The sequence below is a fragment of the Thalassophryne amazonica genome, chromosome 13, assembly GCF_902500255.1.
Source record: "Thalassophryne amazonica chromosome 13, fThaAma1.1, whole genome shotgun sequence".
NCBI lineage: Eukaryota > Metazoa > Chordata > Actinopteri > Batrachoidiformes > Batrachoididae > Thalassophryne > Thalassophryne amazonica.
Genome location: NC_047115.1, coordinates 58,825,228 through 59,113,585, shown reverse-complemented (window position 1 = coordinate 59,113,585; position 288,358 = coordinate 58,825,228). Strand labels below are relative to the sequence as shown.

Here is a 288,358-nt window from a genome sequence, read left to right as displayed (position 1 = left end):
TTGTACAATCTGTTTAACAGCTCTTCATATAAGACGCAGAAACGGTGGAGTAGTTTATTTATTTCTGTCTAAAAATGTCCCTTTTAAAAGGGCAGGCAGCATCATGACCTGACTGTCCTGATTACAGCCCATAAATCCTTGATGATACAATGACCAACTCAAGTGCCTCTTCATTTTTTGTTATAACTCTGGATATTTAACTCTCCTTTCTATCATCCACAACCTGCGTGTCAGATGGAGACGGTCTGTCGGCGCTCCTACGGGGCCGTCCAGCCAGGATGGAGCACCATGCCTCCAGGCTGCAGCAGGAAGACGCTGCCTTGCAGCAGGAAAGCCTCCGGCATGGTGATATGGTGTTTGTAGATGTGGTGGACACCTACAGGAGTGTGCCTTCCAAGCTGCTTCAGTTCTGTAAATGGTACGTTGAGTGCTAATGACTCAATTCTCTGTTTCTAAATTGCCTGGGTCCTTGGAGGAAATTGCCAACCTGAAATGAAAGTGTGTCATCAACTCAAAATATCTTGCTGTTAGACTCATGATTGCAGTCACTCAGCCTGCGGGGAAAAACTACTACTGTGAGTCGTCGCGTACAGAAAAGTCTAAGGCTTTGAGTTGACAGCTGTTACTTATTTGCAAGACCATTTGTTTGTTGTTTTTAGTCATTAGTGATATTTGAAAGTAAAGCCACTCTTGGATTTTAGAACAGTGGAGGATTTCATTATTATTATTATTATTATTATTGTTATTATTATTTTGTCTTTCCTTAATTAAACTTGTAAATGTTGTCTTTGGCAGGTCTGTGGAAAACATTGACTTTAATCTGCTTCTGAAGACAGACGATGATTGTTACATTGATGTGGATTCGGTATTAGTGAAGATTGACCACAAGGATCTCAAGCGCAACAATTTTTGGTGGGGGAAGTAAGTACAGCTTGATGTCAACCTGTCTGGTCCTGTTAATACCGTCTCTTTCCTAAGTTCAGTCTGGTAATTCCTAAATTTTTGGGATTTAAAGGGTTCATATTCATGGCATAAGAAGACACCACACAGTTGATTGGTGATACGTACTGATCTCCCCCATGGTTTGGCACACGTGGACCACCAATTAATTGCAACATTTACATAATAGTTTGAAATGCATATTTATTGTCATGGTGATTTTTTTTTTTTTTTAAGTAAGTAATAATTGTAAATTTCATTACAGTGAAATCACAAAACTTGTGTGTTCATGTAAATGGGCCGTGTTCAAACCAGACAAGCTGTGCTGCCTTGCACTTGGCTCGAGGCAGCATGATGCATGTCAGGGTCCGAATACGGAACGAATCACTGCTAAATATGCAGAGTTTTGGACGGAGTGCATTTGCCACGCCTTTCTTGTACTGTACTGAGCTCACGGAGAGCACCAGCAGAGCGGAGGTGGCTGTGATGCCGCTGAGCGAGTGGTGCACCGCTCGACAGGCAGTTATATTTTTCTCCCCCTTTTGTTTACTGATCTGAAAAGTGATCCAGTTTGTAACTAAAAACACTGATTAGTTGCACCAAAATTTCATAAATATAGTTTTTCCATGTGTCTTTAATGTAAATATTTGTTTGTTTGTTACCTAAATGACTTCATAGACATTGATGTAACAAATCTATCAAAAAACAGTCTTTGGGTTTCTTTGTCTGTCACTTTCAATAGAAAGGAGCTACTGACGTACGATAAGCAGGGTCAGGATGATGGAACCTATTTCACTGCCTGAAATATATCAGGCCTGTTCTGGCATATACAGAATACTGGAACCTATTTCAGAAAGCGGGGGGGGGGGGGTTCATCACACATGAGAAAGAGGGGTAACTCAAGCCTGTTCCAGAAAGGGAGGTAAGTTAAGCTCAGTCAGTTACTACTGTTGTAACTCTGTGAACCTGGCCGGGGAGCAGGTTTTTGTCAGTAAACCCTGAGTTTCTCAGTCTCCTTCCTCTTGCATATCTGTTTCACTTATTCATTCATCTGCAATCTGCATCATCTGGTGAAGATGAGCATTATGTTTAACCTACTCTTTGGCATAATAGTTGGCGTACTGAGTAGATTTTGTGCAGCTGAATCTGTTGGGACAACTGACAAACCCATGAAAGGGAAATTATACGAGTATATCTTGTATGTAAGTCAGATTTATGTGGGTATTTGTGTCCAGCACACATACTTTTTAAAGTGGTTGCCATGGTGAATCCCAGTATTGGGGCTCCATTAATACTGCCTTTTGTGCACACGCTTAACTTGGAGTGAACCTACTTTGACTTGATAAAACTAACTCAAATCAGCTGTTCTGGAACCAAAAACTCAGCATTTCTCATCTCGGGGCAGATCAGCTCAGATTTCAGCGACAGACTCGGTTTGTTAAACCTCATTTCTAAAACAGGCCTTAGGTGTACAAAATGATTCATTAGCTTTTGTCTCAAACATATGAGGCCGATAGTGGCTTACTTTTTACTGGTTTATTAAGTGGCATTACAGGACACCTGTCAGTCATTTTGAAGCGGTTTCCTGTAAAATTCTTGTCACTGCTAGCTGTCTACTTTTAAGGCTGAGCCACTTATGGACCTGAAAAATCAAAGGCAATTATTTATTTAAATGTACAAACAAAGATCAGTCGGCTGTATACATAATTAATTTTACCAATTTCTGTCTTGTACATTATGTAGGAGTGTTTCTCTAACTCGGGTGGATTGTCGGAAGCTTGACATTTTTAGCAGCTAACTGTTGGCAAATGTCTGTATGCAGTCAAGTGCAAAATATCACTGACACACAAATGTATCACTTATTCATCAGACACATAGCTGAGCTGACCTCATTGCACACTCATCAGTAATGACTTTGATTGTTGTTGACTTATTTTACCTTACTGGGGGCATCGCTCTCCCACAGACGGTGTGGGAGTGTCAAACAGAGCATGCGGACACTGTCAGTGCACCTGAACTGAGTTCTCATGCTCAGCTAGGAGGACTTAAAGGGGTCATATTGTGCACAGTTCAACATGGATGAAGCTCCATGTTACGTATTTTTGTCCTGACCTAGTTTCAGGCAGAGCTGGGCAGTGGATCGCATTGGGAAGTGGCAGGAGCTGGAGTACGCGAGTCCAGCCTACCCAGCGTTTGCCTGCGGCTCGGGCTACGTGGTCTCTCATGATCTGGTCCAGTGGCTGGCCAGTAATGCAGAGAAACTGAAGGCCTACCAGGTAGAGCACTGACCAGTGATGGGCAGAATCTGACAGTCTTACAACCCCAATTCCAATGAAGTTGGGACATTGTGTGAAATGTAAATAAAAACAGAATACAATGACTTGCAAATTGTCTTCAACCTATATTCAGTTGAATACACCACAAAGACAAGATATTTAATGTTCAAACTGACTTTTTTGTTTTTGTGCAAATATTTGCTCATTTTGAAATGGATGCCTGCAGCACATTCAGAAAAGCTGGGACAGTGGAAAGTTGATGAATTCTCAAAGAGCACCTGCTTGGAACATTCCACATGTGAACAGGTTAATTGGAAACAGGTGAGTGTCATGATTGATATAAAAGGAGCATCCCCAAAAGGCTCAGCCGTTCACAAGCAAAGATGGGGTGAGGATCACCACTTTGTGAACAACTGTGTGAAAAAACTAGTCCCACAGTTTAAGAACAATGTTTCTCAATGTTCAGTTGCAAGGAATTTAGGGATTCCATCATCTACAGTCCATAATATAATCAGAAGATTCAGAGAATCTGGAGAACTTTCTACACGTAAGGGCAAGGCCAAAAAGCAACATTGAATGCCCGTGACCTTCGATCCCTCAGGCGGCACTGCATTAAAAACTGAGGACATTGTGTAAAGGATCTTACAGCGTGGGCTCAGGAACACTTCAGAAAACCATTGTCAGTTAACACAGTTTCCAGAAAGGCCACCGGTTGCTCTGGGCCCGAGCTCATTTGAAATGGACAGACGCAAAGTGGTAAAGTGTTCTGTGGTCTGATGAGTCCACATTTCAAATTGTTTTTGGAAATCATGGACATCGTGTCCTCCGGACAAAAGAGGAAAAAGACCATCCAGATTGTTACCAGCGCAAAGTTCAAAAGCCAGCATCTGTGCTGGTATGGGGGTGTGTTAGTGCCTGTGGCTTCATAGTAAAAGAGTGCAGGTACCAGACTGGCCTGCCTGCAGTCCAAACCTGTCGCCCACTGAAAATGTGTGGCGCATTATGAAGCGCAAAATACAACAACTGAGACCCCCGGACTGTTGAACAACTGAAGTCGTACATCAAGCAAGAATGGGAAAGAATTCCACCTACAAAGCTTCAACAATTAGTGCCCTCAGTTCCGAAACACTTATTGAGTGTTGTTAGAAGGAAAGGCGATGTAATACAGTGGTAAACATATCACTGTCCCAGCTTTTTGAAACCTGTTGCAGGCATCCATTTCAAAATGAGCAAATATTTGCACAAAAACAATCAAGTTTATTAGTTTGAATATTAAATATCTTGTCTTTGTGGTGCATTCAATTGAATATAGGCTGAAGAGGATTTGCAAATCATTGTATTTTGTTTTTATTTACATTTTACGCAATGTCCCAACTTCACTGGAATTGGAGTTGTACAAACATGAGCATAACACAGCAAATCTGTTCTGTGTGTTTTTACAGGGAGAAGATGTGAGCATGGGTATATGGATGGCAGCTGTTGGACCTCAAAAATATCAGGTAAAAAAAATTTGATTATCAAAAAAAAAAAGCTGTTGTGCTAGGGTTTTTTTAATATTTGCATTGTGCCTGCATTGGCACTGCCAGAGTATATGTGGCTTAATTTTTTTGTTAGGGCACTAATGGTTCCTGTTAGCCAATTAATGGCTCATTCATGCTCCATTCCACACAGATCTGTGTGTTTGAAATGGAGAATCTGCTACTGCCCACTTCTATATGTTATTTGAGTTGACATGTGTGTTAACCCCTTAACGCCCATCGCCGCATATATGCTACAATCTCTGACTCAAATATGCAACTTACCAAATTGACCTGTATGCCCGTTTTTGCAAATTTGCAACATACCATCATTATTATTATAACAAAGTCATTACCAGAATACCCAATATTACTATCTCACTTTTGTGCAAAAGTGAAATTAATAATCTCAACATTATTTACCATCTACTTAAAGGCAAAAACACACACAAAACATTTTTTTATATACAGCTATATAAATTCGGGCGTTAAGGGGTTAATAAAAATTCCACTTGATGGCACGGCAGACCATCTTGAAAGTTTCTGGCAAGGGGAAAATGTCAGAATGTTTGTACCATGAAAGAATAAAAGTAGGCAGCTGTGTCAACGGTGGTGCTTTGTGTAGCATTAAATACATATATGAAACAATCATCAAAATATTCCATCATTTTTAATGGTCTTCTTTGCATAGTGGCCTTTTATTTTGGCCAGCCTAAGGCACACCTGTGCAGTAATCATGCTGTCTAATCAACATCTTGATATGCCACACCTATGAGGTGGGATGAGGTATCTCGGCAAAGGAGATTTAGACAGATTTTTGAACAATATTTGCGAGAAATAAGTCTTTTGTGTATATAGAAAATGTTTAAAATCTTTGAGTTCAGCTAATGAAAAATGGGAGCAAAAACAAAAGTGTTGCATTTATATTTTTGTTCAGTGTATATCAACCCTAATACCTGGTTATTTTTTTTTATTTTATTCATTTATTTGATTTTGAAAACAATATCACAAAATTCGTGACATGCAGTGATTCTATGTAAAGCAAAACTCACTGCATAGCATTGATATTGTCCATATTTAAAACATGAGAATTTGCAGTATGTCAAAAAAAAAAAAAAAAAAAAATCATGGCTTTTGCAAAAAATTTTCCAGATTTATTTTTGACTTTTTTTAATGCCTGGTTTCTACATACCACTTGCGTAATGCTCATAAGATATGTGATGCTCCCTCTAGCATTCAATGCAAAGAAACACATTTCTTTAAACCCCTTTACATGGGGATGTGGTCTCTCCAGCAGTACTTGTGCGGTCATGAAATCATGCCGACACCAAAGAGGCACTCAGCTGCCACCAGGACCTTACAAGGTCCTCTCCGTATTCTCTCACAAACCGCCATGATCGCAGTGGTCGCTGTGAAGTATGAAGCTGCATCTGATTTCTGCAGGAGAGCCACCAAGCCCAGAAAATCCACAAATACCATACAGGCCATGCAAAAACACCTCACAGAGCACCCACCCCATGACCACCCGATGGGCACACGACACCACCATGGCAACAGCACATCGTTCACTGTAACATGGTTGGAGTGACGCGAGTTTGAACATGAACTCAAGAAAAAAAAAGAGCAATATCATTTCAGTATCACAGCCAACGGGTGCACAATGATCAGATCTGTGTGCCATGATTTTCATGAATAAAGTTAATTTTATAAAGCATAAAATGAGTTCCTTGTCAGCTGATGTCCACAGAGGTTGGCAGAAAGTTTTGTGCGTGTTTAAATCTGAGCAGAGATCAGGCATAGAGTTTTGTCTTATACTTTTCCTGTGGCTGATGGTTTAAAAGCTCTGAAAGCTCTGGTGTCGAGCTCAACTGTCGCCGAAAGTGCGTCACAGCAAACAAGTAATCTGCGCTCAGATTAGTGTTCTGATGACAAGCTGTAGCACTAACTAAAAACCTTATCACCATGGAAGACAAAGCCAGCTAAATATTAAATGAATCCTTTTTCCACGTTTGTACATACACATTCAATTTGGATTGTGTGTGCAGGGTTTTTTTTTTTTCCACTGCCGTGTGCTGTACAGCACCTGTGTGAAACACCTCACGTAGCACATTTTGATACATAATTAGGTATATTAAGTTCATTGTGGACTCACCACAGTTTTGTCCTTTTTTCCATGAATTGTATAAAGCAAAGTTTGACTCAGAACGTGTGGAGCCTGCGGTGGTTTTTATTTTTCATTACTGTGAGTTGCTTTTCAGCCATATCCAATGAAAGGTGTTAGTTGTCCAGTGATGTCATTTTTCTGCAAATTTAGCTAATGGCTGTGAATGATGGGGAAACACATACACACAAGATAAGTCCAAACTGACATGCATAAAAAGTTGACCATTTAATATTTAACTTGTTTTGTCCACTCTCACTCACTCCATGTACGCGAACAGTGAGGAAATATGACGGCAAATTGTTCAAAATCCAGGATATGATAGGGTCAGATGTCTGTGGAAATCTGATTTCAGCTGTAGCGCACAAACTCCACGTGAGACAACACGCACAAGGGTGCTGAAGCGGTTACACGGGTGTTTTCGCATCACCTCTGTGAATCGGGTGTATTTTAAGCCACATGACAGACTTACAACTGTCACTGTCCTGTGTAAAGGGGGCCTTACGGAGACCACACCAGCCATGAGGAGCAAAATTTTAAGTCCTTTAAACTGAAGGTTCAAAAGGATGAAGGCCATCAAGATTTGTCCCCGGTGCAGCTTGCATGGTGCACAGCTGTCTGGACAGTTCTTCAAAACTGCTGAAACTTGGTACAGACATTTTTGGGAACCTATCTGGTCATTGAAGACCGAAAGAGCAGAAATTTAAAATTAAGTGTTTTTCTGAAATTTGGTGCAAACAATGCTTGGGGGACTGTCTAGTCATGGTAAGTTGGACTTGTCATTGAGACCCTGTGCTCCCCCATGCCCACAGAGTAACGGTAAAAGGTGGCAATAATCCCCCCCCCACAGACACACACACATACACACACACACACACTCTTCCATTTATTACAGAAAATCTGTTCCCAGCATGTGTCTTAAATTTGATAGACTTCCTTGAGTTTGTGTCTCTGGTAAGTTTTACTCTCCGATTGTACCTCAGAAAGTTAAACACTTTCTGCCATATACATACACATACCTTGCATAATGTCACTTTCCCCATATTTGATCAAAGTTACTATTTCTTTGTCCAGAGGACTTCAGGGTTTTAAAGTTTTCCCTTCAATTACATTGACAAGCAACTGAGTGCTTGTTACCTTTCTGAAGCCTGCCGGCACTGCCTTCTTGGTATACAGCACGTATGGTGTCTCCAAAAGCCACAGCAAAAACTAATTTTCTTTCAATGTAATTGAGAAAAATTCCTGATTTAAAAAAAAAAAAACTTGAAGGAACTTTTCACACAAATCTGACATCACGGAGGCTTACGTACAGAAGAATGGTTAAGTTAAGGATGCATACTCAAAGATATGTGAAAACGGGTTGTTAGATCGTATCGTGGCTAAAGGGCTGCATGATAACCTGACTACCGGTCCTGCCTTCTGCTGTTGCCAGGATCCTGGCTGGCTGTGCGAGAAGGATTGTTACCTGGACATGTTGTCGTCTCCTCAGCACACAGCCGAAGAACTGCACCTCCTCTGGGAGAGGAAAAAGGCCTGTGGAGATCCCTGCGGTTGTTCCTGGGGCCGCTAAATCTGGCTCCAACCACACGGTGGCACTGTGTGCAAAATTCACTGGACGTATGTGATATTAACACAGATTTTCAATGTGGTGAAAGGTCTTTAAAATGTTGAAAATCTTAGAGGTCATGCGTGCTTTAGGACGCTCACATTTTACTGCAACATTCTGTCCATTCTCTTACATTACAAATGTGTGTGTGTGCTATGTGACAGAAATAACTGTTTTAACTGACTGGTTGACAAAGTGTGTACAGGATTGTTATTGAAAGTAGTTTGTAAAATAATTATAGGAAAATGTGCCATGTACAGGATTGTTATTGAAAGTAGTTTGTAAAATAATTATAGGAAAATGTGCCATTTTAAAGATTGTTACATGATCTTTTGTAGGCTATTTTCTTAAAGCTTTCATGTTTTTCCACTATTTGTAGCTCTAAATGTTCCCATTAGGGATATCTCGATCTGGGTTTTTTTTGTTTGTTTGTTTTTTTTTTGTTGCCCCTGTTCCAACTAACTTAATATTAAGTAAGCGCTGATACATAGTCCCAATCCGATACACATATTTTTCTCTATTACACTTGCACAAAGCTGAATTCAAGCACATACATACTACATACATACACACACACACATATAGGATATGCTCATTACTCTAACAGCTCTGACGTGCAAAAACACTTCATTCAATCTGAACTGCTTCTTAATATTTTGTATTCGTTTATTCATTAGAATTTTTTTTTTTTTTCAAGTTGCATCAATTGTACTTGGCACAGAATTAGTAAGTTCCTTTGGCTGCTCCCTGTTTGTATTCAGGGTCGTCAGAAGAAATGCAAGGTGATCTGCATGTTGAATTGGTAGAGGTTTTACACCGGATGCCCTTCCTGACACAACTCCGCATTACGTGGAGAAAAGTGGTTGGGGTGGAATTTGAACTGGAAATCTTCCGTACTGAAACCAAACACATTAACCACTTGGCCACCGCCCCTGCCTATTTATACCTGCAGTATTACTAGTACGTACTTTCACACAAGCATTCAGAGCAGCTACATTATGGTCTCACTCTGGATCATGATTGAACCACAAGCTCAAATCCTGCAGCCATTTGTATGGCCACAGTGTCATTTTCTTTTTTACAACCCCTGGCAAAAATTATGGAATCACCGGCCTCGGAGGATGTTCATTCAGTTGTTTAATTTTGTAGAAAAAAAGCAGATCACAGACATGACACAAAACTAAAGTCATTTCAAATGGCAACTTTCTGGCTTTAAGAAACACTATAAGAAATCAAGAAAAAAAGATTGTGGTAGTCAGTAACGGTTACTTTTTTAGACCAAGCAGAGGAAAAAAATATGGAATCACTCAATTCTGAGGAAAAAATTATGGAATCACTCTGTAAATTTTCATCCCCAAAACTAACACCTGCATCATATCAGATCTGCTCGTTAGTCTGCATCTAAAAAGGAGTGAACACACCTTGGAGAGCTGTTGCACCAAGTGGACTGACATGAATCATGGCTCCAACATGAAAGATGTCAATTGAAACAAAGGAGAGGATTATCAAACTCTTAAAAGAGAGTAAATCATCACGCAGTGTTGCAAAAGATGTTGGTTGTTCACAGTCAGCTGTGTCTAAACTCTGGACCAAATACAAACAACATGGGAAGGTTGTTAAAGGCAAACATACTGGTAGACCAAGGAAGACAAAGCGTCAAGACAGAAAACATAAAGCAATATGTCTCAAAAATCGAAAAATGTACAACAAAACAAATGAGGAACGAATGGGAGGAAACTGGAGTCAACGCCTGTGACCGAACTGTAAGAAACCGCCTAAAGGAAATGGGATTTACATACAGAAAAGCTAAACGAAAGGCATCATTAACACCTAAACAGAAAAAACAAGGTTACAATGGGCTAAGGAAAAGCAATTGTGGACTGTGGATGACTGGATGAAAGTCATATTCAGTGATGAATCTCGAATCTGCATTGGGCAAGGTGATGATGCTGGAACTTTTGTTTGGTGCCTTTCCAATGAGATTTATAAAGATGACTGCCTGAAGAGAACATGTAAATTTCCACAGTCATTCATGATATGGGGCTGCATGTCAGGTAAAGGCACTGGGGAGATGGCTGTCATTACATCATCAATAAATGCACAAGTTTATGTTGATATTTTGGACAATTGAAAGAATGTTTGGGGATGATGAAATCATTTTTCAAGATGATAATGCATCTTGCCATAGAGCAAAAACTGCAAAAACATTCCTTGCAAAAAGACACATAGGGTCAATGTCAATGAGCAGATCTGATTTGATGCAAGTGTTAATTTGGGGGATGAAAATTTACAGGGTGATTCCATAATTTTTTCCTCAGAATTGAGTGATTCCATATTTTTTTCCTCTGCTTGGTCTAAAAAAGTAACCGTTACTGACTGCCACAATCTTTTTTTCTTGATTTCTTATAGTGCTTCTTAAAGCCAGAAAGTTGCCATTTGAAATGACTTTAGTTTTGTGTCATGTCTGTGATCTGCTTTTTTTTCTACAAAATTAAACAACTGAATGAACATCCTCTGAGGCGGGTGATTCCATAATTTTTGCCAGGGGTTGTACAACTACAACACCCAGAGTAATAGTGACTGACATTTTTGCTGTGAAAAATACATTCATTTTGATGTTTATTGTTGCATATAAACAATCTTTTTAAAATGTCTTCAAAAGTGGACCTTTACTCTGGGGGTCAGGGCCGTTTCAACTTTCCTCTGGCTGTGCTACTATAAACTGTCTCTATAAACAGAAAAACACAGACAAGGAATGGAAAAGGTTACGTTTAATTAAATTGATATGATCAATCAAAAACTGCCTGGGTTGAGCTGGTACTGATCACATCTCTAGTTCTCACAGTTTTGTGTAAATGGTAACATGGACTTACTGTATTTGTTAGGCATCACTATGATAACAGATTTTGAACTTTTTAGCAAAGCTGAAAACCATCAAGTTGATCCCTGTCTTTTCTTGTGGCAGTTCTTTAAAGAGACAGAGCTCACTACCACAAACACAAAATTGATGTGTTCTTGCTGTTAGAAACTTAAAAGGGATGTCACATCACTTTGATCTGTTGACTGCTTGTACCCCCCCCCCCCCCCCCCTTTGCCATGGATGATTATGCTGATTATTTTAAACCCACTTGGATGTTGTACACAGAAACCTGTGGAGGGTTTTTGGACCAAAATGATTTGTGGCTTGGTGTTACTCAATAGGACTTCAAATGTCTGCTTGTACACAGTGATATATATATATATGTAAAATGTTTACATGATGCACTTTTATGTGAACCCTTAATGTGTGAGTGTGCACACATGCTTTTAACTGAAGATGCAGCAATAGGTTGTTTATTGAAGTTACTAGTGTCTGCAAAAAGGCACTTGGGAGTTTTGATGTTTGAATAAAAAAATGCAGTACAAACATTTAATAATTTGGCTTGTTTGAACAAATCTGTAATTCCGAATGCAATCACACCCCTAACGAAGGAGACAAAATTGATTTATGTAAAAGCAGTAATTAACTGCAAAAGTACTGTATATTCACACAATGCTCCATGTGCACATCTGCATGCCCCCTCTCTTCGCAAAAGTGCGTTTCTGCCTGAATCATGCCCACAGCCTGATGTAGACATACATTAGACTTATTTTTATTTAAAAAAAAGGTCAGTCTTTATTTTCATGCTACACTTGATATTTATATGTGCCTTTTTGCAAGCTTTGATCTAAATAATGTAGACAGCAGTTGTTTGTGTAGCATCTCCGTTTGAAGCCAGTGAACCTTACAACAACTGCAGAGGTTTTAGTGCACGGTAACAGTCATGTTGCATGTTTGACCTTGATGTATTACAGGTTGCATACACTGGCAGTGACGCTTGGGAACATGGAGCTGGAGCAGTGATTGTTTTTATCCTACATTCTATGTTACCAATGGGTTCAAGTCATTCCAATACATTGCTAAAATCAGCTAGTTGATACGCTAAAAAGATTAAATTGTAAACTGTCAGTTTCCTAACAGTTTTTAATGGCCTCTGTACCATTGTGGGCTTAACAGTGGGAGTGATTTTGAACGGTTCCCCTGTGGTGAATTCATGGGGCGTTTCCCGTTCAGCTGCATTTTTAAGCTTTGGAGCTTGAACAAAGACCCCCCCCACCCAATTCATGTTAAATAATTCTCTTTCTTCTGTGTTCGCAAAATAATTAGTGCAGCAGCTGTTGTCGGTTCTTGACTGTGACACATGCTGGAAACCTCAAATCATGCTGCACTCTACACAGAAAATATCAAATCACTGGAGTATTATCAGTCGATCTACGGATTAGTTGTAATCAATAAATGATACTGATCAGTAAATCTTTCTCTAGATAGACATTAGTTATACATTTTGGAAAATGATTACCTGTAATGTGTCTATTGTAAATATGTGGGCCTTTAATGAGTAATAGATTCAAAGAAATAGTCATTTGTGGTTTTTTTCCTTGTATTTATCACCTGATTTGTGCTTTTCAATCACTTTTTTTTTGTGCTTTTGCTCATGTCTGTTCTCATGAATGTGATTTAAACGACACTGAGCCACTGCACAGTTGCAGGTGGTTTTATGCTCCAGTCCACTGACTAATCACAGCTCTGTTCCAGTCCAGCAGCTGTTTTCTTGAAATGCAGTATGTCAGTCATTGCACGGCCTTTAGCAGGGATGGTAGACTATTTTGAAGACAGCAGTTGCCCCTCAAAGTCTTCCTGTCCTTTCTTTTCAGAAGCCAAATTATTACATATTTATTTTCATAATAAAAAAAAAGAAACTGGAACATGAGATCTTTAGAAAAGTGTGTGTGTGGAAACATATATATATATATATATATATATATATATATATATATATATATATATATATATATATATATATATATATATGAGTGTTCAGAATAATAGTAGTGCTATGTGACTAAAAAGATTAATCCAGGTTTTGAGTATATTTCTTATTGTTACATGGGAAACAAGGTACCAGTAGCTTCTCACAAATCCAACAAGACCAAGCATTCATGATATGCACACTCTTAAGGCTATGAAATTGGGCTATTAGTAAAAAAAAAAAAGTAGAAAAGGGGGTGTTCACAATAATAGTAGTGTGGCATTCAGTCAGTGAGTTCATCAATTTTGTGGAACAAACAGGTGTGAATCAGGTGTCCCCTATTTAAGGATGAAGCCAGCACCTGTTGAACATGCTTTTCTCTTTGAAAGCCTGAGGAAAATGGGGCGTTCAAGACATTGTTCAGAAGAACAGTGTAGTTTGATTAAAAAGTTGATTGGAGAGAGGAAAACTTATATGCAGGTGCAAAAAATTATAGGCTGTTCATCTACAATGATCTCCAATGCTTTAAAATGGACAAAAAAAAACAGACGCGTAAAAGAAAACAAACAACCATCAAAATGGATATAAGAATAAACAGAATGGCAAAGGCTCACCCATTGATCAGCTCCAGGATGATCAAAGACAGTCTGGAGTTACCTGTAAGTGCTGTGACAGTTAGAAGAAGCCTGTGTGAAGCTAATTTATTTGCAAGAATCCCCCTCAAAGTCCCTCTGTTAAATAAAAGACGTGTAGAAGAGGTTACAATTTGCCAAAGAACAACACATCAACTGGCCTAAAGAGAAATGGAGGAATATTTTGTGGACTGATGAGAGTAAAATTGTTCTTTTTGGGTCCAAGGGCCACAGACAGTTTGTGAGATGACCCCCAAACTCTGAATTCAAGCCACAGTTCACAGTGAAGACAGTGAAGCATGGTGGTGCAAGCATCATGATATGGGCATGTTTCTCCTACTATGGTGTTGGGCCTATATATCGCATACCAGGTATCATGGATCACTTTGGATATGTCAGAATACTTGAAGAGGTCATGTTGCCTTATGCTGAAGAGGACATGCCCTTGAAATGGGTGTTTCAACAAGACAATGACCCCAAGCACACTAGTAAACGAGCAAAATCTTGGTTCCAAACCAACAAAATTAATGCCTCACAGATGTGAAGAAATCATGAAAAACTGTGGTTATACAACTAAATACTAGTTTAGTGATTCACAGGATTGCTAAAAAAGCAGTTTGAACATAATAGTTTTGAGTTTGTAGCGTCAACAGCAGATGCTACTATTATTGTGAACACCCCCTTTTCGACTTTTATTTACTAATAGCCCAATTTCATAGCCTTAAGAGTGTGCATATCATGAATGCTTGGTCTTGTTGGATTTGTGAGAATCTACTGAATCTACTGGTACCTTGTTTCCCATGTAACAATAAGAAATATACTCAAAACCTGGGTTAATCTTTTTAGTCACATAGCACTACTATTATTTTGAACACTACTGTGTGTGTGTGTGTGTGTGTGTGTGTGTGTGTGTGTGTGTGTGTGTGTGTGTGTGTGTGTGTGTGTGTGTGTGTGTGTGTGTGTGTGTGTGTGTGTATATATACATATATATATTTTTTTTTTTCCCAAGGTACTTTCTGATGCAACTGACAGAATCTGGTGAACTCCTTTGTGTGCATCTTTGTAAATGAGGAAAACAGATTCAGACTATTTCCCTAGTGGGAGATAATGGAAGTAATTAGATTTATTTCTGCCTGTCCTACCTGCTGTGAGATATATTCATGCAGTTAGCCTGACATTTAGGCAGTGTTCCTGTGAAGCCCCTCTGCACTTGCATCCTTTTAGCTCCTCTGTTTCAGTGAGCTGCATGATAACGGTCATATCCGCATCTGTTCCACTCGCCGGCATAGATAAGGCCGGCGGTTTTCATCCCATCAGCCTCGCTCGCTGATTTGGCCTGAAGCCCTTCATTGTTAACAGAGACAGAAGAATGGAAATATACACAGATGACAAAACCCCGGCTCTTGTTCCTGCTCTAGTGCTCCTTTAGATGATGATGTTATTGAATTTGTCTCAACTGTTAAGTGCTGTGGGGATCTTGTCACTCACAGGTAGAAAATCTTCTGCCCCTGTACCTTCCTCCTGCCTATTCAACCAGCCAGTGCACATCCGCCTGTCGCAACAACTTCACACAATTCACATCATCTTTACCTACAAACTGCAGCAGCGTCGTCTTACATTATGCATCGTCTCGGGCTTTGCTCACATGCTGTTTCTGGGCTTTATTTCCTGTCTGTCTGGGTTCAGGTGTAACGGTGGGGATATCATTAGGATGCATTTGACTCCAGTGTGGCGATAAAATACTTTATATTTACATAAGTAAGGTTTAGATAGTGTGAAATAACTGCAACTCTACTCGAATTCTTGTGTTGCCTGGGAAAATCAGTATTTGTGAAGATGCTCACAAAGCCAAAAGCTTGAAGATTGAAGACCTGGAAAAACACAAAACAAAACGGGGCTGAATAAGACTTCACGGTGCTGATCCAGAATATCTGATTCATCCATGCGCTTGTATAAACACAACCCTTTGAATCATTCCGGCCCTGAAGCGTGTATGTAATCTTTTCTCAGCATCAAGTACAATTCCCCAAACCACTGACTTACTGAGGCTCACCATTTTGGCGTGAAAGTGCAATCATACATTTTTGCCTGTAACCAGCGCTGCTCAGAGAGGACAGCAGGAACGTGGCCACTCCAGTTAATTGTATTTAGAAAATGATTTCATCTGGAGTCACCGCTTTCCAAAACCCATCTTCTTAAGAGTGTGGGGAAAAAATGTGTGTTTGACCATTTTTAAATAAGTGCAGTGTGTTATGTTGATTAGGTTTTTTTGTTTTTTCTTTTCTTTTTAAAGCAGCCTCTGTTCTTTAGTCAGATCCATAAGTATTTGGACAGCACAGATATATAGTCCCTTCATTTTCAGAAGCCACATGGAATACAAAATATAAAATAAAAGGATTAATTTCATACAAACCATAACTTTCACAGCCAGTGAGGGGATGGATACATGAACATTTTTCTAACATTTTCATACGGGAAAAGCGATCAAATGATAGGCTGAAGTCTCGCATGTGCCTTCTGGCAAAGTAGCTGACATTGGATGTCTTTTCGAAGACTTCTTCTCTTTTCCACTCCACCATAAAGCTGTTTGACTCACAGGCACCTATAAATCACTCATTCACAAGAGTCTGGCTGTCTTGGTGGCTTTCCTCACTAGTCTTGTTTTTGAGAACTGGCTACTTTATTCACTATAAAGTACCATACTGTTGGTATTTCTAACTGATTGATGTAAATGAAATCCAACAGTTCAAAATAATAGTGTGTTTAAAAAGTGAGTAAAACTCCAAGTTATTAAAATAGCATTTGTTTCCATACACACAAATGCATTAGGAACACTGCACATTGAAAAATTGATCAAACTTATTACTTTTCAGATAGTGAAGAAAAACCCATATTAGGGTGTTAAAAATAGTCTGTATTTTTCTTTCTGTGACCCTTATTACACTCTTACAGGTGGCACTTATTTAAGGACGAAGGCATCAATGTTGTACCTGCTGGTTGTCATGCATTTCTCTCTGAAAATCTGAGTAAAATGTTCTGCATATTGTTCAGAGGAACTGTGTGCTTTGATTAAAAAGTTGATTGGAGAGGAAAACAAATAAAGAAGTGCAGAAATTGACAGTCTGCTCAGCTAAAATGATCTCTCATGCTTTAAAATAGAAACCAAAACCAGAAAGATATGGAAGAAAACGGAAAACCACAATTCAAATGTATCAAAAAATAGCCAGAATGGCAAAGACTCAATGATCAGCTCCAGGGTGATTAAAGAAGGTCTAAAGTTATCTGTGAGCCCTGTAACAATTAGAAGATGCCTGTGTGAAGCCAAGCAATGGGCAAGAAGCCCCGATAAAGTCCCATTGATGAAAAAAACAACGTGGTGAAAATGTTACAATTTGTCAAAGAACACATTGACTGGCTTAAAGAGTAATAATGCAACATTTTGTGGACTGCAAGACTGTTCTTTTTGGGTCTCGGGGCCACAGACAGTTTGTCAGATGACCCCCCCCCCCCCCCCCAAAAAAAAACTGAATTCCATCCACAGTACACTAAGACAGTGAAGCATAGTGAAGCAAACGCCATGATACAGGGATGTTTCTCATACTATAGTGTTGGGCCTATTTATCACATACCAGGGATCATGGATGAGTTTGAATACATCAAAATACTTTAAGAGGTCATTTTGCCTTATGAAGAAGCAGAAACATCCCTGAAATGGGTTTCAGCAAGACAATGACCACAAGCACATCAGCAAGCGAGCAGCATCTTGGTTCCAGAACAACAAGATTAACATTATGGAGTGGCCAGCCCAATCCTGGAACCTTAATCCAACAGAAAATTTGTGCGGTGACATAAAAAATGCTGTTTCTGAGGCAAAACCAAGAAATGGGTGGAGGTAATGGTCTAATGGTTAAGTGTTGGGCTTGAGACCAGAGGATCCTCAGTTCAAATCACAGCCTGACCGGAAAATCACTAAGGGCCCTTGGGCAAGGTCCTTAATCCGCTAGTTGCTCCCAGTGTGTAGTGAGTACCTTGTATGGCAGCACCCTCACATCAGGGTGAATGTGAGGCATTGTTTGTAAATCACTTTGAGCGTCTGATGCAGATGGAAAAGCGCTATACCGTATAAATGCAGTCCATTTTAAGTGCAGAGGAATTGTGAAATGTAGTTCAGTCATCCTGGGCTGGAATACCTGTTCACAGGGGCCAGACGTTGGCCAACTCCATGCAGCACAGATGTGAAGCAGTTCTCAGAAACAGTAGTTATACAGCTAATTTCATTGATTCAAAGGAAAGATAAATCTTCAACCTTTTATGTTCATACAGTAAATGTTTGAGTTTGTAAAGAAAAATGCAGACACTGCTATTTATTTTATTTAATTTTTTGGAACAGCGTAATATGTCTTCCTTCACTTTCTGTAAAGTAATGAAAGTTGATACATTTATCTTCATGTTCTGATTTGAAATAGAATGTGTCGTGTTTCCAATGCATTTGTGTGTATGGAAATAAAAGCTATTCTAAGGATTTTGAGCTTTACTCACTTATTTAAACACATTGCTATTATTTCAAACACAACTGTATGAACAGCAGGTGATTTGATTCCTACTTGCGTCAAAGACTTTCAGATATTCCAAAGAGGCACTTACAGACTGCATCTGCATACTCGAACAACTTCAGACTCTCCTCACACTGCTGTCAATCACTCTCCACTCCTTCAACAGCTCCCCCTAAAATCTCCTCTGAGCTCAAATGAGGAAATCATTTATTCATAATACTTTGCATCCAAAAGCAGCATTTGTGACTGATTCAGATTCACAGGGATATTAATAGACACACCATGCTTCCCTGATGGAGCAGCATTTTCAGTCCTAAACTTGAACCCGTACCCACATTTCCACACAGCCACTGATCTCTGTGAGCTATGGCTGCTGCTTTTCTGCAAACATTTGCACAATACAGCTGTGAAATAGTACATTCGTTAACTGAAACACTTTTGCCGCACACACACACACACACACACAATGACATGCCTTTGACAAAGTGATGAAAATAGCGAGTGAGTCACAGCGTTTCATAAACCCGTTTAACCCCGTTACTCTCCCGGCTGCAGTAAGATGGCAGATTTACTACCACAGTGTTTGTGAGAGATAATTAACTCAGTCATTACAGAGCCATTACTAACATCCTCCTGTCTTAAGAGGATCATGAATTAACTCATGATTCTGATGACGAGATTGTTGGAAATCACTCAAGAAACATAATGCAACTGCAGCGCCAGTTAAGGCTGTGACATCACCACCACACATGCAATCACCTTTAAAATCAGGACAGTTTTTATGCACAAAGCTGCAGGTGGAATTTAACTGAGTGCTTTATAATTCTTATTTTACCCCCAGTGGAACATGAGGGTGCAGTGAGGGTTTCCAAACAAGTACCTGCTGGCAGAATTATGCATGAGAACACATGCTGTTCTGGGAATAGAAGGAGAAGAAGGGCCTTTGTACATACATTCATACAACAAAATTTGTCCTCTGCATTTAACCCATCCTAATTACAGTTAGACACAAGCCAGCCAGTAGGAGCAGTGGGCAGCCACAGGCTGGCGCCGTGGGACCAACTCCACATGTAGAGACTTTGCCTTGGTCAGGGGGCAGAGAAAGGAGCAGGCCCTAAATAAGCATGTTTTGATTGTGGGAGGAAACCGGAGTGCCCTGAGGAAAACTATGCAAAGAACACACAAACTCTACACAGAAAGGACCAGACGGGAAGCGAGCCAATGACCTTCTTGCTGTGAGGCATCAGTGCTAACCACTAATCCACTGTGCCGTCCAGTGACATGAATATGAGAGCTGCATCAGTAAGAACATAGTAAGCCAAAGGATTCATTTCTTCAGACCTGTAAACCATCAAACGATATTAAGAGAGTTGGAGCCGAACAAATGAGTTATCGAAAACATCCATCACCTGCCACCGCAGAACATAACGCAATTTCTAGACCATGTGAAGCCACTCAGCAGATGTGACCGAGATGCGTGCGAGCAGACAGTTTAGAGATGAATGAAAAAGGTTCTTCTAGTGGATGGGCTCAGCGGTTCTGTTGGCTCCAACACATTAATGTGGACAACTGAAGCATGACACTCCTGCAAAAAATACGAGTCAAGGTTTTCAAATGCAAGTCCTTAATGTCACAGCTGAAGAAGCATTTATGATGCAGATGATTCAGCAAGAAAACTCGAAGGGGTAAAGGTTTAAATGCATTGATTTTTAATCTAATCAATGAAGTTTTAAACATCTAGACATTACTGCAAGAATATTGATGAAAGGTCTGGAGTCGTGTGAAGCTCGTACCAAGGCTTGTCGAGGGCGATAACAGACAGTGAGTGAGACGCGGCTGCTCGGTTCGGCTCACCGCCAAACAAATTAGACGCTTTGGGTGGAGGAAAAATCAATCTTGTCAACCCAGAGTGAGGCAGAAGGAAGACAAACCATGAGGAACTTTGATTACTGTGATGGATTTAAGGCTGCTCTGCAAAAAAAACAAAACAAAAAAACAGTTCATACGTCCCCTTTATCAAATTAGACACACAGTTGTACCTGCACTCAGCCTGGAAGGGAAATAGAGGGACCGGCCAAATGCATTTTATTGTTTAAAGAAACGCCACAATTTATATTAAAAGACAAAATTAACTGAATTGGAGTTGTTGAGAATTGAACTGAATCAACAAACTGACTCAGTCCGCAGGACTCGCTCTCTTCATCTGAAGAAAAATGATGACTTTAGATGATTGGTTTCCAATTTCAGACACATTTCACAGTAAAATACAAATGCAAGCGTAATAGCCGCCTCATGAGTGTACTCAGCCGACAAAGTGCAACCAGCAGTTCAAATACTTCACACAGCCTGTGCAATTCTTTATGCAGTATGATAACAAAACTAGAGCTAGTATGCAATATGTAGAGAGTTCAGCACAGCATTTATATCTGTTTATATTCCACCGAGAGCAAACTCTGTGACGGACGGCACTAGGAGTGCTGCACAATATGAACAGCAACAAGACTGAAGACCCGGATGCAGTGTTCATCGTACCCGATGAGGTTAAACACAGCAACATGAGGACCGTCCTACCAAAGTACAATCAGCATATCAACGTTCTGACGAGAGAACAACATTCTTGACTAAGTTTATAGCAATGTGAGGGGAGTCTATAGAGCCGCTCAGCGGCCGCACGTTGGACAGTCTGATCACATCTCTGCGCTCCTCTATCCAGCGGAGTGACATCTACTCAAACAAGTGGCGCCAATAAGTAAAACTCAAAATACTGTTTCAGGAGTGCTTTGAGAATACAATCTGGGTTGTGTTTAGAACTGCTGCTTTGAGAGAGAATGGTACTGTTACTATTGAGGAATATGACATGAGTGTAACTAGTTATATCAGCTTTTGCATTGGAAACGTACCCACAAAGAAGCTTAGAATTTTCCCAAACAAAAACCCTGGATTAATGATCAGATCAGATCAAAGCTACAGTAGTGTTCAGAATAATAGTGTGCTAGTGCTATGTGACTAAAAATATTAATCCAGGTTTTGAGTATATTTCTTATTGTTACATGGGAAACAAGGTACCAGTAGATTCAGTAGATTCTCACAAATCCAACAAGACCAAGCATTCATGATATGCACACTCTTAAGGCTATGAAATTGGGCTATTAGTAAATAAAAGTAGAAAGGGGGTGTTAACAATAATAGTAGCATCTGCTGTTGACGCTACAAACTCAAAACTATTATGTTCAAACTGCTTTTTTAACAATCCTGTGAATCACTAAACTAGTATTTAGTTGTATAACCACAGTTTTTCATGATTTCTTCACATCTGCGAGGCATTAATTTTGTTGGTTTGGAACCAAGATTTTGCTTGTTTACTAGTGTGATTGGGGTCATCGTCTTGTTGAAACACCCATTTCAAGGGCATGTCCTCTTCAGCATAAGGCAACATGACCTCTTCAAGTATTTTGACATATCCAAAGTGATCCATGATACCTGGTATGCGATATATAGGCCCAACACCATAGTAGGAGAAACATGCCCATATCATGATGCTTGCACCACCATGCTTCACTGTCTTCACTGTGAACTGTGGCTTCAATTCAGAGTTTGGGGGTCGTCTCACAAACTGTCTGTGGCCCTTGGACCCAAAAAACAATTTTACTCTCATCAGTCCACAAAATATTCCTCCATTTCTCTTTAGGCCAGTTGATGTGTTCTTTGGCAAATTGTAACCTCTTCTGCACGTCTTTTATTTAACAGAGGGACTTGCGGGGGATTCTCACAAATAAATTAGCTTCACACAGGTGTCTTCTAACTGTCACAGTACTTACAGGTAACTCCAGACTGTCTTGATCATCCTGGAGCTGATCAATGGGTGAGTCTTTGCCATTCTGGTTATTCTTCTATCCATTTTGAACTTTTGTTTTCCATTTTCTTCCACGCGTCTCTGTTTTTTTTTTTTTTTTTTGTCCATTTTAAAGCATTGGAGATCATTGTAGATGAACAGCCTATAATTTTTTGCACCTGCATATAAGTTTTCCCCTCTCCAGTCAACTTTTTAATCAAACTACACTGTTCTCCCACTGCCATCCCCTCATTACCCCATCCCCGTAGAGACGGTGCCTGCTCCCAAACCACCAATAACCAGCAAAAATCTATTTAAGCATAAAAATTCAAAAAGAAAAAATAATATAGCACCTTCAACTGCACCACAGACTAAAACAGTTAAATGTGGTCTATTAAACATTAGATCTCTCTCTTCTAAGTCCCTGTTAGTAAATGATATAATAATGGATCAACATATTGATTTATTCTGCCTTACAGAAACCTGGTTACAGCAGGATGAATATGTTAGTTTAAATGAGTCAACACCCCCGAGTCACACTAACTACCAGAACGCTCGTAGCACGGGCCGAGGCGGAGGATTAGCAGCAATCTTCCATTCCAGCTTATTAATTAATCAAAAACCCAGACAGAGCTTTAATTCATTTGAAAGCTTGACTCTTAGTCTTGTCCATCCAAATTGGAAGTCCCAAAAACCAGTTTTATTTGTTATTATCTATCGTCCACCTGGTCGTTACTGTGAGTTTCTCTGTGAATTTTCAGACCTTTTGTCTGACTTAGTGCTTAGCTCAGATAAGATAATTATAGTGGGCGATTTTAACATCCACACAGATGCTGAGAATGACAGCCTCAACACTGCATTTAATCTATTATTAGACTCAATTGGCTTTGCTCAAAATGTAAATGAGTCCACCCACCACTTTAATCATATCTTAGATCTTGTTCTGACTTATGGTATGGAAATTGAAGACTTAACAGTATTCCCTGAAAACTCCCTTCTGTCTGATCATTTCTTAATAACATTTACATTTACTCTGATGGACTACCCAGCAGTGGGGAATAAGTTTCATTACACTAGAAGTCTTTCAGAAAGCGCTGTAACTAGGTTTAAGGATATGATTCCTTCTTTATGTTCTCTAATGCCATATACCAACACAGTGCAGAGTAGCTACCTAAACTCTGTAAGTGAGATAGAGTATCTCGTCAGTAGTTTTACATCCTCATTGAAGACAACTTTGGATGCTGTAGCTCCTCTGAAAAAGAGAGCTTTAAATCAGAAGTGCCTGACTCCATGGTATAACTCACAAACTCGCAGCTTAAAGCAGATAACCCGTAAGTTGGAGAGGAAATGGCGTCTCACTAATTTAGAAGATCTTCTCTTAGCCTGGAATAAGAGTCTGTTGCTCTATAAAAAAGCCCTCCGTAAAGCTAGGACATCTTACTACTCATCACTAATTGAAGAAAATAAGAACAACCCCAGGTTTCTTTTCAGCACTGTAGCCAGGCTGACAAAGAGTCAGAGCTCTATTGAGCCGAGTATTCCTTTAACTTTAACTAGTAATGACTTCATGACTTTCTTTGCTAATAAAATTTTAACTATTAGAGAAAAAATTACTCATAACCATCCCAAAGACGTATCGTTATCTTTGGCTGCTTTCAATGATGCCCGTATTTGGTTAGACTCTTTCATTACTCTTTCTACTCATTCATTAGTTACTTCCTCCAAACCATCAACATGTCTATTAGACCCCATTCCTACCAGGCTGCTCAAGGAAGCCTTACCATTATTTAATGCTTCGATCTTAAATATGATCAATCTATCTTTATTAGTTGGCTATGTACCACAGGCTTTTAAGGTGGTAGTAATTAAACCATTACTTAAAAAGCCATCACTTGACCCAGCTATCTTAGCTAATTATAGGCCAATCTCCAACCTTCCTTTTCTCTCAAAAATTCTTGAAAGGGTAGTTGTAAAACAGCAGTATTATTAGACGGCATTGCTTAAATTTTCATTGTTACGCAGATGATACCCAGATTTATCTATCCATGAAGCCAGAGGACACACACCAATTAGCTAAACTGCAGGATTGTCTTACAGACATAAAGACATGGATGACCTCTAATTTCCTGCTTTTAAACTCAGATAAAACTGAAGTTATTGTACTTGGCCCCACAAATCTTAGAAACATGGTGTCTAACCAGATCCTTACTCTGGATGGCATTACCCTGATGTCTAGTAATACTGTGAGAAATCTTGGAGTCATTTTTGATCAGGATATGTCATTCAATGCGCATATTAAACAAATATGTAGGACTGCTTTTTTGCATTTACGCAATATCTCTAAAATTAGAAAGGTCTTGTCTCAGAGTGATGCTGAAAAACTAATTCATGCATTTATTTCCTCTAGGCTGGACTATTGTAATTCATTATTATCAGGTTGTCCTAAAAGTTCCCTGAAAAGCCTTCAGTTAATTCAAAATGCTGCAGCTACAGTACTAACAGGGACTAGAAGGAGAGAGCATATCTCACCCATATTGGCCTCTCTTCATTGGCTTCCTGTTAATTCGAGAATAGAATTTAAAATTCTTCTTCTTACTTATAAGGTTTTGAATAATCAGGTCCCATCTCATCTTAGGGACCTCATAGTACCATATCACCCCAATAGAGCGCTTCGCTCTCAGACTGCAGGCTTACTTGTAGTTCCTAGGGTTTGTAAGAGTAGAATGGGAGGCAGAGCCTTCAGCTTTCAGGCTCCTCTCCTGTGGAACCAGCTCCCAATTCGGATCAGGGAGACAGACACCCTCTCTACTTTTAAGATTAGGCTTAAAACTTTCCTTTTTGCTAAAGCTTATAGTTAGGGCTGGATCAGCTGACCCTGAACCATCCCTTAGTTATGCTGCTATAGACTTAGACTGCTGGGGGGTTCCCATGATGCACTGAGTGCTTCTTTCTCTTTTTGCTCTGTATGCACCACTCTGCATTTAATCATTAGTGATTGATCTCTGCTTCCCTCCACAGCATGTCTTTTTCCTGGTTCTCTCCCTCAGCCCCAACCAGTCCCAGCAGAGGACTGCCCCTCCCTGAGCCTGGTTCTGCTGGAGGTTTCTTCCTGTTAAAAGGGAGTTTTTCCTTCCCACTGTCACCAAGTGCTTGCTCACAGGGGGTTGTTTTGACCGTTGGGGTTTTTACGTAATTATTGTATGGCCTTGCCTTAAAATATAAAGCGCCTTGGGGCAACTGTTTGTTGTGGTTTGGCGCTATATAAATAAAATTGATTTGATTTGAATTGATTCTTCTGAACAATGTCTTGAACGTCCCATTTTCCTCAGGCTTTCAAAGAGAAAAGCATGTTCAACAGGTGCTGGCTTCATCCTTAAATAGGGGACACCTGATTCACACCTGTTTGTTCCACAAAATTGACAAACTCACTGACTGAATGCCACACTACTATTATTGTGAACACCCCCTTTTCTACTTTTTTTTACTAATAGCCCAATTTCATAGCCTTAAGAGTGTGCATATCATGAATGCTTGGTCTTGTTGGATTTGTGAGAATATACTGAATCTACTGGTACCTTGTTTCCCATGTAACAATAAGAAATATACTAAAAACCTGGATTAATCTTTTTAGTCACATAGCACTACTATTATTATGAACACTACTGTACGTGCACACTCCATTGCATTCATTTCACGCAACACTGGAACATACAAAAGGGCCAGATATGACCTGTGTAAATCTATAAGAAATGCTAAGAGACAGTACAGACTAAAACCACTGACTCTAGGCACATGTGGCAAAGTTTGCAATATAATCTGTGACTACAAACAAGGAAACAGGGTTCTTGCAACCAGCCATGCCACCCTGCAAGATGAACTGACACAGCACTCACTGTGTCATCAGCAGAGGTACACAAGGTTCTGTGAAGAGTAAATCCATAGAAAGCAGCAGGCCCAGACAGTATCACAGGGTGTATGCTTAATGTGCTGGTAGATGTATTCAACCTGTTCCTGATCCATGTCCATGTGCCTTCCTGCTTCAAGTCCACCACTGTTCTGCCTCTTCCCAAGAAAAGTGCTGTGAGTTGTCTGAATGACTTCCGCCCTGTGGCACTGGCACTCACCTCGATTGTAATGAAGCGCTTCAAGAGGACAGTCATGGCCCACATTCAAAGGACTATTCCTAACACCTTAGACAGTTTTTTTTTTACAGTTTGTGTACAGACTTAACTGATCCACAGATGAGTTACACATGGCTCCCACACACTTGGAGGGCAAGGACACATATGTTAGAATGCTGTTTATTGGGGGGTGCTCACGAGCAAGCGATGGAGTAGGTAGCATAATGCAGAGCTCTCCAGGACATTTCATTATTTAAAACTTATTCTGGCATAAAACAGAAACACATTTAATCCTTAACTATATTTGTTAAGTAACCATATGAATAAATATAACATGAACAGCAGAAGCAGCAAAAGCTGTAACATCAACGCTGCCTCAACCGGGCCTGCCAAGACCAATGTGGCATCACCATCCACAGCTTCGTGTGCCTCAGATGCCCAGGCAATGGCAGCCCTAACAGCAACGGATTGAAATTGCAACCTTTAAAGAGGAGCTGCTAACATCAGTACGGGCAGATTTTGCAGCTGTTTTCAAGGACGAAATCCGGTCTGTGATTGAAAGTGAAATGTCAGCTATAAAGTTAGAAATTCAAGGTGCCAAAGCAGAGCTTCTTATCTTTAAAAGTTTTATTCAAAATGAAGTGGCAGCTATGAAAAATACAATGGAGGAGTCTGGATTTAGAGTATACACCAGCAACATTACAGAACTACAGCAAACAGTCTGACAACTTTCAACTCAGGTGACCGCTCTGGAGAATAAATGTGAGGACTTGGAAGGAAGGTCCAGGTGCAATAATATCCGAGTATTTGGTGTTCCTGAGGGCCAAGATAGCTGCAGCATGACCACCATCTCCAAACTGCTGAAACAAGCTTTCCAGCTTGAAAAGGCTCCATTAGTGTACAGAATGCATCGGACCCCACAGCCACCACTGAGACAAGAAGGAGCCCAGCCGTGGGCTAGAGTGGCCCGATTTCATTACTTCCAGGACTGCTCCAACATCCTGCGCTTGGCCAGAGAGAAGCAGCAAGAAGCGAGTCAAGGTGAAGGATTTATCCACTTCAGCTTACCCGGATTACACTGTAAAAGTCACTCAGGCAGCAGCTGCGTGGGATCGAGGGAATCCACTTTGGCATACTTCACCCAACACAGCTTCGTTTAACCTATGAGGGAGAAGAGAAAGTTTTCTCTTCTCCTGAAGATGCTCAGCGGTACATCTCACCATTCATCCACAAATAAGGAACTGCTGCCTGCTAAAGACTGCACGTCATGGATGAAGGATCCATTCTGCCCTCTACAGTACAGTATGACGTAATACAATCTGAAGGTGATAGTTTGGGTAAACATTAACATTTTCTCAGTTTTCTCTCGTGTGTAAACACTCTCAAAGTTCACACCTTAGTAGAAAAATAAGACCAACCTGTTTTCAGGCCCAAACATTTGTTTGAGAAATAAAAATAGAACGCTTTCCTATAAATAATTATGATGGCTTTTTAGAACTAACAAATTTAATTTTAACGATCAACCTACGAGGTTGGACACATAAGAAATTATTAATAGTGACTGACTAGTATTTCACAGATCCTCTGACTGCGGCTCTTCGTCTTGGCGCTGCTCTGCTGTCGTGTTTTTTTCCACTGACTCACACCTCGGTGCAGGTGTCTTTTTCCGATTGAAAAACACAGTTATGGGTAGTTGTTGGTGCTCTTTTTTCTTCTATGCGAGAAGATTCTTATAAACAGACACGCAGAACACAATACGCGTAGTCTCCCTTCGCGGTGCCGTGACCAGCCTGCTTGATGAGGATGCAGAACACAATGCACTGTAAAAAAAAAAAAAAAAAAGCATGCAAAATTGGACTAAAAAAATCTGCAAAACTGCGATGCTGTGAAAGGTGAACCGCGTTATAGCGAGGGACCACTGTATATAATCCTGAGAACTTACATAGTTACGTAGTTTCCCTATCAAAAGCACACTGTGGATTCTGTTTCAATGGGGAAAAGTTCGACCCAGTTATAAGATGGGTGAGAGTGGGGGGGGGGGGGGGGTCATAAGGTGTTTTTCTACTTACGTTTATTGGGTTTTTGTTTTGTTTTATATCAACATTGTTTCTTCTTTGAGTCATGTAAAAAGAAGGACCTGAGGGACAACTCATTTTTAATGTTAAAATATTTCATCTCTGGCTGTGGCACAGTGTGTGACTACTAGAGGGGCAGTTACATGCTCAATTTCTTTTGCAAGTTGGAATATTAAGGGGATAAATCACCCTGTGGAATACAAGAGAGTCCTTGCACACCTACACAGGCTGAAAGCAGACATTGCTTTCCTTCAGGAGACACACCTAAAGTTATGAGATCACTCTCGATTTTGTACTAGATGGGTGGGTGAAGTTTATCATTCAAAGTTTCAGTCTAAGTCAAGAGGAGCAGCAATCATCATTGAGAAGAAGGTGCCCTTAATTTCCTTTCAGGTTGACACAGACCCCATGGGCCAATAAGTCATTGTAACAGGTAAACTGAATAACACTCCTGTTATTTTAGTCAGTGTTTATGCCCCTAACTGGGATGACACTACGTTCTTCACAAACTTTTTCTCCCGACTCCCGAATTTAAATAAATATAATTTGATATTAAGTGGAAACATCAATTGTTTGCTGTCTCCTAGTCTGGACTGTAGCTCAGTTAAAAAGATGACAAACTCCAAAGCAGCCATTTTAATTCAGCAGTTTCTTAATACTTATGGGGTTGATGTGTGGCGCTCACTTATCAAAACAGCCCGCAAATATTCTTTTTCTCAGCTGTCCACAAGTCATTTTCACAAATTGATTATATTTTTAATGGATAAATGCCTTCTTCCCTTGATCCAGGAGTGTGACTACCGCACAATATTTTTTTTCTGATCATCCTCCTCACACCCTAAAACTTAATCTATCCACTACACAGCCAATCTATAGGACCTGGCGGCTCAACTCTTGGTTACTTACAGACCAAAAGTTTCTGATTTTATTTAATCACAGATCAACCTCTTTTTGGAAATTAGTCAAACACCAAATATGTCATCATCAACAGTGTGGGAAGCAGTGAAAGCATGGTTAAGAGGACAGATTATTTCATATAATGCACAGTTACTTAAAACCAGAAATAGTCGCATTAATGATTTAACTAAAAAGATCACTCACCTCGATCTGCAATTAGCAACCTCTCCATCAGCTGATGGCATCAAAGAATGCCTGCTTCTCCAGAAAGAATTTGATTTAATAACTACCCAAAATGCTGAAAACATCTTAATGAGATCTAACCACATATATTATGAGCAGGGTGAAAAAACAGGGAATATACCTGCATATCACCATCAAAAAGCTGCAAGTCAGGCAATACCAGAGATTCAAAATGAGTCAGGTGAGATTTGTGTGGACCATTCTGCTATAAACTCCCATTGTATGAGGTTTTACAATAACTTGTATACATCTGAATCGCTGAAAGATGATAATTTAATTAGATCATTTCTTCAAAAAATTGATATTCCGGATATAGATCCTGCATCAGCAGCTGAGCTAGAATCTCCATTTTCTAACGGAGAAATCAAGTTGGCTATCAAAAGCATGCAAAGCGGGAAATCTCCTGGTCCTGACGGGTTCCCAACAGAATTCTTTAAAATGTTTTCAGATAAATTGGCTCCTATTTTAAACTCTGTATATAACGAATCCCTTTCAGCTAGCTCACTTCCTGAAACACTACGACAAGCCACCATATCACTTATTTTCAAGAAAGGTAAAAACAAACGTGAATCTGGCTCTTATCGTCCTATCTCTCTGCTTAACGTGGACAGCAAAATTCTTGCCAAAATGATTGCAAATCACCTGGAAACAGTTCTCCCAACCAGAATTTCACCAGACCAGACAGGCTTTATAAAAAAATTGACAATCTACCTCCAATATTAGGCGTCTGTATAATATAATCTATGGCCCATCTTCACCTGACAAATCAGAAGTGGTTATATCACTAGATGCCAAAAAAGCTTTTGATCGGGTGGAGTGGAATTATTTATTTTGTACCTTTGAAAGATTTGGTTTTGGACCAAATTTTGTGTCATGGGTCAAATTTGTGTATAATTCCCCAAAGGCTGCAGTGCAGACTAATATTTCACCATCTTTTTCGCTAGCACAAGGGACAAGGCAGGGGTGCCCACTTTCCCCTCTTCGCAATTTCAATTGAACCACTAGCAATAGCTCTACAAAGCAATAAAGACATAACCGGTATAGTAGCAAGGGCAGGGTTAGAACATAAAGTCTCACTTTATGGCGACGATATTTTTGCTCTATCTATTTGATATTTCTACATCTCTTCCAGTGGTTCGAAATGACCTAAGAGATTTTTGGTAAGATTTCTGGCTATAAAATAAACATACAAAAAAGTGAATTGATGCCCATAATTCAGGAGGTAATGGATTCATTGTCTGTGCGTGCATCGCCATTTAAAGTATGTGAAGACAGAATTAAATATCTTGGTGTTTGGGTCACACATAAATTTAAAGACCTTTTTGTGGCAAACTTTCCACCATTTTTGTCCTCTCTTAAGGAAGATCTTGACCTTTGGGATCTGTTACCATTATCTCTGGCAGGTAGAATTAATACCATAAAGATGAATCTATTGCCCAAACTTCTTTACATGTTTCAGTGTGTACCAGTGTATCTAACTAAAACATTTTAGACAAAAAGCTCTCCTCTTTCATTTGGAATAAAAAGGGAAGGAGGGAGGAGGACCTTAACATGAGCATTCCAGAGACGCTTTGGTCAAAAGTGATTGGGAGAATATATACATCTTCGACACGTATGAAACATATTGTCATGCAATTCAAAATCTTCCACAAACTGCACTGGACCAAAGTTAAATTGTCCCAATTTTTACCCAACATAAACCCTATACGTGATCATTGCAAACACTTTGATGCCACTTTAATGCACATGCTTCGGGAATGCCCTAATATTTGACACTCTTTCTAAAATTATAGGTGGAGACCTAGAATTATCCGCCTTCCCAGCTGCATTCGGTGTGGTAACACAAAACCTAATTTTGAAAAACCACACTAAAAGCTGTCTAGCTTTCGCACACTTGTAGCCAGAGGACAAATTTGATGAGGTGGAAAGACTGTAACCCTTCAACTTTTACTCAGTGGATTTGAGACATGCTGTATTTTATTAAACTGGAGAATATAAAGTATACTGTCAGGGGGACAGCTGATAAGTTTTTATTGATAGGGCAGCCCTTCTTAAATCATATTGACAACTTAAGCTCAGACCATTTTGTGAATGAATGATTGTAAGTATTCATGTTTGTAACAAAGCGATGCCCCTTTGGTTCATCAATTGCTGCTCCTCTCTTCTGTGTATGTCAGTGCTTGTTTGTGGAGTGTGTTTCCTTGGGTCCCTAATAATTTGTTTTATTGCATTATCATTCATTCATTCATCTTCTATCGCTTAGTCCAGTCATGGGTCACGGGAGGCTAGAGCCTATCCCAGCAGTCATAGAGCGCAAGGTGGGGAACACCCAGGACAGGACGCCAGTCTGTCGCAGGGCCGCAAACAGACAAACAAACACAGACACACCCACACACACACCTACGGACAATTTTTCAAAGATTCCAATCCACCTAACCCGCATGTCTTTGGATGTGGGAGGAAACCGGAGCACCCGGAGGAAACCCACGCAAACATGGGGAGAACATGCAAACTCCACACAGAAAGGCCACGGGAACTGAACCTATGACCTTCTCGCTGTGAGGCAACAGTGCTAACCACTAATCCACCATGCTGCCCCTGTATTGCATTTTGTTTATTATATATTTTTTTCTTTTTCCTTTTTGTTTCTTTTTTCTTTTAGCCATCTTTTTATTATTGTTGCTTTTATTTTCATATGGGGAAGTGATTTCCTCAGTGTTACTGTGGGTGGGGTTACAATATCTGGTGTTCTGTCATTGTGTTGCAGAAATTCATAAATAAACCGTGTATAAAAAAGAATGCTGTTTATTTATCACAGCTCAGCATTCAACACTGTCATCCCCCAAACACTCTGCAATGCTCCTCACTCTTGGACTGGCACCCATCCTTTTTAACTGGGTGTTTTAACTTCCTAACTGACCAAATGCCTTGGTGTTGTAGCACATGTGCACACGCAAGCACTGTTTCGGACAGAATTCGAGTCAGAAACTGATATTTGAGAAGCAAAATGAAGTTTCTAGTATTTACAGAAAGTGTGCAATAATTATTTAAACAAAATTAGGCAGGTGCATAAATTTGGGCACCCTTGTCATTTTGTTGATTTGAATACATTTAGCACTAATTATTGGAACACAAAAGTGGTTTGGTAAGATCGTTGACCCTTGACCTACTTACACAGGTGAATCCAATCATGAGTAAGGGTATTTAAGGTGGCCATTTACAAATGTTTCCTCTCTTTGCATCTCTTCTAATGAGTGGCAACATGGGAGCCTCTAAACAACTCTCAAATGACCTGAAAACAAAGACTGTTCAACATCATGGTTCAGGGGAAGGATAGAAAAAGCTGTCTCACAGATTTCAGCTGTCAGTTTCCAACCTAAACACTGCTCAAAATCTACTAAGGCATTCATGCAGAGGAACAAGTACAACGTTCTGGAATGGCCATCTCAGTCCCCAGACCTGAATATTGTTGAAAATCTGTGATGTAATTTTAAGTGAGCTGTCCATGCTCAGAAACCAGCAAACCTGACTGAACTGAAGATGTTTTGTAAAGAAAAATGGTCCAAAATACCTTCAACCAGAATCCAGACTCTCATTGGAAGCTATATGAAGCGTTTAGAGGCTGTTATTTCTGCAAACGGAGGATCTACTAAATTTTTTTTTTTTCAGATTTTCAAGGTCATTCAATATGACGGCCGACAAAGATAACGCACCACCTGATCCAAGATTATCACTTTATTAATCCAAATCTCACTTCTACAGCTTAAATTTGTACTAGCATGTTGCCCATGGGGAGCCACAGGCTCTAGGTTGGGTCGTGTTTATAAAATTGGTCGCTGACATTTTTCAAGGGTTGTAATAAATTATGCAAAGTTTCTATAATGATTTAATATATAGATTTACTGTCCCCTGCTGGAATGGTGTGTTGAGTCCTGAATGTAATTAACAATGTCCATTGTTCACTGTTGTTAGCCAATATCCATAGTTTCTTCAAAAAATATTTGTCCTGTCAACATTGTTTTTGCGGCGTTCATCGTTGACCTAAACTACATAAGCATACCAAACGGAAAATGCAGCTCTCCCCAGTTTGTTCGTGATCAATGTTATACACACGCACACAGAATGATACTTGGCTTTTAATATATAGATAATTTACCGCCCCTGCTGGAATGCCGTGTGAGTCCAGAATCTATTTATTAACGCCCATTGTTCACTGTTGCTAGCTAATATCCCTAATTTCTCCAAAAATATTTGCCCTATCAACTTTCCATTTTCACAGCGTTCATCCTTGACCCAAAATACATTGTTCCACAGCCACATTAATTGGGATGCCTGCCAGGGCTTAGAAATTTGTTCCATGGGGTAAAAAATTTTGAGTTTTCTTATGATTTGATGAGTCCCCATTCAATCAGTGAATTTTGACATTCAATTGTGATGTACAGTTGCATCCCAATTGCCTTTCCTGCACTGTATGCACTTTTTCCCCACTTCTAATTTGGTCTTGGTATTTTATGTTGCACTTTTAAAAAATGTTGCAATGTTGTTAGGCAGTTTGGTTTCGGCAATGAAACTGCAGAAGCAAGTGAATATATAAAAGTTGCAATCAACGTTTTTGAACAAAGCAGTTAAATTCAAGTGGGACACTTTATTTTAAACTTTTACCTTCATCTCTATATTGATATTTTTTTTTTACTCCCTAATGTCACTATCAGCCCCCCACCGGCAAAAAACAAAAACAAAACTCAAAAACATCTATATCAGTTGGGCTCTACCAGTGTACACTACAAATGTGCACACTTGACTCACGATTCGAAGACAGCACAAAAAAATGTTTGGTGCCATGTGTCAGTGTTTGTGTTTTGCAGCTTAAATGCTAAGAAACATTCACAAAACATCCTGTATGTCTGATGAACAATTTTGTTTTGAGGTGATGGTCTAGAGGTTAAGGCATTTGGCTTGGGGCCAGAGGATCCTCGGTTCAAATCCCAGCCTGACCGGAAAATCACTAAGGGCCCTTGAGCAAGATCCTTAATCCTCTAGTTGCTCCCGGTGTGCAGTGAGCGCCTTGTATGGCAGCACCCTCACATCGGGGTGAATGTGAGGCATAATTGTAAAGCGCTTTGAGCGTCTGATGCAGATGGAAAAGTGCTATATAAATACAGTCCATTTACCATTTACTGTTTGTTAAAGTGAAGACTGTCACATTCTCTGAACACCACATTGTCATCACGGTTTCCTCTCTTACTCTGACTGAAGTGAGCTAAGTGAGATAACTTTAAAGTTATCTCACTTTGGCTGTGATTGTTCACCTTTCGGCATGTACACATTGGTATACTAACTGTACGCTAATCATGTGAATGACACATCCGACCTTTTCAGGTTTCAAATCCCACCAAACCTCAGAGAGGTCGCCGTGCTGCGAGATCTCAGTAACATTGAGAACTGCATTGAGACGCTCTTATCATGCTGCACTTTAACCGCTTCACACGGACAACAGCATTAACATTGCAACATTTTAGATTTTTATATTGTGCCTAAAATTCTCATGAATATATTATCTGGGTTTATAGATGTTGTTATTGCATTTGTTGTATGTAAACATGCGAGAATCACAGGCTGTCTCTCCGTTACTGTCAGTGGGAGCTGCTGTGAGTTACAATCACTTCCTGATCATGTCATTCTGGGGGAAAGTGAAGTTTGCTCTTTAACATCTGGATTATTGTTCTTTACAATGCTGTTTGTCCTTTGTTCCAGACTAATATATATAATATGTCTGAAATTTGGTTTGCATTTATTAAATTCCACGCAGATTAAATGTAGTAGACACGGATTATTCGTTATAATTGTTTTAGCAAGTTTTCAGGGTATCATGCATGTAGTTTCTTATTAACGTGACGAAAAAAAACAAAACATACATTTTTGTAGTATAATATTCATTTACAATTGTCATCATGTGGATTCTCTATTGTTAACCATTCCTGCTTCAGTCTCCTAACTCTTTTAGTTGGGGGACACAGGGGAGATCCGTCCTCCAGGGCCGAAGGCAGCTCTTCCTCCTTTGCTAACTCCCTCGAACGTTCCACGCTGCTATAGTGTGGTGCGGCACAAACAAAGCAAGCAGTACTGTGCTGAAGACTTGCTGCTTGAATTATAACTATACTGTTTACAGCACGAGCCCTGCTACCTGCCCGACCGCCGTCGCTAAACTTCTCCATTAACATATACTGCTACACGCATCACGCCACTCAGATGAGTTTCGCTCTCTCGGTGGCGTGCGCCACCATCACGCGCACGCTCTCTCTCTCTCTCACTCACGTTCACACACACACACTCACTGAGCTAAACACAACACATTAGACCCATCCCACAACACTACCCCCACCATGGACTGGCAATTAGCAATGATTCCATTCCATATTATAAAGAAAAGTTACCACACAATCTCTATTAATGTAGGCCTAAATATGTGAAGAGATAGCTGTGTCCAACCATTACATTCTAATGTAAATATTAAAGTAGGAAGGTTTAACTGTAAGCACAAGTGTCTAAGCAGTGATAAATTTTAGCTCATTTCACAGTGAACAAGTGAGTAAAAATATATATAGGAAAATGCAATGACCTTGCTAGGAAAAGAGTACATTACATATTAAGCTGCACTTCTACGACGGTCGGGAATAACTGACTGGTCTTATAACCACAATACATGCAAATGTTACTGCAAGAATATAAAACATTGTCTCATCAGCTTTTTTTTTAACAATGAAAAAATGCTTTGTAGTGGAAATGCAAAACATTGCGAACAAGACTCGAGTCTCAACAGAACAATAACGTCTCTAGTGCAAATATTAACCTCGAAAGTGACTTACTCAGTGACCCAGTCCCCATACCGATTTGGTCTCCTGTGCTGACGTTCAGGACATGACACGGGCTGACTCTGGTGGTCTGGCTCCTCCACCACACCCCCACCATGGTCAAATATCACATGGGAAGGAGTGGATGGAAGCAACCCAATGACATTGGAGTCGTTGGCAGGTGGAGTAGATGGCTGAGAGCTGCTGGGGCCATCACTGGAGGCAGCAGAGTAGAGGTGGTGCAGGTCGAGGTCCTGGAATGCTGGGTCTTCGTCCAAGGCTGGTGGCTAGATCTCAAAAGGTGTCCAGTTCTGGGCTTGGTCCAGTACCCAAGTGTTGTCCAGGGGCTCACGGCTGCGGTAGTGTTTCAGTTGGTCATGGTGGACGACTTTGACTTTGGCTCTTGGGCTCTTTTGGATCCTGTAGACCAGATCGTCCAGCTGTCCCATGACAAAGAAAGGTCCTTCATAGGAGGGGGGAAACTTTTTGACTTTGTTTCTGATATGACGAGTTCCTTTGATCAGATACCACACAGCATCTCCGACTTTATACTGAGCGTGGCAAGCATTTTTGTCATATTATCTTTTAGCACGTGTGACTGACTCACCCAGGGCTTCACGAGTGATGCTGTGAGCCAGTTCCAGCCGCTCACGCATTTGTTGTACAAACTCTGGGGCTGAAAGTGCACAATCAGAGTCCGGGGGCAAACCAGCAACCAGGTCCACAGGCTCATTTATTTCACGTCCGAACATCAGGTAATTAGGGGTGAAGCCAGTAGAACTGTGCTTGGTTGCTCTGTAGGCCATAAGTGCATATGGGATCATCAAGTCCCAATCCCAGTGACAACGTTCCGCAGTGGAGGCCAGAATCTTTTGTAGAGTGGCACTGAAACGTTCAACTTGGCCGTCGGACTGTGGTCTGAAAGGTGTCGTGTGGGTTTTCTCAATGCCAAACAGATGGCACATTTCCTGAAAAACCTCGGATTCAAAATTGTGTCCTTGGTCGCTGTGTAGCGTGTGAGGCATTCCGAAACGACACACCCATTCGGTTGCAATGACCTGTGCCACTGTCACAGCTTTTTCATCAGGGATGGCGAAAGCTTCAGTCCATTTAGTGAAGTATTCCTGTATGACAAGCACATAACAGTTTTTGCATTCTGTCTTATTAAGTGGGCCCATAATGTCCAGTGCAATGCTCTCCATGGGGCTCGAACCCTGACAGTTCCCATGGGCGCTTGACGGGTTTTGTGGGGTCGGGCTCTGCACGCACAGTTTGTACAAGTCTGGCACCAGAGGGCGACATCTTCCCTCATGTGGTACCAGTGGTATCGGGTTTGAAGTCTGGCCACAGTCCGTTCAATACCAAAATGTCCACCTACTGGCCCTTCATGCAATTGGCGCATAACATCGGGTTGCATTTTGCGTGGCAGGACAATTTGTGGATAGAACTGTGTGTTGTCCAAACAATAAAAACGACGAACCAGGACTCCATCTCGGAAGTACAGTCTTTTCCATTGACTCCAGTACGTTTTGGTGGCTGGGCTGCATGGGGCGACGGTAGTCCAAGGGGGGCGCTCACTGCTGGCCTCTAACCAGGATCTGACAGGGGAAATGTCTGGATCAGATGCTTGGGCTTGGCGCAACTCATCCATGGTCCAGCCGGGAACCAGTGTAGTCTCGTTTGTATCAGTCACATAGATTGTCTCTGTTTGTTTTAAAGTGTCAGTGGCAGTAATGTTTTCGCTTACCCCCACCGGACTCAAGGCTGCGGTTGTAGGGCATGCCACTACCCTGACCGGACTCAATGACAGGGAGCTGGTGTTGCAGTCCAAATCACACTGAATCGCTTGGTGACTTTTAGTATTTTGCTGTGAGGAGGGCTCCTGCAGGCTACAAGGGCAGGATTGGCAGCAGGGCCTGCGAGAAAGGCTGTCAGCATTAGTGTGTAAACGACCTGGGCGGTGAAGGATGTCAAACTCGTACTCCGCCAGCTTCTCAAGCCACCCGGCTAACTGACCTTCTGGCTCTTTCATTTTGGTTAGCCAACGGAGACTGCTGTGGTCAGTATGCACCTTGAAGGACCGCCCAAGCAGATACTGACGGAAATGTGACGTGAAATCTACAATGGCAAGCAGCTCTCGTCTTGTAGTGCAATAGTTCTGTTCAGTCTTAGAGAGTTTGCGGCTGCCGTAAGCCAACACATGTTCAGCGCCATCTTGCATTTGTGATAGGACGGCGCTGATGCCTGCGTCACTAGCGTCGGTGTCAAGGATCATCTCACCATGGTCCAGCGGGTAGCCTAAGACAGGGGCGGTGGTAAGGCGGTGTTTGAGTGTGTCAAAGGCTTCTTGGTGTTCCGCGTGCCACTGAAAGTGTGCATTTTTCTTTGTCAGGTTGTGTAACGGTTCAGCAATCAAGGCAAAGTCTTTCACAAACCTGCGGTAGTAGGAGGCAAGGCCCACGAAACGTCTGACCTCCTGGACAGACGTGGGAGTAGGCCAAGTTTGGACTTTGTGGACCTTATTGGGGTTGGTGGCTACACCACGCTCGGACACAATGTGACCTAGATAGGTGACTTGGCGGCGAAATAGGCAGCATTTGGCTGGCTTTAGTTTGAGGTTTGCTTGTTTAAGTCTCTGGAACACTTGGTGCAACCTCTGCAGCATCTGGGGCACGCCTTTGGCCAGCACGATGATGTCGTCCAGATAGACAAGGCAGGTCTCCCACTGCATGCCAGCTAGGATGCGGTCCATGAGGCGCTGAAACGTCGCCGGCACATTGTATAAGCCAAATGGCATGACATTCCATTCAAATAGTCCATTTCGCGTACAGAAGGCAGCAGCACGCCGGGCGCTGGGTGTTAGTTCGACTTGCCATTAGCCTGAGGCAAGATCCAGGGTGCTGAACCATTTGGCAGTGGCAAGTGTGTCCAGGGTGTCTTGGATGCGGGGCAGCGGGTATGCGTCGGTGATGGTGCGGGCGTTGAGGGCCCTGTAATCAACGCACAGGCGGTACGTACCATCCTTTTTATGAACCATAATGATCGGTGAGGCCCAACTGCTGTGGCTGCGGGAGGCAAGGCTGCTTTGGAGGCTCTCACGGATCTGCTGGTCTGCATCCTGCTGCTTGCCCCCAGCCATCCGACGAGGTTGTTGCTTCACTGGAGCCCCAGGCCGGGTGATGATATCGTGCTGCACAAGGCTGGTCCAGCCCAAGTCACCAGGTCCCCTGGAAAAGACACTTTCATATGCACATAACAGGTTAGACAGTTCAAGTTTTTCACAGTCATTAAGGTCAACGGAGCTCTGAGCATAAAGTTCTTGGAGGTGCTCCGGCACTGCCGGGGAGCTGGCTGGACGGTCTGCCGCCATGGGGACATGGGGTGGCGGCACAATTTCAGCGGTTGGAGGAGGCCTGCAATAGCACCTTCTTTAATAGTCACAGCCTTGTTGCCAGGGTTGAAGAGGCGTAGTGGAACAACACTAGTGGGCTTAGTGTCAACTAGGGCTCTGGCAATGAGTACTTTATGCTTCTCAACAAAACCTTTTGTGGGGCTAAGCATCATGTCTCCCTGAGCAGCTTTGTTACAATGCACAGTGCCCTTGACGAGGTACTCTTGTCCGGGCTCAACCACAACAGTTCTGGCTACTCTCACAGCGTGCGACTTTGGGATGGTCTCAGGGTGAAAGTAGGGCATTTCCTCTCCAAACAGAACTATGCGGTGCTTACCGAAATCCAGACGGGCCTCTGCTTGGGTGAGGAAGGGGTGACCAAGCAGCACTTCGTGACCCGCAATGTCCGCCACTAGAAAGTCCACTTCGACTTGACAGTTGTTGACGCTGACAGGTACTTTGGCTTCGCCAAGTACTGGTACGTCTCCGGGTCCCACACCGACCAAGGTCTCAACGGTGGATGACTGAAGCGGAGGCCTCATCTCTGGATGAATGGCGTTGTAATGATGAAGGGGCAACACGCTCCTCCGCGCCCCACTGTCCAAGACTGCGCACACCTCCAGCTCGTACATGTGCAGGTGGATGCTCATTTCACAATACTGTTCTTTAAGGTGGAGTACAGCGGCCTGGGAGTTTTCTCGGTTGGTGCTTGGAACAAAAGTCTTTACATTTCTCGGAGAGGAGGGGCACTGGCTCTGCTTGTGACCCCAACCCTTACAGTTGTGACAGCGGATCTCGCCCTTTTTATAGTTCTTGTGCGGCTTTGGAGTTTTAGCAGGGATGCGTGGGACAAAGTGGTTAGTTGAGGGGCTGGCTGCAGGTGTAACAGCAGGTACCATCTCATTTTTCTCCATTTCCCTGACAACAGCAGCACGAGGTCTGCGTTCAAGGGTGTTGCGGGCCCCTGGCTGCATCATGCTGGCGACATAGGATGCGGCCCTTTTTGTGGTTTTATGACGATGTGCTATTTCATATGCTCTGGCTAGTGTAGCTGAACGCTTTTCTAACAGTCTTTGGACTAGCTCAGCATCACCCAAGACATTTGTGAAAACCTCAACAGCTATAGCATCTTGTTCAGACTCTGACCAATCTCCATAAGCTACAGCAACTTTTCCATAAATGTCATCTCTGAAAACATGAAGAGCCTCGCCAGATTTGCGTACTCTTTGCCTCAGCTCCACTGCCACGGCTGCTGCATGATCTGAAGAGGAGCCGTATGCAGTCTCAAGTTCCTCCAGAAGGCGGCAGTAGTCCCATTTGGATGAACGAGGGTTTCTGTGGACAATAGCGCCTGCAGCTCCAGTAAGACAGAACTTTAGCTGGGTGGCCTTTGTCTTTGCTGACCAGTGGTTTGCCTCAGCGCAGCTCTCAAATCTGTGAAGAAACTCTCTCCATGGTGTATTGCCATCGTACTGGCCAGGGCGTAGCGTGGGGACTCTCTCTTTGGGGTCGTAGTCCTCATCGCTGTCCGATAATGGAGGCAAACAGGGCGCGGGCCAGCTCTTAGATAGAGCTGAGTGACGGGGGTGGCTTACTGAAGAATGTCCATAGTTAACAGTCTTTGCTGGATAGATGCATGGATAGGACACGGGCAGTGCTTTTGCTTCTGGTTTGGATGTAGCTGGTGTACTATGTATAAAACTGTCCATGTGTGCAGTAGCAAAAGGGTTAGTGTCTGCATAATGCACCTTTAATGACATGTCTGGAGGAGGAAACAGTGGCATATTGACATCTAGTACTCTCACGAAGCTGTGGCGGTGACTGTTAGCTTCGAAGAAGGGATTAGTGGGGGAAAATTGAGCAGGACTGTCAGACGGCGTGAACAAATCTTCTCCATTAGCATGTGTGCTAGCGCCATTTTCAGCGCACAGAAATGGGTTATAATGTTCATATTTGCTCTTAGTCCTGCGTTCATAAGCTTCCACAGTACCTTGTACATTGTCCTGACCATTGGTAAATGACATGAATGGATTTGAGAAGTTGGTTTCTTGTCCGTAAACATCAGGAGGATAGCATGCGGCCGCTATGTTGTTGTTAGCTTAGCCACGCAGCTATTTCAGTCACTCGTCTTTGGCTTTTAATCGTCCTCTTTTTTTTTTTTTTAAAGCTCACCACTCTTATAACAGCACAAGTGTCCTGCCGCGGTCGCCAGTTTTAAATTAAATGTAGTAGACACGGATTATTCGTTATAATTGTTTTAGCAAGTTTTCAGGGTATCATGCATGTAGTTTCTTATTAACGTGACGAAAAAAAACAAAACATACATTTTTGTAGTATAATATTCATTTACAATTGTCATCATGTGGATTCTCTATTGTTAACCATTCCTGCTTCAGTCTCCTAACTCTTTTAGTTGGGGGACACAGGGGAGATCCGTCCTCCAGGGCCGAAGGCAGCTCTTCCTCCTTTGATAACTCCCTCGAACGTTCCACGCTGCTATTGTGTGGTGCGGCACAAACAAAGCAAGCAGTACTGTGCTGCTTTAATTATAACTATACGAGGGCTGGCCGTAAAGTATAGGTCCTTTTTATTTTTTCAAAAACTATATGGATTTCATTCATATGTTTTTACGTCAGACATGCTTGCACCCTCGTGCGCATGCGTGAGTTTTTCCACGCCTGTCGGTGACGTCATTCGCCTGTGAGCACTCCTTGTGGGAGGAGTCGTCCAGCCCCTCGTCGGAATTCCTTTGTCTGAGAAGTTGCTGAGAGACTGGAGCTTTGTTTGATCAAAATTTTTTCTAAACCTGTGAGACACATCGAAGTGGACATGGTTCGAAAAATTAAGCTGGTTTTCAGTGAAAATTTTAACAGCTGATGAGAGATTTTGAGGTGATTCTGTCGCTTTAAGGACTTTTCATGGTGCGAGACGTCGCTCAGCGCTCTCAGGCAGCGTCATCAGCCTGTTTCAAGCTTAAAACCTCCACATTTCAGGCTCTATTGATCCAGGACGTTGTGAGAGAACAGAGAAGTTTCAGAAGAAGTCGGTTTCAGCATTTTATCCGGATATTCCACTGTTAAAGGAGATTTTTTTAATGAAAGACGTGCGGACGGGTCCGCGCGTCGGGACGCAGCCGACACGGTGCGGCGGCACAGGAAAAATACCTCCGTGTTGATAACCATTTGTTAAAATCCAGTTGGCTTTTGATGGCTTTCAGTGGAGTGAGTATATGAGAAATTGTTTATCAGCTGGAGATGTTCCAACTTGTCCTCAAGGCTTCCGACAGAGGTGTTTTTCCTGTGGGGGAGCGTCGTGGCGGCTGCGAGCCGACGCTGCAATCCGCCCGCACGTCTTTCATTAAAAAAATCTCCTGTAACAGTGGAATATCCGGATAAAATGCTGAAACCGACTTCTTCTGAAAGTTCTCTGTTCTCTCACGACGTCCTGGATCAACAGAGCCTGAAATGTGGAGGTTTTAAGCTTGAAACAGGCTGATGACGCCGCCTGAGAGCGCTGCGCGATGTCTCGCACCGTGAAAAGTCCTTAAAGCGACAGAATCACCTCAAAATCTCTCATCAGCTGTTAAAATTTTCACTGAAAACCAGCTTAATTTTTCGAACCATGTCCACTTCGATGTGTCTCACAGGTTTAGAAAAAATTTTGATCAAACAACGCGCCAGTCTCTCAGCAACTTCTCAGACAAAGGAATTCCGACGAGGGGCTGGACGACTCCTCCCACAAGGAGTGCTCACAGGCGAATGACGTCACCGACAGGCGTGGAAAAACTCACGCATGCGCACGAGGGTTCAAGCATGTCTGACGTAAAAACATATGAATGAAATCCATATAGTTTTTGAAAAAAATAAAAAGGACCTATACTTTACGGACAGACCTCGTATTGTTTACAGCACGAGCCCTGCTACCTGCCGGACCGCCGTCGCTAAACTTCTCCATTAACATATACTGCTACACGCATCACGCCACTCAGCCAAGTCTCGCTCTCTCGGCGGTGTGCGCCACCGTCACGCGCACGCTCTCTCTCTCTCTCTCTCTCTCTCACTAGCGTTCACACACACACACACACACACACACACACACACACACACACACACACACACACACACACACACACACACACACACACTCACTCACTCACTCACTGAGCTAAACACAACACATTAGACCCATCCCACAACACTATGTTGTTTTGACTGCAGTGACTCTCTGGCATGCAAGGGATTATGGGATACATGAAAATGCTGGATGTGAATGGGTACTGACTATCTGATTGGCTGAGAAATTTACTACCAGATATATCCTACAGAAATATTCTTGTGTCCATGGAATACCATTTAAATAACTCTAGAAGCGTTATCAGGTTACAAAAACTGATTTCAGTTTTAGAAGTGTTTGTTTCTTACTAGTTTTTACATAATATATGACAGAGGTTATATTTGCACACTAAACAGAGTTTGCAGCTAGCTACCAGCCTGTGATGTCACCACACTAATGTCTTATAAATGACGTCAGAGGAGTTAATCGGTTACAAAATCAGCATTTTCAGTTTTAGAAGTGTTTATTTCTCACTAGCTTTTACAGAATATATGAGAAACGTTATATAAACACAAAAATGAAGCAATTTTCAGAGACCTGCCACTGACGTCATGGTGCCACTCGACTCTGATTGGCTGTCACCTCCGCCACTCAAAAAAAAAAGAAAAAAGAAAAAAAAGAACCGATTGAAACAGAATGTGACTTTTTTTAACCTCTTAAAATAGGTCAAGGTTAGCCATCTTTGAACTTGTCCAAGGTCTGTGTCCCAAGAATGTTCCCTGTGAATTTGCAGTACTGGACTTATGCTGAGCACAGACAGACACAAAGTCTTCACAATAGTTGAAGTTCTGAAGCATAATGGAAAGCAGTTCAAAGTATGTAAAGGAAATTTGTTCACAGCTAAGTATCAAAACAGTCCAAGTGCAACTCTGCATGTAGTTTCAGAGGTGTGTTACACATTTTCAACCAACTTTAAAGCAATGAAAAGCTGCTCATTGTGTGACAGCCAGAAATAAGGAAAATGTTTGTCAAATTTCTACATTTAAGCCACATTGTTCCTTTTAGGTCTTTTTTTTTTTTTAAGAAATTTAACATTTAGTTACACAGCATTTTATAATAAAGTTTATTATAGCATTGATACTGACTTTTACCAGTTAGTACAAAAATCCAAAAAAAAAAAAAAAAAGAAAAAAGCAAAAAAAGAGGGATATGCTGTGCAAACTTAATACCCATTACTACACTGGATGATGTTGAAATTGAGCATGGCCCGTTGACTGTGCCAGCAATATCAAAGATTTCGTGTCTGCTACCTACAACTTGCGTGGAATGTCTTAAACCTAAACCTACTTCCAGGCATCTTATATATATGCTACTCTGGAACCACCCCTAAACCCAAACAGTTCAACGCTCAACCCCACTGAGGTCCTTACTCTGTGTCTCATTAACATAAGCTCACTATCCTCAAAATCATTGTTGATTAATGATCTAATTATGGATCATCACTTAGAAATGATTGGGTTATGTGAAACCTGGCTTAAACCTACAGCTGTCCTCCCCCTAAATGAGGCCTGCCCACCGGCGTACACATTTAGTCTTATCCCTCGTGATGCGAAGCAAGGCAGGGGTGTTGCTCTTATTTATAAATCTAGGTTTAGCTTATTAGCTGTTGGGGGTCACAAATATAACTCGTTTGAGCATCTGATTCTCTGCTCTGCCCATGATGCTACATATTGCCAAGATCAGAAGAATATAAATCAGCTGTATTACTTTGTCACTGTATATATGCCCCCTGGCCCATACTCTGAATTCTTAGATGAATTTGGTGAGTTCATCTCTAACTCATCAATGAGTACAGATAACATTCTGATTATTGGTGACTTTAACATTCATATAAATAAGTCTTCTGATCCCCTCTGCAAATCATTTATGGAAATTGTGGATGCATTAGGATTTCAGCAATGCATTCAAGACTCGACACACATTAGTGGAAATACCCTGGATTTGGTTCTCGCATGTGGTATTGCTGTCACGAATATTGACATCATGCCTCTTGCTTCGGTGGTCTCTGATCACTAACTTACTAGGTTTACAGTTTCACTGCCATGTTTAGTGGAACAACAAGCTTATTTATCACTACGGCGATGCATCAACTCCCCAACTAAGACTGAACTTGAAGCTAGACTGCCTGATATCTTAGCTTTACATTTGGCAAATGCCCAATCAGTAGACAGTCTTGTGGATTATTTAAACCCAGTGCTCAGTGTTCAAAACTACACTCAACCTTATTGCGCCACCTTTGTTAAAACCATGCCCCCCCAAAACACAGTCACCTTGGTTCAATGACTACTCGCGTGACCTCAAGCATAAGGCTACAGTTCTAGAACTGAAATGGCATAGTTCAAAATTAGAAGTATTCTCCCTTGCATGGTGTGATGCTATCTTATGCCGCGTTCACAGCGGGCGCAATCAGACGCTACAAATTCGCGTGGGTCTCCAGGCAACGGAAGCGCCTCCTTCGCCCGGTGTGTCGCTCTGCTTGGGTGGACTTTCGCTGCAAAAATTCGCCCCGGTGCGTCATCAAATAGGAGGAGCTTCCATTCTGCTCGCCAACTCTGGTTGTCAGTCAAGCTAACATGACGGACCTTGATCACACAGAGCAAGTTGCTGTGGAAAGCTCCCAATACAGAGAGTATCATTATTTGCTGCAGGAGCTGTGTCTGGGTGACGGCCGCTTTCAGTGGTCCTTCCGCCTCTGTGGGACCCAGTTTGAGGATCAGCTGTCCCGTTCGCGCGCGCACATGGAAACAATAAAAAAAAAAAAGAAAGAAATTCTGCTGCTTGCTGCAGCTGGCTCTTCCCCCAAAAAACTCTGTCATAATTGTGTTTAGAAACCAGTCACCATTTGTTTTATTATACATCGGTGTAGTTAATTAATAAAATATTCTCTACAGACGATTCGCTCGCGCGCGCACGTAAAAAAAAGAAGGAAAAAGCTCCACTCCACGCTGCCGTAAGTAGGGCTGCTGCTCGCTCCAAAAACTCTGTCATAATTGTGTTTAGAAACCAGTCACCATTTGCTTTATTATACAGTTGTGTAGTTAGTAAGTAAAATAATCTCCAGGACGATTCGCGCGCACGTAAAATAAAAAGAAACTCCGCTCTATGCTGCCGTGGTGCTGCTGCTCGCTCCAAAAACTCTGTCATGATTGTGAAATAAAGGACAAAAGAGACTTAAATCCTGCTCACAGGCTGCTACCAGATACAGGACATGTTCACATCTTCAGTCAAACTCCAGACATCTCCACGTCACTACATATTCAGTCCCTGATTGGTCATCGCGGCGCGACGAGACGAAAAAGTTCAGATTTTTTAACTTGGGGAGGAGGGCAGCGCGACGTGAGGCGACGCAATATCACGCCACAAACGCGCAAAACGCTCAAAATCGCTCCACTCGCCTCCATCGCGTCGCGCTGCGTGGTTTGGTGCCAAAACACATCCTTACATAGGGATTACATGGCAGCCTGTGGCTGCAGTCGCTCACTTTTGAGTATGTTTCTTATTGTTACATGGGAAACAATAAGACAAACAAACTGAAGTCGCAGTATAAACTAATACACAGTTGATCGTGTGACTGAATATTGACACGTCGACCATGTCGCTGTTGACCACATGTTCCTGCTCTTTTTGTGTTATCTTCATTTTATGCTTCTTCTCTTTTCTGACTTTTTTTCAGCAGGTTACATTTGCAATCTATGTTGAAAGTAACTGCACTGATTCATTAACTTACATTTTGCACTATATATTTAATACAATATTCTATGCAACAGTCAAATTTACAGTAGTGTTCAAAATAATACGTAGTAGTGCTATGTGACTAAAAAGATTAATCCAGGTTTTGAGTATATTTCTTATTGTTACATGGGAAACAAGGTACCAGTAGATTCAGTAGATTCTCACAAATCCAACAAGACCAAGCATTCATGATATGCACACTCTTAAGGCTATGAAATTGGGCTATTAGTAAAAAAAAAAAGTAGAAAAGGGGGTGTTCACAATAATAGTAGCATCTGCTGTTGACGCTACAAGCTCAAAACTATTATGTTCAAACTGCTTTTTTAGCAATCCTGTGAATCACTAAACTAGTATTTAGTTGTACCATAACCACAGTTTTTCATGATTTCTTCACATCTGTGAGGCATTAATTTTGTTGGTTTGGAACCAAGATTTTGCTCATTTACTAGTGTGCTTGGGGTCACTGTCTTGTTGAAACACCCATTTCAAGGGCATGTCCTCTTCAGCATAAGGCAACCTGACCTCTTCAAGTATTTTGACATATCCAAACTGATCCATGATACCTGGTATGCGATATATAGGCCCAACACCATACTAGGAGAAACATGCCCATATCATGATGCTTGCAAATGGTAACCTCTTCTGCACATTTCTTTTATTTAACAGAGGGACTTTGTGGGGGATTCTTGCACATAAATTAGCTTCACACAGACGTCTTCTGTCACAGCACTTACAGGTAACTCCAGACTGTCTTTGATCATCCTGGAGCTGATCAATGGGTGAGCCTTTGCCATTCTGGTTATTCTTCTATCCAGTTTGATGGTTGTTTTCCATTTTCTTCCAAACGTCTGGTTTTTTTTTTTTTTTTTTTGGTCCATTTTAAAGCATTGAAGATCATTGTAGATGAACAGCCTATAATTTTTTGCACCTGCGTATGTGTTCCCCTCTCCAATCAACTTTTTAATCAAACTACGCTGTTCTTCTGAACAATGTCTTGAAAGTCCCATTTTCCTCAGGCTTTCAAAGAGAAAAGCATGTTCAACAGGTGCTGGCTTCATCCTTAAATAGAGGGCACCTGATTCACACCTGTTTGTTCCACAAAATTGATGAACTCACTGACTGAATGCCACACTACTATTATTGTGAACACCCCCTTTTCTACTTTTTTTTTTACTAATAGCCCAATTTCATAGCCTTAAGAGTGTGCATATCATGAATGCTTGGTCTTGTTGGATTTGTGAGAATCTACTGAATCTACTGGTACCTTGTTTCCCATGTAACAATAAGAAATATACTCAAAACCTGGATTAATCTTTTTAGTCACATAGCACTACTACTGTATGCACTACTGGCTACAAAGCAGACCTATTACTCTGATTTGATCAACAAAAACAAGCATAACTCAAATTCTTGTTTGACACGGTGGCAACACTTATACATGGACAACCACCTGTAGTTCCCTCTCCTTTAACAGCACAAGATTTCCTGGATTACTTCAAGAAGAAAATAGAAGACATTCACTTAAACATATCCCAGCATGCCTTAACCCAGACACTACACCCTGCTATTGAGGTGGGCGCCATTACTGAGGTATTACCTAGATTTACAGAATTTGATAGTATCTCACTAAGCATGCTGACAAAACTTGTAACGTCTACAAAAAGCAGAACCTGCTTATTTGATCCTATACCAACAAAACTGCTTAAGGATCTGTGGCCCACTCTTGGGCCGACTGTGCTGGAAATTTTTAATCTCTCATTAACTTCTGGATGTGTTCCTAAACGTATCAAATCTGCAGTGACTAAACCATTACGTAAGAAATCTTATCTTGACCCAAGTATATTGAAAAACTATAGGCCGATATCAAATTTATCGTTTTGCTCTAAAATTCTGGAAGAAGTGGTTTCACGGGAGCTTGTAGACTACCTTACCAAGAATAATCTTTTTGAGCCACTGCAGTCTGCTTTTAGAAAATATCATCCCACAGAAGCAGCTCTCACTAAAGTGGTGAATGATCTTCTGCTTGCAATGGATTTGGACACCACTGCAGTTCTGGTGCTATTAGATCTTAGTGCTGCGTTTGATACCTTGGATCATCATATTCTAATTGATAGGCTGGAGAATCATTTTGGGATTACTCGGAGTGCCCTTGCATGGTTGACATCATACCTGACCAGTCGTTCTCACTGTGTTTTGTACAATACCACTACCTCTAACCTTAGTGGCATGAAATTTGGGGTTCCACAGGGGTCTGTCTTAGGCCTCCTGCTTTTCTCCCTTTATATAGCACCCCTTGGGCACATATTGCTGCATTTTGGGGTTACTTTTCACTGCTATGCCAATAACTGCTGGTAATCTCATCCACATAAAATCCTTAGAAGATTGCCTTGCATCAGTGAGAAGCTGGATGTCTAGCAACTTCCTACTTTAAACTTATAAGACTGAAATGATGTTTCTTGGTCCAATGAGACATCGGCATCAATTTGACCAGTTAATGCTTAGCCTAAGCTTGTGTGTCGTACATCACACTGACAAAGTGAGGAACCTTGGGGTAATTTTTGATCCTACATTGTCCTTTGACCTCCACATTAGAAATATTATGAAGACTGCTTTCTTCAACCTGCGAAGATATATATATATATATGTATATGTATATATATATATATAGCTATTATATAGCGAAGATTCGTCCGATCCTGTCTATGGTTGATACTGAGACCCTGATTTGTGTTTGTCTTCTCGATTGGACTACTGCCATGTTCTATTTTCTAGTTTACCGCAGTCCAGCATTAGGGGTCTCCAATTGGTTCAAAATGCTGTTGCCAGACCTTTGATACGAAGCGGAAAGTTTGACCACATTACACCAAATTTGGCATCTCTTCACTGGCTTCCTGTCTCAGTGAGATCAGATTTTAAGCTTCTGCTACTAGCCTATAAAATTGTTCACGGACTGGCACCTCCCTACCTAGCTGACCTAATTAAACCCTATGTACCGGCCTGGGCTTTGCATTCTCAAGGTGCAGGACTACTTTGTGTGCCTAGGGTGAATAAAAAGTCTGTAGATCAGAGTTTTCTCTTATCGTGCCCCTCTTCTGTGGAATGATCTCCCTGTGTCAATAAAACAGATTCTGTAAAGACTTTCAAGTCCAGACTTAAGACACCCTTTTCCCTTTCGTATGGCTAGCATACTGGCATAGCATGTTACTATACTTTTTACTCTTAAGTCATTTTATTAGGAAACGGAGCGTGCCATATGGCATCAACTTTATATCTAAATTCTGGGTCTTTTAGTGAAGCTTAGGGCTAGTGGTCAGTAATCACTTTAGTATTTCTTTTTCTTGTTGCTTAATGCTAACAAATTACACCATTTTTGTTGTCTTTCTGATGCTCGAGTCAGCTTTTTTTTTTCCTTTCTCTGTTTGAGGTGCAGCTCCATCTAGAGATGGGTGTGGCATCTGTTCCAGAAACCATTCTGTGCACCAGCAACATTTCCTTTATGTTCATTTTGTGAATTGTTTTGTAAATTGTGTCTGCAGCATGGCCCAAGCAGAGGGTCACCCCTTTGAGTCTGGTCTGCTTGAGGCTTCTTCCTCAGAGTTCTTCCTTACCATTGTTGCTCTGGGGGTTAAGGTTAGACCTTACTTGTGTGAAGCTCTTAAAACAACCTTGTTGTAACTTGGCGCTATATAAATGAAATAAATTGACATGCACCAAAAGAAAGCTTTGTTTCTTCCAGTTTATTCATTTATTTTTAAACAAAATGTTTGAAAAGGAGTGTTTGGATGCATCAAATCCAAATTGTTTTGTGAACTGCTGATGAGGGAATCAATGCGTGTGTCCGTGTGGTCGATGTGTATGCGATATTTTCAGTAAGACCTTGGACAAGTTCACCACCGGATGCGTTTCCATTCTAATTTTGAAGCAGGGAGCCTAGATTCGTAAGTCTTGTGCTCGTAAAGGCTCGACATGATCTTCATGGAATGATCACACTTGCTACAGTAAATTATACTTTAAGGCCTTGCCAAGTTCAAAGGTTGGGTTCGAGAGCACAGGTTAGGGTAAACATTACCATTATTAATCAAAATTATAGAGCCGTGTGTGTGAGACAAAGACAGTTCTTATATCACTGTTAGTCTGGCACTGTGGCTGTTTGATTTGGGATCAGTAAATGTACACCACACACACACTAAAAACACCCACATTAAAACAAAATCCCAAGGATTTCAGGAAAGTAGATGTGGGATAGATACACACAAACCAGTGTAAAATATTTTCCTCAAGCTCAATGAGGAATTTTCATTTAGTGGAAAGAAGTACATTCAGAAAACCCAAACCACACAGTCTGATGTTCTTCCATGCTTGTACAGTTATGCATGTTTAAATACACTGAATGATGTACACATCACATTGTGCACTTTATCAAGCAACATTTGATGGATATAATGCAGCACAGAAAAGATGACAGCAAAAATCCAAATTGTCCACAAAAAGAAAGTTCAAATGTGATAAAGTATGACTTAAAATAAATTTAAATATTACCAATCCTAAGCTATACACGCAGTCGCTAGTTATGTTAAAACGTGTGTGTTATTAGATAGGCTAAGGCTAGTAGGAGAACAACAATGATCTCACGAAGATCCAAGAGGGAGTAGATTTTATTTTGCCACCACCCACAGACAATTTCAATAACGAATCCCCCTTAATTCACACTGGTGTTAAAATTCAGTGGCTGTCTGGTTGTAATGAGACCCTGTACCCTCTTGGACCTTCATGGCACATGGTTGGAGAACACGTGCAAAAGGTGGTTGAGGTCAGTGGTTTGGGCTGGAGTGTGGCTCAGTACTGGTTCCTGCCATCATTTCTCCCTTATGGTGCATTTCGCTGAGGTTTTCCACCAGACTCTCCAGCTGAGGGTTTCCACCAAACTCCTTGATGAGCCGATATGCTTCAGCTTCCAACTCAAACAGAGTCTGCCGGGTGTACGCAAATGAGCCCAACTTCTCCAGGTAATCCACACAGTAGCGTTTGATGTCTGTGCTCTCCGTGCGGTGACGAAGGATGTTCTGCACCTGAGTGCTTTCTGGGCACGACCATATGGCATGAATGATGGGGAAGGAGAATTTGCCCTCTGTCAGGTCCTCACAGAAGCTCTTGCTCTTTGTGTAGTCACCAGAGCACAAGTTGGCATAGTCATCACGGATCTGGAAGAAGAGGCCCAGCGTATCCAGGAGGGGTTTCAAGTCTGTGTCCCAGTCTGAGAAGAGCTGCATTAGGCCCACAGCTAGACCAAAGAGCCCTCCAGTTTTCTGCAGCACCATTTTTTGGTACTCCTGCTCAGTGGGACAGGTGTAGTGGTCCCTCCAATAGATATCCAGACCCTGGCCGCGGTGCAGCTCCAGCAGCTGTCGGGTAAACACTTTGACAGCCTCGGGGTGTTCCAGGGTCAGCACCTTCTCTAACCCCAAGAAGTAAACATAATTTGCACAGTTAATAACTGAAGGAATGCCATAAATGCTGTGAGCCACGGGGAAGCCTCGTCGCAGCTTGGAGTTGTCCTCAATGTCGTCTATGAGCAAGCTGGCATTGTGCAGCATCTCAGTCACTTCAATGATCACCTGAAGACAAGGCAAACAAACAGTCATCAGTGACTGACAGTCATGACATCACTGTATATTTGTGTCTGAAGAAACAAAGACCATAAGTACACGCAGCAGTAATCTGATTTTGGTCAACTAACTCTGTAAACTTAATCAGATTTTATTGTAGACTGAAATTTTAAACTAAGCCAAGATGAACACTGCTCAACAGTTATTAAAAGTTGGGGTGTGGTCCCTGAATTTCCAAAATTGAAGTCAAATTTACTGGTGGTGGGGGGGATATTTTCTGAGATTAAAGTTAAATTTATGAGAAATAAAGCTTGTGTTGGGGTCCAGCATCCACATGGTTTCAGTATGCAAGGTGGGATCAACCTGATCACACACACAGATGTTTCTGCATCATACAGACAAACCCCACTGGTTCAAGTATCAGGTAGCACAACACGATAGTGAAAATATCAATATGTAGCCATGTCACATGCCGTTTGTTGGGAGGTGAATGTCTAGTCTAGTGGTTAAAATAAGATTGATCCCAGAGGATCTGGCTGACAGTGTGAATGTCAGGCATCAATGTAAAGCACTATGAGCTTCTGATTCAGATGGCAAAGCTCTGTAGAAATGCAGTCACTGTTATACCTCCAACATGTCTGTGTAACATTCCCAGTTTACTGGTAGTGGCTGTGGTACGATGAGCTTGACCAAACCTTGCAAAGTGAACCCACAAGATTTCTTGATTTTTGCAGGTGGGTTCCACTATTTTCCAAGTTTTTCCTGTCATCAAGTTGCCATTTTGATTTCAGAAATTCTGGGTTTATTTGTGCCCTGAATATTACCCCAACCTCAGCTCCAGGTTAGCTTTTTTTTTTTTTTTTAATCCTACAATGACACTAATACACTGCTGTACCAAAATCTTTCCACATGCTTGAACCTGTAATATACACTGTGCTGCAACACAAAAGTATTTGAAGGCAATTTATGCATTACAGTTTATACACAGCAGAGGGTGCAATGTGTGCATTTTAGGGTGCACCAAGTCCTTCAAGTACATTTCAGTACCATCACAAACTAGACAAATGGCAAAACAGTCATATATGGCGGTTTCATTGGGCCACACCACTTCGTAAATTATATATACATACAAACACTAAGGCAAATAATTATTTGATCCACTGTTGATTTTGCAAGTTTTCTCACCTACAAAGAATGGACAGGTCTGTAATTTTTAATCATAGGTACACTTAAACTGTGAGACAGAATCTTAAAATAAATAGATAAAGAAAATCACACTGTATGATTTTTAAATAATTAATTTGCAGTTTATTGCATGAAATAAAGGTAATGCCACAATGTGTACCCAAGGGGTGCTACATAAAGGGAGCAAAGCAGGGGACCTAAGTCGAACCCCTGTGGAACCCCATATTTCATGTCACCAAGATTAGAGGTAGTGCTGTTGTACAAAACACAGTGAGAACGACTGGTTAGGTATGATGTCAACCATGCAAGGAGATTCCCAGTAATCAAACATGATTCTCCAGCCCATCAAGGAGAATATGGTGATCCACTGCATCAAAAGCAGTGCTAAGATCTAACAGCACCAAAATTGTAGTGGTGTCTGAATCCATTGCAAACAGAAGATCATTTACCAGATGATGGCATGACAAATTGCACGGCAGTGCGGGGACCAACTTTGTGCAAGTGTCAAGGTGCCTTTTGGTCAGAGTTACCTGCCAACTAAAGCATTAACGTTTCAGAATACAGGTTTAACATCAGTCAGCAGATAACCGAGTCTGCTGTCAAGCTATCAGACATACAGTACTTGCTAAACTGAAATTCTACTCATTTGTGACTCGTCGTCGTAAAACTTCTTTGAGCTTTACCTTTATCACATTTGGATTTTTTCCACTTTATTACACATGTATTTTTCCAAGCATTTAACTTTTTTGCTTATTGTCACTGTACAGTTCTGAGAGGTTGAATGAAATCATCGTAGCCTTCACAAATGTGTAAGAATAAATTGACGCTACTCATCTGCTTCACTTAGAATAATGAATAACAGGAATATTATGCCCATAATGAAAGCCTTCATTCAATGTCAGGTGTGCATAGGCTGTTGCACAAATCTCACACACATACTATGTTCATAGAGTTGGGGCATAAAAATACAAGTGATGTGTGTGTGGTAATGAAAGCTATCATGTTAGACAGTTTCAATCTTACTGAAATACTCAACAGCACTGCAGACTGCACAATCATGACAAGAGATCAGACTCCATCAGCAACAAGCAACAACAAAATCCTAACAGCTCATGATTTCAAGCCAAGACAAACAACATTTTAAAGTTCTGGATTTTTGCATGTCTGGATTTCTATAGTGGCTTAGTGGTTAGCACCGTCGCCCGACAGGAAGATTATCATTGGATCAATTCCCACCCGTGGACTTTCTATGTGCTGTTGCATGTTCTCCCCATGTTTGCGTGGGTTCTCTCCAGGTGCTCCGGCTTCCTCCCACATCCAAAGACATGCAGGTTAGGTGAATTGGAAACTTTAAAAATTGTCTGTAGGTGTGCACGCGTTTGTTTGTCTATATGTGTCCCTGTTACAGAATGGCGCCCCATCCAAGGTGTACCCCGCCACATGCCCTATGACTGCTGGGATAGGCTCCACCCCCCGTGACCCTTAACTGGAGTAAGTGGTTGAAGGTGAGTGAGTGGATTTCTATGGGGTTAGACTTCTGACTTTAGAGAGCATACGAGGTCTGTTAGAAAAGTATCCAACCTTTTTATTTTTTTTCAAAAATCTGATGGATTTGAATCACGTGTGCCTGCATGAGCCAACCTTGAACCTTCGTGCGCATGCGTGAGTTTTTTCCACACCTGTCGATTGCGTCATTTGCTTGTAAGCAGCCTTAATGTGAGGATGGGTGTCGTCTCTTGTCATTTTTTCTTTGCAAGGAAAATGGCGGAACGACTAGAGCAGTGCGACTGCAACAAATTTTGCCAGAAACTGGGCGATAGCCAGGTGGAAACCATTCGGATTATTCAAACGGCTTTCGGTGATGATCCTATGGGCATCACACAGATTAAAGATTGGTACAACCGGTTTCAAGACGTCCGCACAACGGTGGAGAGCGAGCCGCGCTCCGGGCGGCCATCAACATGCTGAAATGACCAGATCATTTCCAAAGTGAACGCTGTGGTGATGCGGGACCGTCGTGTGACTATCCGAGAAATTGCGGAAGAGGTGGACATCAGCACTTTTTCGGCACATTCCACTGTGACAGAAGATTTGGCCATGAAAAGAGTTGCAGTGAAATTCATGCCGATGGCTTCAGCACAAAGCTGATGGCGGAGTAAAAGCACCACCGTGTTGAAGCCCCACAGGACATGCCCACCTCTTCCACAATTTCTCAGATAGTCACACGACTGAAAAGCCACCGAAAACTGAATCTTCCAAATGGTGGAAGAGGTGGGCATTATTTTTCGGAGTCCAGCATGTCCTGTGACACGTGATTCAAATCCATCAGGTTTTTGAAAAAATAAAAAGGTCGGATACTTTTCTAACAGACCTTGTACTTTCTCACTTTCAGAACACACCCTCAATTCACATTCAGATATTCCATACGTTCTCTCAAAACTCTGCACTTGCACTCAAATAGTCCCTGCTCACTCACAGATATGCTCTGGTCTTGTTCAAAACTGTACGTATGCACTCAGAAATGCTGCTGCTTGCACCCTTCATTGGTCAGCATCATATCTGCCATTCTATTGGTTGGAGAGTTTTGCCAGGGCTGTATCAAAAATCCGAGAGTAGAGATCTAAAGCAGAAACAGCTGGAATGTGAGGAGGAGGAGTTAAAGATGGAAATCTGTGCAAGCAGCAGCACGAGTGCACCAGGGACAGAGAGATTATCAGCTGACCGATTATCGGTCTGTCCTTGGTACAGACATACACTTTTGAACTCGACCAGAGCAGATCTGTGAGCAGGCAGTTTTGAGAGAGCATACAACATCTGAACATCACTTTAACATGAATCAAACTGATCTCATTTCACAACACACCTTCAGAACAAGGTTTAAAAATGGACTGGGTCCTACCTGTACCCAAGAGCCTCCATTATAGGTCAAACAGCAATTCAATGTCAGACGACATTTAAGAAAATTAAACAAGTCTTTTCTCGTTACAGTGATCGAATTAGAGTTGCACAATATGGAGAAACCTTTTAGCTGTCCATACACTACAAGGACAACACAATCTGAATGTAAGATACACCAGGATAGAAGAGAAACGCACTAGGTGGTGGTCAAACAAGCAGTAAAAGGTGACACCATGCACAATGACATGTAAAATCCATGTCTGGGATCAGCTCTACTCTCAGCCTTTTGTTAACCTCTACTCATTAAATTAATTTGATCTTATAGAGCACAGTTATCAAGTTGATGACTTACCGCAATAAGGATAAAAATTTAATTCAGTCACTCATTCAGCCCTGTCTAACAGCAGTTTACTTTAGTTTCAGCAAAATGAAAACATTTTATTTATATATTTTCAAGCGGTGGCAGTTACTCTACCTCCTTTTAGTTTACGTACTTTCACACAAGCATTCAGAGCAGCTACATTATGGTCTCACTCTGGATCATGATTAAACCACAACACAAGCTCAAATCCTGCAGCCATTTGTATGGCCACAGCGTCATTTTCTTTTTTACAACCCCTGGCAAAAATTATGGAATCACCGGCCTCAGAGGATGTTCATTCAGTTGTTTAATTTTGTAGAAAAAAAGCAGATCACAGACATGACACAAAACTAAAGTCATTTCAAATGGCAACTTTCTGGCTTTAAGAAACACTATAAGAAATCAGGAAAAAAAATTGTGGCAGTCAGTAACGGTTACTTTTTTAGACCAAGCAGAGGAAAAAAAATATGGAATCACTCAATTCTGAGGAAAAAATGATGGAATCATGAAAAACAAAAGAACGCTCCAACACATCACTAGTATTTTGTTGCACCACCTCTGGCTTTTATAACAGCTTGCAGTCTCTGAGGCATGGACTTAATGAGTGACAAACAGTACTCTTCATCAATTTGGCTCCAACTTTCTCTGATTGCTGTTGCCAGATCAGCTTTGCAGGTTGGAGCCTTGTCATGGACCATTTTCTTCAACTTCCACCAAAGATTTTCAATTGGATTAAGATCCGGACTATTTGCAGGCCATGACATTGACCTTATGTGTCTTTTTGCAAGGAATGTTTTCACAGTTTTTGCTCTATGGCAAGATGCATTATCATCTTGAAAAATGATTTCATCATCCCCAAACATCCTTTCAATTGATGGGATAAGAAAAGTGTCCAAAATATCAACGTAAACTTGTGCATTTATTGATGATGTAATGACAGCCATCTCTCCAGTGCCTTTACCTGACATGCAGCCCCATATCATCAATGACTGTGGAAATTTACATGTTCTCTTCAGGCAGTCATCTTTATAAATCTCATTGGAACAGCACCAAACAAAAGTTCCAGCATCATCACCTTGCCCAATGCAGATTCGAGATTCATCACTGAATATGACTTTCATCCAGTCATCCACAGTCCACGATTGCTTTTCCTTAGCCCATTGTAACCTTGTTTTTTTCTGTTTAGGTGTTAATGATGGCTTTCGTTTAGCTTTTCTGTATGTAAATCCCATTTCCTTTAGGCGGTTTCTTACAGGTCAGTCACAGACATTGACTCCAGTTTCCTCCCATTCGTTCCTCATTTGTTTTGTTGTGCATTTTCGATTTTTGAGACATATTGCTTTAAGTTTTCTGCCTTGACGCTTTGATGTCTTCCTTAGTCTACCAGTATGTTTGCCTTTAACAACCTTCCCATGTTTGTATTTGGTCCAGAGTTTAGACACAGCTGACTGTGAACAACCAACATCTTTTACGATATTGCGTGATGATTTACTCTTAAGAGTTTGATAATCCTCTCCTTTGTTTCAATTGACATCTCTCGTGTTGGAGCCATGATTCATGTCAGTCCACTTGGTGCAACAGCTCTCCAAGGTGTGATCACTCCTTTTTAGATGCAGACTAACGAGCAGATCTGATTTGATGCAGGTGTTAGTTTTGGGGATGAAAATTTACAGGGTGATTCCATAATTTATTCCTCAAAATTGAGTGAGTCCATATTTTTTTCCCCTCTGCTTGGTCTAAAAAAGTAACCGTTACTGACTGCCACAATTATTTTTCCTGATTTCTTATAGTGTTTCTTAAAGCCAGAAAGTTGCCATTTGAAATGACTTTAGTTTTGTGTCATGTCTGTGATCTGCTTTTTTTCTACAAAATTAAACAACTGAATGAACATCCTCCAAGGCCGGTGATTCCATAATTTTTGCCAGGGGTTGTAGAAGCAAAAGCACAAATGATACTGTAATAAAGCAAACCTTCTGCATTGTCAATGAACAAAAGGGAGTCACACAGTAACTGATGTGCAAGGAGGAATTTTTAACCTCAACCTGTGCTGTAGAGCACACACGGCACAGGGGTTCGATTTGCCACGTCAGGCAGTGTAGCACTTTGATCTATGTGAAGGCGTGTTTTCTACAGCAGCAGTGAGCTCACAATGAAGAGCAGCGTGCTGTCAGAGTGCCTGATTGGTTTAGCAGGAGATTACAGTTTCGCTCCACAAAAAGAGACAACCAGTAGCTCAAGGTCCTCAATCCGAGAGCGAAAATTAAACTTCTGCCACAATATTTAGCAGAATCCTTTATCCAAAGCAACTTAAAATAGAAGACTGCTGGCTACACTCCAAGAAGCGTTTTGAGAGGACTCGTGCTGCATGCTTCTAGGAACACAAAATAGATTTGGTTACAAAATTCATGTGAACTTAGATCATGTGCTTCAGATAAAGGTCACCTGTGTCTCAGAATTTTAACATTGACATGAAAGATATTTCATGAGAACAGCTGTCATTTTTTATTTTTGGAGAAAGCAAAACTGTCTGAAAGCAAAGTTTAGAATGGCAGGTGTTCAGAGTAACAGAAAGGTGGTTTTCATCCAGTGAAAAGAGGTTTATTTGGTTGATGCCCTTTATGCAAAATAAGTAAACAAATCAAAACAAACACTATTAGGATTCAGTCGGTGTTGAAGCATGTGATGGGAGTTTTAATGAACATCAGAGAAAACACTTCAATATACTTCATTATGCAGCTACAAAAACACACGGTACAATTTCTACATTTGTGCTAATCATAAATTACCTTTTCTGTATGGGTGCGGGTTGCATAAATATGAACTTGCAGGAGAACAAGGTTTGAAGGTCACACATTATGATTTTTGACTTGTACAAAATCTGAAAACAAACAAACAACAGTTCCTCAGAGGGAATGTCATCAATTAACCTCATTACAGCATTGTGCAGCTTCTCATTCACTTCAATGATTACCTGAAAACAACAAACTGTTCATTAGCCTGTTGCCAGTACTACTTTTATTGGAGGATATATTGTGCCAGAAATGCAATGAACAACCTCATTCTGCCACCGGTATCATATACAACAACATAATACAAGCACACCCTCCCAAAGACCAAATGTAGTCTCTGTTATAAGAAACCACACTTAATATAAGTCGCTTTGGACAAAAGTGTCAACGAAATGTATGGAACAGGGTCAAGTTAGCTGTATTGCCATTTTTCATTGCGGTTTGTTTTTTTCAACAAGCCAAAAAGGTTTCATACCGGAGCTGTAGACTAAGGTCAGGGAGCACACACTGGTGCTATGCTTCACACCGCATTCACCACGCTATGAAACTGCTCTAGGTCCTGGATACCAGACACCCAGACAGACAACTGGTACATCCCCACCTCTCAAAAATACTCATCTGCTGCTGCTGCCAAGAGAAACCTTAAGACTTAGGTCTCAAGTGCTGCATCATGCCCAGCGACACAACATAGCCAAAATGTCATTCGCTCACAATGCCAGTGATACAATTCATCAGTCTCTCCCCACATATATCAGGTGTCCCCCCCCCCCAAAAAAATGTAACATTTTTATCAGCAAAGAATATGGTCAAAGCATATGTCTAGGAAATAAATTTATGGCTGGATAGAAAGCTGAAAGGTTGAAGTTTTTCATACCAATGTCAATATTGGCCCTGCATTTTGTCAGTCTAGCATAAAGTCGCTGCACCTGTTTGACAATCTTGGTCTGGTGCCAAAACTCAATTTTTGTTCGCTGTAGTATGGTTAATCGTGGCATTTTCCTGAGTCTTGCTTGGCATCAACATAAACTTTAGGGTCTCTGCAAGTAAAAAAGAAACATAAGTGATTACGTTTGTAGCATTTAAGGGTCAAACCGAGTGTTTTAAATGTTGTATATTTTTTTGGGACACCTTACATATGAACAGTTATTTCAGCTGTACCCAAGCATCTCTGAGGAGACCACTGTAAACCAAAGCGGTAGTTGTAGAGCACAGCAGTGCCCGTTGATCTCAAGTTATAGCTTCACTTCGCCTGGTTCACCATAGTCATGTGTGGGAGAATATTGCAACCAAAAATTACAGCAAAACCTGAATCAGCATATATATTTTTTCTATTCATTCTTAGATGTTCAGGGGGGTGGGGGGCACACACACCCCACCAGTCTTGGAACTGGACTCAAAATCTTTTTGGTTATTCTGTAATCATGTTGGCCAAATTGTTGGTGACACTCTTACTTTATCCTCTTAAGACCTGACCTGGAAGTATTTTTTTTGGGGGGGGGGGGGGGCAGGTCCCAGTATGTGGTTGCGGGGCCTAGGAGGTTAAGTAAGTAAACAGTCATGTTACCACAATCTGTAATCTAAAAGTTACCAAAAAAATGACTGAGGTCATGTATGATTGTATGAAAATGAAGGGCCTCAACAATGCCAGTTTCTTTGCTACCAATCACCTCAGTAGGTGATTTCATTGATGATCAGGTGTTTAAAGTGCATATCTCAAAATTAGGTCACTATTCAAAATACATGAGAAATTATGAAAAACTTAAGAAATTAAGCTATAAACATGGGGAATGTATCCTGATTTCACCTGCTGCTTTGAAATGGTCTGATGTGATAGCCTTTGTGAAATGTTTATTTCAGTGACATCACCTTGTGAACTACCCTCCAGAGTCATTTTTGCCTTTCATTCAAACAAACAGGGAAAACAAGATTTTTTTGCACTTAAAAATCTGTGTTTTTTCTGGACTTCGACAGTGAATACATCAAAAATAGTTAACAGGTGTGTTTTTATAGAGGTCCAGCAATACCATTAATGTTAATTAGCTGCACAGTTTTACCAAGGATAAGATTTTTGAGGGAGAAGTGTGAGCATTTCTGTCTGCGCCTCCTGGAAGGCAGCCAGCAAAGCATGGAAAATAGACTTTAAAAATACTGGTCGAAACAAGGATTCTATCCCTTCCATTCATGTGGCCAGCAGAACTCTCAGAAAGCATGTTGCCTCTGCCTAAAGCATTGAATGGGATGCTTTTTTTTGCCACAGTCAGATGAAATGTCTCTCCCATGCTTCACTGGAAGCCAGTGAATTTTATTAGTGTGTTTATAAGTATGACCATAATAGAGTGCAGTTCGGGCCTCATATTTCTGTCCGAACATGACCCGTGTCCGACAGTAATAACTGCACTTGGCAGGGATTTTAACGTTTCTGTCCAAACCCAGCGATGTTAGTCTCTGTTATTTCCATCCTAAACAAATCTCTATAAAAAGGAAAAAAAAAAAAACAAAACAAGCCATTAAATCTTGTACTGTTAACAACAGCAACTTGTCATTCATTATGGACAGCTGAGCTTAGAGAGGCCGTGTGCTAACATGACCGAAACTGACTCGAACCAGGCCATCATTTCAAAATATTTGTCTAAACCCAATCCATCAGGCCTGGGTCAAGTATCACACACTCTAGACCACAAAGACTCAAAGTGACTACAGGTGACAGCTGCTACAATCATAACGGAAGAGTTGTGATGCAGAGACCGTACCAGCCCCCAGCTGTTTAACAGCATTACCTGCTTACCGGTTCAATGACTGAACAAATGACAAATGGAAGCAAAACAAACATGACAACACTGATCTTTATGGACAGTCTTGTCAGGCGTGTTCATGTAAAGGGGCAGTTTTGATAGGAGATTATGACTGTTTGCATACAGAGCCCTGTGGAATCAGAGCAGGAACGGTATTCTATATGGTTGCTGTATGCAAACACAGGAGCAGTAAACTCATCAGAATAAATATGTCAGGGTTTTATTAGTACTTTTTCTTTTTTTGCTTACTCAGTATGTAGATGCATTTGATTTTTTTTGCCAGAATACACTGCAAGTTACAAAGCAGGCGGAGACAGAAATATGTTTATTGTCAAAATACAATGCGACGTGAAAGCTAAATTGAAGCCACATGATATTTGTATACAAAAAGTAACCTGGACTAACATACTGCTTTAAGTATGAGGACGAAACTGACTGTAACTGGCTGCAGGTAGAGTGACCTTGAGGCAGCTAAAAGTCCATCTCAAGGTTACATAACCACACCTGGCATCATGGGCGGGCCTTAGGGTGTCTGGCCCGCCTTGGAAGGAAGAGCCCATCAGTCACCAAAAACAACAAAAAAGCAAAAGTCTGCAGGCTGCCATGATTACAATTTGTGTAAATTTTCAATATAGATAATTCACTACAACATTGATAAAAACATTGCTTTATAAAGCACAGTGTGTTTAGCAATCATCAAATCAGTTATTTTAGTAAAAATCATAAATCTGATTTTTACAAAAATAACTGATTTGATGAATTTACCCAGCAGCCCCTGCAGCGCTTAAAGTGAAACTGGTTTATCAGAAGCCGACAGTGTAATCTGATGTGGCCGCGCCCAAATCAATACCGTTATTGGTTATCTTTAAGATAAAGATACATTTTTTTAGCAGTTTATCGTCATACAAGATAACTTTTCAGTTATCTGATTAATGATTATCGAAGCTAACTTTTTGCTTAGCTGTGCCCACCACTGGTCACTATGCACAACAACATGGAATATTATTCTTGACCATGTGTAATGGTTCCTGATAATTCTCCAACACGTGGCATTAATCGTAACTGGTGGTAACAGGTTGCAGCAGTTCCTGAGGACACCTGACACCTCTGCTTCAAATCACATTTGTGATCAGCGGCCAAGAATGTATACTTTGTGGCATTCGTGACTGTGGCCGTCGTTATGTGTAAACGCACCATAAGCAAGACATGTAGGTAAAGTACATGTTAAATACTTTTCATACTAAAGTAACGTGCATGAATGATTATCATTGTTTTATCACAAATGTGGGAGTCTGAAAGTTTACAGACGTTAATTCACAAAACACTGGTTTGGCTTTAATGATCATTACTTAAACAGCCTCATCTCTGACAGACTTAAAACTGATTCATTACACCGGCCTAAATAAATGTGTTTTTTTGCATGGCGTTTTTAAGAACAGATTTAGGGTAATTTCGGGATGCTGAATCTGAGCTCAGATTTCCTCTATCACATCACCCTCGATTGCAATCTACATGTTCCCTATTGATGGATTACGCAAAAGTTGTTCATTCACGAGTTTGACGCCAGTAATCATGTGCAAAACAGCTTCAAAAGCATAGTTTTTAAAACCAGGTTCACAAAATGTGAGCAAGAGCTGTAATATTTATGGTGCCAAAGAGGTGCGAGAGTGCAGCTTTTGCTTCAAAGCTTGATATGAAAAATGTTTTCATATCTCAAAAACATGTGATTTGCAAAAATTAACAAGAGATTCGTATTCAGCCCCCCAAATTACCCAAAGTCCGTTGAAAAACTCCATGCAAGAAAAATCATGTTGACCTGTTACGTCTGATTCATGTTGTCACATGTGGACTGCCCTGTCGTCCTGGTTTGACAACATCAGGCGCATACTCTAAAGTTCCTTACCATTTATCCTGTTGACAGAAATGGTAGGGGCTGAAACCCATCTTGAGATACATGCACAGAGATAACCTACATTTACTGAGCTACCAACACGCCCATGACAACGCCAGACTGAATTTTGGCAATTCTATTGTAACAGAATTGCCCAGAGCTATTTTTTAAATTTATTTGTAAATGTTAAGATAAAATACAGCCAGATTACCATAGAATTATCCACTTTCTGTGACAGATGCACACTTCTGTAAAATGCAACTAAAAATTGGCAAATTTCTTAATACAAGCTGATAACTGGCTCATTAAATCTCAGCTTTACATTTCTTGCATTTCCTTTTTGCTGAAATGCTGTTGTAAATGGATGCAGTGACCTCTTGCTGAATCAGTAATATATGGGTGATTCTTAGACTACAGGCACTTATGTCCTTTGATCATATTGTATGAAAAATTCACACTTTTATAGTTATCTTTACAATGAAAGTGTGTTAAGAAATTTGTTCTAGTGGTCTATGATGACTTTTTCACCTTTTTTCAGCATCATTATATGCAAATATTGCCGTTTTGTGTTTGTCCTACACCCAGACTTTTGATCTTCAATGATAAAAATGAATGGTAAAGAAACATTTTTTCTAATGTTTTAAAATATCTCTGAATAAAATATCAGTAAAATAATCAAAACATAATTGGGGTATTCAATGTCATACAACTGTTGTGATTTTTTTTTTTTTTTTAAACAAAATGTAATTGTCCCACACTATTGCCATAATTTCCACCACAACACTGTAATGTCCCTTTAAACAGTTTGTATGAAAGATTGTTTGGGTAGTTTCTATGGAGATAAACAGTGACATCAGAGCACATGTATATAGCGCCAAATCACAACAAACAGTTGCCCCAAGGCGCTTTATATTGTAAGGCGTGGTGGAAATTACATTTACAAGGCCAATGGTGCCCGTAATTAAAGAATCACCCTCAAACGTCCTTCCAAGCAGGCTAGAGTGCTCTTAACGCACCACACATAGCAGGAATATCTGTAAGGTTATCATTAAAGCCATCATGATAGTCGGGGCTTCCTTAAGATTGTCAAAAGGGGAAGATCGGGTCCGAAATCGGCATAATTATCTTGCAGTGTGAACCAGTCATAACAGCAATATTCACAAAAACATACATACTGCAGTAATTGCAACAAGAAAACACGTAAATTTATGTACTTTTGGCACAAATAAAACGCATTATTGGAACTGTGCAGCCGATGTAAAAACTGTTTGTGATCATTTCAAGCAAGCAGACATCCAGCAACTAATCTCGGTTGTATCATCCATAAAGTTAATTTGTTTTTGTAATAACTATAGCATGCAAATTTTGGAGCCGTACACATTAGTGAATTATAGCTGTGTGCAAGTTGTGAGTAATATACATTTTACTTTTCAGTATATCATTTAGACAGAAACTGCTCATGAGCACTTGGCTCATACATCTTAATTTAATCTTATAGTGGATCCAGAAAGTATTCACAGCGCTCCACTTTTTTTTTTATGTTATAGCCTTATTCCCAATGGATAGTTTTCCCCCTCAAATTTCTACACAAATACCCCATGTGAAACTCTTTTTTACATTTTTTGCAAATTTATTCAAAATAAACTAAGAAATCACATGTATTCAGTTTTTGCCTTGAAGCTCAAAATTGAGCTTATGTGCATTAGGGATGGGCAATATGGCCTAAAATTCATACTGCGATATACATTGCAGCCTCTTGTGACAACGATATATAAATTATAAACGAACAATTTCAGACCAGGTTACATAGACTCTAAGGAAAGCCAACTGCTGTTTATCCAACTCTTTACAAGCTGGACAAAATCTACCCTCATATGTCACCAACCTCTGTGCCGGGATTGTCTTGAGGCACAAATAGAAGGGTATAGAAACATTTCTGCTGCTTTGAAGGTCCCAATTAGCACAGTGGCCTCTGTCATCCATAAATGGAAGAAGTTTGGATCCACCAGGATGCTTCCTAGAGCTGGCCGTCCATCTGAACAGAGTGATCGAGGGAGGAGGACCTTAATCAAGGAGGTGACCAATAACCTAAAAGTCACTATCAGAGCACCAGCATTCCTCTATGGAGAGAGAACTGTCCAGAAGGACAACCATCTCTGCAGCAATCCACCAATCAGGCCTGTGTGGTAGAGTTGCCTAGTAATTGGAGCTTTGGCAAACACGTGAGGTTTGTGTGTGTGATCACTGAATGAGTGAAGATACTGGATTATGATTCAGCAACAGTCTGTTTACTCTGTTCTTGGGAACACTGATGTGCAAAGTCCAAAACCTCATCTTTACCGTGGGTACTTTTGTTTTTTGTTTATCATGTTTAGTTTCTTCTCTCATTACTGGCAAGTGTGTAACAGGCAATGCATACCGTTTAGCAGGAGCTAAGAGTTCTGTCACCCCCTCCCCCCCCAAAAAAAGACAAACAAACGGGGGTCTCTAAATAAAAGCCGTACTCTACCTGGTCTGTTGCAGTGACCTGCATTGCCAGCTAATGTAAAAATATGGCACCCTCTGCTGTAAACAAGTTGTAATGCATAAACTGCCCAGAGTTTTTGCCAATCTGTGACACGGTTGGTATTGGGTCAAGATTAAGGCAACGGTCTGAGTTTTAAAAGTTAAAATTTCAGACAAGTAGGGAGGTGCAAGGCCATTAATAGCTTTAAAAACAAACATTAAAATTTTAAAATCAATTCTAAAATGAACTGGAAGCCAGTGGAGTGAGTACAGGACAGGCGTAATATGCTCACGTAAAAGTGTTTGTTAAAAGAGGAGCAGCAGCATTCTGCACCAATTGGAGACGTGCAAGAGACGACTGATTAATGCCCGAATAAAGTGCATTACAATAATCAAGTATGGGGCTGATGAAAGCATGAATGGCTGTCTCAAGATCATGTCTACTGAGGAAATGCTTTATTTTAGCCAAAAGGCGAAGTTGGAAAAAACTAGCTTTGACAGAGTTTATCTGTTGATCGAACCTCAAACAGCTGTTAAATATCACTCCCAAATTCATGACAGCTGGTTTTACATAGTTAGCCAAAGCACCAAAATTTGGTGTTACCACATTAGGTATGCCAGAGCGCTCAAACACCATGATGTCCATTTTACCATCATTCAGGTAAAGGAAGCTTTGGGACAGCCACTGCTTTACATCACAAATACAATTAAATAATGATGACAAAGCATCACTCCCATTAGTCCTCAAAGGCAGATAGATTTGCAGATCATCTACATAACAATGAAAGGACAGGTTGTGCTGGGTTATAACTGACGCCAATGGCAGAATGTACAAAGAAAATGCATATTACTTGCATGTACCAAGTTTTTCATTGTATGTGGATTGCTTTAATATGTGAAGTTTTTTTTTTTTTTGCTTTTAAATGAAACACACACATACCCCAAAGCAGTTAAGGGCATTTATTCTCTGATACAGTATCAGACAAGCAGTTACTCCGTTACGCGTTACTCTAATCTAACCACTTTTTTTTTTATTAACGAGTAATCTAACACGTTAATCTTTCCACATCAGTAATCAGATTAAAGTTACTTCTCCAAGTCACTGTGCGTTACTATTATTTTTGCATTGTGGGTCGATAGCAGCATTAAACCTGGTCCGTGGGCAGGGGGTCGGGGTTCGACTGAACTACCCAATTTAAGCGAGCTGTGAACTTTTCATCTGTAGTTTTCTGCAGCAGCTACGACTTGTCCTCACCTCTTAAAGTGCAGTGACAACAGCACACTTGCACTGAGCTTTATAAAGACATTTTAATGCTTTTTTCCTCCTTTATTTAGAATTCTGAGCTGAGCCGCTCCGTATCTGCTCGTTAAAAACAGCTGATCCTCTGTGACACGTCAACAACTAACACTATTTTCCACTAAATGCACCTAAACTCTCTTTCTGAGGACCACGTGATGTGAAAACGCAATAAAACTTTACCTGTAAATCTGGTCATGTTTTATGCATAAATAAATGTTATCCATTCTTTGTGCTCAAACGCCAAAGCAGGGGCGAATCCAGATGGAATGGGGGCGTGGGGCAGGGATGTGCCCCCCCTACAACACCCCTAGATTAAAGGTCTAGTTTTGAAGCCTTTTTTACTACAACTACTAATACTACTTATAATAATTTCGTAAAGTAAAATGTTTAGAGAGAATTTAAATGTTAGAATTTAATAGTTACATTTATAAACTTCAAGTTTTACTGTTACAGTGCTGTCAACAGTTAAATATGAGGTCAAGAAAGAGGTTTTTATTTTACTTTTTATAAAACAACTATTTATTTTCATTGACGTCAAGAAAGGGTGACTATAAAGTGAGTTTTGGCAAAACAAGTATCACTGTCATGTTGAGGTGGCAGAGGGTTGTTGTCGACAGCTGGTGGAAAGTAACTTAAAAAGTAACTAGTAATCTAACTTAGTTACTTTTACAATTGCATAATCAGTAAAGTAACTAAGTTACTTTTTCAAGGAGTAATCAGTAATTGGATTACTTTTTCAAAGTAACTGTGGCAACACTGCAGACAATGGGACAATCTTACCACCATCTCCAATGACAACCAACAGCTCCAACCCACCAGCACCGCCTTCCCCATCAACCCCCCCCCCCCCCCAAATTCATGAGAGAGATGTCAACAGGCTCTTCAAAAGGCAAAACCCACGTAAAGCAGCCAGACCTGACTGTCTCCCCATCCATGTTGAAGAAATGTGCAGACGAATTGTCTCCAGTGCAGTGGTGGGCACAGTTCAGCTAACGGATAATTATCGAAGCTAATGTTTGATAACGAATTAGCTTTTCAATTAAGTTTTAAAACCATCATCGGAACAATTATCTTCTGATAAGTTAGTTCCAATAACATTTTTTTGTTGGTAAAGTTTAACAGTAAAAAACATAGTCTGGTGCGTGTGTGTGTAGCAGACTGGCTGCCTGTCGCTTTCTGATGACATCATATGCAAAACGTGATTGGCCGGTGGATGCAGGGAGCATTGTGGGTAGTGCAGTTCAGGTTCACTTTGGACGTTACGATGAGTGAGGCCGCTCGACACAAAAACAAAATGGACTAATTTTAGCATTTTATTTTTTTGTGGCTGTAATTTAATCGCCAAGTCTCGGTGGGGCAGAAGAGCTCTCACGGCGCAGCTGTGTGTACAGAGGGACTTTTATGTTTAGACACTGTTTTGGAATACAAAAAAAAAAAAATAAATAATTAAAAAATGCTTTATGTGGATTATCTATTCAGATGAATCCCACTGAAACTAACAGGTAAGAATTTATACTTGCGTGTATTTTACTTTGCCAATCAATGCATTAATGGATGTGTTTCGGTTGTTTAAGCCACAGGGTTGAAAGCGTGTGGAAAAGGAAAAAAAAAAAAAAAAAAAAAGCAGCTTTTTAGTTCGCAAATGACAGCATAGTAATACAGAGAAACTGATTTCTAATACTGTGCTTTATCGCTTTTGAAAGATGACAGTGCTTGGGGTTTTATTTTTTATTCATTTTTTTTGTGCATTCTTATGCGTTTGTGATCCTTGAATTTACCCAGCAGCAAAAAGTGAAAGTGAAACTGGTTTATCAGAACCCAACAGTGTAATCTGATGTGTGTACAGCCTGGCTGCACTCCGCGCGTGATTAATTTGACTTTCTGTCTCACTGGTGTTTCTTGACTCTGTTTGTCTTATCAAAGGTTTTAAGAATGTTTGGAGGAGAAAATACCCAACAGTCGTGTCCAAATCAATACTAAAAGTTATCGGTTATCTATAATGAAGATAAATTTTTTAGTAGTTTATCGGTTTAGCGTCATAAAAGATAACTTTCCAGTTATTGGATTAATGTTATCAAAGCTAACCTTTTGGTTAGCTGTACCCACCACTCAAGACCACCAGGCACAGATGTGTCCAGGAAATGGGCTACAAGTGTATGAAGTCCAGTGTGAAGTTTCTACAGCCCGTGAGAGTTTGGTTGGGACGCCATGACACCTGCTGGTGTTTGTGTTTAATCAAGTCCAAAGTTAACTCAGCCCTCTACCAGGATATTGTAAAACACTTCCTGCTTCCTGTTGATTTTCTCCTCTAGCAAGACTTTGCATTTACACACAGTGCCAAAACTACTAGTACCTGGTTTACTAACCATGGCATTACTGGACTTTATTGATCCCATAGACCATCCCTCAGATTTTTTTTTTTTTTTTTTTAAAGGCGTACTGTCAATAAAAACACAAGAGACACCAAAGCCAACAATCCAGATTATCTGAAGGCTGCTATTCAATGCAATCTGGACTCCCAGAAACCCCTGAGCGGCACCAGAGGCTCATTGCTTCCACGCCACAGCACACTGATGAATTCTTTAAAAAAGGAGCTGTAACCAAGTACGGAGCGCATAAAGAAAATAGATATTTCTGTATCATAAATCCTTTTAAAACATTCTAATATTCTAAGATATGCATTTTCAATATTTTGGAGTTGTAAGCCACAATTATCAAAATAATAAAAAAAAGTCACTGAAATACCAAAAAAAACATTGAACTTTTTCCATGATATTCTATTTTTAATTTTTTCCAATGTATCCATTTTCTGCCCTCTGGAAAGTGTCCTTGAGGTAGTAGTGAACACAACCCCAACGCTATTAGTGCAATAAGGTCAAAGGCTCAGACTGTTACACTGCAAATCATTCCATTTCTAATAGTGGTCAACTAGAGATGATATCTAATGCATTTACTGCAAATAACACTTCAGAAATGACAGCATTATACTACAGCTACTGCACTACAGAGTTGCCACAAGTTTCCTTGACACCAGTGGAAATCAGCATCCTTGCTGAGAGAAAGCCTCAGGTTTAGGCTTAGGTGCACTGCAAAACACAACTACTCAGCCAGTGCCAGTCAGTGTTCCACAGAAAAGACACTGTGCTCCACTGGGGTTTCCTTCTTGACAGAGATGATGCTCCAAACCCTCCAATGAGAGGCAACTGCACAGTTACTCCCACAGAGTGAAAACAAGAATGTTACTTTTGGTGTGTTCAGCTTTGTGGGTGCTTTTTTTTATTAAATGCCAGCAGAAATGGCAATCCCACTGAAGACCACAAAAATAATTACGTGCAGGTTGAGTGATCATGACAGTCCCTGGTTGGAGAGACTATGCTCAGGGTACACCAGGGTTTAATATTAACCCATTGTCGAAGAGAAGCAGAAAAAAAAAAAAAAAAAAAATTCAGACAACTGGGGTACTCTATTGGACAAGCAGGGGCGTAGCACCAAATTCTGGGCCATAGGTACTAGCCCTATTGAAGACACCCCACCACACACACAGTTATGTTTTTTTATTAACGCAAACACCAAATTTCTAATGTGTAGTCAAACCAGGTCTAATCATGTATACCTTAGATCATACCTGGGAGTCAGAACCCTTTTTAAATTTAGGGGGGCAATATTGAGTTGGGGGTCTGGGGGACCAAATTGCACCATTTTTCTAGAAAAATGGTGCAATTTGGTGCAATCCCGTCTGTTAAAATGCACAGGAATGCACCATTTTTCTAGAAAATGGTGCAAGTTGGTCCCCCAGACCCCCAACTCAATATAGGGGTGTGTGTGTGTGTGGGGGGGGGACTAAACTATTGTACAACTGTGCAAGAGTGGGAAGGGCCCTCAGAGATCTTTCAATATTACTGTTACATTTATGGGTGATTCTTTAACTACGGGCACTACTGGCCTTGTAAATGTAATTTCCACCACACCATTGCCTTACAATATAAAGTGCCTTGGGGCAACTATTTGTTGTGGTTTGGCGCTATATACATGTGCTCTGATGTCACTGTTTATCTCCATAGAAACAACCCAAACAATCTTTCATACAAACTGTTTAAAAGGACATTACAGTGTTGTGGTGGAAATTACGGCAATAGTGTGGGACAACTACATTTTGTTAAAAAAAAAAAAAATCACAACAGTTGTATGACATTGAATACCCCAATTATGTTTGAAGCTCAAAAGTCTGGTGATGCTGAAAAAAGGTGAAAAAGTCAGACTACTAGAACAAATTTCTTAACACTTTCACTGTAAAGATAACAAGTGTGAAATTTCCCCTTTTTTTGTTTTTCATACAATATGATCAAAGGACATAAGTGCCCATAGTCTAAGAATCACCCCTAAACAGAAAAAAAAACAAGGTTACAATGGGCTAAGGAAAAGTAATCGTGGACTGTGCATGAAAGTCATATTCAGTGATGAATCTCGAATCTGCATTGGGCAAGGTGATGTTGGAACTTTTGTTTGGTGCCGTTCCAATAAAATTTATAAAGATGACTGCCTGAAGAGAATGTGTAAATTTCCACAGTCATTGATGATATGGGGCTGCATGTCAGGTAAAGGCACTGGGGAGATGGCTGTCATTACATCATCAATAAATGCACAAGTTTACATTGATATTTTGGACACTTTTCTTATCCCATCAATTGAAAGGATGTTTGGGGATGATGAAATCATTTTTCAAGATGATAATGCATCTTGCCATAGAGCAAAAACTGAAAACATTCCTTGCAAAAAGACACATAGGGTCAATGTCATGGCCTGCAAATAGTCCGGATCTTAATCCAATTGAAAATCTTTGGTGGAAGTTGAAGAAAATGGTCCATGACAAGGCTCCAACCTGCAAAGCTGTTCTGGCAACAGCAATCAGAGAAAGTTGGAGCCAGATTGATGAAGAGTACTGTTTGTCACTCATTAAGTGGTGCAACAAAATACTAGTGATGTGTTGGAGCGTTCTTTTGTTTTTCATGATTCCATAATTTTTTCCTCAGAATTGAGTGATTCCATATTTTTTTCCCCCCTGCTTGGTCTAAAAAAGTAACCGTTACTGACTGCCACAATTTGTTTTCCTGATTTCTTATGTTTCTTAAAGCCAGAAAGTTGCCATTTGAAATGACTTTAGTTTTGTGTCATGTCTGTGATCTGCTTTTTTTCTACAAAATTAAACAACTGAATGAACATCCTCCGAGGCCGGTGATTCTATAATTTTTGGCAGGGGTTTTATATGTGGCCCTGCGACAGGCTGGTGTCCTGTCCAGGGTGCACCCTGCCTCACACCTTATGACTGCTAGGTTAGGCTCCAGCTCCCTATGACCCTTAACTAGTGTAAGCAGGTGTAGAAAATAGACAAATGGAAGTATTAAAAAAAAAAAAAATCCACAAACACAGCAGAAATTAAGTTTAATCATTTTACAAATGTATCATTTTGAGGTTTTATCTACAAGTAGAATAGAAGATGCTGAAAAGTAGGGGTTGACTGATATGGATTTATGGGCCAATACGATTCCAATTACTGACAAAGTTTGGAGACAGATACAGATACACAAAACTTTCTTTAAAATTTCAACCTTCACACAAAACATGCACAGAGCTATAAATAACAATTCTAAAATAACTAAAATACAGCCAACACAGCTCCAGTCTGCACACTGCTGTCTTCTTCTATGGCAGTCTGTAGAACAGGAGCCTTCAGCACTGATGAGGTGAACTTGTGATGTCTAACAAATCAAGCAGGGCTGTGGGAGGGACTTTACACCAAAGCAGAAAGCAGCCATTCATATTAAAATAGTGGTATGGGCCAACAGCTCCTCAGTGCCTGAAGTTTGTGGCCATTGACTCGATATGACTGGCCTTCACACATACGGGCAGAATAAATTAAAGTAATTAAAGATTTGTCATTACTGTAAAAGATGCAACTTAAACATTACGCATGTTTCATGTCATTTTGTTATGCTTAGTTCATAAATAATGAGTAAAGCTTGCTCATGGTACACTGTGTCACAAACAGGAAGTGTCAAATTTTGAGTCTACACTAATACAGGAAATGTCAAATGTGGAAGACTTTCTGGATCGAGAGTCCAGGAGATGAACCTGTTTTTCAGTATTGTTTTTGCCATGGTGTGTGTGATACCCCTGTAAGGTGTAACTGTCTCAATTTAAAAATAAAGACAAAGACGAGGTCTCGCATGAATAGAGGAGATCTTGCGGGAATTCAGTGGAAAGTCAACACTGAAGCTCGATATGGGTGATTCTTAGACTACAGGCACTTATGTCCTTTGATCATATTGTATGAAAAACAGAAAAAAGGGGAAATTTCACACTTTTATAGTTATCTTTACAATGAAAGTGGATTAGGAAATTTGTTCTAGTAGTCTATGATAACTTTCATCTTTTTTCAGCATCATTATACGCAAATATTGCTGTTTTGTGCTTGTCCCACACCCAGACTTTTGATCTTCAATGATAAAAATGAATGGTAAAGAAACGTTTTTTCCTAATGTTTTAAAATATCTCTGAATAAAATATCAGTAAAATAATTAAAACATAAGTGGGGTATTCAATGTCATACAACTGTTGTGATTTTTTTTTTTTTTTTTTTTTTAAATGTAGTTGTCCCATACTATTGCCGTAATTTCCACCACAACACTGTAATGTCCTTTTAAACAGTTTGTGGGTGATTCTTTAACTACAGGCACTATTGGCCTTGTAAATGTAATTTCCACACACCATTGCCTTACAATATAAAGCGCCTTGGGGCAACTGTTTGTTGTGATTTGGCGCTATATACATGTGCTCTGATGTCACTGTTTATCTCCATAGAAAGTACCCAATCTTTCATACAAACTGTTTAAAAGGACATTACAATGTTGTGGTGGAAATTACAGCAATAGTGTGGGACAACTACATTTTGTTTAAAAAAAAAAAATCACAATAGTTGTACGACATTGAATACCCCAATTATGTTTTGATTATTTTACTGATATTTTATTCACAGATATTTTAAGACATTAGAAAAAACGTTTCTTTACCATTCATTTTATCATTGAAGATCAAAAGTCTTGTTGTGGGACAAGCACAAAACAGCAATATTTGCATATAATGATGCTGAAAAAAGGTGAAAAAGTCATCATAGACTACTAGAACAAATTTCTTAATACACTTTCATTGTAAAGATAACTATAAAAGTGTGAAATTTCCCCTTTTTTTTCTGTTTTTCATACAATATGATCAAAGGACATAAGTGCCCGTAGTCTAAGAATGACCCTTGTATGAAAAATTGTTTGGGTAGTTTCTATGGAGATAAACAGTGACAGAGCACATGTATATAGCGCCAAATCACAACAGTTGCCCCAAGGCGCTTTATATTGTAAGACAATGGTGTGGTGGAAATTACATTTACAAGGCCAATAGTGCCCGTAGTTAAAGAATCACCCTTATGCCAAATTTTGAGTCCACAGTCAAACAGGAAATGATAAATGTTGAAGCCGAAGGGTAGTGGTGCTCCGATGGATCGGCAACCAATCATTATCGGCTGATTTCTGTGAAAAAGCATGTATTGGGGGCGGCTAATCATGTGTTTCATTGTTGATCACAAAAACCGACCGCCTATAGCTCATACTTTCAAACGGTTGGTGGCAGTCATGCACCATGTGGGTCTGCAAACCGCCCACAAACTCATAAGAAGAAGAAGGCAGCCCTGTGTGAGCGTATTGCGCAGGACCATGATAGCAAGCCCCAACAAGCATGTCTGCCATGTAGAACTTTTGTACAATCAGTCAGAGCAATGGAAAGTTTGCATCCTTGTGGGGGGGGAAGTGTAGTAAAAATGCTTTAATACAACTGATTTACTTAGATATTTAAAGAACAAACACTTCGAGGCTCATGGCAGAGTATGAAAAGAAGATCCGAGAGCAGCTACAGTCAGACAGCAGCTAACAGCCCAAGTGAAGAAACACTCAACTGTATGAGTGTAACAGTCAAAAGGCTACACAAGTAACTCAAAAAAAAACAACAAAACAAAAAAAACTTAATTCATTGTGTTAGATGACCAGCCTCTCTCAGGCGTAGAAGACACCGGGTTGCACCAACTGCTCTCACTTGGAGCCCTGTTATGTGCTACCAGGACCGAAAAGAAAGAAAAAGGTAAACACTTATTTTTTCTTTGACAATGCAGAACAGTTTGCTCATGCACAAAACAGAAGCCATGCTCAGGTATTTTTGATTCAGTAACTTATGACCTTAAGACAAAAAAAAAAAAAAATCAAAGTAAGTATTTTTCTTTGAATTGAGACCCATTATGAAGACCAATGTCTAGTGCAATATAATCCAAAATTTTATTCATGCATCTCTAGCCAATTTTTTTGGTGACAATATTAAGACAAAGAAGCAAAGTCACATTTTGACCGTCACGGACTCTACAATAGAAAGGATATCCTTAATACAAGAGTAATTTATTTTACTATTTACTTATAAAAAAAAAGGTGTTTTGGTTATAAGGCTTAACAAACTGTATTCTTCAATATAGATAGAGCACTTCATCATGGATACTCAGACTCATCCATGTACTATTTTAAAACTATGTCACGGACTCTACACACGTAGCGTCCGTGACAGGGTGCTACCTAGAGCCTTCATCATAACAGGTATAGGACCTAATTATTTATTCCATTCAACTTACATCCTTTAATTATCCTAACATAGGACAATAAAACTACCTAAGTTACATTCACCATGCTATTATTTTTAAATATAGGCATGTCACAGACTCTACAGGATTTTCTGAACATCTGAGACCATGCAGTGTGATCGCCAAAAACAAAATATTGCTCTGGCCGCATTAAATCTTTATTTTTTTAGACACCCTTGAGACTTCAAATAACATTATTTAAAGACCAAAGGATGACTTTTTATTGTTTTCATTCAGCACTTCCATTCAATATTGTCTTGAAAATGAAATTTTCCAACGGTGTAACTCATTTCTGTAAAACTATGTAGCTGTCTCTCGGATCACCTGAAATTGATGAATGGGTGATTCTTTAACTACGGGCACTATTGGTCTTGCAAATGTAATTTCCACCACACCATTGCCTTACAATATAAAGCACCTTGGGGCAACTGTTTGTTGTGATTTGGCGCTATATACATGTGCTCTGATGTCACTGTTTATCTCCACAGAAACTACCCAAACAATCTTTCATACAAACTGTTTAAAAGGGACATTACAGTGTTGTGGTGGAAATTACGGCAATAGTGTGGGACAACTACATTTTGTAAAAAAAATAACAGTTGTATGACATTGAATACCCCCAATTATGTTTTGATTATTTTACTGATATTTTATTCAGAGATATTTTAAAACATTAGAAAAAAAAAAAACGTTTCTTTACCATTCATTTTTATCATTGAAGATCAAAAGTCTGGGTGTGGGACAACCACAAAATGGCAATATTTGCATATAATGATGCTGAAAAAAGGTGAAAACTACTAGAACAAATTTTTTAACACTTTCATTGTAAAGATAACTATAAAAGTGTGAAATTTCCCCTTTTTTCTGTTTTTCATACAATATGATCAAAGGACATAAGTCCTGTAGTTTAAGAATCACCCGAAATTTTCTGAAAATAGAAAACAGATTTGTTTATATCATAGAAAAACATTTACATAAATGACTACCACACCTTTATTGTTATACAATAAAACATGGTGCATCAATTTTAAATTGACACAGAATAACGCCTAATTTCATTAAAAAATGCACCACATTTCTGGTCATAACTTGTTAAATATTAGGATTAATCAAACCATTTTTTCGGGAACATGACGTTTTTTTTCATATGCAGAAAGCAAAAGTACATCTTCATGACATATGATTTAGTGTTTCTGATATGATAACATCTGTATTTTGTATCTATAGCCTTGATTGTGACCGACCCGTCGACATTATTATGTTCACTAAGGATGTAATAAAATCTGCATTTGTCCATCTGTCATGTAGCAGGATTACGTCAAATCTACTGCACGGATTTTCACGAAATTTTCAACACAGATTAGGCCAAGGAAGACTCCACAAAATTTTGGAGGTGATCTGGATCAAGTTTCACTTTGTATATTATATATAGTATAAATTAAGGTGATCTTAAACATTACTCTTGGGGGGGGGGGACAACAACTGACTGGCCACTTGAAATTTCAATAGGCGGCCAGGTAGGAGTCAACTGAAGAATTACACGTGTTGAAGTTTAAAAAGGCTCCAATGATATTGAAAACTACATCCCATTAGTGTGAACCATCTATGGCTAAACTCTATGGAGTTATGGGGTAAAGACAGCAAGAATGGTGTCAGTCAATTTCAGTTTGTACAGGGGTCAAAAGTTAAAGTTGCCCCAATTTTGGTAAAAAGTGATGTAAATTGGTCAAGTTAATATGGTTTTAAAAAGGAAGAGTTTGCACCTGGTGCGCAGTTACTCAAGAGATAAATATTCAGATTTTGAACTGTGTGCCACTAAAAACCAGGAACTTCCCAATGAGTCACGACATTGGAGAAGGAGGAAGTGACATCAGTGCCAGAACCATTATCTTAACAGTCCCATTAATTTATGGATTTTTCTAGGCTACTGACAGCCCCATTTCCACCGAGTGGTTCGGGTCGGTGAAGCACTTTTTTTAATATACGTGTCAGAACGGTTAATTCTCACCGACAATCCTTTTGATTGGCAGGTGTAGCACTTTTATCGACGTGCGCGCTCACACGGTGTTGGTGGGTTCTCCACAGTCTTAACTTCCAGCGCAAACAGCAGAGACTCGATCCATCAGCTGCAGACGCAATGAACGGATTACACCTGTAGTTGACTGCGCTGGTCGTGGATCAGTACAGCAGAGATTCGAACCATTATAGACTTTTCTTCAGCCAGGACAACAAATTAAATTTTCAGACATTTTCATCAGACTGAACATTATCTCACTGAAACGGACAGGTAAGACTATTATTTTCTCCTTGTGTAAATGTTTTTAATATTAAATGTGTTGCATTACAAACATACAGTACACTAACTGTATTCAAGAAGGAAACATTTATTTTAAAAAACAGGTGATATTTTCAGTCCCTTGTGACATTTTTCAGATTTGAATGTCTCGTCACTTTTTTCTGAAGTCACAGATAGTATGTTTTTTTTTCCTAATCAGTTGATTAGACCAAAGAGCATCACCTTTACCCACATGCCAAAATCACCTGCAATATTTATTTATAATCACCATTCTGTGTTCTGAACTCTGCCAGTATTGTCACTGTTGTCATACTGAAGGTTTTCCTCTAAGGTTTAGTCTCGCTCATTGTCATCTAAATAAGGTTCAAAACCGTAAGGCTGTGTCCTCCACAGTTTATTCAGACTGGACTTAAAAAAAGCTCCACACTAGAAAAGAAAAATCACCCGAAAACAGCTCGACCTCCGCCATGTTTACAACTGGGCTTGAATCAGCAGGTCCTGTTCTTGTGATGATGTAACAACGATATGGTCGTGGCTGGGGGCTGAAAGAGCGCAGGCTTCAGACAGCTGTTGGTTATCCTTCACCCACGCACTTATTGACTTTTATTGTTCAGGATTCTTAAAATATCAGCATATCATTTTTAGTGATTTGTACACATTTTTGGTGTCACCTACTCTTTAACCCAGTCATAGATTAGCCAGGAATTAGGTGGAGTGTGGTACCACTAAGATGACAACATCCTGAGCTGTTCTTCATAGGTTTTGAAGCCTATGTGATAACTTGGGCGGGGGGTCCATTAATGGTCAGATGGCCATAGACACAGCACCACTGAATTATTGAAAACAACACTTTCAACAGTCAGGCTGTTTGTTTCCTGGGTCCTCTGCCCTCTGGCAGTATCGCTACAAGTTACCACAGTGCAACTTCACATTCACTGAATTCATACATCAGATGAGTGAAATAAGTTCTCACCTGTAGCTTGTCTTGTGGAATGTGAAGCCAATGGTTAAATGAGTGAGCAAGTTTTTTTCTCATCTGTTTTCCTGGGGGGCAAAAAACAACATGAAAACACATACTGCCAGTGTAAAATAAACAGAATATATTTCAGTAAGAGTGCAAGCATTGAAGTACAGGGATTTACTAAAGCATAATAAATAATCTCCATAAGGTCAAGTCTGCGCATGTGCTACCTTCACCACATTAAAGAAGTGCCCTTCACCCAAACAGGCAACCAACCGGTGCATCACTGCCTCTTTAAGGTCGCCATCTACAGTCAGGTCCATAACTAGTTGGACTGTGTCTGGACACAACCACCATGGTTCCCAACCTGAGGTCCAGAACCCACCTTGGGGTCAATAGGTTTTTGGCAATTAGAAGTACACAACACTCTACATAAGGTCATACTCACTTTTTATTTGGCTTAAAATAGAAAAAGATGGACCACATCAACTGCAGCAGAAGTTTGAGCAACACAGCAGTCAGGGCTTACATCTGGATACAGAGGCAAATATTGACTTCGTGCACAAAACAGGAGCCTCTGGAAGCTAACTGTGGCTATCTGAGCAAATACTGTACATTAGAATTGCTATGCCAACATCACAGACCACTTAGGGTGGCACATTTATTAAAACACACACCTGCTTTGCTGCTCTATGAACACTTGTTTCCCTTTTTTCTTTCCCAGTCAGGCTTACTTTTGTTTATAGACATTTTAGAGTTTAAAAACATTGAATTACTATTAATTATGCAGGCCTGCCATCTAGTCACTCGGCAGCCATGTTACCTCCCCAATATCGCTACACTTTGAGGTCTGTCAACTATCCTAAAACTCCTAGCTTTACTAAATAAGGGCTATTAAATGAAAGTAACCATAGTGTCAGCTGATATTGCTGTTAATAAATCTTAAATATTTGTGTAAGTTGTGATGCAATGTTGAGATGTCAGTGCTAGGACTTCAATTCCTTCATTGCTGATTATTAATCATTAATACAATCAGTCTACAAAAGTTTGTTCTTCCTCCCAGATAGCAGGGCAGCATCGTATAATTAATAGCCATCCCCTCCCCTTGTCTCCCCCTGGTTGATCAGGAATCTCAATGGTTCAGTTAGGGTAGTATCTCCCGTTGCTGTGACAGCCTGTGAACAGCATCAGAGAAAATTTGCACAGTTCGGTGCGAGGTTTGCAGCTTTTCACAGCTGCCTTGCTTGAGTGGTGGGGCGGCACCTGCACATTGCTTGATTTTTGAACAGACCAAAAAATCCGCACGCTAAACTCTTTCACCAAGTCATCAGGCAGGCACCTTGTACGCCTCACCACATAGTCTCTGCGACTCAGAACATGTGGGACTACTTGTGAGGGGCTGACACACACACACACACACACACACACACACACACACACACACACACACACACACTTTCCTTTTATATGATTGAAGAACAGTGCTTCGGGAAGCAGCCAAACAGAACAGGATGCATACATTAACCTGTAACATGATAACTAAGCATGACAGATGGTGCAAACTATTCCTTATTAGAACCCTATTAACCCAACAATAATTTGCATCTTTTTTTTTTTATACTGAATTTTAGCAACTTTAACTTTTGACCCCTGTACAAACAGAAATTGACCTTTGTCACCAGTTTTTGCTGTTTTTATCCCATAACATTCCAGACAGTCCAAACTATACCTTTTTGGAATCGTTATGATCAGACAAGTAATGATATAGTTTTCAGCATGATTGGAGCATTTTTAAAGTTTGACTTTTGTGCAATTCTTCATTGACCCCTACCTGGCTACAGTTACCACCCTGGGATGGCTATGCTACATTTTTGTGTAGGCCATGATACACTGAGCCTGGATTCTAAGTGTTGTTTATTCCCCTTAAGTGGTACTGATTTGGTCAAAATTGATGAGCGGCTCATGAACTAAAATTCATTGCTCTGTGTCTGAACTCTAACCTGGACTGCTGTGGCAGACACTTTACACCTTATAATAGTTATTGTCAAAGATTATCCAACCAACAATAATCCTGGAATTAATGTTGCATATAATTTGTAACCAATATGTAATGACAGACATCTTATTTTACCAGGTTAGTCTCTTCTACAAGGGAGAACTGGACAATTATAAAGTTTCCAATTCACTTAACCTGCATGTTTAGACATGGGAGGAAGCTGGAGCACCCACCCAAATACCCGGAAAACATGCCAACTCCACACAATGGCCACAAGTGGAAATCGATCCCATGACCTTCTTGCTGCGAGTAGGGCTGGGTATAGATTCAAATTTCAAGAAGCAATCCGATTCAGAATTGATTAGACATTTATCTGGGTTAGTGTTATTAAAACTGTTTTTGAGCTGTTACCTGATTGTCTAGTTATGCAACATATTAATACTTGTATAATATTGACATTTGTCAACAAATTAATGAAGTATTTGTGGTTAATGATGGTTATAAGACTGATGAAAATGGAAAGAAGCAATCCCCCTCCCAGAATGACAGACTAGCATTTTTATTTTACAAAACATGCTGTACACCTGGTTCATTGCTCCTGACATGTACATTTCTACACTGTTTTGGGCTGATGTGCTTTTCTTTTGGTTTTAAAGTAAAGCTGTAACAAAAAAAAATAAATAAATAAAAAATAAAAAAAAAAATCACAAAATTCAGCCCTCAAAATGCAGGCAGTAGTATTTCAGAGACTTATTTAAAAATTTTCCCCGGGGGAGAATGCCCCCGGTCCCCCCTACAATACTTGCGCCTGCAGTGCTCACTGTGCGGCTGTGGGAAGACTTCTCCTGCAGCAGGAGAACGTGGCTATAGGAAAAGTTCTTTTGCAGCATTCTGTGCAGCAAGCGCTGGGGGAAAAGAACTTTTCTTCTCCTGTAGAACTTTTCTATAGCTGCACAGCAAGCTCTGGGGGATAAGTTCTCCCACAGTCCACACTGTCCCACAGAAAAGCCACGTTATATGGGGGGGGAGACTGAAATGTGGACAATTCTCTTCCTGCCTGCAACAACAGACAAGAGTTCTGGTAGTCACAACTGATATCTTTAAATACCTTAAAAACTTTTAACCATTCCATGTTTTATGTAGTTTTTATGATTATGTATTGTGTGCAGTTGTGAGTTTTACAGATGTTATAAAGACTGGCATTTGACTGAAACCACTACACAAACAAAATGTTTTATTCATTATTACCCACCACGATGACTGCATAAAATTTTATAGCAACTGGACTCCCTGCTAGATGTTAACCACTAAATTAAAGTGATTTTTTTTTAAAACCAGGTTTGAAGAGTGAAGACTGTGGTATACCAGATACAGTAGTGTTCAGAATAATAGTTCTATGTGACTAAAAAGATTAATCCAGGTTTTGAGTATATTTCTTATTGTTACATGGGAAACAAGGTACTAGTAGATTCTCACAAATCCAACCAGACAAAGCATTCATGATTCTTAAGGCTATGAAATTGGCTATTAGTGTAAAAAAAAAAAAAAAAAAAGTAGAAAAAAAAGGGGGTGTTCACAATAATAGTAGCATCTGCTGTTGATGCTACAAACTCAAAACTATTATGTTCAAACTGCTTTTTTTTAGCAATCCTGTGAACCACTAAACTAGTATTTAGTTGTACAACCACAGTTTTTCATTTCTTCACATCTGTGAGGAATTAATTATGTTGGTTTGGAACCAAAATTTTGCTTGTTTACTAGGGTGCTTGGGGTCACTGTCTTGTTAAAACACCAATTTCAAGGGCATGACCTCTTCAAGTATTTTGACATATCCAAAGTTCCATGATACCTGGTATGCGATTATATAGGCCCAACACCATAGTAGGAGAAACATGCCCATATCGTGATGCTTGCACCAACATGCTTCACTGTCTTCACTGTGAACTGTGGCTTGAATTCAGAGTTTGGGGGTCGTCTCACAAACTGTCTGCGGCCCTTGGACCCAAAAAGAACAATTTTACTCTCAGTCCACAAAATATTCCTCCATTTCTCTTTAGGCCAGTTGATGTGTTCTTTGGCAAATTGTAACCTCTTCTGCACGTCTTTTATTTAACAGAGGGACTTTGCGGGGGATTCTTGCAAATAAATTAGCTTCACACAGGCGTCTACCTGTCACAGCACTTACAGGTAACTCCAGACTGTCTTTGATCATCCTGGAGCTGATCAATGGGTGAGCCTTTGCCATTCTTCTATCCATTTTGATGGTTTTCCATTTTCTTCTACGCGTCTTTTTTTTTTTGTCCATTTTAAAAGCATTGGAGATCATTGTAGGTGAACAGCCTATAATTTTTTTGCGCCTGCATATATGTTTTCCCTTCTCCAATCAACTTTTTAATCAAACTACACTGTTCTTCTGAACAATGTCTTGAACGTCCCATTTTCCTCAGGCTTTCAAAGAGAAAAGCATGTTCAACAGGTGCTGGCTTCATCCTTAAATAGGGGACACCTGATTCACACCTGTTTGTTCCACAAAATTGACGAACTCACTGCCTGAATGCCACACTACTATTATTGTGAACACCCCCTTTTCTACTTTTTTTTTTTTAACTAATAGCCCAATTTCACAGCCTTAAGAGTGTGCATATCATGAATGCTTTGCCTTGTTGGATTTGTGAGAATCTACTGGTACCTTGTTTCCCATGTAACAAGAAATATACTCAAAACCTGGATTAATCTTTTTAGTCACATAGCACTACTATTATTCTGAACACTACTGTATACAGCCTAAGAGCAGTACCATGAAGCACTTTGAAGCTTCATGTGTGAATGTGCTTTACAAATAAAGTAGTTATTATAAAACAAAGAATGTTCAATCTAGAGAGACCTAGACCTCTTACTTGGAGGACTGAGAATCTTCATTAAAATAGATAAAGAATGCACATCCAGCATACATCTAAAATAAGTGTTATTACTTAAAGGATTTTCTAAGGGGTACCACTTCTACTAAAATGTGAAGCTTCACATGTTCACCCCTGTGGTGTACAGTGAACTACGAGGTCTGTCCAAAAAGTATCAGACCTTTTTATTTTTTTCAAAAACCTTATGGATTTGAATCACGTGTGCTTGCATGAGCCAACCTTGAACCTTCGTGTGCATGCGTGAGTTTTTTCATGCCTGTCGGTTGCGTCATTCCCCTGTGAGTAGACTTTGAGTGAGCACTGGTCCTCCCCCCTTGTTGGATTTTCATTGCGAGCAAAATGTCTGAACGATTGGAGCAGCGCTGAATCAAATTTTTCCAGAAACTGTGAGAGACAGCCAGGTGGAAACCATTCGGAAGATTCAAACGGCTTTCGGTGGCTTTTCAGTCAAGTGAGTATCCGAGGAATTGTGTAAGAGCTGGACATGTCACAACATGTCCTGTGAGACTTCCAACTTCCGCACGTCTTTCATTACAAAATCTCCTGTAACAGTGGAATGTGCCGAAAAAGTGCTGATGTCCACGTCTTCTGCAATTTCTCTGGTAGTCAGACGACGTCCTGGATCAACACAGCATTCACTTTGGAAATGATCTGGTCGTTTCAGCCTGTCGATGGCCGCTCGGAGCGCGGCACACCCTCCGCCATTGTGCGCCGTCTTTAAACCGGTTGTAACACTCCTTAATCTGTGTGATGCCCATAGGATTGTCACCGAAAGCCGTCTGAATCTTCCGAATGGTTTCCACCTGGCTGTCTCTCACAGTTTCTGGAAAAATTTGATGCAGCAAAGCTCCAAATCGTTCCACCTCGCAATGAAAATCCAACGAGAGGGGAGGACCAGTGCTCACACAAAGCCTGCTCACAGGCGAATGATGCAACTGACGGGCGTGAAAAAAAAAATCACGCATGCGCATGAAGGTTCAAGGTTGGCTCATGCAAGCACACGATTCAAATCCATATGATTTTTGAAAAAAATAAAAAGGTCCGATACTTTTTGGACAGACAGACCTCGTACATCAATAAAGCCATGTTTAATTATTCTTTTCCTGGATGTGCACCACTATAAACAGAGATACCAGCTTTAAAATGCACCATGGATAGTTATCTTGACTGTGTGGTGGCTGGACATCACTCACGGAGCAGAGCGATGCACACCAACACTACACACCAATACTCCTAAAGGCTTCACAGATCTTGCTTATTGGCTAAAAGCCTAGCAGAACAGAGTCAGGGCCACGACAACTGCTCTACCCGCTGAAGTATTTGGAGCTGATCTGCAACAGAACCAGAGAACTTTAGTGTGAATTCTGTGCATAAATTAAACTTTCCATGTGCCACATATGAAAGAAGACTGGAAGTCACAGAGCAGACAACATTTATTCAAACTCAAAAGAATCATTGTAAGGATGCTTTACATCTGTGATGCAAATACTCCTCTCAGAGTTACAAATCCTGCTATTCAAAGTAGCTACAGTAAAACTCTCGTATCACATTATGATTTTACCCCACTCCCAGCCCAATTATACCAATATGTAATTCAGCCAACTGCTTCTCATTTAGTCCTTCCTGTGTGGCATTTCTGTTCTTGCCATGTGAGCGTGGGTTCCTGCCAGATACTCTGGCTATCTCACACTTCCATAGACATGCAGGTTAGATGAAGTGGAAGCTTTGACTTGACCGCAGGTGTGTGTGTACACGTGTCTGTATGTGACCCTGTGATAGACTGGTGTCATATCCAGGGTGTATCCCGCCTCTTGCCCTATGACTGATGGAATGGGCTCCAACGCCTCCCCAGTGCCCCTTGATTGGGGTAAGACAAGCTTCAAGCATTGAGTTACATTTTTCTGACATGGGCGTGAAAAAAAAAAAAAATCTCAGGAAACCAATTTTTTAAGTATCTGTTTCATTTTTGTGGCATTATTAGCAGAAAATAGTTGGCTTTCGATCAATAACCTTTCTGTAGTTATGAAAACGTTATTAAAAAAAGTACTGATATATGGTGAAAAATCGCATGAAATTGCTGTTTTTTTAGTTGAAAATTTCGGACAGTGCCACCTATTTTGCCCTGTTATACATTTTCTATTTATATAGGCACCCAAAAAGTTTGCATGGAACTCAAACCATATTTGAAATTTCAAAACTCCAGTTTTTAGGTATTCCATTACAATTTGTCCAAGAAAATCATTGCCAAATGTCAAACAAACAAAGTTGAAAATCACAACAAAATTTAGACATTGGAGCCAAAAGCGGAACTTCTAATACTTGTCTACGCCAAATTATTCATGGTAAAATTTTGATATTTCACACAAACATTGTGAACATAATATGTTAATACACAAAATAATCAATTTTTATCTATTGGTAAATACAGCGTGCTTATGTCACAAAGTAGACAGCCAGCCATAGCAGAAGTTGAAAGCGTGGAAAAAAAAATAAATACTGCCCTGTCTTTTAAAAAAAAAAAAAAAAAAAAAAACCCACACACCTCAAAAGATTTTCATCCTAGCTCAATGAAAACATCTATTGCCAAATATGAGGTCTGTTAAACTATCCAACCTTTTTGTTTTTTGCAAAAACCATATGGATTTGAATCATGTGTGATTGCATCAGCCAAGCTTGAACCTTCGTGCGCATGCTTGAGTTTTTTCACGCCTGTCGGTTGCATCATTTGCGTGATGAAGCCTCACAGGACATGTTCTGGCATGTCCAGCTCATCCACAATTTCTCGGATAGTCACACGACTGAAAAGCCACCGAAAGCTGTCCTGTGAGACCAACACGGAGGTGCTTTTGTCCCGCACCATTCGCGGCTCTGTGGCGCATTCCTCTGCTCCTCTTTCCATGACAAAAACTCCTGTAACAGTAGAATGTGCCAAAAAAGTGCTGATGTCCACGTCTTCTGCCATTTCTGTGGTAGTCAGACGATGTCCCGGATCAACACAGCCTTCACTTTGGAAATGATCTGGTCGTTTCAGCCTGTCGATCGCCCTCGGAGCGCGGCGCGCCCTCAGCTGCTATGGGCGGTCTTTAAACCGGTTGTAACACTCCTTAATCTGTGTGATCCCCATAAAATCGTCCCTGAAAGCCATCTGAATTTTCTGAATGGTGTCCACCTGGCTGTCTCAGTTTCTGGAAAAATTTGATGCAGCAAAGCTCCAAATCGTTCAGACATTTTACTTGCAATAAAAATCCGACAAGGGGGGGTAAACGACGAGAGACTCCACCCATCCTCACACAAAGCCTGCTCACAGGCGAATGACGCAACTGACAAGCGTGAAAAAACTCAAGCATGCGCACGAAGGTTCAAGCTTGGCTGATGCAATCATATGTGATTCAAATCCACATGGATTTGCAAAAAATAAAAAAAGGTCAGATAGTTTTCTAACAGACCTCGTATATGTCAATGAGATTTTATTTAGATTTCTGCATCTCCTGCATTTTTTTGTGATTATTATTATTATTTTTTTATTTATTTTTTTACAAAGACCTTCACCGTGGTGCTGTAGAGGTATTTTTGAAGACATGATGTATGTCATGAGAGTTTAGATCTATTTCTGAAACAGATATTTATCACCAGGAATGATGTTCCTGCTTACTACAGAAAAAGCACACTGCTCAGGTCAACCAATAATACTGTCATTGTCCAGTGGTATGGAAATGGACCTTCAGCATGATTAGGTCTTCAAATGTTGATCTTCTAGCTGAGAATAGAGTTGATGCAAGCAGGGCTTCTCACAATGAAAATACATTGCACCGCTACCATATGGCACTGTCTGAGCTGAGACAGGACTAAAATGTTAAAGAATTTCAAGAAAATAAGTTCATATGTTAGATTAGCAACCTATGGTGAAACTGCTGTTTCATAGGTCTGTAAAACTTAGTTACTGCCAAGGTTACATATAGCTTCGGTTAAGTTCAGATAACTTTTTTGGATAAAGATTTTGTATCAATTCTTTCGATTATGAATATTGATAAGTATTTTGTTCAGCTAGAAACAGTATTTTTATTGTGTTATAAGAAAGTTTATTTTTTTGGCTTCTATATCAGTAAAATGTAACTCAGTACTTGAACCATGTCATAAGTGGGTAAAGAAAACAAATAATTTCGCCCTGGTTTAAACTGAATACGTCATACAATATTTCTACTAAGTGCATACTGGCACCTTACAATTCTTTCATGCATTTTGGTGATCCTGCGACATAAAAATTGAGCACCTGTGTGACAGCAGCACGAGATAGGACTTCTCAGCTGAACAGCAGCATCACCTTATTCTCCCCAATGCCCTTCACTGAAGGAGAGGCTCACCTGGCAGTTGCAGCAAGTAGCTGTAGGGCTCCAGAAGTATTCGCTCGGACGACGAGTCCATGTCCATCGTTTCCAATTCACACGTCTACTGGAAACACAAAAGGTGCTATTCAATAAACAAAATCCAAGTGCAATTTCAGTACAATGCACTTGTTCACCGACTTATGCACTAAATCTAACATAACTTAAATACATGTACAACTTCCTATATCAATCCATCTCACACCGACCTAGATAACTAGGTTTTTGGTTACTGATCCTGTTTGAACATAACCTTTCAGAAGCATGTCACTGAAATACACGAAATCCGAAGTAAAAAAAAAAAGCCACACACACAACAAAAAAACTATTATTCTTAGCAACTTTAGTAGTAAACATACAACCTGTACATGAAAAACACTCATGTCCACAGACATGCTGTACAGTGCAAGTTGTCTGTTTTAAGATCACCTCCACCCAGAATAAATAGAAAGCAGTTATGTCTTTTTGTGATCTGTAGCTTAAAAAAGAAAACACAACAAGTCCCCTGGTCCCCACAAAGCAGTAAGACAAAGTGTCGGGGATCACCCAAGTACAGCCTTATGCTCAATATGAATGAAATTTGTCAACTGGTTCTTGAAATATTGCACTAACAACGCTGGCAATGACAATATCTTTAATATCTCACGGTGACCTTGAAATAAACTGCAAGGTCGCCATAATCAACTGGTGTCATGGGAACGCTCACGTATATGCCTATGCTAAATATGAAATAAATTTGTCAACTGGTTCTTGAGATGCCACACTAAAAAAAGGGGGTAAAAGGTATACAATTATAATCAAATCCAAACTGTGATGTTCGGATTCAAACCTACATCCTAAAATATAGCCACACCCACAACATCCACATACTATATAAGTTTATAATACATTGTTTATCAAGGAAACCAACTCAGAATAGTTAGACTAAGTACATATACCACAGTATAGAGGAATTTAATTTCACCAAAACTGGCTCTGAGGTAATGTTAGATGTGCAATATAGAAATGCTGTTCAATTACAGGTGGCTGTAAACCAACGGTAAGTTGGGAGTTCTGCTGGGTCATGTTCAACAAACTGTTATCTGAAAAATATGGATACAAAAACGAATGCATGCACAGTCAAAAACTGGTCCAAATAACATGTCAGACTGTAAAAACTTCACTTTAATATTTACAAAATTTCCCAGACCCCCGGTGGACACACCTGTGGTGCATAAGCACTGGCTTTGCTGGTGCAAATCAGTACTGCAGGTGCTCATTAAAAGTTAGCCGATTCAAACTACCTGTTTGGAAAATCCCAAGTGCATCTCCTTTTTTTGACTTTAAAGACTACCCCTACACTTTCTTCTCAAAGCCAACTGCACATTCAGATCATGTTATTTGTTCAGCTTGGCAGATGGTTCATTTGCTTAAAAAAATAAAACAAAGTTGTAGCTTGTTGTTTACCTCCCTGAAGTTTGAAGCTACGGTTTGCTGAAAGACAGTTTTTCCGCTTATGATTTATTTAGCCATGAACATGAATCTGTGGATATTGTTCCCACATTCCTGCAGTTTGATGCTGCTGTTAAATGTAATATTACACTGCTTCCAGTGATTCATATTTCAGGGAGTTATTGACCTTTATTTTTGAAAGAGTGAACTCTGCACTAGTTTTCTGCCAAGGGCAGCAGGAGAAAATGCAATGAAAGAGTGAACTCTGCACTAGTTTTCTGCCAAGGGCAGCAGGAGAAAATGCAATGAATAGAATCTGTCATTGTAACATCAACGAAATTAAAAATGCTAGAGCAGTCAGTGCAACAACATTCAGATCATATAAAACTACAAGACTCAAACTATAAAAGCATAAAATATCTATAAATAATTACAATACAAACCAGCAAACAGTCAACCAAACATTCAACATTAATTGCACAATCCTTTAGTTGGACTAGTAGCAGTGTTACATTTTGGCTTTACTGAATGTGGTTATTGCTGCGGGATAAAAGCTGTCTCTGAACCTGTTCGTCCTTGTTTTGATTGATCTGTACCGTCTGCCTGAAGGTAACAGTTCAAACAGGGTGACCAGGGTGTGAGATGTCCTTTATAATATTCTTTTTTTTTTTGAGGTGCAGTTCTTCCAGAATGAAAAGAGAGCAGTCGATCTTCTGGGCCGTGTTGTTGACCCTCTGCAGTGCTTTCCTCTGCGCAACTGTACAGCTGGTGTACCACACACATATACACATGTCAGTATGCCCTCTCTGGAGCACTGGTAAAAGGACACCAGCAGTCTGATGTTCTTTCTGAGCACCCTCAGAAACTGCAGTCTCTGCTGGGCCTTTTTCAGCAGCTCAGAGGTGTTCACGCTCTAGGACACATTCTCAATGTGGACTCCCAGGAAGTGGAGGTCTGCCACCCTCTCCACACAGTCCCTGCTGATAAGATGTAATGTCCATTTTTTTTTCTTCCTGAATATTATCAGCTCCTTGGTTTTTGAGATGTTGAGGAGCAGGTTATTCTACCTGCACCACCCTATTAGCTGCTGCACCTCGTTCCTGTAGGCAGACTCATCCCCTCCAGAGAGGAGGGCCCACCACTGTGGTGTCATCCGCAAACTTGATGATGGCGTTACTTGCAGCATGGAGGACTGTGGCTACAGCGTCCTCTGTTGATCTGTTTGCACTGTACACAAACTGGTGGGGGTCAAAACTGTGGGGCAGGAGTGATGTGACCCCTGACCAGTTTCTCAAAACATTTCATTACCAATGGGGTGAGTGCAACTGGCTGGTAGTCATTAAGGCTGGAGATGTGAGGTTTCTTGAGCAGGGGGATTATGGTGGAGGACTTCAGACAGGATGGGACTGGTTAAAAAAAAAAAAAAAAAATCATGGTGAAGACTCCAGCCAGCTGGTCTGCAGAGTCCTTTACCACCCGTCCTGAGACACCATCAGGTCCAGAAGCCTCTCTCTGGTTGATGGCCCGCAGCGTGCGCCTGACCTCATGCTCCTCCACTAGGAGGGTAGAGTTGCTGTGGGCCATGGGGTGTAATGTAGCTGCCCCCTGTGGCTCCACCTCAAAGCGGGCAAAGAAGAGGTTCAGCTCCTCTGCCAGCGCGGTATCACCTTGAGCAACTCCAGGGTTGCTCCTGTAGTTGGTGAGATGCTGGACACCCTGCCACACCTGCCTGCTGCTGTCCAGGTGGTCCTCAATTTTCCTCCTGTAGTTCAACTTGGCCTCTTTGATGCCTCTCTTCAGGTCAGCTCGGGCCGAGCTGCAGACAGCCCTGTTGCCAGACCTGAAGGCAGTGCTCCTCTCCCTCAGCAGCTGCTGGACCTCCTGGGTCATCCAGGCTTCTGGTTGGGGTAGACCCAGATGAGTTTATCCACTGTGACAATGTCTGCACAGTTCTTAACATAACACAGAACACTGTCTGCAAACACTTCCAGGTCTGTATTTCTTGAAAACATCTCAGTTGGTCCCGTCAAAGCAGTCCTGGAGCTGCTGAGAGGCACCCTCCGGCCAAGTCTTTACAGTCTTCATGGTGGTAAGAGCAGTTTTCGTGAGGGGGCATATGAAGGAATTAAAAGCACAGACATGTGATCAGACTGGCCCAGGTGTGGTAGTGGTCTAGCCCTGTAGTCCAGTCTGATGTAGACCTTGTCCAATGTGTTAGCTCCTCTCATAGCACACAACATGCTGCTTGAACTTAGGGAGCACTTCCTCCAAGTCTGCATGTTTAAAGTCCCTTGCTATGATGTGCACAGCGTCAGGATATGTGCTCTGCTGACTGCTAATGCTGCCATGTAAATACCTGATAGCCGAGTTAGCATTAGCATCCGGTGGTATGTAGGCAGCAGTAATCATGACCACAGTGAACTCTCTCTGGAGATAAATGGGCCTGCATTTAACAGTCACATACTCCAGGTCCAGGGAGCAGTGAATGTCTATAGTTACTGTATTTGTACACCAGTTATTGATGTGCACACAGAGCCCCTTCCTCTGCTCTTAGTAGAGTCTGATGTCCTGTCTTGACCCTGTGCAGTGTAGCCTGCTAGCTCGATAGAGTCCCAGATGGATAAATTAAGCCAGGTCTCTGATCAGCAGAATGCATGCATCCTTCACAGTGTTGCTGGTTGCCATCTGTAGCCTCAGTTCATCCATCTTATTTGTGAGAGATCTGGCGTTCATGAGAAAGAAGCTGGGGAGCGGTGGTCTGTGTGGCTGCCTCCATAGCCTAGCTAGCACGCCGACCCGGTAGCCTTGCTTCTGCCTTCTCTCACAGCGCCGCCTTCACCTCCTCCCCACAGGGATGGTAATCCATGGAGAGCCGGGGCTCCTTGCTATAGCCACCAGAAATGTCATGAGAGGCAATACTCGGCTGTTAACACTCTGTCCATAACAAACTCCTATCTTAAGGAGATCGTGCCGACTGTATGTTCGCCCAACAGGATGTACACAGAACACACACACACACACACACACACAAAAAAAAAAAACCAACACGTACGCAAAAAGCCAAACAAAGCACCGATAGGAAAAGCACTGAGCTGCTGCAACTGTGTGGACTGCCATCTTGCAAATCAAAGTTCCTGTTTTTATATCAGTGTAAGACTTCACAGATAGGGTGTTTGCTGAATAGAGACACTGCCTAGGATGATTTTAAAGTCTGTACTATAAAGTGATGTTTTAAGGGATCCTGTAATTTGCACAAAAATCTAAAACTGACATAATCTTGAAGGTGGTCTGGCATAAATGTACATAAAGACAAAAAACAAAAAAATCCACTCATGGTTTGTGACTTCAAACGGAAAAAAATGTTTACATTTACACTGTCACAGCGTAGAAAGGAAAAGTTCCGTGCATAAAGGCAGCTCTCTGCTTCACTAGATTAGACCTCAACAGTTTTTGCCCCAAGGTCATGCCTCCACTTGGGTGCATGACTAGGTGCTGAAGGCCATTCACTGAAGCTACTGCTACAGGAGTCGAGTGGGCCAAGCACTCCCGCCCCTCCAAGCAAGCATCACCTTCAAAGCTGGAGAACAGCCAAAACCAGCTGCAGGAACATCTGCGGGTATCCAACCACATTGTGACCGCCAGCTCAAGGCCAGATGTCATGCTCTGTTCTGAGTCCATCAAACAAGTGGTCCTGTTGGAGCTTACAGTCCCTTTGTAAGACCACCTGGGAGAGGCTTTTGAGAGGACGTTCATCAAGTACAAGAGACTGGTCAGTGAGTGTCGGCAAGCTGGATGGAGAGCTAGGTGTCGCCAAATAGAGGTAGGGTGCAGAGGCTTTGCAGCCCGATTCCTTTGTAGAGCCTTCAGTCTGTTAGGCATTGATGGAGTGAAAAGGAGAAGAGCCATCCATAATACCACGAAAGTGGCAGAGAAAGCCTCAAGATTGCAATGGCTCAAGACAGGAGATCCATGGGGCGGTGTAGCTTGATTTGCCAAGTGTACACAAGCTGGGGTCTGATCAGCCACAGCTGGGTCACCTAGACGAGTGTGTATGATGCTGAAAGACCCAAAACATCCAATGATTCCAGGAATATCACTGAAAATGTGTCCAATACAATCAGTAAGATGTATTTGCACAGCTGAAGAACTCAAACCTTTTATTTCCTGTTAATTACCTATTTTTACTGTCTTAGTGTATTTATAAATGGTTTAGGATCTTGTTATCATATACACACTATGATAATTTCATTTTTACATCTATCTTGTCATTTGATTTTTAAATGGACCACAATGGAAATAAATGTTTTCACTTTGTGTCTAAATAGTAAATGGACTGCATTTATGTAGGCAGGGCTCAAAATAGTACGTGCATGTGCTAGTTTGTGCACGTATTATTCGAGCGGTGCACGTAATTTTATTCTGCACTAGCACTGGTGCAAGTAACTTTATCCAAGTTTTATCAACTAGAAGCACCAGTAGCATGAACCAATAAAGGAATAAATAAGGAAAAAAAAAAAAAAAAAAACAATTTCCAATGTGTTGTCTTCATCTTCCCTGTGTTTTATGACTCACACACGGAGCGAGTTGCTGTGACGATTCGTTCGTGCGGGCACGTGGGAAAAGAAACAAAACTGTCTGGCTGCAGGCTGTTAGTTCGTCACTCTCCGCTCAAACTCTCTCATCACTGTGTTTAAAAAAGGACATAAGTCCTGCTCACAGACTGATTGCAGGAGACAGGACATGTCCACATGAAGTATAACTCCAAATATATTCACATTTACTCACGGACGGTTTGTTTGCACGCATGCACATCTCGCAGTCACAGGAGGAAAGATAAACTATAACAGAACTCAGAGCGCAGACCTGCAGCTCAGCACAAGAATATAAACTCGAAGAGAAATCAGGGTGCACAGTATGTCTGCAGCCACTGTGCGCTCCGATTCCTCTGTGCAGAGAACCTGCAGGCTGTGTTCTCACCTCCTTTCTGCCCCCTGCTGCACGCACCTGATGCAGAAATTCCTGCGTCGTCATGATACCACATGAAGCAGCAACTTTTTTATTTTTATGAATTAAATGTACAAAACATCATGGCATTTAACAATTTGAAACATTCTAGTGCGGTTTACAAGGCACTGGTAACTTAACAAAAAAAAGAAAAAAGGAGGGATACATCCTTCTCTCTCTCACACACACACACACACACACACACACACACACACACACACACACACACACACACACACACACTAGAGGTCAGCAAAAAGTTGTAGATCTTCTATGGCTTCCATCAGAGAGAGTGCATTTTTACATGTCATCTGTTTCAGGGATTTAACAGTTATCTTGCATTTGTTTTTTTAAAAACTGAAAATGGGCTTTACTTTCTTACATTTACATGTATGTATAAAATATTTCGCTAACAGTAAGATATTGTTCAGCACAATTCTTGTTTCAATGTCTCTTGAAGAGATACCAAAAACAGTATCATCCCATTTCAGAAGCAACTCGAAGTGGGCCTGGTGTGAAAGTGAGTAAAGTGACTTTTGGTCGTGCAAGTAACTTTTTGGTGCAAGTAATTTTATGCAGTTTCTCAAAAAATATTAGTCCTATCAATGTTCGGTTTTGCTAGCGTTTATCATTGACCTCATTGTGCATTGCAGCACAATATCCACTGTTTATTGGTTAGCTAAAATAGCCAATTTCTCCAAAAATTTGTCCTATCAATGTTCCGTTTTTGCAGCATTCATCCTTGACCCAAAATAAATACCAAATGCCCACTTTCCGGGGTTTTTGCATGATCAAAGGCATACACACTATGCATGCATGTGGGGATTAATCGATATGAATTGGTATCTAGATATAAACGTGTGCAATGCGAATGCATTGAGTCATTCAGTGTGCATCAGTTCAATTGATGGGTTGAATCGTGTTACACTGATTTTTTTTCCAAGGCACCACGAATGGTTCGGGACACCAGAGCAGCCGTTGTTTTGAGAGTTGTTATAGAGAAAAGGATCATTTCTCTACATTGATTGCAGACTGCAGTGGGTCTGCCGTCTGCTTGAAGCAGCGCTTTGACCCGTTGTTCGCTGGTTTTCAGAAGCGGCAAGTCCACTGGCGTGAGCACGAGCCAATGCGTAAATTGAAGCTGTCCATCACGTAAAGGAAATAATATGCTCTGTTTTGTGGGACTAAGTGCGCAGCTCTAAAGAGCCGCACAGATTTCGGTTGGAATTAATAACTTCAGAGTGAATCGCCATTTTAAAGCAAATGACATATTTCTAAACGTTATAATACACCAGGGATTGTTTTTCATAAAATGAGACGTCCTGCGTTTTTTATGAAGGACATGCTGACATACAGTACAGCCGGTCTGCTCCGTGTCAGCCTGATCCCGTTAGATCTCAGAAGCTAAGCAGTGCAGCATCTGGTTAGTACTTGGATGAGAGACCTCTTCGGAACACCAGCGGCTGTGTGTGTTTCTCCAGGTAAAACTGGAGTTGCGTCAGGAAGGGCAGCCGGCGTAAAACCTGTGCCAAATGCTGACACGAATCTGGCTGTATTCGCTGTGGCGACCCTGAACAATTTAGGAGCAGTCGAATGGATAACATCCTAACGTCCAGTGACCATGTATAGATTCTATTGATTTTTATTTATGTCCAGAGATGAAGGATCCAGTGACCAATTTCATATTTAATTACTTTAAGACTCAATGTTGTTAACAGAAAACCTGTAAAGCCTACTTTTACTACACAGAAAAGTCACAACAGGTATTGATATGAGAATCTATAAAGAATCAGCTCAATAAGCAGAATCAATAGATAAAATCTTATCAATACCCATCCCTAATCACATCGCATTGTGAGGAACTGAATCAGCATCAAATCACATTGAATCGGGAACAGGGGTGAATCGTACTGCATTGTATCAACACGTATCGCAGTATGCATCATATCACTGGTAGTGTATCGAGGTGCGTATGGAATCGTTGTTAGTGATGAGATTCACATGCGGAGCGAAAAAAAAAATAATTCAGTTCATTATCAAGTTTTACTTCTTGCTGTGATGACCAGAGACAATATGTGCCTGGATTGTCGGTATATTGTCGCTTGGGACAATATGTGCCGGCGTCTCTTTTGTTAACAAATTGAATCGGTGATATGAAAAAATCTGATTGGCACACAACACGACGGCTAGTGCAAAGGGTCATGGGAAATGTGCCTGAGCGGAAACCCATCTACACACACACACACACACACCACATTCTTTACTGTTTAAAAACAAATAAATAAAAAAAATTGATGTAGAATAATGCCCATCAGTACATAACGTACCTTTTGAATTAGTTTTGTAGCAATAAGCTCTCTGAGGACACCTTACACAATTACGAATACTTTTAATTTTCAATAAATGCAATTTTAAGTTAAATCCTTGTACAGCGTATATACAATATTGGATATTGAGGATTACACAAACTATTGTCAATCACACAACTTTGTAATGAGAAGTGACACTACGACAGCAAATCTTAAAACGCCAGCATTTTGTTTTATACTTGCACTACATACTGGTCAAATTTACAGACAAATTTAACAATCTTTTACCAGCTGTGTCTGTTTAACAATCTTGAGGTATTTTCCGCTTTTAAAGCTCCGCCCACATTCAGTCACGAACAAGATAAACGTGTCGACGCAGCGTATAACGTTTCTTTGTTTTACAAAGAAAAACCTGCACTTCAGTGCTGGTCGACTAAAGCACAAGAAAGAAACAGCCACACTTCCATGCAAAATTACAGTACAGTGTTACTCACAAACGCCTCGGTACCAGTATAACCGCCACCCTGCGTACAGCCACTTTCAGAAACCAGCTATGGTTCATGAATTCCTTATAAAGGATTCGCTTTCGGAAGGGCGCATGCGCAGTGAAGCTAAAGACGCGTGACACTGACGCGTAGGTCATTGTGTGTGTTACATATGAAGACCAGCATCGCCCGGTCGCGGCTTTCTACTACACGTCCAAGCAGGCGGCTTCCTGAGTAACCGGGCCGCACTGTGACACATATCGAACGAACGAAAACACATACATACATATATATATATATATATATATATATATATATATATATATACACACACGCGCACACACATACACGTCATTACATGCATAGAGGCACATATGGGGACCAGGGTGTTGTAGTTTTTCTTCTGTTTTTCATCTGTATTGTAGATCACTGCCCAGTAGGGTTACGTCTCAACTCTTACCATAAATATTTTTTTTCCTCCAAAGTCGACCAATCATGCACAGCGAAGGCGTGCCGCGTCAGCGTCGTTACCCAATGGGCGAGCATACGAACGACAAAGGTGGGGCCAAAGCGTCTGTCAATCATCGAGAGGAGGCGGGGAGTGGGAGTGGGAGGGGAGGGGGGGGGGACTAGAGAAAGAGCTAGGCTAGAGAGGAGCTACTCAACAAGACGAACGAAAACCACTTTTACCCATCCGCATCCAACACCAACTGGGGGTCAACGGACGGCGTTAAAAACCGGTCGGATCTTTTACATAAATGACCCTATGGATTACTAACACACTTTCGTCGAAAAATACGAGTGTTCCTCAACTTGACAGGATAGGTAAGGGTGTTTTTGATCGGAAAATCCATCGCTATTCCTAATATGTATTGTAATATTTTTTTTTAGCGAGGTTGTCTGTCTCCTAGTTACCGAGCTGAGTTTGACGTCGGCCAACTTGGTTAGTTGTTATTAACGCTGGCGATGTGTTTTTTGGGGGGAGGATATTTTATGGAATGAATGAATCCGACTATGCAGCAAAAGGCTGACAGTTGAATACGGGAGAAGGAGGAGGCGGAGGGTGGGAGAAAAAACTTGTTCGGCTCGATAACAAAGTTATGTTCTGTAGCCATTTAAAAGAAGGCGATGATCAGCTGGAATAGCTTCAAGCGGAGCGGAGGAATCCTCGTCGTCGAGAAACGCGCCTGTCACGGTGATTCCCCGAATGAGCTTCAAAAGTGACCTGTAAAAACGAGGCGTCGTCGCAAGATGTCGATAAATCCACTCGACAGCCTTTAATTGTTAAGCTGTGTTTCACCGATGTAACATTATAACGCTGGGTCGTTTGGGCGTAACGGGTGAAGGTGGTGTGGGAACTCGACTGTAATATTAGCCAACTCACTCTGAATGTTGACAGGATTTTTAGCATCACCAGCCGATAGAAGTGGGCAGAAATGATTTTCGGTGTTGTGTGTTTTGTGACGCGGGGGAAGGACAGTGGAAGCGGTCGCTCCAGTAAATAGTCTGACACCGTGTGTGTCCTCCGCCGTTTAGCCACCTCCAACCGAAGCCTTCGGTTCTGCAGATGAATTGTTTGCAGTTGTTTAAACCGAGACGTGGCCGTTTTTTTTGTGTCTTCCCTCCAGTGTGCTTCGAGCTTGACCTTGTTGCGAACCGTTTGGTCGACTTGTTTTCTTTGTCAGAAAGCGATCCCTGTTCTCAGCCGAACGTCACACTGAGTCGATATAAAGAGAGCGAGAACACATTCTTTCAGCGAGGAAAAGTGGCTTTTAAACCATCCTTATCAGTTTGTGTTATTACGACACAGCCTTGGTGTTTGAATAGCGCTCCGCGTACAAACCAGTGCTCGGTAGTTTTTTTGGCTGTACTCTCCGCAGAGAGCAGCGCACCGAGAGGACGAGAGGGCAGAAAACCAAATGTAACCGTGTGCCCCCTCCCCCTCCCCTCCAAAACAACAACAAAAAATTGGTATTCGAAAGGGGGAAACGACTCACGCAATGCGAGGTGAATTGCGGACTGTTGGCATCCGCTTGTTCGCCGCGTTTTGGCGCTGAAGTGTTGGCGTTTTTCAGCTTACAGAAATGGCGTCATCCTTTGCTGTAGTGTTGCTACAGGCGGTGCAGACAGCGGCCACAGCCGAGCACCGAGCTGCTGTTGCTGTAAAAAAATCACCTCCACCGAACTGTCCGAGCGTTTGTGCAGCCCGAGGGGGAGACATCTTCTGTTTGCTCAGCTACGTCTTACTTCGCAGCCGCACAAGACTCTGACCGACTCCGTCAACATGGTCATTATTACATAAACATCGATTCGATCGTCAGATTTTTTGCGAGCCTTTTGAATCCCCCCCTTCCAGCAAACCGAGTTAATGGCGCGGTTTAATCTGGCAGATTTGTAGTTCCGTTTCACTTTCGATTGTTGTGTGTTCAGGAGAAGCGATGTGTTGTGTTTGAGTGTGTCTGCCGCCCAGGTTTGCAGAAGAAATGATGTCATCTGTGTGGAACTGATTGAAGTTTGATGCCTAACAGCATCCTAAACCTCTTGTTTTCAGCCTCCGCCCATTCGTTACACTGGTTGCCTGCCTAGAGGACTCATAGAGAGATGAAGGTATGTTTATTCATTTTTTTCTTGCATATTTAATGTCATCATCAATCTTTTCTTAATCATGTGTGTATGTTCACGTGATTTATCCAGAGAAATCAAGCATGTGCTTTCTGTCTTGTCTCCAGCCTGTTATGTTTTTGTCATGAGTATAATCGATTTGAACTTTTGGTCTTTTGGCAAATGTTTTGAATGCAGGTCATTAACATTAAGTTGTATTAATTGATGAGCAAGATAATATTGTATGTCAGCTGGCTTTGGGTGGATGTGTAGAACAAAGATGACAGCTGTGCTTTTGATTTGAGCCTTTACTATTCTTGCATTATCAGATGAGGGGTCTCTTGAAAAGTGCAGTGATTTAGGTGTGAGTGGTAACAGATCACAAATCCCAGATTTAGATCTGATCACGTATTTTTTCAGTCAAATATCGGGTTATTTTTTGGAGCAGCAAAAATATCACTTTTGCTTTCCTTTTATAAAAAAGCACTTGAAGAACAGCGAAAACAGCTTTTGTCTTTAGTCATGAACGAAAGCGAGGTGCCACATGTTTAAATATTTAAAAATAGATACTACTTAAGTTGAATTGCAATATGAACAGTGCTGGTGAATAAAAATAGCCTTTGTCCAAATCATAAAAAAATAATGAAAAAGAAATAACAAAGCACTTCTTTGTTATTTCTAACTTCACATTCTTTGTCAAAAAGGTGAGAAGCACAGCAATATTTAATTGTGTAAAAATAAACTGTGTTCTATGAACTTTGCAATAAATGGGTCAGCATGAAAATAGTGAACGTGATTTATTGCTGCACTACGAAATGTATTTGGAAAAAACTTTATCACTTCAATTAAGGTGGTGGTGGTGTGTGTGTGTGTGATATAGCAATTTTCACTTTGCATATCAGGGCTTTTGTGATTTTGGAATACTGTTATAATCCTGGGCTATTGAGAAATTTTGTGTGTGTGTGTAGGGGGGATCTTTTTAATAATCTGTGGTAAAATTAGAGAATCTGAATGGATGGGTTATTTCGGTAATGTACGTCACAGAGGTGTTAAACAAGCTGTGTCACTCATAAATTCTGCTTAAATCAGGAGATTATCTGGGAAAACACTCATAAAATTGTGGGACACTGGAGATGTTGAACATTAAATATCAAACACATGAAAATGTAAAAGATAAAAAATGATTTGGCACAATGTGACCCCTTTAATAATTATCATATTGGATCCAAGACCATTTCATTTTCAAATATGCCCATCGGGCATTAAAATTTGGATGCAAAACATAAATCAAGAATCAAGCATTTGTAAACTGTTTTAACCTATAAGACCTCCTGTAGCTCTTAATTAACAGTAGTTAAAGCCTAAACAGCATTTCAGGGTAAGATGTGGGTTCACACAAAATCCCCACATTTGAGATACAACAGTGACAGGTATTAAAGCAAGTTACTTTGTTACGAAAAGTATTTAATAGGTATTTCATCTGTGTGTGTTGCTGAGTAAGAGGAACTATTAACAAGGCTCTTTTATTGCTCATGTCCGTCGGCTGTAGTTGTGCTGATAGCCTTGTTTTTCTTTGGCTTCGTTTAACAACAACAACAAAAAACAACTTCTGGTCTGGTACTGTTGTTTAAACTGCAAAAAGGTGTCCAAAGGCATTCCAAAGCAGTTATTGCTCTCAAAAACACTATTTATAGTCCAATTGAGTGACGTCAAATCAAAAAGGGTCAAAGTGCAATTAATCTAGATTTGAATAATTGATGTGTTATATACTCAACAAAAATATAAACTTTTGGTTTTGCTCCCATTTTGTATGAGATGAACTCAAAGACCTAAAACTTTCTCCACATACACAATATCACCATTTCCCTCAAATATTGTTCACAAACCAGTCTAAATCTGTGATAGTGAGCACTTCTCCTTTGCTGAGATAATCCATCCCACCTCACAGGTGTGCCATACCAAGATGCTGATTAGACACCATGATTAGTGCACAGGTGTGCCTTAGACTGCCCACAATAAAAGGCCACTCTGAAAGGTGCAGTTTTATCACACAGCACAATGCCACAGATGTCGCAAGATTTGAGGGAGCGTGCAATTGGCATGCTGACAGCAGGAATGTCAACCAGAGCTGTTGCTCGTGTATTGATGTTCATTTCTCTACCATAAGCCGTCTCCAAAGGCGTTTCAGAGAATTTGGCAGTACATCCAACCAGCCTCACAACCGCAGACCACGTGTAACCACACCAGCCCAGGACCTCCACATCCAGCATGTTCACCTCCAAGATCATCTGAGACCAGCCACTCGGACAGCTGCTGAAACAATCGGTTTGCATAACCAAAGAATTTCTGCACAAACTGTCAGAAACTGTCTCAGGGAAGCTCATCTGCATGCTCGTCGTCCTCATCGGGGTCTCGACCTGACTCCAGTTCGTCGTCGCAACTTCGCACAGCCATTGAAGAGGAGTGGACCAACATTCCACAGGCCACAATTGACAACTTGATCAACTCTATGCGAAGGAGATGTGTTGCACTGCATGAGGCAGATGGTGGTCACACCAAATACTGACTGGTATCCCCCCCAATAAAACAAAACTGCACCTTTCAGAGTGGCCTTTTATTGTGGACAGTCTAAGGCACACCTGTGCACTAATCATGGTGTCTAATCAGCATCTTGGTATGGCACACCTGTGAGGTGGGATGGATTATCTCAGCAAAGGAGAAGTGCTCACTATCACAGATTTAGACTGGTTTGTGAACAATATTTGAGGGAAATGGTGATATTGTGTATGTGGAAAAAGTTTTAGATCTTTGAGTTCATCTCATACAAAATGGGAGCAAAACCAAAAGTGTTGCGTTTATATTTTTGTTGAGTGTAGGTGCTGTAATTAATCTAAATTAACATGTTATTTTGACAGCCATACTTAATTTATGTAGAACTTTCCAGATAAGTACATTAGTCCTCCCAAGCAGGTACACCACTCAGAAAAAGTCAGGAAAAGGGCTTTTTTTTTTTTTTTTGGTTTTGTTTTATTTTCCTGTGCTTAGTGGACTCTAAGCCAACTTGGCTCTACCCACACTCAGCTCAGTGAGCTCAGAATGACATGAGGAAAAAACAGCATACACGCACCATCCTCGAGTCTTGATATTTCAGAGGGATCCATGCAGCAGAGGCTATTTCCTTTTAACATGTTCCACTCATGTCAAGATGCAGCTGCTTTATGTCACACTTTGATTTCACTGCAACTCTGCACTGAGCTTTACACAGTTACTATTTAAAAAAAAATTCACAATGACAGTAAATCTGTGTTTCATGCTATCATGTAAACGTTGCAGTTCAACTAAGGTTCATATGCTTGCTGAACCCTTGGGGTGGACCTTACGGATCTGTCAGCTATGATCTGTTATGCCACTGATGTGTGTCTGTGTGTGTATTTACTGAAGTTGAAACATTGTAGCTGTTGTTTGAGATGTAGGCTATTTAAACATGTATTTTGAATAGATCTCAGTTCTCAGTGTTGTCGTTGCTGCAGAATGTTGTCTTTATTTGTCATCCATTGCTATTAAAGTTATATATAGAGTCATAACTTGGAGAGTTGTTTGTTTTTGTATGAATTTGTATGATCAATAGATAGTTCAGACAAGGGACTGTAGTCTTTGTCTTTATTTTCATTTTCGCACACAGACAGTTATGTGACAGTTGCATAACAATGTTTATCAGAATAAAGCACATAAAAGATGTCAAGATGTTGATAAGATGTGAGTTTGGATAGTTAGTGTGCAAATTAAGAGCTGCTCTAGTAATGATTTATACACTGTCACATTGCCCCTAATGGTATTACAATTATTGTGGTTATTCAAACTGTGCCATTGTCAAACTATGCATGGTAATAGTTTGCTAAAGTATCCAATTAAATGATGCAAAGTGATGCTGCAGGCATCATAGGACATGAAAATGGTTGCTGGTACAAGTTATTGCTGTATTTGAAGTTTGGTCAATAGCTTTCATGTGAGGTTTGGAATTCTTTTTGTTCTGGTAAAACATTTTAATATAGTAGTAGTCTCTCTGTTTTCAAGTCATTGCTGTTTGTGTGCAATATTCTTCAAACAGGAGGGCAATGGCTTTCTGGTTGTCATGACGAGATATGCATTTTAATGAACAGAAGATCCAAGCAAAGACAAAATCAAATATGCAGACCAGTTACTACTTGATTCACATCTTGAGTTATCTGTTAACCGCGTTTTTACTAGAAATGGTTAAATGAACAGTGTTATTGTTTGAAAAACCTGTTCCACTTAGCACTTGGACTGCCAAGACTAGTTGACTAGTCACGACTACGTCGGTTATTGAAACCGTCGACAACTAATTTAGTGGTCGACGAGTCACTTGCTTTGAACCTTGAACCAGTGAAGCAGTGCTTCAAGCTGCTGCTTCGTGGATCTTTGCTTTGCTGCTCTTCAGAAGCGGCAACTCCGCTTCTTAACCCCTCTCAAAGCCATTAAAATATGTCATTCATAAGTCACTTTTGTGCGGATTAAAGTGACTAACTGGGACTCCTGTCTTGGTGTGAGAAAGAAACGAGAATCGTCTTCCGTTCTGTTGCTCCAAACGCTGCGCCACCGAGTCAAGTTAGAAAGATAGAGTCTGCTCGGAATTAATAACTTCAAAGCGAATCGCCATTTAAATCAAATGACACCTCTTTCCAAATGTTGTAATACAAACAATAAACTGCAGTTTATTATGTTTGTTTTTTCCTTCCTAAATGAGACATCCTGGGTGATGTGCAGCAGCCTAATGCTGCGTTCACACCGGGCGCGACACAAGCGACTGCAGCCACAGGTTGCCATGTAATTCCTATGTAATGACGCGTTTTGGCGCCAAACCGTGCAGCGCGATGCGATGGATGCGAGTGAAGCGATTTTGAGCGTTTTGCACGTTTGTAGCGCGATATTGCGTCTCGTCACGTCGTGTTGCCCTCCTCCCCAAGTTGAAAAATCAGAACTTTTTCCTCTCTTCGCGCCACAATGACCAATCAGGGACTGAATATGTAGTGACGTGGAGATGTCTGGAGTTTGACTGAGGACGTGAACATGTCCTGTCTCTGGTAGCAGCCTGTGAGCAGGACTTATGTCTCTTTTGTCCTTTATTTCACAATTATGAGAGAGTTTTTGGAGCGAGCAGCCCCACAGCAGCGGGGAGCGGAGTTTCTTTTTCTTTTTATTTTACGTGCGCACGCGAGGGAATCGTCCATGGAGATTATTTTACTTATTAACTACACAGATGTATAATAAAGCAAATGGTGACTGGTTTCTAAAGACAATTATGACACAGTTTTTTTGGGAAAGAGCGAGGAGCAGACTCACAGCAAGCCGCGGAGTTTCTTTCTTTTTTTTTACGTGGGCGCGTGAGCGAATCGTCTGTGGAGAATATTTTAATTAACAACACAGATGTATAATAAAACAAATGGTGACTGGTTTCGAAACACAATTATGACAGAGTTTTTTGGGGGAAGAGCGAGCTGCAGCAAGCAGTGGAGTTTCTTTTTTTTTTTCTTTTTTTTTAATTGTTTACATGTGCGCGCATGAACGGGACAGTTGGTCCTCAAACTGGGTCCTGCAGAGGTGGAAGGACCGCTGAAAGTGGCCATCATCCAGACGCAGCTCCTACAGCAAATAATGATACTCTCTGTATTGGGAGCTTTTCACAACAACTCGCTCTGTGTGATCAAGGTCCGTCATGATGACTTGACGCCGAGCGGAATGGAAGCTCCTCCTATTTGATGATGCACCGGGGCGAATTTTCGCAGCGAAAGTCCACCCAAGCAGAGCGACACACCAGGCGAAGGAGGCGCGTCTGTCGCCACGCGACCCCTGCGAATTTGTAGTGTCTGATCGCGCCCGGTGTGAACGCGGCATTAGACTGTATGGCTGCAGACTCCAGCAGCTGTCTGAGTTCAGCTCAGAGGTATGGAGTGACATCCATGCCCTTAATGTCTGACAGGAAATGAAGAGTTCAGATGCAAAATCCAGTAAGTCCTTTTTTTTCAAATGAAGAAAAATGAAAATGAAGATTTAAAGGAAACCCTATGCGGAAATGCACAGACTTTCATCAATAACATGAAAACAGTTTGTTCAAATTCTTTCGTATTTTGCACACTGATGGTCCCCTTGACTGCCAAGTACATGTTGGCATCAACTAAAAAATTATGGTTTTGGAGATACTGGTTTTTGCATCTGAACTCTTCGCTTTTGACTGATTACACAGAGCACATATGAACAGACACCATACAACTCCTCCTGAAGTAGAGGATGGAATTAATTAAACATTACACAGTGACAGATGTGCATGATTAAAATAATGCTGGTCTGAGATCTTAATGGAGAGATGATTGGACGTTTGTTGTTGTTGTTGTTGTTGTAATGCATTGTATATTTTACATACATTTCTTACATGTGCACCGGTTGACCACATTGTTGCTTCAGGTGTTTCATCACAAAATATATCCTACCACTGATACAATACTTGCATGCATTGAGCTTGATCAGAGTTCTCTAGTTGGAGTTTGTTGTAGCATTAGCTGATAAGAGTCCTGTTGCACCTTTACAGAGGAATGCGCTCTAATGTGTCCCTATAGATTTCTTTCTGCAACTGTTGGTTTGTTTACACATCATTTGCTCAGTGTGTAGACTGTGAAATACACTGTCAACCAGGACGCCTGTTCTTTTGGTTCACTTAGACTTTTTTTGTAACTTTGGCTTGTGGGTCATAATTATAATTATTCTTTGTTATCTGTGTAGAATGCTTTATCACCATGGGTAGAATACATTTTTCTAAATATTCTGTATCGTCAAAGATGAGTGGGAAATGGTTCTGTTTTTCTAGACTCATTTATTCACTGACATTCAAAAGTGCTTATCTTCAAAATGAAAAATTTTGTGCAAAGAAAACAAATCATGCTGCTACACTTAACCTGTTGCACATAAATTAGACAAGCTGTAATAAGACTGTCACACACTTTGATTTCATTAGAGGTGTACTTGAAAAACATTTTTAAAGGGGTGCAACACCTTAAAAATATTTCTTATTATTATTTAATCTTCTCATTTGAAGATTAAACACTGTGTTCAGAGGGAGCCGGAACTTGCTACAACGTGCTTGTAGTTCTGTGGTGTGCCACATATAGTCCAAAAAAGGTGGCTTAAAGGTGATAGAGAGAGGTTGAATGGGGCATTAATCCTTGTTCTGTGATGTAATATGTAGCCCAAAAAAAATTGGTTGGGTCTGTAATGGCTCAGAACCTTCCTAAAAGGCTCTCTGAAACAGCTATGTTACTATGCTTACTATGCTGGGTTTAGAATGCGTCGTTTGCCCTTAATGACGTCGTTTCAGAGCTTATTTGGCAACCTCATTATGAAATGCACGTAGGTGTTGGCACTGATCGGTTGCCGTTGTTTGATTGGCTGCCCTTGCTCTCACTGAAAAGAAAGCGTGGAGGATCAGCTGTTTTTAACAGCAGATGCGGAGCGGCTCGGAGAAAAAAAAAGCATAAAAATGTCTTTGTAAAGCTCAGTGCCGTTACCGGCATCACTGGTAGTTGTTGGCGCTCTTTTTTCTTCTAGGTGAGAAGGTTCTTATAAACAGACACACGCAGAACACAATGCGCATGCTCTCCCTTCGCGGCGCCGCGACCGGCTGCTTGATGAGGATGTAAAAAAAAACCATGCAAAATTGGACTAAAAAAATCCGCAAAACTTCATTTGTTTTGTTTTACTTCGGTTACTGTGACTTCCAAAGGTTATGCATTGAAATAAGCAATAATGGGGATGCGGCTAAAAATTAATAAAAGCCAGTGATCGCGTACATTGCTTTCCGTGGAAAGAATATGGAAAGATCGTAGTCCGCTATGACAGCCTGGGAAGGCACACCTGTAGCTCGCCATTGCTCCTCTTCCAGTGGTAGGAATGGGGGAGCACAACCTTATGAATAATTAATTTCGAAGGGGCATGTGTGAAAGGGGTTGGGTGTGGGTGTGTGTGGGGGGGCTGTTGGTGAAAATGTGACGCAATGTTTCCCTCAAACATGAATTGGCCTATTTTCTGGCGGCAATTCAAAAAAGGAGAATTACTTGAAACAGAGGTTCTGAAACTTGCTGGCACTTCGTGTGTTTTCCCCACAGCGGGGAGACTCTGAACTAACACCAAAAACATGAAAAAGATGATTTTGTTTCTCTATCTCCTTCACACGACAGGATTTTAAAATTATGTTTAGGTTTCCAAAACCTGAGAGACCACACACGTGAAGATAAAAAATCATAGCTCTAACAGGTTTGGTCGTACAGTGTGTGGTGTTCAGCCACACGATAAGGACAACAACACCACACACGAACAGATTTCACACACCAACATTCTCAGGTCAGACAGGAAACCTCGCAAAATCTCTCGAGATTAAACATGACTTCAGAGTAAACAAACAGAGATACTTGTAGACTATTTAAAACAGAGGGGAAAAAAACAAGTTGAGGTGGCTCGGGCATCTTTTCCGGATGCCCCCTGGATGCCTCACTTGGAGAGGTGTTCCGGACACGTCCCATTGGGAGGAGGCCCCGTGGCAGACCCAGGACACGCTGGAGGGACTACGTCTCTCAGCTGGCTTGGGAACGCCTTGGGGTTCCCCCGGAGGAGCTGGGGGAGGTGTGTGTGGATCGGGAGGTCTGGGCGGCTTTGCTTGAGCTGCTGCCCCCCGCGACCCGACTCCGGATAAAGCGGAAGAAAATGGATGGTACCTTGTGCAAAAGAGTCTTAAATATGTGACTGCAACTTTTCCCACAAACCCTGCAGCTGTATTCTTGAGGAGGCTGCAACAGAGACTGTTTGGTGAATCTCCTAAATCGCCCACAGTCTTATGTGACTGGGGCTTAAGCACAAAGCAGTAACAGGCAGTCCTCACAGCTTACACTAGGAGAGTTTCACAAACATATTTCACATTGATTCAAATACACACCAACTCTGTTTCTGGTGAACGTGCAAGTGTGATATGACCATCCTCACATTCAGTCAGGCGGAATATTATGAAACTGTTATATATCTTGTTTAGGAAATATCAGCTGACATCTAGAGTAGGGATGGGGCCGATCCAATCCAATATCGGTATCGGGATCTGATACCAGCGTAATTCAGAAATTTTTGATACAACCTGTGGAGTTTTCCAATCCAGGAGCCATGTCTGTGTGTGTTTTTGACTGAAACGTTTCCACAAGTGATGCTGGCTGCTTTGCTGGCTGGCTGTGGTGTGTGTCTATTGCAAAGTGTTCTCTTTTTATACGACATCGTGCAAGTTTTATCAGCCCGCAGCGGTCCGCGTACACTGATCTGTGTGTTACAGATACAAATCAGTGTCCTCAGATCCGCAAAGTTTCAAGGAGAAAAATCCCTTTCTCAAAGCCTGGCTGTTGCGACAGTTGTCGTAAAGCGGGGCTGGTTGGTTGCTGCTGCAACACTGTGGCTCCTGCGCGAAGCTTAAGCTAAACATAGCATGTGGACATCGCAAACCTTTAGAGCTCTAAAGTTTTTAAAAGAAGAATTGTGCAGCATGTCTGTGTCACGGACAGAGGCAGATGGTGAAAGACAGTTTGAAAAAGTCTGATAAGGACAAGAATCCGTGGAATTGTCGCTGGCTTCATCAACACACCTGAAAGATAAAAGAAACGGGAAAAGCAAACTGTGCTCTCAGGAAACACAGTAAGAATTTTTCTCTCTCTGAAAAATAAACATTGTGTTGTTCAAACAGGATTTTAGACCAGATTATGTGGCTTTTTTCATTAATCTAGACTTTCTTTCATTGGAAAAAAAGACTGGCTTTGAATGGATTTACATGAATTTACACAAGAATGTGAATGAGTTTTTATTAATGTAGACTTTTTTCATGAGAATCAGACGCTGTGGATTTACAGGAATTTACACAAGAATATGTTATTAATATTTTACCATGATTTTAAAAATATTCTACAAGCTTTAGCTGTGGTTTTTGAAATGTTGTAAGAGTCTTTTCAGTCTTCATGAATTTCATGTAGTTTAATTGTTCTGCATTAATGCATAATTTGGTTTACAATTAAAAGGAAAATCATTCCAGGTCCTACTTCCACGTCATATTCTGTTATTTCAACATGATCATTGACATTTCAAATGAAAGGTTGACTACAGGGTAATTTAAATATGCACTAATTTTGAGATTTTTTGTTCCAGGAGATGCTGAAAATGTATCATTAGATTAAAAATTAATTTGGTTTCTGGGATCCCACGGGGCCCAAGACCCCGGCTCCTAGGAGCCTATGCCCCCCAGACCCCCTGCAGATTTTCCTCAGCTTTCACAGTTTTCATTTCACAGCCCTGAATAATAATATTTGCACAAACAGAGCACTTGTATTGGAATAATAATGGTATCGGCAGATATCCAAATTCGAATATCGGGATCGGATCAGAAGTGAAAAAATGTGGATTGTGCATCCCTAATCTAGAGGGACTGAATGTTGTACATTTGTAAATATTAACAAGCCACGTGTTTGATGTTGTAAATTTACCAGTTTACTTTGCCCCTCTGGATGTACACAGTAAAATCACCAGTGATCATCAATGAACGGATGGTGTTAAATTAATAACAGTGAACATATGGTCCCACTCTGGTCAGAGTGGGACCATATGTTCACTGCCAGTGTCAATTTAACACTGGTGATTTTATTGTGTAGGAATAACTTTGATATGGTGGACAATTGTTAATAAAACAGACATTTAAGAAATATCGTCACTTACAAAACGGTAAGAGATTTTTCAGCGTAACTGCAGTTTATGTCATTATAGTATGAAATCTCATACTGTAATGAGATTTCATACTGTATGAAATCTCATTATAGTATAGCTCAATTCAAATCCCAATAATGATATGTATCAAAATAATAAATTTTCTGTAAAGTCAGTGAATTAATAATTTATATATATGACCACGTGGCAAGGGCTGTTTCTTGTTGTTTTTTAAATTATACACTAAAAAATAAAGGTGTTACTTGTATTTGGTTATTTTTATCCTTTTTATGTCGATCCTTCAAGCAAGTGTTTAAGCATGTAAAAAAGTATAGTATTTTCTGAGACTTCTGAGGCTTTTGAAACAACTGTGTGGGCTGAACTTTGTGATGAACATGGGGAGAACATCGACATCTTCAAAGACTGCATCACCGATTATATAAACCTTTATCTGGAGAGCACTGTCTCCACCAGGATAGTATGGTGTTTTTCCAACAACAAACCCTACATCAGGAACAAGAAAGAGCTGAACGCTGTACAGAAGGAGCTCAGGATGAAGATTAGCGAGGGGAAGGACAGCTACAGGAGGACAGGGTTCTCATCAGGATTATAACAGAGTAACGGCTCATTACGCTGTTGCTTGAAAAAATTACGCTGCAGTTGGGCCATTACGCTGTTTCCAAGAGTGTGTAGTGGGAAAATGATAATTTCTGATAATTAGAAACGATCATCAAATGATCAGAAATGATCATCTAATCATTATTTCTGGTTAGGGACCCACAGTGAAGCCTAAGCATCCCCCAAACCACAGGTTTTTAAGGTGATTTTTTTCCGTGCCATTACGCTGAGAAAAAATCCTGCTGAGAACCCAGAGGAAGATGGTGGATCAATTGCAACAAAACATGAGCGGAGTCTAGAAAGTCCTTAAAACCCTTTGTGGTCATAAGGAGCCAGATTGCCAGGCTGTAGGGGACAAAAAGTGGGCAAATGAACTGAAGTCATTTTTCAGTAGATATGATCAGGCATCTGTCCAATACCATCAACCCAATGTGAGAAAATCCCAGTCAGCCCTAGTCCAGGCACCTCATCAGCACTCCAACTGCACTGCCCCAAACAACACTGACCTCACAGTCACCCTGCACCACCACCACCACCCCTACTGTTTTTCTCACCAGTCAAACCCTCTAGAGGACAGTGTGCCCAACTCCAATCTATCTCTCACACTTACTCAGGAATGAGCTCAGGAAGATAAAGGTGAGACAGGCTCCAGGTCCTGACTGAATCAGTTCCAGACTCCTCAGGACCTGTGCAGACCAACTGTGCAGGATTGTGAAGCATATTTTCCAACAGCCTGAAGCTGGGGAGAGTACCACAGCTGTGGAAGGCACTGACACCTCACCTGATGAAGACTCTGGAGTGGCTAGACGTTGTTCACCTGAGGTCTCTGGCGGAATCATCATCGGTCCTGCTGCAGTTTGCCTACAAGCCTGGCACTGGAGGGGATGATGCCATCAACATGGAGTTCTTTGCTACTTGGAGAAGGAAGCCTGAGAACACTGTGAGAATCATGCTTTTTGATTTCTCAAGTGCTTTCACTTCCTTGTCACTGTTGTTTATGTGCTTGTTCGAGTGGGTGTTGGGAGGTTGGGGCGGTGGGGGGGGGGTTGACTTTATTAGACTATATCCTTGTGAAGCACCTTGGGGCAGCTTGTGTTGTGATTTGGTGCTATATAAATAAATTGACTTGAATTCATACAGCCTGCTCTCCTGAGGGAAAAAATCTGGAATATTTGTTATGTTCCAGACTTTCAGTTAGCTTGTTTGTGCACACGCTTTGTGTGCAATGCTCGGTTCAATGGGCTCATGAAAATTCAGTAAGGTATATCTTCTATTATACATTCCAAATCTAAGGTAGAACTCTACTAGTGTATACTAAGGTACATCCAAATATCTAAAAAAAAAATGAGTAGGGCCACTTAGGTGCCTGGTCTTGAGAACCAGGGATGGTAGGTTGAAAAGCTTTTTTATTCAATGGGAACTCTCCCTACCCACCTAAGTGGCTCAAGATATGGACAGCATGTATGTAAGTGACATTTACACAATCAGGGTAGTAAACAACATATACAAGAAATATAGTTACTACATAATATTATAGGAGTTAGCTCCAGAAACCTAAATGTTCATATAGGAGAAGATTGTAGTATACATCTACCTAGTCTGTATACTTCTTGTAAAACTAAATTATAGCTAGTAGGCTAAGCTATAAATATGGTTATGTTATTATAGAAACAGAAGCTATGATGGAATGTGTTTTAGGTTTTTCTAAAGTTCACCCTGCTAGCTTATTACAGGAAGACAAAATCCATACTCAACATGCTAATGTAGAGTATGGATTCATACATTCATACATTCATGGCTTCATACACTCAAAAAATGGCTCATTTGATGAACTCAATTCAATTATGTGCAGAATTTCCATCTAAAATATATATGTAGCCCCAACTCAAATAAAGCACATCAATGCAACATAATGTAACTTAATTTAGTTAGGACTACATATATTTTTAGATGGACATCCAATCCAATGAGTCAGTTTTTTGAGTGTATCACTCAAACAGATGACGTATTGGATGAACGCAATTCAGTTATGGGCAGGATTTCCATCAAATAAATATATGTAGTCCCAACTAAATTAAATTAAACTATCTTGCATGGGTGTGCTTTGATTTGGGGCTACATATATTTATTAGATGGAAATCCTGCTCATAATTGAATTGAGTTCATCCAGTGCATCAGTTTTTTTGAGTGTATAGGGAAGAGACAACAGACACTTCATCCTCAGTTCCTTTAAAGTTGAAAGATTTTTTTTTTTCCTGTGTTTGGATTCAGAAGTGCATTGAGCCTGTTGTCTGTAATGGAGCACATGTCTGTAAGAGGCTACAACAGGCTATGTGAGCACCGAGCTGCATTTCTTCCACTCACATTGGGATTTTACCACAAGTGCATCAAAATTAATGCAGCATCAATTTAAAAACAAATCACCATGACACGAAGTGACACTTATGTAGACTTTGCAATTAATCTGCAGTTAACCTGTGTGCCAAACCGTGGGGAGCAGACTTTACGGTTCATGGATCAGCTGTTCTCCGCTCCAGCACAACTCTGTTTGGATTTGTGGCTTTTCCACAAGCATACGCTCACGTACATTCATGTAACTCACATCTTTTCAGTATATCCTTTAACTCATACAATATTTTAATGATCACTGTAACCAGCTAGACTACCTTCTCTAAGAATGGTCTGTCTTTTGTTTTCTCTTACAATATTCTCACATTTTTTCAGTCAGATTCTCCAAAAAAAAAACCAAACAAAAAAAAACATTTCCAGTAATCTTTCCATCAAGTATCTTTGTACCTTACGATAGAATAATGGCTTTTAATTTTTTTTAAAAGTAAAACTTTGTGAAAGTTGATTTGAAAATTTATTAAATTTATGTGCAAAAATCAAACAAAGATATTTGTGTTAGTAATGTTGCTGTCTTTGTCTCTACATGTCGATGCAGTCAAGAAATTAGCTGCTTTCAGATCAGGAACATTGGTGATTTCAAAGAAACATTCCTAAGGCAAAGTGTTTTATTTAGTTTATGACTGTTCAATGGGAGTGGATTTGCTTGATTAATCTGTATGTTTAAAAATAAGTGCATATGGAGAATGTAATAAGATTAGCATTATTTTTGTGGTGTAAAGCTGCCAAGACAACTGCTGCTAACAATCACTGGGGCTACAGTAACTGTGTCTTGGACAAAGAAGTGATTTAGTGCAGGATTACTGTACTTGTGAGCCAGCCTGTAAGGGAGCTTAATTCTTTACTCTATTTCTCTTGCCTTTTCCTTTGTTCACCCTAAGAGACAGTTCATTATAGCACAGTATAATGACGTAAAAACTTTTTCAATATGTGAGTTATCCTGCTTAGTGTGTTGGCGTGGGTTCCTTCCAGGTGCTCTAGTTTCCACCCACTTCCAAAGACGTGCAGTATAGGTCAGTTGGTGACTCTAAATAGACCGTAGGTGTGTGTGAATGTGTTTGTCTGTCTGTATGTGGTCCTGTGATAGACCAGTGTGTACCCTGTCTCACGCCCAGTGACTACTGGGATAGGCTCCAGCTCCCTTGATTGGAGTAAGCAGTTATAGAAACTGAATGAATGAATGTCAGAAGTAAAGTAACACCGTTGCTATACTGAATTCTACAGTGTGTTTGACATTCAACAATATATTGTAATATTCTGCTACACACATTGCACTGTTTCATACATTCAAACGTAGTTGTGGCTGTTTACTAACAGCACATGCACCTTCATTTCAGTTTGAATGGGCACTGTGGATTAAATGCTGGGTAGAAAATCACACAGTGTTTCTTACCTCTGCAGCAAAAAAACGAGTCTGGAAGAAAAAGACAGTGAGATAAATTATTGATGTGTAAATCTGACATTATTATAGAAAAGTCTTCATTTGAAGTGGGAGAACCCGTGTAACTCAATCTAAAAGTGCTTAGTAAAGCATGCCTTCGGAAAGAAATCTCTTTTTTGAAAAAGTGTAAAGCTGAAACAGGCTTGCAGAAATACTCTTTGCAGTGTGAGCAAAGATGGGAAATAGTTGAAAACTAACAGCTAGATTTGTGTGCAGTTTGCTGTGTGTGGTTTATGTCATCAGTTTCTTTATTTTAGTTTTTGATTCAAATTTGAAAATTGTATGGAGTATAAACAAGCATGTAGCAGTAGTGATATCAAGCATAACACTATGTAACACAATTTTTGTTCCTGGCTTCTAAGTGTTATATTTCAACTGCTTATGTCTAAAGTCTATGGAAAAATGACTACATTCAGCACAAACTTTGATTTTATTTGTTTTAACGTTCTCGAAAGTTCTAAAAGTTTCTTGAAATTTCTAGATAATTCTGGAAACTTCTAGAAAATTCTGGACAGTTCTAGCAGTTAAAGAATATTCTAGAAGACTACTTAGAGGTGCACCGATCGATCGGGCACCGATCATTATCGGCCGATCACGCTTGATTGGTTTGATCGGTGATTGGCAAAATGTGCCGATCAAAAGGACAGATCACAACAGTGCAGGGAGTGCTTGGTCCTGTCATGACACGCCCAGCCAAGAGCATGTGTAGTTTCAAAATGGCTTCGCTGGTCTGGACTTTTTTTGCGGTGTCAAAAATAGACACGAAATTTGCTATTTGCAACACTTGCGACTAGGGATGGGTATCGAGAACCGGTTCCTTTCGGGTATCGTTAAGAAATGATTCGATCCACCAACATCAATAAGCTTTGTGCTTAACGATTCTGTTATCAGTCCTTCAGAGTGGCCGTTGTTTTGGGGGGTGTTTGTCAGGAAAATGATAATTTCTCTACATTGATTACAGACCCTGCAGCGGGTCCATGATCAACTTTTCTGCAGCGCGGCTTTGCTCTGAACCTTGAACCAGTCGAAGCAGTGGTTCGCAGATTGAAGCAATGCTTCGATCTGTTGCTTCGTTTATACTTTCTTTCTTTCGCTTAATTTTCCCCCGCTAAAACGTCTGTGAGTATTATTTACCTTTTCTGTGTTAAACTGACCTGTTACGGTCTTCTGAAACAGTTGATAGATGTAGTTTATAACTTAAAAACGGGAGCGATCCTAAAAGGGTTAGCATGTCTATGGCATTTTTAATGTTAAAAGTTAGCATTACGCATTTGCAGCTGTCATCACGTTCGGGTGCATTTGTTTTCAAATTGTAATATTTCTTAAATTTATTTTTGTTTATATATTAATAATCTAATGCTTATTATATACAATTTTAGAGAAAGAGACAAAAAGAACCTGAATAGAAACACACAGAAAATATAAAAGCAACTAACAATGAACATACATAAATAAATACATACATACAGAAATAAATAAGTGTTTCCTGTGAACACCTAGTGACTCTTATACCTCCATTTCATCCCTGTCTTATTTAAGTTTAATGACAGTTTGTTTCGGTCAAACCATATTTTTAATGTGTTAATTTCTTCAGTGATTTCCTCCAGAGCTTATCTGCCAAGCTAGAAAACTGCTGCATCCTAGTAAGAGCAGAATACTACTGGAATGAATTTAAATAAGGAAAGTTTTTTTTTTTTTCTCACTAAATGGATGCTGCACTCACTCCAGTTTATCGTCTGGAATAGTCCCAGATTTCATTTCAGAGCTTCTAGAATTCAAACATTTTCGTGCAGGTGGTGTTGGGGGGTAATTTTGGGTTTCAGCTTTTTTTGTTTTTCACCACTTTCTTCCCTGAATATGTCAATCGTGAGTCACGTTTGTGCGGATTAAAGTTACTAACTGGGACTCCTGTCTTGTTGCGAGAAAGAAACGAGAATTATCCTCCGTTCTGTTCACACAGCTCCAAACGCTGCGCGGCTCTCTGAGTCAAGTTAGAATGATAGAGTCCAGTCTGAATTAATAACTTCAAAGTGAAACACAGTTTTGTTTATTTTTGTTTTTGCTTTCCTCTGTGACGTAAACTCATTTTGACTTCTGATATGAGCTGGACGGACAAGGAGAGCATTGGCCATCATCTAATGTAGTCCATGTCCGTCCAGCTCATATCAGAAGTCAAAATGAGTCAAATGGCTCTGAGAGATCTAAATAGACTGCTGTGTAATGAATGGAACCACACTGCCATCTAGTGGATATCCAGTGTGTGTGAGTGTGTATTTGTGAATCAGTAGGCATTTGTTTGTGGATCTGTGGATTTCGCGAAAAGAATGTCTCAAAATTACGTCATAGAGGAAAGCGATGAATGCATGTAATGAAACTCAATTCACAAATACAATTTCCAGTTTTACAAATGTAATTTTTTTTTTTTTTTTTTTTTACAAATTAAGTTTTCTATTTGCAAATACAACATTATTTGCAAAGACCAATTTACAAGTTACAAATATGAAATTTGCATTTGTGGATATCAGAACACATTTGCAAATCAATGATTATTTGTAGATCACCCTGTGTGCATTTACAAATATTAATGAGACAATTTTAACCCCATAGAATGAGGGCTGTATTTTACATTCTCAACGTTCTGTAGGCTGTAACCTGAGCAACATGAAACATGGAAAAAAAAAGCTTGCTGGTAGAACAAAGTCAGTGTAATAAAACAAAAGTTGGCAGTTTATTCTAGTTTCTTTATTTGAATGCATGTTTTTTGTTTTCATCATTAAGTTTTAATGCAAAAATAGTCCATTACATTAGACCTATATTCTTATTTTGGGTATGATCCAAATATGTACTTGATCAGTATCGGCCTTGATCGGTATCGGCCGATCAAAATTTCAGTGATCGGTGATCAGTGATCGGCCTAAAAAATCCTGATCGGTGCACCTCTAAGACTACTCAGTAGTAGTGAAGGAGAATCGAGAATATTCTTGAAAACAGACAAATTTCAAAATATCATTCTCCTGATCACAGAAGCAAAGTTTCTGTGGAATAACAGCTATTTTCTATTTATTTAAGGCATAACAGGTTAGGAAAACACACTGTGTACCCAGGAACAAAACAAAAATAAAAATTTGTTACATAGTGAATTTATTTAAGCAGTGGTGATGAGGTTTAAAGCAGTGTGCATAGTTTGATATTTCTTGTTATAATTGTAGTCGTATTAGTCATTTGTTTTAATATGAGTGGCTTTCAATAAATTTTCAATGCATGGAGGCAACCAAGTGCATGGTGGGGAACCCCCTGCATGTGGAGAACACTGCAGTTTTCAGTCACAGTTTTAAAACACATTTCTTCAACAGACACAAATGTCAGAACAAAGCAGTCAGATCAACAAATGAGCATGACTCAAATTTTGCTAATTTTAGTATGGCAATGATGTTGACATTCACAGTAATACACCGTCTATATTGTTGTGTGGGCCGCTGAAGAGGAGGTACTGCTGGTCCACCACCACCAGATGGCGCCCTGCTTGGAGTGCGGGCTTCAAGCACGAGAGGGTGTCGGAACTACTGGGAGTGACAGCTGTCACTCATCATCAACATGAGCTGTCACTCATCAACCACATCCTCCATAAAAGCCAGACTGCAACTCCACCTCCCCGCCGAGAAATCAGCTACCACTCAGGTAACTTCTCTGCTGCATCCTTAACAAACAAAAGTCTGATCTCATTTACAGCCGTTTTCCTGCGACGTGTCCTTATCTGCTGCATTGGCGTTTGGTGTGGACTGCGACGGCTTCGCCTCACACCCCAACCAGATAAGTGGTTTTCCAGGAGCTGTACGAATGTGTTACTGGAGGTGGAGGTTTTCCCTCCTGGAGGAATTAAGCACTGAAAGATTGCTGGGTGTGTATTCACACACCCACTATTAACTGTTTCGGTTTCTGCCAGCAGTACCGGGTCTGACTGCTGAAGACAGTGGCCACCTGGGGCGCAGGGCTTGGCGGCTCCGGTGTTCTTCAGATCCGTTGGCGGTGGAAGCTGTGTGGGATCCGGCTCTTCTCTTGCCAGACGTCTTCTATCTTCGAGCCTGCCCACACGTCACCTTGTGTATGATTGACGATCCACATTCTCTGTCATTGTATTTCGTTGTGCGATCCACAACATTAAATTGTTACTTTTTGGCTTATCCATTGTCCGTTCATTAACGCCCCCTGATGTGGGTCCGTGTCACTACACCTTCCCAACATATATCTGCCATCACCAATACGGGGACCACAGTCCAGATCTGGACTCAAACATATTTTTAGATTTTGATGGATCATTTCTTTTTTAAGATGTATTGCTCTCTTATCAACCGGGCAATACAAGTATGATCCATCTGTTCCTCTGTAGATGACCCAAGGTCACAGACGTACAGTCATGAAATGACATGAATGAGAAGCAGGGCGCTCTTATCATGTCCACATCTGCTGGCAGCACGTCCAGCTGGCCCTGCGTGTGTGTCCGGCCCAAGATGGGTAGGACAGACACTGTCATGTGGAACAGAGCTCACGTGGGTGGCGTGACATTCAGATCACCCGCTGCGTGTTATGATCTGACGGTCCGTTTCACTTGGGACAGCCTGTCAATGTGCACGGCGTGCACCTGCTCGCTGCAGCCCATTGCAACACTGATATATGCTTTTTTTAGAGCTGGGCAGCGATTAAAATTGATTAATCGCATGATTTCCACGATTAATCGCATTATTATACGCAAAATCAAAAATGAATTCAAAAGAATTGTATAGCACAATTTTAATTTAAATGTTCTGCCATATCAGCGAAAGTGCCATAACGTTTGCACAGCTTGCTGTAACGAAAACTTTAGCGGCTGTAGGAGAACTTTCCCCCAGCGCTCAGTGTGCATTTTCCTGCAAGGAGAACTTTAGCAGCTGCAGAGAACTTTTCATCCAGCGCGCAATGTGGGGCACAACTGTAGGAGGACTTTAGCTGCTTCGGTTCTGTCAGCTACGCTGTCTGGAAGCACTTTAAAATTAAAAGTTCCATGCCCTTCTCCATGTCCGCGGCAGCAGTCAGCGACAGACTTACACAAAAAAAAAAAAAAAAAAACTGCATTAACATGCAATAAAAAAATTTTCAGCGTTAATTAATTAATGCATTAACGTGATAATAACACGTTAACTTGCCCAACCCTAGTTTTTATGTATGTCCACATGAGGACAGCAAGCAGACACACGTGCATCACAGTGGACAGTTGTTAGTTCATGTCTGTCCAAACACGGTACATGTTCGCCAGCCGTGACGTCCAGAACCACAGATCTCCACAGCTGCTCCTGCCGGCAAACACACCCCCTGTCAGTTCAGCACACGCACCAACGTGTCACTGCGTCTGTTTGCAACTCCACACTTGTGGGGGCACTTAGACAAATTTCACATCCAGCTCGACAGTGAAATTTCACATCCAGCTCGACAGTGATCGTCATTTTGTCCCTTGTACAAAATGGACGAAATGAGTGAAATGGAGCCTGATAATCATGAAATGGGGGTAAAATGTAACGAAATGGAGCAGACTGACCCAGACTGACTCCACATATGATAGATAGTACTGTTATTTCATTTTTTTGTGAAATTGGGGCAAAATGGACTGAAATGGGGACTGATAATCACGAAATGGGGGTAAAATGTAATGAAATGGAGCAGACCGACCCAGTGGCTGAAGTTTCATCTCTTGTATACCAGATGGCGCACCTGCCCTGAGTACATGTACTGAAGGGATCTCACAAAAAACACCAAACAATTAAATTAAAGTACATATTTGGAGTTAGTCTGGTCCATTTTGTTACATTTTACCCCCATTTCGTGATTATTAGTCCCCATTTCATGTTTCGTCTGCATGTCTCCTCCAGCTGCGCACGGAATAAACGCTTCTGCAGATTCCTGGTCCGAACAGAACATGCAAACGTCTTCGCAAGAAGATCATGGGATTGATTCCCACGTGTGGCCTTTCTGTGTGGAGGTTGAAGTTCTTCCCGTGTCTGCGTGGGTTCCCTCCTTACACCGGTTTCCTCCCACATCTAAAAACGTGTAGGTTATGTAAATTGGAAACTTAAAACTTGTCCAGGTGTCCCCTGTAAAAGAGGTCTTGATCTCAGTGGAACTAACCTGGTTAAAAAAGGTTAAATAAAATAAAAAATAAAATGGCATTTCTTTTTCTTCTTCTCCTTCTTTGGCGTTTTATGGCAGCCGGTATTATTATTGATGCATTGCTGCCACCTTCTGCATCAGTCTGTTATAGCAGCACTATAATCCTGCCGCTGAGTCCACAGTTTTTTTTTCTTTCCATGTGATCGACTAGAACCCAGCCCATGATCGACTGGTTGATCATGATCGACTGGTTGGGCACGCCGGCCATACGACATACAATCCACCATCAAATGACAAGGATCTATTTACGCGTTATATAAACCCAGTCAGTTACCAGCAACACTTATAGTATGTCACTGAGTGACATCAGTCTTTTTTACTCCCTATCCTTTTACCTTTTGGTACTGTAGGTGTTGCATGTGTCTTTTTAGTGAACTGTCAAATGCAAACACTATCAGGTCTGGTTCAAGGATGAGGCAGGATGCAAATGCAGGACTCAGACACAAAGCTCTGTATGTAAAAACAGTTTACTGAGGACGTAAACGGGGTCCAGTACACAAGAAGCCAGTCCAAAATGAGCAACAGTACAAGGAACATCAGGCTAAGGCGTGGTCGAGGAAACAAGCAGATGGTCAAAACACACGTGAGGCTAGCAGGTCAACAGAGAAGGCACTAGATGCATCAGTCTGGTGAAAGACTGAGAGATCTGGGGAGCTGTAAACACCCAGGTGACGAGGTGCAAATTGAAAGCAGGTGTGTGTGGAACACCAGAATGAGGGAGTGGCCAGAGAGAGGGAGATGCCCACCACCAAGAGCCAGGAGAGACAGACAAGAGAGATAGAGACAGACAGACCCAAGCAGGAAGAACCCGACAAACAGGAAAGCAATAAAACCAAGAAAATCCAACAAAAGCACACAGCCAAAAAAAACAAACCAAAAAAAAAACATGAAAACAAAACCAGACAAAACTCACATCCTGACAAACACTATAGTTAATGATGCTGCTCAGGAAATGCGACATAAGCAGCATCTTTTTTACAAGAAACTATTTGCTCTGTGGAGTTGGCAGTTCAAGAGTTGATGACCTGATAATCTGTATGAAGCAGAACTGGTCTCATTTTCCTGTTGCCAGTGTCAGTTAAGAGGTATACTTATTTTTGGGAAGCCGGAATTATTTCAAAGCTCTGCCTGTTTCTTTTTCTCTGAGTTGAAATCCTAGATTTTGACAAGGAACAGGGTATCTTTGCACGTTTGATTGACATCCAGATCGATCATCTTTTTCATACAAAAAGTGCATGCTGCTTTTCCATTTTGGGGTCCTTTTCTACTGTAGTAGTAACTGGAACCAGAAATCATCACCATACCATACCTTATCAGGACTGCTAATTACAGACAATGTTTACAGTTTGCCTTCCCATCAGTTTCAGTAAAAATCACAGCACACATCATGACATATCAATCAGCACCACTTTTCAACATCATGCTTGTATAACTTCCAATAGACCCGTGCTTTATCCGATAATATTACAATAACATGCTTTTGGAGGGCGGTATGCATTTTCAGAAGCCCGACATCCATGCCCAGTCGCTCAAATGACTGATATTCACCTGAGTTAGACGAGGGCGAATATCGGTCATTTTGGGCGACTGGGCATGGACGGAGGGACTCAGAAAATGCATACCACATGACAACTGCATGTTATTTGCATTAGTATCACTTACTGAGATACACAACACGTGGAATCACATTAACAATATTTAATGTCATTTCAAAAAGCACGACACCCAGCAAACACATACATAAAAAGTTGGCTCACCTTTAACTTTTGTCGTGTTTAGCCTCCAAATTCCCCGGGCGTCCCCATCAAGCTGGCTGCTTTGGCTGCTGTTTATTGTCGTACTATCTGTTGTGTGGGCCGCTGAAGAGGAGGTACTGCTGGCCCACCACCACCAGTCGGCGCCCTGCTTGGAGTGCGGGCTTCAAGCATGAGAGGGCGCCGGAGCCATTGGAAGTGACAGCTGTCACTTGTCAACCACACCAGCTGTCTCTCATCAACCACCTCATAAGAAGCGGATTACAACTCCACCTCCTCGCCGAGAAATCATCTACCACTAAAGGTAACCTTCTCTGCTGAATTATCGTTGTCTAATATTGTTCTGTGTGCAGCCGCATTCCTGTAGATTGAGTTTGGAGATTGGATTGGCGGATAGTGAGAAGACGACGGTCATCGTCTCTCACTCCATCCAGAAGAGGGACAAACAGGAGCTGCACGAGTGAAAACGTATCTGGAGGTGGAGGTTTTCCCTCCCGGAGGAATTGTGGGTAAAGGTTGCTGGGTGTGAGGACTCACACTCACCGTCATCTGTTTCTTGTCTGCCAGCAGTACCAGGGCCGACAACGGAGGACAGAGACCACCTGGGGACTCGGGACTTGGCGGCTCCGGTGTTCTTCAGGCCGTTGGTGGTGGAAGCGGAGTGGGCCCCGGCTCTTCGATCATCAGAGGTCTCCTATCTTCGAGCCTGCCCACAGTCCTCTTGTGTACAATTGGCATCCATTATTTCTGTCTGTATTCCGTTGTGTGCCTTCACAACATTAAATTGTTACTCCTTTTCTTATCCATTGTCCGTTCTTTTGCGCCCCCTGTTGTGGGTCCGTGTTACGACACCTTCCCAACAGGATTTCTCGGCCATTCGTCATGGATCCCGAGGGGCGTCAACCACAGCTTGAACAGCCAATGGGAGAACAAGGAGCCCAGGCGTCAGCAGGAGGCGTGGTAAGTGATCTGCAGCAAATCCTTACCGCTTTCACTGCTCAGTTACATCTGGTAACCGAGCAAAATGCAATCCTCAATCGGAGGATGGAGGCTCTCACCGCCAGAGTGGAAGCACGCGAGTCGAGCGTCGCTGCAGTGTCTCCTCCTGCTGGCCCGGGGCCTAATACAGACGTTCCACTGGCCGTTCAACAACCCCCCCCACCGTCCCCTGAAGCTTACATAAGCCCTCCCGAACCGTACGGAGGCTGTGTTGAAACGTGCGCAGACTTCCTAATGCAGTGTTCGCTCGTTTTTGCACAGCGTCCGGTTATGTACGCATCAGACGCCACCCGGGTGGCTTATGTAATTAATCTGCTTCGAGGTGAGGCACGCGCTTGGGCTACAGCGCTCTGGGAACAGGATTCATGGCTTCTGACATCATACGCTGGGTTTATATGGGAATTCAAACAAGTGTTTGATCATCCCAACAGAGGCGAGACTGCCTCGACCGTGCTGCTGTCAATGAGACAGGGGCGTCGGAGCGCAGCTGATTACGCTGTCGACTTCCGCATCGCGGCTGCGAGGTCTCGCTGGAATGACGTTGCGCTCCGCGCTGCCTTCATAAGCGGACTGTCTCCAGTACTGAAGGAGCATTTACTGGCTAAGGACGAACCGCAGGATTTCGACGGGCTTGTCAATCTGGTTATACGCTTAGACAACCGCTTAAATGAACACCGTCGGGAGCAGGCCGGGGGGCGTGGCCGGGCACAAGCCGTCCCTCTCTCTTCCGGGTCCGAAAGGGTGACGTCGTCCCCACGTTCCATTGCCAGAGGGCTCCGTGTGGCAACAGCTCCCCCTGCTGACGAAGCTATGGACACGAGCAGGGCCAAAGTGAGATCTGATGTCAGACAAAGGAGGCTGGCCCGCGGGGAGTGTTTTTACTGTGGCTCATGTGAGCACATGTTAAAAGACTGCCCCAAACGGTCAAACACCAACGCCCATCCTTAGAAACTGGGCTAAGGGTGGGCCATAACATGTACACGGGGAGACCCCGCAGATCAGCACGAATCCCAGTGATAATCCTGAGTGGGGATTTAACCCTTCACGCCCCAGCACTGGTGGACACGGGGTCCGAAGGGAATCTGTTGGATAGCAGATGGGCAAAGGAAGTAGGGCTCCCTCTAGTGGCTCTGCCTTCGCCTTTGAAGGTACGGGCACTAGATGGCACCCTACTCCCGTTAATCACACACCGGACACAGCCCGTGACTCTGGTTGTGTCTGGGAATCACAGGGAGGAGATCGTGTTTTACGTGACACCTTCTACCTCCCGGGTGATTTTGGGTTTTCCTTGGATGGTGAAGCACAATCCCCGGATCGATTGGCCGTCTGGGGTAGTGGTGCAGTGGAGCGAAGCCTGCCACCGGGAGTGTTTAGGATCCTCGGTTCCACCCGGGATCACGGCTAAGGAGGAGGTTAAAGTCCCTCCCAATCTGACGGCGGTGCCCGTGGAGTACCATGATCTGGCTGATGTTTTCAGCAAAGATCTGCCACTCACTCTTCCCCCGCACCGACCGTACGATTGTGCCATTGATTTGATTCCGGACGTTGAGTACCTGTCCAGTAGACTGTACAACCTCTCACGTCCGGAACGCGAATCAATGGAGACCTACATCCGGGACTCCTTAGCCGCCGGATTGATCCGGAACTCCACCTCCCCGATGGGTGCAGGCTTCTTTTTTGTGGGTAAGAAAGACGGCGGACTCCGTCCATGCATCGATTACAGGGGGTTGAACGAGATCACGGTTCGCAATCGATACCCATTGCCCCTCTTGGATTCGGTGTTCACACCCCTGCATGGAGCTCAAATATTCACCAAACTTGATCTTAGGAATGCGTACCACCTGGTTCGGATCCGGAAGGGAGACGAATGGAAGACGGCATTTAACACCCCGTTAGGTCATTTTGAGTACCTGGTCATGCCGTTTGGTCTCACCAATGCGCCCGTGACGTTCCAAGCATTGGTTAACGACGTCTTGCGGGACTTCCTGCATCGGTTTGTCTTCGTATATCTGGATGATATACTCATCTTTTCTCCGGACCCTGAGACTCATGTCCAGCATGTACGTCAGGTCCTACAGCGGTTGTTAGAAAACCGGCTGTTTGTGAAGGGTGAGAAGTGTGAGTTTCACCGCACGTCTTTGTCCTTCCTGGGGTTTATCATCTCCTCCAACTCCGTCGCCCCTGATCCGGCCAAGGTTGCGGCGGTGAGGGATTGGCCCCAACCAAAAAGCCGTAGGAAGCTGCAACAGTTCCTCGGCTTTGCAAACTTCTACAGGAGGTTCATTAAGGGTTACAGTCAGGTTGTTAGCCCCCTGACTGCCCTGACCTCCACTAAAGTCCCCTTCACCTGGTCGGACCGGTGTGAGGCCGCGTTTAGGGAGTTGAAACGCCGGTTTTTGTCTGCGCCAGTTCTGGTGCAGCCTGATCCTACTCGCCAGTTTGTAGTGGAGGTGGGCGCCTCAGACTCAGGGATAGGAGCCGTGCTGTCCCAGAGCGGGGAGTCCGATAAGGTTCTCCATCCTTGTGCCTACTTTTCCCGCAGGTTGACCCCCGCTGAGCGGAATTATGACGTCGGCAATCGAGAACTCCTCGCGATGAAGGAGGCTCTGGAAGAGTGGAGACACCTGTTGGAGGGAGCTACGGAGCCTTTCACGGACCACCGGAACCTGGAGTACATCCGGACCGCCAAGTGGCTGAACCCCAGGCAAGCCCGCTGGTCCCTGTTCTTCGGACGCTTTGACTTCCGGATCACCTACCGCCCCGGGACTAGGAATCAACGGTCCGATGCACTGTCCCGGGTGCACGAAGAGGAGGCCAAGGCTGAGTTGTCGGACCCCATCGAAACCATCCTTCCCGAGTCCACTGTCGTGGCCACCCTCACCTGGGACGTGGAGGAAACTGTCCGGGAGGCCCTGGCAAGGAACCCGGACCCGGGAGACGGTCCGAAGAACAAACTTTACGTCCCACCAGAGGCTAGGGCTGCCGTCTTGGACTTCTGCCACGGATCCAAGTTCTCCTGTCATCCCGGAGTGCGTAGGACCGTGGCAGTAGTCCAGCAGCGCTTCTGGTGGGCGTCATTGGAAGCCGACGTCCGGGACTACGTCCAGGCCTGTACCACCTGTGCCAGGGGCAAGGCGGACCATCACAAGACCAGGGGTCTCCTCCAACCCCTGCCTGTGCCTCATCGCCCCTGGTCCCACATCGGCCTGGACTTCGTCACGGGCCTCCCGCCGTCCCAGGGCAACACCGCCATACTGACGATAGTGGACCGGTTCTCCAAGGCGGCCCACTTCGTGGCCCTCCCGAAGCTCCCAACGGCCCAGGAGACAGCAGACCTCCTGGTCCACCACGTCGTGCGTCTGCATGGGATACCATCGGACATCGTCTCGGATCGTGGTCCCCAGTTCTCCTCGCAGGTCTGGAGGAGTTTTTGTAAGGAGCTGGGGGCCACCGTACGTCTCTCGTCCGGGTATCACCCACAGACGAACGGCCAGGCAGAGCGGGCGAACCAGGACTTAGAACAGGCCCTTCGCTGTGTAACCTCCGCGCATCCGGTGGCCTGGAGTAACCATCTGGCCTGGATCGAGTACGCTCACAACAGTCAAGTGTCATCTGCCACCGGCCTCTCCCCTTTTGAAGCGTGTCTGGGCTACCAGCCCCCATTGTTCCCACTTGTGGAGGGAGAGGTCGGGGTACCCTCTGTCCAGGCCCACCTGCGGAGGTGCCGCCGGGTGTGGCGGACCGCCCGTTCTGCCCTATTGCGGGCCCAGACGAGGGCCAAGACCCATGCAGATCGCCGGCGATCCCCGGCCCCTGCATACCAACCTGGGCAGGAGGTGTGGTTATCCACCAAGGACATCCCGCTCCAAGTGACATCCCAGAAACTGAAGGACCGTTTCATTGGACCATTCCCCATCGCCAAGATCCTCAGTCCGGCCGCAGTGAAGCTGACACTCCCGGCTTCACTGCGGATCCACCCGGTTTTTCATGTCTCTAGACTCAAGCCATACCACGCCTCACCACTCTGCACCCCTGGACCCGAGCCACCTCCTGCCCGAATCATCGATGGGGAGCCGGCATGGACTGTTCGTCGGCTCCTGGACGTCCATCGGAAGGGCCGGGGTTTTCAGTACTTGGTGGACTGGGAGGGGTACGGACCCGAAGAACACTCCTGGGTGAAGAGGAGCTTCATCCTGGACCCGGCCCTCCTGGTCGATTTCTACCGCCGACACCCGGACAAGCCTGGTCGGGCGCCAGGAGGCGCCCGTTGAGGGGGGGGTCCTGTTGTGTGGGCCGCTGAAGAGGAGGTACTGCTGGCCCACCACCACCAGTCGGCGCCCTGCTTGGAGTGCGGGCTTCAAGCATGAGAGGGCGCCGGAGCCATTGGAAGTGACAGCTGTCACTTGTCAACCACACCAGCTGTCTCTCATCAACCACCTCATAAGAAGCGGATTACAACTCCACCTTCTCGCCAAGAAATCATCTACCACTAAAGGTAACCTTCTCTGCTGAATTATCGTTGTCTAATATTGTTCTGTGTGCAGCCGCATTCCTGTAGATTGAGTTTGGAGATTGGATTGGCGGATAGTGAGAAGACGACGGTCATCGTCTCTCACTCCATCCAGAAGAGGGACAAACAGGAGCTGCACGAGTGAAAACGTATCTGGAGGTGGAGGTTTTCCCTCCCGGAGGAATTGTGTGTAAAGGTTGCTGGGTGTGAGGACTCACACTCACCGTCATCTGTTTCTTGTCTGCCAGCAGTACCAGGGCCGACAACGGAGGACAGAGACCACCTGGGGACTCGGGACTTGGCGGCTCCGGTGTTCTTCAGGCCGTTGGTGGTGGAAGCGGTGTGGGCCCCGGCTCTTCGATCATCAGAGGTCTCCTATCTTCGAGCCTGCCCACAGTCCTCTTGTGTACAATTGGCATCCATTATTTCTGTCTGTATTGCGTTGTGTGCCTTCACAACATTAAATTGTTACTCCTTTTCTTATCCATTGTCCGTTCTTTTGCGCCCCCTGTTGTGGGTCCGTGTTACGACACCTTCCCAACACTATCCATGATAAAATCATCTGGAATATCTGTATTGGGACCAACACACACTTCTCGCCTTTTCATGTAATCGTCTTCAGACAGTTATTGGGTTGCGCACGCTATGACGTCATCACCGCCATCACTGCGGGCAGGTATGGACAGGTAGCATAAATGTAAATCTATGCTACTGGCCCAGCAACACCTCAGTAAGTGATAATAATGTCCGTTATCTGATTATGAGAAATCAGATTAACACACCTAGATTCCTCCCCAAAAGTCCAAGTTCTTCATTACATGTATACCATTAATCTGTTATATTTCATTCTTTTACGTCTGCACATGTATAAAAGCAATTGCCGCTCGTATTTCCAGAGGTGCAGCACAACACCGCATTGGTGTTCATAACATGCTTCATCAGATCACAGAGTTCCATGTATGCTCTCCGAGACATTGTGAAGTCGTGCATCTGTGAATTCCTTGAGCACCACTCTTTCCCACGAGTCCTTACTCCGAACACTAAGGGTGTCACGGTGCATGTATTTGTATTGAACCGTTTCGGTACGGGACATTCGGTCCAGTACAGGGCTGTGCACGGGTGAGTTCACGTTGCATATGTTTACATTCAGTGTTGTCAACTTAGCAAATTTCTTGCTAATTCTGGCGACTTTCCAAACCCTCTTGCCGACTTATTTTCTCAAAAACGATTAGTGACAAATCTAGCTGTTTTTCCTGGCATTACTGGAGGCTTTTCTGATGTTTGGCGACTGAAAGTGAAACTCTCTGTTGTCAGTGAGAGGCAGCGGGTCTCCCCCTACTCTGCTGTCTGCAGCAGCCTGAAAGCGCTGAGAGGAGGGATATCTACAATCCTCCGCACTCGACTTGCTCAGCCAACTGACCTCGTTTGCTGCGCTGTGGTTAGGTAGTCCCCAGACTTTGAGAAGCCCTGGCCTTGAGAAGTTATTTTATTTTAATAAGTGATGGCCGATTTTAATGGCAGAATAAATAAACAAACCAAGAATCAAGTTTATTTGTGGTTCTAAATATTTTTAAGGTGGTTTTACTCACTTTTTGCCTCTCCCACAATGTTTTTGTTTTCAAAACTTTATTTAAAAAGATATATTAACAAACATTAAATGAACAGTTAATAGAAAGAGATAGAAAATAAAAGTAAACAAAAGTAAAGGGATTCTTTAACATTAATTCTTTTTTTTTTAAAAATCTCTTATAGAGTGTGACAGTTTTGGACAAGTTCTTTTTTCTGGCAAAAAATATGAAGGTTGAATAAAATTGAATAGGGTTTCATGCTGGAACCGTGGTGCTGCTCGTTTTATTAAAAGCTGTTTACTTGGAATGTATTTTTTATAATATTTCATACATTTGTCATTTATTTGAGAACATTTTATTTAACTTATTACTAGGCAGCACTTTGCAATTATTTTATTTTCCTGTGTGTATAATGCTACAATAAATTGTTGGTTTAAACAACAAACAAAATTAGCTTTTGCATTTTGTTCCCATACTGTACCGAAAATTAACCGAACTGTGACCTCAAAACCGAGGTACATACCGAACCATGATTTTTGTCTATCGTTACACCCCTACCGAACACTCATCCAGTTGGTTCCTTTACACAGAACTGTGTCCTTTTATAGTCCATTGTGTGTTCAACAATTTGCCAGTACATACAAGGGATGCAAAAACACCTTTCTGTGTAAGTGCTTCAACGTCCCTTGTATGTTGTTTCAGCATACTAAAGAGCAAATTTCTTTGCGATCTTTGCAGTTTACAGACATATTTGCTGGATTTGAGTGGAGTTTGCCGTGGTCTAAAAGCACAATGTCATATTTCCTCACTGTGTGCCAGGACATCAAACAATTCTGCCGCACCTCCTTGCTGAGAGAAAAACGTGATGTCATGGAGGATTGGTCCAAGTGTGTCTGTCCATGGTGTTAAATTGTAGATGTTTCCGTTCAGTTTTTTTAACCCCCTCACATCAGGTTCACAGCTGAATACCCAAAGAGCTAAGGGCCTTTCACACTGCACATGTTCAGGGTGTTAAACTGAACTGTCCGCAGAGGAAAACATAAAAAGGCGAGAAGAGTGTGTATGTTGGTCCCAATATGGATATTCCGGATGATTTTCTCATGGAAAGTATGACAATGAACAGCAGCCAGGTTGTTGAGGACGTGCTGCCGAATTCGGAGAACAGTGAGCGCCAGCCGACACGACAAAAGTTAAAGTGAGCCAACTTGTTATGTACACGTTAGGGGTTGTGTATCTCAGTAAAGTGATAAGAATGCAAATAACATGCATTTGTCGTGTGGTATGCATTTTCTGAGTCCCTCCGTCCATGCCCAGTTGCCCGCAATGACATATTCGCCCGAGTTAGACGAGGGCGAATATCTGTCATTTTGGGCGACTGGCCATAGATGTTTTTGCAAGGAATGTTTTCACAGTTTTTGCTCTATGGCAAGATGCATTATCATCTTGAAAAATGATTTCATCATCCCCAAACATCCTTTCAATTGATAGGATAAGAAAAGTGTCCAAAATATCAACGTAAACTTGTGCATTTATTGATGATGTAATGACAGCCATCTCCCCAGTGCCTTTACCTGACATGCAGCCCCATATCATCAATGACTGGAAATTTACATGTTCTCTTTAGGCAGTCATCTTTAGAAATCTTATTAGAACGACACCAAACAAAAGTTCCAGCATCATCACCTTGCCCAGTGCAGAGTCGAGATTCATCACTGAATATGACTTTCATCCAGTCATCCACAGTCCACAATTGCATTTCCTTAGCCCATTGTAACCTTGTTTTTTTCTGTTTGGGTGTTAATGATGGCTTTCATTTAGCTTTTCTGTATGTAAATCCCATTTCCTTTAGGCGGTTTCTTACAGTTCGGTCACAGACGTTGACTGCAGTTTCCTCCCATTCGTTCCTCGTATGTTTTGTTGTGCATTTTCGATTTTTGAGACATATTGCTTTAAGTGTTCTGTCTTGACGCTTTGATGTCTTCCTTGGTCTACCAGTATGTTTGCCTTTAACAACCTTCCCATGTTGTTTGTATTTGGTCCAGAGTTTAGACACAGCTGACTGTGAACAACCAACATCTTTTGCAACATTGCGTGATGATTTGCCCTCTTTTAAGAGTTTGATAATCCTCTCCTTTGTTTCAGTTGACATATCTCGTGTTGGAGCCATGATTCATGTCAGTCCACTTGGACTGACATGAACAGCTCTCCAAGGTGTGATCACTCCTTTTTAGATGCAGACTAACGAGCAGATCTGATTTGATGCAGGTGTTAGTTTTGGGGATGAAAATTTACAGGGTGATTCCATTATTTATTCCTCAGAATTGAATGAGTCCATATTTTTTTCCCTCTGCTTGGTCTAAAAAAGTAACCGTTACTGACTGCCACAATTATTTTTCCTGATTTCTTATAGTGTTTCTTAAAGCCAGAAAGTTGCCATTTGAAATGACTTTAGTTTTGTGTCATGTCTGTGATCTGCTTTTTTTCTACAAAATTAAACAACTGAATGAACATCCTCCGAGGCCGGTGATTCCATAATTATTGCCAGGGGTTGTATAAACAACATAACATAACATAAAACAACTACATCAAGTCATGTAAAATAAATATCTGTGGAAAATAACAGCCTGTTAAAGTTCAGAGTTCTCAGCTGCTTTATGTGATTTCTGCTTCTGAACATCACTGCAGAGTTTCTCCACATCAGGTTTTTTTTTTTATCACACGTGTGTGATTTTTATTCTGTTCATTAATATATTCTCATTTTAAGGAATTTTGCCATTTTATTTCATCTCGTAATTTCAGTATAACCGTCACCAACACACGCACACGGTGTGAACAGGACGTACCATCAGAACAGTCCAGAGAGAAATAAAGGCAGCGCCACAGTTTAGTTTGTGTTGTTTTCACTCTGTGCTCAGCGCGCCCCTCCCCCACCCCCTCCTTTCCCTCCTCACCACCAGCCAACTCGCGCGCACGCATGCACACACACACACACACACACACACACACACACAAACAGATGGCTGCAGCGATTGGACCCAGTCCTAATTTTTGACTGCTTTAAGAAAAGCCGCCCACTATTTTTTCAGCGTCTTTTTGAAAATTGACCGCTCAAATGACAGCAGGACAGCTCGCTGTCGAAACCTTGGATCTCGCTCCCGTCTGCTCCCATCAATTTTTAATCCAGTACCATCCCAATCACGTGATAAATAGCAAAGTTGACTCCCATGCCACAGGAATCCCGTGACCCATGGGATTCCCAAAAAATGTCAGCCTCTACTACAAATGCACACTCCATACAGTGGTCTCGCGCACACATTGTGATCATGTTTTCCGATTGTCCGCTGCGTGGAGAGTGGTGGGAAAACCCGAAGATGCTTTCTCGCGAGGTGCGAGACAAGACGTGATGTAAATAAGAAAACAAAAAGCCGGTGGTCAGGTATTTTGGTTCCGAGCAATGAAAATAAAGAATGTGAACATTTTAAACAAAAAAATGCCACTTGTCCGGTCGGACAACGATTTTGAGCATATTGCTTGTCCGATCACATTTTACACTTGTTCCGGACAATCGGACAAGCATTAATGTCGATGCCTGACATGTTTAATGATTCATTCATTTAATGCTAAAATATAAAAGGAAACAGCTTTTTCAAATAATAAAATAGCAGGTCTTTAAAGAGCCTTTGTTTTATATCTAAACGTAGCAGCAGGTATGTGTTTTCAGAGACGACAGCTGAGCTGGACTCTGAGGAAATTTAACCAGATGCCCTCCTCTGCAGCTTCGACCTCGGTGGAGTTTTTTGAGACACTTTTCTCACATTTTGAAGAGCAGAGATGTTCTCGTCTTCCATCTGAACTTCAGGTTTTGGTGTTCAGCTCTATCAGTGGAAATGTTTGAAGTGCATTTATATAAGATTCCCTGTGCAGCAAATGTTGAAATGTTCCTGATGTGGGACAAGTGAAGAAATATATTTCTTAAAATATAAAGAAACATGAAACAGTTAAAATAATTACATTCAAAAAATTTAAGTTATTAAGTTATTTAAATTTATAGTCTTTCCTTGTAGTCACAGGAGTAACAATTAAAAACTAGCTTTATTTGGCAAAAATAAAAATAGATTGAACAATTTACAAATTAAAATGTTCACTTAGCTCGATTGAATGATTATGCCACTAAAGAGTAAAAGGCTAAGCTAACATTAGCCAGTCATAAAACCTCAGCAGTGCACTACATCGTTTTATTTTTAATTCCTCTCACCTCAGACAAATTTGCACAAGCTCCATTGCTCAAACTGGGTGTTTGTATATAACCAAAAGTGAGGAATTTCAGATTGAGTGGGTCTGCTTGATAACCCCTGCTGCTGTGCTCGCTCAGCTGCTGTGTGTGCCTCTGCCTGGGTCTGTGGCCTGAACACCCGCTGCTGTGTGTGCCTCTGCCCGGTGTTGCGGTCTGATCTGCCCCAACATCTGATCAGTTCTCCATCGGCTCATTGTCACTCCGAACAGTCTCTGAAAAAAGCTTCTCCCAGCAGGGTGATGGGTGACTTGTTCTTCTGCTTGTGGTTATGACTGGCAGACTGTTTCGCCTTCCTGACCAGTGATGCCGGTAACGCGTTACTTAGTACTCTAATCTGACCACTTTTTTTAGTAACGAGTAATCTAACGCGTTACTCTCTCCAAATCAGTAATCAGATTAAAGTTACTTCTCCAAGTCACTGTGCGTTACTATTATTTTTGCATTGTGGGTCGATAGCAGCATTAAAACTTGGTCCGTGGCCAGGGGGTCAGGGTCGACTGAACTGCTCACTTTAAGCGAGCTGTGAGCTTTTCATCCGCGGTTTTCTGCAGCAGCTACGATGCGTTGACAACAGCACACCTGCACTGAGCTTTACAAAGACATTTTTATGCTTTTTTTTTTCTCCTTTATTTAGAATTCTGAGCTGAGCCGCTCCGTATCTGCTGCTAAAAACAGCTGATCCTCCGCGACACGTCAACAACTAACACTGTTTTTCACTCAAATGCACCTAAACTCTCTTTCCGAGGACCACATGATGTGAAAATGCAATAAAACTTTCTTACCTGTAAATCTGGTCATGTTTTCTGCATAAATAAATGGTATCCATTCTTTGTGCTCAAACGCCGAAAGCAGGGGCGAATCCAGATGGAATGGGGGCGTGGGGCAGGGATGTGCACCCACCCATAACACCCCTAGATTAAAGGTCCAGTTTTAAAGCCTTTTTTACTACAACTACTAATACTACTTATAATAATAATAATTTCGACAAGTAAAATGTTTAGAGAGAATTTAAATGTTAGAAAAATGTTAGAAAGAATTTAATAGTTAGATTTATAAACAATGTAGTTTAGAAATTGCAAGTTTTACTGGTACAGTGCTGTCAACAGTTAAATATGAGGTCAAGAAAGAGGTCTTTATTTTACTATACTTTACTGACTATAAAGTGAGTTTTGGCAAAACCAGTATCATTGTCATGTTGAGGTGGCAGAGGGTTGTCAGCAGCTGGGGAAAGTAACTAAAAAAGTAACTAGTAATCTAACATAGTTACTTTTACAACTAGTAATCTAACATAGTTACTTTTACAATTGAGTAATCAGTAAAGTAACTAAGTTACTTTTTCAAGATGTAATCAGTAATTGGATTACTTTTTCAAAGTAACTGTGGCAACACTGTTCCTGACACAAATCCAAGATGGTGATTGTACTGCTTGTTCACCGTGCTCTCTAAAAACCAGATAGTGACGTAGGAATCTCCACCCCTTTGCCGTGTCCAACACATTCAGTGCAAGGGGAGGCGTCAAAATGATCAAATGATGTGTGCAGTGTGAAAGGCCCTATAATATTATATCTACTATTACTATTATGTTGACAATGTACAGAAAATGAAATGCCACTGGAGGCATCTGATAAATGTTATACTGCTTATTTGCATGACAGCATCTTTGATGATCAGAACTAAGATCAGGGATTTCTTTTTTCCGTATTTGAACTGGCAAAAGGATGTTAACCAGCACTCCTCCTAAAGGTTGAGGAATTCCGCCTCTCTGAGCTTAGTCATCTCCACTGTGTGAGCCTCTAACTGGCAGAAGAGGATCAAAAGGCAGGGATATTCAATATTTAGCAAACAGCTGTAGTCTAAATGACTATGTAATCCAAAGAATGGAATTATGGTTCATAGTTTTGTTGAAAGTGGAGAAGCAAGTATGATCAGTGGTAATAACGAACTGGCTGTGATTTGTGTTGGCCTGTGAGCATGATGAATGTGAATCTGGCCACTAGGGTTTTGTTTTGTTAAATTAGGGAGTTTAGGCAGCTGCAGCTGTCAAATAACCTTAAGTGCCCTCTCAGACTCAGTGGCCTGGCACTTTCTTAAAGAAATAGACATTATATTGAGAAAAGTCTGGTTTTATGTTGAACCTTGAACCAGCAGGGTAGCTGGTTAGTAGGGCTATTCATGTTATATAGTGAAAAAATAAAAGTTGTGAGAGACTTCAGACCACATATTGTTTTTGTTCCACTTGGGGTTTTATAGGTGCAGACCAAATTTGAACTCAATCAGATAAGATTTAGAGGTCCCCCAAAAGTGACACATTTTCCTCTCCCTCCACTGGCAAGGCAATGTCACCCTAACGGGAGAAGACTCTGATACCATTGTTTTTTTGTTAGAGGTACGTGTGATGGCTTTTAATCGCAAAAAGTGGTGGTTGATTGGTCACCCAGAGGAGAACATTACTGGAATTGCTGGATTATGACATTGCTTGATTGGGGAAATTGTTGCTTTGTGGGGGACCCCTAAATAATGTCTGATTACAATAAAATTTGGCACAGATATTTTATTTATTTATTTATTTTTTGTGGAACAAGAACAACATGTGGCCCAAAAGATTTTGTAACATTTGACATTTTGAACAGGTCTACTGGTTAGCCGATTGAAGCGGTGCATCATGTGAACCTGGTTAGTTTCAGAGAACAAATGGTGCTGAGACGTCACTGCACTGAACACAAATGACGTGTTTATGTGAGAGGTGGGATGTTGAAGTGCACCGGACTCTGCCCCCAATGTCATCTGTCAGAATCCTAGAGCCACTGCAGAAAAGACCCCTCACATCAACTGTGAGAGGCTCATGCATGTCTTTACTCGAGAGATTTAATCATTCTGCCTGCCAACAGGCACATTTTTCTTTGGTCCTTGAAGATACTAGATGGTTAGTGTTGTTTTAAGGTGTTGAGATTGTTTGCTTGCCACAAATGTATTAACCCTTTATCTACGGCGATGGCGCGCACGCCATATTTTCCATATGCGTATTTGTTTTACCGTAACTCCGCCATAGTTTGTCCAATCCGAATGATTCAAAGTGCATTGTTAAGCTAACACCAAGGACTTTCCAATGATATATGGTGTATTACAGTAAATGTAAGCCTGTGACGTCATAATGCAGAGGAAAAACACGGAAGTTTCACACTAGTTCGCCGCTGATTCTCATTACCGTAAGTTCTCATGTAAGCCCTCAATCTGAAAAATTTCAACACTGACAGCAAGCCAAGAACCCGTGCTTTCCAACAGTATGCTATATGTTGCATATATTATGGTAAAGTGCGTTCGGTGACTTTTGAAACGAGGGAAAAGTATGAAAAAGAGTGCAAAAGTGACAGAAAAGTACAGAGACAGACAGCAAACATAAATGTAGTAATTTTTGAGGAAAAGGCAGGGTGTTAGTGTCATTTGTGTAGGTGTGTGTGCGTGTTTGTGTGGGTGTGATGGCTCCATCAGCCACAAACCACTGCCCGGTGCCAACAAGCAGTGGAAACCCAACTTGCCAGCAATCCACAAAGGGGTGGCATTCTTGCAAGGTTTGCAAGAGGTCAACCTGCTGGATGTGCAAACTTTGTAAAATTGGCCTCTGTCTTCAGCCAGACAGAAACTGTTACAAACAGTACCACACTGACTGATGTAGTTTAGATCTAATTTTGATTCTTGGTTATATATTTGTATATAGTTTGACACTTTATTGTTTTATTCATATTGTATAATTTTGCACAAAATGAGTGATCAAATGAGTGATTTATTGCACATTTTAATAATACAGATAATAATTGATATATTTATATATAGTTTTGCACTTTGTTGTTATATTGTCATATTGTTTGATTCTGCACTTTAAAATTGGTTACTTTTTGCATATTTTCGCCTTGTAAAATGTTTACTTTTGCACTGTTTCTGCACTGTTTCTGAGTTCTAGACACACAAAATTAATTATTTTGATTGTAAACACTTACAGCTTCCTGTTAAAAATGTGAAATACAAACGTCCTTTACATAGCAATCATTTTTCACTAAAAAACTGAAAAAAAATCAAGTTCGTTTTTGTGGTTTTTTTCTCATTTTAAATGCTAAAACTTACAAATAATGTGTATAAATAGTTAATCAGGTGTAATATAATTGAAATTCAGGTACTCTTGGAAAAGGGTACCAAAGCACACAAACATAGAACATTACTTCTTAATTTTATTGCTATAATAAAAAATTATAACCAATCGTCCATTTATAGTCTTAGTAACTGGTAAAGGGTTAATCTGAAACGATTGGGTATTGGAAAGAACCTCATGATAAGATGCATGTCAGGACACATGAGCCATGATACAAATACTGCAAATCCGACCGCTTTGTGCTACCCTTAAATAACAGAGTGCACTTAAATACAACCCACATTAATTTGCACCCTCTGCTCTACTCGTTTTTGCACCTGCCATCAAGCTAGAGCCCTTTAGGGTTTGTTTTTTTTTACTCTAATTTATTAGTGTGTGTATGTGATATCTAAAGCAGTCTGTTTTTATAGCAGCTGTAGTTGTTGTTATATATGATAATTTAACAGTTAGTATAATACTAATGAAGAGACTGCAGCGGGTCCGTAATCAACTTGTAATCAACCTTGAACCAATTGAAGCAGTGGTTCGCAGATTGAAGCAATGCTTCGATCTATTGCTTTGTTTATTCTTTCTTTCTTTTGCTTAATTTTCCCCCGCTAAAACCCCAAAGAGCATACGTCTGTGAGTATTATTTACCTTTTCTATGTTAAACCGACCTGTTATGGTCTTCTGAAACAGTTGATAAATGTAGTTTATAACTTAAAAACGGGAGCAATGCTAACGCATTAGCATGTCTGTGGCATTTTCAATGTTAAAAGTTAGCATTAAGCAGTTGCAGCTGTCATCACGTTCGGGTGCATTTGTTTTCAAATTGTAATATTTCTTAAATTTATTTTTGTTTATATGTTAATAATGTAATGATTATTATATACAATTTTAGAGAAAGAGACAAAAAGAACCTGAATAGAATCACAACAGAAAATATAAATGCAACTAACAATGAACATACATAAATAAATAAATAAATACGGGGTCTATTAGATAATAAACCGACCCTTTTATTTTTTTTTTTAACTATATGGATTTGAATGACGTGCGATTACACCAATCATGCTTGAACCCTCGTGCGCATGCGTGAGTTTTTTCACGCGTGTCGGTGACATCATTTCCCTGTGGGCAGGCCTTGAGTGAGATGTGGTCCCGCCCTCTCGGCTGAATTCCTTTGTTTCACACGCTGCTCGAGACGGCGTGCATTGCTTTATCAACATTTTTTCTGGACCTGTGAGGAATATCCGAGTGGACACTATTTGAGAAATTAAGCTGGTTTTCAGTGAAAAGTTTAATGGCTGATGAGAGATTATGGGGTGTTTCTGTCGGTGTAAGGACTTCCCACGCAGCGGGACGTCGTGCAGCGCTTCCAGGCGCCGTCGTCGGCCTGTTTCGACCTGAAAACATCCTAATTTAAGACTTAATTCACCCAGGACGTCGTGAGAGAACAGAGAAGATTCAGAAGAGGCCGGCATGAGGACTTTATGCGGACATTCCACTGTTTAAGGACATTTTTTAATGAAAGACGTGCGCGCAAATTTGCCAAGTCGTTTCCGTGACGACTTGGCAAATCTGTGTGCGCTGCGACAGGAAAAACACCTCCATGTTGAAAACCATTTGTAAAATTCAGGCGGCTTTTGATGGTTTTCAACAAGTGAGTAACTGAGAAATTGTTTAACAGCTTGGGCATGTTCCAACTTGCCCGTTAAGGTTTCCAACGGAGGTGTTTTTCCTATTGCGACCCCCCGCGGTCGGGTCCGGCCCGACATGCGACTCTGCCCGCACGTTCTTTCATTACAAAATGTCTGTTAACAATGGAATGTCCGAATAAACTCCTCATGCCGACTTCTTCTGAAAGTTCTCTGACGACTTACTGGGTCACCAGAGCCTGAAATGTGGAAGTTTTCAACTTGAAACGGTGAGACGCTGCCGCCTCGAAGCGCAGATCACCGTCAGGCGCCGTGGGCCGTCCTTACGGCGACACTACCAGACCAAAATCTCTCATCAGCCGTTAAAATTTTTACCGAAAACCAGCTGAATTTATCGAATGGTGTCCACTCAGTTGTGCCTTACAGTTTTGAAAAAATTTTGATCAAACAAAGCAGCAGTCTCTGAGCCATTCCTAAACAATGAAAAAATCGACGAGAGGGTGGGCCACTCCTCACTCAAAGACTGCCCACAGGCGAATGACGTAACCGACAGGCGTGAAAAAACTCTCGCATGCCCACGAGGGTTCAAGCATGTCTGATGTAATCACACGTGATTCAAATCCATATGGTTTTTGAAAAAAATAATAGGGTCGGATACTTTTCTAATAGACCTCGTACATACATACATACAGAAATAAATGTGTTTCCTGTGAACACCTAGTGACTCTTACACCTCCATTTCATCCCTGTCTTATTTAAGTTTAATGACAGTTTGTTTCGATCAAACCGTATTTTCAATGTGTTAATTTCTTCAGTGATTTCCTCCAGAACTATCTGCCAAGTTAGAAAACTGCTGCATCCTAGTAAGAGCAGAATACTACTGGAATGAATTTGAATAAGGAAAGTTGTTTTTTTTTTCTCAGCTAAATGGATGCTGCACTCACTCCAGTTTATCGTCTGGAATAGTCCCAGATTGCATTTCAGAGCTTCTAGAATTGAAACATTTTCGTGCGGGTGGTGTTGGGGGGTAATTTTGGGTTTCAGCTTTTTTTGTTTTTCACCACTTTCATCCCTGAATATGTCAATCGTGAGTCACGTTTGTGCGGATTAAAGTTACTAACTGGGACTCCTGTCTTGTTGCAAGAAAGAAACGAGAATCGTCCTCCGTTCTGTTCACACAGCTCCAAACGCTGCGCGGCTCTCTGACGAGTCAAGTTAGAATGATAGAGTCCAGTCTGAATTAATAACTTCAAAGTGAAACACTGTTTTGTTTATTTTTATTTATGTCCAGAGATCAAGGATACAGTTACCAATTTCATATTTATTTACTTTAAGACTCAATGAAATACATAGAAAACCTGTAAAGCCTACTTTTAGTACAAAATTCACAAGGTATCGATAAGGAATCGGATCGATAAGTAGAATCCATAATGGCATCGATATCGATAAAATCTTATTAATACCCATTCCTACTCTTAATGCCAGAATGAGACGACCAAACCACACAAAGTTCACAAATATTTTACCTGAATGGAAGCCCGTTATAATGATGAGAAAATATAAACAACAATAAATCAACTTCATAAAATATCGGCAAAGAAACCACCATCCACATCAATTGAGGATCAGGTTGCTCAGTGAAGTGGGCAGATGCAGACAGTGCACATACAAGTACACAGTGGTCACAAAAAAAAAAAAAAACTAGTTTCAAATATCTTTTTCCATTAATACAGATAGCAAAATGCATTTCATCCTGAAATGTTATACATGTGTATTCATCAAATGGAAAATTACAAACACTACTGTAGAAGCAGTTTAAAATGCATAATGTATGTATCAAAATTTGGGACTACATTTATCCTTGGCGAAAGCAGTTTCCCTTGCATCATTCGAGATGGGGCGAGTGGACATGGGGGTGCGAGCCGAGTGCAAGAAAGTTGGATAGGATGATCACAACAATAACAGTTAAGGCCAAAAGGAACACATTAATAAAAAAATAAATTAACATGATAGTTTGATTACACAATTACATCATTGTTTTCTCTCTGATTGACTATTTTTAAGGTAAAGCTGTACTTCTGGTTTTTGGCACGAGGTGCTCTTTGGTTTATTTTTCAAAATTTTGTGAAGTTTGGCCCAGTTGTCAATGGTAAATATCATTGGAACCACTCCAAAAAACATAGGTCTATAGATCCCCTACCACTCTTTGCTTTCACCAAATTTCAAGTCAATCATGAAAAATACTCCAAATTTAAGGTATTTACTGACTGTATAAACGTTAGTCACAAAATCTAACGTACCTCAGGAAGTGTGCTGACGAGCGTGAGACCTCACCCCCTCCTCTTTCACAGACCGTGCATCAAACCCTGGACGTTCTCTGCATCCACTGATGATGAGATGGCTCCCGAGACGACGATCTCACCCGTCTGGTCACAAGGTCGAGTCTATGGCCAATACACACTGTATACTCCAGTCTTAAATGCCACCATGTTCCAATCCATATAGATGCACCACAGCTGTGAGTCCTGACGAGCCGCAGGTGATCAGGGTGAGGTCCTGATAACCTCAGCAACACAGCCACTCAGTCCCAAATGCAAGCCACCTGGAAGGAAAAACAAAAGACAGAAACAAAAAGGCAGCCAGGCCCCCCAGCCATACAACACGACAGTCTTGTCGAATGATTTCAACAAGACTAATAAAAATTTCTAAAATTATCTTCCTTAAACTCAAACTGTAAGCAAATCTCTACAACTGTTAAACATAACATTTAATACCTCAAAACCCCGAACTCCCACGGTGCATTGCAGCACAATGTCCATTGTGTACTGGTTAGTTAAAATTGCTCATTTCTCCAAAATTATTTGTACTATCAACTTTCCGTTTTTGCAGTATTCATCCTTGACCCAAAATACATAAGTATACCAAACGGCAAATGTCAGCTGTCCCCGATATTTGTGTGATCAAAGCCACACACACACACAGAGGCCACTTGTCATTTATAATATAGATAATAATAATAATACCACCAGCGGCTCTAAGTATGGCCGCTGCTTGTTCACATCGAAAGGAGCCAGCTGAGGTGGTTCAGGCATCTGGTGAGAATCCTCCCTAGTTGTCCCTTTAGGGAGGTCTTCCAGGCACGTGCAACTGGGAGGAGGCCCCCCAGAAGACATGCTGGAGGGATTATGTGTCCCAGCCAGTTTGGGAATGCCTCGGGATCTCCCAGGAAGAGTTACATGACTTGGCTGAGGATATGGAAGTGTGGGATGAGCTGCTTTGTCTGCTGCCACTGCAACCCAGACCCTGATAAGTGGCAGAAAATGAATAAATAATAATAATCATAATGATAGTAATAATGATAAAAGACTTTAACAAAGGCAAATGATATGGACAGATTCAACAGCAGGTGAAACGCTGCCATCTAACTACATGTGCGTGTGATGAATATGCATGTTTGAGGTGACGTGTAGTGTGTTTCAGGCGTGAGGGATCATCTGAGTTCTTTTTTAGAGGTGATTTTACAGGTTAGTTTTGGTGTGTGTGTGTGTGTGTGTATTTGTGTTTACATGGTACAGTCTGCACTTTCATCAAAATAATTATGCATGTTCTTGTATTTCTTGTACATGTTTTTACACTTTTTAATTTGTGTATTCTGTGAACTGATCTATTCAACTTCCCAATACCGTTTTACTTATTTATTTATTTTGTACACATTTTGGTGTATTTTCCAAACATTTCAATACTTAAACAGTCTAGGTTTTCATCCTGATAAGTGGAATTTCTGTCTTAACTATGCCCTTCCATTACATACTACAGTGAAATCTTTTTTGCACATTTGCATGCATAATAGTCATCTCTCAATTCAAACTTCACATATACTTGTAGATACAGGTTCATATAAAGGTACACTTGTAGTTCATTAGCTTTTGTTTGTTACCTTTTGTATTGTCCTTATTTTTGCACAGGCACAACAAAGCAAATGTATTATATATGAACACATACTTAGCAATAAAACCTGATGATGATGATTAGTTGTTTTTGTTATTATTATGTTATAATACTACATTTTGATCCATCCACCTGGATATACAAATTTACAATCATATACAAATTTCATTGCTATTCCATATATAGGTTTTCCTGGGTCATGTTACACTGTAGCTAGTTGTGCTGCTATTTGCTCTTTGATTAGTATTTAACTTGGATACCACTTGGGAAGACCAGGGCTTCCATGTACAGCTGGTATTGCATCACAAAGGGCATTCAGAATAAAACATGTGCCATATTACAATGTACATCTGTACTTTATTCAGTGCAGTGACATTGAGAATCTAGGAGCAGCCATATATATTTTGGAATCAGTCATTTTCATTTGCGCATTAAATGTAAGTTTTACTTTTTACTGAAAAGTAAGCCACAGTCATCTGTTGCTTTTTGCTTTGACATTATAAGCTCCACAAAAAATGACACTTCTGCTAGGGATGCACTGATCCACAATTTTTCACTTCCGATACGATCCCGATAACTGAATTTGGATATCTGCCGATACCGATACTTTTCCGATCCGATACCAGATCTCTGTTTGCTTTAATATTATTATTATCAAATTTGCTGATTTTAAATGAGGATTTTCTTAAAATGGAGACCTGAAAGTTCAGCTACAATTTGCCAGAAGGTGCATCTAAGATGAAAGCCTAGATTTGATGTTTTGTAATTAAGTACTTTTATTTTTTTATAGACTTAAAGAGAAAGGACAGCACTCTCTGTCTGTTTGTCTCTCCTTCTCAATTTCAATGGAGCGTTATTGATATGGGAGACATATGAGGGCTGTCAATAAAGTATAGGTCCTTTTTATTTTTTTTCAAAAACTATATGGATTTCATTCATATGTTTTTACGTCAGACATGCTTGAACCCTCGTGCGCATGCGTGAGTTTTTCCACGCCTGTCGGTGACGTCATTCGCCTGTGAGCACTCCTTGTGGGAGGAGTCGTCCAGCCCCTCGTCAGAATTCCTTTGTCTGAGAAGTTGCTGAGAGACTGGCGTTTTGTTTGATTAAAATTTTTTCTAAACCTGTGAGGCACATCGAAGTGGACACGGTTCGAAAAATTAAGCTGGTTTTCGGTGAAAATTTTAACGGCTGATGAGAGATTTTGAGTTGATACTGTCGCTTTAAGGACGTCCCGCAGCGCTCCCAGGCGCCGTCGTCAGCCTGTTTCAAGCTGAAAACCTCCATATTTCAGGCTCTATTGATCCAGGACGTCGTGAGAGAACAGAGAAGTTTCAGAAGCAGTCGGTTTCAGCATTTTATCCGGATATTGCACTGTTAAAGGAGATTTTCTTAATGAAAGACGTGCGGACGGGTCCGCGCGTCGGGACGCAGCCGGCACGGTGCGGCGGCACAGGAAAAACACCTCCGTGTTGATAACCATTTGTAAAATCCAGGCGGCTTTTGATGGCTTTCAGTGGAGTGAGTATATGAGAAATTGTTTAACAGCTGGACATGTTCCAACTTGTCCTTAAGGCTTCCAACAGAGGTGTTTTTCCTGTGGCGGAGCGTCGCGGCGGCTGCGAGCCGGCGCTGCAATCCGTCCACACGTCTTTCATTAAAAAAAATCTCCTTTAACAGTGGAATATCCGGATAATATGCTGAAACCGACTTCTTCTGAAACTTCTCTGTTCTCTCACGACATCCTGGATCAATAGAGCCTGAAATGTGGAGGTTTTCAGCTTGAAACAGGCTGACGACGGCGCCTGAGAGCGCTGCGCGACGTCTCGCACCGTGGGAAGTCCTTAAAGCGACAGTATCACCTCAAAATCTCTCATCAGCCATTCAAATTTTCACCGAAAACCAGCTTAATTTTTCGAACCGTGTCCACTTCGATGTGCCTCACAGGTTTAGAAAAAAATTTTGATCAAACAAAGCGCCAGTCTGTCAGCAACTTCTCAGACAAAGGAATTCCGACGAGGGGCTGGACGACTCCTCCCACAAGGAGTGATCACAGGCGAATGACGTCACCGACAGGCGTGGAAAAACTCACGCATGCGCACGAGGGTTCAAGCATGTCTGACGTAAAAACATATGAATGAAATCCATATAGTTTTTGAAAAAATAAAAAGGACCCATACTTTATTGACAGACCTCGTATGTTTACATTGTCAAAGCAAGTGGAAAAATTAAGTTCTTTGTCTCTGTCTGTCTCTCTTTCCCTCTCTCTGTCTCTCTCTCTCCCTCTCTCTCTGTCTGTCTCCCTCTCTTTCTCTCTCTGTCTCTCTCTCTCGCTTTTGCTCTCCCTCTATCTTTCTTTTTTCTTTCTCTCTTGCTGTGTTCATGATGTGCAAACTTTGAACTTTTTCGAAACACGAAGCCTTTCAACTGTAAAATAAGTGTATCATCATCGATGATCACGCACAGGATTTTAATGGAGACTTTTTTCCTTTTCAGTGGACAGAATCTCTATTCAGCTCCTCCTCGAGTACACTGTGAGTTGGCTTTTCATAGCATTTGACAGCCTCTAGACACTGAAGTGGCTACCTTTTTAGCGCACATTTTCAGAAGCAATTCAGTTAATTTTTTTGAAAATCCATGCTCGACGATCAGACAATTTGAATCCAAGAGCCGGGCAGAGATTTGCCACTAACTAGCAGCTAGAGCACTGCGGACGAGAGCTCTCTCAAACCGCCTTGCTTCAAAAATCTCCCCCTCTCCTCCTGCTCAGCAGTAAACAAGCAGAGAGCAAGCAACAGGTGTTGAGAGGATTCACAGTGGCTCTTCTCCGGTATCAGAAAATGTCGCAGGTTGGATCTGTATTTTCCAATATGTGAATTACGTCGGTATTGGAACCCGATACCGACCCGGGATCGGATCAGTCCCATCCCTAACTTCTACAGAAGATCCTTCGTTGCAGATAAGCCCATCACTGTGATTGTTCAATTATTTCATGTAACCTAAAACACTATATTGAAGATAACTTATCACTAATTATTTGACATTGTGGCATTGTTGAATCACAGTTCAGTGTTAATTTGCCTGGATGATCATCAGTGGTATGTCTGTTGACCCGTGATCCATGCAGACCACCTGTCATGGTTCAGCACACATATGATCTGTGGATTAATTGTAAAGTTCACATAATGGTATGAAGTACAGATTTATTGTCATAGTAACTTGTTTTTAAATTAATAACTGTAAATCTCAGTGCAGATGTCAGTGAAAGTGTGAGCAAAGAAAAAGCTGCATGTTCATGTGAACAGAGCCTGTTACAAGCAGACAGTCTCTGGCTCCTCACATGTGCTCCATTAAAGACAGCCTGTGAAACCTGATGCATTTTGAAGTCCAAGCACGGCAATGATTACTAAGAAATATCAGGAAGAAGAGGACAAAATATGCATGCACATTGTGATCATTAAGATCCGTGAGTGTGTGCTGTGCCATCCTCAGATTAACGGCTGAGAGTCTCATCAGTCTCCGCAGGAAAAATGAATTTTGCCGAGCTGTATTAATGTACCTTGAATATCATCATCCCATTTTGTTGAAATTTGTTAAAGTGGAACAGAATAAAATAAATAATTTGAGATTTGTAATGTTTTTGTATCTGTTTCAAGAGCCACAATTTGACAGAATTTAAGTTAAATACAGGGCTGTGAAAATTCTGCGGATCCGCGGGATTCCGCAGATTTCATCATGGGGCGGGGGTTGTTAGTGTTGTACTCTTTAATCGTGATCGTTACTGAGTTTTTAAAATGCTTATGGCAAAGCGTCCTTTTTTTACGACATCGTACAAGTTTTATAAGTCCGCGGACACTGATCTGTGTGCATTTATTCTCCTCGAAACAGAGTTTCGAGGAGGTAAATGCCACTCAAAACCTGGCTGTTACGACAGTTGTCGTAAAGCGGGACTGGTTGGTTGCTGCGGCGATGCTGTGTGGCTCCTTTGCAAAGCTTAGCTAAACGTAGCATGTGGACATCGCAAATTTTTAGAACTTTCAAGTTTTTAAAAGAAATATTTTGCAGCATGTCTGTGTCACGGAGTGACATCAGACAGAGCGAAGATGGCGAGAAAGACGGTTTGAAAAAGTCTGATAAGGAGAAGAATCCGTGGAGTTGTTGCTGGCTTCATGAACACACCTGAAAGATGAACGGGAAAAGCGAACTATTAAGAATTTTTTCTCTCTCTGGAAAATAAACATTGTGCCGTTCATACAGAATTTCAGAAAAGATTATGTGCCTTTTTTTTTTCATTAATCTAGACTTTCTTTCATTGAAAAAAGACATTGTGGCTTTGAATGAATTTAGGCTACATGAATTTACACAAGAATGTGTGGCTTTTTACTATAAGGTATTTTATTGATTATTTTACCCTGATTTTTAAAATATTCTACAAGCTTTAGCTGTGGTTTTTGAAATACTTTAACAGTCGTTTCAGTCTTCATGAATTTCATGTAGTTTAATTGTTCTGAGTTAATGCATAATTTGGTTTACAATTAAAAGGAAAATCATTCCAGGTCCTACTTCCACATTATATTCTGTTATTTCAACATGATCATTGATGGTTCAAATGAAAGGTTCAATCTAGGATCATTTAAATATGCAATAATTTTGAGATTTGTTCTTCCAGGAGATGTTGAAAATGTATCAGTAGATGAAAATTTAATTTGGTTTCTGGGGCCCCACAAGGCCCTAGATCTTGGCTCCTCAAGGGGGTGTGCCCCCCAGACGCCCTGCGAATTTTCCTCAGATTTCACAGTTTTCATTTCACAGCCCTGTAAATATGATGCAAATTTCATATTTCATTATTTTGTGTTATATTTTGTGTCATTTGATGTTATATATTACTCATAAATAATGTTTTAAAATTTAAAAAAACACATCAATATTGGGTGGCTATCACACTAAAACTGATGTGTTCAAAAATTTACATACAGTATTCTTAACCTGTGAGCAGCAGATAGCAGCGTCGGGCACTTTAGCACCGTGAGACAGAGTGTAAAAGTAAAATTTCTTTTCATTAAATGTCAATATCCTTTGAACATTGCCTTTGCGATGTGGACATGTGTGATTGTTACATAGTGGGGACTCGCGATGTGGCATAATTAAATTAGGCATGTACATTTACACTGGCAAGTGATAAGGTTAAAAATCAGCATTTGTTTTTCATGAGTAACCAACAAAAGACAAAAGTCATTGAATTTACTTGAATAAGGGATCCTGTTACAGTTTTTCTCAATTGCTAAAACACTAAACCCTACTGTCTGAACCATATGCTCAGTTGCCTTAACGCACTGATTGAATCAGTCACTCTTTTGGCAAAACCATAAGCACTTTTCACCTGTTTAGACACAACTTGCCAACGCATTTTCATTGTGATGCACCTGTGTTGCATAATGGTGAGAACAGGTGCCAAAAGTCAAACACAGTTTGAACACAACAACTCAAAATTGACCACACTTGTGGCCAATGATGTGAGGGAACATATATAAGCCAGTTCAGACAGCACTGGTGTGTGAGGCACGACAATGAAAGATAGAAATCTGAGAGGAGGAGTTAGTGTGAGAGGTGGTCGAGGTGGGCGAAGTGGTCAACGAAAACAAAGAACAGTAACTGATGAAATCAGAGCTGCAGTGATGGACTGTGTTCTTGTCCACGGTATGAGCATGAGGGAGGCCGGACAAAGGGTCCAACCAAACATCAGTAGATTCACTGTGTTCATCAGAATCCAAAGATTAAGAGAAGAGAACAGGTCATTACCTTTTCTGACTTTAAAGTATGTAAATGTTTGCAGTACCACAGTATATTGTAAGGAAATGCATGTTTCAGTACATCACTGTGCCAGTGTAGTATTGTAATGGAGGGTTAGTCTAACTGGTTTTTTGGCCTAGTATTCCATTTATATTTTTGTACTTTATTTTTACTTACATAGGCTTACTGTATACGAGTGCTAAATGCACATGATTTCTGTTTTATGTACTTTTTTTTTTTACTATGTACAAGTGCTAAATGCACAGGTTTTTTGTTTTTCAACATGCATTTAGCCTTCAGTGAACAATAAACATTTATTTGTACAGCTTCGTGTCCTGAGCATTGTGTTTTCTATTTTTCTGTGTAGTGTTTAGAGACTGCTCAGTAGTGTTTTTAATTTTGATCGACTCGAGGCACGATTTGACAAGAGAGTTCAGTTTTGAGCACAGATTGAACTGTTTTGAGGTGAAAGTTTGGTTTTGCAAGAACAGTCTGGGGTTTTGTGAATGTAGCTTGAAAATTGGGTTTTGTGTTCACAGTTTAAAGAAAAGGAGAGCAGCTTTCGAGAAATGTGTCTTAGCAATTGAGAAAAACTGTAATGTGAGTGCGTGGCACACACCTTCCCTCTTGCTGCGCTGCATCAGTCACGTTCACAGCTGAATAAAGACAACTTGTCTTGTTTTCGGTGCCTGAAAACAACACACCTGGAGGAAGTACTGCATTATCCTACCGAGGGACTTCTTTAAAAACACTGTGTTTATTCACAAGCAGTTTCCACGACAAGGAATTAAAATATTTTAATTAAAACAAGGGCATCTTCTGTTGATAAATTTTCCACAGGCTGTGATGATTAATCCACCTGTAACGACGAAACAGGACAGAATAAAAGACTTTATTTACTCAGATTGCCTCTTTGAAATGTTCTAGCCTTCTGCGGCTACATTGATTACACTGACTTTTTGGAGCTTCAGTCCTGTTACCTGACAGGTTGCGCATAAACGTGAACAGCCTGTTAAAAACTGTTCCTGTGAAGTGCAGCTTTTCTGCAACAGCTGCTTTGATATATTTGCTGTTGATGAAAACTGATCGAATTCTTAAAAAAGGCATTTTTTTTAATAGTTTAAACTTGATTCACTTCTGTGAGTTGCGGATCAACCAGTGGATTAACACACAGCAGCGTGTTTTTTTTTTTTTTTTTTTTTTATGTATGAACACACGGCTTCACTTTGAATACACAGTAAGTCGATTTCAGATGATCAGCGTGGAGCCTCTTTCTCTTAAAAGGCTTTATTTTACTCAGTGTGCTGCTGCTTTGGAAAGCTGTAGCAAGTTATAACTCCACATACAGGTCTTGCATATGTACTACAGCGTCTTTAAGCATTTTTAGTATATCCTGAACAATGCTGCAAGATATTTATATATTGCTATGGGCAAAAAAAAGTCGCAATGTCAATTTTTTCCAACATTGTGCAGCTCTACACTGCAGTACCTTTTTTTTTTTTTACTCGTCGTGTGACGTGTCACACCAGACTGCCTTCAACATTTCCTCAATTTTAAGCTTGTTTGATTTTTGTGCAAATTACAGCATGTCATAAAGCCTCACTCTGTACAGATGAAAAATCATTGTAAGCAGCGTTGCTATTCGGCAAACATCCCATCCGTGAAATCTTTGTAAACTACACCAATTCATATATGCCGTCAGCTTTGCAATAAATTGGTCACATTGTCTGTTTAAACTCACATGCAGCGCAGTCTGATGTCATATAGCAACAGTGATTGAACATAATTGTGGATCGGTACACTTTGGTTTTTAGGTTCCTAGTTTGGAAGAAAACAGTAAATAAACAAATTGCATTTATTTTTACAAATGTTCTGGATGGGGTGATGCAGGCTGTCCACAGTCTCTGCTCACACACAGAGCGTGCTGTCTCCTCCTCCTCCTGCAGACAGCAGGAAACTGGGACAGAAACGACTCACTCACCGTCAGTGGGGAGAAACAAACAAAATGGAAACGTAATTTGAAAAATTGATTTTTGAATATTTTGAATAGATTTCGAATAGTTAAGGATAAGAATCGTGATTCTGACATAAATCTTTTTTTTTTTTTCAACACCCCTAATGGTAGGACTTTTGCTCACTGAAGCCAGGGTTTTCCACCTCTGCCCACCAGATGATGACGTCCTCTTTTTTTCACTAGTACTGTTTATATTGTGATTAGTACAGTGGCTTAATTGGTTATCATTGTTGGCTCACAGCAAGAAGGTCCTAAGATCGTGTCCCGCCTATTCATTTCTGTGTAGATTTTGCATGTTCTCCCTGTGGTTGCGTGGTTTCACTCCAGGTGCTTCGGCTTCCTCCTATTTCTGAACACATGTAGATTAGGTGAATTGGAAACTTGACTGTAAGTGTGAATGGGAGTGTGATTGAGTTTGTCTACATGAGACCCTTCAGTAGACTGGCATCCTGTTCAGGAGTGCTCTGCCTCTCACCCTATAAGTGCTGGGATCGGACCCCTGTGACCCTTAATTGGAGTAAGTGGGTATAGAAAATGAGTGACTGACAGAATGTTCATATTCCAATTTAATAAAACAATTAAATGTTATTTTAAATGTTAGTGAAACATTGGACACCTTGTTTTCATTGTTCTTTTAGGTATTCACCCCCCCAAAATCCTGATCCGTCACTTGAAGGACTTTCTGTCTCTGAAAACCGAGAACTTTATTGAATCTACATGTTCTTAAATGTGGTTTCTTGGAGGGAGAACTTTCTGAAAAGTCACTATTGTCCACCATCTTGAATGGACAGTGCTGTGTGGTTGGCCTCTCACTGCTGCTCCTTTATAAACATGAGTAGTAAGAAGGGTTTCGCAGGACAGGACTTGCATGGACTAAACATGCAGTAATGGGACTTGTGCACTTGCACACTAAATGTGAATGCACAGCTGGTGCAGGAATGAAACCATGGAACAAAAAAGTTTGGATTACAGCACACACCAGGGAAATTTTGTTTCATTCTCTGCACAGGATGAAATTAAACCACTAAATCTTTCCATTGAAAATGCTTGTTGGCCACTTTATTAATGTTTAAAATACCATTCATAATATTTTGAATGTACTTGCTTCAATACACTTAATTATTCAGCAATAAGGCACCTGGTTTTTTTCAGTGCACTGAAAAGAGCTGATCCTTTGTGCTTTGGCGATGAGAGGAGGATGTGATGTTTTCGTTTTCATAAAGCAATAGGGACACTCAACTAGGGATGCACCACTCCACATTTTTCCACTTCCGATCTGATCCCGATACTTGAATTTGGATATATGCCGATGCAGATACTATTCCTATTCCAGAGCTCTGTTTGCTTTAATATTATTATTATCGTTGCTGTTGATTTTATATGAGGATATTTTGTATCCCCAGTTATACAGCTTCATGATGAAGTGGTGTAGAAGAGGATTTTCTTAAAAAGAAGACCTGAAAGTTCAGATACAATTTGCCACAAAGTACATCTACGATGCAAGCTTAGATTTGATGTTTTGGTGAAAGAATTAAGTGCTTTTATTTATTTTTTGGTGGTTTCTTGTGGCATTTTGGAAATGCTTCCCTCTCTGTCTCTCACTCTCTCCCCTCCCCTCTCTCTCCAAGAAATTAGCTCTTTAGAATGCTGAAACATGTGCACATGTAAAATAATGAAATAAATATACATGTTTATGTAAATATGTAAAACAATGCCATTGTTGGGTTAGTGGCTGAAGTTTCATCTCTTGAACACCAGGTGGCAGACCCGCGCAAGTACATTAGAGCCCCTTTGAACTGTTTTTTTTTTTCTGTTTCCAAAATGCCACAACAAACCACCAAAAAAATAAATAAAAGTACTTAATTTACTCATATTTGGAGTAAATCTGGTAAATTGTTATAGCCTTCCTCCCGGCTCATTTCATGTTTCTGGTCCAGGTTAAAAAAAAATTCTTGTGCTGATTAAGTTCGCTGTATTGCAGGTCGCGTCCGCCTCTTGGCACAATGGCTTGGCAAACAGTGCACGTTGCTGTCTTGCTTTGCTGTGTTTTTCCAACCAGCGGATATCTTGTGTTGAAAAGTTGATCATCTTAATGCTTGCCTGTTCCGCTGGCTGCAGGCTGCGGAAGGGACCCCCCCCCCCCACACACACACACACACACACACACACACTCCCATTGCAGCCAGCAGCCATCAAGATGTTTCAGCAGAAACACACAGATGTGTCATAGATAATTGGCAAAGCTTCTGGGGAAAACCTGGTCTTGTTAGGAGAGACGGCATCCATCCCACTTTGGATGGAGCAGCTCTCATTTCTAGAAATCTGGCCAGTTTTCTTAAATTCTCCAAACCGTGACTATCCAGGGTTGGGACCAGGAAGCAGAGTTGTAGTCTTACACACCTCTCTGCAGCTTCTCTCCCACTGCCATCCCCTCATTACCCCATCCCCGTAGAGACGGTGCCTGCTCCCAGACCACCAATAACCAGCAAAAATCTATTTAAGCATAAAAATTCAAAAAGAAAAAATAAAATAGCACCTTCAACTGCACCACAGACTAAAACAGTTAAGTGTGGTCTATTAAACATTAGATCTCTCTCTTCTAAGTCCCTGTTAGTAAATGATATAATAATTGATCAACATATTGATTTATTCTGCCTTGCAGAAACCTGGTTACAGCAGGATGAATATGTTAGTTTAAATGAGTCAACACCCCCGAGTCACACTAACTGCCAGAACGCTCGTAGCACGGGCCGAGGCGGAGGATTAGCAGCAATCTTCCACTACAGCTTATTAATTAATCAAAAACCCAGACAGAGCTTTAATTCATTTGAAAGCTTGACTCTTAGTCTTGTCCATCCAAATTGGAAGTCCCAAAAACCACTTTTATTTGTTGTTATCTATCGTCCTCCTGGTCATTACTGTGAGTTTCTCTGTGAATTTTCGGACCTTTTGTCTGACTTAGTGCTTAGCTCAGATAAGATAATTATAGTGGGCGATTTTAACATCCACACAGATGCTGAGAATGACAGCCTCAACACTGCATTTAATCTATTGTTAGACTCGATTGGCTTTGCTCAAAATGTAAATGAGTCCATCCACCACTTTAATCATACCTTAGATCTTGTTCTGACTTATGGTATGGAAATTGAAGACTTAACAGTATTCCCTGAAAACCCCCTTCTGTCTGATCATTTCTTAATAACATTTGCATTTACTCTGATGGACTACCCAGCAGTGGGGAATAAGTTTCATTACAGTGGAAGTCTTTCAGAAAGCGCTGTAACTAGGTTTAAGGATTCCTTCTTTATGTTCTCCAATGCCATATACCAACACAGGGCAGAGTAGCTACCTAAACTCTGTGAGTGAGATAGATTATCTCGTCAATAGTTTTCTATCCTCATTGAGGACAACTTTGGATGCTGTAGCTCCTCTGGAAAAAGAGAGCCTTAAATCAGAAGTGTCTGACTCCGTGGTATAACTCACAAACTCGTAGCTTAAAGCAGATAACCCGTAAGTTGGAGAGGAAATGGCATCTCACTAATTTAGAAGATCTTCACTTAGCCTGGAAAAAGAGTCTGTTGCTCTATAAAAAAAAGCCCTCCGTAAAGCTAGGACATCTTACTACTCATCACTAATTGAAGAAAATAAGAACAACCCCAGGTTTCTTTTCAGCACTGTAGCCAGGCTGACAAAGAGTCAGAGTTCTATTGAGCCGAGTATTCCTTTGACTTTAACTAGTAATGACTTCATGACTTTCTTTGCTAATAAAATTTTAACTATTAGAGAAAAAATTACTCATAACCATCCCAAAGACATATCGTTCTCTTTGGCTGCTTTCAGTGATGCCGGTATTTGGTTAGACTCTTTCTCTCCGATTGTTCTGTCTGAGTTATTTTCATTAGTTACTTCCTCCAAACCATCAACATGTCTATTAGACCCGATTCCTACCAGGCTGCTCAAGGAAGCCCTACCATTAATTAATGGTTACAAATGATCTTCTTATGGCCTTAGACAGTGGACTCATCTCTGTGCTTGTTCTGTTAGACCTCAGTGCTGCTTTTGATACAGTTGACCATAAAATTTTATTACAAAGATTAGAGCATGCCGTGGGTATTAAAGGCACTGTGCTGCGGTGGTTTGAATCATATTTATCTAATAGATTACAATTTGTTCATGTAAATGGGGAATCTTCTTCACAGACTAAGGTTAATTATGGAGTTCCACAAGGTTCTGTGCTAGGACCAATTTTATTCACTTTATACATGCCTCCCTTAGGCAGTATTATTAGACAGTATTGCTTAAATTTTCATTGTTACGCAGATGATACCCAGCTTTATCTATCCATGAAGCCAGAGGACACACACCAATTAGCTAAACTGCAGGATTGTCTTACAGACATAAAGACATGGATGACCTCTAATTTCCTGCTTTTAAACTCAGATAAAACTGAAGTTATTGTACTTGGCCCCACAAATCTTAGAAACATGGTGTCTAACCAGATCCTTACTCTGGATGGCATTACCCTGACCTCTAGTAATACTGTGAGAAATCTTGGAGTCATTTTTGATCAGGATATGTCATTCAATGCGCATATTAAACAAATATGTAGGACTGCTTTTTTGCATTTGCGCAATATCTCTAAAATTAGAAAGGTCTTGTCTCAGAGTGATGCTGAAAAACTAATTCATGCATTTATTTCCTCTAGGCTGGACTATTGTAATTCATTATTATCAGGTTGTCCTAAAAGTTCCCTGAAAAGCCTTCAGTTAATTCAAAATGCTGCAGCTAGAGTACTGACGGGGACTAGAAGGGAGGCAGCAAAGAGCGGAGGCATCGGTGGAGGCGGTTCATCCAGGCCCGAGGCGTCAGCTAGATCTGAGGCTAGCAGCGGCTACGTCCGAGGCTAGCAGCGGCTACGTTCGAGGCTAGCAGCGGCTACATCCGAGGCTAGCAGCGGCTACATCCGTGGCTGGCGGCGGAGGCATCGGTGGAGGCGGTTCATCCAGGCCGAGGCATCGGTGGCGGCGATACATCCAGGCCCGAGGCGTCGGCTACATCCGAGGTTAACAGCGGCTACGTCCGAGGCTAGCAGCGGAGGCATCGGTGGAGGCGGTTCATTCAGGCCCGAGGCATCGGTGGCGGCGATACATCCAGGCCCGAGGCGTCGGCTACATCCGCGGCTAGCAGCGGCTACATCCAGGGCTGGCGGCGGCTACGACCGTGGCTGGGGTGGCTGTGAACGAGGTTAGCAACGGGGAGGGTTGGGGTGCGGCTACCGGACCTGTGGTGGTGGAGGCTACTGGTGAGAATTGTTTTTGTAATCAATAGTGGCCATACTGAGCCACGACAGTCGGCATGGCACCACCCAGGAAAACAGATAAACTCGAGGAAGATATAGAGGAGATAAAGACCTCATTAAACCATATATCAAAAGACATGTCTAATCTAGACAAACTGATGGTGGAAATTAAAGAACTCCAAAATCTGGTTAAAGAGAAGGACAAGATCATTAAGAAACTTGAGCAACGTGTAGATGAACTTGAACAATTTACTAGAAAAGATGACGTTATAATATCTGGACTAGAAACAAGGCATCGGACATATGCAAGGGTGGTGGATTCTGGTGGAGCCAGTGGGGAGGATGCACCACCTGAAGAAAGACAATCATTGGAACAACAAGTTACAAACTTTTTATATCAAAAAGGTGTTGTCATCCATCAAGACACAATATCAGACTGTTATACTATTCCAACTAAAGATAGAAAAAATAAACTATCTAACATTGTTATACGATTTACAAGCAGAAAATAGAAATATGAGTTATTAAGACAGGCAAAGAATTTGAAAGGAACGAGTGTCTATATAAATGAGCATCTAACAAAAAAAAATGCAGATATTGCTAGGGAAGCAAGACTACTAAGAAAACAGAAACATATTGTTGCTACATGGGTCTGGAATTGTAGGGTGTGGATTAGAGTGAAAGAAGGAACAAACGGTATACAAATCAAAAACATGGAGGACCTTACGAAATACAGACCTGAATAGACAATCAAATATAACATCTGTTGGTAATTGGACCAACAAAAAATCAGATCAAACATGGAAACAGAGGATAAAATATATGACATAGACACTAATATTGATGAAAGTATATTTGACTTAAAAACGATTGGTTGTGAGTATTATACGGTAGAACAGCTGAATAGTGAAAAAATTGCAGAAGATACCCTGTCACTCATACATATAAACAGTCGAAGCTTGTATTGTAAAATGTCACAAATAAAAGATTATTTAAATCAGTTTAAAAATAGATTTAGTATTGTTGCAATCACTGAATCTTGGCTTAAAGATGATCTCATGGATGAAGTTCAAATGGAGGGATATGAGCTGTATTTTGTAAACAGAAGATATAAAAAAGGCGGTGGTATTGCTCTGTATACAAAAACAGATCTGATGTGTACAATTGTTGAAGAAATGACAATTATGAATGATGTCATAGAAATTGTAACAGTGGAACTTGTACATGAAACATCTAAGAATATTTTAATTAGTTGTGTATACAGAGCACCAGATTCTTGTGTTGTGAAATTTACAGATAAAATAATTGAATTATTCCATCAAATTAAAAACAAAACGCTTTTTATGTGTGGGGACTTTAATATTAACATAGAAAGCTCCAGCTGCCAAAGATTAAGTGATTTTGTGAATACAATGTATAGTTTGGGGTTATTCCCCTTGATAACAAAACCAACCAGAATTACATCGCAAAGTGCAACGGTAATTGATAATATATTTACAAACAGAACAGATGAAATTATCAAGAATGGGATCTTCATGACAGATATTAGCGACCATTTACCAATTTTTTCAATATTTAAATATAAAAATAGGTACAACAAAAAAACTGATATAAACTTTAAAAGAGATAAGTCAGTAAAAGCCTTAGAGGCATTAAAATATGACCTTAAAAATCAAAACTGGGAAGAAGTTTATGTCAGTGATGTTAATGTAGCATATAACTCATTTATGAAAATATTGATGAAATCATACAATAAAAATTGTAAATTAATTGAAATTAGTAAGAAAAGAGTAAATAAACCATGGCTGACAAAGGGAATAAAAAATGCTTGTGCAAAGAAAAACTATTTATACAGGTGCTTTTTAAAATTGCAAACAAAGGAATCAGAACATAAATACAAAAAATATAAAAATAAACTATTAACAATAATTAGGAAACAAAAAAAAAATTATTACAGTGAAAAACTAAATAAGAGTAAAGATAATATGAGGGTAACATGGGGAATTATAAAAAGTGTGATTGATAGTGATGGAACGAAAGAAACTATTCCAAATTACTTTGTTAAGGAAAATAAAGAGATATATGATATAAAAGAAGTTGCAAATGGGTTTAATGATTATTTTTCAAATGTAGGGTCAAGTCTGGTGGGAAATAAACCAATAATAGAAGATAAATTATGTACATTGGTAAATACGGTCAATAGTATTTTCCTGGACAATGTGGAAAAAGATGAAATAAGAAATATTGTAAAAAACTGTGTAAGCAAAAGATCAACTGACCATGAAGATTTAGACATGATGACTGTAAAAAGTACAATAGAAATTGTTATTGAACCATTTACTTATATTTGTAATCTGTCTCTGTCAACTGGGGTTTTTCCAGATGAAATGAAAATTGCTAAGGTAGTCCCATTATATAAAAATGGAGACAAACATAATTTTTCTAATTACAGGCCAGTATCATTGCTTCCACAGTTTTCTAAAATTATGGAAAAAGTTTTTGTAACAAGATTGGATAAATTTATTGAGAAACATCATATTTTAAATAATGCTCAGTATGGATTCAGAACAAAACATTCGACAGCTATGGCAATTATGGAACTAATAGAGAAAATATCAACAACAATAGATAATAAGGATTATTTTGTAAGTATTTTTATTGACCTGAAAAAGGCTTTTGATGTTATAGACCACTCAAGATTGCTCCACAAGTTACAACAATATGGAATAAGAGGTGTTGCACATCAGTGGGTAAAAAGCTACTTAGAAAATAGAAAACAGTTTGTTCAGATAAATAATACCAAATCAGAATTGTGTAACATTATTTATGGAGTACCACAAGGATCGGTACTTCGACCCAAACTGTTTATTTTGTATATCAATGATTTTGTGAATGTATCCAATGTGCTTGGCAGCATTTTATTTGCTGATGATACAACGCTGTTTTACTCTGGATCAGATATACAGGAAGTAGCACAAGTGATAAATACAGAGTTGGAAAAAGTTAAACATTGGTTTGATATAAACAGATTGTCACTAAATATTAATAAGACAAATTTCATATTGTTTAATGATAGAGCGAAAGAAAATAATGTGTCATTACAAATAGATGGAATGGATATACAAAGGGTAAAAGAAATGAAATTTTTAGGAGTCATGATTGATGAAGATCTTACATGGAAGTCACACATAAATTACATAAAAGGAAAAATAGCGAAAGCCATTGCTGTTTTGCATAAAGTAAAATATTCATTAAATAGTTATGGTTTATTAACATTGTACAATTCATTGATTGTCCCATATTTAACTTACTGTGTAGAAATCTGGGGATCAACATATACAACCTATATACAACCTTTATTTATTTTGCAGAAAAGAGCTTTAAAAGTGATTAGTAACAGTGGTTTTAGAGATCCATCTAATCCATTGTTTATTAAGTATAGGGTACTTAAATTTCATGATTTAGTTGATTTGAAAATATTACAAACGATGTACCAAGTTAATAAAAATACTTTACCAACAAACATTCAAAATATGTTTGAAAAAAGAGTAAGTAGTTATAAATTGAAAGGAATAGAAGTCTTTAAAAAACCAAGATTTAGAACCAAAGTAAAGGAAAGGAGTATTGCAGTAAATGGTGTCAAATTATGGAACAATCTTAATAAAGAAATTAAAGAATTAAGGTCACTTAAATTATTTAAAAAACATATTAAATTAGATGTATTAAGTAAGTATGAAACTATGAAGTAAGTCAGTGGGCTGCAAGAAAGTCAAAAAAAAAGTAAACTGTTAATAATGTTTGGAGTGTCTTAAGTTTAAATATAACCTGTCAGTGATGTAATCTATTAATTAATGGTCATAATTATGAAATGGGTCAGTGGTATGTGACAAGTTAAAGAAATGCAATCTGTTAAATAATGTTGACTATGATGCTGTATATTGAAAGATTGTATTGTTAAAAGGGGCAGAAATCATAAGACTTGTTCTTCTTTCTGCTCCTTTTCATTCTGGTATTGTGGTGCTTTTGTTTTTTGCTTTTCTGTTTTTCTTTTAAATGAATGAAATAAATATTAAAAAAAAAATAAATAAATAAAAAAAAAGGAGAGAGCATATTTCACCCATATTGGCTTCTCTTCATTAGCTTCCTGTTAATTCTAGAATAGAATTTAAAATTCTTCTTCTTACTTATAAGGTTTTGAATAATCAGGTCCTATCTTATCTTAGGGACCTCATAGTACCATATCACCCCAATAGAGCGCTTCGCTTTCAGACTGCAGGCTTACTTGTAGTTCCTAGGGTTTGTAAGAGTAGAATGGGAGGCAGAGCCTTCAGCTTTCAGGCTCCTCTCCTGTGGAACCAGCTCCCAGTTCGGATCAGGGAGACAGACACCCTCTCTACTTTTAAGATTAGGCTTAAAACTTTCCTTTTTGCTAAAGCTTATAGTTAGGGCTGGATCAGGTGACCCTGAACCATCCCTTAGTTATGCTGCTATAGACTTAGACTGCTGGGGGGTTCCCATGATGCACTGAGTGTTTCTTTCTCTTTTTGCTCTGTATGCACCACTCTGCATTTAATCATTAGTGATTGATCTCTGCTCCCCTCCACAGCATGTCTTTTTCCTGGTTCTCTCCCTCAGCCCCAACCAGTCCCAGCAGAAGACTGCCCCTCCCTGAGCCTGGTTCTGCTGGAGGTTTCTTCCTGTTAAAAGGGAGTTTTTCCTTCCCACTGTCGCCAAGTGCTTGCTCACAGGGGGTCGTTTTGACCGTTGGGGTTTTTCCGTAATTACTGTATGGCTTTGCCTTACAATATAAAGCACCTTGGGGCAACTGTTTGTTGTGATTTGGCGCTATATAAATAAAATTGATTTGATTTGATTGATGTGTCTCTGGATCGAAAAATTCCGCAGGTTGTATCGGAAATTTCCGATCCATGAATTACGTTGATATCAGAACCTGATACTGATATTGGATCAGATTGGCCCCATCCCTACACTCAAGTCACAATCCAATACGACTTACAATTCTTAGTTCACTATATGATTTTCTCATTTTTTAAAAACAGAATTTGCTACAAATTATGACAGAATTTTTTTGTTGCTTTATTTTTATGAACTGCAAATCAACACATCCTCTTCTTAAAAGTGCAATGACAAAAAAACAGAAAATTTTAAAATAAATCTCACACCAGAATCGCTAAATAAAATATGCTGCCACACCAATAATTTGAGAAAAAAATTAAATAAATAAATGTATGATATGAATATGTCTGAATTAATGTCCATCACAATTACTTCATTTTTAAATTTGAGGTGGTTCAAATTACATTACTTTATTCTTAAATATTACAAATATCCACAGTGACCAGCATTCTACTACTTAGAAAAAAAAAATCATATAGCCTTGAACTCTTTTCAACATAGTGATTATAGCAAATTATTTCTGTGAAATACTGAGCTACTTTTTACTTTACTTACCACCCTCATAGCATCATATGATAGAAAGGCACACTCTTGGCCCACCTCTGGTCAGGAGAAAATGCAGCGCTGTTGATTACTTTATACGATTGAATTACATTGTGGAATTTCCCATTACTAATGCTCTGAAAATATTGTCTGCATCACCCATCAGCACAGCAAGTCAATGTATCTTTTTGTGAAAGTGATGCATCAAAGATGTGCTTTGCACCCAGGATTCCACACGACTAGGAACAGCTCTGGTGTGAAATTGGATATTCGAGAAAAACCTTAAAACGTGTTGGCCAGGTGCACCTGAGGTTCTTTGAAATGAGTTTTGTTGTGTCCTTTCACCAAGAAAACAGGGTTTTGATGTGTCGTTTTTCTCCAAGAAAACGGGGTTGACTCAGCATTGGTTCCTTTTAGTACAATAAGAATCAGTATTGGTCTATCAGGTGAGGCTTTTTTTCTTGATCTTTAGTGATAGAGTCTAATCTGTACGCCAGACTGCACCTGCCATCTGCTTTGCCCACAAGTGTTGCTGCTCTGTGCACTGCCCTCTGCACTTCAGTGCTTGAGATGAGAAAAAGGTTTGATAAACTTCCAGTGATGACACAAGATGGTGCTATGTGTTTCAGATAGTCTGTAGTCATCAGAGTAGTAAAGTGGGTTTTTGTTTGCTACCTCAGAGGCTTGTTTTCCAAAGCCCAGAGCAGATGGTATGTGTTTTCCATGCATGAATCACTGAGCCGAGTTTGTTTTGCGTAACTGGCCTAGACTGTGAAGCCTGTATTTGTGTCCTCACTAAGCTTTGAGAATGCACCTGTTTGAGATCTGAGCCGGTTTTGTCTGTTACATTTCTCTTCTTTTGCTGAGACCTATGTTATTTCTACAATTAGTGGATTCTGTTTCTCTTTAACTGTAGCAGTGTTGTGTGTCTGTCATTAGAGCTGTCCTTATTACATCCCCATGGGCCACAGACGAAGGCTGCCATGTGTTGCGAACTATGTAAAGCTCAGTCAGACCGAGATCAGTTTAGCCTCATTTCCACCAAGCGGTCCGTGTTGGTACAGCATGGTATGATACAGTTCGGAGTGGATAAATATGGTTCAGCTTACATTTCCACTGCTAGCAGTACCCTTTGTTTGGTAATTGGTGCATGGTAGACATCGACATGCATGCTGTCGTCCAGTGATATGTTTACCACTGTGTTACATCACCTTTCCTTCTAACAACACTCAATAAGCGTTTGGGAACTGAGGACACAAATTTTTGAAGCTTTGTAGGTGGAATTCTTTTCCATTCTTGCTTCATGTACGACTTCAGTTGTTCAACAGTCCAGGGTCTCCGTTGTCGTATTTTGCGCTTCATTTTCAATGGGCGACAGGTCTGGACTGCAGGCAAGCCAGTCTCGTACCCACACTATTTTACTATGAAGCCACGCTGTTGTAACACGTGCAGAATGCGGCTTGGCATTGTCTTGCTGAAATAAGCAGGGACGTTCCTGAAAAAGACGTTGCTTGGATGGCAGTATGTGTTGCTCTAAAACCTGGATGTACCTTTCAGCATAGATGGTGCCATCACAGATGTGTAAGTTGCCCATGCCATGGGCACTAACACACCCCCATACCATCACAGATGCTGGCTTTTGAACTTTGCGCTGGTAACAATCTGGATGGTCTTTTTCTTCTTTTGTCCGGAGGACACAACGTCAAATTGTTTTTGGACACAACGTCCAAAAACAATTTGAAATGTGGACTCATCAGACCACAGCACACTTTTCCACTTTGCATCTGTCCATTTCAAATGAGCTCGGGCCCAGAGAAGGCGGCAGTGTTTCTGGATGTTGTTGATGTATGGCTTTTGCTTTGCATGGTAGAGTTTTAACTTGCACTTGTAGATGTAGCAATGAACTGTGTTAACTGACAATGGTTTTCTGAAGTGTTCCTGAGGCCACGTGGTAAGGTCCTTTACACAATGATGTTAGTTTTTAATGCAGTACCACCTGAGGGATCAAAGGTCACAGGCATTCAATGTTGGTTTTCGGCCTTGCTGCTTAAGTGTAGAAACTTCTCCAGATTTTTTGAATCTTCTGATTATATTATGGACTGTAGATGATGGAATCCCCTAATTCCTTGCAATTGAACGTTGAGAAACAATGTTCTTAAACTGTTGGAGTATTTTTTTATGCAGTTGTTCACAAAGTGGTGATTCTCGCACCATCTTTGCTTGTGAACAGCTGAGCCTTTTGGTGATGCTCCTTTTATACTAATCATGACACTCAGCTGTTTCCAATTCGGTGTTCTTTGAGCATTCATCAACTTTCCCAGTCTTTTGTTGCCCCATCCCAATTTTTTTGAAACGTGTTGCAGGCATCCATTTCAAAATGAGCAAATATTTGCACAAAAACAACAAAGTCTATCAGTTTGAATATTAAATATCTTGTCTTTGTGGTGTATTCAATTGAATATAGGTTGAAGAGGATTTACAAATCATTGTATTCTGTTTTTATTTACATTTTATACAACGTCCCAACTTCACTGGAATTGGGCTTGTAAAACAAAGTTAAAGGTGTCCTTATTGTCGAACAGTGCATATCCATATAAACCCACCCTGTCGTCACAAAGGTCAAATCCAGTTTGAACTATTTCAAAAGCCTAGGAACTTTGGAAATTCCTAAATTTCAGGAAAACCTACACAAGTGTTTCCTCTATAGTAGTAGAGTCCTGGTGGAAAAGAACCGCACCAGGCCAAGAATATATTTTTTAAATCACGCCAACAAAAATCATGCCAAAATATCCTTTAATTTGGGAATGAATTATGATTTTGGCACATCTACAGCACTCTGTGACACCTTTTCCACAGTAGCTGTGTTGTGTGTGCATGGTAACTGAGGTGCTATTCTGCCATGGCTCATGCGTGAATATGTATTTACACTTGCACTGTTTCTGTTGTAATCCTGGCTGTCTGAAATGAATCAAACCTGGAAGTGGAATATCTTGCAGTTCCTTGAATGGCCTCTTGAGGCTGGCTCTAAAAAGGAGCTACTTTCTTTAGAAGCCCATGTTAAAACGGCCAATTTTACAACAGAAATAAACATGTTTACATCCTGGTACAAACAACGATTTTGGTCTCTAAAGCTCATTTTCACCTCCATGACGACTGTTTGAGGGCGATTTTTTTAAATAGAGTATATAGCATATCATTTTATCATTTTACACCATAAAGTTCTGAATAATTAGGGGCTGATCGCTTTGAGTAACAGGTAGGGTTTGAGCGAAGTCCAGAACCTCTCTGGCAGGGTGCGCTAGCTGTGGCTGCTAGCTGTTGTAGACTGACCTTGTCCTTTGTTCCTGGGCATTTTATTACAATTATCTGTACTAATATGGCTTATTGTGTTGTTAATTCTTCTCACAGACTTTTGAATTTTGGAACAGATTTCAGATTTTACAAAAGAGTATCTTTCCTGGGTCTTTTCGGGTGGCTTCCAAATAACATGACATAAAATTAAGGTATTTTGGGAAACTCTTGTTACATATGTCAAGCAAGTCTAAAATGAGCAGTGTCAGGCCAAATTATGCTTAAACCAGGATAATATGAGCACAGTTATAGAATTGTGGAAATTTAGGGATGGATAACATGAAATTGATTTTCCATAATGTAACCTATCTATATATTAAAAGCCAAGTGGCCTCTATTTACATGCATGCGTGTGTGCGTGTGCATGGCTTTGGTCATGGAGAAACTGGGGAGAGCTGACATTTGCTGTTGGTATGCTTAGGTATTTTGGATCAAGGATGAACATTGCAAAAACGGAAAGTTGATAGGATTAATATTTTTGGAGATTTAGGGATATTAGCTGACAACAGTGAACAATGGACAGTGATAATTAAATCCTGGACTCACACGCCATTCCAGCAGGGGGTGGTAAATCATCTATATATTAAAAGCCAAGTGGCCCGTGTGTATGGCTTCGATCACGGAGAAACTGGGGAGAGCTGACATTTGCCATTTGGTATGCTTATGTATTTTGGGTCAGTCTAGAGCCCATGGATTCCTCCCGGGCAATGTGCTAATTTAATAATAATTATTTGATGGAGTGTTTAATCTGGACTATTTTCATTGTCAAATCTGCAGCTACAAAATTCCATCCTGAAAAAAATTTTCTGAGTCATTTCAGTGAAAACTTTGAAACAATTAACTTTGTCAAAGTCTAAAATCATATATGAGCTGCTGGTTGTGAACTCTGCTGCACATTAATGCAACACGTGAAATTTTTTTTATTCATGTGCAGTTGTGGTCAGGGGCAGATTAAAAAAGTGTTGAGCTGCTGTGTTACATTAACTGTGTGGTCCTGTAAAACCCCATTGTAATCACACAATGTAGTATTGCAAAGAGCATTTACTACATGTTTCTTTCATTCTTTCTTTTGACAGATGATTTTTTTTTTTTAGCATGATCTAAATTTTTGCTTAAAAATGTAGTGTCCTGAGTTGCATCATTTTCACCAGATTTCCACATGCACGATGGTTGCTTTCCGTCTGTGGGCGGTTGTATCTGTGATGATACGTGTACGGTGCTAACAGACACCACTCTAGTCTGTGCTTCCTTTTCCATTAGTTCTGTAGCAGTAGCAAATAGGCAGCAGGTCTTTTTTTTTTTTTTTTTTTTTTTCAAAATTTTTATTTTGGAACATTGAGAAAATTGCAGGACATACATTGGTGTCCCCTCATGGTCACAGAATTAGAATGTGACCGGTGACCAATTCCATTTCCAACGTTTCATTCATTTTTTTCATTTTTTTTTTTTTGTTATTAATAAAACAGAACTAATTCATTCCAGTAGTATTCTGCTCTTACTAGGATGCAGCAGTTTTCTGGCTTGGCAGATAGTTCTGGAGGAAATCACTGAAGAAATTAACAAATTGAAAATATGGTTTGACCGAAACAAACTGTCATTAAACTTACCGTATTTTCCGGACTATAAGTCGCACCGGAGTATAAGTCGCACCAGCCATTTTATCCATTATAAAGAAAAATAAACCATAAATAAGTCGCACCGGAGTATAAGTCGCACCAGCCACTTTATCATTATAAAGAAAAATAAACCATAAATAAGTTGCACTGGACATACAGGTATGTTAACATGAAAAGTTCAGATGATAATATTGTGACGGCTACCGTTTTCAGATGCATATTTCACCAGTCGTAACTTACAATCTGCAGAGTATGATTTTCTTTTTGGTGGCATTTTTTCGGGCCTTCTCCGTTGTCTTGTTAAGTTATCAGTAACGTTGAAATTTTTATTTTTCTATGGTAGTCAGAAGTCGCAGGAAGTCACACAAGCCTTGAGTGCCCTCTCGTGAGCTGCATTTTACCTACGGATATGTTTGTATTTTGCGGACCACATTGCGAGCCGAACCATGCAGCACCTACCTGCGCAGCTCATGACCACCCAGCGGTGTCGATCCAGCTCCTTCCAAGTGGAGACGCTAATCCTCCGCCGTCGCTCAGTGCTCCCATGCAGCTCTCAGCGTCAACTCTGCTCACACTGATATCCAAGGGTTGAAGCTGTTTTGTTAGCCGTCCCGGAATAAACACCATGTTCGTCTGCTTCAAACGCTATTCACAATCTTCGACGCCAGCTCCTTCCAAGTGCACACACTAATCCTCCGCCGTCGCTCACCCGGTGCTCCCACGCAGCTCTCAGCGTCAACTTAAACACTCTGCTCACACTGATATCCAAGGGTTGAAGCTGTTTTGTTAGCCGTCCCGGAATAAACACCATGTTCGTCTGCTTCACACGCTGTGGGTGAGGTGAGGAATACGCGTCCAACGTTCTGTTCTCTGATTGGTTATCGCGACCAGCGTGACTTATAGGACGGCCGCCATACTACAGTGTCCATGATGCATTGCATTTCCTTTTCTGGTGGCCATTTTAAAACATAGATCGACTCTGTCACGTAAAATTGTTTTGTTACAGTAAATTAATTGAGATCCTACCGGTATATTTTTCATTTATAAGTCGCACCGGAGTATAGGTCGCACCCCCGGCCAAAACATGTAAAAAAGTGCGACTTATAGTCCGGAAAATACAGTAAATAAGACAGGGATGAAATGGAGGTGTAAGAGTCACTAGGTGTTCACAGGAAACATTTATTTATGTATGTATGTATGTATTTATTTATTTATTTATTTATTTATTTATTTATGTTCATTGATAGTTGCTTTTATATTTTCTCTTGTGTTTCTATTCAGGTTCTTTTTGTCTCTTTCTCTAAAATTGTATATAATAATCATTAGATTATTAATATATAAACAAAAATAAATTTAAGAAATATTACAATTTGAAAACAAATGCACCCGAACGTGATGACAGCTGCAGCTGCTTAATGCTAACTTTTAACATTGAAAATGCCATAGACATGCTAACGCGTTAGCATCGCTCCCGTTTTTAAGTTACAAAATACATCTGTCAACTGTTTCAGAAGACTATAACAGGTCGGTTTAACATAGAAAAGGTAAATAATACTCATAGACGTATGCTCTTTAGGGTTTTAGCGGGGGAAAATTAAGCGAAAGAAGGAAAGAATAAACGAAGCAATAGATTGCTTCAATCTGCAAACCACTGCTTCGATTGGTTCAAGGTTCAAAGCAAAGCCGCGCTGCAGAAAAGTTGATTACGGACCCGCTGCAGGGTGCCTCCGCCGTGTGTACTACGCATTGCACTGATATTTTTACAAGTTCCTTGACTATTTCAAGATTATTGTGAACATATTATTTGGGGTGGCATTTTATGTGTTCCTGTGAGCAGCGAGAACATGGAGACGGTAGTGGAAAGTGTCTGCTGTCGGGAGCAAATGCGGGTGTGCGAGCGGAGGGAGCGGCAGCCTGACATTTCGTGCATCGCACAACACCGCGGCTTTCGATGAGTCTGCCTGGACTTGAAAAGGCTAAAACCTTTCCCCCTTGTGTTTGTGCAATACGCTGCGACACACTGGACAGGCATATTGACAAACAAGTCCCTGAGAGCTGTGTTTAATTAAAGTTTCTGCCGCAAAAAAAAGTGTAAACAACGGCCACCAGGCACGCAAGCCAATACGGTCTACAAGCAGTGACGTATTTCAGGTTTGGTGCTTAGCGGGAAGCTGGTCACGGAGTGTGCACATTTTTCAGTGGTGGGACGTTCAAATGTTGTATATAACGGGAGAACCGCGTCCATTTTCCCAAAACGCTTAGGTTGACCAAATTATATAACCTTTGTTACATGTAATAAGACTATGTTGTCTTTAAGTGTCATATCCACTTTAAAGTCAGGATCATATGCACACCATCTCACGATCTTCAAATTATTATGTAACTTATATTCCTCTTTAAGTTTTGACCAAGATTTTAATGATGACTCCAGCCATGGATTTTCAGCTTCATTAAGGATTCTTCCTAAATCTTTGTTCCCTAATATTGCCTGTAATGGGGGGTCCAACAGAACACGAGACTCAATGTCCTTCCATCTAGCTTGATACTCAGGGGTGCACAAATTTAATAAGGGTTTGATTTGCGCTGAGTAATAGAAGTCTTTCAAATTAGGTACTGCCATTCCTCCATTCTCTTTAGAAAGTTGTAACGTCTTGAATCTCACTCATGGTTTTTTCCCCGCCATATAAACCTAGAGATTATTTTTTCCCATTCCACGAACTGCTTTTTAGTAACCTCAACAGGGAGACCTTGAAAAAGTAAAAGAAATCTTGGCAATATGTTAATTTTTACTGACTCAATTCTTTGAGTTAAACTCACGAAGGGAACAGCAGACCATCTCTGGATATCTTACAAGTTTGTCATAGTTATGTTTAGCTGTAATCATAATTTCAGTGGGAATTACAACTCCTAAGTATCTTAAAGTATTTAATTCCCATTTTAGTTTCAGCTCTTTGCGTAAATTTGTTGGAGGATCGTAATTTAATGTGATTATCTGTGTTTTATTCACATTCAGTTTATATCCAGCATAGTTGCCAAATGTTTTTAGACAATTAAATAATATAGGCAATGATTTAGCTGGTTCCTTTAGATATATAAGGACATGGTCGGCATATAGTGCCACCTTGTGTATGTCTCCAGAGATGTCTATTCCCATTATTTCATTTGTTTGTCTTATCATCTGAGCAAGGCGTTCTATGTAAAGGGAGAACAAAAGAGGTGAGAGCCCACAACCTTGCCTAGTCCCACGTTCCAGTTCAGATGAATTTGTTAAATGTCCATTTATCTTTATCCGAGCAATTGGTTTTCTATATAGTGCTCTAATTGTTTTTATAAAATTACTATGAAAGCCATATCTCTCTAGTACTTTATATAAAAAGCACCAGCTCACAGAGTCAAAAGCCTTCTCTGCATCAAGGCTGACCAAAGCTGCCTGAATCTTCCTCTTTTTAATGTGGTTCATTATGTGCAGAGTGCGTCTTATATTATCACGTGTTTGTCTCTGTGTGATGAAGCCTGTTTGATCAGTGTTAATAAGGGTCGGTAAAATTCCCTCTAATATTTTTGCCAGGATTGATGTAAATAATTTCTAATCAATATTGAGTACAGAAATGGGTCTGAATGAGCTACAATTAAGTGGATCCTTTCCTTCTTTTGGAATTACTGAAATAATTGCTTCTTTCCACGAAGGTGGCATCTTTCCATCTTTTAGAGCCAAATTTAATATTTTTAGTAGAAATGGTAATATCCCCGTTTTAAATTTTTTATACCATTCAGCAGGAAAACCGTCCGGATCAGGTGATTGTTTGCTTTCAGACATGATATCACACAGGACAGCTCTCTTTCCGTTATTTCAGCCATAAATATTCTGCTTTGATTTTCAGATAGAGTAGGTACATTGAGCTGTTTCAAAAAATTGTTTATCTGTTGAACATTTTGTAAATTTGGTTGTGTGTATAAGTGCTTATAATAATTCTGAGAAACACCTTGAATTTCAGATTGTTTATACACCCACATTTTCGAAATTGGATCTTTTATTTTGTGTATTGTGCTTGTTGTTTTTGTAATTTGCTTGCAAGTAATTTGGCGAATCTGGAACCTGACTCATAATATTTTTGTTTAGTGTAGATCATCTTTCGTATTTCCTGTTGGTACATTGCATTTATTCTATTTTTTAAAAGTTTTAGTTTTATATTAAGCTCTGGATTCAGTTCTCTCTTGTGTTTTGTCTTGAGCTCTTTTAATTCTTTGTTTAACTCCTTCAATTTGGCTTGTCTTTCTCTCTTTTTATATGAACAGAAAGATATAATTTTACCTCTCATGAATGCTTTCAGTGAGTCCCAGACAATTTCTGGCCTTACTTCTCCATTCTGGTTTTCATTTTAAAAAATTGTGATGTCCATTTTAGTTCATTCTAGGGATGTCCCAATCCGATCACGTGATCGGAAATCGGGCCCGATCACGTGGTTTCAGACTTGATCAAAATCGGACGTTGCATCCCGATCAGGAATCCAATATAGATTTTATCCTCATTATTTTGATCAGCGCTATTTCAAGCTCATTATTGGAGATTAATGGGCCTTTCATGCGTCGGAAGCGTCAGAGGCGTGAGACGCATTGCTTTTTAGAGGCGTCAGAAGCGTCGCTTTAGCTTGGCTTTTGACGCGACGCTTCTGACGGGAGCGCGCGTTGCCGCTTGTCAGCAGGCTGACACGGTCAAAGTTCAACCCAATCTTTTTTTTTTTTTTTTTTTAATTGAACAAAGAAAAAACATAAGTTCAGCCGGACAGAGGTGGGGGGAGTTACGCGCGCAAAGTTTCTTTCGCAGAACTGCTGTTTGTGTGTTTACGCGCTCAGCCTGACGCCTCAATGGAATGACAAGAGGATGATGGACACTTTCCCACCAAAACTCTTGCTCAGTCATCCTTCCGTGCGCAGCAGAACCCGGTGCTGACCAAGTCCTCAGGACGACGATCTGTCATCTGATTAACAAAAACAAAAAAACAAATTGTCCTGTGATCGTTTGTCTGCAAAACAGAGCGAGAGATGGTGTGCGCACGAGCGACGTGCACTCATCACAGCTCGTCTTAAAGAGCTTCCGTCTTCATTCACGTTCACTGCACTGCTCTGAACTTGTTGAACACTGATAAAGCATCAGAGGGGTACACTGAGGACTGTCAGGACGCAAATGTAAGTTGTTTTTTTTTTCCTTTTACTTTTCTTAACTTTCGATGCTCTGAGCTGTGACGTAGCTTTGCGCTGTCCAATAGGAACGACGCGTTGGGCCAAAACACAGAAAACTAGTGGCAGAAACCACTGATCTGTACAAATGGTAAATGGACTGCATTTATAAAGCGCTTTTCCATCTGCATCAAACACTCAAAGCGCTTTACAGTTATGCCTCACATTCACCCCGATGTCAGGGTGCTGCCATACAAGGTGCTCACTACACACCGGGAGCAATAGGGGATTAAAGATCTTGCCCAAGGGCCCTTAGTGATTTTCCAGTCAGGCGAGGATTTGAACCACAGATCAGTGCAGAAACCATGTGTCTGAAGAAAAATCCTTGGAAATGTTTTTTGTTGTTGTTGTTTGTTACCTCAAAATTTCTGATTACTGTTTAAAAACGTTTAGAACACTTGTAATTAAAATACATAAATCAATAAATGGTTCTTTAGAAACCTTTCATCTATAAATTAAAACCACCTGTTATTTCAGATTAGATAATTTCTTGTTTAACATAAGGAACCTTGGACATTATTTTTTTTAGACAAATAAAATAACATGGAAATTGGTACATTTTTTAAGTCTGGTAGATTAATACTTGATTGTTCAAGCTACCTCAAGGAGAAGTGCACTGTTTAAGTGATAAATAATAAAATAAGGTGATTAAAATGAAATTATTATATATTTAGCATTTGTTCATTGTTCATTCAGTTTTTTTTAAAGTATCGGATCGGGACTCTGTATTGGCAGATACTCAAAATCAGATGACTCGGAATCGGATCGGGGCCAAAAAAAACCTGATCGGGACATCCCTAGTTAATTCAGTGAATTGCAAATCATTTAACAATTTGTGTTCAGTTTCCATAGCGTATTCTTGGGTTCACTGTTAATTTCTAAGGTCAAAAAAATGGAGGCATGATCTGACAGATCAATATTTCCTATGTCAGCCTTTTGTATCCGGTGACAATCCCATTTAAAAATCAAGAAATAATCAATCCTTGAGTATACCGTGTGTGAATGAGAGTAATGGGTATAATCACGACTTGTTGGAAAGAGATTCCTCCAAGTATCTATAATACCATAGTCTGACATTAGTATTTTAATTTTCTTTTGTAAGGAGTTCTGAATAATGAAGTTTGATGAGTCAAACCTTGAGTTGAGTCTCATGTTCCAGTCCCCCCCACAGATAGCAATGCCATTTGCTTGTGTCATAAGCTCAAAAAGTGCAAAATATAAAGTCACTGCCAGAGGGAGCATAGACATTAAGCAGCGTTACAGTAACACCATCTATTTTTCCTGATATTAGTGAATATCTCCCTTCCTTGTCCTTACTTTCAGAATTCAGTTCAAATGGAATCTTGTGAGATATTAGAGTGGCAACCACCCTTCTGTGACCGGTTTTATAGGATGAGTATAGTATACTTTAGTAAAGCCCATTCTTCTCAATTTCTCATGTTCAGTAGAATTAAGATGGATTTCTTGAAACATGGCAATTTCAACCTTCTCCTTTTTAGTTTAGATAGTATCTTATTTCGTTTTATTGGGTTCAGAACCCCATTGACATAATATGAAGCAAATTTTATACCATTAGTCATAGCTTTATTAAAAAAAAACAGTCTGTCAGTATACTGTTCATAAACTCATTGCATCCTCAAAACTTTTAACAATAACGCGTGAACAGAGAAAAAACTTATTAAAAAATTCAAACCAAAAACTCCGTGTGGGGGGTTCAGTGGGCTTGCGATGTTATTAGAGCTCCAATCTGGGGAAAGCCTGCTCGCCGCTAAGAGCAGGGCCCACTCAGGTGTCTCTACTACGTCAGTACTCATAACAGTTAGTGTCCATGTCCGACATATTATATTACAATCAAAATCAGGAATAATGTCGCCATGCCCTTTCATCATGAATATTAACAGCACAGCACACTTGCCCCTTGTAAAAAAAGAAGAAAATCACAGGGAAAAAAAAATTGATGCAACATAACGCAGGATTAAATTAGTGGATCAATAGCTGCTTCTTTATTTGACCAACAACCGTAAATTTTACAGCACTCGTTCTGCCTATAATCCCGGCTGTACTTTCTTTTTGTCCAAAATTCATCCATGTCTCTTTTTTAGTTTTTCCTCCCTCTCTCTCTCTCTCTCTCTCTCTCTCTCTCTCTCTCTCTCTGTCTCTCGTCCTCCGATTCCTCACATGCACTGCAACAAACAGGTGTGAGGATGGACCAGAAACACGACAGACTTGTTGGATATGGGACACAATTCAGAATTAGTATGTGGAAATCCGGCCTAAGGCCCCGCTGTCCTGAATATCCATGGGTTTGAAGGTCATAGTTTGAAACCTTATCATATTTGAGTAAACCTTAGAGGATTTGGGGAGGTGTACCCAATTTAAATGCGATACTTCACCATTATGCCTTCATTGTCCTTAAAGCCCCAGTCACACGGCACTAACGAGGGTCAACAAAGTTGGACTTATGTTGACTTTCGGAGACATTGTTTAACCGTCGTCTAGCTTTGTTCCTGTAGCTGGCTCTTTGTCAGAATTTTCAAACTGTTGAAAAATGTGAGCCAATCCTGATGACAACCTCAATTCGTCCGTATTCTGCTTTGCTTTAGGCTTGATGGTTCCTCATCATTTGCGTAGTTCTCGTACCATCAGGGTTCCGTTTGATTCTCGTCCATCTTCGTACAACCTCCCAAGTCCGACGTCTTACATGAACATTGATGATATCTGAACGGATCAATAAGTAAAGATCCGACAAGCTGAACGTGACTCGTCCATATGTGGGATGAAAAGCAACATTTTCATACAGAAACAATACCGGCAAGGCCATTTGATCAACTACTTTGGCTGAAATAAGATCCAGAACTCTGGATGCTCAATATTGGCCCAGCTTCACCAAAAAATTGCTTGGAATAGATGTATTTGTCCTTCTTGACAAGTTTGTGGGAGAAATTTGGTTGACCACAAGCACGACTCGAGTCCACCGTTTGTAATTCTCAGTGGTTTCAAAGATGGGATAAAGTTTACTCCTTCCATGTAATCCTTTGCGGGTATCGAATCGCTCCGCGTCTGACACAGGCCATAGCTACGGTGCTTTGTTGCCACTGTTTTTGGCTTGAAGGGCTATTCCGCAGAAAATAAAATGAAACGTTCAGCACACACTTCGCCTCCTTCAGCCATGATGCAGAGCTAGCTAACATTAGCTGCCTGTTTGTAAATAGAGACAGAGGTGCGCGCCAAGGGGAAGGGTGGCAGCGGCTGCCTCAGCTCTGCCTGTCAAGAATTCTCATAACCCGCTCATGATATAATGGAAAATTTTAGTGGTTTTGATACTGTGGCTTTTTCATACCACAGTATATCGTGAAACCGGTTATCGGCCCATGTCTACACATCTCACACATGGTACAAATCTGGCGCTATGTGATCAAACCATGCTCAAGATCAAATTGCAGGCAATCATGATCTTCAAACACTGGTTTACATAGATGGAAAACCCTGGATTCAGTGAGTAAAAGTCCTGTCAATTGTTCCTTCTACCTGTGCACCTAAAGTTCATCTACCTGCCTGAAGAGTAGGGATGGGTATTGATAAGATTTTATCGATATCGATGCCATTATCGATTCTGCTTATCGATCTGATTCCTTATCAATTCCCTTATTGATACCTCGTGAATTTTGTACTAAAAGTAGGCTTTACAGGTTTTTCTATGTATTTCATTGAGTCTTAAAGTAAATAAATCTGATATTGGTCACTGTATCCTTGATCTCTGGACATAAATAAAAATAAACAAAAGGTGTTTCGCTTTTAAGTTATTAATTCCGACTGGATTCTATCGTTCTAACTTGACTCGGCAGAGAGCGCACAGCGTTTGGAGCTGTGTGAACAAAACGGAGGACGATTCTCATTTCTTTCTCGCAACAAGACAGGAGTCCCAGTTAGTAACTTTAATATGCACAAAAGTGACTCACGATTGACATATTCAGGGATGAAAGTGGTGAAAAACAAAAAAAGCTGAAACCCAAAATTACCCCCCAACACCACCCGCACGAAAATGTTTGAATTGTAGAAGCTCTGAAACGCAATCTGGGACTATTCCAGACAATAAACTGCAGTGAGTGCAGCATCCATTTTGGAGAGGAAAAAAAACAACTTTCCTTATTCAGATTCATTCCCGTAGTATTCTGCTATTACAAGGATGCAGCAGTTTTCTAGTTTGGCAGAAAGTTCTGGAGGAAATCACTGAAGAAATTAACAAATTGCAAATATGGTTTGACCAAAACAAACTGTCATTAAAGTTAAATAAGACAGGGATGAAATGGAGGTGTAAGAGTCACTAGGTGTTCACAGGAAACACTTATTTATTTCTGTATGTATGTATTTATTTATTAATGTATGTTCATTGTTAGTTGCTTTTATATTTTATTTTCTGTTGTGTTTCTATTCAGGTTCTTTTTGTCTCTTTCTCTAAAATTGTATATAATAAGTATATATTGTATATAATAATCATTAGATTATTAATATATAAACAAAAATAAATTTAAGAAATATTACAATTTGAAAACAAATGCACCCGAACGTGATGATAGCTGCAACTGCTTAATGCTAACTTTTAACATTTAAAATGCCATAGACATGCTAACGCGTTAGCATCGCTCCCGCTTTTAAGTTATAAAATACATCTATCAACTGTTTAAGAAGACCATAACAGGTCGGTTTAACATAGAAAAGGTAAATAATACTCACAGACGTATGCTCTTTAGGGTTTTAGCGGGGGGAAATTAAGCGAAAGAAAGAAAGAATAAATGAAGCAATAGATCGAAGCATTGCTTCAATCTGCGAACCACTGCTTCGATTGGTTCAAGGTTCAAAGCAAAGCCGCGCTGCAGAAAAGTTGATTACGGACCCGCTGCAGGGTCTGTAATCAATGTACAGAAATGATCATTTCATCATCACAAACACCCCCCAAAACTCTGAATGACCGATAACAGAATCGTTAAGCACAAAGCTTATTGATGTCAGTGGATCGAATCATTTCTTAACGATACCCGAAAGGAACCGGTTCTCCATACCCATCCCTACTGAAGAGTGGAACTAATTTGAATCTACTGGTTTAGGGATTGAATGGAACAAATATGTAGGAGGATTTTTACTCACTGAAGCTGGAGTTTTCCACCTCTCTTGGTATGTCACAGTTATAGAACAAGACCTTGCATGGGTGGGCAGGACACTGGTGTCATAGTCATGATTACCTTCAACATTTAACATCATAAGAAATCAGTTTTTCCCCTATAATAGAACACAAGCCCCGCAAGGCCAGATTTTTTTTTTCTAATGAAATCATCAAAAAATAACACAGATGAAATAATGAAAAATAACTCAAAATATCCATTCATTTTGAAATTGGTAATCATTTTTGAACACCTTTGTTCAGCACTGCAGCACTGAGGCTGTAATGATCAGAGCCAGATGGAGGTGGAAGTGGTCTGTTCAGCCACTAATAGTTTTTTCCTCCGTTGTTCTGCTTAGCTCCAGACGTGAGTAAAAACACTTGCTAAATACTTGTGTTATAGCTGTAATTGGCTTTAAAATATTCTTACAAGAAGACTTAGACATGGAAATGGTTAAATTGTGATTCTGTTGTGTGAATAGGTAGACTTTTGCTTGGCATGCACTGAGCATTAATTAAACATTAAACACAGCAGGGGATTTATTAAATATAAATCTGTAATAATCTTTGATTCATGAAGCCTTTTCATCCAAGTTTTAAATTTGAAGGAGTAGATTTGAAAATGAAAGTAAACCAGGATAAACCTTTACTCAAATAAGGTAATAAGGTCAAGGTAAACTTTATATCCACAAATAGAAAATTCATTACACACTCCTACTGCTTAACATCAAAAACATAAATACAAAGCATTAAATAAAAGAAAACTAAAGACAAGACCGACAAAGCAATAAAAACATTATAAAACATGACAAGTATGTATAAATAAATAAAATAATTAAGTGCTAAAATACACAGTGTGCTCATAATTTAAGATGCCGAAATTTTTTAAACTCTATTGTTTGTTATAGGCACAAAAGACTTGCTGTTTTTGTGGTCCGTATGTTCCTTTGCAGGAGTCTGCCACTTGACCTGCTGTTTCTTAAGAAATTCTGATGGAGAGGGTGGGTTAAATCATTTAGAATTTGTATCATTGTAGAATTTGAAACGACGAAATGACTGAGTTTGCTTAGAAAAAACATCCTGTTTTGCAACTTTTTAGACTTATTTTGTGCACATTCATTAAATGTCAGTTTGTTGTCTATTTCAACGCCCAGATTTGTGTATGTTGTGACCCGCTCTACCACTACACCATTTATATTTGAGGTTGGAACCATAATTCCCTTTTTATTAAAATCCATTGTCATCTCTTTTGTTTTCTTTGCATTAACCACAAGGAAATTATCTGCACCTCCCTCCCAAAACCCTCTAAGGTTTCAGTATTTGACTTTACAAAACCCACTAATGCTGTATCATCTACATATTGAAAATAAGTGTGGTCTGAGGAGGTCGCTTGGCAGTTATTGGTGTATAAGGTGTACAAAATAGGGGACAGAACACTCCCTTGTGGTGCCCCCATGTTTATAGTTTTCAATGATGAGACACATGACTTAAATTTGACTTGTTGATTACGGTTCATCAAAAAGTAAAAGATCCACAAAATAAATCTTTGGTTAACCCTGAGGTGTATCAGTTTTTGTACCATCAGGTGGGGCTGGATTGTGTTGAAGGCATTACCGAAATCTAGCCACTAATAAGGCCAGTAATACTGTGATATAAGGCTGTCACCATCCAAAAAAGTGAGAAATACTATGATATTCATTTTAAGCCATATTGCGCACCCTGATTTCAGAGATACATATCTGCGAAAAGTGAAAATGTGGCTTTAGCAATTGTAGGCATTAGGGCTGTGGAATATCATACCGCCAACGATAATACGAGGTTTGTCAGAAAAGTATTGGACCTTTTTTTTTTTTTGCAAAAACTATATGGATTTGAATCATGTGCGCTTGCATCAGCCAAGCTTGAACCTTCGTGCGCATGCGTGAGTTTTTCACGCCTGTCGGTTGCATCATTCGCCTGTGGGCAGGCTTTGAGTGAGCACTGGTCCACCCCTCTCGTCAGATTGTCTGAATGGCTGGAGCAGCACTGCATCAAATTTTTCAAGAAACTGTGTGAGACAGCCAGGTGGAAACCATTCGGAAAATTCAGATGGCTTTCGGTGAAAATCCTATGGGCATCACACAGATTAAGGAGCATTACAACCGGATTAAGGACGGCCCACAGCGGCTGAGGGCGCGCCGTGCTTCGAGCGGCCATCGACAGGCTGAAATGACCAGATCATTTCCAAAGTGAAGGCTGTGTTTTGAAGGTGTCGTAACACGGACCCACAACAGGGGGCGCAAATGAACGGACAATGGATAAGAAAAGGAGTAACAATTTAATGTTGTGAAGGCACACAACGGAATACAGACAGAAAAATAGTGGATGCCAATTGTACACAAGAGGACTGTGGGCAGGCTCGAAGATAGGAGACCTCTGATGATCGAAGAGCCGGGGCCCACACCGCTTCCACCACCAACGGCCTGAAGAACACCGGAGCCGCCAAGTCCTGAGTCCCCAGGTGGTCTCTGTCCTCCGTTGTCGGCCCTGGTACTGCTGGCAGACAAGAAACAGATGACGGTGAGTGTGAGTGTGAGTCCTCACACCCAGCAACCTTTACACACAATTCCTCCGGGAGGGAAAACCTCCACCTCCAGATACGTTATCATTCGTGCAGCTCCTGTTTGTCCCTCTTCTGGATGGAGTGAGAGACGAAGATCGTCGTCTTCTCACTATCCGCCAATCCAATCTCCAACAGACTTTACAGGTATACGGCTGCACACAGATCACAATTTGAAAAACACTCAGAGAATACAGCAGAGAAGATTACCTCTAGTGGTAGATGATTTCTTGGCGAGGAGGTGGAGTTGTAATCCGCTTCTTATGTGGTGGTTGATGAGAGACAGCTGGTGTGGTTGACAAGTGACAGCTGTCACTTCCAATGGCTCCGGCGCCCTCTCATGCTTGAAGCCCGCACTCCAAGCAGGGCGCCAACTGGTGGTGGTGGGCCAGCAGTACCTCCTCTTCAGCGGCCCACACAACAGGCTGTGTTGATCCGGGACATCGTGTGACTACCAGAAAAATGGCAGAAAAGGTGGACATCAGCCATTTTTCATCAGATTCCACTGTTACAGGAGATTTTGTAATGAAAGACGTGTGGAGGCATTCGCGCGTCGGGACGAAGCCGCAGTGGCGGAGAACAAAAGCAAGTCTCACGGGACATGTTGTGACATGCCCAGCTCTCCACAATTTCTCGGATACTCACTTGACTAAAAAGCTTCCGAAAGCCATCTGAATCTTCTGAATGGTGGAAGACCTAACACCATTGCGGCTTCATCCCGACGCGCGAATGCCTCTGCACGTCTTTCATTACAAAATCTCCTTTAACAGTGGAATCTGACGAAAAATGGTTGATGTCCACCTTTTCTGCCATTTCTCTGGTAGTCACACGACGTCCCGGATCGAACGAAGGTTCAAGCTTGGCTGATGCAAGCACACATGATTCAAACCCATATAGTTTTTGCAAAAAATAAAAAGGTCCAATACTTTTCTAACAGAACTCGTACCGGTATAAATTTTTAGGTGATTAAAAAAGTTGTCTTGCAATGTAAATAGCTGGTTTTCCATTGCAGACTAGGGCAGTAGCAAGATGGTGCCGGTATGTTTGACAAGTTGTCTCCTTTACTTTTCTGAGTTGTTTTAGTTCTTTTTACTTTGTTTGGCAGTGTTTCTCCTCTCCCCATTTATAAAATCAAACATGATTGCTCCTAAGTCATCTACTGGAGCTGATGTTGTTCTACAAAAAGGAGCAGGTGTTTCTCTCCAATAAAAGGCCACATTTCAGAGTGGCCTTTTATTGTTGCCAGTGTGAGGCACGTCTGCAATAATCATGTTGTCTAATCAGAACCTTGATATGTCACACCTGGGATGGATTATCTCTGCAGTGGAGAAGTGCTCACTAACGCAGATTTAGACAGATTTGTGAATGATGCTTGAGAGAAATAGATCTTTTGTGTATATAGACAGGGGTGCACATAACTGGTGCTCATTGTGCTCATGTGCGCTAAACATCATTGATGCACAGCAGAGGGAAACACTTTTACTACAATCTGTCATTGCTTTCCTCTTATGAAGCGCTTCCCTTGTGTTTTCTGCTGTGCATCATTTATTTTTAGCATGCGCAAGCACCATGAGTACCAGTTATGTGCATGCCTGTATATAGAAAATGTTTTAGATCTTCGATTTCAGTTCATGAACAATGGGAGCAAAAACAAACGTGTTGTGTTTATATTTTTGTTCAGTGTATGTGTTTAACAGAGGTTATGTTTCAAAACTCTTAACAGCACGGTCACTAAGCCCACAGCCACACTGCAGGATGTATTTTGTATGAATATGGTTAAAGCAGATGTTTTTCTATCTGTCAAGGCGAGCGACTGCCCGACAACCATAGCGGCTGGACTCACAATGCAGACTCCCAGACTTGGTGTTGGAGTAGGAAAAAACATGGTCTTTATTTCAGGCTTAGGTTCGGTGCACAGGTGTTCAAGCAGCGAAGCAGAGGTACAATTGGGGTCAGACAAAAACGCAGTCATGATCAAGCAGGGGTCAAGGCACAGCAAACACAGTAATCAAGGACGAGGCAAAAAATGTGGTCGAGGAAAACAGAGCAATAATCGGTACACGGCTTGGCAAAAACAGGATTGAGAACAAAAGGCTGGGATGTGTGCAAAAAGCGACATCAAACTGGCAAAGGATTGGTGTCTGGGAGATTAAATAAGCAAGTGTTAGCAAGGTGCACGTGAGGAGAAGGATCTAGAAAGGGGGTGTGGCTACTGATCAAAGAGTATAGAGGGGGCAAGACGGTGAGGAAGGGAGTGCACAAAGTGGCGTGATGTAATAGACAAAGACACGTGAGCTGGTGCAAGAGCTTGAGTGAATGGAAACAAAACAGACTGAATCAAAGTGAGGGAAAAACATAATGGCAGGTGCAGGGCGTGCAGTGAACCTAATTAACTGGATGTGAGGGAAACTGAGATCTAAGGACAAAAATAAACACTAAGGGCAGAATAACATAACCAAGAACAGGGTATGAACATGAGGACTGAAAATGGAACATAAATACTTAAGCAAAACTAAACTAGGAAAACAAGGTGGTAACAAGCTATAAGAAAAACAAACTACAGAAGGCAAAACAAACAAGTGAAAAACAATGATCAATAATGCAAACACAAACAGGCAGAACAAAACTAGAATGGAACTGGATTATGGCTCAAGTATGAAAAGTAACAAAACAAAGTAACACAGCAAAACCTGAACAGAAGATAACCACATGATGACAAACAATAACTAATACATCAAAGCTGAGGCAGGAGGTGGGAGGCAAAATAAGGATCAAGGCCTAGACCCCGGCTGGGCATGATACTATCATGTTAACAAGTGTGATTTTGAAGTTACATTAAATGAGCATGTCACTCTTTTTCATTCCAAAGGTTTAGAGGCCACCATGGCCACTGCTGCTTGTTATTACAGCCATTGATAACCACTTTAAACTGTTTTGTGGTCTGCATAGTTTGGACCAGTCTGTTTTTATGTGTAAATTATTGAACTCTCATTATCTCAATTAATACTAAACATGAACAAAGTCTCACTTTTGGTTGGAAGAAGTCAGAAGTTTCCATTTTTCTGTGATGAATGCCATGAAATGATTAATTGATTATCAATATACTTTCAGTTATTTTTATGTAGTTTGATTATTGGACTAATCATTTATTGCTTTCCTGTTGTCTTATTTTTTCAGACTCTAGAGGAGCCCCCTTATTTGACAGTGGGGACGGACGTGAGCGCCAAATACAGAGGGGCTTTCTGTGAGGCCAAGATCAAGACTGCTAAGAGGCTAGTCAAAGCCAAGGTGAGTTATATTTCAAAGGGTGCTTTTTCAAATATTAAACATTTGGTGTTGTTATGTGTTTGATGTGAAGGGGAGTGCTGGAGGTCTCTGTCATTTTATGAAGGTATTTCACTCAGGATCACATGGCTCTGACTTATTGTACACCCAGAATGGTTTCAAGGTCATGTGCTTGCTTTTTAAAGAGATCTAAAACATTTGCTTTGGCTAGATCCCCAGATTGGGCCTGTGTACAGTTTACTAATTTTCTTGAAGCAGATTTTTACTAAAACATGCTGTTGAAGCAGGTGGTTTAGGTTCTTAGTTGTGCATATTTTCTTGAAATATTGATCAAGGGCCAGCGTGTGACAGATGTAGAGTCTGGCTCAGCCCACCAGTTGCCCATTATGTCATCAAGCATCCCTCCTGTTCAGGGCTTTCAGGCCGTGTGGTGATGTGACTGCTGCGTCCCTGTTGGATTTGTGGCTTGCTGATAAAGGCATTGCATGATGTGCACGGTACAGTATTGCATTTCCCTGTGGGGCTGAAACATCTGGTTAATAGAATAGAGACAGATCACTTGTCTCTTCATTCTGCTGGAATACGAGGTCTGTTAGAAAAGTATCCGACCTTTTTATTTTTTTCAAAAACCTGATGGATTTGAATCACATGTGCTTGCATGAGCCAACCTTGAACCTTCGTGCGCATGCGTGAATTTTTTCACGCCTGTCGGTTGCATCATTTGCTTGTAAGCAGCCTTTGTGTGAGGATGGGTGGAGTCTCTCGTCATTTTTTCTTTGCAAGGAAATGGCAGAACGACTGGAGCAGCTCGACTGCATCAAATTTTGCCAGAAACTGGGCGACAGCCAGGTGGAAACCATTCAGATTATTCAGACGGCTTTTGGTGACGATCCTATGGGCATCACACAGATTAAGGAGCGGTACAACCGGTTTAAAGATGGCCGCACAACGGTGGAGAGCGCACCGCGCTCCGGGCGGCCATCAACATGCAGAAATGACCAAATCATTTCCAAAGTGAACGCTGTGGTGATGTGGGACCGTCATGTGACTATCCGAGAAATTGCGGAAGAGGTGGACATCAGCACTTTTTCGGCACATTCCACTGTGACAGAAGATTTTGCCATGAAAAGATTGGCGGTGAAATTCATCGGCACAAAGCTGACGGCGCAGCAAAAGCGCCTTCGTGGTGAAGCCTCACAGGACATGTTGTGACATTCTCACCTCGTCCACAATTTCTCGGATATTCACACGACTGAAAAGCCACCGAAAGCCGTCTGAATCTTCCAAATGGTGGAAGAGGTGGGCATGTCACAAACAAAGATTGGATGTTGGTTTTCACTGTCACTGCACCTTGCTGTCCCTGGACAGACAAAAAAAGCAGTAATGATAATCATGAGAATCTCAGAATTTCTTTTTCATCCCTCTTGAGATGTGTGGCAATGTCATCACAAACTTCAATGTGCGTGTTGCAGCTGTAATCCAAAGAAGATGAGCGTGGATTGAACATGTCTTCAATTATTGAACTGTGCAGAAAACACGAGACAAAGTGGGAAACCTTTAGTATCAAATGTTAATTTGATGCTTCTGTTACAAGTCTGTAAATAAAATTTTCGAATAAGTTCTCATTTCAAAACTTGTGTACGATCAAAAAGTGGTAACATTTTATTGGCCCACCCTGTAGGCTTATTGTATATTTAAAGTGAAGCAGTGTATTTCTTGTATTTTTAAAAGACACAGCGCTGTGTTGCTCTCAGTGTCGAGAGAAGCCATTGATTGGCGCAGCAGCAAAAGCTACAGTCCTCACCGACTATAACATAACAATACCCCTAAGCATAACAAGGTTGCACTGCGTATGAATGTTATTAATATGGCTACATATGAACAGCCACTTCCTAAAACCATTCACACACTGAGTAAATATAGTCTTAATCTGATCTGTTGCATTATTTCTGTCGGATTCATCATCACAGCCTGACGAGAAAATGTTCTTGTTTTGGAAGATGATGTCTGGGAAATACTTTAGTTTCTTATTGTGGAAATTACCAAAGAAACAGCATTTTTGAAGACGTCCCTCAGTGTTTGTCTGCTCCGGGTGCCTTTCTCAGCCTGAGCCAGAGAACTCCAGCGCTTTGTCCCGTCAACAACAAGAAAAATAAGTTATTTTAAAAGTTGAAGTATATTCCCGCCAGTGTTTAGCCATCTGACGTATCGTCAGTGTTCTGGCCGTGACAAAAATAAATCCCATTTGATCCACCAAGACAAAAAAAAAGCATAATAATGACCCGAATAACACTATGTAACACAATTTTTGTTCCTGGCTTCTAAGTGTTATATTTCAACTGCTTATGTCTAAAGTCTATGGAAAAATGACTACATTCAGCACAAACTTTGATTTTTTTTTTTTTTTTTTTTATGTTCTAGAAAGTTCTAAAAGTTTCTTGAAATTTCTAGATAATTCTGGAAACTTCTAGAAAATTCTAGACAGTTCTAGCAGTTAAAGAATATTCTAGAAGACTACTCAGTAGTAGTGAAGGCGAATCGAGAATATTCTTGAAAACAGACAAATGTCAAAATGTCATTGTCCTGATCACAGAAGCAAAGTTTCTGTGGAATAACAGCTATTTTCTATTTATTTAAGGCATAACATGTTAGGAAAACACACTGTGTACCCAGGAACAAAACAAAAATAAAAATTTGTTACATAGTGTAATTGAAGTGTCTTCAAAGAAGTCTGTCGATGTTTGTCTGCTCCGGGGTTTTCTCAGTGTGAAACACAGCACTTTGTCCCACCAACAGAAGTGAACTCGCTATCTCTCTCTCTCTCTCTCTCTCTCTCTCTCTCTCTCTCTCTCTCTCTGTGTGTGTGTGTGTGTGTGTGTGTGTGTGTGTGTGTGTGTGTGTGTGTGTGTGTGTGTGTGTGTGTGTGTGTGTGTGTGTGTGTGTGTGTGTGTGTGTGTGTGTGTGTGTGCGCGCGCGCACTTAGGGTGAACATACACTTGGCCCTGTGGCCTTCCACAGTGCCCAAGGGTGATTGGCTTCTCTCCCCTGCTGGCCTGTGCTCACATTGTACAACTTGTTCTGGGGCCTGAGCATGTTTTCATTATCACAACATGATTTTTGATTTCAAAAAGAACACAGTACCACACCAAATTGCCAGGGCTCTGCAAAAAAAACAAAAAAAAACAGCCAAAAAATAAAGATAAATACCAATAAATTGAACTCAAAGAAATGAAAAGTGCTTACAGGTAGCAGTATAATTTGCAGTTCTTCAAAAGTAGCCCAGTTCTACAGAAAACTACAGGCCTGGCAACATGGCTCCCACAACAGAGTAATGAAGTTTGAAATGTTAGTAACTTTGTGGCTTGTGTTAAGTTGTCTTTTGGCCTTGACGGCCTCCCACGGGCCTAGCGTAATAAGTTTTGCAATATGACAATTATTAGTCAATCATGCTGCTTGTGTGACAAGATTTTAGCAGATGAGAGTATTTTGCACCTTTGTTTGCTGACCACCATTTATGTTCACCAGTAAAGTAAAACCAGACCCGTTTTCATCTCAAATGTTCTTGAATGAATTGAAGACAGTGCTATTCAAGTATTAAGTGTAGTATTTGTCGTAATAGTTCATTTCATTTGAACATTTGCGTCAGTGATGTGACACACAAGTTTCATGCTCTGGCTCTGGTAGGAACCACACTGTATACGTACAGGTTTGCAACATACATCTCTGAGTGTCTGAAAGCATGACTATTTAATAACAGTAATAATAGTAACATACACCCAAGCTATTGCGGTGCCTGTTTGGTACAAAATGGCGTTAAGTTGACCCTATAAATCAGGCCTGGATCCAGACCGGTTTGGACCGATTTTTTTCGGTAAAAAAAAAAAATCTTGAATAATCCCGAATAGTGCCGATCGTGTCCCCGCTGTGATCACAGCTTTGGTTTTCATGTCAACCTATAGTCTGTAAATTGTATGGATTTTTCCAAGTTTCAGAGTCATACGGACGTACAAATAAAGACGGATATTCAGGGTTTGGTCTGTTTCGGCTCTGTAATCAACCATTTCTGCAGCGCGACTCAATGGCTCGTGGCTCTTTGAGTCGCTGCTCTTCAGAAGCGGTAAGTCCGCTTGTTAACCCCTCGCAAAGCCATTAAAATATCATGATTCACTTTTGTGTGGATTAAAGTCACTAACTGGGACTCTTGTCTTGTTGCAGTCAAGAAACAAGAATCATCCTCCGTTACGTTCACACAGCTCGAAACACTGGCTTCGGACTCTGAACGGACTGTCCGTTCGGTATTAATAACTTCAAAACGAATTGCCGCTTTAAATAAAATGACACCTCTTACAAACATTGTAATACAGACAAGAAACTACAATCCACTAAAACGTTTTTCCTCCCAAAATTAAACGTGTTGTATTTCTTTACAAATTACATCCTGAAGTGAAGCACAGCAGCTGTAAGCGCTCAGTTCAGATATATGGAAAGACATACATGCCAATAATGCCTGGAAGGAAATGCTTTTGACAAAAACTACAGATTTTGTTTATTCCTATTTATGTCCAGAGATCAAGGATCCACCATGTAGAGTTTATTATGTCCAAAGTTTAAGGATCCAGTGACCAATTTCATATTTATTTACTTTAAGACTCAATAAAATGTTTAATTTCAATTCAATTTCAATTTAATTGGCTTATAAAGTGCCAAATCACAACAAAATCTAAATATACTAAAACAAATACATCACAGTTGTACACATATCACAATTGTGATATGTGATATCTCAATATATTATTATTAAGAATATATGCAGTCATATTTTTATTCATTTTATCAATTGAAAAAAAATCATATATAGATTCAGGTATAATTGAAAGATTTTGGCAATAAATTTGATGCTGTTTACAGTCAATTTTTGTTATAGTGTTGTTTTTTAGGACATCATATTTATACAAATAAGAAGTGTTCACTATGGTCCATGAAGTATAATAAATATATTAAAAGAAGTGTGACAGTGTATGTTGCACATGAAAAAAAGAATGACGATTATTGAATAACAAGACGCGTACGATTTTTATTTTATCATTCGGCAAAAATGCATCTGTCAGATTTTCACTCTGGATCCAGCCCTGATAAATGGCAGCACTAATGCAAACTCTGTCTGTGTTGAATAATACTGTCAGTGGAGCAGCTCCTCACATGAATGTGAGCTCATCACATAAAGTGCTGTTGGTTTGGCTAATCACTGTATATGTCCCTCTCCTGTCCAAACAGCATCTCTGAATTGAGCCAAACATGGCATAGACATACTTTGACATACGGGGAGTGACATAAGATATTGATGTTCCAGTAGAACTCACTGTGTCATCCACCAAATGCACCAAAATATGATGAAGATATCCAAGATATCTGTGTGCTGCTGTTTTGGCTGAGGGTAATTGTCGGTTTTTTAAGTTTGAAATCTGTATCTTGATCCATTCGGTCCACTTAATTCACTATTAATGAGAAAATAATGAGTCATAATTTTTAATGCCCATACCAAAGCAAAACATTATGAGAGCCACCCCAAAAATATGATTTAATAAACACCCGAACCAAGTTTAGCTTGTTAGCTTAGTTCATCAGTAACGAAAATGGGGAAGAGAGTGGGTGTGTTCAGGCTTCAATTGTCCTGCACAGGTCACACACAAGGTCACCCACCCGCCACTATGGCGTCAGATCAGTGCCATAAGCACTCGTGCAATAAAACATGCATTTTGGTGTATTGTATTATTTCACACATGTAGATATTAACTGCAAGTGTGAAAATTATCTCTGTGCGCACGAGCACTCAGAGGAAACTGCTCCTCGAGCGAGGAGAAATATGTGACCAGCGTGCCCCCGTCCTCTCGAAGCTGATTTCTGCTCACACGAAGTGCATTTTTGCTCGTGCGCAGCATTGGATTTCTGCCCTCTTGCTGGGAAACGTATGGCACTATGGGGAAGAGAACCAGGGTCGCTACTGGCTCTGCTGTGATTAGTTGTTTCGGAAGAGTAAGATTTGATTGACAGCTCTCCTTTCAGACATCATCTATGATGGATGTCAGTTACGTCTACTTCTCGGGGATGTTGGAAGGCTCAGTTATGACTGATGCTCAAGGGAATCTTTCATTCCATATGGCAGACACATGGCTCTTTCTATAACTAAGGAAGCGTTGTTTCATGAAACCTTATTTTAGGGCAAGTGGTTCAAAAAGTACAGAACAGTATGTATTTCTTTCAGTAATTGTGTAATCTCACAGCGAGGCTTTGATTACTGTCTCTGATGTGTATATTTGAAAGTGTCAAGATCGTGCTGATTTTATTACCTGACAGCTTGGTTATTGAATTGTTGTGCTGAACAAGTTTTTTTTCTCTGCCCTTGTTAGATCATTAATTCTAAATGAATTCAGTCAGTAAAAATGAAGCCAAGTTTGCATCATAATTATCCAGTGTTATTAGCACAGGCTCTCAATGTTATATTTCTCTTAGGAAAGAGAAGAAGAGACACAGGAGCTTTTTGATGTTCAGTGTAGAAAAGGGAATATTTAGTACTAAACAGATGTGGCTGTATTCTTTTGACGTGCTGTCTGGAAAATACAGTATGTGAGTAAATGTTTGAGTGTGTGCCTACCTTTCAGCCCATCTGAAATGCAGTGTTTGCAGGTTTCATTGCAGATGCAACATTACAGCATCTTGATCACATTATGGTCTACTCTACCTCACATATGGGATGTGTGCTTCGGAGGCAGTGATGGGTGAATGGCCAAGCAGTGATTCCCATTAACAACAAAAATCCACCTGTGTTGTTTCTGCCACGGTGCCAATTTCTCCTTTGACAGGAAGTACCAGGTTGCAAGGGCTGTAGTTCCCACTCCTGTAGCATTGTGGTTTGATATCAGTAGTTTGGTTTACATGAGCCAGGCGTAAGAGAAACATGATCCACTGTTGTTTCATGATCACTTTAACCCTTGTATTATGGTGAGAAATAAATACGTTTATTATTTTGCGGGTCATTTTGACCCGTATTGTTTAAATCCACTCAAAACAGTCAAAATTGAAGTTAAACCAATCAGAACTTTATTTTAGGTTATACAAACATTTTGAAGAGATGAGAAGAAGAGATATACAATTTAAACACTATATCAAAGAACTCATGTTTTCAATTTTTCCCTCTTCACAAACACTTTTTTTTTTCATTTAACTTGCCCCATTTTCTTGGATTTTCAATGTTCAACATTTTTCCCACATGATGGACACAATGTGACTGTGCGCTTTCTGCAGATGTACTTTTTGCACCTCGCACAACAGGTACTTGTTTTATTGTCATCTCGATAGGGACAGACTTGGCATCTTTTGCGTCTCTTTGCACCTGTATCCAAAGGATCCATTGTAGGTTGGTCAGATGCCCTTCCCTGGACCTTTGCAATGAATGCTGCAGCTGCTGGGGATCGAGCTGGCCTGGCCCAGTTCTGGATCTTGGGAGTGATGAGAGCTTTGCCTAGTTCTTCCAGGAAAAGTCGACATCTGTACAGTTTGCTGGCATTCCACTGCTGGTTGTTCTCAATCCACAGCACATAGGCATTGTACACAGACACGTCCACAATATTGTAGAAAACCACCAAGGGCCAACGGGCAGTCTTGCGCTGACAGCTATATGTTGCTGTGATTTTGTCAAGATTGTCCTCTCCTCCTTTGGTGGAGTTGTAATCCAGGATCATCTCCAGCTTCATGTCCTCTTTCGTGCTCAGAGATGCATCTTTGTGCATTGTGCTCATCACATGAACATTCCTGTTTCTCTTTGGGGAGTAAGAAATACGTGTAGTATTCTCTGTGAAAGCAAATTTTGAGGAATGCAGAGGTCTTCCTTGCATCTTCAGAATCTCACGAGGAAGTTTTGTCTTATTTTTTCTGACTGTTCCCAACAGAGTCAACTTTCTCTCCTAAAGTTCATCTCCAAGACAGTAGGAGGTAAAGACGTTGTCACGTTATGTTATGACCTTGTAGCCCTTCAGTCATCTCCAATACCACACGCATTCCCTGATTCTTCTCAGTTGCTCCTCCAGGTGGCTTTCCAGTATATATTTGCAGGTTCCATGCATAACTGGATTTTGCATCACAGGCTGCCCATATTTTGATGCCATATTTCGCAGGCTTGTTTGGCTTATACTGTTGGAAAGGACAGCGTCCTCTGAACGGAAGGAGGCGCTCATCGACAGTGACATTGGGGCCAGGATTATACAATAAAGGCGGGATTTCGACCCATTCATCCCAGACATCTCTGATCACTGCAAGCTTGTCTCTCTCTCGTCGACCAGCTCTGGTGTCACGGTTGTCAAATCGGATCACACGAGAGATCATGTGAAGTGTCTTCAAAGACATTGTTGCTCGGAAGATTGGCCTTCCATTCTCTTCATTACATAAACTTGCAGTTGCTTCACCCTTTGACCTGTATACTCCAGCTAACACCAGAATTTCAATGTAAGCATGCAAGTCAATTGGATCCAGTGGCTTCCATTTCTCTTGAAAAACACACCTGCCCTCCAAGTTCATCATGTCAAGGATTATCTTCTCTATGGGTGGGGATATGAAGAGCTGAAATGCTGATTCAATATCATCAATTCTTGTTAGAGCAAATCTTGTCGGACCAGGAGTCATTTTGATGACATTAGAAGATGACAATCTGCCTCGATTTTGTTGTGGTGATGTTGACCATTTTATTTTACTGTCTTTAGATGTCCATGTCCCCTGTGTGAATGATGATTGTTGCATTTCTTGGTTTTCATCTGATGAAGGGACACCGGCAGACTCATCCTCTGAATCCTCCTCATCGTCGGAAAATTGACAATCTGGATCATCAGTAATATTGTCCTCTGGCTCTAAAGGATCCTCCGTCTCTGAAATCTCTTCCTCTGCATCACTAGTTCCCCGCCCGAGTTCATAAGCTGCGACAAAACTTCTTGAGATGTAAATCTTCTGGAGCTCATTTTTGGTGTATTTCTCAAAGAAAGGGCATGGAAACAGTGACAAGAACAGGGGAGAGAAAGTCTCTCTTCCACCACACCTGGTTCTGAATGGCTATTCAGAGGCAGTGAAAATAAAGTACTTCAAAGAGACATGTTTATTTTGGATTTGAACAGCCACTTTGTGTCTGGGTCAAAATGACCCGCAACATCATCTTTGTATACAAACTCTGTGCAGACACTCCACAACACATCAAAGTGTTCAGATTTTACACAGCAGTTCATGACCCTAGATGAGGAAAAGTCATAAAATTTCATGGGAAAAAAGTGAGGATAACCTGCACTTTGGCCAACACAAAAATTGAAATTGTCATGGTTCGAGGTGGCTTGACCCTGAAAGTTGTAGGAGGCAAATGCAGAGTCACAGACACAGGTGTTGGAGTAAGAAAAAATAACTTTATCTGGTAAGCTGGCAATAGGATCGGTACACAGGAAATCAGTCAATGTAGTGGAGGTACAGGCAGGTAGCAAGCTGAGGCAGAGTCCAAAAAACAAGCACAGTTCCAAATACACAGCGACAGGAGTTCACAGGGCTGAGGCAGAGGCAAAGTCAAAAAATGAGCAGAGTTCAGGGATAAGACGAGGCGGAAGTTGGTAACACAGGCAAGGTCAGAAATATTACGAGGCAAAACAGGACAAATACGTGAGGCTGGAAAGTGCAACATGCAACAATCCGGCGAGGGACTGTGAGACTATGAGGGCTTAAATACTAGTGGAAGAATCAGAGTGTGAAATGAGGAACAGGTGTGCAGAGAGTGCTGGAAGGGGGCGTGACCAGGGAAGACAAAGGTAAGTGCAAGAGTGTGCAGTAAGGCAAAAGCAACGTGAACTGGGGCAAGATAATTAAATGACAGAAAAACCAACGGTGCAAAATGTGACGTGCTTGACTAACCATAATAAACACGAACAAAACAGAGGGGCGAAACTAAAACTAAGGTGGCGAGTCGAGGAGTGACAAACCAGTGATAACTAAAAAGAGAGGATGTGACACAGGAAGTGAATACACTAAACATGACAAAACAAACTATTGACAGAATAGGAAATAAATGATGAACAAATCAAAACAGGGACTAGGTAATGCAATGAATGACTAAACCATAAATAAATGATACACAAAATAAAACCGAATAACAGAAGCATTACACAAAGTACAGAAACGAACAGAACCAAACCAAGACTTACATGACCACATATAATAATATGAAAAGTAAAACTATAAACCCTCAGTGGAAGCCTAGACCAAATAAGGGGAAAACCCCGACATGAACCCCAGGCTGGAGCAGATCTTGACAGAAATGAGTTTATAATCTGTACAACACAATCTCACATGATGGCATCACAAAAAGTAAATTAATCTATGGTTCGTTCCCTTGTCACGAAAAGCGCCACATTTTTGTGATGGGAGCACGAAACGCAGGGTGACATGGAGGGGGGGCATTATGGTTAGGGTTAAGGAAAGGGGTAGGGTTAGAAATATAACCTAAAAATAACTGCGTCACGAAAATGTGACTCATCTTGTGACGGGAGCTCGAAAGAGTGTACTGGGCTAGATCTGTGAACGTGAAGTCATGTGAACTGCCAGCAGAGTCATTCACTGGGCAGACATATACAATGTCATCAGATCCACTAAGGCAAAATAGAAATGCTTCATTTCAGTGAATGGCAGGCCATGCTGCCCTTCATTGCTGCTATTGGATTTGTATTATTCTCAACAAGGTCACAGAAGTGTTCTGAACAAATAAATGTCACTAATAGCCAAAGTGCAGCTGGACCTTATAGAATAATAATAACAACAAGCAGAATGGCTTTATATAATATATATAGTCTTAGGTGCGTCATGATGTGGACATGGACAATTCTGAATTGATTCACAAATGTCACAAATTAATTGCAGGGGTGGGTAAGAACACAGGTGCCAGCCACCATTACTGAGCACTGTTCACGTTCCTTACGTAATCCTCAGTGACGTGCAGTGAGGTTAATGGCTGGTGAGGCACTGACTTCATCACAATCAGATTTACAAACACATAAACCCCACAGAGCATTTAATTGGCAGCAGTTAACGGGTTATGTTTAAAATCTCATATCAGCATTCTTTACATGTACAAACTATAGCACAAAAAAAAACACATTTAATTTAAAAACATTATTATGAACTTACCTTTACTTATAAATTGTGTCCATGTGCAGCTCCTTCTGAACAAAAGCATCAATGACTTGCTTGTGGAAGTTTTCCATATCTTCCTTCAAATGTAAAAGTCTCTCTGTCTCAGTGAAGATCACTGCCAGGCAAGAAAGTCGTCCTTGATCGGTCCTGTTCTGACTGTATGTTTGTAGCCTTTTCTGGCTTTGAATGTGAGCGGTCGACCGCTCGTGAGACTTCTTTGTAAATGCTTCAGGTCACAATATCCCAGACATTGTCACAAGTTGCGAAAAGGAGGCAGAAAAAGGGGGTTTCTTGCTGGACATCCACGCAGCCAGACTTTTCATGTGTACCACTCTGTCTGAAAAGAGCAGGTCTTCTGTCACGTAGTATGTGTTATGTGTCGGACGCAGCTCGGAGAACCGACCAGCGTTTGAAGGACCCAGTATGAAATAAGCAGAGCACGGTACAAAGGGTAACTGAATTTAATACATAACAGTGATACAAAAATAACAGAAAGTGCGGTCTGGCGTGGTGCGCTCCCAGCAGCGCTAACGGTCCGGAGCCAGAAGCTGTTCGGACCCAAGGACCCCGCCGACACCCCCCAGGTGGCCGCAACAAACCGAGTCTGTGAAAGAAGGAACCATTATGTGAGTCCACACTCTACACACAGAGAGAACACTTAAAGGTGTACAAACAGCAAACACTTCCTGGCTTGATTACTAATCAGCTTCCCAACCTGCAGGCATGAACATCTGTTCACAAAACTCCACTGCAGTGGAAGCCGATACATGACTAACATACAGCTCAATATAAAAAGGTGTGAGGGACACCACATTTACTGACTGTATAAATGTTAGTCACAAAATCTAACGTACCTCAGGAAGTGTGCTGACGAGCGTGAGACCTCACCCCCTCCTCTTTCACAGACCGTGCATCAAACCTGGACGTTCTCTGCATCCACTGATGATGAGATGGCTCCCGAGACGACGATCTCACCCGTCTGGTCACAAGGTCGAGTCTCTGGCAAATACACACTGTATACTCCAGTTTTAAATGCCACCATGTTCCAATCCATATAGATGCACCTCAGCTGTGAGTCCTGACGAGCCGCAGGTGATCAGGGTGAGGTCCTGATAACCTCAGCAACACAGCCACTCAGTCCCAAATGCAAGCCACCTGGAAGGAGAAACAAAGGACAGAAACAAAAAGGCAGCCAGGCCCCCCAGCCATACAACAGTATGAAGCAAACCTTTTAGCTCCGGTGTTGGTCTTCCTTTAATTATTACGTCCTGCTTCGATTGAAAGTCCAGTTTTAGAAAATTGTTTCAGTTTAGACATGTAATCCTCCATTCTGAAACTAAAGGCCCGGCGAGAGGAAAAAATAAATGAATGGCTGCTCTTGCAGCTTGCTGTCGAGAACTGCGTGCCTTACCTAGTGCCTTTTTACAGCTGTTTTATGGTCGCTCAGCACACGAAACACGTTACACACACTTACAGCTGCTGACAAATAACACTGTACATTATGTACATCAGCTAAACTGTGGAATTTAAGTTCATATAACCAAAGTGTTTGACCATTTTAATGGCGACATACAGAGAGACAGTAATACAGTCTCACTGCATAGCATGCTTGCAGTTAGCCCAGTGATTGCGCAGTCCAAGGTGAGGTACGGCTGACTGCTGCCTCACCGCACGTCTCCTCTCAGTATTTGCATGACAAACAATTCAGCAATTTTCAATTAAAAAAAAACAAAAACTGGTGAAGTTAAAAAGAAAACAACTTTATAGTACAATCACTGGATATATAAATATCCATTTAATTTATTTTTTCATTTTACATTTTTTTCTGCCTCACCTCACCTCACCTGGCTGCACGTCACTGGTAATCCTGTATTTCTACTTTTACTCAAGTCACTTCTGTGCTGTCTACGTGAATATTCCTAATTCTCAAAAATAATAAGGGCTAATAGGACCAAAAGTACACACCTTGTGCTATAATCAGGCATGCACATAACTGGTGCTCATGTTGCTGGTGTGTGGTAAAAATTAATGACTCATGGCAGAAAACAGAGAGGGAAACACTCCTCAGGAGGAAAGCCGTGACAACAGATTGCAGGAAAATTACTAACCTCAGTGTTTTCTGCTGAACCTCATTAAGTTTTAGTAAGAGTTGCTGTGAAATACAGTACGATGAATACTTTTTTCTGCATTTTTTTTCAATGAGGTTCTGCTAAGAAAGATTAATTGGCACACTTTTCCTTTTCTGAGCTGTCACTTGTCTGCTGTGTTGCCAAATAATGTTGCATCGTTACACCTACAGGCAGTGTCTGACAATCAGCAGATGAACTATTTAGATGTGAGAGTGTTTTCTTCTGCATATCCACTCCAGTTCTGTGGTTACTCTGCATTTCATCCTCTGAATGAATCCCGCCAGATTTCAAAACAGACTGATGGCTTCCTTTTATATGGTCTCTGTGCACTTTTTAAATTTTATTTTTTATTTATTTTTGGTCCACATCAGAATTTGTAAAAGATGATTCATAGCAAAGAAAATTAAATGAACCACAAATCCAAGCACAATTTTGAAAAGGTGCCAATATGTCAGTTGTGAAAGCTAGAACTGTCATTGACATTCAGTTTTTTTTTTATATCAATATTTCAACATATTATCAATATATCACAGTATTGGATTTTCTAAAATCTGATAATATACTTGTAGCACATTCGGAATGTTATTCTTTGTTCATTGTTATTTCTTGTCATAATGGAGGATGAGAGGAAGCCACCGGTGTATTCTGCTCCATGCCCGTTGAAGGAGAGTCCTGTGAATCCCCTGAGTGCGCAGCTCAGGGGAGACGTGCTTAACGTTGAGCTCTGTGTGTGATATCTTTGTCAGGGTGAATGCTGAGGCTCACTGCACGTCAGCAAATCATTGCATAAATCTATCAATATTGCAGCCACTTGTATCGCTGTCGGGAAAGTGAATATATAGTTTCTGACATCAATGACAATCTTAGTGTAAGTACCTTATTTTTGAAAATAAACACACACATACACACACACACACACACAACGTAAATTGGAAAATAGACACGCAAAAAAGATTCCTAATGGTGTAACAGTACTGTGTCAAACATTTATTCAGTTATATCAGTCCCTGGAGTACTGTCTTGTCCATTTTTGTGTTTCACCATTTTAAAGGCCACATGCAAAGGTCCAGTAATCCATATTTTCCTTGGAGGCTGTTCTACATAAAGCCAGAATTGTCTGTGTATTTTGCGAAATTATTCTGTGTCGATTTATTTTGTTCCGTATTTGGTCACGCATTACACCTGAATTATCCTGTGCTGGTGAGATTACATGCTGCTGTGTGTCATCAAGGCAGGGATGGCATTATCGATTACTTTTGTACACGATGGTGGAGGATTCAGACAGCGATTTGGAAAGTGTTTCATACAATATTTCTCTCTGTGATGATGAAATAGACCAAATTGAGGAGATTTTGACAGTAGAGAACCCAGGTGGTGTACAGCCTTTCAGGTTACAGCATGAACACTTAGAAGGAGAATATTCAGACGAGGGATCGGACCAAAACAATGACAGTGACAGCGAACATGGCGGGGAAGCCAGGCACTTGAAAGATCTATATTAGTTATTAATTTGGTGGTGTAATCATTAATGTTATTTTCCTAACCGTGATTTTAAATGGATAACATCATGGACCGCGGGTCTTTGAAGTTTCATGTTGAAACAGCCGTATGATCAAATGAAGCCTCTGACAGACTGTATCTACAACATACACCCTGAAAGATTTTATTGTATCGTAGGTGAATAACATAAATCCTTGAAATAAAATACCCTTTTCTAATAATGCAGGGGCATGATGACAGATAGCCAGATATGTGTCAGAATAGACAGTGTGGTGTATGTACCTTCAGGGTAAAGGCTGGGGGTCATGTTTTTCTTCACCTTCAGGCAAGGCTTTGAGCCAGAGTTTTTCCCATCTCGTTTGTTCCAAACAAAAATGGTATTTTAACGTATGCGGTTTTGAGTTCCACCCCAAAGTTGACATTCCCAAACAGGTTAGAGCAAAAAAATATGGTTCCCGAACCGGTTAATAAAGTTCCATGTCAGCTGTGAAACACTGAAACACTGTATATGCCAGACCTGTATGTGGCGCTGTAACACTTCCACGAAAAACAGAGAAGACAATAGAGCGTACTGTAACAGGCAGCAGAAACTAGAAAATGGACACTGAGTAAAATAAACCCTTTTAAGACAAAGAGGGTCCATGCTGATCACCTGAAATAGACTTATTGTGTATTTAAAGCGAAGCAGTGTTTTTCTTGTATTTTTAAAAGACATACTGCTGTGTCGCACTCAGTGTCACAGAGAAGCCTGCACAAACCTACTGCTGCCCATTGATTGGCTCAGCAGCAAAAGCTAGTCTTCACATGACCATAACATAACAACAACCCCTAACCATAACAAGGCTGCACTACATATGAATGTTATTAATATGGCTACATATGAACAGTCACTTCCAAAAACCGTTCACACACTGAGTAAATATAAAGTCTTCATCAGTCAAATTCATCATCACAGCCTGATGAGAAGACGTACTTGTTTTGGAAGATAACGTCTGGGAAATACTTTAATTTCTTACCATGGAAATTACCAAAGAAACACAGCATTTTAAAAGAAGCCCCCCAGTGTTTGTCTGCTCTGGGTTCATTTCTCAAACTGAACCAGAGAACTCCAGCACTTTGTCCCGTCAGTAACAAGAAAAAACATGTTATTTTAAAGATTTAAAGGAGACCTGCATTGAAATAAATGTAGTCAGATTTCAGAAAAGAAATAGCTGATATGTATTTATAAGACCCTTGTGAATGCAGTAAAGTAAATCTGTAAGCCCAAATTTGTAATTCAGCGGAGAAATATTCGTTTAAAAATGACAAATTTGCAGCTAACATTTAGCTCTCTGTGAAAACAGTTTGTACATCCGGATCATTTCCATGACGTCGGTGACAAGACGACGCGTTCCCGCCTTCAGTCCGATCCCGCATTGAAATTGATTTTAACTGTTAGTAATGTTACTGTTATACACATCCTGGTTTCAACATCCAAAAGTAAGCTGCAATGAATGTGAGATACAGCTCTGCTTGCTCAGATCCGGGGATCAGATCAGCGGCGGCATCGACAGCGGGCGACATTATTCCCTGACGCCTCGCTCTCACTGCCCCCAATACGCTTACCGAGTGCATGCGCTCGTTAAATTCCGCCGCGGCACTCACACCCCCGTGTCTGCTGTGCAGCCAGCACCACCTCTCTGTCTACTGAATGGAGTTGCAGCCAACTTGGCACAAGTCCAGAGACTACGCTCGCCGTTTTAATGCAGTGCGCGCGGTGACACCTGTTGCTCGCAAGGACAGACTTCTTGCTGCAAAATCCGCAGCGCCACACGTCTCGGTAATCGGAGCTGCAGAGCTCCGTGGCCGCTGAGAGAGGTTTATATATTTTTAATGACTTGAATTCTTTGCGGGTCTCGCCTCCGTAGCCCGCGACGGTACACCGGAGGTGAAAGACAGTAGATTTTCAATGCGACACCACTCAATCAAACGGGCATATGAAAAAGTCCACAAAAATCATTTTCAAGCACAAATAAAAGAAATGTGTACTCACCAAGCGTACCCCAAGACAATATGAAGTTTTAAAAAGTAGATCCTTCCGTATAAGACAAGAAAAAGGTGCAGATGGAAACTGACGTAAATCCACAAATTACAGTTGGCACGCGCAATGCATGCTGGGAGAGGGTCTTGTCCCTGACGTCTCGGCAGCGTCCATGATGAGAGGGACAATTTGCGGAGGGCTAAATGTTAGCTGTAAATTTGTCATTTTCAAATGAAGATTTCTCCGTTGAATGACAGATCTGGGCTTGCAGATTTACTTTACTACATTCAGAAGGATCTTATGTGTAAATATGTCATTTCTTGGTCCAAAGATCTGACTGCATTTATTTTAATGCAGGTCTACTTTATATATATTTCCGCCAGTGTTCAGCCATCTGATGTAACTTCAGTGTTCGGCTTATGACGAAAATAAATCCCATTTGATCCACCAAGACAAAAAAAAAAATAAAAATTGAAGTGTTTTTAAAGAAGTCCATCGAAGTTTGTCTGCTCCAGGTTTTCTCAGCATGAAACACAGGTTGGCAGCACTTAACAATAACATCCAAAAATAACTGACTGGCAGAAGTGAACCTTATCAGGTCATCTACTTCTTCTATTGAATTTATTAGCGGTTTGTAAACCGGCACAGTGCATTACCGCCACCAACTGTTTGGGTGTAGACCGTTAATGGAGTCTGATGTCCTCACTGGATCATCGTAAACAGAAACCTTTTCAAGAATGAAATAAATAAAGGTATTAACTGGTTACCAATATTTTAAATAAACGGTTCTGTTCTGGAACATAAAAATATAAAGTTTCTGGTTTCGTTTTTGTTCCTAGCAAAACACCAAACATTTCTGGTTTTTGTTTTCATTACACAAAACGGTTCAAAGCCTTGGCTTCAGGAACTTAGCTAGCCCCAAGTCATACTGCATCATGTTTATGTAGCTATCCTCAGTGAAATGCCAACTACATATGGTAGTTTTTTTTCTTTCATGTCCTCTTGACATATCACACCCATGTATCTTGGTGCTTCTTCCAAGCAGGGAATTTGTGAAGGGCAACTCCAGTTTTGGGCACACTGCCACACCTGAACACAATAAAGCATTCACCATCTCATAAAATAGATTCCACATATTTTTTTGGTGATTCAAAATATCCGAATTGTTATTTCCATATAAGCCACCTAAAGAGCAGAACGGCAGAGAAAAATGTAAACACAAGCCAGTTTCCCTAGTTTGCTGTGTGCCAGTCAGGCTACCCCCTGCCATGACATCACACACTTGCTGACTTACTTTGTGCCTGATTGCACATAAGTGGAGAGCACGTGGTAACTTTAAATGCTTGAAGTGACGGCCCACAGCCATTTATGACTTTTATTGAACACAGACCTTCAAAATAGTTACAAACGCATCTGTTCACAATGGTTTGAATCAGTTTTCTGATTTTAATACATGTGGCCTTTAAAGTCTCTCCTTCAGCACCAAGGACAGTGTCCAAATCATTTTTTGTCTTAACGTGTAGCTGTATTTTCATGCACTTATATTTGTAATATGTAGGCTACATAAAGTATGCTGTGAGTTTGTTTTAACTTGTGTGGCATCGCTCTGTTTGTCAGTCTGTTGCAAACTGCAGTAAAGTAGTGAGTGTTCCCAGATGTTATTGCTGTGATGTCCCTGAAATTATTGTAAAATCCTATGTCTTACACACACACACACAAGTTCATACATGTTTACAGTCCTACTGAAGCCACCATGCTGTTTGCCTGTTTGCTGTTTGTAAGCTTGTAATGAGACATTGTCTTAAATAAACACATGGTGTATGTCTGGATGAGCTTTGTGCTTGTTTATTACACCAGCAACTCTTAATCTGAATATGGTCTCAAACCTTACAGATGTAAAATAATGAAAATGCTCACTGCCAGGCACTGCCTGAAATAGTTCACCGGTGGAATAACTGCAGTGCAGTTATAAAGTCCATCAGCATGAGGAGAAAACTGGGTCTCTATAAAGTGGAAGATTGATCTAGTCTGGAAGACCTCTGAAGATTTTTTTTTTCTTAGTTTATTCTTGTGACTGATTAGTATTTCTTACTGTCGTCCTTAAATGCAGGTGACCTTTAAACCAGATCTGTCTACGGCTGAGGTTCATGATGAAAACATCAAAGGGCCTCTAAAGGTAAGGCATCTAGTATAGAGGAGACTGGATCAGCCTAAGTTTGGCTGTGAGATTGTACATTATCTGAGAATATTGACTGAAGACACATGTTGTCCTTAATTGCTTTGTTATTTATGATATTATCATTTTTAATTCAGACTGGAAGTGATTCATATATTGTTTTTTTCCATCTCCGTTTTGTATCTAAATGCCCATGAATTATCAGTCTCACCCCTTCCCCAAGTTTGTACAAGTTTGCTTTAATCAGCTGTTCTTTTGAAATAAAAGTTAAATTTTTGGTCAACTGTTACAGAATCATGAGGTTCAACAATGTGAAATGATCATGTTAGCACAAATTTACATGCTCATTAGTGCAAATAAATTTACATCTCTCTCTCTCTCTCCTCTCTCTCTCTCTCTCTCTCTCCATATATATATATATATATATATATATATATATATATATATATATATATATATATAGTAAAGCAGCTCAAATAGTCTGAAAGCTGAAGGTTTAATGCACAGTGTGTCTGTTCTACAGGTGGGTGCTGTTGTAGAGGTAAAGAATCAGGATGGCATTTACCAAGAAGCCACGATCAATAAGCTGACCGATGCTAGTATATATACTGTTGGTGAGTCAATAAGCTTTCCTTTCTCTTTAAAAGATTGTGATTGCCTACAGTTGCCTATGTTGATGCAGGAACCTCAAATAAATTTGCTAAAATTATCAAAATATGTAAATGCTCAAAGATCCTTAAAAGAGAGTTTTTTCCCATCTGAAAGCATCAATTGTAGAAATAGATATCAAATTAATGAACTTTTTAAATAATAAAACAATGTCTTAATTTCAGACTTAACAAGTAGTGAGGCTACAAAAGAAAAAAAGCAGCTTTTAATGTTTTATTTACTTATGAATTGTACTTTATTGTACTGATATACCTCACTGATGAAGGAATACAGTAAACCTGTCTAGCTCTTGGAGAGCACACATATCTGCTGAAATGGATGCATCCTAGAGTTTGATCTGGATTAGTATTATCGAGCTGTGTAATATTGACAGTCTTCACCAAGATAGGAGTGTTAGAGAGTAATTGATTGAAATGTCACATCTTGTGATATTAGAAAGGATTTGCTCTGTTCTTGTCTTCATCTTGATGACTCATCATTTAAGCTTGGTGACAAACTCCTGACAGACAAATTTGTGGTATCTGTGGTAAATGTAAGTGTTGAGGGAGCTATACATATCATCCAACATAATATAACAAGTAATGAAAGTGATGAAAAATGCACAGTAGCGAAGTAACTATAACTGAAATAAATATAGTTCTGGAATGTTATAAGTATACAGTGTTTAGATTGTTCTTACCAACATGTTGTCTAAATCTTCATATGACTAATGATAGTGACTACGTTTACATGCAGCCAATAACCCTTTCATAACCCTTTCATAACCGGAATATTAGCAATAACCCGGTTGCGCACGTCCATGTAAACACCCGCAAAAACCCGAATATGCTCATATTCCGGTTTTTAAAATGACCCCTGGGTTACTCCTTTTCTAACCCGAATATCAGGTCATATAAACGCGCATCGGGATATCCCCATAGACAGGAACATTATTTTGTGTTCTGCACATGTCCTATCCGCAAGGAATCTTGGTCTTTTGAGTAAGGCAACTACTTGTATGCGGCACGCACAACCCACCGGCCACCACAAAAACAGAGGTAAACAGCACATTGTGTTCCGCGTCATTATCAGGCGGGCCGGTCGCGGCAGCAGTCGGCATCACCGTGATTGCTCTCACTGCCTACAATGCGCGTACTGAGTCTGCGGGCTCGGTAAACACCGCAGTGGGCCACTCACACCGCCCCCTCTCTGCTGTGTGGAGCTACGCCAACTCTGGCAACAGGTCCAGAGACTACGCTCGCTGTTTTGATGCGGACCGCTCCGGCAGCCCGCAAGGATAGATTTCTTGTGGAAAAATCCACAGCACCGCAGGGTATCAGTATACCGCAGCCGCAGAGCTCCGTGGCCATGACTTGGATTCTTTGCGGGTCCCGCATCCGTACCCCCGGAGGCAGTGAGCGAAGGGAGAGCATGCGCATTGTGTTCTGCGTGTGTCTGTTTATAATCTTCTCGCCCAGAAGAAAAAAGAGTGTTTACACAGGAGATAAAAGTGAGAAAATGTAAACTAACGCTGACTACTTCGTGGATTTCGCCTATTGCAGGTTATTTTTAGACCGTAACTCCCGCGATAAACAAGGGACCACTGTACTTCATTAGTATCGTGAAAGACATGAATATAATGTCTTTTATTGACGGTAGAAAGTACAGAGATAGCGACATTTACAAGAAAGTGGCCTAAAAGTTACGTGAAGCAGGATTTGCACGAATGCCAGACTAAATCAAGCATCGGTGGAAGATGTGCGTCTGTGTTTAGATGGGGATATTCCATATGATACCAGTGACCATGTATACAGGAGTAACTCTGTCTGCTTAAGCATGTAAACAGGTTATTCCTAATGATTCAGAAACTGGAATATTGACCTTAACCCGAATATTAACGACGTGTAAACATAGCCAATGACTAATGAGACTTTCATGTGTGACAAAACAACTGCATTTATTTTGAATAAATATACTACAAACAGAAGCAGGTGTGCCTTGTGGGATTTTATGTGGCCTTGACACAAAGAAATTTGAAGATGTCATAAAATAGTGAATTCAGAGCCTATTTGTATAAACTATCAGTGTTATTTTATCCATAGATAAACTGTTCTTGGCAGCTACAGAATGTAGGTTGCCAGAAAATGTATCTGCTGCTTGTTTTTCTCTACAGACACTTTAGGATAAAATGCAGTTATCCACATTATAATTTGATCTGTTTTAGGATAACATGTGGAAAGTATTCACAGCACTTCACTTTTTCACATTTTTTTTATGTTACAGACTTATTCCAAAATGAATTAAATTCATTTTCCCCCTCAAAATTCTACACACAATATCCCATAGTGACAATTTTTTTTTTTAGATTTTCCAAATGTATTTAAAAAAAAACACACAAAGAAATCACATGTACATAAGTATTCACAGCCTTTGCCATGAAGCTCAAAATTGAGCTCAGGTGCATCCTGTTTCCAGTGATCATCCTTGAGATGTTTTTACAGCTTAATTGGAGTCCACCTGGGGTAAATTCAGTTGATTGAATATGATCTGGAAAGGCACACAGCTGTCTACATATAAGGTCCCACAGTTGACCGTGCGTATTAGAGCACAAACCAAGCATGAAGTCAAAGGAATAGCCTGTAGACCTCCGAGACAGATTTGTTTCGAGGCACAAATCTGGGGACGGGTACAAAAACATTTATGCTGCTTTGAAGGTCCCATTGAGCACAGTGGCCTCCATCATCCATAAATGGAAGAAGTTTGGATCCAGCAGGACTCTTCCGAGAGCTGGCCGCCCGTCTAAACTGAACAGGGCTGCAGCTATAGAATATTTTTGAAATCAAGTATTCTAGCAATTATTTAATTGATTAACTGAGTAATTGAATAAAAAGTACTTTTGCATTTTTAAACAACATTTTTAAGCAGTCCAGGGATCTCCCTAAACAATGGCACAGTTTCACTTCACCATCATGCAGATTGTCAATAAATGGCACCAAACAAGGCCAGGTAAACAGTTTTTTAAGGTAAATTATGAAGGTAAAAACAGAAGTAGTCCAAAATTCCCCAAAATAACCAAGACTCCAGAGGGTTAAGGCTGTCGCTAGCTGCAACTGTTTGTTGCACCTAGCAGCAACAGTCTGTAGTAAAGACAAACAAGAAGCGAGTGAAAAACAGTCAAAACCCAAAACGCAGGTATGATGTCACAGTTGTTATTGGAACTCCTGTATTTTCCAGCGTATGTCATGTTTTTGTTGTTGTTGTCATTTTTCTTTTTCTTTTCCTGCGACTTAAACTCCAGTGTGATTTATATACAGAAAAAAAAATCACACTTTTGTCAATATGCATATGTCGCGGACATGAATGAGTGAAGCTCATCAGCATCTCACCATGTCATTTAGGTCCTTCAGACTTTATTTTGAGTAAATGCTTCAAGGGCACATTAGCATGGCAAAAACCATTCAGCTGCTGGGAGGGGGCCCAGACCCCAGACCCCCCGCCTCTTTAAGCATTTCTCTTTCTTTGCCTCTCACATGCCTGCAAAAGCTCCTCGCCACCTAACCATGTCCTTCAGGTCCTTCAGACTTTTTCAGTAAAATTGTTCTTGAGAGCACGAGCATGACTAAAACCTTTCAGATTCTGGGGGTGGGGCGGCTCTGCCCCTATACTCCCCACCTTTTTAAGCATTTTTCTTTTTTGCTTTTCAGCTGATCCCCCAATTACAGCCCTCTTAACCCCCTGCCACTTTAAGCATTTTTTATTGTAGATGTAAATTAATATTCAACGTTTTCAGCGAGTTGACAGTAGGGCTGTACAATATGGTACAATATGGCCAAATTATCATATCTCAATATTGTCATGTAAATGTCACTTATATACATGCTGTCCATATTCTTGAGTCACTTAGGTGGGTAGGGAGAGTTCCCATGGGATAAAAAAGCTTTTCAACCTACCATCCCTGGTTCTCAAGACCAGGCACCTAAGGCCGGGTTCACACAGCAGGATAATTAAGCCGATATCGGACCCGATCTTCCCCTTCCGACAATCTTAAGGACACCCCGACAATCGTGATGACGCTAAAGATAATCTCATCAGATATTCCTGCTGTGTGTGGTATGTTAAGAGCGCTCTGATCTGCTCGGAACGATGTCAGGAGCGCTCCGATTGCAAATCGGGGCTATTCAACGTGTTGGATTTTTTTGACCCGATATCGCAGCGTGTGTTGTGTCCTCCGACCAAAACGAACACACAGCCTGCTGAATGTGACCTGCAGCCAATCAGAAAGCGAGGTGACAGACGTACGGAGCGGAAAATAAAATCAAAACAGCTGTTCTGACTTACCAGAAAGTCCGGTGGCCGTGCTGTCTCCACTCCTTTAAAGAACACCTTTTCTTTTTGTATTGTTTTTTTTTCCCCTCTGTTTTAAATAGTCCACAAGTATCTCTGTTTGTTTACTCTGAAGTCACGTTTAATCTCAAGAGATTTTGTGAGATTTCCTGTCTGACCTGAGAATGTTGGTGTGTGAAATCTGTTTGTGTGTGGTGGTGTTGTCCTTACCATGTGGCTGAACACCACACACTGTACGACAAAACCTGTTAGAGCTATGATTTTTTATCTTCACGTGTGTGGTCTCTCAGGTTTTGGGAATCAAAAGATAATTTTAAAATCCTGTCGTGTGAACCAGACTTAAGTCGCTCTACTCTCTTTTTTTTAATTAAAAAAAATATATATTTTGGTGTACCTTAGTAAACACTAGTAGAGTTCCACTATAGATTTGGAATGTATAATAGAAGATATACCTTACTGAATTTTCATATCAGTATGATATATGATATGACTATGATTTGACACAAAGTGCAGCAACAGTGAAAATTAAACATTCTTAAACAAAACAGTAATAACACACACACTCATTTTGCACTTGTCATAAGGTTAGGATACTGTGCCCTCCAAAAGTATTGGAACACTTGGAATTTCACACATTTTAATTTGTTTATGCCATTTTAAATACTAGAAATACACACACAAAAAAAAAAGAATTAAAATTTCTAAAATTATCTTTCTCACACTGAAAGCAAATCTCTAAAACTTGATTTTCTTTAGACAAGTCAGGGGATGGAAACATGAACATTTCCAAGTCACTGAATATGTCTTGGACTTTATTTACATCAATTATGAAGAAATACAAAAGTTTCTTTCACCAAAACATCTCAGATCTAGGCTTTCATCTCAAATGTACTTTCTGTCAAATTGTAGCTGAACTTTCAGGTCTTCTTTTTAAGAAAATCCTCCTCTACACCACTTCATCAGGAAGCTGGATTTTAGATTTTTAATTAATTTATATCAAGTTGTAGAAATTTGCTTTCAGTTTGAGTTAAGGAAGATAAGTTTAGAAAAAAAAAATGTATTTGAAATAGAATAAACAAATTAAAATGTGTGAAATACCAAGTGTTCCAATACTTTTGAGAGCAACTGAGAAATACTGAGAAACAGCGTCTTACTTTTTATATATAGTGCAGCAGATAAGAGAGTATTTAGAGTGGAATCCTGCAAATGGTGATACAAGCATCAAATTTGGCACAAATAATCCATAGACATGAACTCTTAAAAAAATAAGTAAATAAATAAAACTGATTGGTCACTTGAATTTTCAATAGGCAGCCAGGTAGGGGTCAATTGAAGAATTACACAGGGGTCAAAATCAGGGGTGGGCAACTTGTTCCAGAAAGGGCCAAGAGGGTGCAGGTTTTCTTTGCAGCCACAGACTCCACCAAATGATTTGACTCATTAATTGATTCCATCTGCTCAAAGTGATATTAATCAGTGAAATCACCTTTCTTTCAAACACACGTGTGGTGCCATGACATGTCAATGATCTGTGTCCAGTCAGATTTCAGGAAAGTCCAGTGAAACCCCAGCTCCGCTCTAGCTCCACCCATGCCAGGAAGTGTTTGACATTTAAACATTTCCTGTTTCACTGTGAGTGAGAATTCGGCACTCCCTGTTTGAATGTGAGCTTGCCACTGAGTTCCCGCGAGATTCCATGGGATCTCGCCTGTCAGTCCAGGAAGTGTTTGACATTTGAACATTTCATGTTTTACTGTGGGTTTGAAAATTGGCACTTCCTGTTTAGGACACCCCATACCAAGAGCGAGCTTCGTGCCGCGCCGCGCTTCGCTCATATTAATAACAATAATTCTAATAACTATTTATATAGGGCTTCCCCAGGAATCAATAATAAATGCCAATAACAAAAAGTATACTACAACAATGCACAAAAATTCTAAATTACAACAAGAGCTGATAATATACAATTTTGGTCAGGATGGGGTTCACCTCGGCCAAAGCCTCGGTGAACCCCATCTTGACCAGGGCCGCATAATCACGGGTACACCGAAATCTAGTCTATAACTACTTTATTATATGGTAAACAAGAAAATTGGGAGTTTGTCAAACATACTAAAACTGAAAAATCAGTCTCAAGTTTCAGCTCTTTATTATTACTGTCATACTGCACCAACTGATATCCCATCGATCGACTGGAGATGCCTGTTAAGTCCGTGACGAAGAGTCATCAGGTTTGTTTTCTTACAAAGTTCGGCATTCGCCTGTCTAGCTTCCACGTGAAATCGACTGAGTACTCCGTCAAGCATCTGTCTGTCATAAGTTTCAAAGTTGGGCGCATGTCCCTTTTCAGTGACGTACTTGCAAAACAGGTTGGCTGCTGACTGTGTATTTCTGTGGGTGTTCTTCGCATCTTTTTCGTGTAAAATTCATTTTAAGTCAGCGCAAACAGACGCAAACCTGTCTTCTGCCATCTTGGCAACAAAGTGACAGCCAAAGTAGGCGTTGTATTGCGTTATCTGATTGGTCGTTATCGGTAGAAGACGTCGCTCGATTAGCTAGCGCTACGCTTGCACACGAGATGTACTCGTTTCGCACGCGCGGTCTGCTCGGCTCCACCAGTGGTCAACTCGACATGTGATACAGCTCAGTGGCAAATGGGCGAATCAGAAGTTGGCAAAATCCCATACCATATAATAATATATAAAATAGGTGCACCATATACTCTGGTGTGACTTATTTATTTATTATCCACTATTGTACTATTGTACTAGTATGACCACATGCAGTACATATAAAGATTGTTTTTGTTGCAGGTGTGAGAGAAATCTGATCAAATTTAATTTCTGTTTGGCAGTGGCATATAAGAACGTAAGGTATCTAAGTGTTGCCCCTGTTGTTATTAATGAGGACAGTTGGTAAACTCTAATGAAGTTTTTGTTTTTTATGTTAATTGTTAGGATCAAGTTGAGGGGCTTCATATTAAACTAATTTTTCTTGCTTAGTATTCACTGACATGTTCTTAGTTCTGTTTTTTTTGTTTTTTTTAGAAATTAATAGTAGATAGTAAAATTCTGTTTGATGTGTAAAGACTTTTTGAAGCTATGATATTAAACTGACACTGTCCTCAGACTGTTTGGCTTGGCACTGATAGTCGTGTAGAATTTAACAAATCATAATGCTAACAGTCATTTTGTGGCAGAGACAGAAGACTTTTTTGTCACAAGTGTCTGTCTTTGTGTGTTCATGCACACCTGACCTACATATAGCCACCTAATAGTTTGTGTGTCACGCTCTTATCTCTTTAGTGTTTGACGATGGTGACGAGAAGACCCTTAGGCGTTCCTCTCTCTGCCTGAAAGGAGCACGTCACTTCGCAGAGAGCGAGGCAAGTGCTGTGGTGTCCTGCAATTTTAAACCAGCTGAAAACATCAAAACCTTTCTGGGAGCATGTACTTTATTCTGTTATTTTAATAAGCCACATGCAGTCTCACACATTTACTCACCAACTTGCAGCCCTGGCATTAATCCGTTTACAAATGGCTATGAGGGTGCTGTGTGAATATTACAGTTATCAAGTATTTAGACAAAAGATAAACTGATGTCACAGTAAATTTGGTGTCTGAAGATTGTGCTGGATGAAGCCATCACTTTGTTCAAATTGTTCAAATCAGATCGATAAGCTCCAACAAGAAAGTTTTCATCAACTTTTCCTCTGTCTTCTTATTTAATGTTTGTCATTCCTGTTTCCGTTCTTTGCAGACACTCGACAGACTCCCTCTGACCAACCCTGAGCACTTTGGCACACCTGTCATTGGCAAGAAAGGCAATCGTGGTCGGCGGTCAAACCCAATGTGAGTGCTGTCCTATTTCTATTGCAAGGCTCGTGTTCGCGGCCTGCCCAGCCTGTAGGCAGTATAGGCAATTGCTAGAGGCACCGTCCATTTGGGGGAGGCACAAATAAGGCGAAACAATAAACTTTCACTATTCTTATACTAAAACCAGTTAAAACTATCTTTTAATATAAAATAAATATAAGCCCATATTGATTTAACTGCATAGCAAATCCTATTAAATAATAATGATGATTATAATAGTGTAGCAAGCTGCATGGAAGAATAAAGACCGAGCCAGAGCTTTTGTCTTTTCTGCACTCTGCCACAAGAAGGCACTTTTATTTTTACACACAACAACACAGAGACAATGGTGGAAATCATCAAACACACTAGACTTTGCACTTATGGTAACAACAATATGACACACAACCAAACTGACTAAACCAATTGAACTACAAAACCAAAAACATCGGTTTTTGCGACCGGCCAATAGTTTCCTCACCCCCACAACCCAAAGTGTTTGATGAGCTCTTCCGGTTCATTACATCATTGCAACTTTTCCCTACATACTTACATCCTGATGTCATCATCTGTGTATGCTGCTTCTCCCTATTCTAGACATTAATTGCTTTGTAGATGTCTGACGTTTGCTTGTTGTCAGCTTGTTGGATAGTTCTGTTTTAATGGAGAAAAATTCATGAAAGCATTCCTATTATTACATCCACCAAGGATGTAATAAAATCATTAGGGTTTGTTTATTTATTTGTCTGTCTGTTAGCAGGATTACATCAAAAGTAATTTTCACCACAGACAGATATTAGGGCATGGAAGACTCCATTAAATTGGCAGTGATCCGGATTCTGGATCAAGATTTCACTTTATATAGGCTTTGAAGGATTACGTCAGTCCTACTTCGCAGATTCTCACCAAAATTTGCACCACAGATACATATTAGGGCATGGAAGACTCCAATGAATTTTGAAGGTGATCCAGATCTGTATCCTGGCTCAGGATTTCACTTTACAGGCTTTAAGGATTCCGCCAAAACTACTGCACAGATTTAGATGGAATATTCACCACAGATCGATATTAGGCCATGGAAGAATCCATTAAATTTTGTAGTGGATTGGGATCAAGATACCAATTCTGGATCATTTCGCCATTGGATCACTGTTGAGGATCATCTCAAATATGCTTGATGGATCTTGACAAAATTTAAATCACACGTGGCTATACTGCAAAGGAAGACCCTGTTAGTGTTGGATGTTGGGAGTGATCCAGATCAATATGAAGGTTCTGCAGCAGAAACATACAACGGCACAATGTCGATTCCCGAACACAATGGTGGATGCGGAGATTACAGAACAGGGCCAATCTTGACACACACTGTTACTTACCAGCCCAGTCTCATGCATTTTTTTTTGTGCTCCCATCACAAAATGAGTCACGTTTTTATGCCTTTTATATATATATATATTATTAGCATTATTATTATTATTATTACACTAGACTAAAATATGGCCATCGGGTATTGCGAAGACTTTCGGGGCTGTGAAAACTCAGTGGATTTCATCATGGGGGGGGTTAGTGTTTTGCTCTGTAATCGTGATTGTCACTAAGTTTTTAAAATGTCTATCGTAAAGTGTTCTTTTTTTACGACATCGTGCAAGTTTTATAAGTCCGCGGCGGTCCGCAGACTCTGTTCTGTGTGTTACAGATACAAATCGGTGTCCTCAGATCCACAGAGATTCGAGGAGAAAAATCCCTCTCTCAAAGCCTGGCTGTTGTGACAGTTGTCGTAAAGCAGGACTGGTTGGTTGCTGTGGCGACCAGTGGTGGGCACAGTTCCACTAATCCGCTAACCGCTAATTATCAAAGCTAGTGTTTTCATTATCGGATTAGCTTTTCAGATAACTTTGAAAACCATCAGTGGACTAATTATTAAATTTTGGTCTGATAAATTTTAGACCGCTAACATATTTTTGCAGGCGTAGTGAACAAAGCTCAACAAACATTTATGAAGTCTAAAATCATTTGAGTACCTACCTGTTAACTGTTTTGTAGTAGATGTGCAGTTCTATCCTCTGCAAAGAGAGAAGAGCTGGTTCCAGAAGAAACTGCTCTATCCTCTACAGGCAAAGGAGAACTGGTCACAGAAAAGAAAAACACTCATTTCTTTTGACCCCATACTGATACGCTGGCAATATCACCCAAGTCATCCAGAGGCATACAGTTTTAACTTATGGTTAAAATTTTAACCAAACTAATTTCAGACAAGTTATTTAAATTAACGTCACGTCTGAAGTTTTGGTTTTGAAGGTTGTTCTTACAGACATTCAGGGTCTTGCTCTCTCTTCTTCCTCTTTCTCCTTTTTGTTGTTTATTCACATTTTTTTGAAAACGTCCACTCCGGTGCAGATCAGTGTTCACCAGCTGGCTCGTTCCCTTGTGTGTTCTTCCCAGGTCTTCCAGTGCAAAACGCCAAACTCAGTTACCTTTTAAATAATTAAGTTATTTTCCATTCTTTTCTTCTTCTGCTGTTTAATGGGTGTCAGTAACCTGCCTCAACTTCCTGTAAATGGTCCAAAAGTGCGAACCATTCAAAAAGTGTTTTCACCCTGCAAACTAACCAAACCATGGTTCAGTTTGATCCCGACCAAGACCACATGTTTTGGTCAGATCAAATTTTGATGCTTTGGTTTGGACCCTGTTCCGAGGCACCTTTGACACCTGCTAATTTGGTTTGGACCAAAGAAGGTAGATGTGAAAAGCACCCTTTATGTAAGAGGTCTGTGATAAATTTGCTGTACTCGATCCAGCATCGTCAGTGTTGGACTCCTCATTCTAAAGCCCAGGTTACACATAGACGGTTTTGTCGGCGGGCAATATGTAGACCGAAGTTCGCAGTAGTTCCGGCTGTTTTTGCAGTGGAAAGGGGCGGAGCATTTCGCCGGCGTTTTGAGCGCCGTACTAGCCGCAAATGCGCGGATAAAACACAGCTAAATCCGCTGAATAAAGCATCGTTTTGACGCCGTAGCATCCGGCATACGTCAGGCAACGGAGGTTAATACCCATTTCTATCCTTTACAATCGCAGGTTAATACCCATTTCTATCCTTTACAATCGCAGGTTAAGACGCGCGTGAGAACGGCAGTGTTCTGCTGCCGCCGATAATGCCCTGTGTACCGCTGGATTTATCCAGGCAAATCCTGCGTTACTCCAGGAACTTTTGCATATAGGCACCGCCCCCAGAGTATAATAGGCTGAAGCAGCTGTCACTGCAGGGGGAGGGAGCTTATCTCTCAGCCTTTTATTCTCCTTTCTTTTTCCCCTCCTCAACATGTTGCTCGTCTCCACTACAGGGCTCTCCTCTGCTTCTGAACCAGACCTCTTGGTAAGTCCTTGCCGCTGCCAATTTTCTTTTAGGAGACATACTGGAGTTTCTCTGCAAAAATATCTGGAGCTGGCCGCGAGTGAGAGGCCTGCATGTTTTTATATTGACCGCCGCCTATTGGCTGTTTGGAACACCGTTAACCAGGAGGTGGCGTTTAGAACGACGTACTGTCCGCTAGCGCCGACGTTTTGTCTGCCTCTGTCGCCGGGTAAAACGCCCTTGAGGACGCTGATGTGGGCTCTATTGCCGTTTTTCACGCCGTTGGTTAGAGATACAACGCCGGCCGCCAATTACAGCTGCGGCACTACAGGAAGGGGCGGGTTGAAACGGCGATTAAAAAGTATCAAACGCCGTTGTTCGCGTTGTTTCTGTCGTCACGCGAATTCTCCGGGAGTGTTCCCGGAATTATTCGACATGTTGAATAATTTTTTCGACGATTCCCGGTAAAGCCGGAACTAAGCCACGCCCCCTAGTGCCGGCGTTGACAACGGCGTTTGATCCTTAAGACGGCCAAAAACTCTTCCGGGACGCTTCCGGGAGTTCTTACCATCTATGTGTAAACGGGGCTTAAGTATGTTGACAGCTTTTGAAATGAAAGATTTACTCTCATCTGCATCCCCTCCTAAACAGCCCCTGAAGACTGGAACAGGAGAGCCTGCTCACCTCCTCCACCTCCTTAATCACACTCAGCTCTTGTGTGTGCAGGCCGGCTGAGGCAGTATGAGAATGGCGTGAGCCCTCCTAAATGTTATCTCCTTTAATTTGAATGTTCCAGTGGGTGTTTTAGGTTCTGATGTACCTTCTCCTGAGAGATTGGAGAATTTCAACAGGGAATAGGAACCGTAAAGGCACTTTGCACCAGACAGAATTGTGGCTCCTCTGTCTTATAAAGAACTCTGCTTCATAATCTCATTCTTGACACCCTTGCTAATGGTACTCAAAGCACAGTTAATATTAATGCTGTCATTTGCTACACTTACATTACAGACTAAAGTGGCTGAGATTTGATCTTTCCATATACATATAAGTAGTCCACTTTAGTTCGCTGATTAAAATGTATTCCTGGTGAAGTGCACGTCACCAGTTGTGTTCCCAGCAATGTCACTCAGAAGTTAACTGTGATGACAAAAACTCAGATAAGTCAGAATTGGGCGCCAATTTCTGTAAAACGTGAGAGGGCCGCGTCGCGTGCAGTTGCATAAAGAGAATTTTGAAATCTTTCACACATAAATGTCGTGCAACAAATGTGAATGTTGCGTGATCTACAACCCCAATTGCAATGAAGTTGGGACGTTGTGTAAAATGTAAATAAAAACAGAATACAATGATTTGCAAATCCTCTTCAACCTATATTCAATTGATTACACCACATGGACAAGATATTTAATGTTCAAACTGATAAACTTTGTTGTTTTTCTGCAAATATTTGCTCATTTTGAAATGAATGCCAGCAACACGTTTCAAAAAAGTTGGGACGAGGCAACAAAAGACTGGGAAAGTTGATGAATGTTCAATGGGACCTTCAAAGCAGCAGAAATGTTTCTGTACCCTTCCCCAGATTCGAGCCTCGAGACAGTTCTGTCTCAGAGGTCTACAGAATATTCCTTTGACTTCATGCTTGGTTTGTGCTCTGACATGCACTGTCAGCTGTGGGACCTTATATGTAGACAAGTGTGTGTCTTTCCAAATCATATCCAATCAACTGAATTTACCCCAGGTGGACTCCAATTAAGCTGTAGAAACATCTCAAGGACGATCAGTGGAAAGAGGATGCACCTGAGCTCAATTTTAAGCTTCATGGCAAAGGGTGTGAATACTTATGTACAACCCCAGTTCCAATGAAGTTGGGACATTGTGTGAAATGTAAATAAAAACAGAATACAATGATTTGCAAATCCTCTTCAACCTGTATTCAATTGAATACACCACAAAGACAAGATATTTAATGTTCAAACTGATAAACTTTATTGTTTTTGTGCAAATATTTGCTTATTTTGAAATGGATGCCTGCAACACGTTTCAAAAAAGTTGGGACGGGACAACAAAAGACTGGGAAAGTTGATGAATGCTCAAAGAACTCCTAATTGGAAACAGGTGAGTGTCATGATTGGGTATAAAAGGAGCATCACCAAAAGGCTCAGCCGTACACAAGCAAAGATGGGGTAAGGATCACCACTTTGTGAACAACTGTATGAAAAAATAGTCCAACAGTTTAGGAACAATGTTTCTCAACGTTCAGTTGCAAGGAATTTAGGGATTCCATCATCTACAGTCCTTAATATAATCAGAAGATTCAAAGAATCTGGAGAACTTTCTACACGTAAGCAGCAAGGCCGAAAACCAACATTGAATGCCAGTGACCTTCGATCCCTCAGGCGGCACTGCATTAAAAACTAACATCATTGTGTAAAGGATCTTAGCGAGTGGGTTCAGGAACACTTCAGAAAATCATCGTCAGTTAACACAGTTCGTTGCTACATCTACAAATGCAAGTTAAAAGTCTACCATGCAAAGTGAAAGCCATACCTCAACAACATTCAGAAACGCCGCCGCCTTCTCTGAGCCTGAGCTCATTTGAAATGGACAGACGCAAAGTAGAAAAGTGTGCTGTGGTCTGATGAGTCCACTTTTCAAATTGTTTTTGGAAATCATGGATGTTGTGTCCTTCGGACAAGAGGAAAGTGACCATCCAGATTGTTACCAGCGCATAGTTCAAAAGCCAGCATCTGTGATGGTACAGGGGTGTGTTAGTGCCCATGGCATGGGCAATTTGCACATCTTTGATGGCACCAACAATTCTGAAAGGTGCATCACACTTTTGGAGCAGTGTGAGTGGTTGCATCACTGCACCCCATCAGAGCGCAGCTCGTTTGAACAATTATAACGAGATATTAAATCTATCATAAACATACTTTTACAGCTGCACACAAGAAGGAAAGAACATGCAACTGTTTTACCAAGCCGTTCTCCCCCTCTAGCTGCCACCTTATCGTGGTGGGGGAGTTTGCGTACCCGGATGATCCTAGGAGCTATGTTGTCGGGGGCTTTGTGCTCCCTGTAGGGTCTCCCAAGGCAAACAGGTCCTAGGTGACGGGTCAGACTAAGGGCAGTTCAGAACCTCCATGACCAGTAAAAGATCAAGGACCGAGACGTCGCCCGGTATGGCGGAGCCGGGGTCCCACCCTGGAGCCAGGCCTGGGGTGGTGTGCGGGCCTTAGCCCATGGGGCCCGGCCGGGCTCAGCCCGAAAGAGTGACATGGGCCCGCCCTCCTGTGGGTTCACCACCTGCAGAGGGGGCCATGGGGGTCGGGTGCAGAGAGGATTGGGTGGTGGTCGAGGGCGGGTGGCCCGGCGGCCCGGTCCATGCTCACAGCCCCTGGCTGTTGGGACGTGGAATGTCACCTCGCTAGGGCGGAAGGAGCCTGAGCTTGTGCGGGAGGTTGAGAGATACCGACTAGAGATAGTCGGGCTCACCTCCACGCACAGCTTGGGCTCTGGTACACAACTCCTGGAGAGGGGCTTGACGCTTCATTTTTCTGGCGTCGCCCACGGGGAGAGGCGGAGAGCTGGGGTCGCATTGCTTATTGTTTCCCAGCTCAGTCGCCAAGTGTTGGAGTTCACTCCGGTGAACGAGAGGGTCACGTCCCTATGCCTTCGGGTTGGGGACAGGTCTCTCACCGTTGTCTCGGCCTACGGGCCGAGCAGCAGTGCAGAGTACCTGACCTTCCTGGAGTCCCCGGGAGGGGTACTAGATAGCGCTCCGACTGGGGACTCCATTGTTCTCCTGGGGGATTTCAATGCCCACGTGGGCGGCGACAGTGAGACCTGGAGGGGGGTGATTGGGAAGCACGCCCTCCCCGATCTGAACCCGAGTGGTGTTCAGTTGTTGGACCTCTGTGCTAGTCACAGTTTGTCCATCACGAACACCATGTTCGAGCACAAGGGTGTCCATAAGTGCACGTGGCACCAGGACACCCTGAGCCGGAGGTCGATGATCGACTTTGTAGTCGTATCATCTGACCTTCGGCCACGTGTCTCGGACACTCGAGTGAAGAGAGGGGCAGAGCTGTCGACTGATCACCACCTGGTGGTGAGTTGGATCCTCTGGGAGGGTAGGAAGCCGGTCAGACCTGGCAGGCCCAAACGTATCGTGAGGGTCTGCTGGGAACGACTGGTGGAACCCTCTGTCAGCGAGGTCTTCAACTCCCACCTCCGGGAGAGCTTCTCCCAGATCTTGGGGGAAATTGGAGACATGGAGTCCGAGTGGACCATGTTCTCCACCTCCATTGTCGATGCGGCTGCTCGTAGCTGTGGTCGCAAGGTCTCTGGTGCCTGTCGCGGCGGCAATCCCCGAACTCGGTGGTGGACACCGGAAGTGAGGGATGCCATCAAGCTGAAGAAGGAGTCCTACTTATCTTTGTTGGTAGGTGGGACCCCAGAGGCAGCTGACAGGTACCGGCAGGCCAAGCGTGCCGCAGCCCTTGTGGTCGCAGAGGCAAAAACTCGGGTCTGGGAGGAGTTCGGGGAGGCTATGGAGGAGGACTATCGGTCGGCCTCGAAGAGATTCTGGCAAACCGTCTGACGCCTCAGGAGGCGGAAGCAGCTCTCCACCAGCACTGTTTACGGTGCGGGTGGGGAGCTGTTGACCCTGACTGGGGATGTTGTCGGGCGGTGGAAGGAGTACTTCGAGGATCTCCTCAATCCCATCGTCACGTCTTCCGAAGAGGAAGCAGAGACTGGGGACTCAGAGGCGGACTCATCCATTACCGAGGCCGAAGTCACCAAGGTGGTTAGAAAGCTCCTCGGTGGCAAGGCTCCTGGGGTGGATGAAATCCGTCCTGAGTACCTTAAGTCTCTGGATGTTGTGGGACGGTCTTGGCTGACACACCTCTGCAACATTGCGTGGCGATCGGGGACAGTGCCTCTGGATTTGCAGACCGGGGTGGTGGTCCCTCTGTTTAAGAAGGGGGACAGGAGGGTGTGTTACAACTATAGGGGGATCACACTCCTCAGCCTCCCCGGTAAGGTCTATTCCAGAGTACTGGAGAGGAGAATTCGACCGATGGTCGAACCTCGGATTCAGGAGGAGCAGTGTGGTTTTCGTCCTGGTCACGGCACACTGGACCAGCTCTACACGCTCCATCGGGTGCTCGAGGGTTCATGGGAATTTGCCCAACCAGTCCACATGTGTTTTGTGGATCTGGAGAAGGCGTTCGACCATGTCCCTCGGGGCACCCTGTGGGGAGTGCTCCGGGAGTGCGGGGTCCGGGGTCCTTTGTTAAGGGCTATCCGATCCCTGTACGACCACAGCAGGAGCTTGGTTTGCATTGCCGGTAGTAAGTCAAACCTGTTTCCAGTGCACGTTGGCCTCCGCCAGGGCTGCCCTTTGTCACCAGTTCTGTTCATTATTTTTATGGACAGAATTTCTAGGCGCAGCCAGGGTGTAGAGGGGGTCTGGTTTGGGAACCACAGAATCTCGTCTCTGCTGTTTGCGGACGATGTGGTTCTGTTGGCTTTGTCAAATCAGGACCTTCAGCGTGCACTGGGGCGGTTTGCGGCCGAGTGTGAAGCGTCCGGGATGAAAATCAGCACCTCCAAATCCGACGCCATGGTTCTTGACCGGAAAAAGGTGCTTTGCCCTCTTCAGGTCGGTGGAGTGTCCTTGCCTCAAGTGGAGGAGTTTAAGTATCTCGGGGTCTTGTTCACGAGTGAAGGATGGATGGAGCGTCAGATTGATAGACGGATCGGTGCAGCATCTGCAGTGATGCGGTCACTGTATCGGACCGTCGTGGTGAAGAGAGAGCTGAGTAGGGGGGCAAAGCTCTCGATTTACCGATCGATCTACGTTTCGCTCCTCACCTATGGTCATGAGATTTGGCTCATGACAGAAAGAACGAGATCGCGAGTACAAGTGGCCGAGATGAGTTTCCTCCGCAGGATGGCTGGGCGCTCCCTTAGAGATAGGGTGAGGAGCTCGGTCACTCGGGAGAGTCGAGCCGCTGCTTCTCTACGTCGAAAGGAGTCAGTTGAGGTGGCTCTGGCATCTTTTCCGCATGCCCCCTGGACGCCTCGCTGGAGAGGTGTTCCAGGCACGTCCCACTGGGAGGAGGCCCCGGGGAAGACCCAGGACACGCTGGAGGGACTACATCTCTCGGCTGGCTTGGGAACGCCTTGGGGTTCCCCCGGAGGAGCTGGGGGAGGTGTGTGTGGATCGGGAGGTCTGGGCGGCTTTACTTGAGCTGCTGCCCCTGCGACCCGACTCCGTATAAAGCGGAAGAAAATGGAGTGGATGGATGGATGGATGGCATTACAATATAAACATGACAAATAATTACCTTTTTAGACTGCTTCAAATGCGTTCTCTCCCTCATTCAGCGCACACCCGTGAGAAAAGCTGCAGCTGGAGCGGTCCTCTGTGATTCAGGAAGTGAGTCAAGCCGTTTTCAACAGCCAACTCGAAGAGAATACGATTAATCTGCTACAAAATATTTTTTTTACAGACACAGCGTCCAGTGTACAGCGCGTAGCAGCCAGTGGAACAAAGCAGGGCGTCCAGCTGGGAACACAGTGGGTCGGATTGTCACGACGATGTGCGTGCAAGTGCGCGGATCAAAGTAGTGCAAGTGTCAGGGCACCTTAAGACAGCCACAGATGCATAATTGAGGTGAAACGTTCACAGCTGCATATTAGCACCATCGCCCTGTTCTGTTCCTGCACACTGTAGTGTCTTAACGTTTGAATTACAAAGAAATTATGTCACAGCTGTAAGTGTAAATGTTTGACTTTTACTACAACAGTATCCATCACATGCAGAGGAAGTCGTCTTTGCATCAAGTAACTACTGTACTTTGTTTATCACTTTGAAGCAGATCTCCTTGTTGATATTTTAGTACCATTGTGGCTGATTTACGGCTCTTGAGTAGTTCCTGCCACTGTGTATGTACTAACAATGAAGTTGGGCTCAGAGCGGGTCTGTTGTGGTGTTAAAACAACCGGGGATGCATTTGCTTGCTGGTGCTGCATGCATGATTATTGCTGTATGTCCTCTGGCTCCAGTGATGTTTCTGACACAACAGAATAAGCAGCTTGTCAATACACACATCCTAATGAGTGAGCTCATCATTAGAGCAGGCCCTTATGCTTTGCTTTGCTGTGCTAACTACAGATGAGCCTAAAGAAATATCCAGTGGTTTTATTGTGGAACAGATGTCTACAGTTTGTCTACAGTTAGATGGTCAGGACCTGCCTCACGTAATGGCCAGGTCAAAACTTTGAAAAAAAAAAAAAAAAAAATCGCCTGCCTTAAATAAGCACCGGGTATTAGCTGTATAAAGGGAGTACATTTGATCGAGTCACTCTTTTTTCTAAGTCCGCTGCTGATTGGTACCTTCGTGTGACTCTTTTAAAGTTCTCGGTCGTGTCTTAAACAGTTTTCAGTAGGAACAGTGTTTTTTTCTGGATTAATTTGCTCCACTTCTTCATACTTTCATGAATCGCCAAACCAACGGTACGGTACTTGCAATTTTACTCCATGAATTGTGGATTATTTGAGTGTCTTTTTCCGACAACATGTAAAGTTGGTCATATTTGTTGACTTTTCTGCCAAAAGTATTTCATCCATGATTGAAATGTAATCTCCATGCTTACTGCAGAAACTTTTAAAATATGATGGGAGAGAAAGGAGTGAAAACGTAAAAGTGAGCAATCACAGCCTTTACGTTCTCCATAGTTTAGCAGGGGTGTGTCAGGGAGGGTTTGCATCATGCAGAGGGCTCTGCTTTAAGTGGTTAGGTTTGCCACACCCAGGGCTATATGTGAAACATAACACCATATTACAGTGCAGGCAGCAAGCAGCATTTTGTTAATAATCACCAGCCTTGAATTACGGCCTGCTTTGTTTCGGCGCCAGGTCTGAGCACGGTTTGAAAAAAATTAACACCCATGCTTTTAATCAAGGAAATAAGGTAATTGTTTTATTAAGAACCTACCTAGAAACAGTTGTCATTTTTACATTCTTTAAGTAGCAAATTTACTTGTGGTCAGCTGTGTGCCCCTTGACATGTTGGTCTTAAAACGAGGTGTGGTCTCACGCAGTGCTGGCACATTAATGTCATGAGACATCAACTGATATAAACCTAGTCTAAAGTTTTCCTGACATAGATACAGTATAATGTTCAGATTTGCCTTACAAAAGTGGATTCACGACATGCACAAACTGAGTTTATATACACAACGAAAACAGTGATTACACAAAATAAAAGTAAACCGTAATGGATAAATACAAATTTCAGTTCACTTGAATTTATTTATAAAGTGCCAAATCACAACACAAGTAACCTTAAGATGATTCACAAAGGTCAGGTGTAACCTTACCGAATGAGATGACAGATGCATATTGCACTTTAGACCCTGTGACATAGATTGTCAATATAAAGGCCAAAGCGATGTGAAATTATGTTGTTAAAACGACACACGTGCTTACTGTTCCTTTCTGAACACCAGCCAGCTGATCAAAGATGTTCTTTCCCACAGTCAAGAGGAAGAGCTGTCTTCATCCTCCAGCGAAGAAGAGGAGAGCAGTCAGCGGCAGAATGAGGATCTGTTTGGCAAAGTGGTATGCGTGGAAGGAGTCTCCACCGGGGATAAAAAGAAGGCCACATGGTACCCTGCGCTGGTGAGTTTCTTTTTCAGCATCACTTTGAAGAAACGTGGGCCACTGCTGCTGATGTTCCAGCACGCTCAAAAAAGCGCTGTGCCATTTCATTTAAAAGGCTGATTATGTAACCTCAGCACTCAGCAGGATTATGTTGTCCTTTCATAATTCCCTCAGCAGGAACTGCTGCAAATACTCTTGTTGTTTCTGAAAATATGATTAGTTTGTTACAGTAGCTGCCTGACATTTGTAGTTAGAAGAATTTCAGAGAACAAAGCCAATCTGCTCTGAGAGGAAACTTTGATTCCTTTTTGCCTGATGTCTGCAGCAGTGTTGGTTTGATTTGTGCATTTTTAGATTATTTTACTTGTCTTTTATTCTACATCTGCCTGCATGTCTCTGCTGCTGAGAACACGCAGTGAAATGGTGACAGGCATTCGTTTATGTAAGTGGTACAAGTAGACCTGGGAGAATGGGAGCGGGTGGAAAAGCAGTCCCTTCAACTGTGCACTCAGCCCCGTCTCCAGTGTTTGTTGTTGTTGGCTTGCTGTTGACTGAGCTCCATGCTGCCTCCTTGTGACAGCACAGAGGACTACATCACATAGTCACATAGTCTGTCATTGTTTACACTGGGAGTGGTGTTGTGGCAGCGTGGTGAAGTAGTACAGCGCTACATGTCTCACACAACAGCTGAGGCCTGAAGAATGCTGCATTAAAAAAATGTGTTTATGAGTTGTCGAGTTAAGAAAAAGTATTAAATAAACAGGAGACTTAACAGATATGAGTCATCACTTTGGAGTAAAAGTGTCCACCATGCAAATGTGTAGCGTATGCGCAGAGAGCGAGAGCAGGAGTGTGCAGTGCAGTCAAGCAAAACAGGCAGCGTCCTGCTGGAAATCAGATCCCCAGAACAGCGGTGCTGCCTGCTCTGCTTCAGTCTTGTCACTGTAACAGTGCTCATTGTTTGTACGCTTCAGCTCCCGTAAACGGCAGCAGCACACACTAACAGTTGGTGTGCATTCCTTACACATCAATTTGTTTGTTTTTGGTTCGTAGTCACCACATTTTATAATTCATCAGCCCGTCCTTTTGCTGAAACATGTTTAGTTGTTGGTTCGTACTCCTGACACCCCACTGCCACCACAACAGTTCTCACACACACGCATTTTGTGGCGGCCAACTCGCCTGACCTTTCCACCTTCTCTTTGTCCATCCACCCCAAGGTCATCTCGCCCGATTCCCATGAAGACTTAACCGTGAAGAAGGACAGCATCTTCGTCCGCTCATTCAAAGATGGCAAATTGTGAGTAATAGATAAATCGATTGTAAAAACTACATTTGCACATGTAACATAAAGCTGCAACTAATAACTAATTAATTATTGAATTAATTGATTGAGATTTTCATTAGTAATGAATCTGACTTATTGCATATACTAAATGTCACATATTAGCCGTTGTAAGTGCTTAAAATATCTTCATCTTATTGTTACTCAAATAAAACTTAGCAAGAAGCAAAAACAAATCTTTGCATTTAAGCAGTGGTAGTTTGCACATTATTGCTGTTTTCAATCGACAAATGTTATCATTTTGTCAGTTAAATATTTCAGCAGCAATGTAAGGAATGTTTTTGTAAGTGTAATTCTGATGTCTGTCATGCACCATTTGCAGCTTTGGAAATCACAGAATAGTCTCATGATATGGAACAATTTGCCTGTTGGTACTGATGGTAGTAGCATGTTGTACAAAGGCAGACTGGCTGTGGTGACTATTCCTTCCTTGTTTTTGATCCCCCCCCCCGACAAAGCTTTTCTACAAGCATTTTGTATTAAACCAAACAGCAGGTGTGTTTTTACTCTGCACAGTGTAGAATAAGCCCCGTCAGGAGTCTTCTGTCAGCTGGTGATAACTTCCTGCAGTCTGAATTTTTTATTCTTTGCTACAACAGAACTTGACCTCAGTCAAGCCAGCCAGTCACAACGTGATGATACGTTACAGTATGATCATAGTTGAGCAGTACTGCCCTATCTAACAAACATACAGGATCCTCTTGCAGTTGCTGTACATCATACACTTTGTGATACTGCGCACCTTTCAGTATGATCCTTCCACAGGGTTCAATTTAGGGTTTGGAAATTTGAAATCCCTGGGACTCCGTGGGGAGTCTCCTTGTCATTGGATGGAGTCCTGAATCAGACCCACCCAAACACAAAACACTTTAATCTTAATGCATGTGTTATTTATTTTTATAATCACTAAGAATGCATATGGATAAAATTTTGCTTTTGACAGGTGAATGCATGTGGCATGGTGAAGCCAGTGTGAGTGTGTGTGGGATGCCCATTAATTAGTCCCACAGTTGTGTGGGTCTGGGCACGCCCCCAGACCCCTAGTTACACCCGCGCCGTTGCTGCTCGCAGCCATGTGTGGGTTTCCCGCACTGGTAACATCAAATGTTGGCAGGTATGCTACAGCTTCCTGCCTGAACCAGTCCAGATGTCTCCTACTGTGCCAACATTCATATTTAAACTAATATATGAAAGATGTCAATGTGGCCCACATTAATAGGCTCTCTGGTCCTCACCTGTATCTGTCAGAATCCATGATTTTAGAGTTGAACATGTAGTAGTTTTTATGCAGTTCCTGATGGAAATGTTGCAGACCCACTGACTCATTCACTGTCTCCATTGTGACCATGCTTGCCCTGCCAGAGAAAAAGCCTTTCCCCCCTATTATTACCATGCTATTCTATTCTATTCAGAATATGAGCCTCCTGACCTCTGTGGCACAGCACTGGAGTCAGTTGGTTTGTTGTCCTCGGGAGGGGATGCTGATAATGTCCCTTTTAAAAACAATAGCTTTTAGGAAAAGCAAGGTCACATGGAGAGAGAGAGAGAGAGAGAGAGAGAGAGAGAGAGAGAGAGAGAGAGAGAGAGAGAGGGGTTTCAGGAAGTAGCTATTCTTGTTCAGACAGAACCTGTTACCATAGTAACAATGGAAACAGAAGCCTGTTCTAATTTTGTTTGTCTGACTTACAAATGTGTCAATACTATTCCAGTATGGTGCACGTAACTAGTCAGTTGCTTTTCAATCCTCATTCAGAACTCAACAAAAGTGATATGAAAAAAACCTGACATCAACTTCTATCATGAATCTCTTCAACAGTAATGTGTCACCCAAAGACATAATGTCAGAAGATTTCATCCAAAACAAGTCACATTGTACTATAAAGTCAACCAACGCTGTAGCGAGTACGCGCTGTGTGAAGGCGGTAAAATGATTGATGCTTCCGTGTCTGCTCAGTTTCGCAGCTTGTTGTTGGTGCCGCGCCGTCAATCCAGACTTTAATTAACAAGACCTCAGGGTGACCCTGAGCTACAGAAACAGTGTAAGAGCAGATCCTCAGCTCCACTTCAGTCTGCTTATCACTTTAAGGACACTTTCTTCACTCTTTGTTTTGGTCTTGATCGGTTTTCTGGCAGCAGTGTTTTCTAGTAGAGAATGTTTTTGACGTGTCTGTATATACATTATCTGCAAAAGCATCTCAAATGGTTCCACTGCAGTTGTGTTGAACCTTAATATAGGAGCTCTGTGCATTAATGGGAGTTGCTGTGTGTTGCAGTTACATTGTGTTGCGGAAAGACGTTCGCAAGGTGAATATCGACTGTCCCCCTAAAGCTGATGCAGGGATCAAACCAGGTGAGTCGACTCTGCAGAGGCAGATAAACTGAAGCTTAGAGCGCAACTAATCACAGACATCTGTGTCTGTGCGCTAACACAGTTGGCACGTACAGTAACGCTCATAGTGTGGTTTGCAGGAAGGCACGCTGAAGAAAGGGTAGCGTAGTTTTTGTTCTGTGAAAGGTAGCGGTAGAGTGTCGCTGTCGAGCCTGTTTTCATTTGAAGTGCTCACCAGGCTTTTTAATATCGTACCCGTGGTTTCTGCACAGCACTTACATTATCATAATTACAGTTAGGAATCTGATTTGTATGATCCAAGTGGTGGAATTCACAGTTGGATGACTCACAGCTGGGATCATTTCTGCATTATAAAAGCGGAAAATAAGCATCTTCTGGTTAGATGCTACTGAATCTGACCTGCAGAACACAGGCTGAATGCGTCTGCTGCTCAGAGTCAAAACAGACCGTGTGTACAGATGTTCAGCCTATGTTTATTTCTTTTTCTTCATGTTTTTACCATGTGTACTTGTAATGTGGTCATTACATGTATATAATATAGCGTAGAATTTGCTGTTACAATAATAATATAAGTTTGTAGAATTGTACTGTGTCTAAACCAGTGCATTTAAACGGGACTTCTCTCCACCGTCTTTATCCAACCCCTTTCCCCTCAGGTTGAGTCCAAACCGATCAGCCACTATACTGCAAATTCCAGAGGCTGTGTGATGATTTACTGCCCAAACAAATACTTAGGAGCAGCCTTCAGATTATTACAAAGCTTGGCTTAATAGAAGTATGGATGTAAATATTGAAGGGCAGGACATTTACCATGATTTCTCTTTTCTTTTTCTTCTGAAAACAGTTTTGCATATGTCAGTAAATAGTACACAGTCAGAGCGTGAGACATTCTGTGGACTAATGTCATCACAGTAGTTTAGAAACACTCCATGCTTACTGGATGTGGTTCGTACGTTCTCTGTGTTTGGCAGCGCTGGATGCAGCTTTGGACTTCCAGCAGCAGTTAGCAGTGCCCAGCTCCTGGAAGACAGAAGTGAAAGAGGAGAGCTCCAGTAGTGAGGATGAGGATGAAGATGAAGAAGAGGAGGAAGAAGATACCAGCAGCGAAGAGGAGGAGGTAGTGGCAGTTCTGTGCACATGATTTATCTCTCTAACCCCCCCAAGTAAAATGACATTTAGTGCTCCTTGTTGGTTGTCTGCAGGAGGAAGTGGAGCCACACCCAGAGGAAAGGGAGAACTTTCTGCAGCAGCTCTACAAGTTCATGGAAGACAGAGGTGAGCACAGATGTCTCACAGAGTTTCTCCTTTTCACCACGATCTTAAGAAAGAAAATTTTATCTCTGAAAACATAGCTACTTCAGAGAAGTTAATTACATTACTGGGGAAAAAAAAACACCTGTAGCATTTTTTTTCTGCTACAATACACAGGTTTTATATATATAAATGAAATACACTCAACAAAAATATAAACGCAACACTTTTGGTTTTGCTCCCATTTTGTATGAGATGAACTCAAAGATCTAAAACTTTTTCCACATACACAATATCAGCATTTCCCTCAAATATTGTTCACAAACCAGTCTAAATCTGTGATAGTGAGCACTTCTCCTTTGCTGAGATAATCCATCCCACCTCACAGGTGTGCCATATCAAGATGCTGATGAGACACCATGATTAGTGCACAGGTGTGCCTTAGACTCCCCACAATAAAAGGCCACTCTGAAAGGTGCAGTTTTGTTTTATTGGGGGGGGATACCAGTCAGTATCTGGTGTGACCACCATTTGCCTCATGCAGTGCAACACATCTCCTTCGCATAGAGTTGATCAGGTTGTCAATTGTGTCCTGTGGAATGTTGGTCCACTCCTCTTCAATGGCTGTGTGAAGTTGCTGGATATTGGCAGGAACTGGTACACGCTGTCGTATACGCCGGTCCAGAGCATCCCAAACATGCTCAATGGGTGACATGTCCGGTGAGTATGCCGGCCATGCAAGAACTGGGACATTTTCAGCTTCCAAGAATTGTGTACAGATCCTTGCAACATGGGGCCGTGCATTATCCTGCTGCAACATGAGGTGATGTTCTTGGATGTATGGCACAACAATGGGCCTCAGGATCTCATCACGGTATCTCTGTGCATTCAAAATGCCATCAATAAAATGCACCTGTGTTCTTCGTCCATAACAGACGCCTGCCCATACCATAACCCCACCGCCACCATGGGCCACTTGATCCACAACATTGACATCAGAAAACCGCTCACCCACACGACGCCACACACGCTGTCTGCCATCTGCCCTGAACAGTGTGAACCGGGATTCATCCGTGAAGAGAACACCTCTCCAACGTGCCAAACGCCAGCGAATGTGAGCATTTGCCCACTCAAGTCGGTTACGACGACGAACTGGAGTCAGGTCGAAACCCCGATGAGGCCGACGAGCATACAGATGAGCTTCCCTGAGACGGTTTCTGACAGTTTGTGCAGAAATTCTTTGGTTATGCAAACCGATTGTTTCAGCAGCTGTCCGAGTGGCTGGTCTCAGACGATCTTGGAGGTGAACATGCTCGATGTGGAGGTCCTGGGATGGTGTGGTTATACGTGGTCTGCGGTTGTGAGGCTGGTTGGATGTACTGCCAAATTCTCTGAAACGCCTTTGGAGACGGCTTATGGTAGAGAAATGAACATTCAATACACGAGCAACAGCTCTGGTTGACATTCCTACTGTCAGCATGCCAATTGCACGCTCCCTCAAATCTTGCAACATCTGTGGCATTGTGCTGTGTGATAAAACTGCACCTTTCAGAGTGGCCTTTTATTGTGGGCAGTCTAAGGCACACCTGTGCACTAATCATGGTGTCTAATCAGCATCTTGATATGGCACACCTGTGAGGTGGGATGGATTATCTCAGCAAAGGAGAAGTGCTCACTATCACAGATTTAGACTGGTTTGTGAACAATATTTGAGGGAAACTGATATTGTGGATGTGGAAAAAGTTTTAGATCTTTGAGTTCATCTCATACAAAATGGGAGCAAAACCAAATGTTGCATTTATATTTTTGTTGAGTGTAGTTTGTGCTCTAAACGTCAATACTCACAGTGGGGAATATACTTTATACATCTATCTATCTATCTATATATATATATATATATATATATATATATATATATATATATATATATATATATGGTGCCCCTTACCTTTGCGCCCAGCAGGCAGAATATGTTTATTCTTTATCTGTGTACAGATTTTTTTATATTAAACTATTTCCATAAACCACAAATCTTACTGTTCTCTCATTTGCTGTTTGCGACATAACTCAGAAAATGAGCCATAGACTTTATAAGAGCAGAAAAAACACTTTTCACTCAGATTATTTCTGTCCAAATGTATACGTCGCTTCAGTTGCACTATATGACTGACAGGTTTAATCAAAATTAGTATATTAGTTTATACTTGTAATAAAGTCATTGAAATGTGTATAAATGCACCAGCTCTCTATGTTAAATAAATAAAAAAATCAATCAATCAATAAAAATTCCTGAATCAACATCTAAATCCTGGTCTTCACCAAAACCTAATGGTTAGTTTCTTGTCATATGAAGTTGATTAGATTGTTAAGTTTCATTTAAATCAGCGGAGAAGTCTTCAGAGTAAATATACAAAAGTAATTAAAATCATCCTAGCTTTATGGCTAATTTCTCCTCATCAACCGGCATGTACTCATTTTCTCGTACACCTTTGCAGCTGAATGACTGTTTAAATACTGGGGAACATTAGCTGTGTGCTTCTTTTATCAACAAGTAAGTGCACTAGTTGTTAATGTTGATTGGACAAGCTAATGAGCTTTCTAGTTATACAAAATAGCTTGTGATGATTAGCACTCTGAGCATTTCTAAACATGTAAAGAAAAAGATAACTTACCCATTTAGTGGTGTGTATTAGCACTGCTCGTGTTGCACCATATTTGTTGACCAATCACACCTGTGTATAAACACATGAAACTAAATTGTTTGAAACCGGACTACAACATTTGAAACAGTGTTGAATTTTTAAACATTTGTTAAACTTTGATTGGCCAGTACATTGAAAACACCAGCACAGGATCCCTGCGCTAATGGCAGTGTATTGATAATAATTTTCGTTCCATAGTAAAATACATTTGTGGCCATAGCCCCACCCCCAATGGTATTATATACTGTATACTGATGACATACTGAAATATATGGTGCTACTCACGCAGTGAGAGCAGTTCATTGGACTTTTTCATTGTTCTGAGTATTGGCCAGTCCAGTGAGTGCTGTCAAACACATCTTTTTTAAGTACCTGTTGTAGTCAATCATGATCACTAAGGAGAAGCTAATAGGCCTTGGCTTTGTCACGTTAAAAGACATTGTAGAGCCTTCAGCTGCACTTATTAAAAGATTTAAGTGATTAGAGAAGGTACAAAAATAAATTCAAACTTGTCCACCCAATTCTTGTTTTTAAAGTCATTAATGATATATGCTGTAGTCATTAAACCCTGGCAAAAGAACAGCTCAGACATCATTAACAGCCCAAAATTACCTTGACATTCATACCCATGATGAGTGTATGTAAACTTCCAACTGCAACTATACATTTGTAAATTGCTCTGTAATAATTTCGTAGGGTACATTTTAAACTGTTTTTGATACGCATCTTGTTACACTGCCAGTGATACAATACATATAGCGATACATGATGATACTGACAATATGATGTGATATGATTCACCCCTGTTCCTGATTCGATGCGATTTGATATGTATTTGATGGCAATTCAGTTCCTCACAATGCGATACGATGCGATTTGGTGCAATATGATGCAATTCAACATGATGCAAAGAAATTATACCAAAAATTTAAATAGAAAATAAGAAGCTGCAATTTAGTATGGTACTGTGGTATTCTTCTTTTTCTGATTCTACTGGAGGCAGAGGATTTGTTTTACTCCTTATAAGCAGCAAATGTACCAGATTCAACATTAAGGAACAGGAATCGGTTCCCTCATATTTGGAACCTGTTAGATCACACTGTCAGAACTTAAAAAGTACAGTAAACAGTAAAACATCACTCTCAATGGGTGACTTAAAGTGATTCACTCATTGACAGAGTACTGCCTTGTCAAAAGTAATTTGAGATACTTTCTTACCAGTTTTGCTGAGTTAGGGGCGCAGCGGCAACCACGACATTCTTTCCAAATGACCTGTGTCTTGCCAAGTTTCCCATCTTTAAAAAAAAGCCAGAATAATTCCAAACACCTGATTTAAATGTTTTAGGTGCGTCAGAAATCTCCTACAGCTGCTTACGTCGTTGTCACGGGCCTCCATTTTAGATAGATTTAGATAGATAGATTTGTTGCGGTAGAAATCAATCAATCAGTCAGTCAACAACTTCATTAATCCCACAAGGGGCAATTTCATTTGAGCAGTCTGTTTAAGAAAAAATAAAATACAATAACAATATATAACAACAATAAAACTAATAAAAAAAACAGACTTAACCGTATAACGCCAAGTGTATCATATTTGATACAGGATTTTCTGAGATGTCTGCTTCATCAGTGTGATATTTTCTCCCCAAAAAACCCATCGTATACAATGAGATACTTGTAGTGCACAGACAAACCACCAGATGTTAGTATCTTATGCATCAGAGGGCCTTCAGATGAGACATTCTAATGGCTGCCTGAAACAAGTGATCCACAGTAATTTCCCTAAGAAAATGCAGCATTTTATAGGTTTGAAATGTTATGTTTGTGTTGTGTGGGCCGCCAGAAGAGGAGGTACTGCTGGCCCACCAACAGAGGGCACCCTGCCTGAAGTGCGGGCTTCAGGCACGAGAGGGCGCTGCCGCCACGGACACAGCCGGGAGTGACAGCTGTTACTCATTACTTCCTGACAGCTGTCACTCATTCTTCATCACCTCACTCCATAAAACCCAGACGTCATCTCCACCTCATCGCCGAGATATCGTACTTCATTGAAGGTAATATCCTCAGCCGTTTTGTGTTACAATATATCTGTATATTGTGAGTGTTTGCAGGAGTACCGGTTCCTCTATCTGTGGAAGCTGAGTGAGTGCAGGACGGCACTCTTTTCCCCTGAGGAATCACTGCGGTACTCATCACATATTGAGTGAGAGGTGGAGGTGGCATTCCCACCGTTGTTGTTACTGGGTGTACACACACCCACACTTGACTGTCTTTGTTCTCGCCAGCAGTACCAGATCCGACAGTCGGAGACGGTGATCACCTGGGAATTCGGGACTTGGCGGCTCCAGTATTCACCAGGTTCGGTGGTGGCAGAAATCGTGTGGTTCCGGCCCTTCTCAGGACAGACGTCTTCTATCCTCGAGCCTGCCCACATGTCACCTTTGTAATTTGACTGTAATCATATTCTGAGATTGTCTGTATATTCGTTGTGCACATTTCACAACATTAAATTGTTCCTTTTTGGCTCATCTATTGACCGTTCATTTGCGCCCCCTGTTGTGGGTCCGTGTCACTACACTTTCACAACAGGATATCTCGGCCAGCGTCATGGACTCCGAGGGGCGTCACACGGCTGTTGAACGACCAATGGGAGAGCAGGGAGCGCAGGCGTCTGCAGGAGGCATGATTGGTGAGCTGCAGCACATTCTCACCGCCTTTACGGCTCGGTTGGATCAAATGACTGAGCAAAACATCCTCCTGAACCGCAGGGTGGAGGCTCTCTCCGCGCAGATGGCGGCGAGCGCTCAGGGTGCTGCTGCAGCTCCTCCTCCTGCCGACCCTGTGCAGGATATGAACGTTCCAGTGGTGGTTCAACAACCCCTCCCACCATCCCCTGAAGCATACATAAGCCCTCCTGAGCCGTACGGAGGTTGTGTGGAGACGTGCGCGGACTTTCTTATGCAGTGTTCGCTCGTCTTCGTACAACGTCCCGTCATGTACGCGTCAGATGCTAGTAAAATAGCTTATGTGATTGCTCTGCTTCGGGGTAAAGCACGCGCCTGGGCTACGGCGCTCTGGGAACAGAACTCACGGTTGTTATCAGCATACACTGGGTTTGTGGGGGAGTTCAGAACAGTGTTTGATCACCCTAACAGAGGAGAGACCGCTTCAACTGTGCTGCTGTCAATGAGACAGGGACGCGAGAGCGCAGCCGCTTATGCAGTCAACTTCCGCATCGCGGCTGCGAGGTCCGGCTGGAATAACGTTGCGCTCCGCGCCATCTTCATAAACGGACTGTCGTTGGTTCTGAAGGAGCAGCTGGTAGCTAAGGAGGAACCGCGGGATTTAGATGGGCTTATCGATCTCGTTATACGGTTAGACAATCGGTTGGAGGAACGCCGTCGGGAGCGAGGCGAAGGACGTGACCGGATACGCGCCACCCCTCTCCCTTCCGGGTTCGAAAAGGGGCCGCCCTCCCCACGCTCCACAGCCGCAGCACTTTGTGGGGCAACAGCTCCCCCTGCTGACGTTGTTAGGGAAACGCACAGGGCCAAAATGAGGAGGTTGATCCGTGGAGAGTGTTTTCTCTGCAGCTCAACTGAGCACACACAGAGAAACTGCCCCAAACGGCCAAAACGACAACACTCGCCCTTAGAGACTGGGCTAAGGGGGGGTCAAAACATTCAAGTGCGACACACACAGATTGCCACACGACTCCCAGTCACAATCCTGAGCGGGGATTTAACCCTTCAAGCCCCAGCACTGGTGGACACGGGGTCAGAAGGGAATCTGCTAGACAGCAGATGGGCAAGGGAGGTAGGGCTCCCTCTGGTGGCGCTTCCTTCGCCATTGCAGGTGCGGGCACTAGATGGCACCCTCCTCCCTTTACTCACACACAAGACACAACCAGTAACTCTGGTGGTGTCTGGAAACCATCGGGAGGAGATAGAGTTTTTTGTAACTCCTTCTACCTCCCGCGTGATTTTGGGCATCCCATGGATGTTGAAGCACAATCCCCGGATTGATTGGCCGTCTGGGGTGGTGGTTCAGTGGAGCGAAACCTGCCATCGGGTGTGTTTAGGATCCTCGGTTCCTCCCGGTTTACAGGCTAAGGAGGAGTTCAAAGTCCCTCCCAATCTGACGGCAGTGCCGGTTGAGTACCACGATCTTGCTGACGTCTTCAGCAAGGATCTGGCACTCACCCTTCCCCCGCACCGTCCGTACGATTGTGCCATTGATTTGGTTCCAGGCGCTGAGTTCCCGTCCAGCAGGCTGTACAACTTCTCACGACCTGAGCGCGAATCAATGGAGACCTACATCCGGGACTCATTAGCTGCCGGGCTGATCCGGAACTCCACCTCCCCGATGGGGGCAGGTTTCTTCTTTGTGGGCAAGAAAGATGGCGGACTCCGTCCATGCATTGATTACAGGGGGCTGAATGAGATTACAGTTCGCAATCGATACCCGTTGCCATTGTTGGATTCCGTGTTCACCCCCCTGCATGGAGCCAAAATCTTTACTAAGCTGGATCTTAGAAATGCGTATCACCTGGTTCGGATCCGGAAGGGAGACGAATGGAAGACGGCATTTAACACCCCGTTAGGTCACTTTGAGTACCTGGTCATGCTGTTCGGCCTCTCCAACGCCCCCGCGACGTTCCAAGCCTTGGTTAACGACGTCTTGCGGGACTTCCTGCACCGATTCGTCTTCGTATATCTGGACGATATTCTCATCTTTTCTCCGGATCCTGAGACCCATGTCCAGCATGTACGTCAGGTCCTGCAGCGGTTGTTAGAGAACCGACTGTTTGTGAAGGGCGAGAAGTGCGAGTTTCACCGCACGTCTTTGTCCTTCCTGGGGTTTATCATCTCCTCTAACTCCGTCGCCCCTGATCCGGCCAAGGTTGCGGCGGTGAGAGATTGGCCCCAACCAACAAGCCGTAGGAAGCTGCAACAGTTCCTCGGCTTCGCTAATTTCTATAGGAGGTTCATTAAGGGCTACAGTCAGGTAGTTAGCCCCCTGACAGCCCTGACCTCTCCAAAAGTCCCCTTCACCTGGTCGGATCGGTGCGAAGCCGCGTTCAAGGAGTTGAAACGACGGTTCTCTACTGCGCCAGTTTTGGTGCAGCCCGACCCTAGCCGCCAGTTCATGGTTGAAGTGGACGCCTCTGACTCAGGGATAGGAGCCGTGCTGTCCCAGAGCGGAGAGACCGATAAGGTTCTTCACCCGTGTGCCTACTTTTCACGCAGGTTGACCCCGGCTGAACGGAACTATGACGTCGGCAATCGAGAACTCCTTGCGGTGAAAGAGGCTCTTGAGGAGTGGAGACACCTGTTGGAGGGAGCGTCTGTGCCGTTCACGGTTTTCACTGACCATCGGAACCTGGAGTATATCAGGACCGCCAAGCGGCTGAACCCCAGGCAAGCCCGCTGGTCACTGTTCTTCGGGCGTTTTGACTTCCGGATCACCTATCGCCCCGGGACCAAGAACCAGAGGTCGGATGCCTTGTCCCGGGTACACGAAGAGGAGGTCAAAACTGCACTGTCGGATCCACCGGAGCCCATCCTGCCGGAGTCCACTATCGTGGCCACCCTCACCTGGGACGTGGAGAAGACCGTCCGGGAGGCCCTGGCATGGAGCCCGGACCCAGGAACAGGTCCGAAGAACCGTTTATACATCCCACCAGAGGCCAGAGCTGCAGTCTTGGACTTCTGTCACGGTTCCAAGCTCTCCTGTCATCCAGGGGTGCGAAGGACCGTGGCAGTTGACCGGCAGCGCTTCTGGTGGGCGTCTATGGAGGCCGACGTCCGGGAGTATATCCAGGCCTGCACCACCTGTGCCAGGGGCAAGGCAGACCATAAAAGGTCCCAAGGACTTCTCCAGCCATTACCGGTGCCTCATCGCCCCTGGTCCCACATCGGCCTGGATTTCGTCACGGGCCTCCCGCCGTCCCAGGGCAACACCACCATCTTCACGATAGTGGACCGATTCTCCAAGGCGGCCCACTTCGTGGCTCTCCCGAAGCTCCCAACAGCCCAGGAGACAGCAGACCTCCTGGTCCACCACGTCGTCCTTCTGCATGGGATACCCACCGACATCGTCTCTGACCGTGGTCCCCAGTTCTCCTCACACGTCTGGAGGAGCTTCTGCAGGGAACTGGGGGCCGCCGTGAGCCTCTCGTCCGGGTACCATCCACAGACGAACGGACAGGCAGAGCGGGCCAACCAGGAACTGGAACAGACCCTCCGCTGCGTAACATCCGCGCACCCGACGGCCTGGAGTAACCATCTGGCCTGGCTCGAGTATGCGCATAACAGCCAGGTGTCTTCTGCCACCGGCCTCTCCCCATTTGAGGTGTGTTTGGGGTACCAGCCCCCATTATTTCCCGTGGTGGAGGGAGAGGTCGGTGTGCCCTCGGTCCGGGCCCATCTTCGGAGGTGCCGTCGGGTGTGGCGCACCGCCCGTTCTGCCTTGTTGAAAGCCCGGACGAGGGCCAAGACCCATGCAGACCGCCGGCGGTCCCCGGCCCCTGCATACCAGCCCGGGCAGGAGGTGTGGTTGTCAACGAAGGACATCCCCCTGCAAGTACAGTCTCCAATATTGATGGACAGGTTCATCGGCCCCTTCCGTATCCTCAAAGTCCTCAGCCCTGCCGCGGTGAAGCTCCAGCTCCCAGCTTCACTGTGGATCCACCCAGTCTTCCATGTTTCCAGGATCAAACCTCACCACACCTCACCCCTCTGTGCTCCCGGTCCGGCGCCGCCTCCTGCCCGGATCATTGACGGGGAGCCGGCTTGGACAGTGCGCCGGCTCCTGGACGTCCATCGAATGGGCCGTGGATTCCAATATCTGGTGGACTGGGAAGGGTATGGACCCGAAGAACGCTCCTGGGTGAAGAGGAGCTTCATCCTGGATCTGGCCCTCCTGGCCGACTTCTACCGCCGACACCCCGACAAACCTGGTCGGGCGCCAGGAGGCGCCCGTTGAGGGGGGGGTCCTGTTGTGTGGGCCGCCAGAAGAGGAGGTACTGCTGGCCCACCAACAGAGGGCGCCCTGCCTGAAGTGCGGGCTTCAGGCACGAGAGGGCGCTGCTGCCACGGACACAGCCGGGAGTGACAGCTGTTACTCATTACTTCCTGACAGCTGTCACTCATTCTTCATCACCTCACTCCATAAAACCCAGACGTCATCTCCACCTCATCGCAGAGATATCGTACTTCATTGAAGGTAATATCCTCAGCCGTTTTGTGTTACAATATATCTGTATATTGTGAGTGTTTGCAGGAGTACCGGTTCCTCTATCTGTGGAAGCTGAGTGAGTGCAGGACGGCACTCTTTTCCCCTGAGGAATCACTGCGGTACTCATCACATATTGAGTGAGAGGTGGAGGTGGCATTCCCACCGTTGTTGTTACTGGGTGTACACACACCCACACTTGACTGTCTTTGTTCTCGCCAGCAGTACCAGATCCGACAGTCGGAGACGGTGATCACCTGGGAATTCGGGACTTGGCGGCTCCAGTATTCACCAGGTTCGGTGGTGGCAGAAATCGTGTGGTTCCGGCCCTTCTCAGGACAGACATCTTCTATCCTCGAGCCTGCCCACACGTCACCTTTGTAATTTGACTGTAATCATATTCTGAGATTGTCTGTATATTCGTTGTGCACATTTCACAACATTAAATTGTTCCTTTTTGGCTCATCTATTGACCGTTCATTTGCGCCCCCTGTTGTGGGTCCATGTCACTACACTTTCACAACAGTTTGCTCTGGATTTAAAATGGATGTTTTTATGCTAGAACGCCCAATGTAGCAAATATGATACAAATAAAAACTCATATATGCAAAAAGGTTTTTTTTTTTTTTTTTTTTTTTTTTTTTTTTTTTTTTTGCTTTTTTTTTTTTTGGTGGGTTTGTTAAAAGGTCCAATAAAGACTCTTTAAGAATTAGAATTAGAATTAGAATTTTCTGACAATTATTTCACAGGGTGGGCTTTATAGGGTTAAGAAGTTAAAACGAATAGCAAGAATAAATAAATAAAAACATGGCAGACCTACGGAGCATTTAAAAGTTGAAACGCCAAAGGTATAAACACCTTTAAAAACCCGTTGGTTCTACACACTGGGGACGCATAACGGCATCCTATAGGAAGCAGGGAAAACTCTCCTAAAAGAACATGACCTGACATGGACAAGATGATTTCAGCCTTCCGGAAGATCTGTTGATTACAAAAAGAGTATAAGTCTCTTTGTTTCACCCCAATAATCTTTGAACAAATTGTAACAATGTTGTTCAGGCTGTTTCTGTCTTTCACCGAGAGGCTGTGAAACCAGCAGATAAATGAAAAACACAAAAGACTCAATAAAAGACTGATAAAAACGACAAAGGATTGCAGGTCTGACAGAAAAAGAGTTCACTTTATGGAGAAGATAAATTCTCTGCTGTCCTCGCTTCACAATGGCATCTGTGTTCACATCAAACTTCAGCTTGTCATCAAAAATAGTTCCCAAATACTTATATGATGTGACAAGTTCCACTTTTTCATTGTGTATGATACTCTCCTTGGCCACATTCCTGCTACGTCTGAAGTCAATGATCATTTCTTTAGTTTTGGACACATTTAAATCCAAAATGTGCTTTCAGGCGTCCGTCCGTGGTGCATTCAATGTGCGTTGGAAAAAATCAATGCAAGTATGCAGCGACCGATCATCGCGATTTCATCCGTCAATTGAATCGATGCACACTAAATAAATCGATACACTCGCATCGCACACATTTGTATCTAGATACCAATTTGTATTGATTAATCTCCAAGACATCCAAGTCTCAGTAACACAGAGAAAATCCAATCCACGGGCCATAAAAAAATCCTTCAGGATAAAGGTTTTGTTAGCCAGCGACCTCGCATTTACCAGCGCCATCCTGACAGGAGCCGGAGCATTAGCGGACTGTCGGGCCTGGGCGACAGGCCGCAGATTCCGTAGATTCACCCCACGCCCACTGCGGTAAGGAAAGGAGAGATTTGCCGGTTGCACCTCATCCGAACCAACCACAGGAACCAAAGAGGAGGCAATCGGATCAAGAAAACACCACGAAATACAGCGAAGATATGCCGACCTAATATCTCCAGAGAGAGCAACAGAAGAACACGCCAAACTGGCTTTAAGTTTAGTCAGCCGGCCGCTGCGTTTCCCACGATGTCTGCGCCTTCTACATGCAGATAAAGCCAGAAAACGGCAGAGGTAAGCCGGTATGCCCACATGTGGTGAAAAGTGGAAGATCCTCTGCCCATCTTGACCAGACCGTCCCCGCCACTCACATGATTGACGTATATTTAGGAGTGATTTACGATCATAAACCAGTAGACATTTGACATTCCATATAAGCAGCCAAAACAGCAGGAAAACTACCACAGTTCGTAGAGACAGAAGGCAGGCCGCAAACACTGGCGCCATCTTGTCAATCAAGAACGTGTAAACGGGTCAATATGGCAACATCTTATTCCAGCTTTGAATCTCTAACTTATTTGAACTTTGCTCTGACCTCCCGGTGTTGTGCGCTGTTGTTTACAGATCCCCTAAGTATAACAGAGATTTTATCAGTGATTTTGCTGATTTTCTGTCACAAATAATTCCAAACTATGATCGAATTTTAATAGTTGGTGATTTTACTATTCATGTTTGCTGTCCTCTGAAGCTGCTGGCCAATGATTTTTTAGATTTTTTTGATTCTTTTATGCAGTCTGTGTCTAGTCCGACACAGGAACATGGGCACATTCTGGATCTCATTTTAACTTGTGGTTTTACTGTTTCTAATTTAGAGGTTTATGATGCTGCTTTTTCGGACCATATGCCTATTGTTTTTGACATGCCTCCTTTTTGTCATATGGTGAAATCTTGCGCTGCTACTCAGCGCTGTCATGTTCTTAATTCTTCCACTGCTGCTCAGTTCTCCACTGCTTTTAACGCTGTGATCAGCTCTTTTGAGTGTCTCGGCTTTATTTTAGATGTTGACACCTTCACCTCTGAATTCAACTTGATCTGTCAGACTGTCTTAGATACTGTAGCTCCATTGAAACTTAGATCTTCCAAACGTCGATCTGAGCCTTGGATGAATGATGTTATGCGCACTGTCAGGTGCGAGTGTAGGAGAGCTGAGCGAAAGTAGAAGAAGGACAGGTCTCAGTTGTCCTTACAGTTACTGCGTGACTGTTGGCGTTTTTATCAGAAAACTATGAAGGCTGCTAAATTTAAGTACTTTTCTGATGTTATTGCTTCGAACTGTCATAATCCTCGTGTTCTTTTTAAGATTGTAAATTCTGTTTTAAATGCACCACAATTGGATTGTCTGGAGAGCTCCACCGAATTGTGTGAGAATTTTATGAGTTTTATTCTTAAAAAGGTAGTTGGTATTAGGGCCCTCATTAGTTCTCCTGCTTATGACCCTTCTATCTCAGTGACATGCTCAGCTGTTTTTGACCAGTTTGAGTCTGTCAGTTTGCCATCCTTGAGAGAGATTATTGGTCATATGAAGCCTGCTGGTTCTCCAAATGACCCCTTGCCACCTCGTCTTTTTAAAGAGGCTTTTTTCATGTTGGCACCATTTGTATTGAATATTATTAATGGGAGTTTGGTTAATGGTATAGTGCCTACCAGTTTCAAGAATGCAGTGGTGACCCCACTTATTAAAAAATCTGGCTTAGATTCTTCTGAACTTTCCAATTTTAGGCCAATTTCCAAACTTCCTTTTCTTTCTAAAATTTTGGAGAAAATTGTTTACTGCCAGTTGAGTTCTTTTCTAAATACAACCCCTGGCAATAATTATGGAATCACTGGGCTCGGAGGCTGTTCATTCAGTTGTTTAATTTTGTAGAAAAAAAGCAGATCACAGACATGACACAAAACTAAAGTCATTTCAAATGGCAACTTTGTGGCTTTAAGAAACACTATAAGAAATCAAGAAAAAGAAATTGTGGCAGTCAGTAAGAAATCAAGAAAAAAAAATTGTGGCAGTCAGTAACGGTTACTTTTTTAGACCAAGCAGAGGGAAAAAACATATGGACTCACTCAATTCTGAGGAATAAATTATGAAATCACCCTGTAAATTTTCAGCCCCCAAACTAACACCTGCATCAAATCAGATCTGCTCATTAGTCTGCATCTAAAAAGGAGTGATCACACCTTGGAGAGCTGTTGCACCAAGTGGACTGACATGAATCATGGCTCCAACACGAGAGATGTCAATTGAAACAAAGGAGAGAATTATCAAACTCTTAAAAGAGGCTAAATCATCACGCAATGTTGCAAAAGATGTTGGTTGTTAACAGTCAGCTGTGTCTAAACTCTGGACCAAATACAAACAACATGGGAAGGTTGTTAAAGGCAAACATACTGGTAGACCAAGGAAGACATTAAAGCGTCAAGACAGAAAACTTAAAGCAATATGTCTCAAAAATCGAAAATGCACAACAAAACAAATGAGGAACGAATGGGAGGAAACTCGAGTCAACGTCTGTGACCGAACTGTAAGAAACCGCCTAAAGGAAATGGGATTTACGTACAGAAAAGCTAAACGAAAGCCATCATTAACACCTAAACAGAAAAAAACAAGGTTACAATGGGCTAAGGAAAAGCAATCGTGGACTGTGGATGAAAGTCATATTCAGTGATGAATCTCGAATCTGCATTGGGCAAGGTGATGATGCCGGAACTTTTGCTTGGTGCCGTTCCAATGAGATTTATAAAGATGACTGCCTGAAGAGAACATGTAAATTTCCACAGTCATTGATTATATGGGGCTGCATGTCAGGTAAAGGCACTGGGGAGATGGCTGTCATTACATCATTAATAAATGCACAAATTTACGTTGATATTTTGGACACTTTTCTTATCCCATCAATTGAAAGGATGTTTGGGGATGATGAAATCATTTTTCAAGATGATAATGCATCTTGCCATAGCGCAAAAACTGTGAAAACATTCCTTGCAAAAAGACACATAGGGTCAATGTCATGGCCTGCAAATAGTCCGGATCTTAATCCAATTGAAAATCTTTGGTGGAAGTTGAAGAAAATGGTCCATGACAAGGCTCCAACCTGCAAAGCTGATCTGGCAACAGCAATCAGAGAAAGTTGGAGCCAGATTGATGAAGAGTACTGTTTGTCACTCATTAAGTCCATGCTTCAGAGACTGCAAGCTGTTATAAAAGCCAGAGGTGGTGCAACAAAATATTAGTGATATGTTGGAGCGTTCTTTTGTTTTTCATGATTCTATAATTTTTTCCTCAGAATTGAGTGATTCCATATTTTTTTCCCTCTGCTTGGTCTAAAAAAGTAACCGTTACTGACTGCCACAATTTTTTTCCTGATTTCTTATAGTGTTTCTTAAAGCCAGAAAGTTGCCATTTGAAATGACTTTAGTTTTGTGTCATGTCTGTGATCTGCTTTTTTTCTACAAAATTAAACTGAATGAACATCCTCCGAGGCCGGTGATTCCATAATTTTTGCCAGGGGTTGTAATCATGACACCCTGGAGTTGTTTCAGTCTGGTTTTAAATCCCGTCACAGTACTGAGTCGGCACTGCTGCGGGTTTTTAATGACATTTGTGTAGCTACTGATTCTGGTCACTGTGTTGTTTTGGTCCTGTTGGATCTAACAGCGGCCTTTGATACAGTGGACCATCAGATCCTCTTGTCTTGCCTGGAAAACTGGGTGGGCATTAAGGGTGTTGTTTTAGGATGGTTTAGATACTACCTATCAGAGAGAGGTTTTTGTGTCCATATTGGAGCTGTTGAATCTTCTGCAGCGCCCCTTACATGTGGGGTGCCTCAAGGCTCCATACTTGGTCTGCTTCTTTTTTCTCTGTATCTACTCCCAATGGGATCAATTTTTAGGAGACATGATATCTCTTTTCATTTTTATGCTGATGATTGTCAAATTTATCTGCCACTGAAGCAGCATACTCTGCGAACCATCTCCTAGAGTGCATTGGTGACATTAAGGCATGGTTGTCCATAAATTTTCTACACCTGAATGATAAAAAGACTGAGGTTTTGCTGTTTAAACCTAGTGACACTTCCAAAATCATTGCTGATCTGGGTCCCATGAGTCAGTATTTGACACAGACAGCAATAAACCTGGGTGTAAAACTGGACAGTGATCTTAAATTTGATGCTCAGATTAGGTCAGTAGTCAAGTCTAGTTTCTGTCAACTTAGACAACTGGCCAAGGTGAAGCGATTTCTTTCATGACATCATTTTGAGATTTTAATCCATGCTTTTATCAGTTAGACCGATCGATCTACGTTCCGATCCTCACCTATGGTCATGAGATTTGGCTCATGACCGAAAGGTCGAGATTGCGAGTACAAGCGGCCGAGATGAGTTTCCTCCGCAGGGTGGCTGGGCGCTCCCTTAGAGATAGGGTGAGGAGCTCGGTCACTCGGGAGGAGCTCGGAGTCGAGCCGCTGCTCCTCCACGTCGAAAGGAGTCAGTTGAGGTGGCTCAGGCATCTTTTCCGCATGCCCCCTGGACGCCTCGCTGGAGAGGTGTTCCGGGCACATCCCACTGGGAGGAGGCCCCGGGGAGACCCAGGACACGCTGGAGGGACTACATCTCTCGGCTGGCTTGGGAATGCCTTGGGGTTCCCCCAGAGGAGCTGGGGGAGGTGTGTGTGGATCGGGAGGTCTGGACGGCTTTGCTTGAGCTGCTGCCCCCGCGACCCAACTCCGGATAAAGCGGAAGAAAATGGATGGATGGATGGATGGCTTTTATCAGTAATCACCTGGACTATTGCAATGCACTTTATATTGGGCTGAATCAGACACTCTTTACTCACCTACAGATGGTGCAAAATACTGCTGCTCGACTTTTGGCTGGTGTTAGAAGGTGCGAGCACATTACACCGGTTTTGGCCTCACTCCATTGGCTCCCAGTTCATTTTAGAATTGATTTTAAAATTCTTTTATTTGTTTTTAAATGTCTTCATGGCTTTGCCCCGTTATATCTGTCTGACCTGCTCCATTTATATGTCCCTTCACACTCACTCAGGTCAGCTGATTTGTCACTGTTGGTTATCCCAAGGTCAAAGAGGAAGCGTAGCAGTGACCAAGCTTTTTCAGTCATTGCCCCAACACTGTGGAATGATCTTCCTTTGCACGTTAGGCAGGCTGATTCTCTCTCTGCTTTTAAATCTTCTCTTAAAACACATTTCTTCTCTTTGGCTTTTAACGCAAAGAGAAGTGTTTAGTGTTTTTGCTTTTAACTGTGGTTTATTTATATATTTATTTTAACTTGCCTGTTTTTGTTGTGTACAGCGCTTTGGTTGTTGGTATTCATTTTAAAGTGCTTTATAAATAAATTGAGTTTGAGATATTCTCCATATCCCTAATGTACACCTATGGTCAAATTAAAGTTTCCAGTTCACCTACTATGCATGTCTTTGGAAGTGGGAGGAAGTCTGAGCACCTGGAGGGAACCCACACAAACACAGGGAGAACATGCAAACTCCGCACAGAAAGCACCAGGCGGGAAGCAATCCCACAACTTTTCTGCTGTAAGGCAACAGTGCTAACCACTAATCCACCGTGCTGCCTAATAGTATACACTAAAGCAGGGGTTCTCAATCTGGCCCTCAAGGAGCCCCGAACCTGCACATTTTCCATCTCTCACTGCTCTGCCACAAGCCGATTTGCTAATTCAGGTGCACAGCCAATCAGCTCCTAACAGACACCTGAATTAGCAAATCAGCTTGAGGCCGAGTTGGGAGAGATGGAAAATGTGCAGGTTCAGGGGTCCTTGAGGACCAGATCGAGAACCCCTGCATTAAAGTAAAAATAAATACAGTAAAATGACATTTTACCAGGTTTTTAAATAATTATGTCCATTAAAATCCCATTCTAAGCAGCTTTGTAAAGAATGAATGGATTGTGGCACTGCCAAATCAGCAAGACATTTTAAAGTTTCACTGTAGCTTTTTATTAGAGCCAATCTTCTCTTGATCAGGGACTCCAATCAACAAGCGGCCAGTTTTGGGCTACAAAAACCTGAACCTGTTCAAGCTCTACAGACTAGTGCACAAACTCGGAGGCTTTGACAATGTGAGTTCCAGCTCTCTCTCTTTCCATTTTTCACTTCTGCTGTTCTTTGATGCTGATTCTGAGATTGTCTTTTTTTTCTCTTCCCATGTTTCAACAGATTGAGAGTGGCTCAGTTTGGAAACAAGTCTACCAGGATCTGGGAATCCCCGTGCTCAATTCAGCCGCCGGTTACAATGTTAAATTTGCTTACCGCAAGTACGTAGCGACTCTGCGTTCACAAATCCTGAAAACTTTTAATGTGTCAGGTAGATGCAGCATTTGTTATCCCCTGCTGGCTGTAAGGTCAGAGGAGGGATATGCAACTGCACGCCATCAGTGAGTCTGTCGATCACACTTTGTTGTGCCCATGTTAGCTTGTTCAAAATTTATTTGATTTTCAACCAATTTGACCTGGACATCCTATATGAGTGTGTCTTGGACAAGTTCAAAGTTAAGTATGAGCAGGTTTCAACAAAAGCCTCTAAAAACCGCCCACTTTACTACACATATTCACCCATTTATTCCAGTTCAGGGTCACAGGAGGTAAGCTGGAGCCCATCCCAGCTGTCATTCAGCATGTGTAGAAACACACCCTGGACAGGCCACCCGTCAATCACAGCACCGACACGCATAGACAGACAAACACATTCACACTCTAACTCACACCCACGTCAATTTAGACTCACCAGTTCACCTAACTCCACAGAGACAGGATCTAGTCAGGAGCAAAAACTGGGACCTTCTCCCTCTGAGGCAACAGTGCTGACCACTAAGCCATCGTGCTGCCCTGAGCGACATATTGATGATTGTAATTTATCATCCATCAGCAGCATTATTCTTGCTTGGTATCAGCTGGCTGTTTTTCTGTATATCTACCCCAATAAATCAACCCCCCAAAAAAATGCATCAATATTTGGTCTACATTAGGGGTGCAGTCATTAACAAATTCAAAATGAAAATCTATTTTAAAGTAATAGATATGTATACACGGACTCCCTGAATAAATTTTGTTTCATTGCTATTTCTGCATCTTCAAACTCTCCTAAAAGTTCAATGGTTGGTGCAGTGCTCTCGTGAGACTGTTCGCAGGACAGTTAAATTTTGCAAGGTCCAAACAAAATCAACATGTCCAGTAGTGGTAGGCGGTATAATGAATAAATGTACCCGTTTGAACTTTTCATTCAGTTCACAGTATGTTAAGACTGTCCCACCAGTTCAAATTGGGAATGTGGGAATGATATTTATGCTAACGGTTGGCTTCTTCTTCTGGGCTTCTTCTATGCTGCACTTTCTGCCACTCTTTGTGGTGCTGCCTCCAGTGGTGAAGAAAATGTGAGTGGATGCAACAGCAGCATGTTGCAGCACAGGAGAAAAAAACCTGAAGGTTTCTGCCCCCTCATTTATCAAAGTGTAGATAGAAAAGGTTCCAAATGCTGCTGTAGGAAACAAAATTTAGTATGTGTGTGAGTACAAAAAACCCATATTTATCAGAGGGGCCGTCACCGGTCTTGTACACATCACTAAGTATCAGCTGTTGATAAATCCCACGTTCTAAAGCATGCTTATGCACATTCATGGTCATTTGTATTCAAAAATGCCCTCAATTAACTGTAAAAAAACATCTGTTTGTTGGTTGTGTTCCTCACCTTTATAAGGGGTAAGAGAGTGAAGAAAATGAACTTTTGTAAAACTGAGATTGATTGAGGTGGTTGTGGGTGTTCCTAGCAGTGACACCAAAAACAACAAAATTATTAAAATAAATGCACCACTAGGTGGAGACGACCCTTCCTCCAATAGTTTGGAACTAAACCATACATGTATGGTATCATGTTGCTTCTTTTTGCTTAATTTAGATATCATTACCTCTTATGGACATAATTTTAAGAAGTTTGAAAAACTTCATCACAAACACCAGTGTAATACGTTCTAATTAACACAATAAGTTTCTTCATGTCTTGTTGGCAGGCGGAGATCAGCGTGTTTGTTGATGTCAAAAGCTGCTGTTTAGTTCACACAGGTGTCTTTTGTAGGTTTTGACACCCATGATGCTACACACCTGTTTCTAACTAGACATATGGTAATTACTAATTGTATACGTATTAATTTGAGGAAATAAAAAATGTATGAGGATGAAGTTGTATGTTGTGTTGGCAACACTGCTTTCTAGTTTTAGTTAGATGCTTTGCATATGCATGGTCAGAGCTGTGTGTACTGTATTTTCTGGAGTATACGTTGTGGGTTTTTTACTAGTTTGGGAGGCCTGTGTCTTATAGAGGGTTTTCATGTGATGTATCCGTCACGTGATTTTATGCCCCGCGGCCATTTCAGATTACGACGTGGTGGCCGCTGTGATACGCTACATGCATTTGGTGAACAATTGCAGAAGCTTCAGCAGTGGTCAACTTTTGTGCTGTGTTTGATTGTTTAAACAGGTGATAAAAATGAGGCAGGTCACTCATTTTACAGGCTGCCAGCAGTTATTGTGCAACAAGCAGTGGAGTGTTACGAGCTTTCTAAGCGACGCGGAGAGACCTGGCTCAACAGAATAGGCAAAGCAGATCTAAAAGAAGCTTTAATATGGCCAGAACCAAGCAGACTGCCCGTAAATCCACCGGAGGAAAAGCTCAGAGGAAACAGCTGGCAACCAAAGCAACCCAGAAAAGCGCTCTTTCCGTTGGTGTGAAGAAGCCTCACCTTTACAGGCCCGGCACAGTGGCGCTGAGAGAGATCCGCCACTATCAGAAATTCACAGAGTTGCTGATCCACAAGCTGCCCTTCCAGTACCTGGTGAGAGAAATCGCTCAGGGCTTCAAGCCCGACCTCCGCTTTCAGAGCTCCGCTGTGATGCTCTGCATGAGGCCAGCGAGGCTGACCTGGTCGGCAGCTTACACTGTTTGGAAAAAATTAAAGGCTGGGCTTTTAATCAAGGAAATACGGTAGCCACTTTCCTCGAACTGGCTAGTGTCGTTACTAAACTTCATTTCGTACCTCTGTTGCGACTGGATAATCCCAGACTGCTCTGTCCGATACATGCAAGGGGTTTTTAATGGAAATACATTGCGATGGGATGGGACATTTTGTCTGATGTGAGTGAACATCTGTTATACAAAATCAAGTATATACAGTGTTTATTACATGGAAAACTATACAAAATGATTGGGACTTTTGCTTTTGTCCCGTGAGTGCAAGTATCCGTTTTTTTACGATGACGGTTTAGTTTTACTGTAGTTGTACTGATGCCTCACATTCACTGATTTCCACACACATGCGCACACACTCACACATTGATGTCAATGTTCTGTCATGCAAGGTATTCAGCTGCACTTGGGGGTAACTTGGGGATTTAAGGTCCCTTAGTGATTTTCTGGTCTGATGGTGATGTGAACTGACAATCCTCTGGTCAGCAGCCCATCTCTTCAACCTCTCACTTTTAACATGACATTATGTACTTTCTTACCAGCACTAAACTGCAGTTTGGATTATTTTATGGTGTTTTCTAAACTTTATATAGCATATGTTATAAGAAGAAATGGCATTGCCCTCACTGCTAAATACAAAGTTTAGAAATGCGCAGCAGGTTTTCACAGAGCTGGAAGTATCTTCATTACCACAGACTGAAACCTATCGGCCCTTCAGAGGAGCGGCGACATTGGATGTGGTGTTGTTGTTGGATATGACGAGGATCATGTTATCCTGCAGGTACCTGTATGGATTTGAGGAATACTGCACCTCCACTGCCATCACCTTCAAGATGGACCTGCCTTTGAAGCAGGGTCCTAAGGGAGAAGTGAAGCCTGAGAGAGACACAAGAAATAAAGACACTGCATCCGCCAGCTCAGATGAGCAGAAAACCAGGCTCGACAGAGAGATTTGCAGCACGCAGTCTGTACTTTGCAAGGTGAGTTCTTCTAAAATGTTAATTAAAACCACTTGAAATCAAACACATGGTATAACCACAGTGTCTACTTCTGAGTAATTACTTCAGATCATGTACTGTTGTAATAAAAGCATCCTACTCTCCCAGGAGGAGGAGGACACTGAAATGGCGATGAAACTGGAGGCCGAATTTTCACAGACTGAGAGAAAGGACAGTGCCGACGATGATGAAGATGATGAAGAAGATCCCCTCAAGGGCAGCGAGAGTTCATCAGCTGTTTATCTTGGAGCTGAGAGAATGAAGCAGGAGCCTGACGATGAGCAGGAGAGCAAAGCCAACTCTGGGTAGGTGGTCTGACAGGACATTCTGTCCAGTAGACGGGTAACGTCCTCATGACACAGACTCCACACAGGGCACCTGCATGGTGAAACAGGAACCCTTTAGCTCAGAACTATAGACTTTTATGTAGTCATTTTAGCAGTATGCTGGTGAATTATTTATTATGGCAATGTCAAGATGAAGAGAAGAAGCAGATGAGGAGTACTGACCCATCTGAGTACTCACTAAAACCAGTACATCATCAATCCACTAACCTGAGAGAGGGCGGCTGTCTTATCTTTCTCTTCTAACTAAGCTCTTACCCACTGCTCTCGCTGCTCCTGTTGTTTCTTGTGGCTTATTTGGCATCAGCTGATAAACACTTCTCAGAGTACTAAAGCCTGTTGGCTTTCTTTTCCCCATCACATCAGCTCTCTCTGTCTCACTCTCACCAGCTCCAGCTGGAATTGACTGTGGTCAGGCCTCACTCTTTCAGTGCGCACAACATGGCTAGACTCTTCTTTGATTTCTGCTCCTTACTGATCCTCAACCAAAGCAATTTGTGCTCAATCTCACCTTGTCTTTTCTCTTAATTGTTTTTGGCATTCAGTGTTCAACCTCACTAAATGTTTAGTGTGTCTGAGTGGTGCAACCGATGCATTTGAACATTAGCAGCAACGCAGTGCTTCTTAGGCCGTAATGTCTGGAGGAGAAGTAACTAGTTTGCTCACGGTGTTCAGAGTGATTACGATAAGTAGTTGGTTTGGTCTCAAGGGTGGCGGGATGACCAAGCTTCCAAAACAGTTTCCCAATTCAAGACCAACTGTGCACATTCTACATGTAATGTTGAGTTGTGTCAGGAAGGGCATTTGGTGTAAAAATGAAGCCAAATCATTGTGCAGATCCATATCTGATCTGATGTGTCAACCTCGAACAAAAAGGGAGAAGTTGAAAGAACGTGCTTTGTTGGTTTGGTCTCAGACCCTGTGTTTAGCTCACCGTCGGACTATATTCCTGTGCCTGCTTGCTTTTTGAAAAATGTTGCGAAACTCATTCCTTTTGGTTGTGTGCATGAGTAGATTGTAAAACCCAATTGACATAGTCAGGTCCATTAGTATTTGGACAGTGATAGTCAAGGTGTGCTTTTAGTGCAGACTTCAACAAATATATTCTGTTAACCATTTTTGGAATTACAGCCATTTTATGTACACAGTCCCTGTATTTTTAAAGGCATAAGTATTAATCTGCAAAGCTAAATTTAAGCATTATTGTTAATAAATCATCACACAGCCAGTTTTCTTTGGACAATCAGGGGATGAATATATGAACATTTCCAAGTCACTGAATATGTCTGCAGCTTCATTTGCATCAGTCTTTAAGAAATGCAAACAGTATGGTACTGAATAGTAAATCTGTCTGCAGTAGGCACTTCTCAAAAACTGAGTGACAGAAAATACAAGCAATCTAGGCTCAAGTTTCCCATGTGCTTTCTGGCAAACTGGCTGAAATATCACATCTTCTTTTTAAGAAAATCCTTCTCTGTGCCACTCTACAACAAAGCTGTGTTACTGGTGATGGAACACTCCAAAGTTACACCATGCACAGTTCCTCTCGTGACAGCCACAGAAAACTGTAACTCCTTCAGAGTTGTCATAGGTGTCTTGTTGGGTTTCCTCACTGGTCTCTTATTTTTAGAACAGCTTCTTCAGACAGATTTGCCATACAGAAGCATATTGTTTGTATTTCTCAATAATTGATGGAAATGAAGTCCATGGCATATTTTGTAACTTTGAAGTGTTCATGTCTGCATCCCCTAATTTTACTTTTTTAAGGGCCCATAAAAATGCTGATATGTATTAACAGTAATTATTGTATTGAGTTTGTCTAATTACCTATGACCTCTAAAAAATTGAGGAAATGTATTTTAAAATGTCTATAATTCTTTCGACATTCTCAGTGTTTTTGTTAAAACTTAAATTAAAGCTGAAAGTCTACACTACAAGCACATCTTGATTGTTTAATTTCACCTCTGTTGCTGTGGTGTAGAGAGGCAAAGTTACAAAAATTGTATCACTATCCAAATACTTATAGACCCAACTGCATGCTTCAGTGCTTGGTAGCATTCTCAGTGCTTTGTCTTTTAAGACTTTGGGCACACTCAAGAATGTTTGTGCTGATTTAAAGTCATATATGGACTTCCTGACAATCAAGTGGCTCCTGATCCTTCAGCTTGGTTGGAATCAGTAGTCCTCACAGATTATTTGATTCTCAGTGTGTGCAGGCTCGGACAACCTGACGGATCTGAACTGAGCTACCATGATAATATTGAATCTGTTTGATGTTTACAGTCTATTCAAGATGGGATCCATATCACATTTTAAATTCTACAGCAGAGTCTGCTCTGAGTCAGTGAAAGTTACTTTGAGTGTGAAAGGTAACGGAGATAGTATGCTTATATTCTGATAGTGTTTAATGATAGATAGGGCAACTCCTGTTCTACAGTTGACATGACATGTTACCTTTGTTTGTTCCTTTTTTATTTTGAAGCCTATCCATCTCCTGCTGTGCTGTCTAATCATATGTATGCTACATGTGTATCTACGTATTAACAGATTTACACTGAAGGACCCATGATTTGAGACAAAGTGTGTGCAAATGGCTCTTTAATTTCAGTCAGAGCATCTGAAGTGTTCACAGCGCTTCACTTTTTCCACATTTTATACAAACTTATTCCAAAATGGACTAAATTAATTTCTTTCCTCTCAAAATTCTACTCACAACACCCCATAATGACAACATGAAAAAAGTTCTTTTGAAATTTTTGCCAAATTTCTTAAAAATAAAAAACTAAGAAATCAAATGTACATACATATTCACACCCTCCACAACCTCCATCAGGTTGGATGGGGAGCGTCTATGTGCTTTCAGGCCATTTTCAGATATCTCCAAAGATGTTTGATTTTATTCAGGTCTGGGCTCTGGCTGGGTAACTCAAGGACTTTCTCAGAGTTGTCCTGGAGCCATTCCTGTGATATCTTGGCTGTGTGCTTAGAGTCATTGTCCTGCTGAAAGATGAACTGTCACCCCAGTCTGAGGTCAAGAGCGCTCTGGAGCAGGTTTTCATCCAGGATGTCTCTGTACATTGCTCCATTCATCTTTCCCTCAATCCTGACTAGTCTCCCAGTTCCTTCTGCTGAAAAACATCCCCACAGCATGATACTGCCACCACCATGCTTCACTGTAGGGATGGTGCCTGATTTCCTCCAAACATGATGCCTGGAATTCTGCCAAAGAGTTCAATCTTTGTCTCATTAGATCAGAGAATTTTGTTTCTCATGGTGTGAGAGTCCTTCAGGTGCCTTTTGGCAAACTCCAGCCAGGCTGCCATGTGGCTTTTACTAAGGAGTGGCTTCCGCCGAGTTACTCTACCATATGGGCCTGATTGGTGAATTGCTGCAGAGATGGTTGTCTTTCTTCCCGCAGCAACCACGTGCAGCATCTGTCAGGAATAGTATACATCAAAAAATCCAGGAATTGACCAAGGGACAATCTGCCATTCCACCAAGGGATTGCCACAGTGATGATTGCTGTATAATACCTTGCATAATTTAGTGTAAATTTTAAAATACAGCTGAGAATGCAACTTGTGTACCACCTGGGTAGTCTAATATTTACATCAGATAATATTTATAGATAAATTAATTCAAAATAATGTCATTTGAAATTTCCAGTTAGAACGGTTTCTGCATTGCAAAGTGACACTGAACATACCGAAGTGAAAGATACCAAAACATATGCCGATAAAATAAGTCAAAATATAATCCAATAATATAATATCATGGCAATCCCTTGATGGCGCGGGAAATTCTCTTGATTAATTCCTGGACAGGATGGTGAATGCAGAAGTGACTCAACAGGCCTAGTGTTGACATGTACTGTTTTTTGATAGACGCTGCATCTGGGGCGGCTTAGTGGTTAGTGCTGTTGCCTCACAGCAAGACGTTCATGGGATCGCTTCCCACCTGGGGCCTTTCTGTGTGGAGTTTGCATATTCTCTCTGTGTTTGCGTCAGTTCCTTCCTCTGGCTTCCTCACACTTCCAGAGAGATGCAATTTCGGTTTCTTTGAAACTTTAAATTGACCATAGGTGTGCATGCAGGCGTGAATGTGTTTGTCTGTCTATGTATGGCCATATGATAGACTGGTATCCTATCCAGGGTGTACCCTGCATCACGCCCTATGACTGCTGGGATAGGGACCAGCCCCTCGTCTTCCCTGTGACCCTTAACTGGAGTAAGCGGGTATAGAAAATGAATTAATCCACACACCCAGGTTTGATACAGAGATGCCTCTGCATGGATTTGTAATTTGGGAATGTCGTTGACAAACACACAGTCCTTGAAACGTCGTTAGCCTGGTCCAATGGCTGGGAAATCCCAGATGATTGGGATTGGGGTCTGAGGACCTGCTTCAGCTTTAATCCATCTTCACAGCCACTAGGTTACAAATCCCTACTCCGCCTGATCTGTTGTTGAAGACTTCTTGTTTCACCAGAGCCCTCTTAGCTGTCTCGTATTCAGGGTTCCTGTTTGGTCTTCATGGTTACCGTAGCGGCCACGAGGCACACAAGATCCCCACCGTATTTCACCCCAACAGGCAATCTTGATCCATTACCCTGGTGTCAAGACATGGACGATGGGTTGCATTTTGGCACCCAATTATTGTATATAATATATACTATTGTGAAATGGGCCATTGTACATAATGGCTACTTTTGCTTTTGGTGCATTAAGTATATTTTGATGCTAATAGTTTTATAGTACAGTAAATTTTTCTGATAAGTATTGATTTAAGTTGTGAATCTTGGTGTTCCCGTCAGTATAGCAGGAGGTCACAAAATTGTGACAGTCTCTCTCCCAAGATGGCGAATGAACATATACATAAGGAGCTTGATGTCCACGATTATGTTCTAAAAATTTCTCATGTCTAGTACATGGGCAGGAGCTATAGGGGTTGACTGACTGACTCTTTGAAGAAGTAGGATATTAGAGATGTTTTATAACATGAAGTATAAATTATTCTCAGCTCATTACAAAACTAATGCAGGCCGATTACAGTTTAAGTGGTTTACTGGAAACCCTGAGTGTCTAGCCCTACAGCAACATCTACAGGAGTAGAGGTTGTAGTGATCAAAGGGATTTAAGGATATTTAAAATATATTTAATGTATTGAGAAGAGGGACTGGCAAAATCAATACAGTATCATGGAAAAATTTTTGATATTCACCTGTATTCATTTTTCTGCACAGCCTCATCTCATATTGCCTCCTCTTTTAGGCCACAATGTTTTCCTGTGAATCGGTGAAGCTGTGCTGTAGAAGTTAGCAGTCTGTGCTCTGAATTGAGTGATGTGACTTTGATCAGCTTGGTGAATCAGCTTGGTGGAACCTTTACTTAATTTATTGTTGTGCTGTTTGTTTTCGCACACAACGCATACCTCACATTGTACATTGATGGCAAATGCATCCATTTTGCAATACAGCCTTAAGAACCACCTTAGGTTAAGGTTGGGTTTATGTTCAAGGCAGTAGGGTCTGTGTGATCTCTCTCTCCTACTGTTTTTTATCTCGTGTGTAAAGCGGAAGCACAGTGAGCATCCAGGCTCAGCTTATGTAAAACAGACAGGTACTTGCAGCTTTTTAAATTCACTTGAGATTTAAAGTTTAGAATGGCAGCAAAATCCGCCTTTATCACACTTTGCCTCCTGCTAACATAGTGCTTTGTGTTGCTGTGGCTTATTGAATATCAGCTGTCAACAGCACATTGACTCTGCAAGCAGCAGGTACGATAGGGATTGTGTGGAGTAATGTTTTGTAGTTGTTCTTTGTGGTAACAAATCAAAATGCAAATTGCATCCATGCTTTTTCTCAATGCTTGAGTTTGGCTTTTTGTTGTTTTGCTGCCTGCAAAGTTGTGCTTTGCTGAGCTAACTTGCTGCTGTGCCCAAACCACTTACTGGCACTTCTGCATCATTGTATCCTCCAGCTTTGACAACTCCTGACTGTTTCTCCACTAGCTCCTCCCTGTGGCTGTTTTGTCTCTGCATGCGAGAGCCCTCAGTAGGGCGTGTGCGTGCTTCCGTGCGTGTGTGTGCGTGTCTGTGGTGTTGCATCCCATGCAGAATGACTGGGTGTGTCATGATTGAATGATGGATGTATTAATTGCTTATGTTCTTTGACAGACTGCCTGTAATCAGTCATGTAGCAAACTGTAGCTATGCTGCACTGGATATTGGAGCATAAGAAAGGAAGTTTAAACTGCAAGGTTATGTTTGCATTAACAGAAAAAACCTGAGGAGCTAAACATTTCTTTATAGATAAGGGTTTACTTGTTGCAACGGGACAGAGCAGGACAGGATGGAGTCACATTCTTAGCAAAAAGGCTTTTAGCAGCAGGCAGTAAGGTGGGAGGGTGTGGGCGGGGCAGTGGTGTTGAATTGGGAAGCCTAGGGCCAGGAAGTGCTGAACTGTTTTTCTTGCAGGGATGACAGCAGTCAGGAAGGGGAGGAAGGGGAGGAGTTTGAGTGTTACCCCCCGGGGATGAAGGTGCAGGTGAGGTATGGGCGAGGCCGCAGTCTGAAGACGTACGAGGCCACTGTGAAAGAGGCAGACGTGGAGGGGGGAGAAGTGCTCTACCTGGTGCACTACTGTGGCTGGAATGTCAGGTAAGACAGGACCTGGGGAGAAGTACTAAACATCTATATTCGCCCTAAAATGAGACACCTTTTACCTTCAATTTAGCTCAGGGGATCACCTCTACTTGGGTTTCCCGTCAGCAGTAACAGGTGCATCCCTGCCTCGTCATTCTGCTTCTTCTGTTCCAGTGGATAACACTGGGCCATCTTGTGGCAGAAGCTCAATTGAGTATTGGGTTGATGTGGAATATTCCTAAACTTCCCTAACTCAGTTTTGACTTAATCCCCTGTCTGTCTGTCCCCCGGCTGTCTGTCTCAACATAATCCAGAGACAAGACAATTTTGAAGCAAAAATTTGGCCAGCAGTGGTTTTGTTTAAACCATTTTGGCAACATTGGATCATCAAGTCTGTTGTTTTGGCTCACTGAAAGGCCAACCAAAATGCTGCTTGACTCACCTCTACCTCTCAATCCTCCCCCCTTCCCCAGTGGGTCAGGGTTAATGCAGTGTTAACCGGAGAATTAGGGTACCATGACACTGTGGTTAACTCGTGAAATTAGTTTAAGATGTTCATTGTCTCACTGTTGTCGTGTGGTTCTCTAGCTCTGTTTAAAAGACAGGGTGATGTTCTTTGCATTGTGTCTGTTGTGTGCGATGTTGTGAATCTTTCATTTTCTTCATATGACCCAAATAGCACCCTTGGTACTGTTGGAACTTTGTTGAATATGATTTGTGTGGTGGTTGGTGTTAATATTGTATGTTTATTCATTGTAAAGGTTTGTCTTTTCCACATAATCCCACGGGATTGCTTCCTTTGCTGTTGAGGCCTTTTGTACTGGGGTCAGACAGAGGTGTCTCTGTGGTGGGTGGTGGAGAGAAGTTTTCTAATGACTTTGTAAGATCCCAATGATGAGATAAAATTGCTTCTCCTGTTTGTTTTTGCCTTTGTAGATATGATGAATGGATCAAGGCAGACAAAATAGTTGGCCCAGCCAATAAGAACGTACCAAAAATAAAACATCGCAAAAAAATAAAGGTACAAGTTTGGATTTTGTCAGATTTCAAATTAAATCTGTTCTGATCTTGTGTGGTGACTTGCTGACCATATTCAATTCTGACAGAACAAAGCTGAGAGGGAGCGAGACAAGCTTGAGCGGCTCGGTGACAGAGAAGTCCTCGGGCCGCCATCCAATATTGTCCAATCCCCACGATCCAAATGTGGTCTGAGTGAGGATGTCTTTTCCAAGATTGATGAGGGTGAGGACAAAGGAACTCGGCAGTCTCCAATCAAGTCAATAGAAATTACTTCTATCCTCAATGGCCTGCAAGGTAGAAACACTCAAAACCCTCCAGTTCTCATGCACATTTACTGTTGTCATCCTGTTGAGCTTAATAGAAGGTTTACTTTGCTTGCCACAGCCTCAGAGATTTCTACAGATGAAAGTGAGGATGAAGTAGGACCACATAATGAAGATGATGTCCCAGGTTGCTGTGGTAGCTTCACAAAAAGTCCACCAGAACCCTCTCAAATATCAGAGCACTGGGAGAGCATATCCCCTCCTCAGGGATCCAGACCTTCTCCAGTCTCTGGAAAGAACCAAGATTTTGTCAGTCCTGAGAGCCTAGATGTAGGTAAGTGCAGAAGTCACCTGGAGTTAGAGGGTGAAGCAAGCACCAGGAAGAGGAAATCTGAAGGAACACCAGAGAAAATTCCAAAAGGTCTGTCCAAAGCTAAGACCAGAAACACCCGAAGTGCAGAGTGGTTACCTGGTGCCCCCCCAAGAAAGCTAGAAGAGAGGGGAGCTGATCTTGCAGAGGAGAGGACGGTATCATCTAGTAGCAGTTCAGATGATGAGGGAAAACCGCTTACAGAGCCCCAGGTTGAGGGAAGTGAGCAAACGCATCTGAAAACCAAAGGCTCCTCTTCCAAGAAGTATAATGGAATGAAAGAGAAGAACAAAACTGGGCGTAAAGCTGTGTTCTGGGAAATTGCTGAAAAGAGGACCAAAATGTCTGTGGATGCTGAGGAAAGACCTGCTGTCCGTTCCAAGGGACAAAAGGATGTGTGGTCCAGCATCCAGGCTCAGTGGCCGAAGAAGACTCTTAAAGACTTGTTCTCTGACTCTGACACAGAGGCTGCCAATTCTCCTCCCCCACCTGTTACCTCAGTACTGGAGGAGCCCAATGTAGAACAGGATGCTGAACCTGAAGATGAAACTTCTGAGGAGCAGATGGAGAATGATAAAATGCAGGAGTTTCCCAGCAGTGGTAGTAACTCTGTACTTAATACACCACCAACTACACCTGAGTCCCCTTCAGGTGGAGGGAGTACCATTGAAGACTCTAGCCAACTACATACTTGTTCTCCACCATCCATAGCTCCTGCTTTAGCTTCAGAACCGGCTGCTGCCATCCTTCCACCAGGACCAATACAGGAAGAAGCTGCAGGAGGACGCAGTGAGACAGACAGCAGCACCGTAGAGGTGGAGAGTCTGGGTGCTGAGCTACGAGACCTTCCTCAGGATGATGAGGAAGATTCTCCCTCAAAAGTGTTTGATGCAAGCCTGTCCTGCAGCAGTAACTGCAGCCTGGAGTTGAGCAGCAGCAGCCAACAGGAGAGTGAGCAGAAGTCCAACGGTAGACCTAATAGCAAATACATTGTCAGTTTTTTTGTTGTTGTTTTTTTTTGGGGGGGGGGGGGTTGCCACCCGAAATCAGAAAAAAGGTATGGAAAATGCAAGTAAATAAAACATCTGCACTAACTCTTACATTTACTTTGACTTCACTGTAGTTAGTATGAACCCAAGCTGTTCTACAACCCCTGGCAAAAATTATGGAATCACCGGCCTCGGAGGATGTTCATTCAGTTGTTGTTGTTTAATTTTGTAGAAAGAAAAAAAAACAGATCACAGACATGACACAAAACTAAAGTCATTTCAAATGGCAACTTTCTGGCTTTAAGAAACACTATAAGAAATCAGGAAAAAAAATGGTGGCAGTCAGTAACGGTTACTTTTTTAGACCAAGCAGAGGGAAAAAAATATGGAATCACTCAATTCTGAGGAAAAAATTATGGAATCATGAAAAACAAAAACGCTCCAACACATCACTAGTATATTGTTGCACCACCTCTGGCTTTTATAACAGCTTGCAGTCTCTGAGGCATGGACTTAATGAGTGACAAACAGTACTCTTCATCAATTTGGCTCCAACTTTCTCTGATTGCTATTGCCAGATTAGCTTTGCAGGTTGGAGCCTTGTCATGGACCATTTTCTTCAACTTCCACCAAAGATTTTCAATTGGATTAAGATCCGGACTATTTGCAGGCCATGACATTGACCCTATGTGTCTTTTTGCAGGGAATGTTTTCACAGTTTTTGCTACTGTTTTTTGATAGACGCTGCATCTGGGGTGGCTTAGTGGTTAGTGCTGTTGCCTCACAGCAAGACATTCATGGGAAGATGCAAGATGCATTATCATCTTGAAAAACTGTTTCATCATCCCCAAACATCCTTTCAATTGATGGGATAAGAAAAGTGTCCAAAATATCAACGTAAATTTGTGCATTTATTGATGATGTAATGACAGCCATCTCCCCAGTGCCTTTACCTGACATGCAGCCCCATATAATCAATGACTGTGGAAATTTACATGTTCTCTTCAGGCAGTCATCTTTATAAATCTCATTGGAACGGCACCAAACAAAAGTTCCGGCATCATCACCTTGCCCAATGCAGATTCGAGATTCATCACTGAATATGACTTTCATCCACATTCCACGATTGCTTTTCCTTAGCCCACTGTAACCTTGTTTTTTTCTGTTTAGGTGTTAATGATGGCTTTCGTTTAGCTTTTCTGTATGTAAATCCCATTTCCTTTAGGCGGTTTCTTACAGTTCGGTCACAGACGTTGACTCCAGTTTCCTCCCATTCATTCCTCATTTGTTTTGTTGTGCATTTTCGATTTTTGAGACATATTGCTTTAAGTTTTCTGTCTTGACGCGTTGATGTCTTCTTTGGCCTACCAGTGTGTTTGCCTTTAACAACCTTCCCATGTTGTTTGTATTTGGTCCAGAGTTTAGACACAGCTGACTGTGAACAACCAACATCTTTTGCAACATTGCGTGATGATTTGCCCTCTTTTAAGAGTTTGATAATCCTCTCCTTTGTTTCAGTTGACATATCTCGTGTTGGAGCCATGATTCATGTCAGTCCACTTGGACTGACATGAACAGCTCTCCAAGGTGTGATCACTCCTTTTTAGATGCAGACTAACGAGCAGATCTGATTTGATGCAGGTGTTAGTTTTGGGGATGAAAATTTACAGGGTGATTCCATAATTTTTTCCTCAGAATTGAGTGAGTCCATATTTTTTTCCCTCTGCTTGGTCTAAAAAAGTAACCGTTACTGACTGCCACAATTTTTTTTTTCTTGATTTCTTATAGTGTTTCTTAAAGCCAGAAAGTTGCCATTTGAAATGACTAGTTTTGTGTCATGTCTGTGATCTGCTTTTTTCTACAAAATTAAACAACTGAATGAACATACTCCAAGGCCGGTGATTCCATAATTATTGCCAGGGGTTGTATGTTTTGAGTGGTCAGCTTCATTGAATTTGGTAATATACATCTATTCCTGCATTTATCGCCTGCAACACATAAAAAAAAGTTGGGGCATGGTTAATTTAGGGCTAGTAATCAGGTATAAAAAAAATTACATTAATAGTAATAATAATAACAATGAAGTTATTTCAAACAGGTGATGTCAACAGCTGATTGTAATCATGATTTGGTACAAAAGCAGTATCCATGAAAGATGGGCAGAAGATCTCCAGTTTGTCAAAAAAAAAAGTGATACAATTATTGAACTGTTTACTCAAAGAAAGATTGGAAGGGATTTGCATATTTCTGCCTTTACTGTGAAAATATTCAACGATTCATGGAAGCTGTAGAAATTTCATGGCGTAAAGGGCAAAGGCGCAAGCCTAAAATGAATACCAAGAATTTCTGATGCCTCAGATGGCACTGCATCAAGAACTGTCATTCATCAATAGCTGGTATAATCATGTGGGCAAGGTATTACTTTGGGAAGGCCTTGTCAAACACTACAGTAGGGAGTTGAGCATTGTGTGCGCAGGACCAAAGATGAAAAGGAAAATCCAGACTGTTATCAGCTACAAGCCCAAAAGCCAGGACCTGTCATGGTATGGGGTTGTGTCAGTGCTTTTGGCAAAGATAATTTAATAGTTCTGTGATGGATGGTAGCATCAATCATGATTTTTTTTTTTTCAGATTTTAGAGCAACATAACGTATGCTGTCTTCAAGATGACACCTTTTGCAGGGATGTTAATGGATTTTTCAACAGGACCATGCAAAATCACATTCTGCAGACATTACAAAGGCAAGGCTGTGTAAAAAGGTGCAAGTACTGGACTGGTCAGCCTGCAGTCCTGAGCTTTCCCTGATAGAGAATGTGTGGAGAAATTTAAAATGAGAAATGCAATAATGGCAACACTGCACTGTCGCACATCTTAAGACTTGTTTGCAGTAAGAGTGGGACAAAACACAATATCACTTTGTATCCTCAATGCCAAAATGTGTTTTAAGTGCTGTGAGAAGGACAAAGTGGTAAAAGCATCCCAGCATTTTTTTTTTGGAACATGTTTCAGGTCTTTAATGCAGGAATGGATGTATTAACAAATGAAATGAAGTTGAACACACAAAACATGAAATAGCATTGGTTCCTACAGTTTACAATGAAGTTGAAGTCAAAGAAGATGCAAAGGTCACTGCTTCTTTTTACATTTTCCATACCAGCCTACTTATTCTCATTTTGGGTTATAAATAGAATACAACCTGGCAGTGCATTTCTTAGTCAACCTCTTCCATCACCATCTCCTTTCATTTTGTTTGTAGTATCTGTCAGTCAGAAGAGGCCAAAAGAATCACAAACAGGTGGAGCCTCAAAAAAACACAAGCCAAACCGCAAGAGCCTTGGTGTGCCTCCCAAAAAGAATAGGAAAACAGGTAAAGATAACTACAAAGATAGATCTGCCTAGCTCTGCTATCTGCCCCATTTTATATTTATTTGTTTCTTGATGTTAGCTGGGAAGGGAAATGAAGCTTTTGCTTGATGCTTTTTGATAACTGCTTCTTTCTCTCCTCTAGCCAACAGCAGTGACAGCGAAGACCAATCTGTGATTGAGGGCACTGCCAAATCAATAGCCACAAAGAACAATACATCAGACGTAAAGGCCACTGCTTCTCCAAAGTGTCCTGGACGATCTCCCCCCTCGAGCCATAAGTACCATAAGCAGGGTGATGCTGACCATATACAGCACCGTGAACACCATGGAAGATCGCCACGTGTCTACAAATGGAGCTTCCAGATGTGTAAGTGATACACTGGCCAGACCCAGGCTATCCCTGAAAATTGTTACTCATCCAGACAGGAGATATTTAGAAATTAAACAAATGCAACTGGACTTCTTGACTCTGTCTTACTTCAGGTTCTATGGGTTGCAGAGGATTTTTGGTGAAGTTGTCTGGTACTGCATTAAAGTGACTGTAATCCTATCACAATGACAAAGCCTAATACCTGTCCATATTGGGTACCGTAGTTTTGTTTGAGGGTAGGTGCTAAAGGGGTTAAATGAAAGAGCATAATTCTACTTCCCCATCAGAAATATGGCACTTTCTCTGAGTTTTTGGGGAAATTTCAGGGCAAACAAAGTGAAAATGCAAAGAAGTGAAGATGCGGTGGAAAGCAGACGTGTTGTGGTTTGTTTATGACCCGGAGCTTAAACCTGTTGAGGCGGTTGTGCAGGCGAGAGACTGCAGCTACACTGTCAAGGTGTGTAGGATTATTTGCCTTGTCTTCCCTTCTCCAATGGGAACTGAAAAAAACACTTTTCATGACTGCTTTGGTGATTGCAGACAAAAACAAACAGTACACCATTTTTTCCGTTAGAAGTGATGCCGTGTTTGTGCAGGCTGTCCCTGAAAGTGGTCAAATCCCGCGATATCACGCAGGGGTTCAAACAAGACTGCAGTTCCCTATTGGCAGTTATTTCTTTAAGTGGTGTGGAAAGTCACATGGTTCCCCAGGTTCCATTCTTGGGCTTCTTTTGTTTAATATTTATATGTCCCCATAAGCACAAATCACACAATCCAGTGGTGTATCATAACACAACTATGCAGATGATACTGAAATGCACTTTATTTTATCAACTAATGAACTCAGCCCAGTTGACTCTCTAAACAGGTGCTTTGACCAGATCAGTGATTGGATATGTGAAAAATTCCCCAGTTGAACAAGAACAAAACAGACATAATTCATTTTCAGTTTATGTTATTTATATACCACCAAATCACCACAATACTGCCTTAAGGTGCTTCACACGAGTAAAGACCCTTTCACAAAGGGCCATCATAGACTTGCATCATGTAGCGTCATGACAACGGCAAGTTTATGCAGCCTAACGCTACAATACAATACGGTAGAGTACTGGACGCAGAAAGGAAGTAATTTTCGCGGAGGTTGAGACAATGTTACGGTACTTAACATGGCTGTATGCCACACCCACCCAATACCACACTACCCGACATCAATTTCTGATTCCTGCTGTGCTCCATTTTTGCCAAGCTATAAATTGCGCAGGATTGTTATCAAACTTTTTATATAGTGTACACGATGAAGTCAAACTAGACTGTTCAAAGAGCACATGTGAACAATTAAAAGAAAAAAATGCTTATTGCAGCCTGGCTGCAGCTCCTCGGCGCTATCACCTCCTCAAGTTCTCTCACGATTGTGTTAAATAAAGTCCATTAACTCCTGCTCACAGACCGATCGCCAGCAAGAGGAAATGTCTACATTCAGTGTAACACCTCACGGAGGACATCTCCACGTCCACTCATGGACGGGTCGTGCGCACGATCGCCGGCTGCAGCATCACGGTCACAGGAAGAATGATAAACTAGAAATCAGAGCGCACACCTGCAGCGCTGCACAAGAACAAAGATAAAAGAGAACTCAGAGCGTACACCTGCAGCACTGCACAAGAAGAAAGATAAACTAGAACATACTTCAGAGTGCACACCTGCAGTGCAGCTCAGGAAAAACGATAAACCAGGAGACAAAACAGATAAGAGAAATTAGTAATAAAGTCCATTAACTCCTGGGAATAATGTAGTCTGCCTTTTTCCAATGTATCAACTCCATCTTGGTGTCCAGGCAGTCTGTTGAGCCAAGCTTCTCCCCCCTGCTGCACGCACCTGACGCAGACATTCCTGCGTTATTAGATACGCAGCATATGCAACTCTAAGCAGGCCTGGTGTGAAAGGGGCTGAAGATCTTACCTTACCATCCCCCCTGAGCACACAGACGACAGTTCTTCCTCTGGGGATAATGAGGAACAAATTTCACAGGTCATACTCAGAGAGGTAACCCAATGATTAGGTCACAGTTACAAAAAAAACAAACTAAACAAAACATTTTTTACAAGCACAAGAAACAAACAAAAAAAATACAACCCAGTCTCACTTTTTTTTTCGTGCTCCCGTCACAAAATGATTCAAATTTTCGTGACTGGGTTTTTTTTAAACTCACTATTATTCCCACCCCCAACCCTAACCTTAACTATAACCTAACCCTACTCCTTCCCCCAACCCTAACCTTAACCATCCTGCCCCGCTTCACTTTTAATTTTGTGCAGCCGTCACGGAATGTATTACAATAAATTTGTGCTCCCGCTATGGAAATGTGGCTGTTTTCGTGAGAATATCACAAACCAATAGATTAATGTATATTTCATGCTGTTGATTCACAACATGCCGTGAGATATGGTAGAAAAGAAAAAAACAGAAAACCAACAAAAATAGAGTCCATTATTGAAATAAAAGGCATGCAGTCATTGCTGCAACAGGCAGGGCATCCTGAGGTCAGTCCAGCACCTTGGGGTGCAGGGCCTGCATACATTAAAGGTCTTGTCAGTGCCTCGGACAGGGAGAAAAAGGGCAGAATTAGTTGGCCGGAAATAACTGCACCTACACTTAAAAAAGAACCAACTTAAATGAACTGTTTCAGTTGGTAACACCTGAATGAATGAAGTTGTTTGAACTTAAGTTAGTAACTTAGAGCAGCTCTAACTAACGAACTTAAGTTCAAACATCTTAATTCATTTAGATGTTACCAATTGAAACAATTCATTTAAGTTGGTTCAACTATTCTCTTTGTTCAGTGTGAACAAAACAGGTAAAGATAACGTCACCAGCAGTAAGTCATCAGGGAGGTATATGATTAACAGGCTTGGGGAGTAACGGAATACATGTAACGGCGTTACGTAATTAGGATACAAAAAAAAGGTAACTATTCCGCTACAGTTACAGAAAAAAAAGACGTATTCAGATTACAGGTATATTTAGTAAAAATGGGGATTAGTTCGCGGGATTACAATTTTAATGCATTTTATGATATTATCTGTATATAATATATTTTTTTTCTTTGAAATGAAAACGTCCCTTCATGGACAGCGACATGATGTCTCCTAACCGGGCAAAATATTGATGAAGTACTTGGATGTTAATGCGTTTTCAATGGAGATCCGTGACTGAACACACTCAGAAAAATGCTTGCAAAATACGTGTTAAAATGCCATGTTGACCTGGATATTGAGCCAGTAAAATGAAATGACATTAAGTTATGTCAGGAAAGTACGTATATACCGTATTTTCTGCACCATAAGGCGCACCGGATTATAAGGCGCGCCCCCAATTAGCGGGTACTTAACCCTTATAAAAGGCGCACCGGATTATAAAGCGCGGCCTCAATTAGCGGGTACTTGACCCTTACAAAAGGCGCACGCTAAAACATACAGTCTACAAAAAAAAGGTCACGGAAGCAAAACAGTGAGTTTATTTGAACTTTATTCTAGTATCTACTATTGTCACGGAAGCAAAACAGTGAGTTTATTTGAACTTTTTAACAACATTGAACTACCAGTATTTAACAGTACGGTACTCACATTATTTTTTATTATGGTTCTGTCACAAATCCATCGAAGTCCTCATCTTCTGTGTCTGAATTGAACAGCTGGGCAATTTCGCCATCAAACACGCCAGGTTCCTGCTCATCTTCCCTCTCATCATCGTCGGAGTCAGCCTCGTTGCCAGGTGGCTGTTCAGTAAGGATGCCGGCTTTCGCGAAACAGTTAAAGCAGAAACCTGAGCCCAGGCATCCACAATCCATTCACATATGGTGGCGTAACTCGCCCGGTGCTGCCTCCCCGTCTGAGTGAAGGTGTGTTCGCCGTCTGTCATCAATCGCTCCCAAGCCGCTCGCAACTTCACTTTGAATGCTCTGTTTACACCAATGTCTAGCGGTTGGAGTTCTTTGGTTAGTCCTCCCGGAATGATGGCAAGCTCCGAATTAGTTTTCTTGACGTGGCTTTTCACAGTAGCTGTGAGATGGGCGCGCATGGAGTCGCAGATCAGCAGGGACGGTGATGCGTGGAAAAAACCATCCGGTCTCTTTACATACACTTCTCTCAGCCACTCGCTCATTTTCTCCTCGTCCATCCAGCCCTTTTGATTGGCCTTAACGACGACTCCGGCTGGAAACATTTCTTTTGGCAACGTCTTCCTCTTAAAAATTACCATAGGTGGTAGTTTCTCTCCATTACCATGGCAACCAAGAACAACAGTGAAAGCCGACTTCTCATGGCCTGTGGTACGTATGGATACCGTGCTGGTCCCCTTCTTCTCCACAGTATGGTTCATGGGGATGTCAAACGTGAGGGGGACCTCGTCCATGTTGGTGATGTGGTTGGGCTGGATCTTTTTTCGGTAATCTTGTGTCTGCAGTAGGTGCGGAAGATGGCCAGCTTTTCTTTGTAATCCGCTGGGAGTTGCTGCGCCACGGTAGTCTTCGCGCGGATAGAGAGCTGGCGCCTTTTCATAAAACGAAAGCACCAAGACAGACCTCCGTCAAAGTTTTCGATGCTCATGTCTTGTGCTATCGTTTTTGCCTTCAGCCGAATGGTGACTGTAGAGACGCTTCTCCCAGCTGTTCTTTGTTCGATGACCCATTGCTCGAGTTGGTCTTCCAACTGTGGCCACCTTGCTTTGTTCCTGCGGAAACTCCGTTTGGTCTTTTTAACTTGGCGCAGTTCATTTTCTTGTTTCCTCCACTTATGTACCATCGATTCATTGATCTTGAATTCTCTCGCAGCTGCTCTATTCCCATGAACAACCACATAACTGATAGACTACAGTTTGAAATGTGCCTCGTAAACATGTCTCTTCGCTGGTGCCATTTTCGGGGGTCCTTAGACAAACAAATGTTGTTTTGCAGGATACCTGTAGTATAAATACCGGAGGAGTGGTGGAGATAAGTGTACGTACCATGGACTCACGGACTCTTCTCTGATTGGTTTATTGCTGGCAGCGTCCGTACTCTACGCTACCAGCGTACATACTTTACGTATTACGTAATGTTCTCCGATTGGTTTATCGCTGCCAGGGTACGTACTCTACGCTGCCAGCGTACGTACTTTACGTATTACGTCCCTGTGTCAGCGGGAAATGGTCCGATATTCCGACGGTCAAAGACAACGTCGGTCGTTTTTACAGATTTTGGAATTCAGTGCGCACATAAGGCGCACCGGATTATAGGGCACACGGCTGATTTTTGTGAAAATTTAAGGCTTTTAGGTGCGCCTTATGGTGCGGAAAATACGGTATATATTTTTTTTACACAATTATCCTTTATTGACTGAGTTTCATTCATGAAGTCAGTGGTGTGGGTACACATCTTTATGTGTGGGTGTGACTGTGAGTGGCACAGCGCGGGTCATTAAAATCTCATTATTTTAAAGTGCAAATTAAAAAAAAAAATCCCCAGTCTTGTCGAACAATTTTAATCACTAACGACAAGTATTTTAACTAGACATTGGTCTAGCAGTGGAAAATATCAACTAGACATAAGTGAAGAGTTAATGGTCCGTGTCATCGGTCAACACAGGTACGGCAGGAAACATACAGCTGTTTATCATCCAAATATCACGGACAAAGTGACAAGAAGAACCAAAACCACTTACTTATGGAAGGAAATATTGTCTCCCTTGTTCCTCCGTTTGTGGCTTTGCCAACATGCGCAGCTTTCCGGCATATTCCACCTGTTTCTTGAACTTCTATACACACAAATCACTAACTTGCCCGGAATTAAAATGGCGACCACGTCTCCTTACTGACAGAATTTACTTAATGGTTTTCATTATGCTGTTGTTCTTATTTTGAAAGTTCAATAAGTGGACTGATATGTTAAACATGGTGCGAATGCCATGTGAAAGACTAAAGTAAGGTAATTTTCTGTTTACTGACTTTTTTTTGTTTTGTTTTGTATATTGTTGTGCAAGCCACTTTTAATTACAAATTCATCCGCACACCGCCTGAGTTTTCATTATCCTTTATTTGTTTGTTTCTGTGTAGGCTCTCAGTTGTCCAGGTGGTTTCCATAGTAGAGAAGCTTGAATCTTCGACTGAACTGGGTTGCTTGACGCGAGGACGTTTCGCTTCAAATCGCAGAAGCTTCCTCAGCTAAAATTCTTGCTCTGGAAGTCTGACTTCTGTCTGACTCTTGTAGAGAAGAATAAAACAGAAGCCAACAAAAGCTGGAGTTTTAAACCTAACCAGACCCCTCCTACTGAGAGGCAGACTGCTATAGGCTAGTGACTAAACAATAGCTCTAATTAGCAACTGTTGTGCTCTAGTTAGCACACCTAATGACAGGACAGCTGTCCCTCTAATGATGGGATGGATGCCTTTCTGATGGCTCCCTTGATGATGTGAATGACTCATTACCATGAACAAAAGACTGAAACTCCTTTGACCTGAGTACCCCATTGTAAACAGGGGATAAAGTGTGTCTCAGACCCCCTCCCTGGTTAAGGCTGGGTTTCAAACGTTTCACAAAGAATGCCTCCTTGACCCCTCTCTCAAACCATTTCTTCTCTCTGGCTAATATTTTAACTTCCTTGTCCTCAAACGTGTGGTTACTGTCTTTAAGGTGGAGATGAACCGCAGACTGAGGTCCACTGGCGCCCTCTCTGCGGTGCTGGTATAGCCTTTTGTGTAAAGGTTGCTTCGTTTCACCTATGTAGTGTTCGTTACAGTTTTCCTGACATCTGATAGAATACACTACATTGCTCTGTTTGTAACTAGGGATCATGTCCTTAGGGTGAACTAATTTCTGTCTCAAGGTGTTAACTGGTTTAAAGTAAACTGGGATTTTGTGCTGTCTGAAGATCCTCTGTAATTTTTTCCCCTACTCCTGCTAAATAAGGGAGAGACACTCCTCTTCTTCTTGTCTCCGTCTCCTGTCTGTCTGGTCTCTTTGTTCTCTGGGACTTCTGCACTTTGTCCAGGGACCATCGTGGGTACCCACATACTGTGAGGGCTTTCCGGACACGTTGTTGTTCTTTAGCCCTTCCCTCTGCAGTTGTGGGCACCTGTAGGGCTCTGTGTTGAAGCGTCCTGATCACCCAGAGCTTGTGTTCAAGGGGGTGGTTTGAGCCAAAGAGCAGATATTGGTCAGTGTGAGTTGGTTTTCTGTAAACCCCTGTCTGGAGCTGTCTGTTCTCTCCAATCGTAACATCACAGTCCAAGAAGGCTAAATGGTTGTTTCTGGCATCCTCACGTGTGAACTTGATATTGGCGTCCACCGAGTTGATGTGTTCTGTAAAGTCCTCAACTTGCTGTTGCTTGATTTTAACCCATGTGTCATCAACATATCTGAACCAGTGACTGGGAGAGATGCCTGTGAAAGACGTCAAGGGTGTCTTCTCCACTCGCTCCATGTACAGATTGACCACAATGGGGGATACCGGAGACCCCATCGCACAACCATGAATCTGTCTGTAGTAATTCCCCCTAAACAGGAAATACGTGGTGTTGAGGCAGATCTCCAAGAGTTGGCAGATGTGGTCTGGTGTGAATTTGGTCCTTTCAAGTAGAGACACATCCTCCAGCAGTCTCTGCCTCACAGCTGAGACGGCCTCAGCAGTGGGGATGCAGGTGAACAACGATGTCACATCAAATGACACCATAGTTTCATCTGCCTCCAGCTGTAGGTCCTTGATCTTGTTCACAAAATCTTGTGTGTTCTCCACATGGTGGTCTGAGTTACCCACTAGAGGAGCCAAAATCCACTTGAGGTACTTGGCCAAATTGTACGTGATGGAATCTGTGCTACATACAATAGGCCGGCAGTCCATAGATGCACGGAGTGGCGTCCCCAGGGTACAGTCTGTAGTATGTCTGCCTGTCGATGAGTCCCTCTTTCTCCAGGTTTTGGAGGTAGCTAATGATTTTCTTCTTATAGCCGCTCGTGGGGTCTCTCTTCAGACGTTCGTATGTGTTGGAGTCACTGAGCAAGTTGTTGATCTTGGCCTCGTAGTCCGATGTGTTCAGGACCACCGTGCATCTGCCTTTATCCGCTGACAAGATAAGGATGCTTTGGTCCTTTTGCAGTGCTGACAAAGCTTTCCGTTCTTCTCCTGTGATGTTGGACGGAGGAGGCTAAGCACTGTTCAGCACTGCTGTGACTCTTAGTCGGAGGTCCCCAGCTTCTGACTCTGACATAACAGTTTGCATAACAGTTTGTCAGAGTCAGAAGCTGGGGACCTCCGACTAAAGCCTCGGTCCCACCGAGTGAAGAAGGAGTGAAGAAGGAGCCACGCACCCTGTTTTTTTTGTTTCATGAGCTATCGTGGCATTATAGTGGCTCAGAGTGGCTCTTAGAGGCATTATCTTCAGTTAACGAGGCTCCTCTCTGAGCGTGGCGCTAATTTCAAGATGTTCAAAATTTAGCAACAACAGCGTGGCGCAGTTTGTGTTTGAGTTACTGCGACGGCTTAGAGGCATTTGCGTGGTGCTTACGAGTCTGCAAAAAGTCCATTATCCGTGTGCCTGGCACCTTCGCAGAACCTGAGAGGCTATTTTTGGAGCGGCTCCTCCTCTTGCGCACACAATTGCACCTTCTCTGTGCGCTGGACTCTATATATTTTGTAGTGGATTAATCATTTTCTGCCAAACCTTGGATGGTGAAAACACCTCTAATCACTTCTGGCATCACAGAGGACTGTTTCATCTGGACACTTTTTTCCTCTCTTTCCTGCTCCATGTGGGATTTATTTTGAGCAGCTTAAGGTAATTATTTTTAATGTTTTTTATAGCTTGATAAAACAGTTCCTTGCTATAAAAGTATGTCTGTATGTTGATGTCTGTTGTGTGTAAAAGTATGTTGATTTAATATCTTGTTAATGGATCACTGTGTGCGCACTGAGGCCGGACCCGAGAGGCTATTTTTGGAGCGGGTCTCCTCTTTGCGCACCAATTCCACCTGCTCTGTGCGCTGGACTCTATATAAAATAATTATTTTGTAGCGGATTAATCATTTTCTGTCAAACCTTGGATGCCGAAAATACCTGTAATCACTTCTGGAATTAATGTATCACATGAGCTCCGCTGTGTGTGCGCACTGACGCACTGAGGCAGTAGTGACTCCTCATCACGCTTCAAACAAGCATTTAGGCAGAACGCCAGCTCACAAAAGAGTGATATTTCAGTTAATATTGGATGAGCACAAAGTTAAAATTTGGGTGACTGCGTGAAAGTGGATGTGTGTTTAAAGCCATGGAAGATAATAACTCCAGTGGAGCAGCTAAGAGCTGTGTGGCAGCACAGGTGGAGAGCGTGCAAAAGAGCGATTTTGAAGACATAACACAAAGTTAAAAGTTGTATCATGGTGACTTGTAAGCTGTGGAAGAAATAAAAAAATATATATATTGAAAATGATCCACAGGTGTATATAATAAAACGACCACCTCATTCTGTACGCAGAATGGCACCGCGCGCAAAAGAGCGCTTTTGCAGAACTAAACAGACGAACACAAAGTCAAAAGTGGAATCATGTTGTAAAAATGATTGTGCTTAAAGCCAGCAAGCCATGGATGGAACGGAAGCCAGAAAGAGCAGAGAGGCGGCTGTCCATGAAAGAACAACAGCAGCGCGTGCGCAAAAGAGCGATTTTGCAGAAATAAATGGACAAACATAAAGTTTTGTGTGTTTAAAGCCGCAAAAAAAAAAAAAGCCAGAGAGCCGCGGAGCCAGCCAGGAGCACAGAGGCGGCTCTCCAGGAACCCGTGGTTCGGGTCTAGCTGGTCTGGTGCATTACAGGTGGACTGCAGCCTGGCGCACAGCGCACAACTGCGGAACTGTGATGGAGTGTCTATTTTTTGACTGTGTTAAAAAAAAAAAAAAAAGAAGGGACATCTTTAAATGCTGCTGTGAATCTGTGAATTGAAAACCCACACTTTGAAGGGACCAGGTGTGGGAGGGCTGGAGGTTTGGACCAAACTCATGCCTAAACGTGTGCCAACATGGTGTTATCATGGCGCTATCATGGCGCTATCTTGGCACTATGTGGCTTAGTGTGGCTGATGCGAGCCATTCGAGGCTGTAATGACAGGTCGGTCGTGGCTCACTAGAGGCTGCTACGCGGCACATGCGGGGTACAGAGAGGCACATAGTGGCACCTTCATAGTGGATACGTGTTAAGATGAAAACGTGGGTCATTCTTCAAATAATCACCCCACACCCATGCGTGGCTCCTTCTTCAGCCTTCATTATTCGGTGGGACCGAGGCTTTAGAGTCACAGCAGTGCTGAACAGTGCTAAGCCTCCTCCGTCCACAATAGAAAAACTCCCTTTTAACAGAAAGAAACCTCCAGCAGAACCAGGCTCAGGGAGGGGCAGTCTTCTGCTGGTACTGGTTGGGGCTGAGGGAATATAAAGCTAACCAAATCTAAATGCATTTAAAACAATCACAGTCGAAACCTTTATCACTATGAAAACAGATAAGTGTGTATAAAGCTAACTGAATCTGAAAGTAACTGAAAAACAGGTAACTGAACATAAATTAATGCAAAGATATGCAAATTGTTAAATGAATATAAAGCTAGCAATCTAAAATGTACTTAAAATCACACTGTCTGAATCTAAAAATTTATTTATCACTATGAACATAATTTCATGCAAAGCAATAGCTAAATGGATATAAAGCTAACAAAGTAAAATTGTAAAATTGACGTAAAATAACTATCTGAATCTAAAAATGTATTTATTACTATGAAAACAGTTAAGTGTATATAAAGCTAACTGAAAAATAGCTAACTGAACATAAATTCATGCAAAGCTATGTGACTAGCTAAATGAATATAAAGCTAGCAATCTAAAATTTACTTAAAATAACACTATATGAATCTAAAAATGTATTTATCACTATGAAAACAGTTAAATGTATATAAAGCTAACTGAAAAACAGCTAACTGAACATATAAATTCATGCAAAGCTATGCAAAGAGAGAGTTAGAGAAGTAGAAAAAAAAAATCATACTTACTTACTTACTTACTTATACTTACTTAAGGAGGAAACAAAAATAACCCATTTTTAAATGTTTCACCATTTTAAATAAGATCTAATGGAGAATAATTACATACAACCTCTCAGTTGGACAACGACTTGATGAATTTTTGTAATTTTACCCCTGTACACAACCACAAAATAGATTAAATTAAATAATCCAGCTTGTCCAGTCAACTTTCATCTTTGATTCAAGGGTTTAATTAAACTATTGTTTTAACCAAATGGCACTCACAGCTTTTTTACTCGTATACATAGTCCCTCCATCTTCAGAGGCCATAATCAACATTTCCAAGTCACTGAGTATTTTTTGGACTTCCTTTACAGCAATCATTAAGAAATATTTGTTTCCTACTGTTCATATTCATTGAGGTTGTAGAATTGCAAAATGTTTTAATTTTTGGTTTTCACAAGATTTTAAATTGTTTTTCTCTTGATGATTGTTTTTGTCCGGGTTCAAATCCCACCCCTGCCACATTTCTCCATGTAATGCGGAGTGGAGTTGCGTCAGGAAGGGCATCCGGCGCAAAACCTGTGCCAATTCAACATGCAGATCCACCTTGGATTTGCTGTGGCGACCCCGAGTGCAAACAAGGGAGCAGCCGAAGGGACACTGTTGTGCTGTAGTCTTTATTAGTATTAATTCTGTAAAGCACTTTGATTCCTGAGAAAGTGCAATATAAAAGTTATTATAATGTTATTATTAAGTACAAATGGTATGGTACTGTATAGTAAAGCCGTCTGGAGTAGGTAGTTCTCAAAAACTGAGAGTCCATGCAAGAAGGAGACGAGCTTCCAAGATACACGACAACTCTGGAGGAGTTGTAGGCTTCTATGGCCGTGAATGTAGCAACTGTGTATAGTGTAACATCTGTCACATCACCAGTCAGCTTCATGGTGGAGTGAAACAGAAGGATTTTTATACAAGAAAACAGATCAGATCTATGTTTGAGACTCTCGTGTGCCTTCTGGTAAACTAAAGCTGAAATTTTAACATCTTTTCAAGAAAATCCATGTGTCACTCCAGCATAAAGCTTTATAACTGGTGATGCAACAGCCAAAAGTTAAACTATACACAGCTTTTCCAAACACAGCTAATGCTACCTTTACACATATGCAGGACGTGTTACGAATGCCATTTTTCTGTCATTCATGGCACATTCCTGACATTCTTAACGTGACGCATCTGAATAGGTTTCTTAACGGTGCATGTCGGTGCGTGATAATTGTGGAGCATGTTTTTGGCTTTCAAAAAATCTTCCACGAATGTCACGCACCACCTTCGTTTCGCCTCATGTCGTGGAGTTTGCAGCTGAGCGTGTTGATCCGTCTTGATCAGTGGTGATCCTTAATAGAGCGTGACAGTGTTCGTAGTGGTTTCTGTGATGGTTCTTAAAGCCCAAATTGTCACGCGTTGTTACAGATTGACACGGAAACTGTCAAGTTTTGACACGAATTGTAACAGGGTGTCACATTTCACTGCGCGCCACTATGAATCACTTCTCTCACGTTCGCACAATTAAACCCTGCTGCACCACATTCAGTTTCATTGGTGCGATATGCCGAAGAAGGACATTGAGGCCAAGTCGGCTAAAAGTCTGGTTCCAATGCTCCTCAGCGCGCTCCTGCAGGTGTTCCAACCTGCTGTTGTACCTGATTTTCAGGAGAATGAGTCTGAGCTAGAGGAGAGCCGCGTGCAACCAGACTTCTGGCTCTCTTAGTCTCCTCCTCCTCCTTTCTGCGCAACTCAGCAGCTGACGGTAGTGTGAATATTGAGGGGGGGGGGGGGGGGGGTGTGGAGACAATTCGCTTGATTCACAACTTGACAGAACGTAACGATGCGCTGTTACGTGTGATAGCACGCAACAGCGTGGAACATTATTATTGACCTGCATAATGGTTTCTGACAATTCACCAGCGATATGTGCCATTAATTGTAAAGCGTGGTAACAGGTTGCAACAGTTCCTGAGGACACCTGACGCCTCTGCCCCAAATCATCACATTTATAATCAGCGGCCAAGAATGTATACTTTGTGGCATTCGTGACTTGTCATAGTTATGTGTAAATGCAGCATAATATGGTTATCTATTGCTACTAGGGGTGTCACGGTACACAAAAGTCATAGCTCGGTTCGTATTTGTGTTTGGACGCCACGATTCGGTACAGGTTTGGTCCAGGAGCTTTAATCTGAGCAGCACTGAGCTGCTGTCAGACACTTCAGCACTGCGAGACAGAGTGTAAATGTCTTTTTTTTTTCATTAAACCTTTATGATTTACAGCTCTTGTCATTAATGTTAGGTGTTAAGTGTTTTGTTTTGTCTTGTCATGCGTCAATAGTTTGTCCATTTTAAGTTTATTTTACTTTTGTGCAAATGGCGGCATCTGATAAAACGTCACTGAACAGATTTGAAATCACTTTACACAGTGTTGTTATTCTGTAGCTGTCTCATCTGTGAAATTTCACGCTAATTCATTTAAAACGTCATTTTATAAGTTGGTGACATTTCTCAAATGCACACTGATATCATCCAGGGACAGCGATTCAACACAAACGTGTATCAGTACACTTTCACTTTTAGGTTCATGTTTCAGAAGAAAAAGGTAAATTAACCAGTTCCATTTATGGTCCCAAAGTTTCTGATTAAAATAATCCATTCACTCACTTTAACTGCCTGGTTCGCTGTTTCCTATTTTTGCCTCTGAAACACAGACAGCAGACTTGGGGGTCTGATCACGCCTCCTGCAGAGAGCATGGAACTAGAGTGACACACAGTCTGTGGAAATGAGATGAAATGTCAGTGACTTACAGAAATGAATAAGCACATCTCTGTAATCATACTGTGCAGAGTCGTACCGTGTATTCTGCATGCAGTTCTGTGAACCAAACCGTTGCGTGTGTGCCGTACGGTTCAATACAAATACATGTATTGTGACACCTCTAATTGTTACTGTGTTTAGATTCTGCTGTGTTCTTGTAAAGCACTTGGAATTGCTGTAATATACATGTCCACTCAAAGGTTTGGACACACTTTACCATTAAATAAAAAGGGAAAGTGTGTCCAAACTTTTGATTGGTTGTGTATAATATATGTGCTACACACATAAAACTGCTTTGCCAAAGAATAAAGATGTCGAGAGGCTTAGTGATGAAACACAACTAAATAAGATGTCCAGCACTTTCAGTTAAACTTCTTCTGTCCTTGCTTGCACCTAAGGATAAGCCCACAGGATACAACCTCAGCCATGGATATGCTGATACGCCCATGAGCAAGGATATACCCACAGCTAAGGATACGCCGGTAGAAAGGATTTGCTCATTCATCTGAACCACAGGATGTGCCCGTATACCATGAGCCAAAGATATTTATCTGTAGACAGTAGTACACACACAGCCAATGATATGCCACCAGCCAAGGATATATGTTCGTAGTCAGGGGGACGCCTGCAGTTAAGGATACATGTCCATAATCAAGGTTGTGCCAGCAGCCAAAGAAACACCTGTATATAAGGACACACCTGCAGCCAAGTGTCTTCTTATTTCTGGCTTAAATTATTTTTGCTAGAGTGCGTGTCACTGGGTGAACTGACCCTTTAGTTGTGAAGTATGTATGTATGTATGTATGTATGACTTCTATGTATTGGATATGTATGGACTGTATGTATGTAGTTGGATTCTATTTTCATCAGAATTTAATGAACAGAACTTAATTTGTGTTAATGCATCATTTCTTCAAAAATGAAAAAAAGTATTTGTGTCTATGCCTTAGTGATCTTACGCCTTCTTTTGTGCTCCATTTAGCTGATCTGGAGAAAATGACTAGTCTGGAGAGGATCTCATTTTTGCAAGAGAAGCTGCAGGACATCCGGAACCACTACCTCTCCCTCAAGTCCGAGGTCGCCTCCATCGACAGGCGGCGAAAGCGCATGAAGAAGAAGGAAAGGGAAAGTGAGTAAACTGTGACGACGGCAGCACCGACTACATCAATCAATCAATCAATCAATTTTATTTATATAGCGCCAAATCACAACAAACAGTTGCCCCAAGGCGCTTTATATTGTAAGGCAAGGCCATACAATAATTACATAAAACCCCAACGGTCAAAACGACCCCCTGTGAGCAAGCACTTGGCTACAGTGAGAAGGAAAAACTCCCTTTTAACAGGAAGAAACCTCCAGCAGAACCACGCTCAGGGAGGGGCAGTCTTCTGCTGGGACTGGTTGGGGCTGAGGGAGAGAACCAGGAAAAACACATGCTGTGGAGGGGAGCAGAGATCAATCACTAATGATTAAATGCAGAGTGGTGCATACAGAGCAAAAAGAGAAAGAAACACTCAGTGCATCATGGGAACCCCCCAGCAGTCTAAGTCTATAGCAGCATAACTAAGGGATGGTTCAGGGTCACCTGATCCAGCCCTAACTATAAGCTTTAGCAAAAAGGAAAGTTTTAAGCCTAATCTTAAAAGTAGAGAGGGTGTCTGTCTCCCTGATCCGAATTGGGAGCTGGTTCCACAGGAGAGGAGCCTGAAGCTGAAGGCTCTGCCTCCCATTCTACTCTTACAAACCCTAGGAACTACAAGTAAGCCTGCAGTCTGAGAGCGAAGTGCTCTGTTGGGGTGATACGAGGTCGCTAAGATAAGATGGGACCTGATTATTCAAAACCTTATAAGTAAGAAGAAGAATTTTAAATTCTATTCTAGAATGAACAGGAAGCCAATGAAGAGAGGCCAATATGGATGAGATATGCTCTCTCCTTCTAGTCCCCGTTAGTACTCTAGCTGCAGCATTTTGAATTAACTGAAGGCTTTTCAGGGAACTTTTAGGACAACCTGATAATAATGAATACAATAGTCCAGCCTAGAGGAAATAATGCATGAATTAGTTTTTCAGGCATCACTCTGAGACAAGACCTTTCTAATTTTAGAGATATTGCGTAAATGCAAAAAAGCAGTCCTACATATTTGTTTAATATGCGCTTTGAATGACATATCATGATCAAAAATGACTCCAAGATTTCTCACAGTATTACTAGAGGTCAGGGTAATGCCATCCAGAGTAAGGATCTGGTTAGACACCATGTTTCTAAGATTTGTGGGGCCAAGTACAATAACTTCAGTTTTATCTGAGTTTAAAAGCAGGAAATTAGAGGTCATCCATGTCTTTATGTCTGTAAGACAATCCTGCAGTTTAGCTAATTGGTGTGTGTCCTCTGGCTTCATGGATAGATAAAGCTGGGTATCATCTGCATAACAATGAAAATTTAAGCAATACCGTCTAATATATTGCCTAAGGGAAGCATGTATAAGTGAATAAAATTGGTCCTAGCACAGAACCTTGTGGAACTCCATAATTAACCTTAGTCTGTGAAGAAGATTGCTCCATTTACATGAACAATTTGTAATCTTATTAGATAAATATGATTCAAACCACCGCAGCGCAGTGCCTTTAATACCTATGGCATGCTCTAATCTCTGTAATAAAATTTATGGTCAACAGTATCAAAAGCCACTGAGGTCTAACAGAACAAGCACAGAGATGAGTCCACTGTCTGAGGCCATAAGAAGATCATTTGTAACCTGCACTAATGCGGTTTCTGTACGATGATAATCTAAAACCTGACTGAAACTCTTCAATAGACCATTCCTCTGCAGATGATCAGGTTTAGCTGGTTTACAACTACCTTTCAAGAATTTTTGAGAGAAAAGGAAGGTTGGAGATTGGCCTATAATTAGCTAAGATAGCTGGGTCAAGTGATGGCTTTTTAAGTAATGGTTTAATTACTGCCACCTTAAAAGCCTGTGGTACATAGCCAGCTAATAAAGATAGATTGATCATATTTAAGATCGAAGCATTAAATAATGGTAGGGCTTCCTTGAGCAGCCTGGTAGGAATGGGGTCTAATAGACATGTTGATGGTTTGGATGAAGTAACTAATGAAAATAACTCAGACAGAACAATCTGAGAGAAAGAGTCTAACCAAATACCGGCATCACTGAAAGCAGCCAAAGATAACGATACGTCTTTGGGATGGTTATGAGTAATTTTTTCTCTAATAGTTAAAATTTTGTTAGCAAAGAAAGTCATGAAGTCATTACTAGTTAAAGTTAATGGAATACTCAGCTCAATAGAGCTCTGACTCTTTGTCAGCCTGGCTACAGTGCTGAAAAGAAACCTGGGGTTGTTCTTATTTTCTTCAATTAGTGATGAGTAGTAAGATGTCCTAGCTTTACGGAGGGCTTTTTTTTATAGAGCAACAGACTCTTTTTCCAGGCTAAGTGAAGATCTTCTAAATTAGTGAGATGCCATTTCCTCTCCAACTTACGGGTTATCTGCTTTAAGCTACGAGTTTGTGAGTTATACCACGGAGTCAGGCACTTCTGATTTAAAGCTCTCTTTTTCAGAGGAGCTACAGCGTCCAAAGTTGTCTTCAATGAGGCAACTTCTGTATATCAATCACAACTGATTGTAACCACTCTCCACTTTCCTGTCATGCAGGTACGGCAGCCGCTTGCTCTTCATCGTCCTCTTCATCCTCACCGTCCTCCAGCTCGCTGACGGCAGCGGTCATGCTGACACTGGCTGACCCACCCGTGTCTTCATCCTCATCGTCCTCTTCTCAAAACTCGGGGGTTTCTGTGGAGTGCAGGTGACAGGACATGACAGTGAGGAGCCACCGCACTAAGCACTTAACCAGCATCCTTGGGTCACCGCCCCCATTTCTTTCCTGTGGGATGGACAAGTCAACCTACATACTGTAACTACTGGGGCACAAATACCAGACCAGAGACAAAAAAAAGAAAAAGAAACAAGCACTATTTTCTATTGACAACTGTTTTCCTTGGCAAGCTACTGGCACTTAAGTGCACTTTTATGAAGATTGTGTCGGGGGATGAAATTTGTCAACAACAAAGAATCTGCAAAATTTCTTTTTGCGCTCTCTTTAATTGACCGTTTATGTTAATTGTTTTTGCAAGCAATAATGGTTTCCATTTGATAAAGCTCTACTGGTTGCAGGCAATTTCCAGTGAAGTACCCTTTGTGCTCTGTCCTCATACATCAACATTTTAAAGTGGAGGAACTCAGAGGAACACTGCCCCTTTGGCATTAAGGGTGGACTAAATGTACTGTTGCCACGTTTCTCTGTCCAGCCCCATTACAACGGCCTTCATGTGCTAACAAGCCTCAAGTGGTTGGCAGTGACAGTTGCAGGGACACAGTCGTGTACATGGTCGCGTTAGGTCACAGGCGGGTTTCAGGTGGTCACAGGTCCACTGACGGCAACAGTGGGTGATAATGGAATGATACTGTAGTGCCTTTTTTGTCTTTTCCATGAGGCACTTTGATGAAGGACAGTGCTTTTTTCCTGATCCTCTCTCAAATCAGAGGCATGGAAAGAATAATACGTCCTCTACAAAAGACTAATGTATGAATAATCAGGTGGTGAAGAAGAGTTGTGTCTAACAGTGGTATTTTTAAAAAAATCATGATCATTAAGAAATAAAAGAGAAAGTGAGACTGCTCTGCTGGAAAACCTGTAATCTGCTACTGAAAACTCAACCAGCTGGAGTCTAACTGCTAGTTATGGCGGAATAAAATGCTCACTGATGAAAGTGACGAATGCAGTGGTTATATTTCTTCAGTTTGTCGAGCCTTTTAAATGCCCGTCTGTTTTTTTATATATATATATATATATATATATTTTACCAATCACAATCCCTCAAATCATATAGTCTTCAGTGACGGTTTGACGATGCACATCTGAAAACCAGATGGACTTGAAGACAGCTGTGTGAGGTATTGGTGGCACATACTGTCTACTGCAGAACCGAAGCCGAGTCCCACGTTTCACATAACATGAAGTTAAGTCCAAGTTGTATTTGTCAAATAAAGCCAAGCATAGTTTCCAGTTTCAGTGCAGAGACGGCTGGCATGCGATCGGTCTTAACACGCCAGCTGTTTCAACACCATGTGTGTTTTTAAAGAGACTTCCTCTCATATTCAACTTTACCAAAAATGTTTGACTCTGTTTCATGTACTACGACTAGAATTTAAGGTAAAGGTATTGTAAATGTGCATTTATATCATAAAGTGACGTGTATACATTTCTGAAGTCATCTCCAGTGTTTCCTTTGTACAAAAACTCCCAGCTGTATAATAACCTGAACTTATGTTTAGTTTGGCACTTGTATGTAATTGTAAGCTTTTGTTATACATTTGTATATTGAGAAGTGTTTTGAGTCAAGCTATTTAATATCTTGCACTGTTAATAACATGTACTTTTCTGTACAGACAGGTTTACGGTTTTAACTGTAGTATGAGTGTAAATACTGAGGGTCAAAGCATGTTCTTTGTCCTTATTATTCTTCTCTTGTAGGAACAGATTTGTTCTTTAACATTTATGTTTTGCCTCTCATTATTTTAGTAAGGTCCCCCCCCCCCATTTTGTTAATTTCATCTTTTGGTTTAGTTTGTATTCTCTCTTGTTTTTCTATACCTTGTACTTGTAAGAGAAGAATGATGGTTTAGGATATAGCTGAATATTTTTCCACCTGTACTTGGTGTGAAGCTAAAGCTGTATGGATAATGGTTTGAGGAGAAAGTAAATGAGCTAAATAAAAAAGGCTTATAAGAATTTATTAGGCTCATCTGATGATGGTCAATGTGTAATTTATTGTAAAAATATACACAAAGCCTCTGTTTGAAATAAATGCCATAGTTTGTGAAGTACCCAGTGTGCCTGATGCGTCTCAATGACTGTTAATGAAGTGAGCAAAGTCAAAATGTGCCTCACGTAAAGTCCGCTGGGGGTTGATCCAGTCAATCTGTTTTTTGTGGCTCTATGACACGAAGCCTTTTTGAAGCATTGATGTTTCCAGGCCAGTGTGTTCAAATCAGGTTCATGCTCAAAGATCAGTAGTTTGTCGGGGCACCTGCTTAATTTTATTAATTTTTTTCAGTTTTTTCATTCATTGATTCTTTGATCATTCATTAATTCTTTGAATGATTGCCGTATACACGCATACAGTGACACTGACATTCCCCTTGACAAGGAGTCTAAAATAATAATATTCCTATTAAAGGTGAATATATTCCCAAAATCTTTTTAACCCTCTATTACTAATTTTGAGCTGTCTCTTCTAAAATTTATTTATTCACGTTTTTAAGAAAATTGTCCCAATTGCCATTTATCTTTAAGACAACCAGATGTCTCTGGATATCTTCAGAGGATCCTTGAGTACTGCTGGAATGATTTTCTGCCAAGTGAGCGCTTACTCGGGCCTCAGAGGAGCAGTAACATATTGTCAGGGAACACCAGCTATGACATTTGGATTCAAACCAGTGACCTACGGCTACAACTGGTTGTCTTTCCTTTAAGGTCTCTTTGGATAACACTGTTGTCTGTTGTTGACTGTTTTTTTTATTATTTTGTTTATCTCAAACAGACACAATGCGAAATAGACATGAAAACTTAAACAAAACCACACAGTATCAAAAAAAAAAAATGCTTGAGAAGATGCAGGAAGAAGTAGAAATACAGCTTCATGATGAAGTGGTATAGAGGAGGATTTTCTTAAAAAGAAGACCTGAAAGTTTAACTACAAATTGCCAGAAGGTAGATCTTTGATGTAAGCAGATTTGATCTGTTTGGTGAAAGAAAATCCTCCGCTCTACTCCACTATGAAGCGACGTATAACCACATTGCACTGCTGCTGTGAAAATAAAAAATACGTCACCCATGGGAGTCGAACCCGCGACTTCACCGGCTCCACTAACACATCGCCGTAAAGCTCCATTTGCGACCGTATATCCAACATGAACGTCCGCAAATCGTCAGACACAACAGGGTTATTCCCTAATTGTACTTAAAATCCTGCCAATTAGTATATAGATTTTGTTGTCTGAATTCAATTTTTTCATTTCACTCATCAGAAGAGGTGTGAACATCCTCAAGGTCCACATTTGAAACAAATTGCTTTAAAAATACACAATCTTTCATTGAAAATGCTCATGTGATGATTTCATGTTTCACTGGGTTTTTATTCTTGTAAACGGTTTGGTTAATTAAAGTTTTGGTACGATCTAAAGAGTTTATTATGATGATTGTCAGAAACTTATCCGGTCCAAATGAATATGTCTGTATTCTGTGGAAAACCTCTGCTTGATAAGAGACAGTGACGTGAACATGATGAGGCTGTGACGGCATCCAGAGAGCAAGTGCAGCTCCAGAAGAACTGCTGTCTGTCTGTGTTGGTCAGAAGGTGCATATTAAATGCTGCAGAGATGACACCAACACCAGCATCAGTGCGAGAGACAAAAAGAGGTCATCCAAGGAAGCAGATCAACCCCAGACATCTCTGAATTTACAGTCAACCGAGCTGGTGTTTGTCTATGTTGAACAATGTTTGTTCTGTAGTTGTGGAGACAGCTCTGGAGGCAGGCAAGAAGTCCTAAGGTCATACCTGTCCACACAATGGACGCGCAAAACCGCATCCTCAAGGCATGTGAGAAGTGTGGTGGTTCATCATGAGTCGACATTGTCAGACACCAGGTTCTGTCTGTGTATGAGTTTCCTGTTGTTGACGTAACGTACCACAGTCTGCTCAACAAATTTCAAAACTGGAAAGCAGATTCCTGATATATTCCAATCTGATAGCAGAGCCTTCAAGCAGACCAAGAGGAGTGAGTGACCAAAGAAGCCAACAAGAGAAGCATTTCTAAAGAAGACCACAACAAGGGAAGCATTCCTGAGAGTTACTGCATATATGAAGGAAAATGAAAATGAACAGAAGACAAACAGACCTGATTATGAAAATGGAGTAATGTGACGACAAGCGTGATGCGTATGGATTCACTCACATGAAAAACGAATTAAAAAAACACTTTGAAGAGGAAACTGCCATCACAGAAATTGAAGACAAAACAAATGTAGTCACTCTGAAAAGTACAGCGTTCCAGATATTGCATGATTTTCACATAAAATCAAAGGAAGAATGTTTTGACGAGAAATGTGAAATAATAAAAACAGCTGCCAAACTCATCAAGAA

General features: G+C 41.5%; 3 protein-coding genes and 1 long non-coding RNA gene across 16 annotated transcripts in view; 2 read left to right on the top strand and 2 right to left on the bottom strand.

The window, feature by feature from the left end:
- b3galnt2 (beta-1,3-N-acetylgalactosaminyltransferase 2) overlaps positions 1-8,826 on the top strand; it is a 25,674-nt gene extending 16,848 nt beyond the window's left edge. The window contains exons 8-13 of one of the 2 annotated variants that reach the window (XR_004564338.1): positions 235-418; positions 796-921; positions 3,056-3,215; positions 4,658-4,714; positions 8,326-8,537; positions 8,577-8,826. Coding sequence is in view for 1 of the 2 variants with exons in the window: in XM_034184217.1 (XP_034040108.1) it covers positions 235-418; positions 796-921; positions 3,056-3,215; positions 4,658-4,714; positions 8,326-8,463 (665 nt within the window). In the remaining variant the exon portion in view is untranslated. Of the gene's footprint in view, positions 1-234; positions 419-795; positions 922-3,055; positions 3,216-4,657; positions 4,715-8,325 lie in introns of both variants that reach the window. The other variant, XM_034184217.1, reaches the window with a different exon arrangement.
- Positions 8,827-12,152: 3,326 nt separating this feature from the next.
- LOC117522814 lies at positions 12,153-32,211 on the bottom strand. The gene is made up of 3 exons (XR_004564341.1): positions 32,166-32,211; positions 19,463-19,679; positions 12,153-12,165 (listed from the first exon to the last, which is right to left on the bottom strand). It is a non-coding gene; the product is annotated as an uncharacterized LOC117522814 (long non-coding RNA).
- Positions 32,212-51,534: 19,323 nt separating this feature from the next.
- ggps1 (geranylgeranyl diphosphate synthase 1) lies at positions 51,535-101,830 on the bottom strand. 8 transcript variants are annotated; one of them, XM_034185016.1, is made up of 5 exons: positions 99,612-99,673; positions 94,609-94,612; positions 90,353-90,437; positions 81,090-81,160; positions 51,536-53,383 (listed from the first exon to the last, which is right to left on the bottom strand). In XM_034185016.1, the coding sequence occupies exons 3-5, from the start codon at positions 90,417-90,419 to the stop codon at positions 52,580-52,582; spliced, it is 942 nt and encodes a 313-aa protein (XP_034040907.1). In that variant the 5' UTR covers positions 90,420-90,437; positions 94,609-94,612; positions 99,612-99,673; the 3' UTR covers positions 51,536-52,579. The 8 variants fall into 8 exon arrangements, with proteins under 8 accessions (XP_034040911.1, XP_034040908.1, XP_034040910.1 ...); XM_034185020.1 differs by lacking the exons at positions 94,609-94,612; positions 99,612-99,673 and adding an exon at positions 101,600-101,830 and having other exon boundaries at positions 51,535-53,383; positions 90,353-90,440; XM_034185017.1 differs by lacking the exon at positions 94,609-94,612 and having other exon boundaries at positions 51,535-53,383; positions 90,353-90,440; positions 99,612-99,687.
- arid4b (AT-rich interaction domain 4B) lies at positions 100,219-284,222 on the top strand. Of its 5 annotated transcripts, none has more exons than XM_034185011.1 (24): positions 100,219-100,427; positions 102,154-102,209; positions 186,214-186,324; positions 205,289-205,354; positions 205,878-205,968; positions 213,652-213,731; positions 214,106-214,197; positions 226,106-226,247; positions 227,450-227,529; positions 229,848-229,924; positions 230,896-231,041; positions 231,127-231,199; positions 248,878-248,972; positions 249,070-249,167; positions 252,651-252,849; positions 252,976-253,172; positions 259,686-259,868; positions 260,790-260,874; positions 260,960-261,167; positions 261,258-262,475; positions 265,752-265,862; positions 266,004-266,228; positions 281,116-281,262; positions 283,809-284,222. In XM_034185011.1, exons 2-24 carry the CDS (start codon positions 102,204-102,206, stop codon positions 283,961-283,963), a joined length of 3,885 nt encoding a protein of 1,294 aa, XP_034040902.1. In that variant the 5' UTR covers positions 100,219-100,427; positions 102,154-102,203; the 3' UTR covers positions 283,964-284,222. The 5 variants fall into 5 exon arrangements, with proteins under 5 accessions (XP_034040902.1, XP_034040903.1, XP_034040904.1 ...); XM_034185010.1 differs by lacking the exon at positions 100,219-100,427 and adding an exon at positions 100,938-100,967 and having other exon boundaries at positions 252,651-252,850; positions 252,974-253,172; XM_034185012.1 differs by lacking the exon at positions 259,686-259,868 and having other exon boundaries at positions 252,651-252,850; positions 252,974-253,172.
- The last annotated feature ends 4,136 nt before the right edge of the window (positions 284,223-288,358 follow it).

What these genes read in the sequence shown, in the direction of transcription:
- ggps1 (XM_034185014.1), bottom strand. Translation starts at nt 99,679, where the DNA reads ATGAACCATAGCTGGTTTCTGAAAGTGGCTGTACGCAGGGTGGCGGTT. An exon ending in ATACTGGTACCGAGGCGTTT is followed by an intron (nt 90,441 to 99,611) that starts GTGAGTAACACT and finishes TTGTGTTTCCAG; the next exon opens with TAGACGTGTGAATTGGAAAC. An exon ending in CTACTTGCTGCAACTGCCAG is followed by an intron (nt 53,384 to 90,352) that starts GTGAGCCTCTCC and finishes CCTTGTCTTCAG; the next exon opens with GTGATCATTGAAGTGACTGA.
- arid4b (XM_034185010.1), top strand. An exon ending in AGAGGCTAGTCAAAGCCAAG is followed by an intron (nt 186,325 to 205,288) that starts GTGAGTTATATT and finishes CCTTAAATGCAG; the next exon opens with GTGACCTTTAAACCAGATCT. An exon ending in TGCTAGTATATATACTGTTG is followed by an intron (nt 205,969 to 213,651) that starts GTGAGTCAATAA and finishes TTATCTCTTTAG; the next exon opens with TGTTTGACGATGGTGACGAG.